Source organism: Squalius cephalus, assembly GCF_949319135.1.
Source record: "Squalius cephalus genome assembly, chromosome: 6".
NCBI lineage: Eukaryota > Metazoa > Chordata > Actinopteri > Cypriniformes > Leuciscidae > Squalius > Squalius cephalus.
This window is the reverse complement of record NC_137127.1, coordinates 15,578,344-15,866,701: the sequence shown is the minus strand read 5'-3', so window position 1 is coordinate 15,866,701 and position 288,358 is coordinate 15,578,344. Positions and strand designations below refer to the sequence as shown.

Below are 288,358 nucleotides of genomic sequence, written 5' to 3'. Positions count from 1 at the left end.
ATGCCATAAACACATGTCAGAATGAAGCATTTGCATCAAATGGCAAACACTTCTTTCATAATAATACATTGTTGGATATACCATGTAAACACTGCTGTTCTAAATCTAAAGCTCTTTGGTCTTTCATAGGCTTATATCTACATTTCAATACAATGTTCTACAGTGAAAGTAATCTGATGTAACAAGTACACTGTAAACACCAATGCAATGTAGAAACAGAAAATATTTATTAGGTCTAACATTATTGTTGTTTACAGTAGCATACAACAAAACCATAAACATATGTACTGTAAACCAAAAGTATATTCTTTAGAATACAGTAATACAGTTTTTCTCAGTCGCTTTGGTGCATTTCTCACATCACTATTTACATTTGCACAACAGTTAATGCAGTTCTCAAAACAATTAGTAAAAACTGCAAAACCTAGTTGATAACCTGCAATAGCGTGTCACTTGCTCAAAATGGATAACTCATTCCTCAAAAGCAAGTATTCATGTCAATGAAAGTGTCAGTGTCATCAAGATGAGAAAAGTCCTGACACATTGTTTATGAACAAGGTCTTCAATGGCTTTGTCATGTTTTCATTATGACAGTTTACTCTGTAAATGTTTTCCAATGCAAAAAAGTCAGATCTTGGTGACACTACCTGAAAATGCTCAAGACAGCACTATATACTATTTGCACAGCCATTTGAAAAATACAGTAAAGTTACACATTACTATATTTAGTGAGGTAACTGAGGACAAGACACTGGATATGTATGTTTCACATTTTTACTGCATATGCTCTTTGCAATTCTAATTTGTTCACAGCATTGTGCAAAAGAAAAAATACACCCTTATTTACAACAAACATAAACTCCCTTTGGGTAGAGCTGTGCACAACTGTAAACAATATTGCAGTACATATTGGAACTGAACATACAACATATTATAGTACTGTAATCATTCATGCACATCCAGACGTTCCTCATCAGTGAAAGCTGAGATTCACCTGAGAGAAATTGTTCAATTTAGGAGACATTTTCAGGAAAAAAAAAAAGATTAAAAAAAATGCGTAAAATTTGCTTGACAGATTTTGACAACTAGTTCATCATTTTTGTATGTAATGACTCAAGCAATGAAATGAGGACTATTAGTTTTATATGGAATGACTATTCAGCATTCACAAGTATCGTTAATTTTGACTGACATGACATAAGCAAATGATAATGTTATAAAACAGCAGAGAGTTGTATGAAAGCAATTGATGCATGTCCAAAAGCATTTGCAATTTGTTGGAAGGAATGAGAAACTGCTACTATGATGTGCACAAATGACTACATTTTGTGGAGGTTTGATTGGTTGGGTCCCGGGGGGTCCCAGGAATCCATTGTTCAAAACAGATCATCTGACCTTTGACCTATTTAGGCCTATACTACAGTAAAGCAGTGATTGGTTAGTGATCAGTTAAGCAATTAGTGTTTGCACATGTGAGGAGTGTGTCTGTGTGACCTGGGCTGCGTTCAGCCCCGACAAAACGTTGCACAACGTTTTTTAAACAGAAACGGTGATGCGTTGAACACACTGTTCTGATGACGCAAGAGTTGCAACTATGGCAGCTGAGAAGGCCATTCTTTGTGTTCTTTGTGAAGAATTTTAGGAGCCTGATGAAGTCGGTATAAATATGTGTTTAATACTACAAAATATGCCCGATGTTACAGTTACTGCACTTGCCGCCCAGGCCAGAACAAAAGAGAACATCCCAATCGAGTGAAGGGATTTGTGGAAACTGAAATGGAAGCAAACATCTTACCTAATTCAGACTAAAACACATCTATTTAGCCTCGCATACTGACTTTATTTGTAGTTCATATTGTTTTAATACCCTGTATTTTCTTTCTCATTTTTAGGAAAAGCACTTAATTACCATTGTTTATTTCTATACCAAATGTCATACACTTGCAATGAAGCTAAAAATATAAACAACTAAGTTACATCATTATGTTGATATCCTATATTTTTACAGTAAAACTTACGACAAACATGTCTTCTAATATCCTCAGTTGTTGCATCGAACACATTTGTAAATTACTTTCATTGAACCCATTGTGCGAGTTCACTTTAATACCTGGTGCTTTATATAAATGTTGCTGCTGATTGGACTGCAGTTCTGACACACCCACCAAACAAGAGAAAACGTATCTCAAACCCCGGTGCACACCGGTGCACGCCATTTCCAGGAAACATGACGTTCAACCCGGAAACCGTAGCAAAACGTTGCGCACCGTTTTGAACTTGAACGTGCCCCAGGTGAATAAGTGTAGCATTTTGATTGGTTGTGTTTGGAAAAGGAAAGCAAGTCACTTCCTGATAGATCTTTGTGTTTTAGGTAGAGAATTGTGTGTAGTGTTTTGCAAAAAGTGTTTTATGCAATTGAAAACTGAGTCAAAGGCTGAGAAATAGATTATGGTTTTGAAGATTTGGCATGTAGTTTTGCACTTTGAGTGAGAGGTTTCAAAAATCGTGTGAAATGTGTAAGCAGTTGGTAAAAACTGTATACATCACATGTCATCAGCATATTTCATGAGGCTATGCAGTTTTAGACAAACAGCCACCTGCAGAGCGTCACGAGAGACACCGTTAAATTACCTCATGTTTCAAAGCACATAACACTACAATTATGAACATTAACAACTTAGAGCTCTGACTTGTACCATCTGACTGCTGCAGACTCAGAATTATGCGTTTCTATGACAATACTATCAGCGCCGGCATGAGTCTGCAGCAGTCAGATGGTACAAGTCAGAGCTCTAAGTTGTTAATGTTCATAATTGTAGTGTTATGTGCTTTGAAACATGAGGTAATTTAACGGTGTCTCTCGTGACGCTCTGCAGACTCTGCTCTGGTGTGCGTGTTAATGTGTTTTGGAGGAGGCGTGGCTTTGGAGACGCTCTGAAGGGAGGGTGGGATCTAATCCTACCTTTCAGTACATGAATAATTTTTTTTGCTTTGAAATATTATATTTAAGATGCATTTTATGTAGAAAATTGTGATGAGCCCTCCCTCGCAACTTTCTCCAGTATTGACTGCTTTATTGGATTTAAATTGCAGCATCCCAGTGCTAATTTGATTAATTTGAATGGGCTGCCTTAAGTATTGTGTGTCATATACAGTAATTATATTTCCCTCAGCTTCAAATCAACTATGACAGGAATATGGGCAACCTGATTGTTCATGTGCTGCAAGCAAGAAACCTCGCTCCTAGAGAAAACAATGGATACACAGACCCTTTCGTTAAGGTCTATCTCTTGCCAGGGAGAGGGTGAGTGTCCTTTTGTACATGGCTGTGTGTGTGTGTGTGTGTGTGTGTGTGTGTGTGTGTGTGTGTGTGTGTGTGTGTGTGTGTGTGTGTGTGTGTGTGTGTGTGTGTGTGTTTGTGTGCGTGCAAGTGTTAAAGTAAAAGTAAGAGTGAAGAATGAAAGATTTATAGACTCTACAGTACCTGTATTTCTTTTATGTTTGTCTTTGTCTGCATATATAAGTGTTGTAATTTTGATTAATTTGTCTGATTTTTCTTTTTTAAGTTACTTGAATCTTTAGTCACTTAATTTGATTCAATTCCCCTTTTTTGGGGATAGCTCCTGTTGTTGTTTTTCTCCCGGTCTTTCAAAAATTCTCTTTGAAAATCACTTTGTTTTTATAGTATAATGATGTATACAAATTATTCCATAATAATTGGAATGGAACAAAAGTGTATAAAGTGTTTCATAATCAATTGAAACACTGGATGGCAGATAAAAAAGTTACCTATAATAGCTTGCATATCCAGTGGGCTAAAAGGTCCCTTTCCTGGGTAGAAGTCCTTACCTCTTTAGTACTGAAATGACTTATTGGAAGGCTAAAGTGGAAGAGATCTTCTTTGGAGAAGTCAATTTTTATTAGCTTAGCCTTCCTCTCTTAACATGCTACCTAGTAATCAGTGCTCAGTGTCTCAGACTGCGGAGACAGCACAATCGATATGGCTTCCACCAGTATGGGGTGTGTAATGCTATATCTGCCATCTCCTAATGGCCATATCTGCAGTGTTTATGAGATTAGTTCCTATTACCTGCACACATGATCCTTCTGTCTGGTGCTAAAAGCTCGGCAGCCATGACTCCACCCAAGCCACAAATTTTTTTGGAGGGGTTCTGTCTACCCTTTCCTTGGATTCTCTGACTGTTGTCTGTTTGTCTGTCTACTTTTACTTTGCATTCCATACAAATCTCCGGATTGGTTCAGACAAGTCATGGTTGTCCAGAACGCAAGGTAGCGTGGTGATTCTTTTTCTTTTCATTTTACTTTTTCATTGGTGCGTGGGTCTGTGTGTGTGTTTGGATTTCCTTTCTTTCATTATCTAGCTGTCATTCGTGTGGTGAAACCTACTGCGTCATCTGTGAAGTGTCTCAGTCAGATCTACCTCAAAGCAACCTCTACCTCTGATGTTTTTGATGTGAAGTCAATAAATTCTTGAAATGATTCCCTCAAAGACAGTAAATATTATGTACAGGTGTGCAACTCAACCATTTTTTAAATTCACATCAGCTCATTGTAAGAGTCTACCGCTACTGTATGCTTGCATAGATTGCCCATATACTCATGTTGAAGTAGACATTTTTCCACATTTTACTCTGTGATCTGATAATGTCATCATCATTACTGGTGCCATGGACCGTAAATGCATCAGTGTTGACTCTTGTGATGTCCTCTCTTGATGAAACTCAACTATCCTCAAGTGTGGCTATATAAATATACTATATATCCATTGAAATGCAGAATCTAAGTCTATTGCTCCTTGTATTTTCCCTCAACATGATGATCTCACAGTGCTGAGAACAAGAGAAGGACTAAATATATCCAGAAAACTCAGAACCCAGAGTGGAACCAGACCGTTATTTATAAAAACATCCTTCTGGAGCAGGTAAGTACGACATTCATTATTGAATATATATATTTGGAGACCATAAATATTATTTATACAGTTTTTTTCTCCAGACATATTGTTTATAAGCATTTGCCAGTGCTATCTTCTAATGAGATAATGTCAGTAAATCATTATATCTATATGAAAAATTACATTCTTTCTCACTTCTGTGTTTTTTTAAAGTCATTTTTCATACGGAATTCATCTTTCATCTCTCTTTTTGTACATCCCTCTTTCTCTAGCTCTATGTAATGTTATAGTCCAAGGAATATGCACAGAATGTATTACATGTAATTACTAGTCTAAGACACAAGGGAAGTTTGACATCACAGTCACATTTCCCATGTGTCCCATTTTTTCTATCCAAACTTGACATTCCATGCTTGAAAATACTGAAAGTTGACCCAGTTTTGCTGTCATTGCTATGCTGTTTACTGAGTCACAGATTTCCTGTTAAAATATGTTTGTGCCTTCAGAATTATGTCTTCAGCCTGCATCTGACTGAAAAATTGTGTTTGTGTGTGTGTTCGGCTTAGCTGAAGAAGAAAACTCTGGAGGTTACTGTGTGGGATTATGACAGATATTCCTCAAATGATTTCCTGGGAGAAGTGAGTGTTGCTAGATGAGTGTCATTCCATGCACCAAAAAACATTTATGGCAGCAATAAACATAATTTGCATTGCATCAATCACTTAGATGTGATTCAAAGTATGCTAGCATTTTGTCTTCTCTTCCATGGGTTATTGTTATGAAATGTGTAATTCTTAAATCATTTAGCATCTGTCAGTATCTATTTGCATTATTATCGACCAAAGAATAGTTTATAATTGACTAAAGGAAAGACATTTCTCTGAAGTCAGAAGAGTAAATATAATCTAACACATTATGAATACGCTTTTTTGTAGGTGCTCATTGATCTTTCAAACACGACTCAGCTGGATAACACGCCTCGCTGGCACCCCCTAAAGGAGCAAAGCGAGAGTATTCAACATGGAAGGACCCACCCTCCACAGGGGCCCGGCGGCTCTGGGGGACTCGGCGGTCAGGGCGGCCCTGGAGGTCAGGGAGGCCCTGGAGTGCCAGGAGGTCAAGGAGGGCAACCGGGGAACCACCAGTCCCCTAAAACCTCTGTCATCAAAAGCCGAAGTCATGGCATTTTCCCTGATCCTGCTAAAGGTATGCATACTAAACAGAAATAAACACACGGATCGCACAGATGGTGCTTCTAGTTATATAATACAGTTCAAAGTCAACAAGACTGTATTTGTTTGATCAAAATACAGTAAAAACAGTCATACAGTGAAATATTATCACAATTCAAAATAAATGTTTTCTATTTCAATAGATTTTAAAATGTAATTTATTCCTGAGACTACAAAGCTGAATTTTCTGCAGTCATTTATCCAGTCTTCAGTGTCACACGATCCTTCAGAAATCATTCTCTAATTTGCTGATTTGCTGCTCAAGAAATATATATTTTTTGCTGAATAAAATTAGCAAAAGGAAGCTGTCTGAAAGGGATGTCCAGGTACTAACCCAGATTTTATCCAAAAAATATAAAAGCACAGCTGCCCAACTCACTGCAGAATTAAATGTGCACCTCAACTCTCCTGTTTCCTTCAAAACTATAATCAATATTCATGGTCAGGATGCTATAGCCAAACCTTTGGTCACTCGTGTCTATGCCAAATGTGGGTTTCATTAGTGCCAGCAGCGCAAATCTTGGGTCAGTTATTAATTTATTTCCAAAAATAAAATAAAAATAACTAAACCTTGCTGACCCCAAACTTTTGCACGGCTGTGCATATTTAACAGGAGAAGGAAGGTTTAAGGTATATTTGGGATCTGTGCAGGATTAATCGAGGACACGTACTGTATGTTCACAGACACACAGGTCCCTACAATAGAAAAGTCTCACAGTAGTCCCGGAAGCTCCAAATCTTCCTCTGAGGGTCACTTGCGCTCACACGGCCCCTCACGCAGCCAGAGCAAAGGCAGCGTCACCCAAGCACACCTGGAAGAAGCCGGGAACGCCATCGCTGCAGCCGAGGCTGCGGTGCAACAGGCCCGACTCCAGCCAAGTAACCCTTACTACTTCACATGAGCTCACAGCCTATCCATTCTCTGTCTTTCTTTCTTCCTTCCTCTCATTCTCGCACTCTTCCGCTATTTCTTTTCCATTCCCTCTCGTCCTCACCTTTCTGACACATTTGTTTTATTTTTTGTTTAGTTTAGTTTTCATCATTTTATGTTAATAAATTAAAGCCTACACCTAAAATCACAAAATGAGAACTTATCTTAATAATTCATAAATAGACAATATCTTATTGAATAATACATTTGATTGTCCTAAAGTACTTTTTAAACCTCCCAGCATTTAAATTTAGATATTTGAGTGGCAAAACGGAAATGATCTCATCTAAAAAAATCTTGATTTTAAAGAAAAAAGACTAAAAAACATTAAATCATTTAAACAACCAATGTCTGTTAAACTCTCGTAAGTAAATCAAAAATCACAAACCACAAAATATTGCCTTTAGCTACAGTAAAACTTGGGTGAGTCAGCAATTAAAAAATGTATTCCCCATATAAAAGTAAATGTCAGACGTAATGCCAGGCTCAATCTTTCTTTGCAATTCTGTATTAGCAGAGGAGACATTTGTTGCGTTAAAAAAAGATCCCTTGAGGTACAGCACATAGGCTGATTTTCACAACTAAAGTGCTATTCTTTCCCAAATTTCCCTGCCGTCATAGAGATACTCGATGCTAAATTTGAGTGTATATTGAAGACACTTCACACTGACATCCAGAGCATGATGAACCCCTCTGTTACCTCATTTCCCCTTGCAAGTAAAATCCCAGGCCCTTACCCCAGATCAAACCCATATCTATGTCCGCATGATTGTGGTGTGTAAAAATCATGAGCTGGTTTCATGTGAGGGCGACTATGCAATCTGTGGATGAGTCCGTGTAGAGAGACAGCCCCATCTAAAGGCAGAACTGGCCCCATACTGATCATACGACATCTTCCAGCCAATGAGAGCAAAGTATCGAGTCAGATGACCATCATGGAGGGATCTCTGCTAGAGGAGGTGAGAGACACGTGACTCCTCCCTCTCTCTAAATATAAGAATAAAAATCAACACTAATCAGCACATTACACGTCCATTTTAGAAGCAAAACACAAAAATGTTTATATCTAAAGTCAAGAAAGCCATGAAATTTGCATAAATTTCTGTTCTGTGGTTAAACCGATGTTTAAGTTATTTTAAAAAGAGTGCATTACCTTTCATTTCACCGTGGTCTCTCTTTTTTTTAGTTCTTTTGTTTTTCTTTTCCGTTCATATGTGGAAAATGCATATCCATTGTTTTTGCATAAATTGTTTAAGTTAGTAATAATCCCCGTATTTATATGGCACATGTCTAATTTCAGCCTCCTCTCTCTTTTTTTTTTTTTTTTTGTGTGTGTATGTGTGTGTATGTGTATTTTTACAGATAAAACAAACCACAGAATGATTGATGGGGACGGATACACTCTGGACAGTGAAGATGGCATGGGCACTAACACTTTGGACAGCGCCATATTTCAGGTCCCTCATCTGTAAGTATGCCTATTCAATCCTGCAATTGCAATTAATCTGCATCATATGGATTTCATGTATTTATTCAGAGAAGTGATAGGCCGATGTATTGGATATTTAAGATTATCTGCATTGGCTAGTGGAACAGAAATGCTAGTGTAAATAGTGCAACTAGTGCCACTTATATATGTAATATATGTCAAATGTTTGAAGTTAATGCTATTGTTAAAGTTTAGTCTCTTATGCTCACCAAGGCTGCATTAGTTTTGTAAAAAAAAAAAAAAAATACAGTAAAAACAGTAATATTGTGAAATATTATTACAACTTAAAATTACAGTTTTCTGTTTTAATATATTTTAAAATGTAATTTATTCCTGTGATGGCAAAGCTGAACTTTCAGCATCATTACTCCAGTCTTCAGTGTCACATGTTCCTTCAGAAATCATGTGAAGAAATGGTGATTTGCTGCTCAAGAAACATTTCTTATTATTATCAATGTTTAAAACAGTTGTGCTGCTTTACATTTTTGTGAAAACTTTTTTTTCCTCAAGATTCTTTGATGAATAAAATTTGAAATGTATATTTTGGGACATTATAAATGTTTTTACTGTCAGTTTTGATCAATGTAATGTCTTTGCTATATAAATAAACGTACACATATAAATGTTATATAATAAATATATGTTATAAATATGTTATAAATATAAATATATATAAATATATATATGTTAATTTCTTATAAAAAATCTTTTAAATTTAAATGTTTAATTTACTAGTGTGTTATTAACAATTTGAGTGAACATTTTTAATGCAAAACTGAATGAATTTAATTTATTTAATTTTAATATTATTTGATTTGTTGCCAAGAACTCTGAAATCTGCAGAATATGAAATATTTCTAATTCATTTGATGTACATTTTCTTTATTTCAATATTAAACCTATTAAACATAAAACTTACAGGTTTAAATGAGATTTGAAATCTTTGTTTTTTAGACCCTAATATTTCTATACTAATATAATATATAATCTAAAAAAAGTTGCAGTACTCACACCTTCAATTTCTTTGCTCTATTATTATTCATTTCATCAGGAAAAACATTCCTAATGGGACAGATAAAAGCAGAGGAGTTGAATCTTTGAACCTGCCAGATTCGGAAGGTAACGATCTGTTTCGTCTTCCAGATTCAGTTCACACACAATCTAATTATAGTTGTTTCCATGCTCATAACAGTGAACCTTATGAGAACAAAATAAAATTGGTAAACTGTGAGTCATAATAAAGCTTTGTACTATGTTATACAGGGTAGTCAGTCAGTACAGGTCAGGTTCACCCCTGAGGTTGAATTAGCACTTGTCAGAAAGCTGTTTGGGAGACTAAGAACCTGTTAAACAGAGGAAAACAGCAGTCATCCCCTTCTGTTCTGCTCTAGACGTGCCACTGCCACACATTGCTGAATAATTCATCACAGCAGAGGGTGTGTTTTTGTTGCTGTCAAAAGAGACAGACGTCGGCACAACAAAACACGGACAAAGTGTCAAACACAAAACATTGTTTTGCATTTAGTTGCCACCAATATCTTGTTCTGATGTCTAGTATTTCATTATACTTCATGTTTTATAGTGTACATAACTATTGTTTTATCATACATACAGGATTGGACAATGAAACTGAAACACTGACCAATATAGTGTTGTTTCACGGCTATATACTGTATGTGCTGCCTGGTGGCCAATCTTACATTCCATCAGTAAGAGCAAAAGCTCAGCTGTACATAAAATATTGCAATCCACACAACGTAATGGGAGACATATCAGAGTTCAAAAGAGGACAAATTGTTGGTGTGCGTCTCGGTGGCTCATCTGTGACCAGGACAGAAAGTCTTTGTGGTGTATCGAGAGCTACGGTGTCCAGGTTAATGTCGGCATAACACCACGTAGGATGAACCACATCCAACAGGAGTAACTGTCAATGCAAGAGGAAGCTGTCTGAAAGGGATGTTCAGGTATTTAACCCGGATTGTTTCCAAAAAAACATAAAAGCACAGCTGCAGAGTTAAATGTGCACCTCAACTTTCCTGTTTCCGTCAAAACTGTTCGTCGTGAGCTCCACAGGGTCAATATTCATGGTCAATATTCAAAGCCTTTGGTCACTCATGCCAATGCCAAATGTGGGTTTCATTGGTGCCAGCAGCGTAAATCTTGGGTTTTGGATAATTAGAAAAATCTTGTCGAAATTTTTTTTTTAAATGTAGTTCTCTGATGAGTCCATCTTCCCTGTCTGTCCCCCCACATCTGTGGGAGTTATGGTGTGAAGAAGCCCAAAAGAGGTTTAAAGGTTGTATCAGCGATTTCAGGCCCAAGCATAAATGATCACATTCATCTAATCTTTCCTAACGATCCGCTAGCTGCCCGCCCCATAAGCAGGCCGTCAAAAAAACGCGTCTCTGTAGGCAGCCTAGGCTCTGAGATCTGCACACAAAAACAATTGGTTTCACCAACCACTCAAAACCAAAATAAATAGTGTTCCAACCAATCACTGACAGGGGGTGGGTGTTGTGAGGTTTTGCGTTTGTGCACAGCTGCACGCGAAGTCGGAGAAGTCTGAAATCGCTGATACAACCTTTAACACCCGGACTGTTGCTGCCCAGAGTGAGGCATGGGGTGGATCAGTGATAGTTTGGGATGCAATATCATTACCCCACTACTTGTGCTAGATGGGCAGGTCACTGTCAAGGACTGCTGAACCATTCTAGGGGACCATCAAGGCCGCATTAATGCACAGGCTTACCTGGGCTGAAGCCCAGGGGCCTCCCATGTTCAGGTTCATGATGAGCTGAAAAGGTCATATTGTTTTGTAACTTGTCAGGTTTTCTGTCAATCACTCTAATCGCACGTTACATGTCTGCTGATTGAGTGACCCACGTGGCCCCATAAGCCCCGTTCACACAGCCAGCGATTTTGTCGCTATACTGTGAAGTCGCTTGTGGGCTTTGGTAGTGCTGTCACTCTAATGTTATTGGTAGACTGCTCGTCTGGCCACATCTATACAAAACACCATCACAAGTGATACAACTATATTATTTTAATGTGACTAGGAATTAGGCTCAAAAGAAACAGTATGCTGTTGGGAGAGTGTTTTTATATTACCACACAGCAGTGTTCAGTGGATTAAATAATTTACTAGATTAACGATCGATCATTCTACAAATTGAACTCACTCATACTGTCATAAATTACTAAAACGTCATCCGAATTTGACAAATAATCAATTTTCTTGTCCCTAATAGTCAACATAATGCAGGGGAAACTGTAAAATGAACTGCAGCAGTGCTAAACTTGCATCATAAAACTACAACACTCGAACTATAAATGTATGAATTAAACTCACTGAGACTGACGACAGTTTCTTTTCCATGCATAATTTTATTATATCCATGTTTGTGGTTAGTTACAGTCAAATCATATAAAACAGTGAAATCGCCCTCGAACTCTTCTGTCTTGCCTGCACTGCACTCGAGACGGTGACGGGAGCTGAGCTCCACTGAAAGGCTTCTTTCCTATTTTGTCACTCACGAAAATCGCTACTCATTTGCATAAAGTTGAAATTTCTCAGCTGTGATATAGATTACCTAGATATTGCACTTTTTTAAAATGACACTTTATAAATCGAGGGGATGGGGGGCCTAACCTCTCAGCCCCGGGGCCTAACATTAGGTTAAGGCGGCTCTGGGGACCATGTGCACCTAATGGTTAAAACATTGTACCCTGAAGGTGGTGTTGTGTATCAGGATGGTAATGCACTAATGTGACCCTGGATCATTAAACCAGTCACAAGTAGCACAGGTACATTTGTGGCAATAGCCAACAATACATTGTATACGTCAAAATTATCGATTTTTCTTTTAAGCCAAAAATCATTAGGCTATTAAGTAAATATCATGTTCCATGAAGATATTTTGTAAATTTCCTACTGTAAATATATAAAACATTTATTTTTGTGAGTGAATGCAGCACAATCGCGAACATAAATGGACAACTTTAAAGGCAATTTTCTCATTGTTTAGATTTTTTTTTTTTTTTTGCACCCTCAGATTCCAGATTTTCAAATTGTTGCATCTCGGCCAAATATTTTCCAATCCTAACAAAGCATACATCAATTTAAAGCTTATTTATTCAGCTTTCATGTGATGTATACATCTCAATTGCATAAAATTGCTCCATGGTTTTGTGGTCCAGGGTCACAAATACACACAGCAAGACTGGTGACAGAGTGGTTTTATGAACATGGAAGTGAAGTTGAACATCTCCCATGCCCTGCACAGTCACCTGATCTGAAGATAATTAAGCTACTTTAGGGTATTTTGGAGAAGTAAGTCAGGAAACGCTTCTGGCACATATCTGTCATTCCCAAGACAAAATGATAAATTATTAGACCAATAACTTATTGTGATCTAAAACCAGGTGTTTCAGTTTCATTGTCCAACCCCTGTAGTTCATTTCTTATGAACGTTTTGACTACTTAGGTTAAAACCATTTCCTTTTTGCTTAGTGCAAAGTTTTAGTTAGGCACGTGCCCCCTAGAGGTCGCCATTGCCCACAACTTGTATTAATTTATTTAGAACAGCTGACAATATGCAGTAAGTGAAGATACACACAACAAATATATGAAATTGAAGAGGTTGTATTTTGTTATAATTTCGATGTATGTATGTATGTATGTATGTATGTCTGTATGTATGTATCTCTATCTATCTATCTATCTATCTATCTATCTATCTATCTATCTATCTATCTATCTATCTATCTATCTACGTGTCTATATGCGTACTGTATGTATCTATGTATGTACTGTATCTATCTATCTATCTATTTCTATCTATCTATCTATCTATCTATATGACTGTAGGTAAGATGATGGGTGAGATCAAGGTTGCATTGAAGAAGGAGATGAAGACTGAAGGAGAGCAGCTGGTTCTTGAGATCCTGCAGTGTAGAAACATCACCTACAAGTTCAAATCTCCAGACCACCTACCCGGTAATGAAATGTTCCTCAACAGATACTCATAAATACAATTGACATACAGTAACGTAGTCAAGATAAGTGAATTACATATTGAGAAAGATTTTGATTACTTGAACTTGAAATGCTGATGAATCTATTATATTTCAACTATCTTTGTAGACTTGTATGTAAAGCTGTATGTGGTGAATGTGGCAACTCAAAAGAAGATCATAAAGAAGAAGACCCGAGTGTGTCGCCATGACAGAGAGCCATCATTCAATGAGACATTTCGTTTTAACCTGAATCCTGTTGGCCACTCTATTCAGGTGAGAGAAATTACAAACTGAATATATATAGTCACATCCGCACTCTACCATAGCATTCAAAAGTTTGGGGTTGGTAAGATTTTTCTAATGTTTTTGAAAGTTTCTTATACTCACCAATGCTGCAAAAAAAGAAAATCTATTTATTATATTTTAAGATGTAATTTATTCCTGTGATGACAAAGCTATTTGAACAGCTGTTGAAATGTATAATATTTTATTGAACTTAACTCTTTCACTCATCCTTTGTTTACCCTTTCCCCTGTCTTGCATCCCCTTCCTCTTCACAGATGTTTCTGGTGTCAAATGGAGGGAAGTTTATGAAGAAGACCCTGATTGGTGAGGCCTACATCTGGCTGGACAAAGTGGACATGCGTAAGCGGGCGGTCAGCTGGCACAAGCTAGTGGCCACCACCAATCAAACGCAGCCATAATCAGACGCCCATCCGTCTCCCATCAGTGCCCTCCAAAAAAAAGAGAAATTAAACAGGAAACGGTGGGTTTGGGAATCTGGAATGGCTGACAGGTGATGGAAAGAGAAAATCAAGGTGAAGAAATAAACTGACTACTGTGTCGAACAGCCTGTAGGGTGAGACTGCTGGTTTTCTAACTGAAAATTGTACTCCAAATTCCCAACCATTCCCAATCAGGATATGTAAATCCATTTCCACTCCCCATGCACTGCTGTTGTCTTTTTGCAACTACAATCTACATCTAAAATATCTTAGGCATGGGCCAATTATTACTTGAGATTTTCTACATTTCAATGCCATTTTACCTGCCATCACATGTTCAAGGTCATATTTCTCGAAAAAAAAACCAACAACATTATTTACATAAATGTAGCATAATTTAAAGTTTTTGACACAATCATGTGATATATAATGACCATATCAGACTATGTTATGCACTGTATGGAGGTTATAATGTAAGGAAGAAAGACAATCGTAAATATAATGAATTTCCCTTTTTGAATGCAGCATCCAACCGCACACAATTTAAGATTCCTCTGTTTATATTGTCTTGAGTGTCGTCTTCAACGTTTAGGGAATGTTAAAACTTCAGACTGACGTCAGCAGTTGGACACGGATGGCTCATTGAAGTTGAGATGATTTCCACACAACCTTCTTGATGTTTGTTGGATGCTAAATGAGGGCGTACTTTGTTTTTTAGCATCTCAAGCCCTCAAATTAGGTTCTCTGAAGTTAAAGGGCATCTATTCTCTGTCCAGAAATATGATTGTACGTGTCCCTGATATGTGTTTGTTTTATGAAGAGCATCTTGAAGTAAATGTCATGTTAGTGGTCTGATGTTGTCATAATAGTCTCCGTTTTGTGACCAAGTTGTATGTGGAATCCAAATATGCAATGAGAAAAAAATAATAATAATGAACGTATACCTTTTTGGCATTTGCATAAGGGTTCTGGCTCAATTGGCTCGACTAAAATTCAGATGTAATGTTTGTTGTTTATTTAAATGGTGCAAGGTGTCTGTCCTACGTCACGTGTCACTGTTCCATGGTGGTGCACTTTTAAATATTGGGTTTTTTTTGCTGTAAAGTTCATCTGGTCATGTCAGTTTAGCAATGAAGGATGGTTCTTTTTCATTATGATCACTGCCTCTGCACCATATCAGTGTATAGGTACACTAGTATGTGCCATTGATGGATTAAGGCACATGTTTTTGTCTGTCTAGGTCCTGAAAACACCAGTCAGTAATTTTCTAACTTAACGGTCAGTGTTTCCATGATCAATATATCAGTGGACATGTCTCACACATGGAAACAGAGTGTTTTGTAACCTGGCTAATAAAACGTACTCCAACATTTCCATTTTATTTAATCTACATCTTGCACAGGTGGTGCACAGATGTACCTGAGTAAAAGGTTGCTGTCATAGTAAGATAAACTATCGTGTGCCAACCTGATGTTTTAACCAAACCACTGGTTCTGTTTGGGTAAATCTATGCAACATGGATTATGTTCTTTGAATGCATATACCTTAACATGCAGCATCCGGCGAGTGTCTGAATATATGTATATCTGTTAAAGAAAACAAGACATAAATTATATGAATATTGTATAGTGCTTATTTTTATTTATTTATTTTTACTTCCTCTTTAAGGCACAGTACATATTAATCGTATGCACTTTACGTTCTTGTTTTCATAGGTTTCCAAATGTCATCATAAATAATGACAAAAGAAATACGCTTACATACCAGAAAAATTGGTAAAAATAATCATAATGCATATTTTATATTGTGTATAATTATGATGGCCAATCAAGACCTGTTACAAGTCATTGTCATCAATTTTTCACCTATAGCATCACACCTTTCAAAGTTTTTTTCTTCAGTTGTTCCCTTTAAGCAAGCACATTTAATTTTCTGACTACTAAAAATGATCTTCTATTCTTATATTACCCCATTTCTTTTAAAATCATGATGCATTTGATGAATTCAGTTGCTGTAAACAGTGTGAATGTGATTTTTTTTTTTTTTTTTTTTTTTTTTGGATTTTGTAAATATATAGGATATTTTCTACGAAAAGATGTCTGAATATTTATTTGGTCTGACGTTGAGCATGTGATTGTGATCAAGGTCAAACTCTGTCTGTACATATTGTATTTGTCTAACTGTGTAAGAAAGTAATATCTGGATTGGTTTAAAATCATGTGTTCGATCAACCCATTCCAACCTGTTTGATGAAATCAACAGCGTCTCTCAGAATGAAAACGGTAAGGTTTAAAAAAAAACATAAAGAAGAAAAAAAAAAAGGAAAAAAGACAACACAAAATTTCCTGTCAAATTGAATGTTGTCAAAGAGTTTCTATGTTTTTACATAGATGTTGCATGTTTTGTTAGATGTTTGTTGATATATTTTGCCTCCAGATTCAGTTTAAAAAGAGAGAAAAAATGAACACATCACCTGAAGTTGTATGCGGACTGTAAAAATGCTTGTAAAATGAGTCTTGTTTTTCACTTCGTGTAAAAAAAAAAAGTAGAAAAAAAACTCTAATGTTATGGTTTTGTGGTTGTCCACAGGATGTCATGAAATTATGCAAATTGTGCAGTAGAGAAAAGATAATATATGAAAAATAATAAATAAATAACTTTCTCCCTGCGTCCAAATAATAAAGAATAGATTCTATTTCAAATGTGAAAATGTGTTTCGTATGTTTTGATTGTTGATGTGTTAGTATCTGGTGAAATCTTTTTTTCATTCTTATTTGATGGTAGGGCAGCAAGATTAATTGAACTTAAACCAAAATCGCAATTTGGCATAGTGCGATTATGAAATCGATTTTTAATTTATTAAGTATATGCACAACTATCAGTAGTAAATGCTGCTCCATCTCAGAAAGCACAGCAAGTTAGGTCACATAGGGTACTCATAGCCTACTCATGGGATGAATATAGTATCCAAATGATTAACACGTCCAAGCACTATAATCTATTTTTTTACAGTCTATGACTATAATCCATGAACTTGAGAATGTCATTATATAGATAATTGGCTGAAACCTGCTTACGTCACGTGCCACCGCTTACGTCACGTACCTCACGTTCTGAGAAAAGATCACTGATCTATATAGAATGACATTATATAGATCAGTGGAAAAGATGTCAGAATTGCGAGATATAAACTCGCAACAGAATTTAAGTTATTAATCCATGAAAATGTTAATCCGGTGTGGTATAGTATCTGGTCACCATGCTGGTCACTCTATAGTGATGGGTCCGGGCTGAGGACCCAAGCAATCCGATTGGTTCAAAGCACGTTTTATGGGTAATCGCTTTAGTGCCTGGTTACAAATCATACAAAATCACTTTATTATAGAAGACGTTTGTACTACGTTATAACGAGTCATTAATGTATTTAATGTATTTTAAATTATACGTTTCATATACTAGTATTTAACCGAAGCTATAGATTGTGAAATTAAACATTTCTCGTTGTTAGTGTGTTTTTTAGTTAGCTTAGATAGTAGCATAGCATACAGCTAACGTTATCCGATGATCGTGCTATGAGCTTATACTTCACTGATACTGCCTTACCGAATTCACAGCCATTCATAATGCAATACACAGGTTTCTTGTATACAAACAATACCGGATGCGTGCGCATCCAGGAGGCAGAAAACCGCTAGCTGTTATGACATCGCCGAGAAATCCATGTATTATAATTATGTCATTATTTTTTAGCGCAATATGTTACAAGTACACTTTTATTTATTAAAAGAGCCATAAAATGTTTATTTGTGTATATTAGGCTACTATTTTTCTTATTAACAGTTTAGACATTTAAATAAATTACAGAATGCTAGCTATGTTTTGTGGGTACAAATATTAATTGGTTGTCTTGACTAAAGAACACTATAATACAATTATGGAATCACAATCTTAATGTAATTAATCAAACCCCTTAATTCAAGCGCGCGCTTCTCCATTTCAAATGTAGTTTACCGACTGAAATACGGCATGTCGCAATCTGTGACGAACATAGACGAACAGGCGAGAGCCAATGAGCGTTTGATATCACTGCCGTAAAACATGTCGTAACGCTTCTTGAGGGCGCAATTTTTGAATTTGAATTCATCACGAGCGCGGGATTTGACAGTTACGGACTGCGCTTGTGCGCTGCTGTGATAGCCTGTGAAATGGAGATGAAGATCTCTCACTGGATAAAGGGCTGAATTTGGATCTCTTTCTTGCAAACGTATGGATTCTAAAGATTGGATTATATCAAGTATAATAAAATGTATGTCTTTTGTGAATTTATGTTGGGTTTTGGTGTATTATTGTTCTATTGGAGAAAACGCATTTTGTGTCTCACTGTAAATAAACTAAATATTAAAATGGTTAAATTATTAAATACGGTATTTTTAAGGTTTTAAAGTGTATTCTTGTTTAACTGCATGTAGGCTAATCCTCCGAAACGACTTTGCAGCATAAGGCACGAACAGAGCGAAATGTTATTAGTCTATTTCTTGAGTAAGTTAACGTTAGGCCTAAACTGCATAAATGCGACTGAAAACGTAATTGATAAGACATTTGAATGCAATAGAGTCAAAACATTAATGCCACGATTTTAATATGCATAAATAAGAATACTTACAAATATGTACGTCGGTAGAGTTGTTCATACGTAAATAATATACGTTTTTGTGCTGTTAATACGTAAACATTTTACGTTTTAGTGCTGTAAATACGTCAGTATTATACGTTTGTGTGTGTATAAAACGTAAGTAAATGTACGTATGGTAGAATTACACTTTACGTAAAAATACACACGTAGGCTATTCTCATGAGATCACGTTGCATATAAAGTCGCAATTGTGAGAAAAAAAGTCTTGAAGAATTCTGACTTTATAAGACGCAATTGCGACTTTATTTCACGCAATTCTGACTTTATATCTCGCAATTCTGACTTTATAACACGCAATTAGACTTTATTTCGCGCAATTCTGACTTTAGGCTATCTTGTAATTCTGACTATCTCGCAGTTCTGAGAAATGAAGTCAGAATTGCGAGATGTAAACTCGTAATTGTGAGATAAAAAATCGCAATTATCTTTTAAAATGTTTTATTCTGTGGCGGAAACAAGCTTCCATATCAAACGGAGGATGCAATCAACATTTTGTTTTCAAACAGGTTAGGTTTTTTCTAACCTCATAGTTCTAATATGAGTTATTTTACTTCATATTAGGGCTGTCAGTATCCAGATCTAAGCTTTTAAAACACTTCAGGTTACATGGACACGGACACTCATATCCATACATTTCCTTACTGCCCATGCACTTTTAAAACATGGAATGCGTTGTGGTCCCTCGAAACTTATGCAGGTTCTCCTGACAGTCCTCACGGATGACACTATTGATGCGGCCCTCTTCAGCCCTGAGAGCATCATATTTTCATGGAGGATGAAATACTTGTGAGTTGTCCCACAAATCTGGCTGACTCATTTCTCCTGCTCTTTGGGTACGTCTATATCCACTAGACCTACAGTATACCCAAAGAATCTCGAGCTTACATTCACATTTATCCAAAAAGTTGTGATGTGTCTTGAGGACAACAAACCACTGAAAGGGCGTCTACTGACGCTGAAGAATGATTTGTTCAATGAGTGAATCATTCAGAATGGATTATTTGTTGAGCTGAGTATTGAGGAAGTTTTTGTTTTTTTGTTTTTCCTCTTTACAAATGTAATCATTTGCCTCTTCTACCTCAGATTTAATACATTGATAGTTAATAGATAAATATCACAACATTGACGTATTGCCCAGCCCAAGTTTTTGTACTGAATAACTTGTGGGAAACGACTGTTCAATTCATGCACTATAATTTACATGTTTAATGTTCTGTTGCCAAATTGCCTACCTTGATGTTGCCAGTTGAAGTACGGCACAGTAGAAACCAGTACTTTATTTTAATGTTTTATTTTTAAAAAGAGAGTTGCAGCCTTTTTAACGTTTTTAAACAGTGTTATCCACATTCTAATAGTTGTCGTTGCTGTTGAGGGTGGATTATACTTAGAATCGTATTGAATTTTATTGTGAATCTTTTGTGAGTTACTGAATGATGTGAGATGGAGACCCAAAATACTGAATCTACCCTAGCAATGACCACTATCAGAATATGGAACTATTAACACTTAATAAACACATTTTGTTTTTATGGAGTCATTTCCTTTTCTTTTTGTTTTAATTTATGACAAGCACTTTGTTTTGACTGAGCTCCTTCTGATTCGTGAATAAAAAATGTTGTTAAAGCTACACTGTGTGATTTTTACCCCCATCTAGCGGTGAAATTGTATATGACTACCCAGTGAAAATTAGTTTCTGTTCCTCTCAATTCCGAGGGCGTTTTAACTCCTACGGTGGCCGTATTATTCCAAGATTAACCCTCTGATGGTCTTTATTTATGTCTACACTCTGGGTTTTGGGGTCTCTAGAGACCCCAGAAAATAACATTTAATTTTGTAACAAGATAATAGTTGTTGTTTTTTACAAATGTAATTTTATTCTGTTTGTTAATGTTTTTACTCAACATTTGTGCAGTTTTTGGAGAATTTATGATATTTTTTAAATTTCTATAAATAAATTAATAAATAAATATTTAAATAGCCTTTTTACAAAAAAACAGCATTTGATGTAAAATTCACTTTATAAAAGACCCAGATTTCTAACTTTCATTCATGGGGATAACATGGATGATTTTAAATGGTTTAATGTAACATTTTTGCCCATTTTTTGGAAAATGCAGTTTTAAAATAAAAAATAATAATTTTAACCACTAGATGGCTATAGAGCTCCAGTATATGCTATTTGCTATTAGACTACCTGAAAGATATCTTTTCACAAGTTGGATTCAGTTGGATTCATATCTAAATATTATAAAATCACAATTATAACAAAAATAAAATATTTTTGTCAAAGTTTAGCATTTTTTTGTACCAAAACCCCCCCCAGTTTTTCAATAATGTTACATTATGATTAGAATCAAACCTGAACAAAATGTTACAAAGAGAAATGTTGTACTCTTAAGATTTTATCATTTATTTCAATCATTTATTTTTAATCTAATTCTAGATTCTAGACACACACAATTGCGTGTGTGTGTGTGTGTGTGTGTGTGTGTGTGTGTGTGTGTGTGTGTGTGTGTGTCTGAGAGATAAAGAGAGAGAGAGTGTGTGAGTACACATTGTCGATGTGCCAGTGTCACCACACCACTTTATATTTGAAGTGGTTTAGCATTTTGGATGATTTTATTTGACAAATTATAGCCTTACAAATGTTCCTGTGTGTGTATGTATGTGTGTGTGTGTGTATGTGTATGTGTATGTGTATGTGTATGTGTGTGTGTGTGTGTGTGTGTGTGTGTGTGTGTGTGTGTGTGTGTGTGTGTGTGTGTGTTTACATTTTCAATGTGTCAGTGTCACCAATTTATTTTTGTGGTGGTACTGCATTTTGGATGATTTTATTTGACAAATTATAGCCTTACAAATGTTCCTGTGTGTGTGTGTGTGTGTGCGTGCGTGCGTGTGTGTGTGTGTGTGTGTGTGTGTGAGAGAGAGTGTGCGAGTACACATTGTCGGTGTCAGTGTCACCACTTTATATTTGTGTTGGTTCTGCATTTAGGATGATTTTATTTGACAAATTATAGCCTTACAAATGTGTGTGTGTGTGTGCGTGTGTGTGCATGCGTGTGTGTGTGTGTGTATGTGTGTGTGAGTACACATTGTCGGTGTCAGTGTCACCACTTTATATTTGTGTTGGTTCTGCATTTTGGATGATTTTATTTGACAAATTATAGCCTTACAAATGTGTGTGTGTGTGTGTGTGTGTGTGTGTGTGTGTGTGTGTGTGTGTGTGTGTGTGTGTGTGTGTGTGTGTGTGTGTGTGTGTGTGTGCGTGTGTACATTTTCAATGTGTCAGTGTCACCAATTTATTTTTGTGGTGGTATTGCATTTTGGATGATTTTATTTTACAAATGATAAGAGAACAGTTTTTATAGTCTCAAAAATGTATTCCTCTATGTGTGTGTGTGTGTGTGTGTATACACACGTGTTGTGAGCAATATAATTTAGCATTGTGGATGTGTTTTGCATTGGTGGAAGTGTGCCACTTTATTTGAGCCATTTCTGTCGATGTGTTCTGCGTTGTTTCTGATTTTGATGATGAATTTTGTCTATTTTGATTGTGGGGTCTCCAGAGACCCCGAAGACCACGAGTGTCACAATTTTTGTCACGCTAACATAAAAACAGATATCATTCCAATTTTTTTTTTTTTTTTTTTTGTAGATCTAGAAAGTGTTGAGAGCCGTAGAAGGTTTCATACCATTTGGACAAAGGGAACATTTTTTTTAATTTGAGCAAAAGTCATTTGGGGTCCCAAAAGACCCCATAAACCATCAGAGGGTTAACATGGCTTCCAGTTATCACTTCGTCCATGACAATAATAAACAATACGTCTAAAATGAATAAAACTACAGGACAGATGTCAGGAGGTAAACGTCACCCTTGGAATCGGCTATCCCAGCATAATCAGATTAGGCTAACGTTACAATGTGTACAAAGTAAAAGCAATTAAAAATAACAAAAATTTACAGTGTCCTTTTTTTATATAGCTTAAAAAATTGCGCCTTTAAAACTATTCATTACCTGTGATCCGTCGCAGCACAGATTTATGTTACAAGGTAACGTTAAACAATACTTTTTCCCCATTGACGCGAGGATGAAGTTATACTAGAGGTCGTTCTGGCGTTATGCACAACCATGCTATGGTTAGACAAGCAACTATAAAACTTCGAATTTACACAAATGAATTACAACAGGCTGAATTACCTGTCGAGAAGAAAGCAGGCAACCTCGGCGTCCGTTTTAAAATCTTTTCTCCTCATGAGCTCTTTCCATCTGGGAAAAGTTACTCCAATATTGACTATGGTCTTGCTGATTTGTCTGTCGCGTTGACGTTTTAAAGGGATAGTTCAGGATTTTAGACATGAATCTCTATAGCTTCCCCATAAGCAGTGTGGTGCATTGACCATGACTTACCCCCGACAGCGTCCTGTGAGCCGAGCTCCGGTCCAGTTTTGGTCAAGATGAAATTAGTCCGGCAAGTTTGCTGGGGTCACGGCAATAAAGCTTTTTTCTTCTCAAATCAATATGTGTTCAAAAGAGTGATATATTTGCAGCACAAAACCGCTGTCTATGGAGAGGTCAGACCTCGTAATGGCTTGGCACTATTTTCTTCCCCGTCATATCGCTGCGCGCTGCCGCTACCTACAGCCAGCTGGGAGCCGCGCACGTGTCACTTTGTTTACAGCTCGTAAAGAGAAAGATAACATGTCTGACTACACATGTGTGCACTGCAAACGCGAAGCTTCTTTATCTTCGCCAGTTTGGTGTTCACATTGAAGCCCAGAGCAATGAGCCAAAGTCGCCTCAGAGCAACATCTGCCACAGGAAATCTTTGAAATGTGTGAGGAGAAAGCGCCACATCTTTGTTTGTACAGTCCGGATAGTCACAAGTCCGCACCATTTTCTACAAAGCTTGTACAAACTGATCGCTCTTGGTGAGTAGCTATGTTAGCTCGTTCGTGTAGCTGTTCTGAGCACGTAAACACTGCTGTAAACACTGCCGAACAACTGAAAAAGTGGTGTGCGCCTGCGCAGCTCGCAGCTGGCTGTAGGTAGCGGCAGCGCGCAGTGATATGACAGGGGAGAAAATAGTGCCAAGCCATTACGAGGTCTGACCTCTCCATAGACAACGTTTTAGTGACGCAAATATATCACTCTTTTGAACACATATTGATTTGAGAAGAAAAAAGCTTTATTGCCGTGACCCCAGCAATCTTGCCGGACTAATTTCATCTTGACCAAAACTGGACCGGAGCTCGGCTCACAGGACGCTGTCGGGGGTAAGTCATGGTCAATGCACCACACTGCTTATGGGGAAGCTATAGAGATTCATGTCTAAAATCCTGAACTATCCCTTTAATTCTCTCTTTCAAATGTGAGTACGCACGCGCACACACACACACACGCACGCACGCGCGCGCACACACACACACACACACACGCACGCACGCACGCGCACACACACACACACACACACACACACACTATCTTTCAAATCTGCCGGCACTCGCGAGCTCGCGAGTAATCTCTATGGAACGCCGTTGGGGACAATACCTATTATATGCAACGCGTGAAATTTGGACGCATTAACACGCACAGTTTGTACGCGTCTTTTTGGTCCGTGTAAACGCGAACGTTTTGTACGTCTAAACGCGAAGTTTTTTGTCATGTTATTTAAAGACACGATCGTTTGTATCGCCTTAACGCAACATTTTTGGCCGTGTATTTTTTGTTACGTGTTTCTAGACGAACGTTTTCGTCGTGTAAACATGACGTTTTTGAACGTGTAATATTTCTGAGTCTTATTTGATGTGCGACATACAAATTTTTCTGTTTTAGTTAAACTGGTGATAATTTAGAGTCAATGATTAAATACATTCAATGACTGCATGAATTAACATTATATTCTTTTGTAACGTTAAAGGAATTTGTCCTGTAGGTAAACTGAGTGGTCTCTGTGATCCAACGACCATATTTCCCCTCTGGTTAATACATTCGAGGTGTCTAAAATAGCCTACTTGTTGGCAGAACTAATTACACTAGGCCAGTCTACCCTATATGTGAAAAAAGTCACCTCTTTAGTCAGCGGTTTCTGTGGCGTAACGTGTAAAGGGAGACCGGGGTTCTATTCCCACTGACAGCGCTTTTTTTTATAACTTTACAGTTATTAAACGCATTTGTTTTCAATAAAAATGATTTGACTTAAAATTCATTTTAATTCATAAAAGTTACATTTAGGGTAAGGTTAGGAGCTCTAGGTCTTTAATATCTCAATAAGTTGCCATGATTTTAATATTGTTTTATAAATCTAATGATCTACTGTCAGTTATATTGCAGGATGTTTAATGCACAACAATACTGATGAGCAAATAGTAACGTTATCTGTCACTATTTATAAGTAAATAGCATCTAAATGTCTACTGAATCCACAACTGTTGCTATTTACACTTGGACTTGGACTGGCTGCCCCACAGTTTACGTGGTCCGCCTGCTGTAGTGATTCTGTAATGTTTATGTGTCGTATGATGATGTCTGTGTTTAAACGTTGAATAAAGATTTGTAAATTGTCATAGGCTACTGGTGCTTTGTTTTCTGCTTTTGTATTTGCCTTATTGTTATAATATAATTGTTAAATTTGTGATTGTTACAATATATTGTTGTTATTAGATTATTTTTATCTAACATATACAGTACACATACAGTATGTGTATTAATTATTTCCAGTCAAACTGACATCCCGACTTCAAGGAGCATTCCAGAGTCTCTCATACCAGATTGATGCTGGCCCACTCGGAGATTACTCCAGTCATTTTGAAAAAAACAATAGCCACAGTATTTAGTATTTAGCCTTTGCTAACTTTATTATTCATTGTATTTATTAAAGTTGAATGATTTATGGCATTTATTGGCACTATTATGTATAATTATTGACACCCTGGCTATGGCCGTATCCAGTGTTGTATGTTGTATACATATGTTAACATATGTTATACATGTGTATATAGCCTGTTATAAGAGGATGCCAACTGAACGCAGTCTGTAAAAGTTCTTTGACAGTTTAATAAAAAATTTCTAAGAGCCATCGTAGAGAGCAATCCACTTTTCCACGTTACCGGAGACAAAAAACCTGCATGAGTACAAACGGGATGAGATGCCACAGCATGACACAGCACTGACATCACAACCAACGTATAAATGCATCATTGACTCTAAAGTTTTACGCTTGCCTATGTACATGCCAACGTAAAATTACGATCTCATTCACGAACAAATGTTACGTGTGACGTTTGCATAGGTATTTGCTTACCTAACAGCACATCATCCCTCACGGAAAGAAATGTCGTCTGATGTTTATATATGTATACAGCAACGTACCATCGCATCACAAATGCAAATGAAATCCTAAATAGAGCAACACTATTGGCTGTTGTGCGGTCTGACGCGACACCCGAACATATACTTCGTATTTACGCGTACAAACTGTGCGTGTTAATGCGTCCAAATTTCACGCGTTGCATATAATAATATTGTCCCCAACGGCGTTCCATAAATCTCCCCCTCGCATTCGTCACGGTGTCACTGAGTGAAAAACGCAAAAGGCGAAGCTTGAATTTACTGGTATGTCCCTCTTTGGCTAATGTAGTTTCAAGATGGAGGGGCAACATGGCGACCGGCATACGAACCCCTCACCCGTATGTACTTTCAATGGCAGATTATAAACTTAAGAGAATACTTTATTACTTGAAAGAAGTAAATATATATTAATGAGCACATATATTTTTGAAAGAACTAAGTGTTTTTTGCTAAGAATCAACTAAAAAAGTTACACAGTGTAGCTTTAAATTGTCACTGTGGTGTCACTTTAATGTTTTCTAGCATTATTAGCTGATTATAATTGTGTAGTTTAGAATTAATTTTGAGTGCATGTCCCACATAATGAGTTGAAAATTATTGAAAATTTTTAGTGTATTTCCCAAATTATATGAGTTGAAAAATATTGAAAATTTTGAGTGTATATTTCCCACATATGAGTTGAAAAATATTTAAAGTGATTTTGAGTGAATTACTCCCTATATTATAAGTTGAGGAATGTCAATATTTATAAGATAACACTGAGGTAATTTAAGGCAACTGTGAAAAAGAAAGAAATGCCAGAGAAATTCCATTGATTTTTTTTTTTTTTTTTTTTTTAAAGATTTAAAAAAAAAAAATTAAAACTAACATCATAAAGTATATGATCTTTATTTTTTTTTACTTTGAACAATGATGGAGCTATACTTGACCCATCTTCTGGGGTGTCTTCTTAGCAGCTTATAAAACAAAAACCGCTCCTTATATAAAACAAAAACTTTCTTGTAGAAAGCCTTTCTTTAAAGTGAATTTGGTTTTGTATAAATTGTATCTTAATTTTAATCAATGTTTCATCAACCAGTTGCCTGGATTTTAATAAATTAGAAGGCAAATATAGCAGAAAATATAATCATGGAGGCGCCGGCGCGATTGCATTGCTTGTGAACTGAAGAACTGATGTTGCGCGTGAACTGAAGCTCGCGTCGACGTGCAAGATTCTAAATATTTAAAATTATTGAATGGTTTTATTGTGTTTTAATGTTATATGAAATGTTACCAATAGTTATTTTCTAATTTTATGTCATTATCATGAAAAAAAAGAAAGAAAAAAAGAAAGAAAATGAAAGATTACAATTCAAGGCTGTTTATAGAACGTGCTCGGCCGGGCGCCTTGAGACTCCATGCGTGCTATACCAGGTGCCCGCGGGCACCCACCACGTTGGAGACCACTGGTGTTGTACAGTATAAATTTCTTGGACTATTTAAATAATTATTTATAATTAAAAAAAAAAAAAAAAAAAAAAGATCATCGAGCTGCGATGGAAGTATACCCCCCAGATCAGCCGATCCATCTAGCGATCAATGGGGATGGTTCCAGCCTGCTCGCTCTCAACGACAAATATTGAAGGCGCGCGGCGGCTATTTATATGGCAGACTCGACCTGTCTTTCTCTTCGACGGTAACTGGAAATTCAAGCTGCGATTTTTCACGTTGGATATACTCGCGCGATCAAATACAGATGTGTTAAACAGGGTAAGAACACAAATTCTACGTTTATTCGTTAAAACAGTCGGTATTTCCCACAATGCTTCTGCTTTGCAGCTGCTATTGGCGTACGTCACGATTACTAGCGCTGCTATTGGCGTAAGTAATGTTTACGTCACGATTATTAAGTATGTAAGGCGAACGGAACGGAACAGTTAAATTAACAATAAATTAACATTGTGAGTTACATTTTATAAACAATATTGTCAATATCGTTTGTTTTCCCTCTATTTTGCTGACGAGAATTTCAAAATAAAGCCATACCAGAGTCTCAATGCAACAGACAGCGATTGAACCGAACCGTGAATTTTGTGAACCGTTACATAATCCTATATAATTATAAATTCAGTTGTTATAATGTTTTACAACAGTACTGTTTGATGTTGTATCTTTCAAAACTTGAACCTTGTTGTGTGTGTCAGTTGCATTTTTAAATGTTTTTGAAATAAGCCCACCCAGCCTGCATTTATTTGATTAAAATAGCCTAGGCTATAAACAATTAACAGTATTGTGATATATTATTACAATTTTAAAGAATATTTTCTATTTGGACATATATTAAAAGTTTTTTTTTTGTTTGTTTTGTTTTGTTTCTTCCTGATTTCTAATTTTAACGATCTCATAGCTTCATTTATGCAATTGTAAATGCAGTGAAAATATATTAATGCCAGATCTGATGCCACTTCTGTCACCCATATGCACTGCAAAGATGGATTTTCTTTTAATGATTTAATTTGACTGGTAACAGTGGTATTGTGTAATTATTCTAATAGAATTTAGTCTTTTCTCTCTGTTTTGCATGCGTCATCATGATTGTTATTATTATTATTATTTATTTATTTATTTAATTTTTTGCCTCTGTCACAGTGTATTCTTAACCTGAATTAGCAGAGGTACGCCAACACCAGGTAGGCTATCATGTAACACAAAATAAACATATTTTTTCTTCATGATACAGGGCATAATCTTAGTTTCGTTTTTATTTTGTTACCATTAGATCTGCGGACATCACTGGGTTTTAATTTGAGGTATAAAAACCTGACGATACCACATATTGAAACATAAATTCATATAACATAAATTGCCTGTCATTTTCTTAATTTCTAAGTCAATAAAGTGTATGTTAAATGAATAAATAGTGTAATGAAACAAACTATACCATTCAAAAGTATGGGGTCAGTAGTTTTTCAAAACAAATGAATACTTTCATTCAACAAGAAAGCATTAAATTGATCAAAATTGACAGTAAAGACTTTAACATTGTAACAACAACAACAACAAAAATCTATTTAAAAAATCGATATGAATATGAACTTTCTGTTCAAAGAATCCTTTAAAAATTAGAGAGAAATTCCCTTGATTTTTATTGATTTTTATAGATTTTTTTAAATTAAAACTAACATTATAAAGTATATGATCTTTATTTTTTTTTACTTTGAACAATGATGGAGATAATACTTGACCCATCTTCTGGGGTGTCTTCTTAGCAGCTTATAAAACAAAAACCACTCCTTATAAAAAAAATGAAATGTAGGCTATTTGTTGTAGTAGGCTACAGCCTAGTTATAAACAAAGGTTTATTTGATTTTATTTTAGTTTTATTTTAAGTTTGCAAGACTCCAGGTTAACATTTGAGGGCAGCAATTTTATTCATGTCGAAATAATTCAAAAGCAAAACGATTAAAAAATAAATATTTGAGAGTGGAAATTAATGTCTTTTTTTATTTTTAAATAGGCCTAAGTGTCATCCCCCCTACATCTAGAAACTGTTAGTTTTATAAATGGGGGTATTATAATCTTTGAAGGATGAACAAAATAATGTTTTGGTCATCACATTAAAAATAACATTTAAATAGGCTATATGACCGTATTTGAGTTTTGAAGTGCTAGAAAATATATGTGACGTAGCCTACTTGAAAGCATTTTATTCCTGCCAAACTTCCATGGTGACAGTTAGTGTTTAGCCTACTACATTAAATCCATCGTGAATGTTTTTGATTTGTGGACGTAATCATGCAGGCACAATGTTACTCCTGGTTTCCACTGCAGCGCTGTTTGATCTTATAGAGATCTACGGGTAATAACGGAGAAATTTGAATGCTTCTCTCTAGGTCTCGCAGCGATGTTATTATTTCTGTGGCGAATTCATGCTTTCTTTAGCCTATATCTTTGTGTAGTAACAGAGTGAGTGTCGCTTGATAAAGATCGGCTCGCGCTGCACTGACATTGGTCCAAACTGATAAACTGTCAGTGAAGCAGAAGCACAAATGATTATCGCATGCATGATTGAGTTTGCCGTTTGATGTTGGGCAGCGTTGTTGTGTTCGCGCCAGCGCGGCTGCTATCTAAATTTTGGTCGGCAGGACCGAACCGAAAGCCAATAACGCGTTCAATACGAATATATAATTATACTTTATTTCTGTGATCAAAGCTGAATTTTCAGCATCATTAGCCTATTGCAGTCTTCGGTGCATGTCACACGATCCTTCAGAAATCATTCTAATATGATATATGAATATTGGTCAAAAAGCATTCATTGTTAGGCTATTATCAATGTTGAAAACAGTTATTTACATTTTTTTTAGGATTCTTTGATGAATAGAAAGATCTTTTTATTTTTTGTAGAAAGCCTTTCTTTAAAGTGAATTTGGTTTTGTATAAATTGTATCTTAATTTTAATCAATGTTTCATCAACCAGTTGCCTGGATTGGAATAAATTAGAAGGCAAATATAGCAGAAAATATAATCATGGAGGCGCCGGCGCGATTGCATTGCTTGTGAACTGAAGAACTGATGTTGCGCGTGAACTGAAGCTCGCGTTTGACGTGCAAGATTCTAAATATTTAAAATTATTGAATGGTTTTATTGTGTTTTAATGTTATATGAAATGTTACCAATAGTTATTTTCTCATTTTATGTCACTATCATGAAAAAAAAAGAAAGAAAAAAAGAAAGAAAATGAAAGATTACAATTCAAGGCTATTTATAGAACGTGCTCGGCCGGGCGACTTGATGCGGGCTATACCAGGTGCCCGCGGGCACCCACCACGTTGGAGACCACTGGTGTTGTACAGTATAAATTTCTTGGACTATTTAAATAATTATTTATAATAAAAAAAAAAAAAAAAAAAAAAAAGATCATCGAGCTGCGATGGAAGTATACCCCCCAGATCAACCGATCCATCTAGCGATCAATGGGGATGGTTCCAGCCTGCTCGCTCTCAACGACAAATATTGAAGGCGCGCGGCGGCTATTTATATGGCAGACTCGACCTGTCTTTCTCTTCGACGGTAACTGGAAATTCAAGCTGCGATTTTTCACGTTGGATATACTCGCGCGATCAAATACAGATGTGTTAAACAGGGTAAGAACACAAATTCTACGTTTATTCGTTAAAACAGTCGGTATTTCCCACAATGCTTCTGCTTTGCAGCTGCTATTGGCGTACGTCACGATTACTAGCGCTGCTATTGGCGTAAGTAATGTTTACGTCACGATTATTAAGTATGTAAGGCGAACGGAACGGAACAGTTAAATTAACAATAAATTAACATTGTGAGTTACATTTTATAAACAATATTGTCAATATCGTTTGTTTTCCCTCTATTTTGCTGACGAGAATTTCAAAATAAAGCCATACCAGAGTCTCGATGCAACAGACAGCGATTGAACCGAACCGTGAATTTTGTGAACCGTTACATAATCCTATATAATTATAAATTCAGTTGTTATAATGTTTTACAACAGTACTGTTTGATGTTGTATCTTTCAAAACTTGAACCTTGTTGTGTGTGTCAGTTGCATTTTTAAATGTTTTTGAAATAAGCCCACCCAGCCTGCATTTATTTGATTAAAATAGCCTAGGCTATAAACAATTAACAGTATTGTGATATATTATTACAATTTTAAATAATATTTTCTATTTGGACATATATTAAAAGTTTTTTTTTTTTGTTTGTTTTGTTTTTTTTCTTCCTGATTTCTAATTTTAACGATCTCATAGCTTCATTTATGCAATTGTAAATGCAGTGAAAATATATTAATGCCAGATCTGATGCCACTTCTGTCACCCATATGCACTGCAAAGATGGATTTTCTTTTAATGATTTAATTTGACTGGTAACAGTGGTATTGTGTAATTATTCTAATAGAATTTAGTCTTTTCTCTCTGTTTTGCATGCGTCATCATGATTGTTATTATTATTATTATTTATTTATTTATTTAATTTTTTGCCTCTGTCACAGTGTATTCTTAACCTGAATTAGCAGAGGTACGCCAACACCAATAGGTAGGCTATCATGTAACACAAAATAAACATATTTTTTCTTCATGATACAGGGCATAATCTTAGTTTCGTTTTTATTTTGTTACCATTAGATCTGCGGACATCACTGGGTTTTAATTTGAGGTATAAAAACCTGACGATACCACATATTGAAACATAAATTCATATAACATAAATTGCCTGTCATTTTCTTAATTTCTAAGTCAATAAAGTGTATGTTAAATGAATAAATAGTGTAATGAAACAAACTATACCATTCAAAAGTATGGGGTCAGTAGTTTTTCAAAACAAATGAATACTTTCATTCAACAAGAAAGCATTAAATTGATCAAAATTGACAGTAAAGACTTTAACATTACAGAAAAAATCTATTTAAAAAATCTGAATATGAACTTTCTGTTCAAAGAATCCTTTAAAAAATTATCACAGTTTCCCCAAAAATATTAAGCAGCACAACTGATTTCAACATTGATAATAATAATAATAATAATAATAATAATAATAATAATAATAATTGTTTCTTGAGCAGCAAGTCAGCATATCAGAATGATTTCTGAAGGATCATGTGACACTGAAGATTGGAGTAATGATGCTGAAAATGTAGCTTTGCATCACAGGGAAAAAATATATACTTTTATGTCTAAATAGAAACTGTTATTTAAAATTGTAATAATATATCACAATACTGTTGTTTATACTATATTTTAATCAAATAAATGCAGGCTGGGTGAGCATAAGAGACTTATTTCAAAAACATTTAAAAATCCAACTGACCCCAAACTTTTGAACGTTAGTGTACAGGGGTCTCCAACCTTTTTGTGAGTGAGGGCTCCCCAAGGGATAGTCTTGAGGGCTACTTGTTTGATAATGTGCATTTCAAAAAGCAACAAGCGTCAACTTGTAATGCAAAGCGTTCATAAACCAGTTGTCCAAAATACATTCAATAACATGTTTTTACTCCAAACTCACTTCATAATGTCAGTCAAGTGTTTGAAATAACTTCATTTTGAGAGCTGATGTGGTTTCTTATCATAGAATGAGGCAGACAATATATTATTTTGTAGTATTCTATACAGTGATAAAGGCTATGTCGATTAGCATTGCATTATACAGTACTTTACTTTTGAAAATACATGAGAAGGCTTGAATAACTCAAATACACCATATATATTGAGGCAGTCGTGTGTTTCTTCATGTTTAATCAGTCATAGCGTTTATATCTTATTTTTATTCAGCTACAGAGAATCAGTAATAGCTTCACATTAGGGATTTCCTGTCAAGTTATATTACTTATGTGAGGCATATTTGGAGTTTCTACGCGAGGGCGCTCTCTGGCTTCCAGTATGAATGAAACAGACATGTGTTTAGCACTCAGTAATGCTCACTGTATCCTATTTTGGGTAATAAATAGGAAAAGTAATACTTATATCTAAAGAAATGTATATGATAATCCATTTGTTTTTCTCTAGTGTAATATTTTTCCCCACAGTGGATGCATAAGAGGCTCATATTTCATACAAAAACACGATTTTGCATACCTCCTGACAAACTCGATTTTTTATTTTTATTAATGAAAATGTTGTTACAATAGTAATATTTCTTATTTTGTTTAATATTTTCATTTAGCAATAATAATAATCATACTTATTATTATTAGTCATATTAATATATAAGCACAAAATGTTGGGCCAAACTGTGCAGCCTTACAAACAAGCACAACAAATAAAAAAAATAAAAAAATATTTTAAATGCAAAGCACAATTTTAAGCAGAAAAGTCGCAATTAGATTCACAATAAATGTATATATATATTTTTTTTTTTTTTTTTTGTAATGGTCCTTTTAAAGTCTTTTCCGTTAAGCAAATATCGTTTCTTATTTATTTATTTATTTATTTATTTTTATTTGGGGTAAAATATGTGAGTGAATGGATGGACAGGTTTTGTGTGATACACGGTTTTGTATTTACAGTGTTTGGTCAGCAGAGGGAGACATCTGTCTAATAATTACATGGGAAGTAACTCAGAGCCTGGCCAGATACATGAGTATCCAAAAAGAAGTTAAATTAGCTCAGCTGTTTCAGTTTATGAAAAGAAAGCAATATCTTAATTGAGTTGACCAACTAAACGATCATTGCTTGAACTGCAACAAACATGCACATACATACTAAGAAAACAAAAGAGGAAATAAAGGAGAAAGAGGGAGTGTGACTCATTCCGGCCTCATTATCCTCTCAGCATTTTGTCAGGGCTAAATTAAAGAAAACAAGGCAGCCTTACCAGAACGATAACAAGTCCTGCCACCACACACACACACACACACACACAAAAAACTACCACTCGCCACAGTAGCCTCAGGTTTGTTTCAAAGCAAGAGTAACAACAGCCATATACTTGAAACCGACTATGAGAGGAATGTTTGTGAGCATCCATTCTCTCTCTGGGTAATGTGAGGCAGGGCATGTTGCCATGGAGACGCGGGTACAGGGGTAGGAGGGCCCAGGGGAGTGATGTAGCTTGGATAGCAGGATGAGCTAGTGAGTGTGTGATACTCATCATCCTCAGTTCAGTAGACCATGATAAATTATGGTTTCCGATGTGTCTAATCAGCCAGCATTACTCGATAATACTGTGCAAATGAGAACTGTTTCCCTGAAAATCGAGCGAAAGCCGCTCACGATTTTTAGCTCGATATCAGTCGCAGCATTGCTTTGACAAAAGTCTTCTTATATCTTAAGTTAATTAGCTTCCTCAAAACTCTCCCGAGAGACTATGGTGTGTTTGTTTCAGAATCAGGCCTAATCAACGCCGTAGCTAGAGTTACCGAAACAAACCTGTAATGCGCACTCTTAAGTTTCATAAATGTAGTCTAGACCCAGGGGCCGGGTGCATAAACTGCTAAGAATAGTCTTACAAGTCAGTCATCAATTTGTTTTTTGAACAAGACTGTTCATAACTTTTTTAAGTCAGTCACATAAAAACGTTGGCCTAATTTAACAACGAAAAGTATGACTGACTGCCTATTGACTAACTGGTAGTTATATTAAGACACTGTCTTAACATAATGGTGAGGTTTATGCAACTGGCCCCAGAGGGTTTTTACTCTTTTAGATGCCACAGACCCTCAAATATGAGCATTCACGTGCGAGGGACCCTTATCCTAAGATTTAAAGGTGCAGTAAGCAATTTCTGAGAAACACTGTTGAAAGTGAATTAGACTGAGCACCAAAACACACTTGTAGTCAATCAGCAGTTAGGGGCGTGTCCACTCATGAGGGGGGAGGCGTCTGTGCTACATAGCATGTTTGTGAATTTCGGGGTGGAGCTATTAAGATAGGGGTGTGATACTTTTAGGGGCACATTTGCTTTGGTGATTTTAAATATCAACAGCGTTTCTCAGAAATCGCTTACTGGACCTTTAAAAGGCAACCATCTACTGTTTCCATGTATAAAGACCCTTTTTGTAAAATAAAATGATGTGTAAAAAAATTATTTGTAAAATATTTAGTTTCTGTTACGTTACATCATTGCGTTTTTATTCTACTCGCTGTGGTACTGTACAGTAGATGTATTATTAATGTATTTAAATTAAGTAGTATTTATTTTCATCAGTATATTTCTTTGGTCAAATTAAGTTATTTAATTCATTTTGTTATTTGTTTTGATCAAATGTATTATATAAATCCAATTTCATTTTTAAAAACGTATTGTAATAAAATGTATTTATTAACTCAAATGTTAATATAGAGATTTTATTGAGATTGTATTTATTTATTTTAATCAATTCATTCTTTTAAATAAAATTACATTTATTTTAATTAATGTTTATTTTAATAAATATATTTAATCATTTTTTAGTAAATCTTTTAACACTGATTTTCTTATTACAAACCATTGTATATTTAAATATAGGGGAGAACGGGGAATGTTGTAACAAGGGGTCAGTTGTAGCACTGTCAGTTCTACATATATATATATATATATATATATATATATATATATATATATATATATATATATATATATATATATATATATATATATATATATATTCAATTTAATTAAATTTCAAGCAATCATTGTATTATAGAGACAATTATTTGACTTACAAAACCTAAAATAGCTGTTTCAATGCTAACTTCAATTCCACAAGTTAAAACAGTTAGCTATGCGGCTGTCTGGGGTGAGGGTAGTTGTAACAGTTCATTAAAAATGTTACAACTAACCCCTTATGACTCCATTCGTGTTTTTTGTTGCGCATCAAGGGATTTATGTGGTAAATTTGTAGTTTATGTGCTTGTCTTCTTATCAGATATGAGAATATGAATATGAGCCAGATGCTGAATGTACTGGGAAATAGGCTCTGATGATGACAGTGAGGATGGTATAAAACATCTGCTCAAACTAAACTCTTCCAAGCTCCAGAAGGTAACAAAATATGTTTTATTTTATTCTTCTGTTTTTGTTACTCTAATGTCAGGAGAGTTTTATATTATCGCGAAAGGTCCATCCATGTTAGATATAGATACGTGTCGCTAAAGACCAGAATATGTAATATGATTGGCGAAACATTCATGCAAGCTTGGAAGAGCCAGGATATTTTTAAATATATATCTGATTGTGTTCGTCTGAAAGAAGATAGTCATATACACCTATAATAGGATGGCTTGAGGGTGAGTAAGTCATTGGATAATTTTCATTTTTGGGTGAACTATCCCTTTAAGGGTTAAATTGTTCACTTTATTCAAATGTGATTATTCTTTGTTCTTCAACAAGGTTCTTACATAAATTAGATAGTGTGGATCTTATTTCAGCAAATCACCTCTCATTGTTACACTGTAAACCCGAATAAGTTGGCAAAACTCAAAATATTTAAGGCAATCAGTTACCTCAAATTTTTTAAGTTAAGAAATTCAAAGTTTAAGTAAGCAGAACTGGCAGATTTTGTACTTATATATTTTAATTGTTCTTAACTTGAAATGTTTGAGTACACTAATTCATACATTTATCTTAAAACTTTCATGTAATCTCAATGTGAACACTTTTATTATCTCAATTTAGCTAGCTTTAACAAAGCTAACATACTAACATACTATGTTTGCTAACATACTAATTTGATAACATGTTAACAATAGTATGTTATAAAGTAGCACCTGCTGTATGAGTGCAGTATATAAAGGTTTTATTTGCTCTCAAATCAAGCTGCATGCACTTCATGCACCACTTGTCTCCATGATGGTAACTATCCTAAAACCAACTTTAACAGAAATTCTTCTAAATTAGCATAACAAAACGTTAATTACTAGAATAGAATAGAATGAGGCATTTATATAGCGCTTTCATATGTACTACTGTACACCCAAAGCGCTTTACAATTGTAACCCAGGTTAAATAAAGGAGATCAAGTGTAATTTATTCACAATTTATTAACATCTAATTTCCTTAATAAAGGTTTAAAAGTGATGTGTAAAAGCGATTTAGGTAAAACTGTTGAAGTTTTAAATTATTATTAGTTGAATTGTTATTGACCAATGAGAATGCTCCGTCACCACGCGCTGTGTGTGTGTACGCGCGCGCGCCTGTGTAACGAAAAAAGAGAGAACTGAACGTAGAGGAGAGAAGACGTGAGTTGATCTCCGTGATCGAAGATAACATTATATAGTTAAGAGAAAAGTAGAAACACCCGTTAATTTGATTCATTTCATATCGTGAAGTGTATGGAGAAGCTGAGTGAATGTTATTGAGTCACATTTTACTCCGGTGAGTCAGCATAACCATATAAATGGAAAAAGTTCATGTATAAACTTAATAACACGATGAAAAAATATTAATTTGTTCGATCAAACAATGCTTAATTCCATTTTCATGTCGCATTTCAACCGTCTGTGGGTATAGTGAACCGCGTGGGTGTTCCTCGTTCACTGACGCCATTGCTGACCGTGCGTGCCTGTGAGACGCGCCTGGGTGAAAGCAAAAGACGATAAATATAGAGGTAAATGATTAATATAGGATTAAAAGTTCTTGTGGAAACAATATTGCTATGTTCTATTGTTTAATTTTACCATTTCATTCTAAATTACTATAAGTGTGGTCATAGTGAACCGCGTGGTTATTCCTCCATTTCAGTTCACCGGCGCCATTATTGGTCACATGCGCCTGCGTGCAGTGTTGCCAACTATTTTCAAAGGAAAGTAGCTAACGCCTCCCCTAAAAGTAGCTAAATGTCGCTAGATGACGTCATACGTCAATTAGCATATTCATGACGTCATCGCGGCGTACTTGCGTTCTGCCTGCCTAATGTTTTTTCTCATTAAAATCATGCCTACATACTATATTTTAATATAACTAACATAACATAATATAATATAATATAGGCTATATAGCCGAATGTCCAATAAAGCTGTTCTCATTTACTATATTTTTTTTGTCAGACGAACGAGTAGATTGAATGACTATTTTTTATATGTGTAAAATTATCTGAACTGAGAGAGTTCGGGAACTGGGTGAACTAAAGCACTGTGATAGTGAGTATTACAAGTAATAAGCACAAGAAAAGAAAGGAAAAATAAAATGCTCAAACTAAATTCTTTAAATATAAAACAAAAGATAAGTGATAAGTCCATCCGTGGAAACAACACTGCTCATTCATGTCTGTCAGCTGCCGTGCTTCTGCTCTCAGCCATTCACAGAACAGTGTAGACGCAGAGAGAGGTGTGTGACGGCAAGGAGAAAGCAAATCTCGCGCTCGCAGGACTCATGCTGGCAACATTTGGAGGTTACTGAGGTTTGTTCAAAAAGTAGCTAGATTAGTCGCTAGTCGCTTTTTTGAAAAATTGTCGCTAAAGGGGTCTGAAAAGTCGCTAAAAATAGCGACAAAGGCGCTAAGTTGGCAACACTGCCTGCGTGAGAAAGATCAAATGCGATTGTTCTAGAGGTAAATTAGTGTAATTTATCATTTCTTGAAAAAATGATATTTGTATGTTTAATTGTTTGTTTTGATTGTTTCGATCTTTGATGTGAAATTATTTCTGAAATCACTAAATGAGTGCTCTGGTCTGTGAACAGGCCAGGTTTTTCTTCTTCCCTGTATTTCTATTTTTTTCCTTGGTTCCACGGATTGTGATCTTCTGCGACATCCCTTGAAATTTCACGTTTGATGGCGAGCCACCCGAATCTGCTACAGAGAAAGGACGATTCATAAAGAAGAGGACAATATCCTTTCTTTCATTCTCCAGTCTTGCTTGTTAAGCAAGACAACTACTATTTAGAGACTATTAAGTTCCCTGTCGATTTTGACTGACAAATACAGGGACTGATAGGAAACTGATCCGTGTTTTTTTTTGAAGAGCACTGAACACTCTTTATGGTGTATGGTTACCCATAACCAAATTTGATTATTGAGATCCTTGCTTGATTAAACCATTGATAATTGTGACGTGTTGAGAAAAAACACGTTTTTAGAGAAAGAAAGAAACCACTCCATTATTTGCATTTTATTTTATTTCTTTTTGTCATTTCAATCACCTGTCTGTGTATGTTTTTGGGGTAAAAGAAGAGTGCACTCTCAAGGGGAGATTTTCATGCTTGAAATTTGTATTATTGCCTGATATTGTAATTCTGTTTATTATTTTCACTGTAAATCAAATTACATACCATTTCGTATTTAACTTGTGTTGCCTGTTGTTTCTCATCACAACCCGCTACCTCCTTTACGAATTTTAGAATCTTCTGATAAATCTATTTGCACCAACAGCAATTCATTTAATTAATTAACTGTTAAATTCTTAGACACCTGTTACATAAACTTTGGCGAGCCAGCCAGGAGGTGGCGCTGTTGCTGAGAACTAACAGCTGCACATTAAACAGGAATATTTTAGGTTCTTTTCTTTTGCTCTCAAACAAGCACCGATAATGGAGATTATTGAAGCTGAAGGGATTATTATCCCAAACGCCGTAATAGTCAGTGGTTTAACCGACACTGAGAGCGATGACGAATTGTTTGATGCTCTGAAACAACACGGGTCGTTTGCCAAAACCGTGCGGATCGACGACAAAGAATCCGAGTTCTACCAAAACGTGATTGTTGAGTACAACAGTAATCAAGCGTTGCAAACACTTGAACCAAAATTGCCGTATACTCACCAGCTGTCAAGCGAACCCGGTGTTAAGTGCCATGTGAGAGCGTTAGCCAGTGTGTTTACACAGCAACTGGGTAGTAGCATAACAAAATCCTACCTGGACAGATTAAAAGAAATAGCAGAACTGAGCGGAAACAACTTCGAGTCTATACTGAGTGAAATGCTGTCGCAAATGAGTGCTGACCTCCCACCAGAGCCTGCTGTTTCTGGTAGTACTGGTGACAATACCTGTGAGAAACCGTATTGGGCATCTCCGGATGGGAATTTCGACCCAATTCGTAATCCGCCGAGTCAGATAGATGACGTACCGTCCCAACCTACTCCTATCAATTTGATTGAGCCGACCCTTCGCACGTCGTCCAAATTTCTCAACCCGCCTGAGGTCCAAAGACTAGTAGTTGAGCATGTTGTGCGGAGCAGTGAAGTGGTTGCTCAAGGGCAGGTGCAGCCCAGGCTCAGAGTGTTTTCAGGAAAATGCCCCAGGCCTGGAAACGAGGTAGATTACGACATTTGGCGTTCTAGTGTCGAATTCATTTTGAAAGATCCCTCTTTGTCCGATTTGCATGCGTCTAGGCGAATACTAGACAGTCTTTTGCCGCCTGCGGCGGATGTTATAAAGCATCTGAATCCCGAATCTCCTCCTTCCGCTTACCTCCAGTTGTTGGACTCCGCTTTCGGGGCTGTGGAGGACGGGGACGAATTGTTAGCCAAATTCATGAACACGTTGCAGGATGCGGGTGAAAGGCCATCTACTTATCTGTACAGGTTACAATCAGCTTTAAGTGCAACTGTCAAAAGAGATGGTATTGTCCCAGCAGAGGCAGATAGGCATCTCCTAAAGCAGTTTTGCAGGGGCTGCTGGGATAATGACTTAATTGCCGAACTACGACTAGAGCAAAAGCGAAACAATCCTCCTTCCTTTGCACAGCTTCTCCTTATGCTTCGTACAGAGGAGGATAGACATACTGCGAAAGCAACTCGAATGAAGCAACACCTTGGGTCTTCTAAGCAGAGAGCGTTTATGCACTCTCAGAAAGCGTGGATTTCTGCTGAGTTAGAGCAAGATGAAGCTCCTAGAGTGAGTCCTCTTGAAACTGAAACGCGCGAGTTAAAGAAGCAGATTGTCAAGTTGCAGAGTCAGTTAGCTAATCTTGCAGTCCGACCAAAACATCCAAAGAGAACTCCGTCGCGAGAGGTAGTCAAAAGGCCTGCACCACCTGACCAAAGGAAGTCAGGGGCTGCTGCGAGTGTAGTTCCGGTCAATAAGAAGCCAACTGATAGACCTAGGCCGTGGTACTGTTTCACATGTGGTGAGGATGGCCACATTGCATCGTCCTGTAGTTCTGAGCCAAACCCCGAGCTTGTCGCTACTAAACGTAGGCTGTTAAGGGAGAAACAGTTACAGTGGGAGTCACAGAATCCCTCTACTAGCTCAGATTTAAACTAGAGGCAGTTCCTGTCGCGGGACATACAGGAACTGAGCTTAAATCGAGTGGTCCCATTGTAAATCGTGTCTTCAAGAAATGCCAAACTCCTAGAACGCGGAGCGCAAACCTACCTAAGGGCTTAGTCGGAGCTAGATGTGTCGCCGAAGTCAGCATAGCTGGTAAGAAATGTCATTGTCTACTCGACACTGGATCGCAGGTCACAACTGTGCCTAAGTCTTTTTATGAACGACACCTCTCAGAGCACCCGATTAACCCTCTTGACGATATTTTGGAAGTAGAAGGCGCCAATGGTTTTTCCGTTCCGTACGAAGGTTACGTAAAGGTAGACATCACTTTCCCTGAGGAGTTTTTGGGTGCGACTATTGAAGTGGCCACGGTAGCTTTAGTCGTTCCAGATGTAAAGTCTCACACTCAGCCTTTGATCTTAATAGGTACAAACACTCTCGACATCCTCTATGAGCAGCAGTTAGTGGCAGTATCCCCGAAGCACCAGCCATCTCTATTTGGGTATAGAGTGGTTTTGAAAACTCTTGAGACGAGGCGAAAGCAGAACACGAGTGGCGTTCTAAATCAGGTGAGATTAAGAGGCAACATACCGGAGGTCATGTCCGCTGGTCAAACTGTCGTGGTGAAAGGCTCTCTTGTGGTACCCGGTGGGATAGATAAGTGTGTAGTGGTAGAACACCCGTCTGATTCCTCCTTACCTGGTGGTGTGTTGGTGAAGCGTTGCTTACTTACTCCTTCTAGTCAGTCTGTCTGGTTACCTGTGGTACTAAAAAACGAAACCGAGCATGATATAGCCATTCCCCCAAGATGCATAATAGCAGAGCTGCATGCAGTGGAGTCCGTGCTCCCCCAGCCGAGTGTTTCGCCTATTAGTGAGCATTTACCTACTCAGGAGTCCAATTTTGCGTTAAATTTCGGTGAGTCCCCATTGCCACAAGAATGGCGGGACCGCATTTCAGCAAAACTCAAAGAAATGCCTGATGTTTTCAGCCAACACGATTTAGATTTTGGGAATACGCAAAAGGTGAAACATCGTATACATCTGCACGATGAAACTCCCTTTAAACATAGGGCCCGACCGATCCATCCGCAAGATCTGGAAGCCGTCCGCAGACATCTGCGCGATCTTCTCGCAAGCAACGTTATTCGCGAGTCTGAATCCCCTTTTTCTTCGCCTATTGTAGTGGTGCGAAAGAAAAACGGAGATGTACGGTTGTGCATAGACTACAGGAAGTTAAATCTCCAGACCGTGAAAGACGCCTATGCATTACCCAATCTCGAGGAGACGTTTTCCGCCTTAACTGGGTCAAAATGGTTTTCTGTACTCGATCTGAAATCTGGGTATTACCAGATAGAGGTGGAAGAAGTAGACAAACCTAAAACTGCCTTTGTCTGTCCCCTGGGGTTTTGGGAATTTAACCGAATGCCTCAGGGGGTCACTAACGCCCCAAGTACTTTTCAGAGATTGATGGAGAAGTGTATGGAGGATATCAATCTCAGGGAAGTACTTGTCTTCCTGGACGATCTGATCATATTTTCGGAAACGTTGGAAGAGCATGAAAGACGGCTGTTAAAAGTTCTTTCTCGGCTCAGAGAGTATGGGCTAAAACTCGCCCCTGAAAAGTGCAAGTTTTTTCAGACGTCTGTACGTTATTTAGGGCACATAGTGTCAGAGCGTGGAGTAGAGACCGATCCAGAGAAAGTACAAACCTTAAAAACCTGGCCGAGTCCCACAAATCTTAAAGAGTTAAGGTCGTTTTTGGGCTTTTCGGGGTATTACCGCCGATTTATTAAAGATTATTCTAGGGTTGTGAAACCACTCACCGACTTGACTGTAGGGTATCCGCCGACTAGGAAAAGTGGCAAACGGAGTGAGAGTAAGGGTCCATACCATAACCCTAAAGAGTCGTTCGGGAACCGTTGGACGCCGTTTTGTGAGGAAGCGTTTCGGTCTGTTATCGACAAATTAACTACTGCGCCTGTGTTGGGTTTTGCTAACCCTAAACTTACCTACTTCCTACATACAGATGCCAGCACCAAGGGTTTAGGAGCAGCCCTGTATCAGGAACAGGAAGGGAGGATGCGAGTCATTGCATATGCAAGTAGAGGGTTGTCCCGCAGTGAGTCCAATTACCCGGCGCACAAGCTTGAGTTTCTTGCCCTTAAATGGGCAGTAACTGAAAAGTTTAGAGACTATCTGTATGGTAGCCAATTCACCGTCATTACCGACAGCAACCCTCTAACTTATGTTCTAACCACGGCGAGACTAGATGCGACTAGCTACCGGTGGCTTGCTGCCCTTTCCACTTTTTCTTTTAAGTTACAGTACAGAGCAGGCAAGCTAAATGCAGATGCTGATGGTTTATCAAGGCGACCACAGGAACAGTTGCCCGAAAATCCTGTATCTCAAAAAGAGTATGAACGAATTCAACAGTTTATGCAGAATCATCTCACGGAAGCTGCAGATTCTTGTGACACCGCAAGCGACGTAGTTCAGGCTATATGTGAGAAGCATCTGGTCAGACAGCCAACGGACGTTGGGTGTGGTGCTGCGCTTGTTGAATCTCTTGCACTTTACCCTGATGCTGTACCTGTTAGTTACGAACAAGAAGGTGATTTTGAGGGGTTACCTGTTGTATCTTACCTGTCAGGGAACCTCGGTGATGAGCAAAGGGCAGATCCAGTCATTCGGGAAGTAGTATCTTGCCTAGAGTCGGGAGAAAAGCCTCCACCAACAGTCAGGAGGGAACTCCCAGATCTTCCTTTCTTTCTAAGAGAGTGGAACCGTCTTGAGTTAAAAAACGGTGTGCTTTATCGGAAACGGCAGGTAGAGGAATTAGTTACTTACCAACTCGTGTTACCTGAGAAACTGAGGCCCTCTGTATTGACCAGTTTGCATGACAGTATGGGTCATATGGGGGTGGAGAGAACTCTAGATTTGGTAAGGTCTCGGTTCTACTGGCCGAAGATGGCTGCGGAGATAGAACAAAAGATCAGGACATGCGGTCGTTGTGTGAGGAGGAAATCATTGCCTCAAAAAGCTGCACCGTTAGTTAATATCCAGGCCACAAGACCTTTAGAGTTGGTCTGTATGGATTTTCTCTCATTAGAGCCAGACAAAAGTAATACGAGAGACATCTTGGTAATCACTGACTTCTTTACCAAATATGCTGTGGCAGTCCCCACACCCAACCAAAAGGCAAGAACGGTAGCGAAATGTCTTTGGGAAAATTTTGTTGTGCACTATGGGTTCCCCGAGCGTCTTCATAGCGACCAGGGCCGAGATTTTGAATCAAGCACCATCAAAGAGCTCTGTGAAATGGCAGGGGTTAAGAAAACCCGGACAACCCCTTATCATCCCAGGGGAAATCCTGTCGAGCGTTTTAATAGGACACTGCTCAGTATGTTGGGTACCTTAGAGGAAAAAGACAAGGTTCGTTGGAGAGATTTCGTAAAACCCTTAGCTCATGCGTACAACTGCACGAAACATGAGGTCACTGGGTTCACTCCCTATGAATTGATGTTTGGACGTCAACCCAGGTTACCCGTTGACCTTGCTTTTGGGTTGCCGTATCAAGATGGTCCGTGGCAGTCTCATTCCGAGTACGTTAAGCATCTGAAATCCAATCTGAAGGAGAGTTATCTACTTGCGTCACGTGGTATGTCAAAAAGTGCAGACAGAAACAAAGCTAGGTTTGACAAATCCGTAACTCATTGCTCTTTGGAGATTGGTGACAGAGTTTTGGTGAGGAACGTTAGGTTACGCGGGAAGCACAAGTTAGCAGACAAGTGGGAGTCTGAGGTGTATGTTGTGGTGAGTCAGGCAGCTGAATTGCCAGTTTACACTGTTCGTCCAGAGAGAAAGGACGGTCCTCTGCGTACTCTTCACAGAGACCTGTTGCTCCCGTGTGGGTTTTTACCGTCTACCGAAGTTGAACCATCCACTCTAAACAAATCCATCTCAAGACCTCGAACGCGACAGAATACTAAGGTTCCGTTAACTGATGACACTTCTCTTTCTGATTCCGAAGAAGGAAATTCGTATTGCGAGTACAGTCATACTCCAAAGACAGAGACAGTACGTTTCTCTACAGTTCATGATATCGGTACGGAAGGAGAGTCATTAAATGCTGATTTTGCTGATAACTCGGCTGAACAAACTTCCCCCACCGGCATAATCCTGCAGGGCGACCAGAGTGATAATTTACTTATTGAAGCCTTACCGATCGATAAACCTGGTGAACACTTACCTCTTAATGTTCCCGATGCCCTTGAGCAAAGTAACTTACCTGATAAGGGCCAAGTTGAAGCTGTAATGGGTAATTCCGTTGATGAAGTTGAAGTAACCAGTGTTGTCGAAAGTTCAGATGTTCCTGAAAGAGCAGAACAACAGTTAGAAGAAGATATAGACACCATACCGAGGCGTTCAGTCAGACAGAGAGAGAAACCAGAGCGACTTACTTATTTTCAGCCAGGAAACCCATTAATATATGTGGTCCAATCTTTGTTCCAAGGTCTGAATTCGGCTTTTGTTAAATCTCTTGGTGGAGATGAAAATCTGAATGTCCTTCCCTTGCTGCCTAATGGTTTACATGGTGTGGTCACCAGTCAGCCGAGTAGAACATGCAAAGAGACTTGCATGAATTCAGGAGGGGAGAATGTAACCCAGGTTAAATAAAGGAGATCAAGTGTAATTTATTCACAATTTATTAACATCTAATTTCCTTAATAAAGGTTTAAAAGTGATGTGTAAAAGCGATTTAGGTAAAACTGTTGAAGTTTTAAATTATTATTAGTTGAATTGTTATTGACCAATGAGAATGCTCCGTCACCACGCGCTGTGTGTGTGTACGCGCGCGCGCCTGTGTAACGAAAAAAGAGAGAACTGAACGTAGAGGAGAGAAGACGTGAGTTGATCTCCGTGATCGAAGATAACATTATATAGTTAAGAGAAAAGTAGAAACACCCGTTAATTTGATTCATTTCATATCGTGAAGTGTATGGAGAAGCTGAGTGAATGTTATTGAGTCACATTTTACTCCGGTGAGTCAGCATAACCATATAAATGGAAAAAGTTCATGTATAAACTTAATAACACGATGAAAAAATATTAATTTGTTCGATCAAACAATGCTTAATTCCATTTTCATGTCGCATTTCAACCGTCTGTGGGTATAGTGAACCGCGTGGGTGTTCCTCGTTCACTGACGCCATTGCTGACCGTGCGTGCCTGTGAGACGCGCCTGGGTGAAAGCAAAAGACGATAAATATAGAGGTAAATGATTAATATAGGATTAAAAGTTCTTGTGGAAACAATATTGCTATGTTCTATTGTTTAATTTTACCATTTCATTCTAAATTACTATAAGTGTGGTCATAGTGAACCGCGTGGTTATTCCTCCATTTCAGTTCACCGGCGCCATTATTGGTCACATGCGCCTGCGTGAGAAAGATCAAATGCGATTGTTCTAGAGGTAAATTAGTGTAATTTATCATTTCTTGAAAAAATGATATTTGTATGTTTAATTGTTTGTTTTGATTGTTTCGATCTTTGATGTGAAATTATTTCTGAAATCACTAAATGAGTGCTCTGGTCTGTGAACAGGCCAGGTTTTTCTTCTTCCCTGTATTTCTATTTTTTTCCTTGGTTCCACGGATTGTGATCTTCTGCGACATCCCTTGAAATTTCACGTTTGATGGCGAGCCACCCGAATCTGCTACAGAGAAAGGACGATTCATAAAGAAGAGGACAATATCCTTTCTTTCATTCTCCAGTCTTGCTTGTTAAGCAAGACAACTACTATTTAGAGACTATTAAGTTCCCTGTCGATTTTGACTGACAAATACAGGGACTGATAGGAAACTGATCCGTGTTTTTTTTTGAAGAGCACTGAACACTCTTTATGGTGTATGGTTACCCATAACCAAATTTGATTATTGAGATCCTTGCTTGATTAAACCATTGATAATTGTGACGTGTTGAGAAAAAACACGTTTTTAGAGAAAGAAAGAAACCACTCCATTATTTGCATTTTATTTTATTTCTTTTTGTCATTTCAATCACCTGTCTGTGTATGTTTTTGGGGTAAAAGAAGAGTGCACTCTCAAGGGGAGATTTTCATGCTTGAAATTTGTATTATTGCCTGATATTGTAATTCTGTTTATTATTTTCACTGTAAATCAAATTACATACCATTTCGTATTTAACTTGTGTTGCCTGTTGTTTCTCATCACAACCCGCTACCTCCTTTACGAATTTTAGAATCTTCTGATAAATCTATTTGCACCAACAGCAATTCATTTAATTAATTAACTGTTAAATTCTTAGACACCTGTTACACAATCATATCAGGGGTCTCTCCTCAACCTACTACTAAATCTCCCACTTAACATTAATCTTGCACACATACACAAAACACATTATATTACACTTAATTTTAGCATTTACTCTCCCTTTCGAGTGCCATCGGCAAAGCATGCTGGGAAATAGATATTCCAGCCGTTTCAGTTAAACTTAAGTTCATCTAAATTAAAAGAAATAATTTCATAAAACTTAAAACAACGAAACAGTTCAGTTTACTTAAAATATATCAGTTCTGTGAACTTGAAAGAAAAAGAAAGTGCTAAATACTCACAAAAGTTAATTTGATAGAACTAATTAGATTAATTTAAGTTTATCCTACTCAAACCAATTAATTATTTTGGGTGTTAGGTTTTACAGTGATATATCCCCAGCCTGTGTTACAACTCTCCCCATATGGGGTATAAGTTGTAACAATGGAACTCTTTGTATTTGACATTAACTCACATAATCTGTGATTGCGTAGTACATGTCCAAGTGAGTTTTAGTTTGGGAGCTCTAGCACAAACAACCACCGAGTTAATGATGCTTAATGATATATTTCCCCATCCCCTATTTACAACTTTTCCACAGACTCACTAGCACTTCCTCGCGGCCCCCCAGTTTGAAAACCCTGGTCTAGACAAACAGATCGAGACTCTCCTGCCATCATTAAACGAGCTTGGTCATTAGCTTTCACTGAATGGCCCAGGGTCAAGCCACAGGCGTGCTCGCAGACTAACAGACTAACACTTCGCTGACACATAACGAGTTTCACCCACAAATGCACCTGGAAGGTCCTCGGAAATGCTTTTAATGCACATCGATGTCTAATACACTTCACTGACAGAGCCTCTTGTGTGCAGGCCTGACCCCATAAACACAGACCTGTATGAAAAGAGTTGGATGAACACATTAAACTGCAAGCAAAGTGCACATGCACTCCGCTTTCCAGCATCCTTTAATCATCGGCTGGGCCGTGCATGAGAGAAAAGAGGTCACAACAGCGCTGTCTATTTAAGACCTATTGGGAATTTTAATGAGAAAGTGTGTTTTTGATGATGGGACGGCATCTTTTCATTTAGCCGAGTGCTGGCCCGGGGCTTTTATCCTGGCCTGTTATAGTTAGCTACTCTCTGTACCTGGAACTAAAGGGTCACTGTATCTCTTATCCATCAGAGGGGCTGCGGTTGGTGCATCAGTACAAAAACCTCCTATAGGCCCTTTTGGATCCTCAGTTCGATGGGATGGATGGGTGCTAATGGACCTTCATGCAGACCGGGGAACAAAAGCACAAGGCCTTTCCTATTAAAGAGCTCGCGCTCTCTCTCAGTCTCGCGCCCTGTTGCACACGCCTTGCTTTGACACTCGTTGTTGCCTCGGAGAGCGCGGTTGCTAGGCAACGGTTGAAAGCCGAAATCCCTGGGTAACTCGCCGCTTACTGCCCCGACCTGCCTCCCATCCCTGCTCGCTCGCTTATTAACTTTATTGTATTGGGAAGAAAAATAAAGAGTATCTCATTTAAACGACCATAGCTATAACTCGGCTGCGATTTATAGCATTGCCTTACATTATAAAAAAAGGATGCTGTGCATGCAAAATATAGGCATGCAAGCGTTTATGAATGAGATGCATCATTTAGCGATGCCCTGAATGAATAATGAACGGATGTATTTTTTTATTTTTTTAAAACAGCAATGATACGCCTTCACTTAGCCTAGATATCCGGCTAATTCAACTATAGGCTATTGCTCAGTGTCTTTAATGTAGTTTGGTATTGCTATTTTTTGCAAGTGTTGTTTTGTTGTTTTTATAATACTACTAATAATATAATAATATATGAAATATATAATATGTGAAATGTATAGGCCTATGATTTATTTAAATATATGATATTTATAAATATAATAATTTTTAAAATTAGAATGAAAAAAAAATTGGTAAATCTAATAATAATCGAATTATCATAGTATTATTATTATTATTATTATTTGTAGTAGCGTAGACGTTATATAATTGAACAGATTTAATTTTATCAGGCTAATCAAAATGAATAATTATTATTTTTGCATGTAGATGACTTTGTTTTGTTAATGTACAATTAATATAAGTAGCTATTTAGATAGACGTTGAGTGAGTATTAGTATTATTTAAAATAACAATACAAATAAATACAACATTTTTGAACAATTATTTGTATTTCATTTCTTAATGCATGCAAACACATATCCACGTAAATTAAAATGGCAAATCCTTTGTGTTGGCTTTCAGGAGAGTATCTATGCACTTTTGTGCGCATTCTTAATTGATTTCAGAGGGGTGTTACTTAGTATGTGTTGAGGAAGCATAAGAGGGAGAGGAGGAGGAGGAGAGAGGGACTGGAGAGGGTTGCTTGAAAGATAACAGGCTATTGCAATAAGAGGGCAAGAGAGGTGGGGGCAGAATGACGTTGATTCGGGGCTATTGATCTCTCTTTCCCCTCTATATGGGGTCAGTAGTTTGATCAGAGCGCGCGCGGGATCACACAGAAGAGCCACACACGCGCTTTTGCCATGTAACACGAAACGGTGCGAGAGATATCCAACAGGACACTCATCACCAATCCGATCCCGTCTGTCTCTAAACTGATGACGGGAATTAATCAGATTATCCAGCAGGACAGGAGAGCGACACGTTATATCTCTGAAGAAAAGTAACTGGTGTGGATTGACAGATGATGGTGCGGTCAGGATCAACAGATCTGACCATGAATCCGGTCCGAATCTCCGTGATGATGATGTTCTTCTTCGCTTCTGTTCATATCTCGTGCCCATCGCAGTTCCCCAGTCCTCTCATGTAAGTACTTTGATGTTGTCTGTGTGGAAGAGCATCATGGTTTCAACTGTTGATTAAAATGCATTTTCCTTTCATTCAGATCGTGCTGGATGCACGAGGCACAAACTATGTGTTTAACGCAGTTTTAACTTGCCTTGCCTCATAATGGTCAATAACCTTCAAAGCTGAAACAATGTAAACTTATACAGAATAGGCTATACATTCTTTCGGCTATGTTAACAGGCAAAGGTTGTTAATAAAGCAGAGACATTCGCAATCAATATTATGAATTATCCTGAATGATTAGGGTGAGGGGTCAGACATATTGCAGTTTCACATTATTGATTTGTTTAATGAAAAAAGCTTTCTTTCAAGTAATAGTTCACTTGTAGATGACAATTCTGTCATCATTCACTGACCTTTGTTCTTATGGGTCAGTCTTGTTCCCATGATTTAAGATTTTCCACTATCATTCAGCTCTTGATATTTAAGTGAAAATAGGGTCATACTTTATTTGACCTTTTTATAATAATAATAATTATAATTTGTAAAGATGTCCAGGTTATGTGCCTCAATGTTACCTAAACTGAAGTTCATTGTGTCTGTTAATGTACAGTATTGTATAACAATATTCAACAGAAGTGCAATGTGACCTATATGGCAAACGATTGATTGTGTTTGTGAGAGACATAGCCTATGTGATCTGACAGATGTTTTAAAAAAAAATCGCCTTTGAGTTGGCAAGACTTTTGTTAACCTGATGATATCTAAATTAGTCTATAGCTGACAAGTTATATCTTATGAGATAAGTAACTACCGTTGTGGATAAATGATTTTGAATTTGTACAGGAAACTCATATGTGGAGAGAGATTACTGTAAGACCCCAGTACTTTTTTTGCACGTGCAGGTCTGCAGGACATATGCATCTGACACGAATCGCCCTTATTGTCAACTTCTTAAAAAGTGACCGTTTCACCAGGTGGTCGTGACAGCAGGACAAGAGAATGCATGGGGCGTTTTCTCTCATGCCACATACAGTATATATATTTTACATGCTTTTAGAAATCCATAAAATGTAATTTCTGAAAGCAATAACAGACCGAATTAGTGTATTTTTACATTGTGACCTGTCTCAATGTGACTAAGATACCAATTTACAAAGATTATGTTGGACCTTTTTATTTGACCACCTGTTTGTTCTGTTTGTCCACCGGTCTTCTCTAGTATTCAGTAGAAATTAAACCTCTTGGGTGGCCTGAACATGACGTAGATTGATACATTTAATGGCCGTAAAAAACAGGGTGCAATTGTTCCTGATAACAAGTGTTTTTCTTAAATGGGCTCTTCCACTAGATTTCTGTGAATTTACATCAATAAAGCCTTGCTTTAAAACAACGGGGGAGAAAAATACTATGCCTTTGCTATTTTCAATTACTGAAATTGTTTCCGTGAAAAGGTTACAGCAGCATAGTATAGAGTGAATTAAAAGTAAGGGGAACAATTTAAGTTGACTTAAGTTTTAACTACTTAACCATCTTCATTAGTTGTGAGAGATATTGTAAATGATTAATTCATAAACACAAAAGGAGAACATCTGTTGCATTGCAAATTTATATTTCACACAAATATATACACTGGCGGTCAAAAGTTTTTCCCCCCAACATTTATATAAGAACAGTTATTAATAATTGAGCACTAATAATAATTGATAATAACTCAGCACCAAATCAGCATATTAGAATGATTTCTGAAGGATCATGTGACACTGAAGACTGGAGTAATGATGCTGAAAATTCAGCTTTGCATCACAGGAATAAATTACATTTAAAAAAAAAGATAATTCACAAATATAGAAAACGGTTATTTTAAATTCTAATAATATTTCACAATATTAATCTTTTTACTTTTTTTCCTAATAAATTTAGCCTTGATGAGCATAAGAGACTTATTTCAAAATCATAAAAACAAAAACGTAATTATTACAAACTTTTGACCACCAGAGTATAAATCATTTTTGAATCAACTGTGCAATGCAAAAATGCATTGAGCCATAAACACTTTATTCTAGAATGTACAGCGGTTGTTGAGACCATTACTGTTGGAGAGAGAGAAAACATGCATCAAGACAAAAACATCAAAAAAATAATTAAACCCTTTTCGCTTTTCCTCCCATCTTTTGCCATCTGATACACTTATAAAGGAAGTGAGAGTACTCAATAACGAATCCACTTAAGGATTGGAGTGACATAAGCCACACTGCTCTTCTGGTTTCTTTCAGTTGGTAGTATTAGTGCAGGAAACAGGCATTTTGAGAGGGAACTGAGGGAGGATTCCCACAGAGAGATGACGCAGGTGATCACTGTGATTGTGTCCTCCTGACAGCCAGAGACACCTGTCCCCCAGTCCCACACCTGTCCCCCAGTCAAGACACAGAGACGCAACTCACCTGTGGAGGGAACAAGATATAGGTTGTGCTGTAGAAGACTGTGTTTGAGAGCACACAAATGTAGGCTATAGGTCGTAAAAAGACAAATGCCCTTTTAAAAGAATAGTTCACCCGATACTATCATTTCATTCTAGTTGTGCAATGTTTTTATCTTGAAATAATAGCATTTAAAATAGAAGCTTAGCAGACAAGCAGGCCAAATGGTTAAAATGTATTACTTAAATTCTTAATTAAAATTAGCTGTGCAGCTTGTCTAAATTTTAATTATTAATTTTAATAATACCATTCCAAAGTTTGGGGTATGATTTTTTTTTTTAAAGAAATAGGCCTACATTAATACTTTTAATTATCAAAGAGGCAAAAGTGACAAACTTTTATTTATTTTTTCTATTTCAAATAAATGCTGTTCTTTTGATCACTCTTCTTCAAAGAATCTTGGAAAAAACAACAAGTTTCCGCAAAAATATTAAGCAGCACAACTGTTTTCAACACTTTTAATAATAAAGAAATGTTTCTTCAGCTGTGACATTTTAAAATATATTAAAATAAAAAGAGGTTATTTTAAATTGTTATAATATTTCACAATATTACTGTATTTTTATATTTGGCTTGGAGAAGATTAGAGACTTCTTTACTAACATCTTACTGATCCCAAATTTAGTGTATTCTATGTGTTTTACAATGTGTTCTACAATTTGCATTGTATTTAAAGTATATATTAGTATAACTAATATATATTAGTTCACGTATTTCCTGAGAACACTGACTTTGGTGTTTTTAGTGCCATGCTCTGCAGTTTAAGCTACAGGAATGTTCATTCTTTCCTCCATTTGTATGACTAATGTAATGTATTTAAGGAAGAAATCTTCACTTTGCCACTGCAAATTTAGTGGCATTAGAGTTTTGTTTTATCTGCCCTAACTGAAACAAGTCTGACATCTACTGGTGCCCCCTTAAAAATAGGTGTTTGGTGCCCCTCCTAGAATCTTACATTGTTCCTAGGAGCAACTCTACAATGTAATGGAGCTTAGACATAAGTTCTTTTAAGAAAAAAGCTTAGAGTCACAGTTCTGTTCCCCTGTCAGATGAGCGTTAATCCTCAGCCTGTAAAGGGATTAAATAGCTTATTATAGAGGAGCGCAGGGAAATCTCTGAATGGACCTTGGAAATGGAAGTGAATGAAAGCACACATTCGCTGGAATAAACTCATTATGATCACTGACAAATTACCTTTTTAGCAGAATTTATCTAAAGAACTGTGGCCATTTCCTTTGGCTAAACATTTTATCTTAACTACTGTATTAGATTAGATCTTATAATTTAGGATAATGCTGTGTGATACATGAACAGTGCACTTTACTTGTTGCCTGTATGTATAATACATTACAAAAATATTCTTATTGCATTAATTATGCCTCATAATACAAGGAACTAAACAGGGGTGTGTTTCTCATACAACGATGCTTAACTACCATAGTACGAGGCATTGTTGAATAAATCAACTCACGACTGTTTCCCGAAACCGTAGTGTCGCAAATTGGTCGTCCAACCACATTGGTTAATGATGTCACGCAGGTGTTGGAGTATGAACTTCTTTTAATGAATCTGTTTGAGATCAAATTCATGCTAGATGTTTTGCTATAAATTATGGACATGGCATCTGAGGATTATTTCTCATTTTTCTTTATGTTATTTTGCTTTCTTTCTAGATTCAGTTATAGTCTCGTTCTTACGTACTAGAGCACATTCGCACATGCGCACTATTCAAAAACGACGCTTTAAATCTCTTGACAAACTAAAAGATGTAAATGACATTTGTATGTATTCTAAATAAAAGATATATTTTGTACTGTCACATGTCATGCAAACAAGAAACTATGCTTCTAAACACAGGTCGAGAGCTGTCGTTCCAACCACATAACTTTACGATGCTGTTTCCGATTGTTCGTTAGAACTATGGTTTCTGGAAACACCGACTCATTGAACTATCCCGATAACGACGGAACTTGCGACCATCGTTGGCTAACGATTCTTTTGGGAAACGCACCCCAGAACAGGGAGTATATACTCACAGGCTTAAACAATTAACAAGGGAACACAGGTGAACATAATCAATCAAAAGAGAAATAGAACAGGTGAGTGGATTTAGGAACTATGGAAACTAATTAACAAACAGGGAAACAAACTAGGAACTAAGGAGAACGGGAACTGAGCAAACTGAGTGAAATCAAAACTAAAACATAACATATACAGGTTACAACACCATTGTATGTTCTCATGTATATAATTGCAAAATCATGGCTATACCTTTAAAGAGTGCAATGCATTGAAACACATGATAACCAATTTTGTGCATAACAATAAGGGGCTGTTTACACAACACCGTTTTCAACTAAAAACGTAAAAAGAAATAATGCGTTTTGGCCGTTCATTTACATGACAACGGCGTTTTGGGTGGCTGAAAACGCAAACTTTTGAAAACGGGTTTCAAAGTGCAAGTTTTTGAAAATGGCATCTGTGTAAACAATAAATACGTGAATCTGTGAAGACGATGACGTCATGCACATGCGTAATACATATTCAATCTGTGTTTCATCGCCATCTAATGGCCTGGCAGCTGAATACAGGGTTTTAGACTTTTTCGCAGATTAGTGTGAAAGGGGATCGTTTTGACAATGGTGTCGCCTGTACGCGGAAAACTTAAAAGAAAAACATTTATGTTTTAAGCATATCGTTGTCGTGTAAACGTACCCTAAGTTTGCAAGTATTCTAATATAGAGATATTTGAACTGTGATTAGACCTGTCGTGATTATTGAGATTAAGGTTAATCTTTCTAATAACAATAATTTGAGATAACCACAATAACTGTGCAGTTGATGATATTGGTAAATTTAAGTGTTTAAAGAAATGCCATCCGTAGGCTGGGAGTAAAGAATAATATAAAACATTGCTACTATATATAAAGGTCAAAAAATATTATATTATATTATATTATATTATATTATATTATATTATATTATATTATATTATATTATATTATATTATATTTTATAAATTTGATAAAAATATTATTAATTTTCACTGCAATATAGTAAATCATATGGGCCTATTTATTTGTGTAATCATATTAATTAATTTTTATATTTTTATTTTTATGTTATATTCGATTACAAGTAAAAAGTAAAAAGATTACAAGTAATTATTAGGCTAACACTGTAAGTGACATGAACAAAACAGCATTATTATTAGTAGCACAATATTCATGACTGTGACAGACCTATCTGTGATAACAATTAATTATTAAAATTTCTAATGCATTACAGTATACATAATTAATATTTTTAATGCTGTACATCAGGCTTCAAGTTAAGTGTTACCAATATCTGTAGACATTTAGACTCGGGTGCATTAGTGCCTGAAAGGGTGATGAAGTTGTGAGAAAATTTGCTTTTCTTGCACCATAAAACCTGGCAACATGTGTGGTTGTAAGTTTACTAGTAAGCGAGCCAAAGCCCGTGAGGCCTTATTTACAGTGTGTTTTAAAGAGTGTGTCGGATTTTACATTGCTGGAGGCATCTACTTGCAAACAGGATATTGTGAGTTTGGAGACTTAGTGGTATAACCACATCTGTCCACCTCTGCTTGTTAGAAAGCACCTCAGCCAACAGATTGTCTCATTGCAACCTACATCTGTGCTTCTGTGTTTCCAGTCCCTGAGGAAAAAGGCTATGACAGAAGAATAGAATGAGAACTAGAGGAAAAGAATGGAGGAGCCTATATTAAATTCAGAATTGTTTGCAGCCCATATATCTTTTTCACTTTCCTTTTCAAATTCAGTTCTGACCCCAATACAGAGAGCACCGGAGGGTTCTGCTATACTAGTATTGACGGTTTGGGTTCAGGACCTAAACTTGGATGGCTGCTGTGGATATGTGTGATTTTGTTCTTCTGGGAAAGAGTAAGACCCTGTCCTCCTCTGGTACACAAAGCCAATCTGAAGGTCCTGAATGCAGCCACTGAACATTTGCTACTTAGCTTCTTTGATGTAGACGGCAGTCATTTGGTCCCTCACAAATACATCAGAGAGCAGAATGCTTTAAGGAATATTTCTGTGCAGTACGGCATATGTGAGTGAGCGACTCAGTCAATGTTGCATAATTAAAGACATTTGAATTTTTTTTATATATATATACTCTACCGTAAAAAGTTTGGGGTCAGTATGATTTTTTTTTTAAGTTTTTTGAAAAAAAGAAGAAGATTTTATTATGCTCACCATTATGTGCAACGTAAGCAATGATGTGAACGAGACGGAGGGAAGTTAGCAAGTGAAGGGCATGACAATTTTGGACTAGAACAAAGGAAAGGGAAATCTCATGAAAAACCAGAAACATGACAATGGGAAAACTTCAAAATAAAAGACATCAAAACATGGACATGAAACAAAACCAAAAACAGGCATGACAGGTCCCCCCTTCTACGGGCGGCTCCTGACTCTCTAATGGAACACCCACCCCAAAACAAAAACAACACAAAAACTCCAGGAGGGTGGAGGAGTGGAGGTAGTCAAGAGGGAGAGATGGAGCCCCAGGCCCATGAAAAGGACAAGGACCTGGATCATGGCCTTGATCGTGGAGCAGTGGTGGGCCTGGACCGTGGAGGAGTGGCTGAGGCCAAGGACTGTGGAGCATCGACCGTGGAGCAATGGTGGACCCGAATAATTGAGCATAGACGGGCCTGGACCCGTAGACCACCAAGGCAGAACAGAAGGCCACCAAGGCAGAGCTGATGATGCAATAGACCAGGGCAGAGCCGGCGGAGCTGGAGACCAGAGACTTTGTAGGCAGCGTTAGCGCACAAAGGTACCTCAGAAAACGGATTTTGGACAGACTTCTGAGGCAGCGTAATGGTTTATTGATCTACAGCAAAATAGAGCGAGCTTTTGTGATAACTAAGTCAATATTTAGTTACTGCAATAGTAATTTCTCACTAGAAATGACATCAGAAGTATAAAACGTTGGTCAAAAACGTACATTTACACACAAACTGACCACCAACCACAACGTTCAGACACCATTTTATTTTTTTAGCTCAACTGTGATGGAATGGAAAGCACAGGATTGTGGAATATCAAAGAAAGCGAAGGATACTTCTGCCTTCAAAAATCGACCAGATGACGGTATCTCAGGAGTGCATGGAATTTTAAGCTTTCGGACGCAGCCCACGATGAACACACTTTACTAACGAGATGATGAGTTGATCTGGTGTGTTTGATTAGGCAGACATCTAAACTGTGTGTTGGGAACCACTGGTCTAATTAACATTGTCAATGCATCAGAAATACACAGTTCTTCAAGAAACCTCCAGTTAACTTGACTTCACACTTCACACACACACCTCCTGAATTTCTCATCATGGTCTGGATAATTTTAGATCTGTGATCGCAGAGGCCAAGAAAAATATGTGACTTCATCTTCATGTCCATAAATTCACTCTCCTTTTCATCCTGCAGTGTATAGGGACATCAAAGATTATCATGAAGAAAGAGAGTTTCCATCAAAGTGTGGTTGTACAGTAGCATTAATTATTCATATTAATTGGATGTTATGTAACCATGGAGAGCGTTAGTGACTTCTCAGAATTTTGTCTTATTTAGAACAGATCTTCAACCATTAACAGTTTACAAGATTAACAGTTCCTTCTCACTTTCTAAATTTCTCAAAATATAAACGCTTGCAAAATATAGAAGAGTTACATTTTGAGGGATTGCAGGCTTTGTTTTACTTTGCAGGTGCCTTGCATTTTGTACACATTGTGCTTTTATTTTGAAGTCCTTGCAACATGTTCTTATTTTGTACTTGTTCACTAATTGTTTCCAGGTAAGTGCCATTAAGTCACAACTTTGTTGTGTTTGTATAACCCTCTAGTTTTTCCTGTCCTTTGTCTGCAATGTTTGGTATGTTCAAGTTTGTTGAGAAGTTTTCTGCATTGTCTTGCGTTATCGATTATCAGTGTCTTGAGCAAAGAAATGAGCAATCTTTTACTTTTAAAAAATCAGGGAGGGCCACACAAACTTCAAAATAAAAGCACAATATTTACAAAACCATATGAAAAACAGTTTTTCTCTAAAACCATATTTGAGGTAAACTATACACCTGTTTATGCCCTAAGTGTCATGTGTTTGTTCTGAAGGACAGGGTTTTTGAGCTTTCACAAGGTTATTCATCTTGAATAGCCTATACTTGCTTGCAGTGTGCTTACTGACTATTTGGTCTTTTATAACTGCACCTTGTTATGAGTTCACATTTACATTTCAATTTAATATGACTCATATGTAGCTGCCCTCGTGACTGGGATTTAGTTACTTCATAAATACTTTACCATCACATTTTCTGACCCCTCTAGGTATGTATATTGCAGTTGAAATATTTAATATGAATGTTTGTGTTTGCAGGATAAAAGAATGGGTAGATCAACTGCAGCAGGAGCTGGTTTCTCTAGCAGACACAGCCAGCGCTGGGAATGATCTAAAACAGGTTAGAGGTCCAATACACACACACACACCCTCACACCCACACCCCTGTACATATTGATGTATGTGTACTTCGATGTGTATTTACCCAAACAAATTGTGAGTGAGAGTTGAGTCTCAATAAAAGCCTGCTTAATTATCAAAACAATCATTACCGGTAAACCTTCATCTCATTACTTCGCTACGAGAGTCTCTAATGAGTGCCCTTTTCTCTCCGTTATGGCAGATCTTTATGGATAATCAGAATTTATTCACTGTGAAAACAAATAATGCAGCACAGCTTGTGGAATCAGCGGCTCGGAATATAGAAAGTTTTTTGAAGAAGCGAGCTGCAGCTCTAGAGGTAAGATAATCCTGTTTTAAAGTCAGCATGAAACGGAAATTGTGATAGTCTTTTCTTCCCTATTGTGACGTATATGGCAGTGAAATGGCTTCTCGAACAAGGAAAAAATATAGGGCGGGACTTAATGTTGTCCATTGGGAATTGATTGGATCGTTGTGGTTTGCCATTGGTGTAATCTCATATAAGTGACAGGTTGTCCAGCCAATAAACATGTCATCAGAGAAGAGAAGAGGTCGCTGCAAGAGGGAGGGGAAGTTATTTTGATTAAAGATTACGAACATTAATTAAAAGTAATAATAATGTGCATGGATAAATCATTTATAATAAATGCTTTTTTTATAAGAATTGTCAATTTAGATTTCATAGTGACTTTAGAGACGCACGCACGCACACACACACACACACACACACATTTATGTAATATAAGTATTAAATGTTTAAGTATATATATATATATATATATATATATACACACATTTTTTGTCAACAAAATTTTATGTTAGATGTGACTAATCGATTTGAAAGCTGTAATGTAAATATATATTTAAAATGTCAACGTCATTGAGAAGTTATTAGGCTCATATTACATAAGAATGTGCATGCATATATATATATATATATATATATATATATATATATATATATATATATATATATATATATATTAGAGCTTTCAAATCGATTAATCGCATCTAACAAAATGTTGTGAACATAAAAAATGTGTGTATAATATATATTATTATATACAGTACTGTGCAAAAGTTTTAGGCATGTTAATATCCACACCCCAAAAATGGTTTTAAGTCAGTTATTTATATCTTTTGCTGTAGTGTGTCAGTAGGAAATATCAGTTTACATTTCCAAACATTCTTTTTGCCATTGATTGTAATAATCCAGTGAGATTTGTGTGTGCACAAGGAGTCTGACAACAGCCGGTATGATCTGATCTCCCCATCATCGAGTCCGTCTGTGATTACATGAAGAAACAGAAGATACTGAGACAGACTAAATCCAGAAGAACTACGTTCCGTCTCCGAGACGCTTGAAGAAACCTTCCTGCAAAGCTACCTGAAAAACTATGCGCAAGTGTACCTGGACAAAAGCCGTTTTAAACGCAAATGGTCGTTACACCAAATATTGATTTGGATTTGTTAATAAGTTAAATCATAAATAAATTCAATTTATGAATTTATTTTTGAAAGCATTCTCACTTTACAGCATTTTAACACAAGTGCCAGTACTTTTCACAGCACTGTAGCTTTGCAGGAAGGTTTCTTCAAGCATCTCGGAGACGTTCCCGCAGATTTTCTGGATTTAGTCTGTGTCAGTTTTTTTCTTTTTCTTCATGTAATCACAGACGGACTCGATGATGGGGAGATCAGATCATACCGGCTGTTGTCAGACTCCTTGTGCATACACAAATCTCACTGGATTATTACAATTAATGGCAAAAAGAATGTTTGGAAATGTAAACTGATATTTCCTACTGACACACTACAGCAAAATATATAAATAACTGACTTAAAGCCATTTTTGGGGCCATTTTTGGGGTGGGGATATTAACATGCCTAAGACTTTTGCACAGTACTGTATATATTATAAGTCTGTGTGCGAATCTGTGTGTATATACTGTACTCACAAACACACACACACACACACACACACACACACACACACACACACACACACACACACATATATATATATATATATATATATATATATATATATATTCATTTAAAAAGTATAATATACTTTTATATGCAACATTACACAAATTGTGGTTGCTAGTGTAATTTTAGGAAACTCATTGAGTTGCTTATTTGGGGTTGAACATATGCCCCATAGACACCAAAATAAAATTGCATCTACCCTCTTGTGTGGTTTTACTGACCTGCATCTGATCTAAGCATCAATGAGTATGTGTGTACTTTCGCTTGAATGTGTGTGCGTGCACACGCCAGCTGGTATGGCCTTTGGACAGCGCAGCCATGGAAAGATGGATGGATGGATTGATGCCAGCGGTTTAATTGTTATCAGCCTTTGAAAGATTCTGGGTGTCTGAGCCCGCTGCAGATGTGTCAGGCTTTCCCGGTTCACTGATGCCAGTCTGCAGACCTGGAGAGATGTGTGTGGGGTTTGTCTACCCGTGGGTCCATTAGCATGCAGGGGAAGTCTCAGTAGTGGTCAAGGCTGTCAGGCAATTATTGTATTAGTTTGTGTGAATAATGTTGTTGTCTTTGCAGAGAAGCAGGAGAGGGAGAGGGATGTTTGGACTGGTCCTTCTCAGCCCATTACTCAGGTGTTCCCTTGTCTTTTAGTGACAGACAGACAGGCCTTTGGGAGTTTCTTTGCTGTTTCACTCACATCTGTCTTAATAACACACTCGTGCTCTTTTTTTATTCCCCTTCTTTCTTGGTCTCCCCAGAACACTTAACATTGGCTTAAATGTTTCACTAGAATAGATTTAATATTTTTTGCATCACAATTTGTCACACAATTGTCCTGTGTATACATACAGGAAGATTAGAGCAGGCAGATGGAGTGATTTCATTTGGTTTCAAATTGGGTTTCATTTGAGGTTTTGCAAGACCAGATATGATGCCTTTTCTTAGAAATGCCACAAGGAATCATTTACTAAGCAGTTAATGAGGAGCTGTTTTACTACTGTGCTTAAGGTGTGAGAGAAGGCTGTTTGTGTAAACGGTATTGATTGCTTTTCTTTATATTTTTCTTATTTTTTTGTGGCACAGGCTAAGTATTAAACTTTGACATGCAACTCATCCAGTGCTGTTTGTGCTACGGACATGAATGAGACCTCAAATCATACCTTTGCTGAGGAGATAATCTGGCTATCCATTAACATTCAGACTTATGGTTTTCACCATAAGTGAAATTATAGTTTATTAGAAAAAAAAAAAAGAAAAAAAAAAGAAGCAGCGAAGTGGGATCACATTATGAAATAAATGTTTGTCTCCAAAACACGTTGGCCACAATTATTGGCACCCCTGCATTTTTTTATGAGTAAAATATCTCTGAAGTATATTTACATAAATATTAACTTTTTTAAGCACACCAGGGTGACTAGGAACATATTGTCTATATGACTTCTTGTTTCACAGGAGTATAAATATGAGGAAACACAAAGGCCAAATTCCCTTAATCATCCATCACAATGAGTAAAACCAAAGAATATAGTTCTAATGTGAAGCAAAATATTGTTGAGCTTTACAAAATACAAAGTGGCTGTACGAAAATAGCTAAAGAATTTAAAATTCCCATTTCCACCATCAGGGCAATAATTAAGAAATTCCATTCAACTAAATATTTTTCAAATCTGCCAGGAAGAGGACGTGTGTCTATATTGTCTTAATGCATGGCGAGGAGGAAAGTTTGAGTGTCCAAAGACTCTCCAAGGATCACAGATGGAGAATTGCAAAAATTTGTTGAGTCTTGGGGTCAGAAAGCCTAAAAAAAAAAAAAAAACCTACATTGCCACAAGTTGTTTGAGAGGGTTTCAAGAAAAATCCTCCTCGCTCCTCCAAAAACAAACACCAGCATATCCAGTTGGGTTTGGTGCAAACAGGGTTAAAAAGTACCCCATGCCCACAGTTAAATATACTGCTGGATCTTTAATGTTGTGGGCCTATTTTTTTTTTTGCTGGAGGGACATCTTGTTCAGATACATGGTATCATGGATTCTAGCAAATACCAACAAATAAAACAGCTTCTGCTAGAAATCTTATCATGGGCCGTGGTTGGATCTTCCATCAGGACAACAATCCAAAACAAACATCAAAATCAACACAAAAATGTGTCACTGAGCACAAAATGAAACTTCTGCCATGACCGTCCCAGTCCCCTAAACTGTACATAGAAAATGAGTGGGGTGGACTGAAGAGAAGAAGCACTAACATGGAGCTGGGAATCTGAAGGATTTGGAGAGATTCTATATGAAGGAATGGTCTCTGGGGCCTCATTTATAAAACTTTGCGTATGATTTGCGTCATAAGTGGCGTACGGATGAAAGGACGTGCGTACGCACAGAAATATTCGGATTTATAAAACCGTGCGCACGCACATCCTACGCAGTTTTCCCTTAATAAATCACAATCAATTCTAAATGTAGCGCAGCTTTTGCGGCTTCATGTCACGCCCATAGTTGCCCATAAATAGTCCGTGAAACGCCCACAAGTTAATATTCATCGATTGCGAAATCATGGCAAACACAGAGGAAAACCAAGAAACGTAACTTCACTCACGTCATAACGCATTGTGATGGCATCATGGCATTTTATTACCATCCATTTGATTGCATCTGACCTACAGATGTGTTATGAGGATGAATTGCATAACATGCCAATATTATTGCAGAACATATTTCACTTTTCTTTTAGCAAATATGTGTTAATTTGCATTTCTGTTCTAATCTTCGTTTGATTTTGTTTGTTTTACACTGCAGATCGATCGGTGTTCGTGTAGGCTGTTAATTGTAAGACTTGCTTTGTGAAGTCGTGTTCACGACTTCATGTTATTTATGAGAGGCAGTATTGCCGTTTATTTTACACAACCCTCTACAGTTTCACACACTTTCACGTGTTTCTTCCAACTGCCGACGGTGTCGCCATTTCTCATTTCACCCGTTTTTGTGCGTACGCCTGGGTCAGAGTGTGCGTGAAAGACCGCACATTTTCCCGTCAATTTTGCTTTTTATAAATACCAATTATTGCGTAGAGAGCGGTGTACGCCTTCTTTTGTGCGTACGCAACGTTTATAAATGAGGCCACTGGTCTCTTGTCAGGTATAGGGCTTGGCAACCGATGTCACTGCGCTGTGCATTCTGGGACGTAATCAAGACGGCGCCACCATTTTGTGAGGCCACATCGGGCGAGACTTAAAACAACCACTTACTACACAAAAACAATGTTGAAAGTCGATTAAAAGAATGAAATGTACTATACAGAGACAAACTTCTACCTAACGCAAGAAAACGGTACATGGAAAAGATGTCATTGGTCGGAAATATGGATCCGTATGGTGCCTGCAAGAGAATATACTTGAGAAAACTCAGGGCTGTTAACTTGGCAAAAGGAGGTTGCAAAAAGTATTTAATAAAAGGGTGCCAATAATTATGGCCAACGTGTTTTGGAGGAAAACATTTATTTCATAATGTGAGTTTCTCCCCACTTCAATGAAAAGTTAGATTTATGTGATTTTTTTTTTTTTTTTTTTTTAAATGAAAGATCAAAAGGATGAACACTGCAGATTATCATATTTTTTGATCATATTTACCAGGGGAGACTGGTAAATAAACACACAACAAACATGACAGCGGTAAGAGAGAAGCAGTTAAGAAAGCATTTTTATCGTAGCAATGTGGATTTGTTTGCACAAGCGCTGCAATTCAGTGGCATCATGTCAAGAGATAAGGTAATTAAAATTACATTGTTATGATAGTTTGATTATTATAAAGTATATTTTAAGCTGTAGACTATATAACTGGCTATGTGAGATTGTAGTTTTAATTTGTCCCTTTTCTTTGCATGACACATAGACATCACAGTACAAAATGGCTCTTTCGGCATTAACCTGAACCTTCTACAAGCATTCATTTCATGTGTCTTTAAATGGAAGAGAGACTCTTGGGAGAGCGCGCAAACATCACATCCTTTTGATTTTCCAGGCAAAAACATCATTCACATAATATTCAGTCCACAGGCTAATAGACAAACTAGATCCTAGGAAGTTGGGGATCGTCTCGTTGTAAGTTTCCCTTTTTTAAGTTTCATTACAAGCTGTTTACATATTGACAATAAAAAGTAATTAACACGTGAAAAGTCATACATTTAATAATAATACAAATATTATTTATTGTTACTTAGAGTGCAATTCATTTATGAAAATCTCCCACTGACTGTAGAATGTTAACTGAAATCTAACTGACAGTGATGACTTCATTGTATTTTGCATACTGAACTGTGATTAGTCTTTTGCATTCATTTGAATACTGAATTATAATGTGGTCTTTTTTTGCATCTGTTTAACCTTCTACTCGCCTTTACTCTGCAAATATGCTGTCAGGCTGTGTTGATTCTTATGCACAGCTGACAAGATTCTGAGCTCTGATTCGGCTTTTCATTACAGAACTAAAGCTTAAAATCTAATCTTAGCTAAAACTTTAACACCATTATTTTGCTGCCTCACAGCCACTGCTACTTCTTCAAGGAAATGCAAATCTTTTTTTTTAACATTCCTTTTCCATTTGTTTCTACTGATTGATGAACATTTTAATCGTAGTCACAGCTTCCCCTTTGAGCTCCTGTCTGCTGACTAAATAAAGGACTGGTTTAGCATCAGTCTCTCTCTCTTTTTCTCCACTGCACCATTCTGAAAACACAGGCACAAACCCACAGCCTTCTCAGCTCCAACCCTCTATGATCTGCTTTGATAATGCAGATGAAACACAGCTTGGCTTGGTTTCAAGATCGGTAGTGGACGTTTACTGTATGTTTCACATATGGTCTGTCTTTTATGGCATATTTCTAATAATCACAGGTCAACAGCCACTAGAGTTAGCTGTGGAGCACGTAAATAAGCAGCAACCTCTCACATGTTTTGTGTTGTGTGTGTGTTAAATATTTGACTGTATACCAGTAGGAGTAGGGAGCTTAGACTGCATTGTCCGTGGATAGGTGGAAGTCATATCAGCTTTCATTAATATGTGTATGTATGCTGAAGGGACTTGTCATTTTGAAATGCTTTTGTGTGTGTGTGTTGATTAGAATGAGAACCTGTGGGATGTGGAGATGGCACATGCAAACACACAAGCATAATACACTCGGGTCTTTTACACGACACAGTTTTCAACTAAAATCGGAAAACTTTTTATGTGTTCTGGCCGTTCATTTACACAACTATGCCGTTTTGGCGTCTTACTAAAATGGAAAGTGCACATAATAGAAAACGATGCCGTTATCGTCTCTGTGTAAACTATACAAAAAAGCGAATTTGTGAAAACGGTGACGTCATGAACATGCGTATTACGTGTTCAGTCTATAGACGCGTAGTGTAGACATCTCCAACTACTGGCCTGGCATGCATAATACAGCGTTTTTAGTCAGTTTAGTGGATCCGTGTGAACAGGACACCGTTTTCGTCTGTATGCAAAACTTTTCAGTTTTTAGTACATCGTTGTCGTGTAAACGCACCCTTCTAGTTTCAATGTCTAATTTAAACCTGGAAATAAAGTTGTACGATTTCAAAGAATGTAAATTGAAATAATAATTTGACCTATTATTTTACTGACATTATAATTACCAATAAAATAAGATTATGGAGGAAAAAAAAATTTTTTATTCAAATTAAAAATGTATTAAAAAATAAAAAATACATTTTTGCCCCATTGTATTGCTGATAATTTCCAATATAATTATAAAATGAAAAAAACATTGTATTGTATTGAATTTAGAATTATTTAAAATGAAATGTAATAATAATAATAATAATAATAATAATTATTATTATTATTATTACATTTAATTTTAAATCATTTTAAATAATTCTGAAATAATTATAAATCGAATTGACCCATTTTATTGCTGATAACATACTGTAACTACTAATACTAATGAACTTGAAAAAAAAAACATTATATTAAATTGAATTTAGAATAATTTAAAATGAAATATTATAACAACAACAGCAATAATTGTTGTTGTTAACATTTTTAAGTATTCATTTGTGTAAAATATTTATAATAATAATTTAATTAAAAATCATAATTAAAAAAATACATGATCAGCTATTTTTTTTGACTGATTATTTTGCTCATAATATTTTTGCAAATAAAATAATACTATGAAAAAATAAACATTGTATTCAATTAGAAAATTGGAAAGTTAGGGTTAGGGTTAACATTTTCAATAGTGGTTTCAAATATTTGGAACTCGAATAAAAGGCTATTAATTTCAGCTGTGAATATTTGAATGTGTATGTTAAGTTGATCGATCCAGTGGCCTGGTTGTCTGTGACAAGTCTGGTCTCAGCCCTGCGTTTGATCCTGTCTGTTTCAACATGCATTATTAAACAGCCCTCTCCTCCCTTGATCAGCACCGTATCTGAGATAACCGGCCGCATGTTGGTGCTCAGCAGGTAACAGTCTTAAGTAGCCGTACTGACTGAGCCGCGTGGTCTGTGTCACCCGCTGGGCACAGGAAGAGTCCTCTCCACCTTCTGTAGATCCAATAAGTCAAGTCAAATTATTTCGGAAACATTGCAGAGACCAGACGTCACATCATGTTACTGTTTGACGCTTGCACCCACAGTCCAAAATTTCCCAGTTAGTGAAATGTTTACCGCCTAATTAAAAGGCATTTCTTCTATCTGTGCGATGACGTTTTGTTGTTTAATTAGCTTTTCTACACTGTGCATATTTGCATGTTCAGTCCAGCTAAGTAAATAGTGAAATGTGTACTGCCTAATTGACTTAATCTGTGGTGGGGGTGTTCAGATTTTCACAGTTCTGTCCATATTTTCCTCTTAAGGAATCACAGAGGAGACAATGTTGAATATCATACTGAGACCAAGCAGAATTACTGCGGAAATTATTGCTTCTAGGCATGGCACTCCAGTAAATATGCATTTTGTCAGACAGGGAACTTGTAATTTTTCACATAATTGTTATCTACAGAAAATCATGGTGAATAATTCACCTCCTTCATGTTCATATTAATAATAGATGCAAGGAGTTTGTTTGAGAATAGCTAGATCGTTGTTATCCCTGTGCACTAAGGTTGCTTTATGAGAGGGAGATGGATTGCTACATCAGAGAATTTCAGCTCATAAAATCTATCAGTGTTTAGCAAATTGTGATTTGAAGTTTGAATCCACTGTGTTACCAGCAAATGGGGTATTATCTCCCAGGGTGTTTTATGAGGGGCTCTGAGTTTTTATGTTGTAAGAATTAGTTTCAGGCCTGCGTATGAATCCAGGGTTTGAAATTAACACCCGCCAACCCGCCAAATCACAAAAAACTACGCAACAAATAACGGTGCGCTTGTTCATTTGCATTGAAGCTTAAAAAGCATTTGGTTAACAGAAAAGAGATGCTGTGTTCGAAATCGTCTCCTACACCCTCATTCACTATTCCTTACATTACTCCACTAATATTGTCCACTTGACGTAGTGAATGAAAACGAGTGAGTGAATTTGGACAGCCTCTTGTGCATAGTTTGTACTTGCTGTTTAATAATAATCATTTGATTATTTGAGCCTACTCACCTGTCTGGATTATCCCAGGAAGTGTGAGCTCTCCATGTGTCCACAAGCTCCACCAAGCAAGCAATTTTGAGTTTAAAAGGCATCTAATAGCCATCCAAACACAGCACTGATGTCTAGGCTAAAACCAGGGAAAATTTGGGCTGTCAGTGAAAATTTAATAGACGTCTAACCATCGCCCAAGAATAGAACAGTCATCAATTAGATAACATGTCAAAGAAATGAAACCAAACAGCTTATAAGCTGTTGACTTTGCTTACATGATGGAATATCATACATCTCGCAAGTTATTTTGGAAAAAATGACATGTAACCAAATTCAAGGTTATTTTGTCTAGAAGTGGGTTACTCATAGCCACTATTCGACTATATAGACTATTTCGGGTCTATAGTTAGCCTAGACTGTGAAATGACGGCTATTGCTTGCTGGGCACCTGCAACACAGACTTCTATTATCATCCGGTCATTCTCCCCAACGTGCTATATTCCTGTTTATTTACATGTGTGCTCATTCTAACGCTGCAATAAACCTGTATTGTCATCTCAATATATTGTTGTCTCCAAGCCTGGTATTTCTTAAAAGGAATGGTTCAGATTACTCACGGTTAGGTTTTCAGGAACAGAAATTGAATATGAAATAACATTGCAAATAATATTCACTGTATAAATTAAATACAGATTAATCATTAATAAAGTTACAAAAGCTATTCAGTCAAGAGCAGTGAGTGATTTCCTTGTCTTTTGTTGTTTGATTAACACTTAAATCAGACAGCAGGAATATTAGGCTGCTGTCACTTTAAGACAATGCATGGATCCAAAATACTGATACTGACACACATGCGTTGTCTTGACTGTTTATGTTCACTTAAAGGTGCAGTATGTAAGAATGACAACTAGTGGTTGAAATTCAAAATATCGGAGATCGTCGTTTCTCCCGCCACCTGCTCCTCAGACTAGACGACGCTCACACGGGTTGCCAGTTTGAGCACACGCAACAGGAACGAGCACAATGGACAATGACAATTGGCAACGTGCAGTATCACAGACCAAAACAATAACAAAAATTTCCAGCCTGGAAACGTACATTTCAAAGTAAAATAACTGGCTGTAGAAGTATTTTTCAGAGAAACGAGTATGTGAACTTAGCATGTTTCCTCAATATATGCGAACTGGTATTTTTATGCTTTAGTAGAGTGAAAAAGTTACATACAGCACCTTTAAGACATAACCTACTGTTTGCTTGGAGACCTTGCCAAGAAGGTTATGTTGACAATTTTGTGGTGAAAATGTAATTGTGTGGTGAAATATGACCCAGCCTATAACTTAAACTCTGTTCTTGACCCATTTAATCTTGTCAAGATTATTACAGTGCCAGCGGTGGTGTCTAAGTGATGTGGCCTTTGTCCTCCAAAGCTGTTGTGTTGGTGTTTATTAAGCCTGGCTGTGTTATTTCTGTTTGATAATGTGCGCTGGGGTGTGCATGTTCTCAAAAACTGAATTATTAATGTATTTGTGTGTGTGGCTGTTTTATAGGAGCCATGTGAAAAGTAATCAAGAGCTGAATCATTTATATTAAATTACCTTCGTGTGTGTATGTGGGAGAGAGTGGTACATGAAGGATTGAAGAGAGTAATTAGTCATTTACAGTGGGGTTGGCTTGGGGCAAAGCTGTTGTCTCTATACATTCTTTCTTTTTTTTCTTTAAGGTCTTCATTTGACACTTGAAATGATTTCTCTGTCCCGAGTGCATATATCCCAGACTGCCTGTTCCATGCTATGTCAGATCATTAAGCACAGCTAAAGTGTAGCCTAATCCGTCTGACAGCGTCTCAAATTGGGATCCTTCACCTCCAGGCGAAATATGTCCTTTTGTACAGACAAATGGCATGAAGTCCATCCCAGAGGAAACTTTTATTGCTCAAAGGTTGCTCTTTCTGTTCAGAAGACTTACAGCCAGCATGAAATCAAAATTCATGTGTTTTTTTTGTTTTGTTTTTTACTTTCTTGTTATATGTTCCTGGTCTTACTGTGCATATTTCAACAGGATGCAAAAAAAAAAGAAAAAAAAAGACATTTATCACATCCATATTTGGTTCTGCTCTGAAACAACAATGTTGTTTGACTGACATCTCCTATTGGATAATGTCAACCCATGAACCCATGAAGCTTTAGTATTGGGATACTCCCATGTCAAAAAGGATATTCAATGAAACACCAAAAGTAAGAAAGGACATGACTTGATTTTAACCTTTTGCAATTGAAACTTGAGAAGTGTCTTATATTTGCCAAGGCAGCATTTTATTGATCAAAAATGCAGTAAAATATTGTAATATTATTATTATTTTTAAATACTGTTTTCTGAAATGAATTAAAAATGTAATTTATTGCTGTGATGGCAAAGCTGAATTTTCAGCATCATTACTCCAGTCTTCAGTGTTCCATCAGAAATTATTCTAATATGCTGATTTTCTGCTCAAAAAGACTTTCATCTTATTATTAAATGGTTGTGCTGCTTACTAAAAGAGTGGAAAGTATGAAAGTCTTTTTTACAGGATTCTTTGTTGAACAAAGTTTTTAAACAAAAAATTTACTTTAAACAAATCTTGTACAAATTTTGTAAATCAAAATGGACAGAGCGACACCTTTTTTAAATGTACGTAAAATGAATGTTGGTAGCACAATTTCTGGATATATGGAGAATTTAATGAGAAAGTTCATATTGAATTATTTTTCAATATGAATTTTGATTGTAGTCATTTCTTCTAAAAACTCTAGAGATGATGATGTGATTTGATTTCCAGTTAATTTAATTGCTTTTCTAGTAGAAGATAGTAGAAGTCTTATAAGAGAGCTTAGGATGAGAAAATATCCAACAGACATGGCATATTTGTGCTCTCCAACATAAATCTGGACATTTTCACACATATCTGTCAGACTGTGATATCGTTTATGTACTGTAATCTAACGTCTATCAGCCGCCACTTATCTGGTGTGATTTGGCTCTATTTTCAGTGGTGTTATATACAGAAGTTGTATCATGCCTTGGTTTATTGGTGTTTCATCTCGTTATGTGTGTGTGTGTGTGTGAGTACGGGACATCAGCTTGCATCCACGTGTTTGTGTGCCTTGTAATGAGAGAGCTTGATTACTGAATCTGTGTGTCTGGAGCAGATGCTGCCTTTCGTCCTCTTGTGAATATCCTCACATCAAACAGTATCGGCCCAGAGGAACTTTCACTCGCATTACAAACACGTAATCAACCGTCGGAGCTGCACAACAATGCTTTTCAAATCACCGGCTGACAGATAACACAGTCTAGCACAGCACAGGGTGATATAACGTAGAATAGAGCGACATAACGTGGCACATCTCTGTGGAATGTGTCGTACAGGCAGATGGGGTTGTCTTGAAACGATCACGTTCTGGTGTCTGCACAAGAGACCAGCAGTTTCATATCAAAGCACGCTGTGTACAGAGGATTTTTAATAAGCCCAGACGGCTCAGTGACATCTGCGTTACATTCACTGGTTATTTTTCTCCGTTCTCTAATGGAGTTGTAAATTCACAGCTCAGATTCTCGTTTAATTGACAGGTTATTAGGCTTTGAATGCTTGTTTATGGTGTTTGTATAAGAAATTATGCTAATATAAAGGATTTTAAACTGCTACCCCCATGCAAATAGTGATTTAGAGATTGTGGGTCCTATTTTAACAATCTAAGCATATTGTCTAAAGCGTAGGGCGCAAGTGCACTTAGAATTTTTTTTGCTAGTTTTACAACGGGAAAAATGGCTGGCGCATGGTCTAAAAGGGTTGTCCCTATTCTCTTAATGAGTAATGGCTGTGTTTTGGGCGTAACGTACAATAAACCAATCAGAGTCTCATCTCCCATTCCCTTTAAAAGCCAGTTGTGCTCGCACCATAGAGGATTGCTATTTACATGGCAGAATTTGCAAGCAGAAAGACTGAACGCATCTCCAGAGAGGAAATGGATCAGCGCTTGAGCAGACCATCTATGGGACAAGCCGGATTCCACCATATACAAAATAATAATCTTTTACACTGTAATTCTTTTATTTGTAATATTTGGCTAGTTTGTGTGCTGCTGCGCGTCCCTGTGTGTGTAATGAGCAGACTGTATGCGCGTTGTGGACCCGCCTATAGGTACATATTCCTAATGCGCCCTTTAAATAACAAAAAAAATACTGCGCCATTGACTTTAGACCGGGTTTCAGTTGGTCAATGGCGCAGTCTATTTCAGTTGCCTCAAAATAGCAACGCGCCTACAATGCACCTGAACACCTCGTTTTCAGACCAGCACGCCCATGGGTGCACAAATGGGCGCAAATGCATTTGCTATTTAAACAATGCCGCATTGCTCCAAGTGTATGATAGGGCCCTGTGTGTGTGGTCCTGATAAACCCTACATTATGAGGACCAAATATCACTACAAAGATACAGTAATACCAGTACTTTTTGACCTTGTAGGGACAATTTTTTGGTCCCCATGAGGAAAACAGCTGGAATTGCTGGAAGTTTTCTGTGATTGGTAGGTTTAGTGGTAGATTTAGGGGTAATGGATATAATATACAGTTTGTACAGTATAAAAATCATTATGTCCATGGAATATCTTCATAAAACATGAAAACCCAACGTGTGTGTGTGTGTGTGTGTGTGTGTGTGTGCGTGCTTGCGTGTGTGTGTGTGTGTGTTCCTATCCCAACTTAAAGGGGTCCTATAATGCTTTTTCACTTTCTCAACAGTGGCTTTCAAGCTCCATAAATAGCAATAGCAAACACCTTAATGGTACCATAGTAGTCCTACAATTAATGTGTTGTATATTCCATATAATTATATGAATGAGATTTTAGAAGATTATCTCCTAAAATAGTTTGACTTATGATTATTTTTGGAGATTGACAGTTCTTGTTATCCATTAATTTCCGTTGTATTGAAGTTCTGCTTAATTTCTACATTTACATTTATTTACATTTATTCATTTAGCAAACGCTTTTATCCAAAGCGACTTACAAATGAGAACAATAGAAGCAGTTAAACTAACAGTAGGACAACAATATGCAAGTGCTATGACCCTTCTCAGTTTAATCTAATGCAGTACATGTTCATTTTTTTTTTTTAAATAATAGAATAGAATAGAAGAGAAGAGAAAGTGTTAGTATTACTGGATCAAGTGCTGTCGAAAAAGATGCGTCTTCAGCCGTTTCTTGAAAGTGGCTACGGACTCAGCAGCTCTGGTTGAGTTAGGCAGATCATTCCACCAGCAGGGAACAGTCATGGTACGCAAGGTCCGAGAAAGAGATTTTGTGCCTCTTTGAGATGGCACCACAAGAAGTCGTTCGCTTGCAGAGCGCAAGTTTCTGGATGGCACATAAATCTGATGTAATGAGTTTAAGTAAAAGGGAGCAGAGCCAGTGATTGTTCTGTAGGCAAAAGTCAGTGACTTGAATTTGATGTGAGCGGCAACTGGCAACCAGTGCAATTTTGTGAGGAGAGGAGTGACATGTGCTCTCTTCGGCTCGTTAAAGACCACTCTGGCTGCGGCATTCTGGATCAGTTTAAGAGGTTTGACAGTGCAAGCTGGAAGACCAGCCAGGAGAGCATTACAATAGTCCAGTCTGGATAGAACAAACGCTTGGACAAGGAGTTGTGTAGCATTCTCTGATAGGAAGGGCCTGATCCTCCTAATGTTGTACAAGGCAAATCTACATGACCGGGCAGTTCTAGTAATGTGGTCTGTGAAGTTCAATTGATCATCAATTACAACTCCAAGGTTCCTGGCTGACCTTGATGGAGTTATGGATGACAAGCCTAGCTGAATGGTGAAGTTGTGGTGTAGTTTTGGGTTGGCCGGGACCACAAGTAGCTCTGTCTTCGCAAGGTTTAGTTGAAGGTGGTGGTCCTTCATCCAGCCAGAAATGTCTGTCAGGCAGGCTGAGATACGATCAGCTACAGTCGGATTCTCAGACTGGAATGAGAGGTAGAGTTGTATGTCATCAGCGTAGCAGTGATAGGAAAAAACATGTTTCTGAATCACAGATCCTAGTGATGTCATGTAGATGGAGAAGAGAAGTGGTCCAAGCACTGAGCCCTGAGGCATTCCAGTAGCTAGATGTTGGGTCTTAGACACCACACCCCTCCACGACACCCTAAAGGACCTACCTGAGAGGTAAGACTTGAACCATTGGAGTGCGGTTCGAGACTCTCTGTGACTTGAACCGAGATGCCCTTCATCTTTAGGATTGACAGGAGGATCTGGTGGTTAACTGTGTCAAAGGCAGCAGACAGGATGAGACCTGAGGATTTGGAAGCTGCTCTTGCCAGTCTCAGAGCTTCAATTACTGAGAACAGGGCAGTCTCAGTTGAGTGTCCGCTTTTGAAACCAGACTGATTGTTGTCCAAGAGGTTGTTCTGTGTAAGAAAGGAAGAGATCTGGTTGAAAACAACTCATTCAAGTGTTTTCGCGACGAATGGAAGAAGAGATACCGGTCTGTAATTTTCCAGATGTGCTGGATTTAGAGTGGGTTTCTTAAGCAGTGGGGTTACCCGAGCCTGCTTAAATGCTGTAGGAGAGGTACCAGTGTGAAGAGAGGTGTTTATGATGTGCGTGAGTGTGGGTACCACTGAGAATGAAATGGCTTGAAGTAGATTAGTGGGAATAGGATCAAGCGGACAGGTGGTAGGGTGATTGGGAAGGAGGAGTTTGGAGACTTCTGCCTCTGAAAGTAGAGAGAAGGAGGGTAGAATGTGTGTGTTAGCTGGTAAAATGTGTGGGTCAGTTTGTGGATTGGTAAATTGGCCGCTGTTGGTGGTTGTTTTATATATGAAGAATGTGGCTTTGAACCCGAAATTTCTAATTTGGGGTTCAAAGAAAAACAAAAGTCATATAGGTTTGGAATGACGTGAGGCTGAGTAAATAATTCACTAAAAATGTATGAACTTAATTTGAAATGCAGATAGGCAAAATAGTCTACACTACTGTTCAAAAGTTTGGGAGTAGTAAGATTTTTTTTTTAAGTGAAATTAAAACTTTTTATTCAGCAAGGATGCATTAAATTAATCAAAAGTGGCAGTAAAGAAATTTATATTGTTAACCTTAATGGTTTTAATTGTCTGTATGACAGAATTCCTGTAAGCGTGGATTGTTAACTCTCTTCAGGGAGGTTAACTTATGGTTGATTCACAGTATAGTCATCTCTGCACATGATATTGGGATGGGAGAAAATATATTGTAATTTATTTCACTGGAAAAAACACAGACTTCACTTTTAATGCTTGGAATTCAATTATTTAAATGATCCCTCAGTAGTGATCATTAAAAGAGCTGTGTTATGCTGTATTAGGGTCACTTTGTCATGATTTGCTTCGGCTGTTATAGTGTAGTAGTGAGTGAGTGAGTGTATGTGTGTGTGGGTGGTCATGATTGTGGTGTTTTGCAATCATGAGATAAATGAATACAGACTCACGTCACAGAGTTATAACCTTCGGTGGTGGCTCATCTTTATTGTCCCCACCAGTGTGCACTGGCCTTTGTGAAAAGGCCACTGGAAAGAGAGAATCTATCCCTAGAGCTCAGTTAGGCCACAGACAGCCCCATAAATCCTCTACTCTAATACTCCCAGATTCGCCTCTATTGGCCAATGCACCAAATTGGATGCTTTGCATTCTCTGCCTGCTTCACTTGAAACACATGCTGTCTGGAGTCTGAACCACAGACACCCTTTTTGTCGTTCTTTCTGTGATTCTTATTCGTTTGACATCTCTGCTCCTTCTCTGTTCTTGTCTTGATGCATGGTTAGATGCATTCATAGATACCCAGGAGGCAATTGCCAAAAGACATCAAGAGTGTGGTTCTATAAAATGTGGCTAGCATAGCTGACATAATTTAATCTATAATGAGAATTGTTTATATTAAAATCTCTTTGTGTCTCATTGACACAAAGATAATTTTACAATGAAAATTTCATTGTAATCTAGGAGAAATATTTGAGTTAATAAAGAGATCTTTTTGCAATTTTTCTTTCTTATATTGCCTAAATACTTTTGTACAATTTATCTGCTTGGCAGATTTTTCTTAATGAGTATTTTTGTCTTGTTTTCTGGTAAAAAAAAAGTACTGAACATATTTCAAGAATGAAAATAAATAAATAAATTAATTAATAAACCAATACAGCATAAAATGTTAAGATTGGTTGTAAATTAAATTAGGTTTATGCTTTCAACAAGAAAAAAAAAAGCTATTTGCCAAAGGGGTATGATAAAATACATTTAATTCACATGCTATACAGTTTTGCTTCTCAGATAAATATACTGTAACTATTTTAAGAAATGTATTTCTTTCTTTCTTTATTGTTAATTTATTTTAGAGATTTAGGTTGTTTAGACAAAAGTATGATTAAGAACAATATTTCTCATCATGTTGTCCAACACATTAATATATTTTCCATTCCTTTCCCTAAAAAAAAGGTCTATTTTCTTCTCCTTTCAATAACAGTTGAATACTGCCAAACACTAAACCAACATCTGACAGTATTTTTTTTTTGTTTTGTGTGTGAAAGTTTTACATGGCTTAATATCTGTGCTTGTAAATTGGTGTGTGGTGTCAGAGGATGCAGGCTGTTGTAAATGGCTCATTGATTTTCAGGCGAGTTGGACTCGAGGGACGTATCTGTCTCTTTGCTCTAGCCTATCGGCTTCTTCATTAGCGAGGGGCTGTCGATAACGCCATGTGTGTGAAGGTAGCCAGAGGCCCGCTGATGAGGGCAGGGCAAGAGCGATGTATGCTCGGCACACTCTGTTTGCTACCGAGTTGCTGCTGTCTGAGCTGCTCTAAATCCATATGCATCAAACTATTTTCGCCAAATATCACAGAACAGAGATAAGATAACGTTGCATGGCATTGAGAGCGTGGGAAATGAACTGTGAACTGTACAGCTCCTGACACGCTTTTGTTAAAAAGTGTGGCTTGTGTGTCCTGAAATCAGTGTCTTTGCTAATTTTCAGTATTAACCGTGACATGCAGCCACATTAGCACTGGTATTTTTTCCTATAATGTACAATTTAACATTTAAACACATTTTTTGTTGATTGTTTGAAGTTTGTGATTGGTTGAAACCATTTGTGATTGATGTTTGTCAAAATAAAACTTTCTAATGCACATATTGTCACGGTTGGGTGAAGGAAGGCAGACGAAGAAGACAAGCAAACAGGTTGATCCACACACACACTTAACAGTGATCGGACAGAGAATGGATGTGAGGGACCAACTTATAAAGCAAACACAAATGAGGATGATTAATCAAACACAGCTGAACCAAATTAACTATTAATGATGGTGACCATGGTAACAAAGGAGTGGCGGGAAAACTGAACAAAGGAAAACATGTGACTAATGAAATTAAACTGTGACATAACGCCTCTTCGAGTAGGCGCGACCTTGCGGCGTAAGAAGAACATAAACAGATGAGGGAGGAGGTTTTGGAGGTGGGCGAGGAACTGGAGAAGGGCATGTGATGGCAGGGCGAGGATCCCCTGGCGGTGACGGTGGAGATGGTCTACAAGCACGTACCCAGAGTCGAGAGAGGGAGGAGTCCAGATAGTGACGAGGCTGACGGCAACTGGGGGATGATCGACGGAGATAGAGCCGGTAGATCCGCAGACGAGGGTTGAGGGAGCTGAGCGACATCGCTGGTGCAGGAGACCCAGGCGATGTCATGGCGACGAGCGTCATAGGTGGAGCCAGAGTACCTGAGTGCTGGGGCGGCAACGGTGTGAGCGAGGACAGAGGTGATGCCAACGGGAAGGAGGAACCTGCTGCAGCTGAAGGGGTTGAGGGACGAAGTGCAGTGGATGGCCCGAAAGTCCATGGCGGAAGTGGTGAGACGACTGACCATGGGGGAGCCGGTGGGATGAGGGAATCCGGAGGAGCCACTAGACTGAGGGTCTCTGGTGGAGCCGAAGGTGGGAGCAGCCAAGACGGAGCCGACAGGTCGACGGGCTGAGATGGAGCGAAGAGATCCGAGGCCAGAAGCGGAGCCGAAGAATCCTCCTGGGTTGCTTGATGTCAATGCAGGGACTCCCCAGAGACAGCACAGGGCTGCAGGCATCCAACAGCGATGGGACTGGAGAACTGGCTGCGCTCTGTAGTGGTGGTGATGAAACGAGGCAGTGCTCTGGATCAGGGCGCAACGCTCTCCAGACACCTCATGACAGCTTCCCTCCAACTCAGTCCGGTGGTGTCTGGAAGGTTGATGGTGTTGTGGAAGTTCGCCCCGATCCAGAACAGGTTCTTTAGAGTCTCGTCATCCAGGGAGCTGGTGACGGCCAAACAAACAAAATCTTTGAAAAAAGAAAATAAATGATGGCTCTCCTGAGCCAGGACGATAAACTTTGCCCATTCATCCATATTGGGTGGACCAATCATCTGTCACGGTGGGGTGCAGTAAGGCAGACGAAGAAGACGATCATTTCAAATACAAAGTTTTAACTACAATCTAGAAGACAAGCAAACAGGTTGACTGACACACTGACACACTCATTTTATTATGGATATATTATCAGAGACCCCAAGCTCCCAAAAAATGGGGTGAAAGATTTTTTTCCCCCAAAAAACAAAAAGTCATGCCATAGAGGGTTAAGGTAAATAATAGGTCAAATGCCCTAAATTTTACCCTAAGTTTACCCTAAATTTGCATTGTAGTATGATAGTACCTATAGCCATGCACAGAATTAACACATTTGAAGATGATAAAGGTGGTTTGGTCAAATTGCACTGAGGTTTCTGACCCAAATTGCACTTCTGCCATGTCCATGTTACCATTGGCTAAGGGGTTTTCTCCAATCAGGCGGCGCACTAAACCATCTACCTAATGTTGGCTGCCGTGTTTAATGATTATGCCCCTTAAATAATGGAACCAGATGTAATGTCTTGGAGGTAATTGGATCGTTCCTCTCACCTCCTCTGGGGGAAAAGAAAAGTAGTGTTTAGATCCAGTCATGAATGCAACATTGTTGTCAGCCTGAATATCCCTGGGGAGAATCTGTATTATTAAAGACACCTTTCTACTGACTTCCATCACCGTAATCACCCGTCGTCTCTGGATTGCCAGGTGATTTGAATATCCCATTTGCAATTTTCAAAGAATCTCTTGTTGACAATAGTGGATAATCCTATTGTAACACTTCTTCTCGTTCTGCTTTTGCCCAATTCTGTGTTAATCCGGCATGGACACAGAATCCACTCAACATGAGACTTCAAAAAGCTGTTTTATTAGATTAAAATGTCAAAATAATGTAGAAATCTATCTATCTATCTATCTATCTATCTATCTATCATAGTTCGATCTGTCGATCTATTGCTCCATTGTTCGTAGTTGTTTTTCAAACAATTACAAACAAGTAACACATTGAATTAAAGCAGTAGTTCACTTCAGAATTAAAATTTCCTGATAATTTACTCACCCCCATGTCATCCAAGATGTGTTCATGTCTTTCTTTCTTAAGTCGAAAAATAAATGAAAGGGATAGTTCACCCAAAAATGAAAATTCTGTCATTAATTACTCATCCTCATGTCATCCAAGATGTTCATGTCTTTCTTTCTTCAGTCGAAAATAAATTAAAGGGATAGTTCACCCAAAAATGAAATTTCTGTCATTAATTATTCATCCTCATGTCGTTCCAAACCCATAAGACCTTCGTTCCTCTTCGGAACACAAATTAAGATATTTTTGATGAAATCCGATGGCTCAGGGGGGGCTCCATTGACTGCTATTTAATTAACACTTTCAAGGCCCAGAAAGGTAGGAAAGACATTGTTAAAATAGTCAATGTGACTACAGTGGTTCAACCTTAATTTGAAAAAAGCTCCGTCTTACACGGAATACGGAAGAGAAGAAATTGTTGAATGAAGTCGTTATTTTGTTTTTTTGCCGCACAAAAAGTTTTCTCGTTGGACCTTTCAACGTGATTACGTAATGTGTGGTGCATCACAGCTAGTGCAAGATGAGCATTTGTGGTTAAAAAGTATATAAATGTCTATTTTTTTTTTTAGAAAATGACCGATCGTTTCGGTAGATAAGACCCTTATTCCTCGGCTGGGATTGTGTAGAGCCCTTTGAAGCTGCATTGAAACTGCAATTTGGACCTTCAACCCGTTGGTTCCTGTTGAAGTCCACTATATGGAGAAAAATCCTGGAATGTTTTCCTCAAAAACCTTAATTTCTTTTCGACTGAAGAAAGAAAGACATGAATATCTTGGATGACATGGGGGTGAGTAAATTATCAGGGTTTTTAATTCTGAAGTGAACTAATCCTTTAAGCATGAAATTTTAAATAAAATCACTGTCAATAAATCAATACTATATATATATATATATATATATATATATATATATATATATATATATATATATATATATATATATATATATATATATAATTTTTTTTAATTTTTTTATTGTTGTTTATTAGTTGTTTTTTTTTCAATTACCATACTGACTTCAGCCAAAGCTTGTTTTATTATTGCACATAATTACACTTGATTTTCATTATCTAAACATCTGGCTAGACATGGCAGCACTCCATATTAGTGTGGGGGTTTGATGCCACAGTCCATCAGCACAGGGCAGAGGACATCTTCATCTGTGAATAGACGTGCACATCAAATCTTGAATCATTTATGAAGCTCACCACTGCCCAAGAGAGCAGCACCAAACAGGATTTATGACGGACTGCCCGTAACTCAATGACGACGCTCAGCCAAAGTCTCCCATTAAAAAGCAATATACCTCCGGCCTTGCTTAGTTTATAGCCTTGTGTCACTTCGCTGCCTGTCCGGGTCTTTGTCCGCGAATAATGGACCAACTGTGCTTTAAGGTCACGAAGTGCATTCAGGTGACGGGTAGGTGAATTTTAGTTTGTTTCCTGAGCATCTTATCGGAATTAGCTAAGGATAAAACATGGTGTTTGTTGCTGATTTTTGGGATTCGTGCAGAATAAATTAGGCTGCCAGTTGCGTAGAGTGTTTGTGCAGCAGGTAGCTTTGCTTTCTGGAAGCAAATGAGAGGCTTAATGCGAATTGCAAAAAAGATGAATGCGCCCGTGTGAGCTCAGGCCTCTGAGTGTCATTTGTTCTTTTGTCACGCGTTTTCATGGCTAGAATAATTCAGGATTGATGGGCATGATATTATAGCAGCGGTGAGATCCCTCTCTCTCTCTCAGCACTCATTCAGAGATGTATTTGTTTCACCTTTATGCAATGCTGTGGTTTACAGTCCTGTCAAAATCCCTTTATTCCGAACAGACAGGACCTGAGTTAGTCGTCTCTAGTTTAGCATCGGAAAAGATCAACCTTAATCGCAAGGGGGAAGCAAGGCATTTTTGACTTGTTTATTCCCTGTTGTTTTTGTGTTTTCACAGCAACACTGTATAATACCTCATATTTATTTTTTATTCTTTTCCCACTTTAACTGTTTAACTGTCCTTTTACAAAAAAAGTTAAATTTTATGCCCTGCAAGCACTGGTGTCTTCTTCTTGAAATGCATGTCTTGTTTTCATATGTGACTTTAAATGCTGCATAAAAGACACAGGACACAAAATATCCCCAAAAAAGAGGCATTTCTAATTATTTTTTCAGAAAAAGTCTGTGAACAAAATGTGCTGCCATGCCCTGGTGTATTGAGTTGTGGTTGCTAAGGTGCTCTGAATGATTGTTAGGGTGTTGCTAGGGTGTTCAGGGTGGTTGTTAAGTGGTTACTCACTGGCTCAAGTTAAAAGAGCTTATCCTCAAGTCTTTGAAATCCCGGTCTCTGGATATGGCTCAGATCCCTCCTTCAGTGTAAGTCAGAGGGATTTTTCACCTCTTTTATCATCTTCCATTTGGAAACCATAGCCAGCCTATAATAACACATCTCTACTTAAAATATATCATTTATATCTGCAACACAAATAGTGCAGGTTTTATTCAAATCCCTAAGTGTGCACACCTTTTCCCACATAAGATTCACAGATTTTTACCCCTTTAAGACATTATATGTATGCAGTGTTTGATATGAGATCCAGGGAGGGTTTTGACACTCACTTGTCTATAATTAAATGTTTTTTTCTTTCTCTCCACTTTTCCTCTTTCTCCTTGGTCTGGTGAGATTAAAGTGGAGTAAAGGTATTGATGGACTTCCTGTGAGGTTATTGACTTACTCCACTGTGGTTACTGTAATCAGCTTGATGAATTGGAAGAGAGTGAACTAGCGGGGATGAACAAGCAAACGTGGCTGTACAAGCAAACGTGTTTATTTCTGGGGCTGTCAGTCCTAAACACACCTCAACACACAAAGGTTGGGATTTTCAACACATTAGTTCATGTAACACTTTGCCTCTGCGCCACTGGAGCTGTTGTCATGAGCAATTCAGTTCACCTGTTTAATCAAATCCGGCTATTACCCTAAAGCGATTCCATTTAGCTGAACAATTTTTTATGGGTACTCAATTCAGTGCTTGATTAGAAATCCTACAAAATTGATGGAGGTCAATGGTGTTTGTCATCTGAGTGTTTCAACCTTAAATGTCTTTAATTAAATGCTACAGCTGATAGTATATATCTATTATTTTGAGAATCAGGAGACATTTGTGAAGAAAGTTTAGGATGAGAAAAACTTTTGTTTTAAACTAAATTAATCATTTTATTCAGCAAGGACGCTTTAAATTGATCATAAGTGAGGAAAAGACATTTATAGACTTTACAATGAGGATTCATTTAATATTAGGGTCCCACTTTATATTAAGTGGCCCTAATACCTGTGAACTTACATGGTGACTACATGTGTACATATGTAACTACAGTGTAAGTACACACTGGTACATAGTATCTACAGCTGTAACATTTGTGTAACTACACATATGTAACAACCCACGGAATGGTATGTGTAAGTAACAACAATTTTTTCACTTCAGTAAGTACACATGTGTAACAGGAATTGTTACTTTTTGTAACAACAATATGTATTTACACAAGTTGTTCCACTTCCACAAGCAGTCTTAAATTCTGCAGTTACCAGTTTGAAATACACTGAAACTTTATGGAAAGCATGATGATTCCTATGTGTATACCGTGTATTTATGACTGGCAGGACTAATGTTGTTTCCAACATTAATTAACATTTTAATGTTGTTACAACTACAGTTTCCCCTTGTGATACCAGTGTACTTACATGGTAACTTCTCAGGAACTGTCCACTTAATATAAAGTGTAAAACGGTCACAACTTACTGTGTAATATGTAAAACCTAATCTGTGTAACACTATAATACATGACTCTGCAGGAACTGTCCACTTAATATTAAGTGTAATTGTTAAAGTAATTGCTGTGTACCATCAGTGTCATTACATGATAATTTCATAGCAACTTCCCACTTAAAAGTAATTTAACAATTGCATGGGTGAAATTACCAAGTATTAAACATTGATCACTTCTCAGTAAATAAAGTATAGAGGACTGCAAAAAGAGAAAAAAGCAGTAAATCTAAACAATGTTTATTGATACACATTACACTCAACAGTGTAACAGATTCTTTTGTAAAACTTTAGTGTACCTGCAGCTGGGTTAACACTACAACAGCACAAGGTCCTTTAGACTCCCTGAAAAAATAAAATAAAATAGAAAAACTCTGCCACTGTGAAACTAAATCTGCTTTTAACATACTGACATGGTTTGAAATTAAATAAATGCATATCCACACTGGTAACTGCAGTATTTAAGATTGCATGTGGAAGCAGAACAACTTGCTGTTACAAAATTGTAGTTACATAATTCCTGTTACACGTGTGTACTTACTGAAGTGAAAAAGTGTTGTTACCAATGTCCTGTTACACATTTGTACTTACACATACCATTCTGTGGGTTGTTACATATGCGTAGATACACAAATATTACAGCTGTAGATACTATGTACCAACGTGTACTTACACTGTAGTTATATACCATGTACACATGTAGTTACCATGTAAGTTCACAGGTATTAGGGCCACTTAATATAAAGGAGGACCATTGTGGTCGTGTCCTTGTTACACTGTAATTATGCAGTTAAGTATTGTGTAATAATAATTAACTATACTTACTATAAGGTTAGGAGGATTAGGATTTGGTTTAGGGTTAGTTGCATGTAATTATGCAAAATGTATAGTTATTACTAGTAACTACATGTGTAACAAGGACACTGTAAAATAAAGTTTTACCGCGTTTATTAATTTTAGTAACTGTTAATCTCAAAATTTACTACTACATCTTTAAGATCAAAAGTTGTATCTGTTAACATGAACTATGAACTAACATGAAAATTTGTATTAACTAACTGACACGCTTCAAGTCCAAATGAAGATGAAGACACATGTGACACTGAAGAATGGAATAATGGCTGCTGAGAATCACAGGAATAAATTACATTTTAAAATATATTAGAATAGAAAACATGTATCTTTAATTGTAATAATATTTCGCAGTATTATTGTTTTAACTGTTTTTTCCTCCTCCATCAAATAAAAACCAGCCTTGTTGAACCTAAGAGACTTCTTTTCTTTTCGTTTATTGATGTCAATTGTAAGCTATTTTTGTGTGTTCGCTGCTGTAATGGGTATCTCCCATCGGTTTTTTACTCATTACATTGCTAGTTGTCATCCGAGGATGATGAATTCTTGCTGTGTGGCTGCAGAAATTAGAGTTCATATCAGTTCAACTCTCAACCTTTACTATTTGCCAGGTAACATCCGAATGAATGGAACTCTCACCTTCTGTCTTTCATTATCTTTATCGTGAGTAATTGATTATTCTCTATAACGAGCAGTAGAAATGCTTAAGCCTTAGTTTCCATTATGAACCCCATGAACCTTTACTTCTTAAGGACCTCTATAATGACCACAGGCCACTAATGAGTCTCTTGCAAACGGTTGTTATGGCAGCAGCAAACCGTCGATGCCGCGTGGACATATATTGACTTGTTGCCGTGCTAATGGTGTATTATAATTGTAGTTAGTTTGTACGAGTATGAGTGACTTGCTGTTTTCCATTTCTCTGGTTTTACTGTCATCGGAGTAAGGTTAGTCTGAACTGAACGCAGTCATACATATCCTGCATAACAAGCGCTGGGCGCATGTGTAAATGTGTACGTGCCAGAGTGTGAAACAGTGTATTTTTAGTTTCTCCCAGACTGTGCAGAGGAGGTGCAGAGACTGCTGGATCTCAGCCCAGACTTCCAGCTCTAATAATGTGTGTGAGTGCCCGTCTACAGCATCCATAGTGTCTGGATAGAAAGCTTGACGTGCATTTTTTTTTTTTTTTTTCTCGAGATGGGTGGCATTGTTGTAAAAGTTTTTGACAAAACTGTGCGAGGTGTTGCAGATTGGAGTGAGTTGCATCTGTAATGCATTTGTTAGCTCCACGGCCTACCTTACAGGCCCACAATTGCCCGTCTTATACAATTACATAACTTTTTGGGGTTCAAAAGTGGGGCAATGCACAATTATACAAAGTTTAAGGGTTGGATTTCACTGCAGTAAAGGCTTTATTGAGAAAGTATCTGTTGATCGCAGGTATCTGTGTTGGTTGGCAGGTTTTGAGGTTTCGAGATCTGATAGACTGGTTTATTTAAGGCAAATGCTGTGCTGGCTAGATCACTAGATCACATTACTAAACATCAGCCTTTGCTACTCTCCAAGCCAAGAGACCTTTAAAGCGAATAAAGCTCATATAATTCCATCCTCTTGTCATATCATTTTTTTGCTCTTTTGAAATAAGAGTTTGATGTATTATGTAGTCAGGCTCTTGAAAATTTACAATCCAAGGCTTCCTACTTTGTCTAACCAGACCATTTATTGAAACTAAGTTGCAGAAACATCTGATTTATAGACTGAAATGTGTTTACATGTTGACACTTAAACAGTATTCAGAAACATAGCCTTCTCAGGGTGAGCTCATTGCCAGATGCTAACCAATAATAATGGTGCATTTACATATAGAATACAATATTTTATTTATTTATTTAATTTAATTAATTCATTAACTTATGTGTTTTGTTAGAGAGTCAATATTTGACTGGAACGTGGACAGAGCGATAAGGGTAATGGGTTCGGGACATGAACCATGAGCACAACAACCTTTTTTATGACATGAGCAATTCACATCACTCTGCAACATTGCTCTGACATGGTCTGTTTACTTCTGGGTGAAATAAGGGGTGAATATGGGCATGGGTAGTTTACGTTTTTGCTTTTAATTCACCATGAAATCAAAATGGAAAATTATTTTTTTGTGGAATATTGGAGTGGTTATTATAAATGATTTATCTGTGCACATCTTTTTTTTTTAATTCAAGTGCCCTTAATCTTTAATCAAAATACCTTTCCCTCTTTCTTGCTATGGTATTCCTTCTCTGATTACTTGTTCTCTGATGTGAGGGCGGGACAATAACCTCACTCCTCCAGCAACCTGTCAATCACATGAGATCACAGCAATAGCAAACAACAATGATCCATTGATCCGATCCATTGATCCAATCAATTTTGTCAGATGGACAAAATCAAGTCCCACCCTACATTTTTTTTTTCTCATTCAAGAAGCCATTTCACTTGAATATACATCGCAAAAGTGAAGAAAGTATGATCGCAACTTCCGTTTCATGTCGACTTTAACTCCACATCTGTGTCAAAATCTATGTTGGGAAAGCTACTTTGAAATCGTAAAAGCTGCTCGTTATTTAAAATAGCTAAAATAGGCTTACAGTAAAACTAGCTACTAAAAGTAATGAACTTGTGTATGTTTACATTAAATACAACTAATAAAGTGAGACAATGCGCTAATCTAATGAATTAAACTAACTGAATGAATAATGAATGAATCAGTGACTCGTTTTCTTTCTCTTTTTTTGGAGTGATTGATTTACATAAATTCTTTAAAAAAAAAATATATTATTCAATCTATTCAACACTACATACTATGTTCCAGGAGGGTGTTATGATTGATTATTACCATACACTTTTAAAAATTAAAAAAATGTTAAAATGGAAATGGTTTTTTAAATTATTAAAATGTTCTTCTGGGCTGCACTGTGATATTAAATTCTTGTAAACAATTTTGTCACACTATCGCAAACTGTTTTTGTTGTTACTGCCATGTTACTAAAGAATGTTGCCAAGTTAATACATTTAGTTAAATGCTGCTTAAAAAATTCAATTTATTCTGCACTGCATTGGGATGTTTTTTTCTCTTAAGTTAGGCCTACACATTGGAGATTTAGGTTAACCATGGTCGTATGTAACTGAAAGTAGTGCCAGAATTCATTCTGTCCGAGTTGAAAAATCCCAACATAGATTCTAAGTATTGTATGTGTCAAAGAGTGAGAACTCATGAATCCCTGTCTTTGTTCTCGAAATGTCATACCATGTTACAGTACCGTTTCCTTCAGGGAAGAGTCTCAGACTCTGTGTGTGCGGGGGTTGCACTGCCAAGAGCTCCGGGTGACAGAACAAAACAATTTTCTTTTTATTCTGTTCTGTTCTATTCTTTTCTGCCCTTTTCTAAAACAGAACCATCCTGTTAGACCTTTTGCCCAAATGTTTGTTTGGTGTCACCTTTTGGGCAAGAACCAAGGCTGCCAGAACAAAATTCTTTAGTTTAGAGATAATGTATTGATTGGTGGTACTGTATAATGCACCTGTTCTATAGTAGTTTCTACATTATATGACCACTAACTATCTCCATTTGCAGTATATTTGTTCAGTCTAATTGTTTTGATGATCAATGTACTGTATGTATGTGTATGACTGTTTGTGAAGTTACATATTGAGTCCTGTAGAATGTTATTCATTAAACTTTTTTTTTAAGTGTAATGAAATAAAAAATGAACTATACAGTGCATACCCAGTAAGCCAGATAATGCTGCTTTACAGTAATTAATGTTTTATGTTTAATTTACAATCTCATTATCAGAGTTGCTTTAATCATGATCACATATACTTTGATTCAGTGCTTAACTAATTCAAACTAATTTATTTTTTGTTGTTCTATTTATAGACTTTGGCAACTGCAGCAGAGAGATTCCAAATGGAGCATCAATGGAAAGATGAATTTGAAGTAAGTTCTTCTACAACACATGTGTTCTGAACACTTACAAGGTGCTACAACACATACAATTACATTCTATTTGATTTCTCCCCAGTTTCACAGATAAGGCTTAAGTCTAGTCCCAAAGTAAAATGCATGTTTGAGCTGTTTTAAGCTGTCAGTGTCATTGTTTTGCCTCAAGATGCACACCAGTATAGCTTTTTTTGAAGGCACGTTTATAACGTTCCCTACCTTTTTAGCCTTACGTTACCTCACAACCCCATCAATAAGGCTCAAGTACCCCTTCATCAACACCCAATCAAAGAATCAATGTTGTGGGTAAAAAAGACTGGACAAAATACAAGTATACTAAATTTTAATATTTTAAATCCAACATTTGATGGAAAACAAACACTATTACCAGTAGAAGGTGACAGAGGAGCACTTATTGGCTCATATTAGCCATTTCCACACCCTAATATATATATATATATATATATATATATATATATATATATATATATATATATATATATATATATATATATATATTTATTTATTTTCCACAGGTTTTGCTTTTGAATTTATATTTAGACATTATAAAACCACTATTTTTAAAAAAATAAAAATTTTGTACTAATGCATGAAGTAGGAAAAGTCACAAAGTCTCATGAAAAACAATTACTTTTCACCAAATTGTGATTGAATTACACAGAAAGCAAGCAGTCAGTCAGTTCACAGATTTTTTGTGAGCATGTAGGACTGGCACCAAAAAGAAACTCTTTTAGTGTTTTAAGGGATATTGGATGGTAACTTAAACACCTCTGATTGGCTATTACTTTCAACAGACATGCCTGTGATAGACTACAATACTCAACTCTGCAATCACATTGTAAATGGACGCATTTGCAGCTATTAATGTGCCAAGCTGGGGCGAATTTCTGGCCTACCTATTCTTCTGCCCATGTGGAAAATAAACCAAGCAAAATCTAAATCTTTTTGCGTACTCCTGAAACGTATTAGCCTGGTAATACCAGACTCTGCTACTTCGCTTTGCTTCGTAGAGAGAGTCTGGAGTTCCGTAATAGAAAAACGTTTTCTTTACCGCCTGGGGGCGCTAGTCTGAAGCTTAAAATCATTGGTTACCCGTAACCCAATCACATAACGTTTGGTTATAGTGTGTGTTATGCGCATGCTCAGCCGCATCTAACTTCCACTGTAAACACATGTATGATGCGAAAACAAAACCATCGAGCGAAATACCGGAGTGAACATGGCTGTGAACGACTTTTGCAGATTATGTGAAGTAAATCTACGCATCCACGGTACAATCAGTGTCTACGTCACGGCTCTCAGCCCGCCCTCTGTTCGTTGATTGGCCGGCTGTTTTCAGGCCGGAGGAAAACGAAAAGCTATGACGCGGTCTCAGACTGAGTACAGAAGCGAAATGAAATTGAGCGGAAGTACGAAGTCTGACGTAGTCAGGCTAGAAACGTATACCCCTGGTTGGCAATCACTGAGCTAGTGGGCTGACTGTTGTAAAGAAAAGATGTTAAAGGGATAGTCCTAAAATTACAATTCTATCATGATTTACTCGCCCTCATGTTGTTCCAAACATGTAGGGGTGAATTCAGGTTTAATGGGACATCTTTTCCTAGTCGTTTGAATGGCAAAAAGTGTCCCAATCAACCTGAATTCCCCTTATGATTTTCATCCTTCTGTGGAACACAAAATAAGATATTTTGTAGAACATTCGAACATTCAAAAAACACCCCACTGACTATCATTGTGTGGAAAAAACAGTAGGCATTTTGCTAAATATCCAATTCTGTGTTCCACAGAAGAAAGTAAGATTTGGAACAATTTGAGGGTAAGCAAATGATGATAGAATTACATTTTTTGTGTGAACTATCTCTGTAAGGTAAAGTGAGGAATCATGTGAATCTGAATCCAAATAAACTCAGGGCTGGTTATCGGAGGGTTGCTGGTTTAAGCAAAGAATAAGCCATTACCTTGAGCAACCGACTTAACCTCAGTAGTATTTGCTGTACTATGTTACTGCTACTATACAAATAAATAGAAACTGAACTGAATACATAATTGAATCTGCCATGCATCCCACATTTTTAGGGTATAGTTTGCACTTTGCATAAGACATTCTTGCAAAAAAAACAGCTAGATAAAATAGAATGCAGTGATCTCGAGACTTTTCTAGCCAACTTTTGGCTATTTTTAAATTTACATGCTCAAAAACAGTGAGAGATGCAATGCAAAAGGCCAAAGACGTCTGCCTGAATGTGTCTAGGTATAGCCTGGTGCTTTAAAGAGCCTCAATTTAAATACTTTTCTGAGAGGGTTTTACTGTAAAACAGCCAACTGTCAGCATATAAACTAGCCAGCCTACCTAATCAACTTGCTGGCTGTTGGATGACTAGTCAACCATCATGACCCATATCTACTTACAGGTGACGTGTCACTACGCAACCATAGTGGACTGAGTAACATGCATAACATCATATCCTACATGGTTCAGTCAAAAAAAAAAAAGAAAAAGAGTATCAGTTTGCATCCTGCTCATTGAAGTTTATCTTAGGCTGTGGAAGACGTCTTAGATGACTGACTTGTTCACAAGAATAAAATCTGACATGTTATGCAGATTTTTAATTAGATCATTCCAAATGAAGGCCGCCAGTAGGAGACGTTTTTGAAATTGATAATACCTCCACTCGATTTCACTGTTTAAATGCTTTGGTGTGCTAGACCTCTTCATTTAATTAAATGAAATCAAGATTCATTACATTAAATGCAAATATGTGAATAGATATATTAACAAATAAATAAATAAATAAATAAACAATCTGATTGTACAATGGCCATATTGTTTTTCCTCTGTGTGTATTTGAGTTTTTTATTTAAGTGATAGAATGTGTTGCATCTTAATGGATCTAATTTCACTACCCACACTCCGTGCAGATGTCTAAAGATTTGATTTCACTGAATACACATTTTGCATTTCTCTCGAGGATTTATTTTTACTGTAGACACACACATCCTCGCGCATACCCACCATATGCCGTGAGGGCCTTTAGCCTTAACCGCAGAGCGGTTTAACATCAGCAGGTTATCCTGACCACTTGCTGTAAAACCTGCCATGACCAAGCTTTCTTTAGCTCTCCATAATGCAGTTCACACTTGTTACGAAGCAAATGTCTGACAGTTCAGATCTGTGGAACACATGTTGAATGCATGCTTGGGTACACTGATACTGTCATTGTGATTTGCTTGATGGGTAGGTTTTTTGAGGACACTTCAGAGTAATAATGTATGGGTGTAAAGATTTAGGCTGGTATACACTCTTAAAAATAAAGGTTCTTTATTGACATCTATGGTTCCATGAAGAACCTTTAAAATATATGGAACCTTTCCACATACTTGCCAACCTTGAGACCTCAGAATTAGGGAGATATTCAAAAGGGGGAGGGGGAGGGGGGTTATTTTGTCATTTATTTTGTCAAATAAATTGAATTTATTTGACAAATTCAATTCCTTAAGGCCTCTCCTCAGGAGGTTAGACCCTAATTTGTACAATAACAACAACACTCCTCTACTAGGGGTTGCACGACTACTGATTTATGCTAGTCGATTTCTTATCAAAACAATACTCGAGTTACTCGACTACTCGTGGTTCATGCTACTGTAAATGAAAAGACATGAAAAATAGCTAGATCTTATCAATAAACATTTATTAATTCATAGCCTAATGCAACAATTACTTAAGTAAACTCTCAAAACATTATAATTATGACATTTCATTTTTAAATTTTCATGTAACAGTCTAAAGCTAAATAAATAGCTATTCTTGCCTTTCATTTCAGACGTCTGCTTCTAGGGGCCGTTCACATATCGCATCTTTTTCGCGCTCAAGGTCGTTATTTCAACCGTAGGCGCGCGGCCGCGGTGAGCACGCTCATATGGAAGCAACGTGGTGCGCTAGTTTTTCCAGGCGGGTTTTCCCTTCTCATCTCCAGAAATATATCTAGTAGTAAAGCTAATGCGAGGGCTAGAAATCAATTAATCCTTTGCTGATACTTCTTCGTCGTCATCATGGAGAGTGCAGTTTGGTTGCATAGCAAAGACAGACGCCATGGGAGCGCAAGCGTTTGGTCTGAAACGGCGCCCAGTGACGGATGGTGTAGCAATATTGTTGTCCGGGTGGAAATCGGGAGAAATTCGGGAGAAAGGTCGGTCCGGGAGATTTTCGGGAGGGGCTTTGAAATTCGGGAGTCTCCCGGAAAAATCGGGAGGGCTGGCATGTATGCCTTTCCATTGTACAAAAGGTTCTTTATAGTGGAAAAAGGTTCTTTAGATTATTAAAATGGTTCACAAAATAGTTATTCTATGGCAATGTTGCGAAAACTAGACCAAAAAATCTCAGGTTTGAACCCTATAATAGCCAAATACTGTTTATGTTTATTATCTGAACTGTTTTAAATTTTTTCTTTCTTTCAATTTTCTTATTTTTCTCTTTCTCTGCAGGATGATGATATAGTTTACTTTAATGCCAAGGATAATGTGAGTATATAATTCAACTCTTCACAGACAGACTTCAGCTCACAGACACACTCAGCGTTTTTTTCAAGCACAGATACTATATCAAACATGAATGCCGCAAGCTCTTCGGTCCAGTTATGACCATGTGTTAGTGAGCTTATGAATGAGTTATTTAAGACAGTCAAGAGATGATCAGAATGTATCTTCTCGGTTGACGCACGCTCGACTGGTGGATACACACTTTTAGTGCGACATATATCTCAGCTGCCAATTAGTGTGTGTAAAACACATGGAGGGAGCTTGTGCAATAGATTGTGTAAAAGGCGGAAAGAACAGGAAGAAGGAACATGTAGAGAAAATGAGGTTTTATTCATCAGTCTGCAAAGCACTAGTTTGGAATAGATAGAGTACCTGCCATACAAAGCGTTATAAGATGATTATATTAATAGATGAATTGGCAAGAAATTTATTTTGATATTGATATTTGATGTAAACTGTATCAAACGTTATTTATTTGTTTGAATATATTTTGTTGGGTTTTGATTAGTGACAAAGTGATCTATCAGGTATTGTTATCATTTACTCATCCACGTCGTTCAAAACCCATAGGCTACAACCTTTTCTTCTGTGGATCACAAAAGGTGACTCCAATTTGTGAATTTGCAAACATTCACTGATGGTCAAGAAGGCAACACGATGCATTAAGATCTGGGGGTGAAAACTTTTGAACAGGATGATGATGTGCAAGGTCTTATTTTGGTAAAAGATTATATTTATTCATTTAGTACTGCCCTCCAGGAGCTACATACTTACATGTTTCACAGAAGACAAAAAGAGTACAATTTACCCTAATCATCCAATAAAAAACACAATTACACCCCCTGTTGCCTTCTTGTGCATCACTGAATGTTTTCACCTTTTGGAATAGTTGTGTATGACTGAGTCCCTCAATTGTCCTCAGTGTGAAAATATGGATCTCAAAGTCATACAGTAACAGCTGGAAAGGGTTCAAATATGCAGAAGATACTGGAAAACTAAAGAATGTGCAGGACCTGGAGGATATTTCTAAAGAAGAGTGGGCAGTTTAACTGCTCATGACAAACAAGGGACTTATTCAATAAAAATAGCATGCGCTTTTTAAGATCCGTTCTTATTTTGTTCAAATTATTAACATTGTCACAGATTCTGCAAGCAGTTTGTAAACTTTTGAGGACAACTGTGTGTGTGTGTGTGTGTGTGTGTGTGTGTGTGTGTGTGTGTGTGTGTGTGTGTGTGTGTGTGTGTGTATATAGGTTCTTTTATAGGTATACAATTCTTATATATATATATATATATATATATATATATATATATATATATATATATATATAAGAATTGTAAAAAAAACTTATATAGGGCTATTGCATTAAAAATAATATCAATCTGCTGTACCTATTGTACCTGCTGTACCTATTGTTTCTGTTGTTGTTTTTTCTCTCAGCTTGATGCCAATGAAACAGAAGGAAGGAAAAACCGGATCAGACCTGAATTTAAAGAAGACCCGTCATTCAAAAATCGCTTCACCTCCTACAACCATACGGGTGTGCATATCCCTACGGACATATATGACGGCTGTAAGTAACTCCCCCACCCCCCACAGACGCTTCCATAGCGCTCTGCCGGCTCCGCCGTAACATATTATCTACTGCTGGGAATCTGATGAGATGCTTTGCTGCAGATTGCTTTGGATGTCAGAAAACCAAGTATAAGTGTGTCTTTGTGAGAGCTTTTTGAGGAGAATTATATAATCTATTTGACAGCAGCAAAGACTCTCAGGGGAAACTTTTGTCAGAATAAGTGCAGGTGCGCTTGTTTGGATAAACCCACGGTATGCGTGCGCATCTATTTAAACTCTATATGTGCTTTCTCAATGGTTTTTAAGCAGGGATAGAAGGCTGGCCAAGCCATAGTGTCTCAGTTGGCCTGCTGGGATAGCGTCTGGCTCTTTGGTGTTAGACGGCCCTTCCCTATTGACCTTGTCATACACACACCCATGCACACAAATGGAAGACAAATAAATTCTGGTAATTACTTTGGCCATTGTGCCCTTTGGTAAACAGAGTAGCAGGCTTTTTGAAATTACATCAGGTCGGACAGTTGTGCTGTGCTGAGAATAATGTTATATGGGGGATGCATTTGCTTGCTTTATAAATAAAGAATACCAAATCAGACCAAGTGATGCTTCAGTCTCTAAGCAGTGAGTTAAAGTCTTTCCAACACACACTGGCAGAGGTGGCTGCCCCTGTAATTTAAGAGGGAAGTTTCCTTGTCACTTGTCTTGTAATTGTATACCATTTTATGCAATTATCTGTGAGTCATTTCCTAATCCTATATTGCTATTTCTAATTTTATGTGCGAGTCATTTACAAAGGCTTTTTGGTAGGGTTGTTTCATCTGGTTATCTGTAGTTTTGAGCTTGTTGGTTATTAATTATATGTTAATTGTGTGATTGAAGCACGTGTTTTGGGCCTTTAAAGACTTGGGGATCCCCCAGACTCAGTTACTAATATTATTATATTCAGGAATGTGATTCTTCTGTTTATAATTGATTTCCACATTTTCCGACCTGAGAAGTATGACCCACGTAAAATTTCTTTGCCATTCATGTTAATTGTATGGATAAGATGAGCAGGAAAATCTGCAAAATAACTTCTAATAAATAGGTTGAGTAAATGATGGCAGAATTCTCATTTTTGGGTGAACTTTAAACTTTTATATTTAATAGTGGGAGAGATGGAAAATAACCAAGTGACAGAAACTGACATAGATGGGAGGCAAAAAGGGTAGAGCTGTAATTTTTGTGGTCTTGGGTCTGACCTGACCTTGTGCCAGAAGGAAACATGATACGTGTGTAGAATCGAGCTTGTGGCCAGACTCATACTCTGTGCTGAAACACAGTTGTGTGTGAGTAATGCCCAATATTACTGGAGTGTCTATATGTCCATTTAATTCCAAAGGTTGTTCACTCTATGTAAGGCAGTGAGAACCTAGTGGCTTTTCTACAGCGACCCTAAAAGCAAAGTTTGCACGCATCAACCTCTATCAAACACTCAAAGACCACAAATAGCCTGGAACCACCGGCACACGCACACACATACAGAAATAACACGGATCTGCCACTCCCGCCGGGGAGAAAATTGGATTTTCGTGGATAAAGTAGTACATCGTTTAGGGGTTGCTAGGGGAGGGTGGGAGACCCCCCTCTGCCAGAGTCAGCCAACACCAAGAAAAACTTATCAATGATTAAGAGAGACAATTCACAGTGGGTGCCGGCAAATTTCCTCTCCTTCACATCCAAAAGGATGGATGTAATAAGTGGAGGTTGAGGAAATAATCAATACTTCAAATTATATTACTTCAGAGATATTTTATTTCACAATATTTATTTAAAAACCAAAATGGTTAGATTAAATGTTTCACTTTAGAATTTTTTTTTTTTTTTTTTTTTTTTTGTAGGAAATGTAAGATTGACCTCTATATATAGCTAATCTGTAAAATGGCAAAATGTACTGTAATGTATTGCAAATGTCCTGTAATGTTCTATTCGGATTCAACTGAAGCAAGTTTTTACTTATTTTCATGAAAAAACATTGTACAGATGTACAATGTAGATAGATAGATAGATAGATAGATAGATAGATAGATAGATAGATAGATAGATTTCTCTCTAGTCATTGATCAGGATTTTGTCTTTTTTTGGAGAAAAAGCTCAAGAAAATGTGCCTCTCATGCTTCATTTCCTCATTTCCTTCCTCTCTTTTCTTTTCTCAGCCCTGCCCTCTCGCCTCTGTTGCATGCCAGCCAATAAAACTAGTTATGGTTGTTATAACACAGAATTTTTCATGCTTCATTACAATAACTGTTGACACACAGGCTGTCTTCTCACCTGATTAGCATATCTCCACTAGCACTTCTGACTGCCTATCAGCACGCAGCCTTTTCAGAAGCAAAATGTTTGATAGGATGATTATAGGTTTCCATGGTTCCCACAGTCATGATGTAATAAAGTCAATATGCTTGTTTGCGGCTGAAGAGATGAAGAGCCCTCAGTGTACAGCGCAGAATCATTCTGTTAACAGCGGTTGAGGTGAGAGTAAATTACACCTCTCTCTGTGTCTCTCCTCCTCCTCTCTCTGGACTCTATAAGTCACTGTAAGCACCATGACCTCTGTAAATAGATTAAAGTATTCAAAGTTTGACCGTGAATCATGTGTTGTGATAATATTTGTTAGTTAAAGGTAATGTAATTATTTAACTGACTCAATACAATATTAATCAATACATTGTGTGTTATTGCCTGTGTATTCCAGCCACCATTGTGTTGAATGAGCTGAACTGGACTGAAGCGTTGGAAGATGTCTTTAAGAAAAACCGAGAAGAGGATCCAACGCTACTATGGCAAGTGTTTGGCAGTGCTACTGGATTAGCTCGCTTCTACCCAGGTAAGTGCTTGTGTCGGTTTAATTCAGAACTATTCACACATGCACATTACAATCAGAACTCACACACACACACGCACAGCCTCCTCCCTCCCTTTGCAAGACTCTGCTGTCTCTAATTTGTAAACATAGCATGTAGTCCCGGCTCAAATTACACCAAATTTTCATAACAAATTATAACATCAAATATCTCAGCAGAGGGCTCATTGTATTCTTCTGGAATTTAATGATGACAGAGGAGAAAAGTAATGAGGTGCTCAATTCATTTTCATTACTTTCAGAAAAAAAAAACCTGGTACATATAAACGTGCATTAGCCACTGTTGAACCTCTATCCCTTAATGGCTTTATAAGAGTTTGTTGTGTGTAGAGGAATAATTCAACCAAAATTCTGTCACTCTCATGTTTTACCAAATCTGTGTGACTTTTTTTCTTTTTCTTTTGTATAACACTAAATATGAATTTTGGAAGAATTTTCTCACTATTCTTTTTTTAATATAATAAAAGTGAGTGGGGCCTAGGGCTGTCAATCTTCAAAAAAGGACGCAAAAAAGCATAAAAGAGGTCCGTATGACTTCTGAAGCCATTCAAACTCCTTTGTGAGAGGAACAGATCAAAATGATTCACTGGCAATCTTCCACTCCACTGGGCTGTTAACAGTTGCAGTTCATTGAATTGCTGAACTGGAGAAAACCAGATCATTGAATGAATCAGTCAGACTGGGTTTGTGAACCAGATTCATTGACTCAGAAGAATGATTCACAAATAGGGCATCGCTACTTCTCGCATGAACTCTTATGAATGCGAAATGAAGAGCAAATATCAGTATTTTCTGTTAAAAACATAGGCTACATTTTAGTGTGTTCTTCTATTCCAGACTTGGGATATAGTGCAAAAGTTGTTTTATTTTATTATGATTTTTTTTTTCTTTTCATTTTGGGGCTTAACAGTCTTAAGCCGGGCTTCACACTGTACAATTTTGGCCACGATTTGGCCGTCTGAGACAAATTTAGCAAGTCCTAAACGATTCATCTGATCCTAGGCTAAAATCTTACGTTTTTGACCGTTAGTTTGACATGTTCACCGACAACCGATTAATAACCAACGAAATTCTGGTAGTGTCAGAAGATTTGACTCTCAGTCCTGCAGTGTGACTTCTCCTACGACGACCGTTAAATTTTCGTTTTTCAAGACAAGACTTCGTTTTTTTTTTCCATTTCAATCCCGCGTGTTTTCTTGTGTGGTTCCGTTAATCCATTAATGACAACTGAGATCTTACAGTGTGACATGGCTTACAGCAAGGATCCTGTTCGTACAGGCTGACAAGCAGAAATGACTAATGACTATTATAAATCGTACAGTGTTGCACCCGACTTTAGTCCTCATTCAGTTTTATTATATTGAGCGGAGAGGCTGGGATAGTCTTCAGAAATTCAACTTTAGTATTCCTCTGAAGAAAAAAGTAATACAGGATTTTGAACATGAGTGAGTTCTCATTTTTTGGGTGAACTATTCCTTTAAGACTGTAATTGAACAAAATGTGGGCCCCAAACCATTGATTGTCTCCTTATAGATACATGCACGCCTATAAAATATTGATGTTCTTGTAAACCTCAATTCATTATAGCTGGCAGAACACTGGTCGATTACTTTGTTACGGCCAAATCACAGTGTCTCAGACTATCTGCTGGCACTTACAGCTGTGATCCACTCACTAAATGTCAAAACGTGGGATGCCATTTATGAAGAAACATGTCTTGTTAGATGTTCAGCTGTGATTGTCACAGATGAGCACCCTCTTTTGCACCAGGTTATTTTCTCAGTTAAAGAGAAAAATCGAAGCTGAAATTCTACTGGGGCAACCAAGGCCCTTTTTTCCACACATCGGCTTACTGCAGTCAATATAAACCACAAACCACCCCCCACCGGATACAGAAACAGGTTTCTAGTGAGGCTCGCTGATGTGATCACGACATAGATGTGACAAATCAAATGGAGTTTGAGATCAGGGGTCATTCATATTTCCATATCCTGTCTCTGTCCATTCAGCTTCCCCTTGGATGGATGCCAGGAAAACACCCAGTAAAATCGACCTGTACGATGTGCGCCGGCGACCTTGGTACTAATATGCGCTTCTGTGTGTGTGCTCTGAATTCTTTTTCATTTATTCCCCTTTTTTATTGAACCTTCTAGTCTTTGTTCTCTCAGTTTAAAATTATCCTTGAAAGAGATCCAGAATATTTCTTTCTTTGTATCCAGGTATGTTCAAGGTGCGGCCTCGCCCAAGGACATGCTGATTCTTGTTGATGCGTGAGTATTATGTGCTTTTTAAATTATGAATTGAATTGAATATGAATTATTGTTCTATCCTTCCCTCGCATACCTGTAACAAATCCTTCCCTTGCGCGTGAAAATGACCGGAAGCCCTAAAATAATAGACCGAAACTCTTTTTTTTTTGGTCCAGAAAGCATATATCATTTAATTTTTATAATATTTTTTTAATGCAATTTTTTGGAGAATTTTTATTATTTTTTTATTTCATGTACCTTTAAATTTCTAGATTTTATCAATAAATAATATAATTCAAGCACATTGTTCACATTCTTTCAACTTAAATTCAAAATGACCCCAGTACATGCAGTAATCAGCTAAAACTATCTCACATTGGGTCTGTTTGGGTGTCTCTGTTGACCTCTTGTGGGAAAAAAAAAATATATAACATGATATTTCATGACTCTTGCCACTAAATGGCCTTGTAGCTCTATATGGAGCAAATGAGCTGTTCCGTTGGGTCCTAAAGTCAGTTCCTGAGTTTATCTCTTCAATATGCATTCAGATACACATGTAGACACTATAAAATAATTTTTGGTAAAGTTTTAGCATTTTTATTTTTAATTTTGAGAAGTTTTTAAGTTGTCCACTGAAGCATTCCTTGCATTCCATTCATTCCTAAGGGGGTCAAATTGGTTTCGGGTCAAAATGACCCGAGGAGAGGATGTAGGTTAAATGTCTTTAGTCTTACATGCTGTGGCATAGATGTAAAGATGCCATGATATGTGTTGTGAGATAACAGTTGAGTTGTGTTAGTAGTGAGTTGAAACTCACAATTATGTTAAGGGATGTGACAATTCTGAAACACGCTCAGTGATTGACCAATCACAACACGCAGGTCCAGCTGACCAATCAGAGCACATTGCGCATTTTGGAAGGAGGGGCTTCATAGAGGCAGGAACTAAACAACAAACTATTTGCGCAACAAGCCAGTGTGTTTATGATTACAAAAATAAATTAAAATAATACGATAACATATCAAATTGCAAAATAATATGATTTCTCATGACACCGTATCTTCAGGAAATCAAACCTATATGAATGGCTTGCTTATGGTTGTCTCAGCATATTAAAATCACAGCATTTTTTTTACCCAAAAATTCTGTCGTCATTTACTTGCTGTAATATTGTTAAATGATAAGAGTTTACATTTTTGGATGAACTATCTCTTTAACTGGCATTAACTGGTATTTGTATTGGTGTGTTGCAGGAGTGGAAGTGTGTCTGGACTGACCCTTAAACTGATCCGAACTTCTGTCAGTGAAATGCTGGAGACACTTTCCGATGATGATTATGTCAATGTTGTCCATGTAAGTATGATCATATGCTATGTGGGCACACTGTGAAGTTTTGGCTGTGACAACCGTAGGACTCACTCATACCATGTACTTGCAATAGTTTATATACATACATAGTAACATTGCACTTTCTCATTCTGCTTTTCACAGTCCCTCGCTTACATTTCCATACTTTTCAGAGCTATTCTGGAACTTTGTGTTTCAGCTGTACTATTTTTAGGATGTCACTTTTGCTGTAATATCCCTAATTTGCAAGATAGCTTGTTAGCAAATTTGTAAGCTTGGATAGCGACAATTTAACATCTGTTAAAGGGGTGGTATAATGCCCTTTTCATAAGATGTAAAATAAGTCTTTGAGTGTGTATGTGGAGTTTTAGCTCAAAATACCCCAGAGATATTTTTATATAGCATGTTAAAGTTGTCACTTTTTGAGGGTGAGCAAAAACGCACCGTTTTTGTGTCTGTTCCTTTAAATGCAAATGTGCTGCTGCTCCCGGCACAGGGGGCGGAGCTTCAAGAGCTTGTGTCCTTTTACCTCACACAGACATGAACTGGAAATTTCAAAAACTTTTAGCCTTTTACGTTCAAACTGTCAGAAAGTCAGAAAGATGAAGAGACTCAGGAAGAAGTGACAGGAGCAACAGGACATTTCTGAATGGTTAGTTGGTGAATTTATGTAGCTTATGTGTAGTTATCTTCTAGTCCTTAATTAGCATATTCTGTCTTGATGATCTATAAATCGTGTTCCTGAGGGCGGGTTTATGTCAATTTTAGGGTTTGTGATGTCACTAACCCGGGAGGAATGTCGTGTAGTTCCTTACCAGCCGTTTGTTGTAGTCCTTAAAAAGCAATTTCTTTAAAAGAAAATATCTCTCTTTGCTTTGAACTTTGAGCGTTGTAACTTTGCAGATGTTGTTTATGCTCAAACAGCAACATTACACACTAACTAAAGTTAGAAAAGTGAAATCATATTCAACCACCCCTTTAAATGAGTAGCCTATACATGAATAGCAATATTTGTAGCAACATTTTGGCGTCTCATCACTTTAAACAAGCAAAATTCTATTGACAAAGAAGCTATCTTTTTTTCTTTACGGTTGTTAAAGTAGTTCACTCAGAAATGAACAATTTGTTTTAATCGACGTCCCTCATGTCGTTAAAAACCCACGTAAATACCTTTCTTCCAAGAAAGATGCAGTATAGCTGAGATGTCAGATTCTAAAAAATTGTAAGCAACTAGCAATTAGCAACTAAATGTTCAATTTGGTTCTGCACAAACTGTGGCTTTTTCACTGTTTGAAGTTTTCATGACTAATAATGGTTGCAGAAAGCGCTTGTTACTAAAAGAAAAATGTTTATAAATGACAAACTGTCTACAGAATGGAATTGAAATCTCAGAAAAGTGTGACAACCGTATTTAGCTGCAGCTGTACAGTAAAAATGGAACAAGACTCATTCAAGACTGGATTCAATTTAAAGTGAGGAGTTTCTATAGTTTGTGGGTTGAAGGTTGCTGTGTGGTGTACAATAACAACATCAAGTGTGTGTGTGTGTATAAGAGAGAGAGTGAGACAGGAGTTGTAATGAAATATGGATCTGGCTGCAGCTTGCCACTTGAAAACAGGCGCTTAATGAAAAGGCTGCTTCTGGGCTCTGTGTGCCGAATTGAAAATGGCTGGACAAAGTGAGGGAAAGAGATCAGGCTGAGTGAGAAAGAGAAGGCCAGAGAAAAAAGGGAGGAAATTGCCATATATCATTCCTCTCGGAAGGAGCCTCCAATCCATCTTGGCTAGCTGATCTTTTACTCTGTACTTATTTTTCCTCTGACCAAAGGAGCTCACAGGATGCTCATGTCCAAACCTGCATGCTTGTTGTGGAGGTTGTTATTTCTTAAAGGGATAGTTCACCAAAAAATTTAGATTTTGTCATTATTTACTTACTCTCGCGTTATGTTTCAAACTTGAATAGCTTTTTTTCCCCCATGCTCTTTTTCTTTCAATTACAATAAACAAGGACGTACACTTTCAAGCTTGAAAGATTATGCCAAACCACCATAAACTGATATAAAAGTGGTACATATTTTGTGTGAGAAACTCTCTGAAAAATTCACTGAAAATCTTGACATCAGCTCTAGCTTTCCTTGAAGTCTTCACTAGAGAAATGGTGATGTCTCTGATTCATGACTGAATGATTATTTTGAGTCAAATAATTTAATGATCGATTTACAAATCACAGTGACCTGATTCTCGAGTTCATCTCATTGACTTAGCAGTTAACAGCTCACTTGAGGAGAAAATCGTGAATAATGACTTCTGCTCACACAAACTTGTTGTATGAATTCATTAGACTTGGAATAAAGTTCACAAGTTGAATGGACCACTTTTACGATGCGTTTATGGTGCTTTTGTTAAAGAAATGGTTCACTTTAAAATGAACATTCTGGAATAATTTACTCACCCTCAAGTTGTTTCAAACCTGTATGAATTTCTTTTTTCTGCTGAACACAAAGAAAGATATTTTGAAGAATGTCGGTAACCAAACAGTTGATGTACCCCATTGACTTCCATTGTAGGAAAAAATATACTATGGAAGTCAATGGGGTACATCAACTGTTTGGAGATAATTTTCATTTTGAAGTTAACTTTTCCTTTAAGCTTGAAAGCTTCAGTCTCCATTCATTGTAATCGCATGGAAAAGAGTTGCAAAAAGAAATCCATGCAGGTTTGAAATTATAAATCACATTCAGTTTTTGCACTCAGGGTGATATTGCCCCAAAAAATCATGCTTGGTATCATACATTTTTTATTCTTCAGTAAATAAAGTTTGATTAATTTATTGTTTTCACTTCTCAGAGGATTTTGAGGTTTTCTTGCATTGGGGGAATCACTGTTCCGATAAAGGATTAGCTCTGAGAGATCTGTCAACAGGATTCGCTTCAGGGAACGTATGCCAATGAGAGTGTAGTGTTGAGTTATGCGTACTGTATGTGTGTGAGTGTGCTTGTGTGTATTTGAGCGAGAACAGAAAGAGGCTGTGCCCACAGTCACATAAATGCATTAGTTTGATACCCAAAGATCAAATTTGGTATGTGTTTTTTGTACAGATCAGTAGTTTGAGAGCATCTGTAGTTTTAAATAAAAGGCCTATGTGTGCATTATGGGTAGTCATTGTGTTGGCTGAATCTATAAATCTATAATATGGTGGTAGTGATTTGTTTTTAGACTGTTTATCACCAGTGTACACAATATGTGCCATATGGTAGCTGTTACATTTGTGAATAGGAAAAGTGAGGAGGATTATGATCGGTATATACAGCTGTAATGATTTTAGCCTTGACAAATACAATATTTGATCATTTCAGTTGTAAATACAATTTAGACTTCCTTCATGCACATTTTTATACATTTTGCTTGATAAACAACTTCTTTCACAAGAGATGTTATACATTCCTGCCAAGTCAGGAAGAACAACAAGACTTGGAAGGAAAATATATTGTAATGCAGGCTGTGTTTGGAATTTAATACTGGTGTGCTGCTTATTGCATACAGCACAGTACATATGTATACGCAATATGCTGTTACACAATAATCTGTTATTCATATATTGTACTGGATGTGTGTATGTATGCAGCAAGGGGGCTCTCGACTGTCTCTTACAAACAAATGTTGCTCATTTTAACAAGACTTTGTAATATGATGCCACATATACAGCCAGCAACCCAAGGATTTCATAAATCTTCATAAATTTTTGAAAAGCCAACTGAAATTGAGATTTGGTCATTTAAAGATACAGTGTGGGCCAATGATGCAGGCGGTTACACATAAGATCATTAAAATTGCTTGAAACGTGTAAAATGGAGTAAAATGCATTAATGCATGGCTGCGTATACATGATATACATTAAAATTCAGTATACCAATCAGGCAAAGTCAGAAATGCAATTAAATTGATTCAAATGATGCATTGCACAGTTAAACAAATAATCAGAATTTATTTAAATTATTATCAAAGCACATATTTTCACCATAAATTATGCTGCATAATTGCAAGTTTATATTTATATTAAAATATTCAAGGCTAAATGAAGACAAGTGATGCAAATTGTTATTTTTTTATTTATTTTTTCATAAATTGCATAGCCAAATTCAGCCTTTTGTCTTAACACAGGAGCTATAATTATTATAGATGGTGCATATCCATGCAAATGTGACATTTATAGTGAAGGCAAGGCAAAGTAAATATGACATATTATGATAAAACAATCTTCCTCTTTACTGGTCAGCTGAAGTGTCTCTAATTTCAGTCATTAATAACCAAGTTGGATCAAGATTATTGATGCTCATTAGGGCAGTGCTGTGGCAACCGCCATTGAATTGTTCAAGGATATTACCAGATTCATCATTTCGATTGACTTATCTGTGGGGCGGATTTTCATAGGAAATGATTGACTAGTGTAATTGACTTGCAGCATGACATATTTGAATGGTGAACGTAAGGTTAAGGCTTTAAATTGGTCCCTTGAGGTTACTCTGGTTTTAAGAGGTGGGTGTCATGCAGGAAACTGTTTCCAACCTTCGTGTGGTTTGAGATGAACAATGGAATAAGAGTCTCAGTTTATGAATTAGGTTCTTTTTTCCTCTCTGATAAATGTTTACGAGCTCTTCACAATGAGAATGATCTGGAGGCTTCCTAAAGCTCAGTGATTGTACAATAGCCTCCGGAGCTGAAGTTGAGTTATGGTAGTGGGCGTTTCGTTTCCGACATGCGCTGTTAGCGGTAGACCAATCACAACATACTGGGCCATCTGGCCAATCAGAGCAGAGTAGGCTCACAGAAAGGAGGGGTTTAGAGAGACTGAATCTTCAGATGAGTCGTTTGAGAATCATTGAAAAATGTGGTGATGTGCAATGTATATTTAAATGAACTAGGCTATTGGTTTTATAACCATTTCATAAGTATAATAAACTGACTAAATTTCACATTTCATGATGCACTGTATTATTATTCAAATAATTAGAATTTAATCAAGTTGTTATCAGAGCAATTATGCTGCATAATCTTTATATATATATACATATATATATATATATATATATATATATATATAGCACTATACCTATATATGTTATATAACATAACATATATATGTTCTGTCTGAATTCTTTTTAATTAATGATTTTTCGTGACAGTTCGTCATTCTTGCTAAATAGACTATTTTTGGATGATATACAACCCCTCTGCTTCACATTTGGGTTCTGATTATTATTGTATAGAAGCTGTTGTCTTTTTTTGTTTTTCTATTCTTATTTCTCAATAGGAATTTTAGAAGAAGCACCTGAGGGAATTTTAATGCTTATCTTAAACATAACTGAAAACTTCTTAAAGTCCCCTGAGCTATGAACGAGCAGAAATAAAAGCTTCTTCTGGGAAGCGGCATGACACGACAGAACTAGAACACTCACGTTATAATCATCGAAGCCATCTACGCTGTGAGTGTGCGCCGTCTGGTGTGTGTAGGGGTCTGTGTATCATCAGTTTGTCCTATTCCTCTATTTATAACCCGGCGTATGCTGAGAGCAGTGAGTCACGGGGGCCTCCGTGGAGATAATTTCAAGCGTTAATTAAATATTCAGTCAATGCTGGAACAACTAATCGAACCGTGACTCATCGGTTCATTCAACAGACACTGTGACATCCAGCTCATTCAACAGAGCACAGACACCTGATCCCACAATTACATCAATGACTGGCGCATGTCTCCTAATGACACCTCTCTTTGTCCGGCGAGAAATTCAGAGTGGGAAAGCCTTTCAGGTTGACATGAGTGAAAAACTAAGAACTGGATCATTAAAAATAGAAGAAAAACATGCAGCACAACAATAAGCACGGGAGCTTTGAAGGTGTGTTCTGCTTGCATATGCCACAGGAAGTGCACCATGTGCTTTTTCATGTCCTCAGGGAGAGCTGGAGTTATACAGTAGTAATCATTTTAATTTTTGCGTGAGCTTGCACACATCTCCTCATTAGCTGTAATGACTCACACCTGTTAATCATTCTGACTTTTCCTATTGTTAAGGTTAGAGGCGCTGGGTCTGGAAAAGGTAGACATTGGTGTCCAATTAAATCCAATTAAACATCAGAGAACTTTACATTTGTTGTGAATTGATATGTTATATAAACCGTGTTTAAAATGAGCTACTTTTCATGCTCAGTTCATTTTAATATAAATAACAATGTCTGCTTTCCTGATATTCTATTCAATTGTAGTAAAAAACTACATTTAAACAAATATTTAAAAACTAAAAGTTATAATTGGCAAATTATTATTTTTTTAAATTATTATTATATTGTTTTTATTATTTCGCTCTCACCAACATGTTTGTGCATATATACTGTATATCATTGCAAGCCTGTTACCCATTTTGGCTATTTTATTTAATTTTATTATTTTATTATATATATATATATATATATATATATATATATATATATATATATATATATATATATATATATATATATATATATATATATATATATATATATATATATATATATATATATATATATATATATATATATATATATATATATATATATATATATATATATATATATATATATATATATATATATATATATATATATATATATATATATATATATATATATATATATATATATATATTTTTTTTTTTTTTTTTTTTTTTTTTTTTTTTTTTTTTTTTTTTTTATTTTTTTTTGTATTTTGCATTTTCATGCCCCACGTTTTTTTTACATGGATTGCAAACCTCATGTGAAGTGAATAAAAAGTACAACTGCTCATATAATATTTAGTTTAACACCCTGAGGTTGAAACCATAAAAAGTGACTTTTTAAAAAAAAAGATTTTGTACTCTATTTGTGGATAATTAGAGTCTGCAGTATTCCATATACTGTTTATCCTTCTTTTTCCCCTGTGTTCGTTCTCCTCCTTTTCCCCTCTTTCCTTCCTCTACCCAAGTCTCTTTTCTTGTTCACAATCTCTCCTCACACACGCTCCAGCTTTGAAGTAACAGGTTCACAGAGGTCAGTCGCAATAAGTGACAGAACACAGAGAGCCCTACCTAAAAAGAAAATTAGAAACTTGTAAGGGTATCCAGCTTGTCAGCTCAAATTATTTTCAGCACTGACTGTACCAAACACATGCGCATACTCGCAAACACCTGCAATTACTGGCCTCAGTATATAGATCTCTTAAGTCACACAAACTTTTTTTGTGATTCTGAAAAGTCTTGCTGTGAATTAACAATGATTTTTCACTTACTGTATGCCTCCCTATCTCTCACAATCTCTCTCTCTTCTTTTTCAGTTTAACACAAAAGTGAATAACACAGCATGTTTCGACCACCTGGTTCAAGCTAATGTTCGCAATAAGAAGATCTTGAAAGATGCAGTACAGAACATTACAGCCAAAGGCATTACCAACTATACCAAAGGCTTTGAATTTGCCTTCAATCAGCTCTCAAATGTGAGTTTATTTTTACATTTAAGAAAGCTATCTATGAATTGAAAAAAACAGTCAGTGGTCAGCAGGCTTAAAATCTGCACTTTGTGTGATCTCTCTTCACATCGGCTGAAAAGAGTGTCTATGATAAGATATCACTCTGCACCCTTCCTTTACGGTGTTCAGATAATATACAGTTTGATACATTACATATTATCCTTCCCTCCAGTCAGTGGTGGATTTGGTCATAAACGGACTTAAGGCAAGAAACATTCTACTATGCCACAAGTAGGGGGTTGATCTCACCCCTAGAATCACCTCTGTGTAGTAATATTTGTTTGTAAGAGGGTGCTGATGCTGAGTAAACCTTATGTTAAGTTTTAGTATAGTATTGTTGTGTTCTGCCGACCTCTGCTGTTTATTCTATGTAACTGCATATGATTGTGCTCATTTCAGCCAAACATCAGCAGAGCAAACTGCAACAAGATTATAATGCTGTTTACTGATGGAGGTGAGGAGAGAGCAGAGGACGTCTTCAGCAGATACAATATTGACAAAAAGGTGTGTGTGAATGTCACCATCACCATCATCAATCTATCTTTGGGGTGACATTTTTATTTTAGGAAAATTAAGAACGCATAAATGGAGGATCAAACCATAGGGATCAAACCTGCAAAATAAATAAATAAATGCATTCTCTTCAACTCTTTCCCCGGATTTCCGTGTTTTCGCTGTTATATTGGTAGGGGGCGCTATCACGCTTCTGAAAGAGTACAGAATCTCCGGATCAAAACACAGGCGAAGAAGAAACAGAAACAAGCGATAGCAGAGCCCGTGGCGATAGCATGTTAGCAGATGTATGTGTAAAATAACGTAATGATCAACATTATACGGCATATAAATCAAAACTGCAGAATGTTACCAAATGAAATGTCGACCCAGGACGAGGTATAGGACTGTGCAACCTTAGGGGATGGAATCGATATTCATATAACAAAATATTCTGGTGGCCATGAAACTTCTGAATTTTTTTTTTTTTATAAATGCTGGCGCTGGCTGGCGACTTTTTCAAAAAACGCCGTCGGGGAAAGAGTTGATTACCTTTTCCTCATTTTTCTTATTTTTTTCCTGTTTTCTGTTTTATTTTTACATTTTTTTGTATTTTTTTTTTACTTTTGTTTATTTATTCTTTCATGTAATTATATTTTAATATTTATTTGTAACTTATTTTTATATTTATTTATGCATTCATATATATATATATATATATATATATATATATATATATATATATATATATATATATATATATATATATATATATATAATTTTTTATTTATTTTTTTCAGATTTATTTATTTATGCATTTTTTTTTTTACTTTTCCATGTGTAACATGTAAATGAGGAAGGCAGTCCTTGGTTGAGCACAAAAAACCCCCATTAAATTAAATACAGAAAGCAATAAATGAAGAAAGAAAAGTAATACAAAAATAAAGTCAGGATTAAAACATTTAGTTATTTGTTTTTATCAAGTCATTTATTCCTTTATTTATTTTCCTATTATTACATTGATTCATTGATTGATTGATTGATTGATTTTTAACTTTTGCAGGTTTGGTTCTCATTACACATTCCCCTCATAATGTCTATACATCTTTCCAAGTGTATAATTAGCTCTAATGCACTGATTTGATTGAAATCATAAGCAGTACAACAAAAACTGCTATGGTGTGCAAATTATTTTTACATTTAAATGTTATAATTCTAAAACATATATTTAATAAACTTATTATATATGGATTCATTAAATGTCCTTAAACAGGCCTCATCTATCTATTATTTATTTATTTAAATAAGACCCATACATGATCTTTTTGGCATGATACAGTTACAGTAAATTTGTATACTATGCTGTTTGATTGCAGGTGCGAGTGTTCACGTTCTCCGTTGGTCAACACAACTATGACACGGGGCCAATAAAGTGGATGGCCTGTGCTAACAAAGGTAAGTGTTGCTTTGCTCAGTCTGTGTTTGCCCCCTAGTGGCTGAAGTACAAATATAATTCTCACATCTCAAACAGCCTCTTTAGCAGGCTCAGCATTGGATTGAAAAATAAAAAACAATACATGACACCCCGACGCTATGTTTTCTAGGATATTTCTATGAAATCCCTTCCATTGGAGCCATCCGCATAAACACACAGGTCTGTATGACGCCAAAGCGTTTCTAATGTGATTTGTTTATTTTGATAGTTGCTCTTGTTTAGGAGTATGTGAAGGTCCAAGGATGACCTACATTTTGCTTTGTGTTGTTTACTGTTGCTTAGGAATATCTAGATGTTTTGAGTAGGCCGATGGTCCTTGCAGATGCTAAACAAGTGCAGTGGACCAATGTTTACCTGGACGCTCTGGTACAACCTTATTCAAAAAACTTCATAGAAACCATTTAAAAAGTGTTATATGCTTCATTGTTTTCTGTGTTCTCTTCATGACCTCAGGAGTTGGGCTTAGTCATCACAGGCACACTACCTGTGTTCAACAAGACCAAATCCAGGGTGGGAGAATCTCAGAACCAGGTCAGTCTATCGTTTATCTGGATTTTCCAGCTGGTTTTCCTTGTAAAATAGTTTGGAAACACTCACATATTCTTTATTATTACTGCCTTTTATAATTAAGGGTAACCAAACAGGATATAACTGTATAGAATCTGGAATACATCAGTTTGATATATAAATTATAGATAGGCCTATGTATACAGTACACTACATTCTTTCCAAGACTAAATTTATTTGATAAAAATACAGTAAAACAGTAATAATGTGAAATATTATTACAATTTAAAATAATGGGTTTCTATTTTAACATATTTTAAAATTCATCATTAATCCAGTCTTCTGTCACATTATCTTTCAGAAACCATTCATATATGCTAATTTGGGAACATTTCTGAGTATTACCAATGCAGAAAATGGTCCTGCCGCTTTTTTCTGAATAAGTGTTATTTTAGTATTAATTTAAAAAAAAAAAAAAAAAACATTCCTACTGAACCTAAACTTGAATGGTATTGTATATTGTGCTTGGTCAGTTTGCATATATCAGCAGTATTCAAATGGTTCCTTCTGGGCCACGGGACATAATTGCGCCATTTTACCGTTTTTACAGATTAAAGAGAGCAGTGCGTCAAAACAATGGTGCTGTACACAGCACAAGTGCTCAGGGACGTTTACAGTAATAATCTTATTGCGCTATATCCTCGAATATTTTTATCCAGTGCCAAACGTGCTTCATTCAAGAGATGGCAAGGGAAGACAAAAAACTAAAAAATTTTTTTAAAATGACTTGTTAACTTTGTTCTGTGATCATGATGAGTGTTTTGATTATTAGATTATTTACGGTTTTTGTTTTTAGTAGTTTATTACTTATTACTTACTTAGTAGTTTATAAAAATGGTCCATACTTTTCTTAAGAGGTAAAACCTGCAATCCCATGTTTTCTCAGTCCCAAGGCCTACTATGTTTCATACACGTAGGATATATATATATATATATAGCCTAGGTATGATTAAAAAAAAAAATATATATATATATACACTACATTAGCTCTTGGGACCCAGTATTCTCATATTTGATGACTATTTTGAGTGTTTAGGATATTTTTTTCTTTTTTTTTCAAAGTACTACGGTTGCCTCGATGGAAATTAATAAATGTTCCAAAAAAGTATTGTCAAGACCTCTGGGGAGGAAATATAGAAACAGATCCCCTGGTGCACATGAATGTACCTCAAAATGTATTTTTAAAAGTAATTCTATATATGTAAAAGGTTTGCATATCGTCTTACACTAACAGTGGCCCATATATAAAATTAAAAGATTATTTTTAATATGTTGTATTTTGATATTGTTATATAAAAAAAAAGTACAACATTTCAAATTGTGCCCTACAAGTCAGAAGCGGGAATATAGCATTCGAATGAACACAGAACAGAACACCAGATGTGTCATTAACAAACCCAATTCTCTATTAATAGCTCGATGCTTGGAACAAACTTCTATTTTTGTCACGTTTAATGGGGATAAAGCTACTACTGACGCAAACGTGTAAACTTCATTATCTCTTGAATGTATTAACCATGCGGACAGTGACCTTCTTAGGAACACTACGATAGTAAGAGATATGGAAAATAAATATCATAGAGTATCTTATCCTACACTTTCCCAGTTGGAGGTCAAAGGATCAGTACGTTGTCTACTAAACCGATTGACCCTCTGAAAGTTGCTATTACTTTCCACTCGCTGACTGCGTCACTGGGTTCTTTGATAAGTTTAATGTCAGTTTCCAGTATGGATGACGAGAAGCCATTTAGACGTGACACTTTGTAACTTTGCAATGTTTCATAGTGGTTATTTTTGCCAAGTTGAAAAGGTTTGCATGTTGTTGTTGTTGTTCTACTAACTCTAATAAGAGTTAGTTGACATGTAGTTGCAAATTAAGAAGAGTATTAGTAGACTGTAGGTTAGGGTTAGTAAAATAACTTACTTATAGTCAGTAGAATGTCTGTTGGAGGACCAACAAAATAAAGTGTTGGCAGATATTAAGCAGACAGTCTACTAATACTCTGAGGAGAGTTAGTTGACATGTAGTTGCAAAGTTACTTATAATTAGTTGAATGTCTAAAGAGGACTATCGAAATAAAGTGTTACCCATATTTGTTTGTAAATGTCTCTACATTGTATGTCAGAGTGGAAACTTAGTGTTTTTGATTTCTCTTTTAGCATCAGAACCAGTTGATTTTAGGAGTGATGGGGGTGGATGTGTCTCTCGATGATATCAAAAGATTGACGCCCCGCTTCACAGTGAGTACCCGAAACACAAACAATTTCAACTCAAATACTGTCAGCATTTCATCTGTTTGTTGTTCCAGTCTCATAAAAAGACTAAAAAGGGACCTATTTAAGGGATTCACTCTTTTGACCTAAAGCTGAAAATTCTGTGATTATTTACTCTAGGACTGTGCCGACAGAAGAATTTTCTAGTCGTCTAGTAGTCGTTCATTTAAGCCATTAGTAGACAAATAGTACGTTTATATTAATTTACTTAAATATACTGAATACTAAACCATAATGAGTGTTTAATATATAGGCGTAATATAGCCTATTCTGCGCTCAAGCACACGCATAAAGCTTGCTGCAAAGTGCCAGCAAAAAAAATAGCAAGGAGACATTTAAGTTATTTATTAGTAAACTAGTATTTTATGAGTCGGTATCGGCTGCAAAAATGAAGATGATGCGATCCCGGCTGTATAGTGGACACGCCTATAGAGAGAAATCAACTATCATACGGATTACATAAGCAGAGAGTGTTTAAAAGTAGACATTTCAAGCTTTCTATAGATGTATTTCTCATGCATGGTTGGCAAGATGCCTATACGCGGAATTTCAGCTCATTTTTGTGACGCGCTCCACCGAGACGGCAGAAAGCAAAGCGCATCCTGTTTGTTTTCTTTATTTTACAAAAGCACAATTTGATGTTAATGTGAACCCAAATAAAAGTACAGTTTCGAATGATGTATTACTCTTATCTGTATGACCAAAAATGACTGGGTATTTTAAGTTGTTTCCGCTGTTGTCAGGAAAAAAATGCAAGTGATCGCGCCGGCGCCTCCATGCCATGAAGCGTGCTAATACTTTAGCTTCCACACTAAATATGCGCCTAATAAGTCTGCCGTGCAAAGGGAAAAGACCGTAACCTCGTTTTTGGTCAAAAATTAGTTATTTATATTTTTGGCACATTCAACATTCAACAGTTAGCGCTCTTTGGCTTTGTTTTGGAACGCTCGAAATTGAGTTACGGTACTCTGCCTTTGTTTAGCCGCGCGTCAATATGAAGTTACTGTGCCGGTGTTCTATCAAATAATGCTACCTACCAGATTGTACGGTTATCTGCCTTTGTTTTAATGTTAAAATAACGGTGTAGCCTGTGTACTTTGTACAGCTGCCATCAGTCCCTCTAACTTCTGATGTCCTCAGAGCTTTGTCCTGCACAATTGCGGTCAGAACATTTGTATGGTCTGAACCCGCCGTCGGCAAACGTGTGATATCGATCGCGAAGGATTATGCAGAGTTGACAGAAAAAACGTTACACATTGCCGTATCAGATGAATACAACCAAGAAATAAAGCCCCGCCTCACTCAGTTCGGGTACTGGACCTGGTTGAAACACTCATGCATCTAGCTGGCAGAGTGCCAAAACTTCGCCGGTGCCTTCAGCCCCGCCCTAAACACGGTCGAGCCAATGCTGGACTAATATATCTATGGAGGTATTTTGTCATGTCAAATGTATTAATAATGCCATCAGAATGCAACCAAAGCCCAGGATAGCAATAAGTAGATGGCTATAAATAATTGGAAATCATACAAAATAAATGCCATGATCACTAGATTTTATACAGGTGTTACTATAATGATTTTGTTAATGGTGATCAGCAACTAAATACTGATAATGTGGAAGTTACTGCCTTTTGCCTTGGCATGACTCCTCACTTTTTGCTGACAAGGCAGAGTACAGTAACTTTAAAATAGTGGTCAAAAGTCAAGTTTGAGCTCAAGATTTTTTTATGTATATAATTTCCATTACTAAAACATCTATTTGCCAGATTTCCTGTGTCCTACCTATAATTAATTTGACGGGACAACTAAAAATCTTTAAAGTCATTTTTCTCAGTTCCACACTCTAGCGACTTAAGGTCTTTTGCCTTTGTAGGGCAGATGTGTGCATATTTATCTTGGTTAACGTAAAAGTGAGTGGCCAAGTAAAGGTTTGAAGTCGATGGATGATTATGCGAACGTTTGGATTTCCTGTCCAACACACTGTAATTGCCACAAGAACCCGCCATTAACAACCTGTCCCTCACGGATTGTGTGAATTTGCCATAAGGTTTTTTGTTTTTGTTTTTGTTTTTTGCAACTACACGACTAATACAATTTTGGTCGGCTAAGCCTCTTCTAGTCGACTAACGTTTAGTCTACTATTAGGGGCAGCCCTGATTTACTCACCCTCTAGTCATTCCAAACCCAAATCCGCCTTTTTACTGTGGAACACAGAATAAGATGTTTCAATGAATGTTCACACTGTTCTTTTTACATAAAACAAATGCAAATGAGGATTTGGCTGATGACAAGCTCCTAAAAAGCTAAATGACTAAAAAGCACCACAAAAGTATCAAAAAAGTGATACATTTTGATACTTTCTTTATTTGTTTATGTCCCCAAAGAGCAATTGTTTTTTTTAGCAAGACCAGCATACAAAAAAAGACCATTTACAATACATAAAAATAAATAATTAAATTAAATTAAATTAAATTAAAATATAATAAAATAATACACAAGACAACAACAGGACCAAACAACTACCTACTTTCATGTCCACTACTGTTCAAAAGTTTATAGTATTTTTTTTTTCAGGAAGGACACATTAAATTGGTCAAAGGTGTGTAACTGTTTCCAATATTGTTAATAACAAGAAATGTTACTTCAGCAGCACATCAGCATATTAAAATTATTTCTGTAGGATTATGTGACACCGAAGACTGGAGTACTAATGCTGAAATTTCAGCTTTGCCATCACAGGAATAAATTACATTTTAAAATATATTCAAATAAAAAAAAAAAAGGCTCATTTTAAACTGTAATAATTTTTGCAATATTACGGTTTTTACTGTATTTTTAATCAAATATGCATGATAGTCTTCTAAGCATTTAATAATCTTACCAACTGCAACATTTTTAACAGTAGGCTAGTGTAGAATAAAATATGTAGTGTCAGATGTGTCGCACCAGTTTGACGTCAAAGACGAGATGTGAGAATTGTATGGCTTCAAAAGACTTGGAATATAGTGCATAAATCACACACACTAATTTTATGGGGCTTTTATGATACTTTCTTCTCAGATTTGGTGCTTGACAGCCCTTTTCACTTTCATTGCATGAGCAAAAAAACTTTAGAAAAAAGAAACTGGTTTTGGGACGGCATGAGGGCAGCGAACGGCGACAAGTTTTAATTTAGGGTGAACTGTTCCTTGAACGCTAAATAATTCGATTTATAAGGGAACAAAGTGAAACTCATGTGTTAGATGTTTTCTTTGCAGACTCTTTGAGTCGCTGTAATAAGAATAACACACATGCATACGATATATGCGCTATTGTTCTGCGGTCTGCCATCTTGCGGTTTCGCCTTCTTACAGTAAGATCGCTCTTAAGAGGACTTAAGCCCTTGTACATCTGTTTGTACTTTACATTTGATTTGTAAATGGTTGTGATTTTCTGTTAAGCTCAGAGGAATGTTTCCAGATGAACCGACACATTTGATTAACGCTAAGTGCTCAGGGGTGATTGACAGCTCGGGTCGGCGTTCTCAGGGGATATTAGACAGTACCCCGCTAGTGAGGGATTAACCACCGCATCTCTGAGGAACCAGGTCCATTTGGTCTAAGCAGGGATTTGGGTTTGATGGTGGTCTTCTTATTCGATGTGTCCTCACTATTCTCCTTTTTCCGTTTTGTTTATTTCAGATTGGTCCTAATGGATATTATTTCGCAATTGACCCTAACGGTTACGTGCTGCTCCATCCAAACCTGCAACCAAAGGTACTGAAGCATTTTCTCCTCCCAAATACCTCAAATATGACATCAAATCACATTTAAGACAGAGGAAGAGGTTTTAAGGCTGCTTGTGGTGGAGAACCATGACATGCTTGTCTCATGTTAAAACGTTTCTTGCTTGTTTGACATCTATTTGACAACGTCTGTAGTTCTTGTATCTCTCTCTCTCTCTCTCTCTCTCTCTCTCTCTCTCTCTCTCTCTCTCTCTCTCTCTCTCTCTCTCTATATATATCTTTATCTCTATCTCCCCTTCCTTGTTTGTGTATATGTGCTGCATATTTATGTTCATTCTCACCTCTTAAACCATGTGTTCATGTGCACATTTATATCTTGAATGCAACCAAATTTTGATGATACTGTAACGCCAAATTGAAATCCCAAACTGAGTATTACTATTCTGAATATTCTCCTTCCCAATATAGATGCTATATTAGATATGACATGGATGTTAAATTAAATATAGTGTCTACTGGCGACCTAAAGTCTATTTTTAAAGTCTACCTTTCAAAGGTTTGGGGTCAGTGAGGTTTTTTTTTTATTATTTTTTTATTAAAGAAATGAATACTTTTATTCAGCAACAATGAATTAAATTGATAGAGTAACCATATACTTTTACTTTGTTACAAAAAAATTCTTCAAATAAATGCTGTTTCTTTGAACTTTCTATTTCTCAAAGATTCCTGGAAAGAAAGAAAAAAATCACTGTTTCCACAAAAGTAATGAGCAGCACAAATGTTTTCAATGTTTTCATTGAGTAATGATGCTGAAAATTCAGCTTTGCCGTTACAGGAATAAAATACATTTTAAAACAGTTATTGTAAATTGTAATGATTTCACTAAATAATAAATTAAAAGTTCTGTCAAAAAACTCTAAATGGTTTGGCGCAGGCTGATAGGTCCTTAACTCAATCTGCTTGCAATCACATCTTTCTGTATAGGGCACAGCTGATTGGATCCTGCTGTATCAGCAGCCAATGAGCTTGCTGCCCAACTTTCAAATACTTGGTCAGCGTCTGCGTAGCAGTTTGCAGTGCGCGTTCAGAAACCCTCCACCTTCCCCAGCTCCACCTGTATAGATCTGCTACAGGTAATTCATGTACGCTATATTGTACAGCAGCAGCATGTCTTACTTGCTCACAGCAGCATGTCCTGTACTTGCTCTGCAGCAGCAGCAATAACAGCAGCACCAGTGTAGTATAGCAGATCTATTTCTCCAAGACTAAACATTAACATACCATGCCAAATCCTTCGAGAGTTATCATGACAGAACTGTTTTACTGCATTTTTGAATGCAGCCTTGATGAGTATAAGAGACTTAAATGTCTTACCGACTCCAAACCTTTGAACTATAGTGTAATCTAGAGCTATGCAAATCTTATCATATATTAATATAAAGCATTTTTTTTCTCAATATTGTATTGATGCTTGAAGTCATTGTATCAGTATTTTTATATTATTTATCTCCCACAGTTCCACCACATAAGAAAAAAATAATTTGGTAAATCAGAAATATTAAGGTAATAATTATGTCATACAAAACCATATTATTAGATAAAATGTCTTAATTATAATATTAAAAATAATAATTATGACAAAAAGTTGTGATCAAATTTGACACTTGCCAATTTTACCGATATGTTGCAATATTTGTCATATTTATTTGTGTTATTTGACAGATATACAGTTGGTTTCCATATAGGTGATGCATCGTGATTATCCTGATGCATGCATTAAATTATGCGTTGCACATTGCAATACCCAGCCCTAATAATATCCCTTCTGTTTTTCTTCCATTCATACGTTTTTATAGTTAAAACCATATTACATTTGTCTATCTTATGAAACAAACAGGAAGATTAAGCAGCTGCGAGTGATTCAGCTTATATCATTATTGACAAGTGTGTATGACCTCATATGTAAAGCTGTAGATTTAGAATGTATGAACATGCATTTGCGGTGTGTAAACAGGCGCTCATATAGCTTTTCCTTTGGATCGGAGCATGCAGCCCCTCTTCTGGGTGAGCTTTGCACATAACCTTTGCAAATCGCCCAAAGTAATGCACGTGCTTCTGGCAGCGAACCTGCATATATGTTTCTCAATGCAACTCGACTACAATTTTTACATATCAGTCTATTTGCAGGTCCCTTTGATTCTGGTATCCCACCACACACATGGGCCGGTCTGCATTTCATCTTTTAAATAAAGAATGTGAAGGAGAAAAGAGATCATGTGTGTGCGTTCAGGGTCATAGTTTATCCTCAGTCTGGATGGTAAAAGCACCGTCCATCACCTAGTCTTAGACAACCCCAGCCCACCATGACACCCTCGCAAGTTAAGGAGGAAAATGCATTAAATATATTACGTCTGGTCGGACATAGATTGCAAATCGTTTAGACATTTTCTGATTTAAGCTCAATATGCAATCGCAAAGAGTTATACATGTGCAGAGCTCAACAATAAGGATGACTCGGGGGCCAGTGTAAGATCTTACGTTCATCGTAAACATTTGGTTTAGTTTGATGTATTTATGTTATATAATTATGCTAATTGAAGGATGTATCCAAGGTAACGTTATCTAGCCTACTAATGTAGTACTTTGTTGGAATTTGTTGCGAATTTGACTGTGATAGTAATGGAAGTGTCAAACAAATCAGTAATGTTTTGCACCGTACTGTATACCATTCCTTTCTAAAACAAAAGTGTTTGAATTCATAGTTATATGGAGTTACATGTATTTTTATGTATATGTGCATTTTCTGTTTTTATTATTATTGTTAATCAAAAACCTTTTGAATTAGCTCTATTATTTGATCAATTTTATTAAGTACATAACAATATTTGTCTCTTTTTAAGAAGATTAAATCAACTCAAATTGTATACACTAACATTCAAAAGTTTGGGCTCAGTTCAATTTATTTATTTATTATTTTAAAGACAGTAATACTTTTTTTTAGCAGTGATGCATTGAATTGATCAAAAGTGGCATTGTTACAAAAATGTCTAATCTATTTTACTCTATTTCAAATAAATTCTCTTTATTTGAACTTTCTATTCAGTAAATCCACCACAGTTTCCAAAACAATATTAAGCAAGACAACTGTTTTTAACATTGATAATAAGAAATGTTATTTGAGCACCAAATCAGCATATTAGAAGGATTTCTGAAGGATCATGTGACACTGAAGACTGCAGTAATAAGTTTTATTTATACATACAAATAATACGTTTTATTTATAAAGCGTGGGCTGACAGAGCGAGCTGATATGTTGATTTGCAAGTCATCGGCATAACAGTTGATAGTTTAGACCATAACTACGGATAATGTGACCAAGAGGTAACAAATAAATATTGAACAGAAGTGGTCCAAGAACAGAGCCTTGAAGGACACCTTGAGAGAGAGAGAGAACACATGAGAAGATTTGAAGTTTTGGACAGTAATAAAATATTGTCTATCAGTGATATTTGATATAAACCAAGATAAAGCACTACCCTTGATACCGATAGCTGATAGCCGAGAGGTAAGTGATGAGGTACAGTGTCAAAGGCTGCTGTTAAGTTAAGCATGATGAGAACAATAAGACAACCAAAATCAGCAGATATTATGAGGTCATTAGTAATTTTTACCAATGCTGTTTCAGTGCTGTGGCCTGACCGAAAGCCAGATTGATAGGGATCAAGAAGAATGTTAGCAGAGAGATGAGCTTGTAGCTGCGAGGCAACTACTTTTTCAAGCAGCTTAGAAACAAAAGGAAGATTAGAGATAGGTCTGAAATTTTTCATAACAGAAGAATCTAGCCCTGGTTTCTTTAAAATAGGAGTGACCACAGCCATTTTTAATGATAGCGGGACAGACCCAGAAGAAATGGAACAGTTGATCAAATGAGCAATAGGAGATGAGATTTCAGATAGGCAGCTTTTAAGAAGTTAGGTGATGGATCTAACTGACAAGTAGATAAGCTAGTTTGGACAATTAGGTCACTAACAGAAGATGGGCTGGTAATTCAATTCAATTCAATTCAATTCAAATTTAACTAGCGTCCCGAGGTAACAACAGAAAAGCAGATGGGAAATAATTAGCATAGCTGCTGTTCATAATATTAATGCATTTGATCTGATTTAACTGTAGTATAAAAGGTAATCATTATGTGAATGCTTGGCTAAAGAGATGCGTCTTTAAACTAGTTTTAAACTGGGACAGCGAGTCTGAGCCTCGAACAATATCAGGAAGGCCATTCCAGAGTTTAGGAGCTAAATGTGAAAACGCCCTCCCTCCTTTAGTGGACTTAGATATCCTAGGAATGACCAGAAGCCTCGAATTTAGTGATCTTAAAGAGCGCGATGGATTGTAGGGCGATAGAAGATCCGTTAAATACACTGGAGCTAAACCATTTAGGGCTTTATAGGTCAGTAGTAATACTTTGTAATTGATACGGAACTTAATAGGTAACCAATGTAGAGATGATAGAATTGGTGTTATATGATCATATTTTCTTGACCTAGTAAGAACTCTAGCAGCTGCATTTTGGACTAACTGTAGCTTGTTTATTGAGGATGCAGGACAACCAGCTAATAAAGCACTACAGTAATCTAGTCTCGAGGTCATGAATGCATGAACTAACTTTTCTGCATCAGAAACAGATAGCATGTTACGTAGCTTAGCAATGTTTCTAAGGTGGAAAAAGGCTGTTCTTGTAACATATGAAATATGATTTTTGAAAGACAAGTTGCGGTCTAGTATAACACCCAGGTCTTTTACTGTAGTGGATAAAGTAACAGGACATCCTTCTAAATCAGGGGTCGGCAATAGGCGGCCCGCCAGCAATATTTTCTGGCCCGCCGGATTATTTTGGAAGTCCGTTTTTTTTTTTATTTTTATCAGCCTATATTTATTTTACAATAACGGTTTACAAATAGGCCCCGTGTATCATTCGTTACTTATTTTTTATTCGGTTATAACACACTGATAAATAATATTTATTACCTGATAAAAAATATTTGCACTAAATGCTGCACAAAACTCTTCCACTACTTGAGAAAAGCCGTAGCCGCGCGGCGATTTCACCTCCGCATACTGTGTGAAACGCAAGGAATCATGCGGCGCGGGATTAAATTTTAAAGTTTAAAAACGGTAGCGGTCGGAACTCTGGTGTATTTTGGACGGAGCGGGCGGTCTGACTGACAACAGCCCACTCCCGACATCTTTTGACAGCGTATCCGCACTTCATTCTGACCACCTGTACACCTAGCTCTGAGGAGCTGTTTGGTACTGAACCCATTGTCAGTCAACAACATTATTTTTTTGCAAGGATGTTTGAAATAGTTTGGCAGAAAATAGCCTACTTCATTTGTCAGTAGTAGGGCAATATGGTTTTCGTTTATTAGAAATTTGAGTGATAGGCTTTGTCCTATTTAATTTGTTATTTTTATTTCATAAATTTTTTCTGTGACATTTTTTTCTCTGCTGACAGTACAATGTTAAAATAATATTTTATATTGACACGAACACAATTTTTGTATAGCATTTATAATTGTTATAGGCTACTTAATCTCTCTCTTTCCGTTAGAGACATTTGAATGTGAGATTCTGGAAACGAGATCTAAATTTTGCGGACCGTCAGTTCGGGAAATAAAGCGGGTGAACACAGAGTGTATTTTAAGCAGTTGCTGAATAGAACCTTGTGGGAGCGGGACGAAAAAAAACCCAGTCCCGCGCAGACCTCCTTAAACCTTAGTGTATGTGTGTGTCCCGAATAAATAATAATAAAAAAAAGGAATAAAGTTTAAAAGTCGGACTGTAAGCGAATGAAGCATGATTGCTATTCACACCTTTATTAAAATGGCTGTAATGTTACCACAATAGTAGCCTACTTGATCTGTTTAAAATGATTTCATTGATATATGCAATGTAGACGTTAAGAGTATTCATTAAGAGTATTTAATTTGTATCCATAGGCTTACTCAGTGTAGCTGGCCCGCCATCTACTGGCTAAAAAAATATTGTCCCGCGGCCAAAGTTACTTGCCGACCCCTGTTCTAAATTAAAGTTGTATTGTAAGAGGTTTTGTGGGCAGTTTTTTGAACCAATAAGTAATACCTCCGTTTTATCTGAATTTAATAGCAGAAAATTACACGTCATCCAGTATTTTATATCTTTAACACACTCTGTCAATTTAGATAATTTAGCGTTTTCATCTGGTCGTGATGAAATATATAATTGAGTGTCATCAGCATAACAGTAGAAACTAATTCCATGTTTTCTTATAATATTACCAAGTGGCAGCATATATATTGAGAATAGCAGAGGGCCTAACACAGATCCTTGCGGCACTCCATAGTTTACTGACGTTATCTTCGATTTTTCCCCATTTAAACAGACAAAATGGTAACGGTCTGATAAGTACGATCTAAACCAGTTTAATGCCTGTCCATGAATACCAGTGTAGTTTTGTAGTCGATCTAGGAATATTTTATGATCTATAGCAGGGGTACCCAACCCTGCTCCTGCCGATCGACTGTCCTGCACAGTTCATCTCCAACCCTAATCAAACACACCTGTCTTTAATTTTCAAGCGATCCTGAAGACGTTAATTGGTTGCTTCAGGTGTGTTTGATTAGGGTTGGAGATAAACTGTGCAGGACAGTCGATCAGCAGGAGCAGGGTTGGGCACCCCTGATCTATAGTGTCGAATGCAGCGCTAAGATCGAGTAAAACTAGTATTGAGATACAGCCTTGGTCAGAAGCTAGAAGTAAATCATTTGTAATTTTAACGAGCGCAGTTTCTGTGCTTTGATGTGGCCTGAATCCTGACTGAAATTTTTCATAGATATCATTTTTTTGCAAGAAAGAGCACAATTGAGCGGACACAACTTTTTCTAGTATTTTAGACATAAATGGAAGATTTGAAATCGGTCTGTAATTTGCTAGGTTATTATGATCTAATTGTGGTTTCTTAAAGGACAATTCCGGTATTTAACACTTTGAGTCTATTTTGTAGTTTGTTTTGGATGAACAAGAGTGGTGGACAAAGAAATTTTGTCAATGGTTCCTGTCGCGACTTTTTGACTATTTTAGAATTGCCCATGACCGCATTTGAATGGGAGTCAATGGCCATGCACAAACATGTCCTTAAAACAACCCTTAACGTTCGTTTTCAAAACTGTGCTACTCACCGAGTGGTTAGTGGTGTTCGTTGATGATTAAAAACAAATATATCGGCGCAATGTATGATTTCAATCCGTTTATTTTTCTATAGTGGAACTATTTTTTCAGATACCTCACAACCGCGTATAAACTTCCGCAACGTCCGTTGCTCTGCTCACGCTAGCCTTCTGAGGCGAGCATAGCTTTTTTTTTTTTTTTTTTTCAAGAATTATTATAGTTTTTACTAGTTTAATTCTTATCAGGAATTCGTAGGATTTCAGCGTTGAGGCGAGCATAGCTTCTGAGAGACAGGAAACCGAGCGAAAAGACCTAAAAGACTACAATCAAATGTAAACAGCATCCTTTCCGTTTCCATTAGCGCAGTAATATCAACGAGCAATTAGTCCTCCAATGGAAATCAATGGATTTTACAAAATGCCAAATAAAACACGACAGAAACTGTATTTCGCTACGCTACTTGTTTTGGAACGCGACAGGAACCATTGACAAAATTTCTTTGTCCACCACTCTTGTTCATCCAAAACAAACTATAAAATAGACTCAAAGTGTTAAATACCGGAATTGTCCTTTAATGAGAGGTTTTATAACTGCCAACTTGAATATTCTTGGAACATGACCTAAAGATAAAGATATTTTGCTCAGGTGATGTCTGTTTATTTGTTAGTCTAGCCACAGTGTTAAATAAAAACCTTGGATTATTTTGGTTATTTTCTATTAGTTTGCGGAGGTGCTCAGCCCTGGCTGCTTTTAGGGCCTTTTTATAACGTGACATACTGTCTTTCCACTCGAGTCTAAAGACCTCTAAATTAGTTTGTTTCCATTTATGCTCTAAATCACGAGTTTCTCTCTTGATAACATGCGTAGCACTGTTGTACCATGGTGCTTTAGTTTTCTCTCTAACCTTTTTTAATCTAATTGGTGCCACAATTTCTAATGTACTAGAGAAAATGGTGCTCATAGTGCTAGTCATTTCCTCTAGTTCATCTGTTTGTTTGGGTTCACTGAGCAGCTGAGATAGATCAGGTAAGCTATTTTAGAATCTATCTATAGTGGTTGGAAGGATTGTTCTGCCTGGTCGATAACGTGGTGCAACATGACAAATTTCAGCAGTACGTAGTATGCAAGTTACCATGTAATGGTCAGTGACATCATCACTTTGTGGTATAATATCTATATCGGTTGGATTGGTTCCATGTGATATAATTAAATCTAGTGTATGATTAAGACGATGAGTGGGACCAGTGACGTTTTGCTTGACCCCAAAGGAGTTTAATAAATCTGTAAACGCAGCCCCTAACGCATCATTTGTGTTATCTACGTGTATGTTAAAATCTCCAACAATTAATGTTTTATCGACATTGACCAATAGATTTGAGAGAAAGTCTACAAACTCTTTTAGGAAATCAGCATAGGGCCCTGGAGGTCTATATACAGTAGCCAAGGCTAGAGATAATAGGGATTTCTTTCTTACATCTAAGAGCATTATATTTAGCACAAGTACTTCAAACGAATTAAACTTGTCACCTGTTTTCTGAGTTTCCGAAATAATCATTTGGTTTAAGCCAGGTTTCAGTAAGGCAAAGTACATCGAAACTATTATCTGTGACCATTTCATTTACAATAACCGCCTTAGGTGTGAGTAATCTAATGTTTAGAAGACCTAGTTTTAGAAATTGTTTTTGTTCACTAATATTGAGATTTTCTGGTTTAATCACAATTAGATTTTTCCTAGATCCTACAGTAGATTTAATGTTTGACCTCACTAAACGAGGAATAGACACAGTTTCTATATAATGTTCTACATTGGTACTTATATCAATTAAGTTGGGACAGCAAAGACTGTGATTTGGACTTTGATTTACTAGTCATATGGTGTGTAACACCTTGGAGATGTTGTCCGACAGAAGAGCCGCTCCGATTCTGCTGGGGTGAAGGCCATCAGCACAGAAGAGCCTAGGTCGCTCCCAGAACAGATTCCAATTATTTACAAAGAGCAGCTTCTGTTCATTACACCATGACATTAACCATTCATTTAGAGCAAATAATCTACTGAACCTTTCATGTCCTAGTTGGTACGTGGGAAGCGGTCCAGACATGATGATCGTTGTTTCAGGCGATGTGCGGCGTACCGTCTCAATCAGGCTCCTGTAGTCCTTCTTCAGAACCTCCGTCTGCCGCAGCCTGATGTCGTTCGTTCCCGTGTGCAGCACGACAGCTCCGACGCGCTCGTCACCGTTCAGGATCTCAGGGACCTGCGCAGCGACATCGAGAACACGAGCACCAGGAAAGCAGTGAGTGCGCACCTTACCTTTACCTATGGTAGCGTGGACATGCCGGACGATGGAACTGCCGATGATCACAGCGTCGCGTTCTGTCTCACGTAGAGGGGAGAAGCGGTTCCGGGTGGAGATCTCGAAGGCCGGGAGGGGCGGAGAGGTCCTTGCTCTGGTCCTGGCTCGCGTCTTCCGCTGTGGAAACACCCAGGGTCCATGGTTTTGTGTCGGTGCCGGAGTGAATGAAATCAGGGATGATCGCGTCCTGGGCAGAGAAACACACGGAGTAGACGAGGTCAGAGTCAAAAGGTTACTAACCACTGACTTGTGAGCTTCGGTGCGTGATGTTTCAAGCGCTGATCGCCGATCTCGCAGCACGGCTTGCCTCTCTTGTAGGTCGCGGATCTGCTTTTCCACCGATTCTAACTCTATCTGCACAGAATGCAGCTCGAACATATCCTCACCTGCACTCAAAGGTAACGTTAGACACACATCCGATATATTCGCCATTATAGCAGATGTGCTATAATGGCGAATTATAGCTTTCAGTGATACGGGTGTAAATAAAGGCCCTTGCACACTGAGTGCGAAATTCGCGTCCGAAATTTTCGCACGTTAAAAAATAAATACAACCTCACGTTATGTCAATCACACTTGCACACTGCCTCCGAAACTTTCGTCCGTCAAAAAAAAATCTGATCGGGTTCGATTTTCTGCGTTTTTCGCATCCATAACAAGCATTTGAATGGTGTTTTGACAGTTTAGAGCCACAGAATGACGAATATGAAAAAACGCATGCGAAAATTTCGGATTCAGTGTGCAAGGACCTTTAGACGATCGATAGGTGAGACCACGCGTGCAATGCTAGCGGGCTAAGGCTAGTAGCAGAAGTTCGGAAAGTTGGATATAAGTAGCGATATCAAAGCAATCCGATTGTTTTTTATAGAGAATAGTATCGGAGATATTTTCACACGCTGTAAAAATAGAAAATGTTCGTTTGTAAATGAGTGTAAAGAAGAAAATCAAGGATTATGAATCAATTCGACGGAGCTCCAAATACAAACAACACGCTCAGTCGCGACGCATGCGCAGGATATGCGCTAGTTGCTAGTTGGTAAGAGTAAAGCTAAAGGGGATGTGCTTTATGGGCTGAGGTGAGGATCAGTTAGAGGAAACTTCTGAGTTTGATGAAAATGTTTCATAAAAAGTGGAGGAAGGAGTTGCAGAGGTCAGTTTAGCCGATAATAAGGTGCGTTACAGGGTTAACAAGTTTGTTAACAGTTAAAAAAATGTCTTAGGTCTACTTTTAGCAGTGGTAATTATGGAGGAGTAGTATGCTGTGCATGTGACATTAAGAGCAGACTTGTATTTTAGCTGGTGAGATTTAACATTGTGATAATTAATAGTAGTTTTGTGAAGAGGTTCAGGAAGAGGGAAATCAAATCTAACTGTTATCAGCTTATTATCAGAAATACCAGTTTGTGAGCCAGATACAAAGACATTATTAATTCCTAAGGTGCAAACAAGATCAAGTGTGTGACCACGGCAGTGAGTAGGAAATTCGGCATGTTGTACAAGACTAAAATTATCCATTACAAGTTAATGTAAGGTCATTGGCATTAGAACAGACAGAGTCAAAAGGGATATTGAAATCACCAAGCAGGATGACATAAGAGGATGCAGCATAGGCCAGAGTAAGTAGTTCATTGAGTTCAGAGACAAAAATCTAACAGAGACTTAGGAGGACGATATATTAATATGATCCATCGCTCTACCAGGCGATGCAGTAATGATGCTGAAAATTCAGGTTTGCCATCACAGGAATAAATTAGATTTTATAAATATGATTAGAATTTAAAATAATTATAATTGTAACATTATAATAATATTTCCAAATATTATACATAAAAATTAAACAATCTTTAAACCCCAAACTTTAAAACAGTAGTGTATTTTCTGATGCATATAAAATATTCAATAGTACAAAATTATATAATATTTTTGAGAAATTTTATTTGAGAGATTTCTTCGCTCTTTCAGCTGTATATGCTTGAGAACGCCTGTTTTGTGAATCAGGGCAAGTGCTGAAACATGTCAGTGTTATTGCTGAAATTTTAGGTCAGAGAGATACAATGTTTGCTGTTAAATATACACAAAAATAACAAAGCTCCAGGTCTTATATATGGAGAGTATTAACTTCAGTCCACAAGCCTGTCAAATCAAACATACAGAACACATTTCCATCCTTGGCGTCAGTAAGAACGAGTGTTATGACATATTTCCATCTTGCCTCAAAGATCCGTCCTCCAGCTTTTGGTTTAAAAGAAACAACATAGACTCTGAGGTTCCTTCCCCTCTCTGTCGCTTCGTATGGGAAAAGCCTTTGAAAACCCTTTACCGAAACAAACTCGTAACATACTTTGCAAACAATGCTCTTTTTAATGAGCTCATCTATATTGGTAATGGCAATAAAAAATGCAAGTGCCATTACAAACATAAATGGCAGTGTTATTGCTCCCAGCGGACTCCATGTGCGGAACGGTTGGTTTTACTTTAGTTTGGCGAGCCGACTCTGATCACATCTGAAGGCTTGATCTCTCAAGGACAGATGTTGAGATGCTATCAGGTACGGCCACAGATCAAGCAGGCTGATTGAGAGAGACACATAGGCATGGATTGAATCTCTGAACCGTGGATGCCGTACTTAACCCTGAGCAGCGCTGATATGCAAACACAAGCCCCTAAACCATGGGGTGCCAGATCTACTGGAAACAGTTCAAAGTGCTCCACCAGTATCCAACGGTGCAAAACACATGACTGAATTTGTCGGCTAAAGTTAAGAGAAAGCGACCACTTCGAACGAACTTTGGAGAGTCTTTCAGGGAGACTTTGAACACTGCAGGAAGAGCTAATTTGATTTTGACAGAGTAGAAATTGAACAAACCCTCATAGTATGTCAGCCATATGTTGTCTGCTCACCAGAGAGCCAAATAATTGTGTTCAAACAGTAGGAAGGCCTACACGATGGGAATCGATTTATATTCGATTATAATGGTTTTATAATGTGCACTTTTATTTCTTTCAAACCTTCTCATCTATGATGGATTGTCGTGTTTTACAATAACAGCATTGTTAACAAGTGTGGTCTCTTTCAATGCTTCTCTTTCAAAGTTAGTTTTTGGCACATATAAATAACTCTCTTTCTGTTTCCATGCACTGAAATCCTCTCCATATATCTCACTAGAAGAGGATTCAGAGCCGTCACCGCAGGCTAAGTAAAAAGCTGGCTCTTACGTTCCCTGAGGTGAGACCATGCAAACTGTGGTAGATCCAGTTAGTCTTGTCATAGAAATAGAGAGAAATAGTGCTAAATAGCTTGTTTAACTCTTTATATCTGTAGTATGATATCTAGTATGCCTACCTAACCATAATCTTAGAGGTCTTGTAGTGTATGTATTACTCAAAATCATTGCTGAGCTCATTTGTAGTTCCAGAACCCAAAATCTCTGTGATAGTTACGTAACGCTACATATAGCTACACTGTTCACGACACATATGATTAAATGGAATCATTTTTTATAATGATTGCATAAATATAATTTGATCAGTTGAAAAGTTTGGGGTACGATTTTTCATGTTTCTGTGCTAAGGCTGCATTATTTGATCAATTAAGTAAAACATTTTGTGAAATATTATTACAATATTAAAATAATATATTTATATATTTTTATATTTCTATTTTAGATTTTCAACAGCAATAACTCCAGTCGTCAGTGACACATAATTCTTCAGAACTCATTTTAAAATGCTGATTTGATGCTCATTTAGTATTATTTTCAGTTGAAAATAGCTGTGCTGCGTAATATTTTTTATAGGAACTGTGATGCATTTTCCCAAAAAATTATGTAATTTATTTGAAATGCAATTTTTATAGCAATTTAAATGTCTGTACTGTCCTTTTTGATGATTAAATGCATCCTTTCTGAATTAAAGTATTAATAATAAAAAAAATACTGAACCCAAACTTTTTTACTGTAGTTGCATAATACTATATATATATTAATATATATATTTGTACATATTTATTTATTTATACACACACAAACACACACACACACACACACACATAGTGGGAACCAGCATTCAAAACACAGCATATGCTTATGATCAGTCATGCTGGTGTATTGAGCAGGGATATGACTTCAGTAAGTGTGTGTAATGGTTATCAGGAGTGCTAGCATGCCATCTGATGTTTGTTTGTGTCTACAGAGTGAGAGTTCACTGAGATATTTCCTTTCTGGCAGATCAGAAAGATAATGGTTTTTATTTGTTCCAACCGTTACCAGATATACTGGAGAGTTCAGCCTAATGTAGCACGTTCAGCACTTGCATCTCAAGCAGTTGGTATTCATGTCATGTGCTTGTAATCTTAAAGGATTCAGTAATGATTTCTTCATATGGCAGGCCTGTGTTCTCACTTGACCTCCATTTGTAATGCGAACAACAAAAAGATGATTTACTGTCCAAGTGAAAGCACACGAGTGAAAAATGAGAAGGAGAAAAGGGAAAGGAAAACATTTGCTGAAACGGTAACATTGCCTGTCCCACAGTGGCGTTATGGGGAAATGGACATGCCTGACATGTTTCGTCAAATTCTGCTGCTTTTTTGGCTTCTAATTGGCCAAAAGTTGCCTTTTTCTTCTTTCAAATTTTCCTTTCCAATATAATTTTTTTTATTTCACATTTTTTGTATCACATAGATTTATTTAAATGATCATTTGTTAGGATCTCTGATTTTTAAAAAAAATCTATCATACATCTGTTTTGTGTCATATGTTTTGTAAAACGTCTTGGTTACGTATGTAACCCTCGTTCACTGAAGGAGGGAATGGAGACGTAGTCGACGTGTCGACTGATTGGGATCACGCTTAGGGAGCCTGTCATCTTCGAGTATTGTTAAAACGAGCCAATACACACATCGGCGTGCAAGCTTTGCATCCACGCTCCGCCCCACAGCGCGGGTACAAATATGGAAGTGGATGCACGCACCACTTGTTTTTCGCTGAGGAGCCGAGCGGAGCCCGGAGTCAGCGGTGGTCCAGCAATAGTGGCGACGGGACTACGGCTCCGTTCCCTCCTTCAGGGAGGGACATAGCCGAAGTGTCAACTGATTAGGATCCCTATTAAAACGCCACTGGTGCTGCCACCTTCCAGTGCCTAGACAAAAGCCTCCTGACCTCCCGCATTATTGAGGCGGAGATAGGACAGGGCTTAGGCCAGGAAAGTTACTGCTGTTCCGCAAGACCCACTCAGACTTGGATAACAAGCGTGCCCTTTCGATGGAAGGAGGGACGCTACGAAAGCCACATCCAGCCTGCAGGGAGGTAACATGTGGAGGATACACATATGGACTGGGCGAATTATCGGGCAGTACAACATATGGAATGTCACTGAGGTGGCTCCAGCCTATAACGGGGAGACTCAACCATCAGCGACGGCAGAGGAAACTCTGCCAAGGGAAAGACACAGGCTCACCTCAGGGAGCCGTACAGTGGAGAATACACATATGGGATCGCCATAGGGATCACAACATATGGACCCAGCCTAGCACAAGTTCCACCAGTGCATACAAGTGGTAGGCCTAGCATCGGACGCTCCGCCACGTCCAATGCCGAAGGGTGTGGAGGAGCTCAACAGGGTTCGACTAAAGGGGAACTCAACTGGAGCAAGAATGGCGTATCCAGTCCATAGGAGGGGAATGGCGCAGCCAGCCGACACATCGAAGCGGGGCTTACGGTGTTAACTGGCTTCCATGCGAAGATGGCACACGGGATGCAACCGACTCGACACGTAGGCTATAGAAACTAGCAAAAGTGTTAGGTGTCGCCCACTATCCAGTGTGCCAACCTCTGCTTGGAGACAGCCTTTCCCTTCTGCTGGCCTCCGTAACAGATGCAGAGCTGTAGAATCTAGTTAGGTGTTGCCCAGCCCGCAGCTCTACAAACATCTGTTAGCGAGGCACCCTGCGTCAACGCCCAGGAAGCGAGTAAAGTGAGCTCGCAATCCCGGGGGACAAGGTGCATCTTGGGACTCATATGCCAAGATGATGGCATCCACTATCCAGTGGGCCAACCTCTGCTTGGAGACAGCCTTTCCCTTCTGCTGGCCTCTGTAACAGATGAGGTCCTGAGGCTTTGCGTTCTTTCCACATATATCCACAAGGAGCGGACGGGACAGAGAAAAGCCAGGGCTGGGTCTGCCTCCTCCGGGGGCAGCGCTTGCAGGTTGACCACCTGGTCCCGAAAGGGAGTGGTAGGAATCTTGGGCACATATCCAGGCTGGGGTCTCAGAATTAACGTTAGCCAGCCCGAATTCCAGGCACTATTTGTCGACCGAAAATGCGTGCAGGTTCCCTACCCTCTTGATGGAGGCCAAAGCAGGAGAACTGTTTTTAAAGACAGGACTTTTAACTCAGCTGCCTGCAGTGGCTCAAAGGGAGGTCTTTGCAGTGCAGTCAACACCAGAGACAAGTCCCAAGAGGGTATAGAGGGGGCGCGAGGCGGATTCAGTCTCCTCGCTCCCCTCAGGAACCTGACGATCAGGTCGTGCTTTCCCATGGATCTCTCATCCACTGCATCATGATGTGTGGCAATAGAGGCAACATACACTTTGAGGGTGGAGGGAGACAGCCCTCGCTCCAACCCATCTTGCAGGAAAGAAAGCATGGCGCCGATCAAACACCTTTGGGGGTCTTCTCAGTGAGAAGAACACCACTCAAAGAACAGGTTCCACTTCAGAGCGTAAGCATGCCTCGTAGCCGAGTCTGATGGTATGGAGGAGCCAGCTGGACCGGTTGGGAAGCACTCTCCAGGCTTCCACAAACCGAGTCAGGGGGACCAAAGGCACCACAGACGTACCCGGGGTGGGGCAGCGAGGTGGAGAACAGGGACCTGGCTCGGAAGGCCTGGGGGCGAGGTTTGAGTGTGCGATGCAACACTTACCTGTCTCCATGGGTCGGCAGGGGGTATGGGAGAAGGCATAGTCGGGTTCTCGAACCGCACCTGGCTGCCGGCTGGCGACACAAGAGGGGACTGAGGGGAGCAAGGCTTTACAGGGTCGCACACCGCCAGTCTGACCCTCTTGGAACCCAGGAACGGATGAATTTCCGGAGCGGAAGCGGCGGCGGAACTGGCACCGGCGGCGGGGTGATGGCAGTAGTGGGCTGCCGGGGCAGGATGTGCCGGAAGGCCTCCATCTGCGCTTGGGCGGCAGAGAACTGTTGGGCGCAGCCACCATATCAACCAGGCTGAGCCAACAATGGTGCTCCTGGACCACCAGGGTGGACATAGCTAGACCGATCGCACAGGCCGCAACGCTCGTGCTCCGGAGAGCCATCACTCATGAGCGCATAGTCTAGGCTTTGGCCTGATAGACCTGGAGCAACGCCAAGGCATGCAAAGAGGCTGCAATCGTCATCCTGTCCTCTGGAGAGACCCCGAATGAAACGTCTGGTCGGTCCATTACATAGGGACCAGCGCGCTCAACGGGGAACTCCACCGGCTGCGGTGTGATGGAGGAGTGTGGAGCCCACAAGGAATGGTTACTGGGCGGGAATTCCATCACTATCCTCTGATCACCCATCCCACACGGCACCCTAGGGTGGGGCGTGGTAATGGGGACTCCACCTTCGCAGACGAAGGCGAGTCTTGACCTCAACACCAAGACAGTCATATTCCCGCAATGGGAACATGAACCATCCACAAAAGCTGCTTCAGCGTGCTGTAAACCCAAACACATGATGCAACAATTGTGACCGTGAGAGGGGGACAGGGAACGACCGCATCCAGAAAACTCCACAGGTGGAATGACATCTTGAAAAAGACATCAAACGCACCCGTGTTGCTCTTTCAGGAAATGAAAAAAAAAAACTCTCAACAGTGCCAGAGCACACAGGTGAATGATCGTGGCAACACTGACAGGGATGGTGCAACCTGTACCAGTGAAGCACTCACTCTCTTCGCCCTCAACCGGCCGTCAGACAAACAAACACAAATGTGATGCTGTTAAAACAGCAGTTGAGAGCTCAGAAAGCTCGCGACCAGCGCTGCACTCGCGCTGTAGAACCACCTGCACTGGGATAGACTTCCTGAAGAAGCACCGACACACTCACTCGTTGTAATAAAACAACACTCTTCAGAGACATCGACATGAAGACTGATCGGCTCCGAAGCGAAAGACAAGTGGTGTGTGCATCCACTTCCGTATTTATACCCGTGCTGCGGGGCAGAGCGTGGATGCAAAGCTCGCACGCCAATGTGTGCATTGGCTCGTTTTAACAATTGTTACGAGCCCATCAAATGAATTAAAAATGGAACATCATAACATATAAAGACCACAGAGATTCAGTGACGGTGCAAAAATGATTTATTTATAAATGATTTAAATGATGAATAATTTGTCATAAGCAGAGCATGGTGGTAAACGAAAGTAACAAAACAAACAGAAAGAAAACCCTGTGCACACATATCTACCGGAGAAATAACACTTGCCTACCTCCCGTTCGAAAACAAAAGACAATGTTCTCCGTGAGTCTTCCGGGTCCTCTGACTGCTGCCCTAACTAATCCTAAACTAAATAACATGTGAAAACCCATCACCAATTACCACCAGCTCTAAATCAAGTGTTAAACTAAATCTAACAGAACGTGCATTCCCCTCCGGGAACGTGCTTATGAAAACACGATCATGAAGTCGACACGAGAAACTCCATAAAGAGGCATAACGGGCCGAGCACACGAGACACCTCGGAGCACGCTCCGTCTGCCACCTGAAGCGGATCGGAAGTGAGAGTGAGAGAGAGAGCGGATGTCAAAGAAGGCGTCCTTAAAACAGGTGCCCCCACCCATAATCAGCAATCGGCGGGACGTCACGTGACCTATAGAGGAAACAGAAACACAACCGCACAAAGCAGCACAAATACTGTTCCCAATTGGCTTGACAACGTAACAACAATACTCGAAGATAACAGGTTCCCTAAGCGTGATCCCAATCAGTCGACACGTTGACTACGTCGAACGTGAGCGACTGAAAGGGAACTGGCATTGCCTGTGTATTTCTGGATAAGGGGGGATTTGGGTGGGACACACTGGAACTTGTATAAATCTTTCTTTCCTGTTTATAAAAATACTGCTGCCTGGTCAACATATTCGGCATTAAAGATGTTTGGACTAGCTAAATATGGTAACTCATAAGATTCTTTGACAGCTTTTTAAAATCATATTCTATGCATTAGATTATAGTAGTATATTAAACCAAGTGTCATTTATTTTATGCAAAAATACACAAACAAAACATTTCGGATGTTTTTTTTAGGTTTAATGTAATAATACAGTTTTTTTAGTAAGGCATAAATAGCCAGATAGTTTCAGGGGACATTATTTAAGCATTTCAATTTTAAGTTATCTCAACAAGAAAAGTGCACGATTAAGAGAATGGATGCTTTTTTAATTGGTGCCACTTATATGCTCAGTGCATCAGATCAATAGTTATGTGCATGAGGCCTTTTTCTGCCATGAGTTCTGTATCTATCTCTTAAACACTGTAATTAGTGTGATAATAGGGTTAGTCACGTGACTCTCAGTGGTGTGCTATTATCATCACGTTCAACATAAACAGAAACACCCACATCAGTAGTGACATGACATATTTATGGCTGACGTTGGTGCAATTCAAGCGCAGGATATCTTAGCACATGGTAGAAAAATTGTTTACATTTTTTCACAGTCTACATAAGAAGTGCCAGACATCATATGTTTTCATATGTCTCTCTCACGCTCTACTAGATTGAGGCATGATGCCGACACATGTCAGTCATATCTGGACGATATGTGAGTTCCCCCGGGGGGCGGTAGTGGAGCAGAGGGCGACCCCGACACTTTGAAATCATTCCTCAGATTTGTCTGTCTCTCATTATGCTCCTGCTTTCATATTCAGTCCTTTTCCTTTGATTTCCTTTTCATTTATTTCTCTTTTATACTGTATCTTTCTTTCTTTCTTTCTTTCTTTCTTTCTTTCTTTCTTTCTTTCTTTCTTTCTTTCTTTCTTTCTTTCTTTCTTTCTTTCTTTCTTTCTTTCTTTCTTTCTTTCTTTCTTTCTTTCTTTCTTTCTTTCTTTCTCTGATTGTTTTGTCTTGTCTCTGTTTTTGATTCTCACATATTTGTTCTTCTCATCCTCATCTCTGTTTGTGTTCATGCTTGCTCTGCTCTCTGCATTTTACATGTAAGATTCTGACTGCCTCATTTCACGTTATAATGCTTCTTACATCATAGATTTGATGCATGTGCCAGTGTTGTTAATGTGTGCAAGATCAATGTGACGAGCAATACAGATGAATTAAATCATTTGTTTCCAAGAGCAAACATTGTTTCTTGGACTTTACAGAAACAGAATATATTACCTCGTAAACTGGAACAAGCCTCAGTTTTGTTAAGCAACCCATATTTTAATATCTACATGGTTCTTGCTCAAAAACATGAATCATAATTTAACAACCACAATGTAATGAAATAGGTATTCATGAGAACAAACATGTTTACAAATTGTCAGCACTTTTTATATTTTATAATATAATACATGTAGATGTAATCTGGTTAAGTCTGAAAAAAGAGAGAAAAAGATTTTCTGTTATTTCATGTTTACATGCAAGTCATTTTTTTTAGAGGTAAAGAAATATTCACTTGTTAGTGTGCAGAAACAATCTTCTACTCACATTCTCTACATTTCTATATCGTTCAAAAATGTGAATGTTTATGAAAGGGGGACACAAAGGAGATTAAATGTAAATAAAATACAGATTTGTCTTTCCCATGAAAGTATTGAGTTTAATTAATTTTCTTCCTTCTCTGTGTAGAATAACACATTAATCAGATTTATGCCTCCGTAAATGAACTTTTTAAACACTGTATATTTCTATAGCTCAACAGAAACTTTCACTGTGATGTATTGTAGACCTGGAATACATTAACACTCAATCCAAAGCTGAAAGTAAACTACAGAGAGAGAGAGAGAGAAATGTTAACAGCATTCGGTTCTCCTCTTTAGAACCCCAAATTCCAGGAACCTGTTACACTGGATTTTCTGGATGCGGAGCTGGAAAATGACATTAAAGTCCAGGTATGGCACAACACACACATACAAACACACAATAGCATGATCTCAACATTATTATTTTATTGCTATATTGATGAAACACCTGAGAGGTTTTGATTCAATGTACAAACGCTTGCATTATAGTGTTTCAGTTTTATAAATGTGCTGATTTGTAAGTTGTGATTTGATAGAATAGAATAGAATAGAATAGAATAGAATAGAATAGAATAGAATAGAATAGAATGTCTGAGTTTCTTGAAGAACTGCTTAAACCATTTCAGTTACAAAACATGTGCTGAAAAACCCCTTTTGCTCATGGGATGCATATTTAGCATAGATAGTAGGGATTTATGTGAGTAGTTGACATTAAGTCTGACCACACAAGTCAAGGAACATTTTTTTTTAATGTTCTTGTCTGCATACAAATGAAATGTAATTGCAGATGAAAATGCACATTAGTATTCAATGAGCTCAAGGAAATATGTTACTGTAATTTCTTTACTAAAACGCTCCCACATTTTTGATGTTATCATAGTTTTTGGATACTATTATGGTAGTAAATTGGCAATGGTAGACACCTCTGTGATTCATATACCATGGTATTTTCAACGTATCTTTAAATTTACCATGTAAATCCCGGAGTATATGAATATTGTGTTGACATATTAACACTGATCTTCTGATCTCTCTCAGATACGGACTTTGATGATTGACAGAGACCCTGGGGAGAAAACGATCGAAACGCTTGTGAAATCTCAAGATGAGGTGTGTAGATCTTCTATAATTATTCTTCTGTACCATATTTTGTCCATATCTGGTTCAGTTATACCTTTCATTCCAATAACAGAGATACATTGATCGAGGAATCAGGACATACACCTGGGCACCAGTTAACGGGACAGACTACAGGTTTGAAGTCTGAGTTATGGCATTACCTATGCAAAGTGTTTCATAACTCCCATAAGTATTTGTATGTATAAAACACGTTGTCTTTTTCTTCTCTGTGTGGGTGTTCTGCAGCCTGGCCTTGGTCTTGCCTGAATACAGTCTGCATTACATCGAGGCAAACCTGGGGAACACTATAAAACAAGCCATGTGTGAGTACCGCCTGTTCGCCCAGAACATACAAACCTGCTCCCCACGTTGAGCAAACACACTATCATTTACTAAAAAGATCAGATAGAGCTTCGGTATGCAAAGCTATTGTTTTATGAAATAGCTGAGACTGCTTGCAAATATTTTTCATCGGCTCGCAAGAGAGGTCTGCCTGTTTGTGTGTGTGTGTGTGTGTGTGTGTGTGAGTGTGACCTCGATTGTCAGGGCTGCTCTCTGTATTAAACTGAGGTCCAGCTGGTCTCCACCCATCCTGAGCAGTGTAGCCAGGCGTTTGATCTGACTCTCCCCAGAACACAGGGGCCCCGGCTGGGAAGAGAGACTGCTAACGCTCCCTCCCCTCTGGACATGTGCTGTTGAGGTCCAGATCTGCACACATACACAGACGCTCAGCTCATTTAGAGGAATATTCCAGGTTGAGCTCTATTGATAGCATGTGGCTTGCTGTCAATTTCGCAGAGAAAATTACTTCAGCTTGTACCTCGTTGCCCCATAGACTTTTATTTCTGTATAGTTCTTTTGTTTGCTTTTATAAACCCAGGTACACGTCAAACTTATTTTCAGTGGTAATTGACAGATGCTGTCGATAAAGCTTAACTTGTACTTAAGCCAGAACATATCCTTATAGGAATAGTTCTCCCAGAAATGAAAATTGCCATTATTTACTGACTCCTGTGTGGTTCCAAACCTGTATACTGTCATTTTTCTGGAAAACATAAAAGAAGAAGATTTATGTTGCTTCTTTTTATATAACAAAAGTTCATAGTTTAAAAAGAAAAAATAATTATACTAATATATGCAGTCTATATGGTTCCTGCCTGTCTTTTGAAGCCTTATGAACAGACCAGAGTCATTATAGTCATGCTAATCAGTGATGTGAATTCGAGAACCAGGTCAGTCTGATTCTTAAACTAGTTCATGAAAAAAAACGGATCAAAAGAAAGATTTGTTTCCGATTCAGATGAAAAATGTCAGAATGTTGAGTAAATAATGACCTTTTTTTGCCCCATCTTTTTGTGAACTATTTATTCAAAACAATGAAGATAAACAATCCTGCACACGCACATTTATTCATCGTAAATGGACATGTGTAAAACTAAGTTTTTCTGTGATCTCTCCTTTCTGTCTTTCAATCTTTAAATGACAGCACATTGGGGCAAGTACTATCTGTCTGTCTGTCTTTTAAAGTTCTTTCACTGTATGTTCTCCAGATTTTACCTGGTGTTATTGAAATTATTTACATTTGTTTATGCATGATTTTAAGTTTGAGTTCTATGTTTAACTCATTTTTTTTGAGTAGCCTAATTTTGTATGCATGGTCTGTGCAAAATCAGTCGATTAATTGCTGACAGTGTTTGGTGCTTGTCTAAACATGCATGCACAGTTAGATATGTTAAAAAAAGTAAAAAAAATTTTTTTTTTATTATCCATGCAAATATAAACCAATACATATTTTCACTTTTATATGGTAGGGTGCGCTATTATGCATCATCTGAAAGAGTACAGAATATCCGGATCAAAACACAGGCGAAGAAGAAGCAGAAACATGCAATAGAATGTAAAATAATGTATTCATCAAACATTAAACAGCATATAAATCAAAACTGCTTAATGTTACCGAATTAAATGTCGACACAGGAAGAGATATAGGACTGTTCAAGCTTTGGGGGTGTTGATGGACTCGATCTACTCCATCTATGTTTTGATCATTTTTTTCTTAATAAAGTAGAGGCTCTGTTCTTTCTTTTGATATATTGTATGTTCATACAACAAAATATTCTGGGAGCCATGACATTTTTGTGCAATTTCACACTGTCAGTTTTTGGGATTGACAACCGCATTTACTTACAGGTATGAGTCCTGAAATGTCCCGTTCACACAGCAACTTGCAGTAGCGTCTTGAATACTGTCAAGCCTGTATTCTCTAACCAAAGCGACAGTGACCAAATTAATATCAACGATTGTGACGTCCATAAGTCTTATCACTTTTAACACGACAAGAGTCCAAGCCTTTCATCCCGCAATACACAGTAGACATGCGTTTGTGCATCGGTTGTCACTCCTGTGAATAACCAAACTGTGTGTCAACTTAATCATATTAAGGACTAAACTACAGGACTGACAACCGTATTCTGGTGTCTGTATTCTGTACTTGTGAATGTGGCCAATAACAACACTAGTTCTGAGTGGTTCTTAGCTTGTTGATATGCGGTTGCTGGGTGGTTTCCAGGATATTTATATACGTTACAAGGGTGTGCAGAGTAGTTACTAGGTCATGGCTAAATTGTTGCTAAGGTGAACTTGGGTGGTTACTGACCCAAGTAAAAAGACCCCACCAGTACGTCTCTATGATATTCTGGTCCCTGGATATGGTCCAGGTCCCTCCTTTAATTTATATCTATGAGATAATCACAAGCCCTATTTCTTTGAAAAGTAATAGCACACCTTTCCTCAACAAGCCGTAAGATTTGATGTATAATTCCGGTCTATGGTGCGAAGGATTGCGAGATGAATTATGAGTTTTATTCTTGCAACACTGCACAGGGGCCGTGTAGAAGGATCATACTAGAATGCAGAGCTCTGAGCCAGAAGCATTTTTCTCCTTCTCACTGTTCATCAGCGTCATTGTTTTAGCATAACGGTGCTTTGTAAGATCACATAGCTTTAACTTTAGTCATTACAAGTAAGAAAGCCAGCAAAGGAAATGTAAGCTTGTGAAACAATGAGTAAAGCAGGTTTGGAGGACTGGAAGGGGCCACAGAAGGTCATATTGTGGCTTGTAAGCAGTAGCGTTCAGCTACTTGAGGCACCAGCGGTCACAGGAATTTTATGTTTTGTTCGCAAGATATAATTGTTCATCTAATTTATTATGTGCAAGCGTGTTTGGGTGTGTGTTAATGTGCTAAAACTGATATTTCTGTATTCTGGAGTGTGCTACCGCAGATATGGGTATCTCTTTCTCTCTCTTCTTCCACATATTCCCTTTCTCTCTATTTCTTGTTGTAAAGGATCCTGGCACAGGTTTATAGGCTCGTAAAGAGCCAGGTCCATATGGTTATTGAGAAAGGGGAAAGAGGCAGCGGTGCAGAGGTTAGGTCTTTGCGGTGGTCTTCAGAGTGCTCCTGGATACCTTAGAAGCCCAATTCCACGCTTTGGGAGCTCCACGGGGCTTGTTTGACCAAAGCCGAAAGCCGAATGTAAACTTCAGACAGGCAGAACGAGAGAAGTGTGGCTTTTGGGAGCCGTGTAGAGCAAATAATGAGAAGAACAGGTGAACACGGAGTTCTCTCGAGGGATGTGTCCTTACGGCTGGTTGTAACCAAAAACTGTGATGATGCACTTGGCTGCTTGGACCGCAGACCCTGGACTAGACTGGATCTTACAAGTTCTGGTTGTTTAGGCTTGATTAGCCTCATATGTGTTTGTCACCAAGTACCCAGAAAGTGTTTGTTGGAGATCAGAGATGCGTTAGTTTGAGAAGAGAAGAATCTGAAATGGTGCGAATTATATTGACGGCAAATTCAGTGCAGATGTGAAGTCTTTAACTTATTGACACATTGACAGAAGCTTCAAACACCCATTGGAACACAAACAAGGGTCTAACACCACCCTGTTTTGACACAGACACACAGACCGTATTATGTGGGCCTTACTGTCATCAGCAGATGAAACCTGTCATTGTTTTTTTATGATCAAAAGCTTTTTAAAATAGGTTTTTGCATTTTTTGAAGGACCCCTCAGAAGGTGGTTGCCAGGGCATTACTAAGTTCTTAGTGGTTTTAAAAGTGTATCTATGCAGTTGCAAGGGTGTTCTAGGTGATTGTTAGGGCATTAATGGGTGGTTTCTAGAGTCCAGGTGGTTGCTTAAGGCTGGCCCAACTAAAAGATTTTTTAAATCTTACCTGATTATCAAAATGTGAGAGACCACAAACATGACAATAAAAAAAACACATATATTTAACAGTTTAATTTTGTTCCTATAGTGTGTGGAGTGCGACCAAGACAGCACACCGCCCACTAACAAATTACATTCACAAACAACCAGAGTCCTGACTGTGAACACAGGAAATCTTGCAAAAACACCCCCTGGCCAAACGCATCTTTAGAGTAAACAAACATGGCAGACGATGAGCAAGAAGAAATGGTGATAATAGTGTTTGGACTGCTTTTCACAGAACATTCACAGGAAAAAAAGAAAAAGGTTTGGATGAACTTGTGTTGTGCTTCCGTCTTCCTTTAGCTCGCTTTCTGATTTTCTTTCGTTCCACATGACAATATACAGTGTGTGTGCGTTTGTGTGTGCAACATGTTGGATATTTACGATCTGAGGTCAGTGCTGCCCCGATGTTCTTCAGAGCAGATTCAATCACACTTAACACAGGAAAATCTGATAAGATAATCTGTAGAGCCATCAAAATAGTCGGACATTAGGATTGTTGGAAGAGGAGAATTGGGTCCAAAATTAGCCTGGTTATCTTGTAGTGTGTGGGTGCCTTTTTTATCAGTCAAAAGAGCCTACCGTCAAGGGTCTGTGATATTCTGGTATCTAGGAAAATAAAATAAAACAAAACAAGGTTCTTCAAATCTGGCCCTGGAGGTACACTGTCCCACAGAGTTTAGCTACAACCCAAATCAAACTCACCTGCCTATGATCACTTTCTAACTATCCTGAAGACCTTGATTTGCTTGTTTGGGTGTTTTTAATTTGGGTTGGATTTAAACTGTAGGATGGTGGACCTCCAGGGCCAGATTTGATGAACCCTGAAAAAAAGAAAAGAAAATAGTCCTGGCTTTAAAATCCTATTCAATGAGCCATATTTGAAGCTGTTTTAAATTAGCCAGAAAATATGTAGTAAATTCAGTAATGCATGGCATCTCATTGCTTTAGTGAAAGTATGTAAATTGGAACTAGCACTACTGTAAATTATACTTGTTCTTTTGGCTCTAGTGATTCATAATCATATTCGATTTTACAACTTTCTGAAGTAATTGCCTCAAACATTAGCCAAGAACACAATGTTGTGTACACCCAAAAGGCCATCAATTCTCAATAATATATTAAGACATAATTAGATGCATCTGAATATTTTGAGCTACTGTCTTGAGTTGTTTTGCCTAGCTTTTTTTGTTTATAGGATTTCATTACATGCACAGTCAATTTGACTTGTTCTAACAAAAATAATGGTTAATCCTTTGTTTGGCTTGGTAAATGTGCAGTCCGGAAGTTTCTAGACACCATCCAGATGGTCTGGTTCTGTTTTGGTTTGTGAGATGATCTACTGGCTCACATCAATGACTGATTGCTTGTGCACCTTTGATGAACAAAGAGAGTTTGATGTGACTTCACCAAACACTGGCTGACCTTTTTTTCTGATCGTGAATACTGCATGCCAATTTGTTCAACCATCATGTCATTTGATGTTTTCATCAAGCGTCAGAATTATTTTACCATGCCTGCCAAATTTCCGCTCACTCCTCTCGTAACTCTCTGTGTTGAATGGAAAGGATTGTCTGCATCCATTTCTTCACGCCTATAATCTCAAACTCGCGTCTTTGTTGTGTGTCCAGGCTTTGGCTTAATCTGAAACCGCCATCGTCTCCAAGTGCATGTTTTATATGAAATGCTGTTTTCAGAGTATCCGGTTTACAATGTTGGACATCTTTTGGGACTATGATGGACTGTGGTAACTTTGTCTTTCTCTTTGTCTTCTGATTGGTTGGATTTTCACCACAGGGAACAAGGGCAAGTACTGCACCCTCCTCTTCTAAGATCTTCACGTTTTATTACATTCGTCAGTTATTGTACCATTTTATTTTCAATGTCATTTGCATGCATCTTTTCCTGCTTTTTTCCAGAGCAGTCATGTCACATCTGTATGCGTGCAATTAAAATATGTTACTCCTCATGAGTGCATTTCAAATCCGTTTTTTTTTTCTTTAATCTATAAACATTACATTGATTTTGCATGTTGTTAATTGTTTATAATTCTTTCCCAGTTTCTCCTTTAAAATTTGTTCTGTCCAATCAACCGATTTGGGTTTTTGCAATGGCCAGTGCTAATACAGATAACTAGAGATTGGCATGGTGGATATAATTCTGAAATATATATTTGATTTCCCTCCAAAAAATATTAAACCAGCCTAAAAATGTTTTGATGGTCTTTGGTGGTCTCTCAGGCTGGTCTGTTGGCTGTTTTTTTGTTCTTTTTTCAGCTGTGGATGCCAGCTGCAGACCAGCTTGCCCATGTTGCAAGACCATCTAAACCAGTTAAGGCTGGTTGTATGCGTGTATTACAATGAAATTAACATTTTGTTATGCCATATTAACTTGAATTTCACTTTTCTAGTCCATGCCAGTCTAATCTCAGAATGGCCACATATTGGCTGATATATTGGTCTATCACTACTGTCATTTTATAGTTTTGAATATTTTGAATATGATCTATCTAAACATGTCTTTCTCTGTTTCTCTGTGTAGTCTCTGAGACCATGCAGCAGGAGAAATTTGAGGAATATGGGTACACCTTTATTGCACCCAGGTAACACACACATATATATACACACACCAAGCAAAAACAGCAAACCTCCCACAGGGTTTAGTTGTGACAGGTTTATAAGGGCTGTATCTAGACTCCATTGGTCTTTGAAGGCCTGTAAATTCACACCTTCAGACCCACACATTACTCCCCTTAACAATGGATCCCACAGACACGGCGGCAGCAAAAATGTTTGTTCTCAACTTCACACTACTTAAATGCACAGGCCTCATTGTGGTCATCAAACTTGTGTTTTTTCTGTGAATAATTATTAAACTTTTTTTCAGGGAATACTGCAAGGACCTCAAAGTCACATCCAACAACACCCAGTTCCTGATGGACTTCAATGAGTACATTGACAGAAAAACACCAAATGATCCTATGTGTGAGTCTATCTATCTACCTACCTACCCCACCTATCTATCTATCTATCTATCTATCTATCTATCTATCTATCTATCTATCTGTCTGTCTGTCTGTCTGTCTGTCTGTCTGTCTGTCTGTCTGTCTGTCTGTCTGTCTGTCTGTCTGTCTGTCTGTCTGTCTGTCTGTCTGTCTGTCTGTCTGTCTGTCTATCTATCTATCTATCTATCTATCTATCTATCTATCTATCTATCTATCTATCTATCTATCTATCTATCTATCTATCTATCTATCTATCTATCTATCTATCTATCTATCTATCTATCTATCTATCTATCTATCTATCTATCTATCTATCTATCTATCTATCTATCTCAGTGAACTCTCATTGGTTCAAAGTTAAGTGTATAAGTGTTTTCGGAGTCATGTTTGCAGTGACTTTAAACCAACTGTAATCGAACCAACTGGATATGTTATCTAATGCAAAGACATCTAAGTTTCAAATACTTTTTGGGACCGCTGTATCACACTACCTTTTGCATGTATAAACCACTGCTGTCATTATTAATGTAATGATATCAGAGCTGAGAGGACTCAGATTACTCTCTTGTAGGCGCTGAGTCAGGTTGATTCCCGCTCAAGTGATGTCAGCGTGTGTGGCGGGCGGTCCCGCTGTCTGTGAAGGTGACCCCTGTCAGCACTTTGTTTAATCAGCCAGTAATTGATTAGTCTGCTCGGTAATGACTCCACCGCTGTCATCCTAATGTTCATACTCGTGATGACTCACTGTGTTTTCTGTAAAGAGATGCTATCGCTGCAGCGCTCACACGCAAACGCACCCAAAGATGTTTGCTAGCTTTTTGATTCCTCAGATAGGCATTACTTTTGTCCTGAAAAGTATTCAGCAATGTTCATGTCACCAAACTGTTGCTTTTACATTTAAAAGTCCATATCATATAATTTTTTTTTATATAAAAGTCCACGTAATGCTTTTTTCCCTCATAAAAGTGGAAATGTAGCTTTACATGACTATTTCCATCTTTTCCTTCTCTCTCATTTGTAAATATAGGTGTGATAAATACAATATATTTTTACTGCTGTTTAATTTTACATACCACTGTTTCCACCCTCCCTCTAAGGTTTTTTTTTTTTTTTTTTAAGAAAAATAAATAGGTAGCTATATATTAATGTTCATGGTTGTGATATAGACCGATATTGTCACGGACTGCTCAGACACAGTTGTGGATCCAAATGCTGCTTTATTAGGGCAATCCAGAATCATAATCCATAAAACAAGCTATAGGTCAAAACACGGGACAGATAATCCAAAAAGAAAACAGGGCAGAAAAACACAGGCAAAAAAGTCAAAACCAAAACGTGGGTAGCCAGAGGGAGAGCGCTCAGAAATGTGACACTTACAGTACAAGACTTTGCAAAGAATGAGTGAAGACACAGGACTTAAAAGGTAACTCTCGCCAAAATGCAACCTAGGGTCTTTTTGTTAATCTACCCATGGCAAACTTTCATTTAAAAGCATAATTAGAATGGAAACGCCACTTTTAAGTTTGACCGTATTTTCATTTTCGGTCAAATTGCCTTTTGAATGGGAGTGCTTGGGGCACTTCTATGATTGCATCAAAAATCGCTATTTTTAAAACACTAAGAAGGCTCGACACAACATGAAACTTTGCTCGAAGTATCACCAGGGGCTCTACACATGAACTCGAGCATTGAGAACATTGTTTGTGTACACAGAGTTTACTAAAAAGAAAGAATTTGAACAACTCACTGTTGCTGTGTCCGTCGGCATTTTGACAGTCAAAAATAGTCGATCTCCGAATGCAACGTAACAGGGAGGAGAGTTAAGATGGAAAGCTCCTAAAGCTTAGTTCCATATAAATTCACAGATAATTTGTTGTTTTGTCCTTAGTGAAAATCAATATTGACCTTGCATTTGAAAAAGGATGCTCATATAAGAAGCAATACTAAAATTCAGAGTCAGTTCATTCACATTCGGAGATCGACTATTTTTGACTGTCAAAATGCCGGCGGACACAGCTACAGTGAGTTGTTCAAAATCTTTCTTTTTAGTAAACTCTGTGTACACAAACAATGTTCTCAATGCTCGAGTTCATGTGTAGAGCCCCTGGTGATACTTCGAGCAAAGTTTCATGTTGTGTCGAGCCTTCTTAGTCTTTTAAGAATAGCGATTTTTGATGCTATCATAGAAGTGCCTCAAGCACTCCCATTCAAAAGGCAATTTGACCGAAAACGAAAATACGGTCAAATTTAAAAGTTGCGTTTCCATTCTAATTATGCTTTTAAAGGAAAGTTCGCCTCGGGTAGATTAACAAAAAGACCCTAGGTTGCATTTTGGCAAGAGTTACCCTTTAAATAGGCAGGCATTAACAAGATAATGAGACACGGGTGGGTGGAAGCAATCAAACATAATAAGTCCAGGCAATGGTTTATGGGAAATGCAGCTAATTATGGTAAAGCAAATGAGACGGGAGGGGTGCCCTCTGGTGGAGATCATGGGCACTCCAGCTGGCAGATGTAACAGATATATATCCACTAGACTGACAAACAATTTCTGTTTTCAGTTTTCTAGTGAATTTTGAATAAATATTGGGTAGAGTATAATTTCATTTCAACAATTTGTTTAAATCTGTACCAGCCACTGACAAGCTCAAACCAGTCAACTAGTAGACCATATTCTGGGACAATGAAGTTTTAACAAGGAGAATCCTGTTTTCCATGACATAATCCAAAATGATATCAACTATAAAGACTTTCCTTTCTCTCTGTCTGTATTTGTCAGGTAATGTCAGTCTTGTAAACCGATTGCTGCTGGATGCCGGTCTCACGGCGGACCTCGTCAAAGTCTGGAAGGAGCAGAGTGTGTAAGTTTAGGACAAAACACACACATGGAACAACATAAAACACTCATCCATGTCTGTGTGAAATGTCTCGAGGTTTCAAGTACAAAGATCTCCAGAGAAGACAGAGAGACGCCTTCATATAACTGCTGAGCACAAAGCTCTATTTAAAGTCCTGTCATGAATAAGAATGCTGTCTTAATGTCAAAAGCAAACTCGAGAGTCTAGCAATTATAACCAGGATTAAAGAACCCGACCATCTGGGAGTCCAAAAACACAATAGACATTGCTTATGTCAAAATAGTGTTTTCAATTAAACAAATGGTGTTTCAATTAATTTTTTTACACTAAAGAATGACCTAAATATAACATTGTTTTCTTATTGTTCGAATAGGAGGCTGAATATGTTGTTTGATTGGAATGTCCTTGAAGTAATTGAATTTAACGCAATGAATACCTGAATAAAACACTCACAGGTGTAAAACTAGTCTGTTTGTGGTCTTTCAGAAAATTCTAAACTAAAACAAAGCTGATGTCTTTTTTTTTTTTTCCTATTAGAGATGGAGTTTTGGCCCGGTTTGTGACTACAGATGGAGGCATTACACGTGTGTATCCTAAAAGGTATTCCATTCACCGTTGTGTGAAATATGTGCATCTCTCCATCCCCATGTGTGCATGTGTGTGTGAGAGATGCTAAATTCTTTACGATCTTTCCTCTGTCGGCAATCCCCGCAGGGGTTCTGCGGTTGAGACCGAAAGAAAAAGTGAAAAGGCATGTTTCAGAGGATGTTTCTGGTACAGAGGGACTCTTTTGAGATTTCTTATGGGAGCCATGTGCAGCTGCCACTCTCTCTCCTGTCTTTATTAGCTTAAATCTATAACATTGAGTGCTTGAGTTCATAAACTTAGTCTGGAGGTGTAAAACAGCAGGGCAGTGTTAAAGAAGCTACAGCAGTGCACTTATTCACAGTTCATATTTACTCAACTTAAAGCACAAAAGACAAAAGTCTTTTTTTTTTGAGCTTCACAGCACCAATTACTGTCCACTTGTGTTTTATGGCAAATAGCGGCATGTACATACTGCTAATCATATTATTTTGTGTTTCATGGGGGAAAAATAAATAATGTTTTGACTGACATGCCTGAGATTTTTCAGGTTTCAATTAACTGTCGCCTTATTTTATTTTATATAAAAAAAGTAATTGCGTAATTCCTTGATATGCTGTATTTAATACTTATAGTAGAGATTAATGTCCACACATTGCTTCCTTTATTGCTTTACCCTAGAATCCATAGTTTCATTGACTTGATATTATTTATTCTATTTATAATTGACCTATTATTTTTTATAAAATAAATGTTTAATTGTTTAGTTAAAAAAAAATGAATTCCTTGATATTCCATGAGTTCCTCATATAGATCTTGTATGTGAGCCTCAGCAATGTAATTTGCATGTTAGTTACAGTTATAATTAGTTATATTGAATTTATTCATGGGAATTGAAACAAACAAATTCAAGTCAACTTTTTAAAATATTTTTTATCTTTTATTTTTTATGATTTTATTACACCGACTATAAGGATTATAACAGAATGCCTTTTAATAAAAACCATTGAGTCATTCGCTTTTTGCATTCATGTAGGATTTTTGGGTTATGCATTCTTGAGTTCAATCATTACATATTGCTATTGTTCATTATTGAAATGATTGATTCTGCGTTTTGTTTGAAATGCTTCTTAAGTTGGGTCTTCCTCTTGCCTTTGTCTCTTTCTCAGTGCTGGGGAAGAATGGGGTGAAAACTCTGAGACCTATGACTCAAGTTTTTACAAAAGGAATCTGGACAATGACATATACATCTTCACTGCCCCATACATCAACAGTAAGAAACACGCACACTTACAGTACATGTCCACTCTATAACTTTTGGATAGATGCATGCTCTCTTTGGCACTCTGCTTTACTAAGACAGCTGTTGATCTAATCGAAATGCGCACCTACAGATCTCTTGCCAAGGTCGAGTAAGTCTATATTACTTGGGGATTACCATTCAATGAGACTACCTCACATTCACGCACGTGTGGTCTGCAGGACTAATACACACACGGTCGAGAAGCACCCATGCGCCAAGACACAACCCCAGGGGAACGCCTGGTCCTTGTGTTTATGGGAGGTTTTACCATTTAAGCTAATGGTGAAAGCAGACTGAAACCCTTACAGATCTCTCTCAAACATTTGGGTATCAGATGTAGCATGTCTACCTTGGCAGGTGTTACCAGATGAATTGCATCAACAGCATTTAGATACTAAAACCATGCTTGTTCGGATTAGTTAAATGAAGCAGAGAGTCAATCCAACCTTTTTGGTAAATGCAATTTATTGTTCTGCATTTGTGTCATCTTTTCCCTTGAAACAGAGAGCAGAGAGTCTGGTTATGAGTCCGGTATCCTTGTCAGTAAAGCAGTGGACTTGGACATTAATGGAACAAAACTCAAACCTGCTGGTGAACTCTTAAAATTCAATTACGCTACCGTTCAGAAGTTTGCAGTCAGTATGATTGATTGATGAAGGAATGAATGAATGAATGAATGAATGAATGAATGAATGAATGAATGAATGAATACTTTTATTCAACAAGGATGTGTTAAAATGGTCAAACGTGACAGTGTAACAAATTATTTCTTTTTTTTTTTCGGTTTTCATCAAAATATTAAGCAGCATAACAGTTTTCATCACTGTTTTTACTGTATTTTTGACCAAATAAATGCAGCCTTGGTAAGCATAAAGCACTTAAAAAAAAAAAATCTTTCAGGCCCTAAACCTTTGAACGCTAGTGTGATTGTTTTCTTTTAAATAAAAAGTAAGTGTAAAATAAAAAGTTAAATAAATAAAAAGTAAGTGTAAAATCTTACAACATTTTGTTTTAATAGATCTGTTTATACTGAATTATCAAGGATTTCCACTGATAGTAAAAAGGTTTGTCATAAAAACAGTAAAGTCACCAGTATGTGGTTTTTAACAAAATTTGGTAGTTCTTGCAAAAATAATTTTGTTTGTGTTTTTATGATTTGTCACTGATGACTAGCAAATGTTGTGACTAATTAATTCATTTCAGAGCTTTGTGCTCATCAAGGTCTGACCCTGACATAGCTCCTTCTCATCATCTACATTTTATCTTCTTTTTTCGTCCTGACATGAATAAGATTTCATCACAGATGTGTTTTATGTTATCATACAGTGGTGGGAGTCAAACTCAACGTGTCGGCCTGGATGAACAGCTTCATAAACGCTACCACCAAGAAAAATGTAAGCAGAAATGACCCCTTTTCTTTATCGGCACATGTGGAAGCTGTTTAGTCACAAACGCAGCCTCTCTAGATGGGCTGATATTGCCGCCTGAGAGCGGAGATGAATTGACTCGCTCCAATAGTCGTTGTTAAAGGCTTGTTTCATGAATTCTCAGTTCTCTCCTCACATAATTTCCTCTCCGCAGTGCAAGGATGAGATCTGCGGGTGCCTCAGGAATGATAAGGTAGGGTGCTGACTGCTTCATGCTGCTCTGACCTCTGTAGTCACTTATCTAAAGCTGCTTTCACTCTCGCTTTCTGATGAATGGCTGTTTTTACTCCTCAGCAAGTGGACTGTGTGATTCTGGATGATGGCGGCTTTCTGCTCATGTCCAATCAGGATGATTATATCACGCAGGTAGAATATATTTACAAGGCTAATTGAGTCTTTTTGCTATTTTAATGCCAGCTCCAGCAATACTATATGTTAACAGTCACCTAAAGGAGTCTTTTTCGTATGTTCACTCTGATTTACAGATTGGTCAGTTCTTTGGTGAAGTGGACCCGGTTTTGATGATCACTCTAGTCAACTCTTCGCTGTTCTCCTTTAATAAAACCTACGACTACCAGTCCGTCTGTGACCCAGAGAGAGAAACTAAAGCTGCTGCAGGACCCCGTTCTATATACGTGGTAAAGAACTTTATATTGTCAATTTCTTTCAAAAACCATCATGTACTGTAGGGACTTACTGAAAGTCAAATTTTTTGATTGTGTCTGTATTAACTGCCGCATCTATATTTGTGTGTTTGTTTTTGGCAGCCAACGATAGCAGATATGCTAACTGTAGGCTGGTGGGCCTCCACTGCGGTCTGGTAAGAAGAAATAGACACTGCATGCTGAAAAATAGACAGATGAAGGATAGAAGTGAGAGGTGGATATTCACATTTGTTTGTCACTGTCTCCCTCTTAGGTCAATTTTGCAGCAGCTTCTCCTCAGTCTGACTCTCCCAAATGTCATGGGCACAGGTATGTTAAGTGTTTAAGTGATGGAATTCTGGCTCATCTTTCTGCATTCGAGGAACTTTTGATATTGTAAGAGAAATCTTTAAATTATTCTAGTCTTGTTTTACAAACTTACATTTATTTAGTTTTGTCTAGTAGAATGCATTGAAAAAGTAACTGTGGTTCAGCAGAATATAACACTACTCAATGTTTAAAAAAATGACAATATACAGTATATACACACAAATCATCCATCAATGTAGTGTTTTTATACATATACACTCACCTAAAGGATTATTAGGAACACCATACTAATACTGTGTTTGACCCCCTTTCGCCTTCAGAACTGCCTTAATTCTACGTGGCATTGATTCAACAAGGTGCTGAAAGCATTCTTTAGAAATGTTGGCCCATATTGATAGGATAGCATCTTGCAGTTGATGGAGATTTGTGGGATGCACATCCAGGGCACCAGTTCCACCACATCCCAAAGATGCTCTATTGGGTTGAGATCTGGTGACTGTGGGGGCCATTTTAGTACAGTGAACTCATTGTCATGTTCAAGAAACCAATTTGAAATGATTCGAGCTTTGTGACATGGTGCATTATCCTGCTGGAAGTAGCCATCAGAGGATGGGTACATGGTGGTCATAAAGAGATGGACATGGTCAGAAACAATGCTCAGGTAGGCCGTGGCATTTAAACGATGCCCAATTGGCACTAAGGGGCCTAAAGTGTGCCAAGAAAACATCCCCCACACCATTACACCACCACCACCAGCCTGCACAGTGGTAACAAGGCATGATGGATCCATGTTCTCATTCTGTTTACGCCAAATTCTGACTCTACCATCTGAATGTCTCAACAGAAATCGAGACTCATCAGACCAGGCAATATTTTTCCAGTCTTCAACTGTCCAATTTTGGTGAGCTCGTGCAAATTGTAGCCTCTTTTTCCTATTTGTAGTGGAGATGAGTGGTACCCGGTGGGGTCTTCTGCTGTTGTAGCCCATCCGCCTCAAGGTTGTGCGTGTTGTGGCTTCACAAATGCTTTGCTGCATACCTTGGTTGTAACGAGTGGTTATTTCAGTCAAAGTTGCTCTTCTATCAGCTTGAATCAGTCGGCCCATTCTCCTCTGACCTCTAGCATCAACAAGGCATTTTCGCCCACAGGACTGCCGCATACTGGATGTTTTTCCCTTTTCACACCATTCTTTGTAAACCCTAGAAATGGTTGTGCGTGAAAATCCCAGTAACTGAGCAGATTGTGAAATACTCAGACCGGCCCGTCTGGCACCAACAACCATGCCACGCTCAAAATTGCTTAAATCACCTTTCTTTCCCATTCTGACATTCAGTTTGGAGTTCAGGAGATTGTCTTGACCAGGACCACACCCCTAAATGCATTGAAGCAACTGCCATGTGATTGGTTGATTAGATAATTGCATTAATGAGAAATTGAACAGGTGTTCCTAATAATCCTTTAGGTGAGTGTATATATATATATCATGTAACTTAAAAAGTCACATTTTAAGTAACAATTATTTTGTTCCCTCAAATTGTGCAGCCTTACATTATATTATTATAAGCAATTCAATACTAATGAAATCATAATCATATGATAATAATAATTTGGTCTTTTTCTAAAAACTATCTCTTCCTGATGATGTAATTTAGGCTGATTTTTTAAACTTTTTTAACTGATTAATTTTAACTGATTTTAACTTGAGCACCGCATTTTTCACGTCTAGCGTGTTTACATAGAAAAACAACGGAAAAATAGCGCTTTGGGATGGAAAAACGCTTTCTGTCTGAATGGCCCCTTGGTCTGCACTTTTCTTAACATTCCATGTTGAAATACCCTTTTGACCCCTTCTAAAGCCATTACATAAAACTTTTCCATCACAAGTTAAAACGCATGGATTAAGTGAACTTCGATTGTACAAATGTAAATTGATTACATGCAATTCAATTGAGTCAAAATGAATTGATGCAATTAAATCGAACAAGCATCCAAAATTGACTTTATGAGTGTTCTTGATAAGTAGGCTGTTGATCCTCATGCGTTTTGATATTTACAGTATGCGGATGGTGCGTTTGTGTGTTTTCAGCATACTCGGAGGATGACCTCGCGGATGCGTTCTCCAAAGAGAGCTGTATCACCGAACAGACTCAGTATTTCTTTGAGAACGAGAACAAATCTTTCTCTGGAGCTATGGACTGTGGAAACTGCTCCAGGTGAGGACTGTTTTTATTTTTGTACGTGCATAAATCCATCCGCATTCCCTCCATCCGTGTGCGTGTGGGAGTGCGTGTGAGCATGTGCAGATGATGTCAGCGCTATCTTCCTGTCTCTTCCTGGATAATTGCTCATCCCGGTAAGTCATCCCTCCAAGGATCGAGCAGCTCAGCTTTCCTTCTCTTTTCCTCTCCGTCCCCTCGTTCTCCAGATCCATCCGACGTACAGCCGGCTGTAAATCCCGCCGGCCGTGCTGTTTAATGTAACACCGCTAAAGCAGAACGTGTTGGGGTGGGTGGGGGCGCTCGGCCTGACAGAAACTCTACGCCTTTTTTACGAGCCCCACGTGTGACTCTGCGTACGATAGTTTTTCTTCCATGTTAACTACTTTAGACATGTAAAGTTTAACAAGAGCCATAAAGAGAAATCCATTTGTGAGAGCTCAGGAGCTCAAGACCTGAGCTTCGGCATATGTAATTCAATCTCGCTCAGAGAGACATCAACACCAGATCAGTCTAAAGGAACGCATGTACTGATGAGAGAATTGCTGGAATTGCCAGCATAAGGATGGCTTAAACAGAACATCAAGGAGACTACAGCAAATTATACTTTTTTCCATTATTAAAGTCATATTTCTTCAGATTTTTGCATTAGTTATCTGAGGTCTGCTTGTCCTCTCTCAGCCCTACAGATCTTTTTGGACAACAAACTCTCCTCAGAGGTTATATAATGCCTCTGTTTTGAAACCTAGTGTGCTGCCGTACTGTCTACTGCCTACATAGACTCTAGGGTTGGATCAATATTGAAATTTTGGCTTTCAGTACAGTACCATTTTCTGGTCCTGTTTTATCGATCCTGAATTAACACCTTAGGCAACAAATACAGCTTCAACCGACTGGCGAACTGCAAGAAGTTCAGTAGATCTGATCATTTAATGTCAATAATGAATGATTCCCTTTTAAATAAAATAAGTGTTGGGTTCATTAATTCACAAAAATGACAATTAGATTTAGAATAATACTGTATGTGTATTTCAGTTTTTCCTACAGAATACTGTTTTTACATCAAAACCCAAAATTCAAACACTGAAATTGTAAACTGAAAATATATCCATATAATGTTTTCAGTGTTATTTGCCTGGTGCACAATAATGTTTGTACTAAAATACAATATTTTATTTGTTGCGCTTCGATGATAATTATATTCCACCAAATAAAGACTGCAATAAATGCTACTTTTGTGAAACTACCATTCAAAAGTGGGATCAGTACAATTTAAAAATGTTTTAAAGTCTGACCAAAAATACAGTAAAATAGTAATACTGTGAAAATATTATTACTATTATTATAAAAATATTATAATTATTTAAAATAACTGCTTAAAATATTTTACTATATTTTAAAATGTAATTTATCCCTATGATTGCAAAGCTGAATTTTCAGCATCATTACTCCAGTCTTCAGTGTCACATGATCCTTCAGAAATCATTCTAATATGCTGATTTGCTGCTCAGGAAATATGTCTTATTATTATCAGTGTTGAAAACAGTTGTGCTGCTTAATACTTTTTAAATCTTGTTACAATTTTCAGCATTCTTTCATGGATAGAAAATTCAAAAGAACTGTATTTATTTCTAATAGAAATCTTTTCTAATATATTTTTAATGCATCAAAGAAAAAAAATTTTTTTTTTTGAATGGTAGTGTATATTCTGGATTTGGTTATAGATAAATTACAGAATCAAGCAATTTTGTCAAATCCAGTGTGTGTGTGTGTGTGTGTGTGTGACTTTCTTTGATGCACAAAAAACTATATATCAAGAATATATACTTCAACTCTTTTTGTCCATATAATGAAAGTCAATGTGACTTTCATTATGTGGACAAAAACAGTTAAAAAAACAATTCTTCAAAATGTCTTATTTTGTGTCTTGCCAGAAGAAAGTCATACGCATTTGATGCAACCTGAAAGTGAGAAGATTATGACAGAATGTTCATTTTTGGGTGAACTATGCCTTTAAAATGCTGTCCAGGTATGCAGCTCACTAGGTTTTGAAACACCGCTACAGTTTCTCACAGGATGTTTTTCATGGAGACCACATAAACCCACCTGAAACACTCCTCTGTGCTCTTATAACCTCTCATGCTCTCATGAATAAAGCATTCCTCAGAGGGCAGACAGATGTGAGCCACTGAACTTTAGGACTCCGTGCTTCTCTGTGATCATCAAGCTCTCCGTGTGTGTGTGTTGGCATGTGTGTTTGTGTGAGTGTGACCACGATGGGCGCTATGATCTGAGGCTCGTTATGCACCGCTGAGCATGCTGGGTAGCAGTAAACAGCCTGTGATTACTGAGAGAGCAGGTGATGTGTAACACAGAGCTTTAACGCACACATCCCTATATATACGTTTACATGTGCACAGGCCGGTGCAAAAACCTGTGTCACTCTGTTTTAAGGGGAGGGGGGGAGCCGTAAAAGAGAACAAGAGAATGCTATAAAGAAAAGTCATGGCTGAAACTCGTTCGGTGATGACAGTACGTAACAAGCTGCCAACCGACGCAGATTTCCAATATAATACACTCATCTCCTGTTACACTCACTAAAGACTTCCACACATGTGGGGACGGTTTTGGATATGTAAGACGTGTATAATTGATTCCTGACAAAGAGCTTATGCTGACTTGTGCGTAATGTTTTGAGTGCGCGTACCGCCTTTTATACCTGCTTGTTTATGTTTACTGTTCCTTCCGTTAAATGTCATACATGGGTGGTCTCGCTTAGGCAAATGTCTTCTTAGTTTAAAGATGTATAAACCATGATACCCGTCTTACAATATAAGCTGTTCCTGTGGGAACTGTGTTTGTGTCTTAATCACTTTTCTGTTATCTATTTTTTTTTTAAGAATGTACCGGGCGGAGAAGCTCCCTAACACAAATTTGGTGTTTTTAATCTCTGATGCAAAGAGTTCATGTCTCTCCTGCGATCCCAAACCACTGAGACAAGCCGAACAGCCCTGTATCCTTACATTTATGCATTGTTTCCCAACGTCTTCGTTCATAGTATACCGCTGCTCATTTATTTCGAACTTCTATTTATCTCTAAGTGAAGACTGAAAAAGAACTTTGCCGTGAGTATATCGGAGCCTTAAGATTGAGATAATTACATTTGTTTTGAAGTTCCAGCTATTGTCCTTATAGATTTGTTTCAGCTACTGGTCCTGACCCATGTGTGCTGGCCCAGAACCCTCGGTACAGGAAAGGACCGGACGTCTGCTTCGACAACAACGTAGACGTATGTTTAAACCAAAAATTCATCTTCATCATTTACTACTTGTTTTTTGTTTCTCTCCTTTTTTTAAGCTAACGTTAATTTCCTTTTTGTTTGCACGTTGAATGCTCATTGGCTGCTCATCATGCCTGTCACTGCTAGGAGGAGCCTTTTTGTCCAATCAGTGGCTCCTCTTCTTTGACCTATTACCCATCCATCATTTTGCTGCTGCTTCTGCTTTGTGTTTGATGGTCAGTTTCATCTCGGTTTGCTGTTTCCTCATTAAAACAGTGTGGCAAAAATGTCTTTATGTTCTCCACCCCAATTTAATTGTAGCATTGCTAGACTTTCGCTAATATCTGCTTATCACAGGGTTTCTCAACCTCGGTCCTGGAGGGCCACTGTCCTGCACAGTTTTAGCTCCAACCCTGATCAAACACACCTAGCTGTGAGTTTCTAGTGATCCTGAAGACATTGATTAGCTTGCTCAGGTGTGTTTGATCAGGGTTGGAGCTAAACTGTGCAGGACAGTGGCCCTCCAGGACTGAGTTTGAGAAACCCTGGCTTATCATATACGGGTTAAAATGCCCTATATTGTTTACTCAGTGCCTCAATATGGACTTTTAGGCAGGATACCACTGCTTTCCTCCTGCTGTGAAAGTAGGAAGTGCATTTTCAGCTAGTTCCCTGAGAGATTTTCTGTGGAATAAACATAGGAAGCTCCAGATGTGTTTCCGTCCTTTTGACAGTAGCATTGATAATACGCCCCTATGTCTCTCAAACCTGGGGTATCCCAGGACTTTCATTGGCACGCCCTCCGTGCACAGTATAGCATGCAAGCCTTGTTTCAGAAGAACATCAGTCAGAGTTGTTCATTATTTCTACAGCAGGACTTTTTGCATGCGTGCCATTGATTTGATTCATTCCTTCCTCAGTTCTCAAAACATGTTTTGATATTCACTTTTCATTACACATACAGTAGACTGTGTGTTTTGATTGAGTTGAATGCTTTACGGTTCTAGGATTTACTTGGTTTCGAGCTCTTCCAAACTAGGGTTATTATAGTCAACTAAAACCATAAAATAATTGTTACTTGAAATAAAACAAATGGTAACTGAAATTAATTAAAGTATTAAAATGTAAACTTATTTTATTTCAGAAAGTTGTTAAAGCAACATTTCTCATTTTTAACTTGATGTACTAAAATAACTAAAACTGAACTACAAATGAATAATAACTATATATATATATTAAAAACAATAATGGTTACACTTTTTATAAGGTGTCTGTGTTACAGTGTAATTATACATTTAAGTACTGAGCAATAATAATTAACTGCATGAACTTTATATAGGGTTAGGTTTGGCTTTGGATTGATTTAGGGTTAGTTGCATGTCATTATGCACAAGTTATACTTATTACTGCAGTAACTGCATGTAACGTGTAACAAGGACACTTTAAAATAAAGTGTTACCACAATAAGAAAATAATAATAATTCAACATGTAATATATATATATATATATATATATTATATAACTATAAAAGTATCTCAATGGCTATGTTTCCATCCAAAGTTGCACATTTAACTAATACGTAAAATTGGAATATTGCATAAAACATCCATCCCATGTGTTCTAGATAACAAAATTGTCACTTCCTGGGAAATTGGAGCAAAATATCTGTAATAAAAATGAAAGTTGCTGCAATCTGGGAAGCTGTGGATCTTTTTATCATAAATGACTTGCGTTCAGATGCCTTGTGTTTGGGAAAGCAATCATGTGAGACACCTCTGGGAGGTCATTATACCAAATCATTTTGATGACAGACTTTTGCTCAGGCATCTCAGATTGATTAAACCAACATTTGAGATACTGTGCAATTAAATTGGTCAGCTAGTCTGTCCAGTTATCCAATCACATCCACTGTTGAGGCAAGTTTTTTGTTTGCGCATCAAGGGCATTCAGTAAACATGTTTCCATCATAATTTATGTGCATGCCACCTTATCAGATAAAGCTTTTTATGCATATTTTTAGAATTTACACGCATATTGTCTTTTCCATCCAGCGTCTTTGTTTTTTTTTATATCCCAATATCCCAAACTGCGCATAAAATAGGTGGATGGAAACATAACTTATGATACTCAAATAACACTGGACCAAGCTGGTCATTTTTGGTTATTAACTGGTTAAAAATGTTCTTAGTGGTTGATTACCTGGGCTCTCAACTAATGATATTCTTGTAAAAGATAGTGTTGTTTTAATATTATTTATATACTGTTACCGTATTTATCATTATTTTTATTCAGCTTTTAGTTTCATATTTTCACTTTACTATGGGTTTTGTTAACATTTTTTTATTTTTTATTTTTTATTATTAGTATTATTTTTATTATTAATAGTATTTCTATTTAGCTTTCCTTTATTTTTATTTCAGTTTTAGTTGTAGTAATTTTAGTACTTTAACATAAGCTTAACATATTTCAGTTGGGTGCCAAGGCAACATCTCTAACATTTCTAATAAAAATTATGTATATATATATGCATATATAAGTTTTTCATGTAGTATTCATATAAAATTTTATTTCAGTGTTATTTCAATGAACTAAAATAGTTTTTAATCATTTTAGTTTTAGTTACCAATAACAACACTGGTTAAAGTTGTTAGACCACCTTGAACCAGCAACAAACCAGATGCCATGTTTCAAGACTCAGTTAGAAACCCTTAACCATCTGAACTGAAATTACCCGACTATAGTGTGTTCTTATGTTTGTGTGAGGTAGAAGTCCCTAACATCTCTGTATTGACCGCAGGAGGACGCGACTGACTGTGGTGGAGGCTGCAGTTTGAGTCCGTCTCTCTGGATGATGTTGACTCTTCAGCTCCTTCTACTCTGGCTGCTTACTGGAACCAGAACATATTCGTCCTGACCAGAGCAAAACTACAGACTAGAAAGAAAAAAAAAAACTGACTGAACTGCTTACTATACAGACCACATGACCACAAAATAACCACACATTTCGACTGTACAATCTTAGATTGTCCGTTAGTCAACGCAAAACAATTTGACTAACGCAGATACAGAACTCTACTGTTAAACTGACACGGCTCATCAACTCACTGCCAAATTCTGTCCTTTCTCAGACCAACCAGAAACGACAACACAGTCAAACACAAGAGACAGTTATATGCTCTTATTTTTATTTTTATTTTTTATTTTTTACCTCGCAACAGAGCCACATTATGATCACAAAAATGATTCATGCAAAAATGTTTAGTGCCACAAACAGGCTTAAATAATGTGTAAACAATGTGCTCAGAGACGGCTCCCGGCACCAGCCTGGATCTGAAGCAGGGTTTAACGGTACAGGAAAGACTGTTCAGCTCTGGAGCTCATTATGAATTCAGCTCGAAGTGAGCTTTGCACCAGTAGTAGGTCAGTGATGTCACACTCAAGCCCTTTAGGCCCATAGAGGGCTGTTTTTCTTGTTTTATGTTCTTTGATTTCTTTGCTATGTGCAGTAGGGGAAATCTCTTGAAGAAATTTTTAGGTCACATTTCACCCCCCTCCCTCCCCCCCAAAAATAAATAAGTATATACATAGAGTGTGTGTATATATACACACACATTTTAATTTAATATATAATTTTAATATTATTTATAAATATTATGGTGTTTTGTATTTTGCATTATTAATGAGAATAAGTAGCGAGAATTTAGTATGAAATCGAGAATCTATTTATGATAGTCACAAAAAAAATCTTACGTTAAATTTATACAGAAAATATTTTATTTTTTTATTATTAGTATGGGATGGTATATGACCTGGAAATTTCTTTGCCGTTTTTGTGAGATTAACCCAGTGTGATTTTTTTTTTTTATTTGTGCAAATTTTATTGTTCTTTTTGCTAGGTCTTTTGGCTTATAGTTATTCTGTTGCTAATTTTAAACTTCTCTGAGATCACCAGATAATTTTATCTTTAAAGATTGACAAAACTGTAAGCATCTGATATAATCATTGGAGAAAAAGTGCCATGTTGAATGTCATGATTCGCTACGGAAAGATTCAAGATTTGCGCGATCAAACCACACTTGAGCAGTGCATCATCTGATGCGAAATGCAGACTGCTCTAAAAGACTGAACAGTGTACCGAATCCTTTTTTTGTTGTGTCAGAAGTCACACGCTCGCGTCCAAGGGTCCAGAGCATGTTAAATGTGCTTTGTTACCCTCCCCATCCTGTCTTCTGGGCCCCTGCTATCAAACGATTGCGTGTTTTACTGTATGTCATCCAGATACTTCATCTGTCAGATTTTGTTCCAGCATGACAGACATGATATCACAAGCGTGTCAGATATTACATCCACATGTTGAACCACTATGCGAAAACACAGCACATGACAGGTTATAAAAATGTTAAACCCTAGAGAAATGTGCGTTTAAGATGGTTGAATGTATGTTTATTTTATTTATTTATTTAGCTTTATGATAGAAAGTCCATGTATGAGATTAGGTGATATCAATCAAAACTATTGCCAATGGGGAACATTTCCATGTGTTCCTTTTGAATGTTCTGGAAGAAGACGACACATCAACGGCAATGCCTAAAGCTATGAAAAATGAAATACGTATCCATCCTAATCCAAAGGCCAAGTATCCAGGAATAAAATAACACGCTTCTCTCTTCGTTTCAGAGGTGTTCTAACATTTGACGTCTATTTTAAAATATAAACATACAATCAGTGTTTGCATGAGTTGTTTGGCTTTTTATTTATGCAAAAAAATAAATTATGATGGCTTTATTAGACTATGGAGCTTAAATGGATTTTTTTATTTCTTTGTTGTAGCCTTTATGATGAGGAGGCTGTTAAAGTGACGTAATTCTACAGTGATAATATTAAGTGCAACTGAATTTAAAGGCGGAAGATTTAATGTTGTGGTGACTGCCAAATGAGAATGAAATATTATAAAACGCACGAGATAGATCTGAAATAAAGTGTGTGTTTAGTTTACTGGATGACCACGAAATATCGCTCGCACCTGAGTCCACGTCAGACTTTTTCCTTCGGAATGAGATTAATTTTTCTTTCTGTCTTCACTGATGTAGCATTGAGTTACAGACCTAAATATGCAGTGCATTTATGAATCATTACAGACGTTTTGGACCCCTCGGAGGCTTTTCGGGGTCTGGATTTCTCATCTCAGGCCTGAGGTGGAGGCCATAGTACATTTAAATACCTCACCAAACGACGTTGCGAGATGTGATTTGATCCAAGAGAGCTAAACTAACTCCCCTCTTTACAAACTACACCGTGTTTAAAACGCCAGTGAAATATACACAAACCCTGCATCGGCCGTTTGAACGCAAATTGATCCCATGCCTTGTCCGATGAAGAACGTCCGCAAAACATGAAACAGGTTAATGACATGATTATGTTAAAACTAAAAACTCAAAATCTGGCAGTGCCTACATGGTTAGTCAAGAAGAGCGAATTACTTAAAAGTAGCATTCATATGGGAATTTTATTGGCTTGCTGCAAAAAAAAGTGTTTTCATATGTTCTCCATCATGGTAGAGTTCAAGAAGCTGAATTTTTTAACTTTTAATATTACAAAAGGAAGATTTGGTTCACTCTTAAAAATAAAGGTTCCAAAATGTAGAAGAACCATTTTTGGTTCCCCAAAGAACCTTTCAGTGAACAGTTCTTTTTTTTTTTCTTAGTGTTTAAGAACATTTAAAAAATCTAAAGAAACTTTTTCCACTAAAAAGAAGCTTAAATGAAATGGAAAAGGTTCCATGAAGGGAACCATTGATGCCAATAACCTTTATTTTTAAGTCTGTATTGTGGATCCATTAAAAAACCAGACACTCCAAAGTCCAAATCATGAATCCAAAAATTTTTGAAAATCTTTTTTAATAAAAAAAACATTCCACTTTACATAAGAGGGGATAGACAATTGAAGTGTGTTCAGGTTTGCACGGTGCTCCCGCAATGCTCTTTGACATTTCGACCCTCGCATGAAATGTTAGACGTGTATAGACATGCCCCCCTCATGTAAAGAGGAATCGGTTGTGTGTACCTATTATAATGTTTTCTGAATGCTGCTCTCAGCTGCTCTGCTGTCACATAGGGCTACCTTGTGTCTGTGCTACTGAACGTATTTACTGGTGTTGGTGCTCAGTGTGCCGGAAAGTTTTCTCTGAGGTTGTGCTTCTTTTCCTGAGTGTGTATCAAAGTCACTCTTTGATTTGTGTGTTCAATGGTGGGGAAGGGCGTGGTATGTGCCTCCAAAGCCCCGCCCACCTCACTTGGTTGTGCTTACAACTATATATATATATATATTCTTTTGTGGAAACTGACACGCCTGAAACAATTTTGTATACATTTGTACAATAATGTTGTTCAACAAAATAAAACAAAAATGTTTGTAAAGTTAACAAATGTGTAATTCTTGTGCAAATACAATATATTCACAATAAAAGTTTATCATTACTACCTCTGGGTTTAGTATTGTTTTTTTTGGTTTTTTTTTTACTGTTTTTTTATTAAACAAATGGTTTGCATTTCACAGAGATGCATGAAGATAATCAAGGTAAATGGCTAGAAATGCATACATATTTGTTGTTCAATATCTGTACAATATTTTTTAAGAAATTAACATTCTAGGATGCATTAAATTGATCAAAATTGACAGTAATACTCGCATTGTTACAAAAAATATTTAAAATGTTCTTTTGAAGTTTCTATTTATCAAACAATCCTTAAAAAAATCTCAGGTTACGATGTTGTAACCTTGGTTCTCTGAGAAGGGGAACTCTATGCGTTCATGCTATGGGAACGCCTCCAGCTTGAGCTGGTGTCTGAAGCATGTGTGCTACATGGCAAACCCGATTGGCAACTACAAGAGATGACGTCACAGGCGCATCGGAAGACTATAAAAGGGCGCCCAAGGAACACGTCATCAACACGCAGTGTCTTGTTCCCCTTCTCAGGGAAACAAAGTTACATTTGTAACCTGATACATTCCCTTTCAAAGTGAAAGTCTACACTGCATCATGCGTTGACGCTATGGGAAAGAAATACACACTGCGCCATTCTGAACCAATGCCTGCCCAAATGAGCTGTGTAAGTACAACCATTAAGCCAGGCTGCACCATCAATCTCATGACTGGGAGCTTAGCATCGTAACCCCTCCCAAAATTAGAACCACCTAAGTGGACCGTATTTGTTGTATTCGACAGGGGGGAGGTCAACCCATTACTGTGGTCCCACCACTTGACGTCTCGCACCTGCTCTGAGGGGTAAACTAACCAAAAAAGGGTGCTAGCCGATACTCTGCCCTCAGTGGTCAGGATAGGCTTTATTAGAATCCGTGTGTTTCCAATGCTTCACTGTAAAACTTTTCACTGTAAATTTACAGTAAAATACTGGCAGCTGGGTTGCCAGCCACATACTGTATTTTTACAGAACTAGTACTGTAAACAGCATTTACAGTATTGTACTGTAAAACGTTGTACTGTAAATTTACAGTAAAATACTGGCAGCTAGGTTTCCAGCCACATACTGTATTTTTACAGAACTAGTACTGTAGACAGCATTTACAGTATTGTACTGTAAAACATTGTACTGTAAATTTACAGTAAAATACTGGCAGCTGGGTTGCCAGCCACATACTGTATTTTTACAGCACTAGTACAGTAAAAAGCATTTACAGTACTCCACTGTAATTACCAAATACAGTATATACCACATACTTTTACAATATTAAACTTGTCTACAGCAATAAATTGTATAGTAGTCACACTAGGAAAAAGAAAACAACATTTTCTGGGTTTTAAAACATTTATTTTGGTTAAAAGCAAAGATCAGAAAATTGCCTTCTGTGAACATGTTGGCTGAATTTTTTAAACATAAAATGCAATTTTAACACTTAACAACAAACAGGTAACACTTAGCACTTAATTAAAGGGATAGTTCACCCAAAAAATTAAATTAGCTCAAATTTACTCACCCTCAAGTCATCCTAGGTCTATATGACATTCTTCTTTCAGACGAATACAATCGGAGATATATTAAAAAATGTCCTGGCTCTTCCAAGCTTTATAATGGCAGTGAATTGCTGTTTCTGTTTTGAAGTCCATACAAGTGCAAACGAAATCCCATTCAAAGTCTTCAAGTTTTCGCAGAAGTGAGGACACCTGTAGGCTTACAGTGTTCTTTTTTTGCACAACTTGGCCAGTTTTGTTTGAAGTTACTTGTCCTTTCTTTGTTTTTGATCCACGTTCAGGATTGATGTCAGGAAATCGTCTAAAAGGCAGAAAAGAAAGGAAAAAAAACAATGAAATATTATGGACTGAGTTTATATATTTTGACAGAGAGAGACAGCACAAAAGATGTGTAAATAAAAAACAGATATCGGTTTTAACGACTAATCTGTTTGGATAAAACTGAACAACATAAAAAAAAATGCAATGTTGGATGTTGTGATCAATAACTGATATTTTTTCTGCCCTGGTTAAAATACATCAACTCAATGTGTCTGTTTACATGCGCACTGTCAACTAACTAAACTTTTGGAAGTGGGGTTGCCAGATTTAAAGTTTTATTCTACAACTTTTAATATCATCCCCTCATCAGGTCCCATCAGAGTATCAGTGGAAAGGCAGCCATAGACTCTGTTTATATAGAGCACACATTGCCAGAATCCAGCCCAAACCTTTGTGACAGAAATAATTTAACTTTAATTGCAAGCCTTGCAATGTTTATTGCATACATGACTACATGATAATGTTAAACATGACATTTACCAGACTAAAATGCATGTTTGCACCCAAAAATGAAAATTCTGTCATTATTGCTCACCCTTAAGACTTTCGTTCGTCTTCGGAACACAAATTAAGATATTTTTGATGAAATCTGGGAGGTTTCTGTCCCTCCATTGACATCAATGTCATTGCAACTCTCAAAGCCCAGAAAGGTGGTAAAAACATTGGTAAATAGAACATATAACTACAGTGGTTCAACCTTAATATTATGAAGTGACGAGAATACTTTTTGTGCGCAAAATAACCCCAAAATAACCTCTTCTCTTACATGTCATTCTCCTACACTGTTTTGTGAGGATGAGTAGGCCGGAGTGTATTAAAGGGTAACTCTCGCCAAAATGCAACCTAGGGTCTTTTTGTTAATCTACCAGAGGCAAACTTTCATTTAAAAGCATAATTAGGATGGAAACGCCACTTAAGTTTGACCGTGTTTTCGTTTTCGGTCTAATTGCCTTTTGAATGGGAGTGCTTGGACTATGATAGCATTAAAAATCGCTATTTTTTAAAACACTAAGGAGGCTCGACACAACATGAAACTGTGCTCGAAGTATCACCAGGGGCTCTACACATGAACTCCAGCATTGAGAACATTGTTTGTGTACACAGAGTTTACCAAAAATAAAGATTTTGAACAACTCACGGAAGCTGTGTCCGCCTGCATTTTGACAGTCAAAAATAGTCGATCTAATAACTTTATTCTAGAGCTGCTGTAAAGCCAAAACAATCTATGTTACTGTAATTTCCTATTATCACTGTAAAGCTGCTTTGAAACAATCTATATTGTTAAAAGCGCTATATAAATGAAGGTGACTTGACACTGTTTACACTACGTCAACAGCGTAGGAGAATGACGTGAAAGAGTAGAGATTGTTGAATAATGTCGTTATTTTTTTTCTTTTTTTTGTGCACAAAACAGGTTGCACCACTGTAGTTGCATGGATTATTTAAACAATGTTTTTACTACCTTTCTGGGCCTTGAAAATTGCAAAGACATTTCTGTCTATGGCTGGTTCAGAAACCTCTCAGATTTCATCAAAAATATCTTCATTTGTGTTCTGAAGATTAACAAAGGTCTTACAGGTTTGGAACAACATGAGGGTGAGTAATTAATGATAGAATTTTCACTAATCCTTCAACTGAAAACAACTTGCACTGACATATCTTAAATATGTGACTGCCACTGTTTTGTCTCAAGATGCACACCAGTAATGTTTTTTTTTTATTAGACATTTTTATAAAAGCTGCTTAAATACCCTAATTTTATTAAGGCCTAGACCTGTCTTAAAGGGTTAGTTCACCCAAAAATGAAAATGATGTCATTAATGACTCACCCTCATGTCACTCCAAACCCGTAAGACCTCTGAACTCTTCTGAAGACATCTTAAGATATTTTAGATTTATTCCGAGAGCTTTCTGTCCCTCCATTGTAAGTCAATGGACGTGTCACTGTTCACGTCCATAAAGGTAATAAAGACATCATCAAAGTAGTCCATGTGACATCAGTGGGTTATTTAGAATGTTTTGAAGCATCGAATATACATTTTGGTCCAAAATGAACAAAAACTACGACTTTATTCAACATTGTATTCTCTTCCGGTCTGTTTTCCATCCGCATTCACGAGTCCATATTGACGCACCAGATAACACGTCGGCAGCGTAAATGTGGACTCGTGAACGCGGATGAAAAACAGACCGGAAGAGAATACAATGTTGAATAAAGTCGTAGTTTTTGTTCATTTTGGACCAAAATGTATATATTCACTTACAATGGAGGGACAGAAATCCTCTCGGAATAAATTTAAAATATCTTATGATGTCTTCAGAAGAGAAACGGAGGTCTTACGGGTTTGGAGTGACATGAGGGTGAGTCATTAATGACATAATTTTCATTTTTGGGTGAACTAACCCTTTAAGCTAAGCCCAGTATGGAAACCAGGGCCATATTGTTCATACCAGTAGTCAGTCAGCTTAATAAATACTGTCAAGACAAGTCACAATTCAGTCTAATATTTATATGAATGGCAAATATGCTAATGACTAACCTCTGAACAAACTCAAGGTGCTGCCTCTTCCTGTACTGCAAGCTGAAGTTATAGGAGGAGGCAAACAGCGCTGCCAGGCCAGCGATGAAGTTAGGCTGTGATCCTTTCCACACACACCTTGACCTTCCAAACGTAATGTCCAGCACTGGTTGCTTAGAGATTGACCTGTAATTGAAAAAAATACAAAATAAAATGAATTAATAAATAATATTAATAATTAAAATAACTATTGTGGGTTCCACTGTGGTTCGATGTAGTTGTCTATCTATTCATTGTTCTATAAATTAAAATTTTCACCTAAAAATTAAAATTGATTAGGGTTAGAAGAACACTAAAACGCACTGCCATATTATTTTGCTTGTTTTAAGCATAAACTCACTAAATTTTTACTTATTCTTTCAGAAAACAAGACACTTTTTACTTGTCAATTAAATGCTTCTTCATGTAAGAATTTTAGATATCTGGACTGGAAACAAGAAAAAAACACTAATTAAGAAAAACATATTTTGCAGTGGAGTGAGTAAATGATGGCTTTTCATTTTAGGTTTAAACTTAAACCTTTAATGTTTACATACCAGGAAATAAGGCATGGACTCTCTGGCAAATGTAGATTGCTGGACATCAGCGTTGCAAATTCCTGAAACAATTTTTAAAAAGGACAGCACAACCATGATCAACAGAACCAAAACATAAAACATATATTACAGATTAATGAGATTTGCTGAATATCATCTACTTATCTGCTTGAAGGATAACACCGTCTAACTTCTCTTTGAATTGTTAGGCAATTTGTAGGAACATATGGCATGGCAATCAGGAATACTACATTTGAAAACAGCATTAACATGGATTTTTTTATGCTAGCAAAATTGAAAATTCTGACAACGATTCAAAAGCACGATCACAGAACTGACAGCATTTGATAGCATTTTTTATTTTATTTTACCACATAGACTATAACTGTAACACTACTTAAAAGCACTTACATTAGCACTGGACCGTCATCAGATTACAAAGCCTGAAACGAAAAATATATATCAAAAGCAGGTCATGCAAATAACATGGTATATGTTGCCTATTATGTGAAATATCGAAGTTAACGTTAACTTACTTGGTAAACAGGTGGAACAGAGTGAATTGTTTGCGCGGCCGCGGTAGAAAACCGCGATCGCAAAATCAAACCAAATAAGCATTTGTGAAAACAATGTAGAAATGCGAACGCAAAAAAAAACAAAATATATTGGCTTACCGTATCACTCAGTTGAACAATTTTCCATCTTCTCAAACTCTAAATCCCACTAATCGTCACAGGCGCAGGTTATTCAGATGACAAATTCTTCCATCCGTCTTCATGTAACATTAATGTCGCCCATTTTCTGCTGCGTCACAGACAACTAATGTTTCAAACACGAACCGAAGCTCACAAAAGCTTAAAAATTGCTCACAGATTCGCAGACACTGTTTATCTTGTTAACAGGAATGATTATTCTGTTCAGTTGAATCCCGCTGACAAATCAAGTTTGCCTGTAGTAGCTACTGTCGGCTCGCGTCACATTTGAACTGAATTGAGCGCGAAAGAAATCAATCCCACAATGCAGTGCTTTTACAGTATGATACTGTATTACGAATTTATCGGGTTGAAAACAGAAATGTGCTGTATATTTACAGCTGTTCTGTAAAATATACAGCCTAATACTGTATTATGGAAATACAGTACAATTCTGTAGGAAATTCGCTGTAAATTTACAGTAAAGTTTTACAGTGTTGCCCCACCTGAGGATGACCATCACTGCTCCCATTTAACCCAGCGAGACAGTACTAAAAACAAAGTGCATATATCTCAAGTGGCCCTTAATAATCCAAGTTTATCCCTCACTACGGACATCCCCTGGGGGTTACCCAACACAGTACACCACCTCCAATCATGCTGGAGGGGCGACAGAAGAGGAATAGGCCACAGGAACAGGGAATAGTTTAAACACATGGGGAAGATATTCTTCTGCTAGATGGAGCCACAGAAAGAATGTGAGGCACAAATTTCCCTTCTTAAACTGCATCTTCACATCACATGCGGTTGCAGGAAGAGAGCCTAAATACTACCCCCACTCTCTCCAACAAAGACACAGCCCGACCAGGGCAGTGGGACGCAACAGATAAAGAATTGAAAAATCTAGTTGCCGCTCTTTCTGAACCCATACATAAGAATTCTCGAACATTATATCCCTGATATTTCTCCTCGGCTTTTGCAAAGATCGCATCGCGAGCAGCCACACTCTCTTTCTGACTCTGCCTCCAGCTTGGACCAGCCACGGAGTCAAAGGGGGGATTTGGAGGAACACGACTTCGGCACGACCTCAAACACCACTGTCTGAACTTTCGCCTCTCTGAACTTTCGAACCACTGACTTGAGAGCGGTCCCGAAAAGCCCAGAAGGATAAACCAGGGCATTAAGATTTTCCCCTGCTCCTTGATAGCAAAAAAGTTCAGCCACAGGGCACTCCATAGCCACTAAAGCTTTAAGAGAGCGGGCAATGGAATGAGCTGCCTGCTTGGTGGCACAGAGGGTGAGATCTGTGCTGCGGCGGAGCTATCGCAGAGGTTCCAGTGGCATCCCCACACCTTGATCAAGGAAGCCCTTCTTAAGCTACTCAGCCAATGCCATCTGCGATCCCCAGATGCCTGGCTTTCATCCCCCTAAAGAGAGCCAGGCGGGAGCGGAGCTTCTTCATTGTGAACTTATCCTACTAATATAATGTATTTAATATGATTTATTATATTATCATTTATTATGATTTATTACCTTTTTTAACCTTCCATACTTTTAAACAGACAGAAAACTGGTTGGAGACGCTACACGCACACAAACAAACAATTTTCTTTAGGAAAAAAGGAAGTTGACGACGTGTTCCTTCGGCGCTCCTTTATAGTCTGCCTGTGTCGTCATCTCTTAGTGGCCAATCGGGATTAGCATGTAGCACACATACTTAAGACACCGGCTCATACTGGAGGCATTCCCATAGCATCAACGCATGACGCAGTGTAGAGTTCTATACATAGAAAAAGTAATCACTGTTTACGCCTCATAATAATAATACAAAATGTTTCTTGAGCACCAAATCAGCATATCACATTGATTTCTGACACTAGATTTCATGTGACACTGGAGTAATCGCTGCTGAAAATTCAGCTTTGCTTTCACATGAATAAATTACATTTTAAAATCTATGAAAAAAATAAAAAAAGTTAATTTTAAATTGTAAAAATGTTTCACAATACTGTTCTTACAGTATTTTTGATCAAATAAATGCAGAGACATCTTTCAAATACATCAAAATAAAAGTTTCTGATCCCAAACATTTGAATATGTGTGTGCCCCCACAAAATGCCCCCATAAATCAGACTAAGTGATGTTTTTTTGAAACTGTGTGAACAGTGCTGGTAGTAACAGTTTATATGTGTATATCTGGATTACATAATCAGATTCCTAAAACGAAATGCTTGTAATGAATTATATTACATTTTAAAATACTCATAATCAGACTAGTTACTTTGTTATTGATTACATTACTTAATTTTCACAAAATGGTTATTATTCATTATTCACTGATTCTCCAGAATTCTTCTAATTTAAAAAATTCTTCCTAATTTTATATTTAAAAGTTTCCTTTCTAAAAAAAAAAAAAAAAGCATATTGCTTGTAATATTCAGCCACTAGTTAGGCGCTTAAGTGTTTTATTTTTAAATATTTTCTTTTAATGTAACATTTTTAAGATGTAATTAATTATTAGCTTTTCATCCATTTCTGAACCCTCTGCAGTTCCTACACAAACCCCAGTTTGAGAAAGCCTGACATATGTTTAATGCACTTCATGTTGCTGATAACAAAGAGTGGATTACATTTTCTTTCTCTTTGCATTTGCATTTGCATCAATATGCTACAAGATTATTCTATTCAAATCAATGGTATGATAAATGAGTTCAAAAGTAATAAAAACGTATTTATATTATATTACCTAAAATTTGTTGCATAATAGATCACTACAAGTTTCATCATGTAATTTATATTCAGTAATAGATTACTATTTATTTATTCTATTTTTGTGTCAATCACTTAAGGAATGCCCACCCACCCAGGAATGTGACCTCTTAAGAGTTAGCACAAGCATGAAACAGCCATTTCCTGTTGACTCTGCCCATCTTATGAACAGACAGAGCCAGAAAATGCACCTCACCCGGCCACTAAGAGGACATCCCGGCTGGCAGATGAAACAATGTTTAATTGAGGGTGACGGAGCGTGGACCTTAGTCCAGATTTTGGGAGAGCAAATCTTCTGGAGCTCTTTGCTGTCTTCTTGATGGCTTTTAACAGGCTATCTATGACGACAGGCCTGCACTGTTATTTCCAATCCATTGAGCAGAGGAGGTCCAGATGCATGTGCGTCTGTGTGTGTGCGCCACGCTCCAGCTTTTAAGAGAGGTATCGTTTAATTTCTTCACTGGTGTTTGGAGAGCGGTTTACTGTGTCTGGATGTGCAGGATGCTTTTAGGGCCCGGCGGATGGGTTTTAGATGGTTATCTGGGGTGTGGGGTCACGGTAATCAGATATCACTTGTCGTCGACCCGAGGCGGAGTTACCATCTCAAAACAAGCAAGTCATGGACCAATAACAAACACAGTGTGATACGAGAGACACTTCATCGCTTTGCTCCCTGGTAGAAATGACCTCACGACTCTAGCCTCTGCAAAACCTGAGCAGAGATAATCAAAGTCTAAATAATAATAGTATTCATTACACTTCAAGCATACTGGAAAGGTTGTAAAAACTGAGGGGTGAACACAGATCTATGCAATGTTTGGGTTATCTGTTGGGATATATAAAACTTACATATATATTTATATTGAAGAAAAAAAAAACAGTGTTTCAGTCATTACGCAATGGCAGGACGGGCGTGATTTGTTTGTAATAGAATCATCACTCGCGTGGTGGTTTCGAGTAGACGTGTGCCTTTACTTTTCTAAGCATTCGAACTTGGCCTGGCTGACAAATAATCCCTTACATTTAGATTGCCAAGGCATCAGAGGGATCAGATTAACATTGGATCCTTTAATGTGAGCCAGTGTACTGAGGTCTTATGTGGGGCCACAGAGGCCTCTGGGGTTCCCAACTATAGTCTCAGCACCCAATTATAGGGCTTGTGGCCTACTCGTGTACAGAGACCATCCTGGTGGTAGGTTTTCCAACATATTTTTAAAAGAATTTTACCTAACTATTCTTTTATACCTAACTATTATTTGTTGAAAACATGATGCAAATTGAGGGTAAAATTTCAGAAATAGTGGGGGGAAAAAATACATTTTCTAAAAATCAATATTTGGTGTGACCATCCTTTGCTTTTAAAACAGCTTTTGCAGATACAGTTTTTTCCTATCTTTCCAATCATCAAATAATCCTGACCAAAAAAACAAAAAAAATCAGATTTTTCACAAAAATGATATTGATAAGATCAGCATATTAGAAGGATTTCTGAAGGATCATGTGACACTGAAGACTGCAGTAATGACGCTGAAAACAGTTATTTTGCAATATTACACTTAGTAGTGTATACACTTGTTCACAGTTTAGTTTGCAAGTAAATTATCTTTGTTATTTTAATTTAATCTCAGTGCAGCTAAAGCGCCCAGATTTCTTTCTGCATTTAACATGCTGTCCTATTATTTTAATAATGATTATTATTAATGTTTGATGTACTGTAGGAGATCTAGCTGCTACCACTACCACTTATACAACTAAAGTGCACACAGTTTCAGACTTACTCTCTGAATGCACCCTGACCTCTGTGCACTGAAACATAATTGGTCAGTGCTGGTTTGAGATTTGTAAGGGTGCTGTTTGTTTCTTTAAGGAGTGTGAGGGTCACGGATTAGTTCCTGTCCCTTAATAGAGCACAGATTGCGCTTAGGAGAGAGTAACAAGTTCGACCAAGGACATGAGGAATTGTCTGTTCACCTCTAGGTAGGCAATTCAACACAATTATATATATAAAAAAATGCATGCATTATTAATGCATTCCCATGTTAAACCTGCATGAAATAATTTTTGTTGGTGTTAACAGAGCAATAGCTGAAACCGAACAAAGGATTTCCAGTTCCCAGAATGCTTTGCATGGGACTGGATGAATGAAGTGAATGTTAAAATTAAGTGGGGAAATATTACTATTATTATTATTAATTCACTCTAATGGTGAAACACTTTAAGACATTTGCTATATAAATTAACTAAATGTAAATAATCGTTCAGAAAACTCATATCTCCAGATTTCGTCTCCCCCCCCCCCCCCCCATTTTTATTTTTATTTTTATTTTTATTTACGTCTGTCTGTGGGTTTTAGAAATATTTAATCAATGAAACATATTAAAAAGAGCTTGTGACTATACCTCCTAATTATATTGGACTGTCGGTCAACCTCATTACTCCAACTCCACCCCGCATATCGTGAAAGAAAGCACGCAGTTTGGCCCATCTCTGCTTGTTTGCAATTTATGCAAGGGTAAATAAAGAACTGTTTATTTGAATAAGTATGATGTTTACTCAAGAAACACTATATAAAGGCTAATGTTTTATGTATTTGAGGAGCGGAGAAGATTGTCTTAAGGCCTGTTCACACCAAGGACGATAACTATAAAGATAACGATAAAGATTTAGCCTAGTTCTAAAAATCGTTCTCAATATTAAAGAATAGCAGAGTTCACTCCACATATAATCGATTGGTTGGAATCACTTTCAGAACAATTTTATCCAGCTGATGAACAATAAAAACATTGACAGCCATTCAGAATCCATCCTGGTTTAACCAGCTCGAGCATTTAAAGCGGCAGAAAAGCATGCGCTTAAAATAAACAGATGGTGTGGACACTAATATAGTTATCCTTATATTTATCTTTATAGTTATCGTTCTTGGTGTGTACAGGCCTTTAGTCTAGCATTTGTCGTCAAGTCACAGCTAATACTGTCTTCAATAGCCTGTGCGTAGCACAGAAGAAAAAAAAACCTGAGCGCCCTAAAGGTTATAACCTGAAATTTGCTGAAAGCGAAACGATGCAGTCGTAATGATGGGCAAAACACGCATCTACGTCCGACATTCACTGGTCTAAAACTTCTTAACTCAATTTGAGCTTGATTTTGGTAGAATGTTAATAATATAATGGCTCATGCAAATGTCTGACCATAAATCCATAATATCAACCCAACCTTGACAGCAGTAAAATGCGTGACCACTGCCAGACTCACCTGCAAGCAATAAGCGAAAGAGTGCATGAAACTAGCTGAAAGTCTTCAGTATCTTAATAGTGCAGCTTTAACTCTGGAAAATATTGATGTGGTGCTTTATTAAAGAATACAACAGGGCCCATTCTTTGTCCTTTCCATGGTAATTTCCATGCCTCAGTGGCTAATTGTAAAGATCTGTTAAACCACTCAAATTGAACAGCCCTCTTGCACAGAGAGAAGAGAATTAGTTTTAATTTAGGTGTAATGAAATATTGATGAGTATATATTGTGTTCTATGTGCTGTGTTAAAGTGAGAGCCAGTGTTCATGACTGCCAGACCTTTCAGATCATTAGGAGCAACATGCTATTCTCATTACTGAGCTGTATGGTAATTAGTCATTAATATGTAAAGGGCCTGTAACAATCCTCTGGAGCTTTTATAATGGTAGAATGAGTAAGACAGCAAACAGAACCGGTCAAATAAACATGCACATTTGAAGTACCAGCAGCCCCTCTTTCAGACCTGTAGATGTGCAATAAGCATAACTTCAATTGGCATTCGTGCAAGGCATGCGCCCATGTGTAAAATCGATCAGATAACAGAGGCTGCGAAACCTGTAACATGATCGTCTAATCATACTTTTACCTCACTGACTGTTTCGGGTTTTTTTTCTCTTTGACTCATTAAATTGCCAAGCCCCATATAAGCCATAGGATGGATTTGTAGCCATTACATCTACATTACAAATCCCAAAGTTCTCCTTTATTAGTCTTCTTGTTGCTGTCAAGAGTAATGACATTCCACCTTGGGAATTTCTGGCAATCAGGAAAGGGAAACTCCATGCCAACCTGGGGAATAATTGACAGAATGATGTAAAAAAAAAAGATGGCAATTTGCTTTGAAATGATAAAGTTTAGAGAGCATAAAAGGGGAAAAAAACCCACTAAGATTCTAGCATGTTTTTGGTCGTTGCCAGGGTGTTGCTAAGGTGTTCAGAGCATTGAGCATTTAAGAGCATTGTGTGTATGTGGCTGCAAATATGCTTTGTGTAGTTGTCTTATACTACTGTTCAAAAGCATAACAGTAATATTTTGAAATATTATTGCGATTTAAAGGTCCCATGAAAAAGAATACAACAGTATTCATGAAAATTTCACTTTATGAGGTTTTTTAACAATAATATGAGTCCCCCTAACCTGCCTATGGTCCCCCAGTGGCTAAAAATGGCGATAAGTGTACGCCTTTGAGAAAATGAAAGCTCAGATGGGCCAATCTGGAATCTCCCCTATATCGTTAGCCTCATAGCATAATTGCCTAAGTCCTATTTTAAAAAATGCAATTATGCTATGAGGCTAACGATATGTCAGAGAGAGGGTTACCACCCCTTTCTCTGCTTTGCCTGCCCAGGGAATTTGGCCCGCCCATGAGAAAATGAGCTACGACCGTGCGAGCGCGATATTGTTTTTTCCTCGAGAGACATCATGGCTTGCAAACGAGCGAAGCATAGCAGTTGCTCAGTGTTTGGATGTACAAATGAACACAAAAGTATTTTTTTAGTTCCTTCATCCGAGCCTCTGAAGAACCAGTGGGTTAATTTTTATTTTCTCTGGAAATGGGCCGACACAACCTCCCAACTTCTAATACAGCTTTAGAATGACAGTACATCAGAGCAACATGAAAAGCCAACAATGTAGGCTAGCGTTAGCTAATGTTACATGATAATAACTGTAACAGCATACATAAACAAACCAAATAAAGTACCGTATCCAGACACAATATTTTAAACTAACCATTCGGAGACGTCCTGCTGTAGCCGCTGAGTTACAACTTCTTCAGGTGCTTCTTCATCCTGATCGGATTCTGGGTCAAACTGGAAAGCTTGAACGACTGCGTGTCTACGAGCCATTGCAATAGAGCTGGTAAGTCCCGCCCATCTGTAAAACCCCAAGTGGACCTCTAGGTTGAAAAATCGTCAATGCAAGTGAATGGGAGAAAATAATTATTTTCTGATCCCGTTTGAATTGTGCCATGAATGTGAACATATGTTGTCTGTGAATTTTTTATATAATTTTTCATGTTACGAGTTTGACAGTATATTGTATGATTCTTTGGCTAGCAGTTGTGGAAAAGACATAACGAGAAAGACTACATGTCGCCTATGTGACGTCACCCCATAACACATTTTGTCCTCCACTTGTCAAATCACGGTGCTAATGCTGCGATAATCTATGGAGACAGATCGAGATGCCTGTGTGTTTTGTACCCAAATGTCACCATTCAAACCAAATGGGCTGTTCTTTCTTCAGATTCGCGTCGAAAGCAGCGAAGAGTTGTAGTCCACAAAGTGCTTTCACACAAAGTCTAACCGTATACCAGCTAAATTGTAGCATTCTTTACACAAAAAATTATATAAAAATTTCACAGACAACATATGTTCACATTCATGGCAAAATTCAAACGGGACCAGAAAATAATTATTTTCTCCCATTCACTTGCATTGACGATTTTTCAACCTAGAGGTCCAGTGGGGTTAGCGGAAGGGGCGGGACTTACCAGCTCTATACATCCACTGTAAACATTAGCGCATGGTACCGTGGCAGCAAGCTGGTCAAGGCCACACCCCCACGCTCCACCTTGCCCCGCCTCTCTCCTCCTCATTAGCATTTAAAGCTACAGACACAGAAATGGTACGTCTTAAGGAAAGCTCATTGTGGGACTGGCTCGTAGTGGCTGTAATTCTGCACCAAGGCTGAATTTCGGGAAAGAGACTTCAGATACAGTATCAAGGGACCACTAAGGCCTCTATAAAAGCAGCATGTCATAGGACCTTTATAATAACTTTTCTATTTTAATATATTTGGCAAAGCTGAATTTTCAGCATCATTACTCCAGTCATAATATGCTGATTTGGTGTTCACGACTTGAAGGTAAGTAAATAAATAATAAAGGAACTTTAATTTTCTTATCAGCTATTACAGTCCAAAACTACCTGAATTCTGGTCTGACAGTTGATCGGACAAAAATTGAGACAGGATTTTTTTTTTTTTTTATAATTGGTATCAGTTAGATATGCCTAAAAATGACTTGTGGGATGTCAATGTAAACAAAGCCTTATTCAATTCTGTCAATGTTAAAACAGCCTTAACCACAAAGAGCAAAACAATACAGCTTGCTAATTTATTATGGCCTTCATAAACACTACCAGACCTCCAGCACTGCCTTCAACATGACTACTTGATAGATGATGTTCTGTCAGCAACTACTAGTTCCACTGGTTTCCTGGTACCAGGACCATGACTATATGACAGAACATTAACTGAAATCTCCCACCCAGATACACACACAAATTCAAAGTCATACACATAAGAAAACATGTAAGACAGAATAACACACATATGTGCTAATGGCTCATCTGTTGGTCATTTAGCATCAACGGTAATTATTATAGCAGGCTAGCAGGACCATAAGCGCACAACCCACCCTGACGTTTGTTTTAAGTGCCTCTATCGTGCTTATTTCAGACCAAATCGGGCTGAAAGGAGGGTGTGTGTGTGTGTGGACGCTAAAACATTTACAGATGGCGTTAGTACTGCCTCATCAAGAGCTAATCACGCAAACATGGGGCCACAGTAGATACACTTCCCAAAAGCCCAAGAGTGGCGTGTGTATTTATGCCCACAGATTTGTGACTGTACACTGCATGTGCCTCACTGTGTGTGTGACTGTGTGTGTGTGGGTGTCAAAGGCTAAACCACATGGAATGGAGAAGCCAGGAGAACTCCACAAAACCCTATGCAGATTTGGAATGCCAGACATTGACAATCAAGTTCTCAGCATCTCCATTTCCTTTTTTTATTTATTTTTTATTAAAAGATAAACTTAAGAGTTCTGGGCTCTCTATCGAGATGTGAGTGTTTTTGTTATCTATTTATCTATCATATTTATCTATCACATACAGTTGTAAATTTATTTATTCATGTTTGGTTACACTTTATTTTAAGGTGTCCTTGTTACAGTGTATATTATATATTAAGTACAAAGTAATATTTTTTAACTTCATGTACTTAGGGTGATTAGGATTAGGGTTTGCTTTAGGGTTAGCTGCATGTAATTATACATAGTTTATAGTTATTATAGTAACTACATGTAATATTTGTAATGACACTGTAAAATAAAGTGTTACCTTATTTTTTTACTATTTGTTTGTTTGTTGATTTATTTATTGATTTATTTTTTTTTTTTAATAAATTGCTTATCCACTTCGCCACAGTAGCTGGATCTTCTTTCTTTATGAACGAGATTAGAAAAAAAAAAAAGCGTTACATTTATATAACACTTTTCTAGGTACTCAAAGTGCTTTTACAAATGGAAGGGGGAATCTCCTCAACCACCACCAATGTGCTGCAGATGCGACGGCAGCCATATTGCGCCAGAAAGCCCACCACATACCAGCTTATTGGTGGAGAGGAGACAGAGTGATAGAGCCAATCAGTATATAGGGATGATTAGGAGGCCATGATGGACAGAGGCCAATGGGCAAATTTGGCCAGGATGCCGGGGTTAAACCCCTACACTTTTTCCAAAGGACATCCTGGGATTTTTAATGACCACAGAGAGTCAGGACCTTGGTTTAACGTCTCATCTGAAGGACGGAAGGGTGCATAATGGAAGCCTGAAGTTTTACTGTCAAATCGTACATGCCAGTTTTGAATAGAACTCCTTATTAAAAAATTGCTACAAAGTGACATACTTACATAAAATAAAATAAAAAATACTGAGAAAAGTATTTAAAAAAATCTTAATCTTATTTTGAATGTACTGGTATTTTAATTAATTATAATAAAAGGAAACAAAAAGATCTTGTAATGGTAATTGTTTCATTCATCTGATTGCCTTCACCTATTAATACAAATATAGTGCTCACGGTGGTTCAGGTTAATACATTTGATTATTTTTAAATCTATTCCACAGATAGGTGCAGTAATTTTTTTTTTTAAATCTGCACATTCTGTTTGCCCTTCTGCAAAATCCAAAATAAACCATCATGAATTCCATGTTGGTCCAGGCTGGTTTATGCTGGTTAGAGCTGTTATAGTTCAGGTCTAGTTGGTGGACCAGCATAGTCATGCTGTTGCAACACGTTCTCACACCCAACTCTCTACCATATTGACGCTTGGTCAGGACACCTCGGTGCTAGGTCAGGACCCCCCTTTTAATGCACAGGGTACACCTTTAGCATATATTTTTTGAGGTAACGCCAAAGGTCATATTCTCATTCTCATTGAAAGTAATAGTGTACACTGCACTTCCCATGCTGGGGACCGGCAAACCAACAACCAGCATCCCATGCTGGTTCCAGCATGCAAAAAGTACCTTAAGCTGGTTACCAGCAATGCTGGACTTTTAAGCATGGATGATCAGATTTTAGCATGAATGGTGTGAGATGGCATTCTCCATTTCTTTGGCCTGTCTGAGCCCAGCTGTGAGCTCAGGTCCCTGTGCAGAAGTTCACCGGTGTTTCCCTCAGGCTGGCTCCTTTATTGAGTCAACCAGGACCTTCTGACTTCTGCGCAGCTGCCTGTAAAGGACCCTCCAAATCTGGCTACTATCAAAGGACTAATTAAGGGGATGCATATTGACAGGTGCTTAGGATGTAGAAAGAGACTGGTGTGTGTTTATTGTGTGTTCGGGTGCAAGTTGAGGTGGTCTGCGTTTTGTTTCTTTGAAGATAAAAAAAAAAGTAGCATTTTTTTGTCATTTGAAATGTACCCCAGACTATCCCCAAATGGGATGCATTCAAACATTTACAGTCGCCATGTGAAAGATAGAAGCTTTACGACCTCCTTATTAGTGTTTTACATTTACCCAGGCTCCTCTGGATCGCCTTAGGTGATTGAAACACTTTACTCTAATAGGTCTATTATAGACACAGTAAAGAAAGAACAACATGTTTGTATACTGTGCATACATGAACAAGCTCACTTTGTCCCTCTCATACAGTTTCTCATTCTAAGCCAATGTCAATATTATTTTGTACATTCACAAGTACGTTATTCAGTGCGGCTGTCCAATAAATCATTCATACTAAAATGTTTAAGTGTTTTTTTGATCTGAGAAACAAATAACCTTAGTCCCTTGTTCTCACACTTTTCTCTTTCAAACAGTTGTTCTGTTCTGTTTTAGATCAAGTCAGCAGAATCCTTACACCCGAGAACAGGTTCTTCCCGAATAAAAAAATGTACCGTAGTAACCACAAAAGTTACTTTTTTATTAATTTATTTTGTAAAAATGTAAATCTAGGGGATTTGTTTTCCTAATTTTTACTGATTTTAACTACTTAAATCTACTTTTTTTGTTTTTAATCTACTATTTTAAAAAATACATTAATTGGAATAATTGTGATATTTATGGTTAGACATTTTTGTGTGAAAAGATATTCCCCCTTTTGTGTTTAATGAAGCTTTCTACTTATTCAAGAAAAACTAAATAAATTGTAATGCTTCTTTGATACCTTTTGATCTTTTGTGTTTATATTGTGTTGAGTTGTGTATTCACCAATATAAGACGTGAAAGGTCTATGCAAGGATGTCAAATCCAAACAGTACTTGACACAAACACAATAGCTTTGTCATGAGTCTGCAATGTCGACTCTACTGTACATACAATATATTTATGTCTACACCCATAAATATTTGACATGACGTTCACATTTTTGCCATGTGAAGTAAATGTACGTGACTTTGAGAAAGTTCTGGAGCCTTCTTGTCCAAAGGAAAGCACAATACTGTTTAGAGAGAGAGAATGAGAGAGAGAAAACATCCTATAAACTTTGGTTTGGTGAAACTATTTCAAAATGACCAAATTCATAGATGAAACAAACTCATTGTTCAGAATGTTTATAAATGTTGATTTTTGATTAAATTTCCTCTTCTAGACTGATTCCTAGATCCATTTTAAAAATATTCTGGATGTTTTTGGGTGACTTACTGGGCAACATGTGATTTTAATGTGAAATAAACACATTTTTTAAAAGAGCTGTATGCTTAAATATGGTTTCATTTTATTTAGAAGATCATGAAACACCAGTTTACAGATTTTTACTAATTTATTGACTTTCGATTTATGTCTTTTTTCACAGGGAAGAGCATCACAAGGAAAGAGTGTCAACTCTGGGTTATCTCTAATCCAGAGTGAGATTCACACACAGGAAGTGTGTGTTTATTTGGAATGGACTTCTCTGTTTACTGTGCCTGGAAGCTTCACCGCAGGATGCTCAAATGCAACTGTATGCTTTTGTTTGTAAGTGGCTACGTATTATTGTATAATCTTTATGTTCCACATACCTGTTCAAGCTCTAAGTATGTGGGGGGAGGCGAAACTTAAGTGTGCCTGTATGGTCAGGATATTGTGTGTTATTGGGGGTCAGGAACGGGTTCAGGTAATTTGCTGCAGCTGAAGTTAAAACCAGCACCAGATCTGAATGACAAATCTCTACAAAGCTGCAGGAAATCTATTAGCACCCTCAGGAACTAACCTAAAATTGCTCTATGTCTCTCTCCATGAGCCATAATTTCCATATACCTGTTCCAAACGTTTATCAAATTCCCTATTTTTTTTTTACATGTGTCATTTTCCTCTTAATACCATCATCATTCTGTCTGCAAAGACTGCCTTGTTTTCCACTTGTAGTAGCATTGTGTGTGTGTGTGTGTGTGTGTGTGTGTGTGTGTGTGTGTGTGTGTGTGTGTGTATGTGTGTGTGTGTGTCTGTCTGTGTCTGTGTGTCTGTCTGTGTCTGTGTGTGAGTGTGTGTGTGTGTGCGTTTGTGTGTGTGTGTGTGTGTGTGTATGTGTGTGTGTGTGTGTCTGTCTGTGTCTGTGTGTCTGTCTGTGTCTGTGTGTGAGTGTGTGTGTGTGTGCGTTTGTGTGTGTGTGTGTGTGTCTGTGTGTGAGTGTGTGTGTGTGAGTGTGTAGCACTCACTTCCAGTGGCACTCTTAGTCAAGTCCAAGTCACCTTAATTTATATAGCGCTTTTAACAATATAGATTGTTTCAAAGCAGCTTTGCAGTGATAATAGGAAATTAAAGTAACAGAGATTGTTTTGGCTTTACAGCAGATCTAGAATAGAGTTATTGTCCAGCTAAAGTGATTGATTCACTTCCGTTGCAAAGATCATTAGTTAACTTAGGGGCCGCTTACACGACACCATTCTAACAGAAAGCCCTTAAGTTCTCTCTGCGCAAACTTTAAAAATGCGAACCTGTGAGAATGCTGATGTCGTGCACATGCGTATTACGTTTAGTCTATAGGTATGTGCGTTTAAATATATATGTGCGCAGGCGTGTAGTCATTCTTTACAAACCAACCCTCAACAAACTACTTGTCTGGTCTTAAAATTTATAATACAGAATTTTTATCGCTTCCGCGTAGCCAAGTGAACCGGAATTATCCCGACAACGTTTTATTTGTACAGAGGAAAAGGAAACGGAGGGAGGCCTTCACAGGGGAGAGGCTAGTTGACACTTCAGGACTGCGTTGTCGTCGTGTCCAGGCGCAGGTCCTTCATCAGATCTGGATACGGCCTGGATCCGGCGGACTGCGGTAAACCTCGGGATAAACAGAGAGACGAATATTAGCATAGACGTCATTCTTCTTATGATGTAACAAGTAGGCTACATCAGTATTTATAGGAAGTGTTCCCGGTTCTGGCTGACCTAATCTATGCAGCCTAACATTGAATTATAGAAGTCTATAATGTGTTACGTGTATGCTAGGTCAAAGCTGACAGAGTGTGTCTGATTCCCGGACAATGTTAGGAAGACTGTTCCAAAGTTTTAGTGCTAAATAGGAAAAGGATCTACCACCAGCAGTCGATTTTGATATTAGGTATTATCAACTGGCCAGAATTTTGAGATCGCAATAGACGTGAAGGACTATAATGCGTTAAGAGCTCGCTCAAGTACTGCGGAGCTAAACCATTTAGTGCTTTGTAAGTAATCAGCAATATTTTAAAATGTATACAATGTTTAATAGGGAGCCAATGCAGTGTTGACAGAATGGGGCTAATATGATTGTCATACTTCCTGGTTCTGGTAAGAACTCTAGCTGCTGCGTTTTGGACCAGCTGTAGTTTGTTTATTAAGCGTGCAGGGCAACCACCCATAATAGCATTACAATAATCTAGCCTTGATGTCATGAACTCATTAACTAATTGTTCTGGATTTGTCAATGAGAGGATATGACCTAATTTAGATATATTTTTAAGATGGAAAAATGCGGTTTTATAGATACTAGACACGTGACTTTCAAATTAAAGATTGGTATCAAAGAGCACACCCAGTTTCACCCAAGACTTGACAGAGCAGCCATCAAGTGTTAGACATTATTCTAGGTTATTACATGAGAACGTTTTTTGTCCAATAAATAGAATATCTGTTTTTTCAGAATTAAGTAGTAGGAAATTACTAGTCATCCAGTTTTTTATATCAGCAATGCATTCTGTTAATTTTGTGAATTTGTAAGTTTGGTCAGGGCGTGAAGAAATATAGAGCTGAGTATCATCAGCATAACAGTGAAAACTAATTCCATGCTTCCTAATGATATCTCCTAAACGTAACATCTACAGAGTGAACAGCAACGGTCCTAGTACTGAGCCTTGTGGTACTCCATACTGAACTTTTGATCGATAAGACATCTCTTAATTTACTGCCACAAATTGATAACGGTCAGATAAGTATGATTTAAGCTAATGCAATTCCACTAATGCCAACATAATTTTCGAGTCTATTTAAAAGAATGTTGTGGTCAATAGTATCAAATGCAGCACTAAGATCGAGAAACACTAATAGCGAGATACAACCACGATCAGATGATAAGAGCAAATCATTTGTGACTCTAATGAGAGCTGTCTCAGTACTATGGTCCAGTCTAAATCCTGAATGAAAATCCTCGCAGATACCATTTCTTTCTAAAAGGGAACATAGTTATGAGGATAATGCCTTTTCTAGTATCTTTGACAGAAAATGTAGATTTGAGATCGGCCTGTAATTGGCTCATTCTGTGGGATCAAGTTGCAGTTTTTTAACAAGCGGTTTAATCATAGCCAGCTTAAAAGTTTTTGGTACGAACCCAAATGACAAAGATGAATTAATGATATTAAGAAGAGGATCTATGACCTCTGGAAGCATCTATTTCAATAGCTTAGTCGGTATAGGGTCTAACATACATGTTGTCGATTTAGATGATTTAACGAGTTTAGAAAATTCTTCCTCTCCTATAGCAATGAATGAATCAAATTTTTCCTCAAGGAGACTACAATACACTGCCTGATGCGATACTGTAGTAGACTGCTCTCTTAAGGGCCCGTGTGTGCTCGTTGTACCACGACGTTGGACTATTTTCTTTAATCTTCTTTTAGCGCAAAGGATGGTCTTACTGACCATTCATTCACAGACCATCTGCTAAATGCATTCTCAAAATGTCAAAACTTCAGTTTGATTGGCCAACATTATCCAATTTCTAGGAGTTAGAGTGCAGGTTTTAATCAGTCTGCCATATTTCAAGATATTAAACTGCTATACTAAATTTGCCAAAGTTTGTAAGGTTCATGTTATCCAATCTTTAAAATTTCAACTACTCGGTGTGCCATCCATACTTGAATTGTGAATACTTTATATGTTCTAATTAAATTCAATTTAGCAAACCAGATGTAGAATAGCAGAATTTGAATTTGAATCTAAGGAAAATAAAAGTTGAATTGGAATGCAAAGAAATAACTGTCATTTAAAAATAATGACCAAAAAATTTGAAACCTTGTTCAAAAGTTTAAAAGCCTTGAAGTTTGAAAGGATAGATACAGTAGACAGACAGACAGACAGACAGACAGATAGACAGACAGATAGATAGATTAGATAGATAGATGTACTTGTAAGTATTAGGTGTATGTTTATCTGTTTGTGTGCACAGCAGCAATAACACATCCCTGTGTTGACTGAAAGGTAAATTAGACTGTTGTCTGTAGCTGCTTACATCTTTACCACATCAGCACCACAGTGAATGACTCATTATATGTTTGTGTTCACTGCACATGGTCTTCGTTAGACACCAGACACACACCAGAGCGAATTAGTCTGTTGTTTTGTTTATTTGTGGGAACAAGGGCTAAACACATAGATAAAACCACATGTGATGACATTGATGTTTGTGTTCTGATCCAGATATCAAGACTGTTGAAAGTTCAACAGATTATGAATATGATTCACACAATTCACTTTTACAAAGTACCATGTAATGTGGGAATCACAGCTGTACCTTTGTGCTGTCACGCTGGAGTAACAGATACCACATGGACAATTTATGAAGGTTCCCTGTAATTAAGGAACGTTTTCAAAACTTCTTCCTTGAAGAATGAAAGTGACCTTTAGATGTGCGGTTCTCACCCTGAATTAATCATGGAATTTGCTGCACTTATTGACTGATGTGGCTGTGAATCAAATTCCATGTTAAATTCCCAATATGATCAATGTCTTTGCTCCCTATTAATGTCTACTTATGCATGGTTCTTAATTTATCGCCACACATGTGTTGGGTGCAATTTTTGCAAACTTAAATGAAATAAGCAGCCTGGTTGACCACAGATCACGTAATTATGACTTCAACGGTGGGATTCTTTAGATGTCAGCTTTTGCAATCTGCATGCATCTGCTCTTAGTTATGGTGATTTGAAACCTCTTTACACAGACCATAGGGCTCCTAACATTTTGATCCATGTTGTTGCATTGTTTTTGTGTTGTAGAGAGTCACTCAGATGTTGTCAGAGAAGGAGATAGACAGCACTTCAGGAAGAGTAGAGGAGTGAAAGAGCATTCACACTGAAAGGGATTTGCTGCCATAAAGCAACCAGAAGTCATTCGTTTGGACATGATGTGACAGCTGAGGAAGAATCTAATGTTAAAAATGTAGAATAAAATTTAGAATAAATGTCTTCATTGTGTCTTTTGATCAATTCTTTGCAACCTTGCCGAATAAAAGTATTAATTTTCTTAAAAAAAAAAAAAAAATCATTAAACTCAAACTTTTGAATTGAAGTGTATATAATTGTATTGCAATATTTTAAATCACAGTAAGTAATAAGAATCACATTTAGGAATAATGGGTGAAAATATCACATTCAGTTAATGAGAATTTTGGGATAATATGTGCTTACTTGTCGTGAAAATATTGTCAGAAATCTTAATACCCTGAAATAGGCCTCATTGTCATTATACAAAATATAATGTTGTATGTATATCTTTTAATGTTAGGGGTGAAATGTGATCTGGACATGTTGTGAGATTCACCCAGAGGTGTCGAGAGATGAGAGGACAGGATGTGGAATGACAATGCTGGAAACAGTAGATACACGCACACAGTGACTGATTACTCCCATGGGGCCGTCAGGCATGTCAGTTGGCATTTGTAGTTTGTACCTCCATCATCAGAGGAAGGAGAAGCAAATATGATCACAGAGTCATGGAGGACACTCACATAAACACTATGCTAACTAAACTAATACAAACACGGATAAACAACAAGCCATACAAAAGCATGCCAGACTGAGTGAATTATTAATATTTGAACAAAAAAGCTCCAGTGCATCCAAAAGCAAAACAGCCTGGAATACCTGTTTGAGTATGAGCACATCACAAATAAACAGATGGAGTGTATTGCCATCACGGAGCACAATAGAAGAGCTCTTTCTGTTCCAAGAGAAGAGAAGAGCATCTTGAGTGTAGCACTGTTTAATAAACAACTTGTGCTCCCAACCTGCTCTTATCCCTCTCTCTCCCCCTCTCTTCGATCTGAAATTCGTGACACAGGAAGATGAGTTATGTTCATTATGTGACATCAATATCGTAAACTTCCGATTACAAAAAGGCTTAATATGTTGTGTCGTTGTTCTTTGAATATTCACAGATCTAAAACTTTAATGTGTTGCCTGTAGGTATGAATCCATAAATTACAGGAACAACAGCTGCATGTTTGTGAATGATAAAGTGAAAAGATAATATCAAAATAAAAAGATTTTACCATGATAACCAGTTTCTGCTGCAGTACCATTGCAGTAGGCTATCTGTCATTTCATTCCGAAGCAGATCTAGGCAGGTGGTGCTGGGGAGGTGGAGGGCTAGAAAGAGAACCGCGCAGCAATAGTGTAGGCTATCCGTTTAATGTGTCGAGGTTATATGTTTGATTACGTCAGTTTCATGGCTTAACTATTCATATATATATATATATATCATTGCTCAATTTTTTAAGCAGACCACAACTATCTATCTATGTGACTGAAACTATGGTTGTCACTGTAAATTTTTGTAAGGCAGTGAAATGATAGCATAATTGTGAATGATAAAGTGAACAACATGATTAATAATTTCTTTCTATCATGACTAAGAGAGTTGCCGTCCGATAACGAAATATAAAATAAGCTATCACATCTCGCAAACTAAAACAACGTGAGTGGCCCAGAGTTTATCAATTCACAACTTTACTCCCAAACACCCTCAAGGAGTGCAGTACACAGCTGTGTTGACATCTCCTTAACACTTTCCATCCGCTCCAATAAATTAGAGCGGAAACAAATATAAACAATTTGCATTTATTTTACTTCCCGGATTGGTTCAACAACCTCGGTGTCTATCAGGAAATGCGATAATATGTGATAATATTATGTGGAGGAGTGGACAGTCGGGGCGACTTTAAATGGGCTGAGGGAAAGGGGAGGGAGCGCGTGAGGTAGACTCTCTCAGCTCGCGCTCATCTTCAGTCAGTCCATCGCGCGCTTGTTCACTGTCCACAAGAGCACAGCAACAGCAACTGCTGGTAGACTAGAATCTTACTAATAGTCGTATTAAAAGGAGGAAAACGCCGAGACTTCTGACATCTCTTTTGTATTTTTGGAGTCGCTTAAAACTATTTAAAGCAACATGTGGATTTACAAAATTTTGCTATGTGTGGCTGTTTTGGTTTACTCAGGTAAGTTTTTTTTTCAGTCAGAGAAGCTTCTTTATAGGTATCATGTATCATGTTTTGCGGTAATTCCTGCATCATGTTTAACAGTAATATCAGCAACTGTATTAAAAGGTTTCAGGGCTGAATATGGCATGGTTATTTTTTGTACCAGCGTTTTGGAGAAGCCCACTATCTTCGCGAGCTTACAGGATGCTATTTAAGGGTCATTCCTAATTGGTGCCTTTTGGGCTTCGCCAAATTAACGTATAGCCTAAGTATCTTTGTTTCATGAAAGGTACATATTGAATTTTTTGAAAGTCGTCATAGATTAAGCTCGCTGATTTATTGTTACATTTGCATAGAGAAACCTTTTAAACAAATCAGGTGTCTGACACAAAACCCTGTTATTTTCAAATCAACAACTGCCCAATAGACTCATAAACCTTGTGTACAATTTTGGGATGAATCTAGAGGTTTGTCACACAATTTTTTATTTTATAAAACATATTATATATAATATATTATTAAATAATAATAATAAGAATGATAAAAATAATGAAACGTGTTATTTCACATGTTTATATTGTATTGTTACAACATGTAGGCTATACTATATACTTCATAATTGTTGATAATATTACTTTGAGAATGTAAAGCAAGCATGTTAATTTCTACTGCATTGGCAAGATATTGAAAGTCTGAATGAAATCTAAATTTACTCTATTTACTTTGGTTGCGCACATCACTAGATTTGTGGTGAACAATAGCCCATGCAAGTTAATTTACAGAAGAAAAAAAAAGACACAATTGTATAATTTTCTTCAACTCCTCTGTTGATGTCAGTTTGGCGTCTTGGGCAGAACATTATTAAAGGGTTAGTTCACCCAAAAATGAAAATTCTGTCAGTAATTACTCACCCTCATGTTGTTCCAACCCCGTAAGACTTTCGTTCATTCTTCGGAACACAAATTAAGATATTTTTAATGAAATCTGAGAGCTGGCTCACTCTGGGTTGTGCGCAGCACTTTTGGGTTGTACGTCAGAACGTAGGCTCACTATTGGCCAGCATCACACGCATCACACACATGACCAGTGTCACATGATAGTGAGCCTACGTTCTGACGTACAACCCAGAAGCGCTGCACTGTTACACTACGTGAACTCACTCAGAAGCCCACACAGAAGAAAATTAATAGTTGAATAAAGTCGTTTGCGCACAAAAAGTATTCTCTTCATAAACTTAAGGTTGAGCCACTGTAGTCACTTGGACTATTTTAACAATGTCTTTACTAACCTTTCTGGGATGGCAGATATCGATTACCTAGCAGCCTATGAAGGAGTGATCCAGCTCTCAGATTTCATCAAAAATATCTTAATTTGTGTTCCGAAGATGAACAAAAGTCTTACGGGATTGGAACAACATGAGGGTGAGTAATTACTGACATAATTTTAATTTTTGGGTAAATTAAACACTCCCCTTCAAGCCAAGGAGAAGGTTCACTAAAATCAAGCCCCTCCCTTTATTTTATTTTCTGACTCAATATTACTTTTCCCTCGGAAATATGCCTCAATATTAAAGTAAAGTTGGTCACAACTTCTGTTTCACATGGTCTTTAAACAATATGAAACAAAGTGTTCTTTTACTGAATATTAACATGGCTGTGATTTGGCCATGCTAATAGTATGCAGACCAGGACATGGTTGTGAATGTGATGTTGCAACAGCTCTTTATGTTTCAGATAAAAATGGCTTGTTATTTTGTATATTTTTCTCTGACAAAGAAAGTTGTTCCAAAAGAAGCCAAATCACGAACTCTGATTTGAAACCCCACAAAAACAGACAAGCAGAGATGATGCAAACAGGAAAACATTCCATTGCTGTTGAACTGTATATCAGCCCTATTGGAACACTGCTCAGCCAATCAAATTTGATGACCAATGCTAAATATACTGTAAAGGAGTGTGCTACATACAATTGTATCCTCAGATTAAAAGTCATTCATTTTTCATCTTAACTAATCTCTTAAATTTCAATTTTTTATCTATTTTAAAAGCATCTAAATGCATTGAGTTCATGACTCAAATTACACATGTATCAAAATCGTCACAGTTCCCAAACATTGCATTAAGTTTCACTACGGAAAACTTCACAGATGTTGACATTCATGGTGAGTGGGCTGTTTCTTCCCAAAACATCTGGATAAATGAGTCACCGACAGTGTGCGTCGAGCCGAAGTGAGAGATTAAGTGTTAGAGTGTGGCACTATGAAACTCTTCTTCTGAAATCAAAACCGCTTTATTGCGCAAAGCATATTAATTATTCTGAGGTTTAGTCATTTTGTTTCTAATCTGCAATACGATCTGTGACATTGAAGAATCAATGTGGCCTGTTAGTTGTTTTGAGTTTTGATCATAGAGTTTATTGATTTTATAGCAATACATTCTGTGTAATGGGGAATAAAACCTTTGTTTAGATGTACTGAGTCATTCAGTTATCCTGTTGTTTTGCAAGCATTAGAATACATAGGCCTACATTATGCATTTGTAATGCTTTACTTCCATCAAACTACTATGGCTTCTTTGATATTGTATAAACATAGTCATGTTACTGTCTATAATATTATGAGATGACCCTGAGTGTTGTGCACTGAGAAACTGGCAATCTTGTTGCTTGTTGTTCCATACAGACTCATTTTCTTTTGATATTCAGAGCTAGTCAAGAGCTGGAGTCTTTTCTAAGAGCATGGCTGTTGGCTTTGGGTCATTTTTAGAGCTTAGATGAAGAGTAATGTTCCTTGGTTGGTCTACTATCTGTATTAAGGGCTTGTTTCACATCCAAAAACATGTCTGATCTTACACTGTGGTTTGTGGCTGTGAAATTGGTGCTTTCTAACCATGTGCTTGACAGATAACTCACTTCTTATGACTGCAGCTGGCATGTATGGGCTCTTGTAGTGGTTTTAGAAGGTTTGGTGCTGCACACTTGGATCAGAGCCAGTTTCATTTGGCCTTCACAAACCTCTCTGCTACTTCACCAAAGCAGACTGGGATTGATGCCTTTGCATCTTGTTATACACTCAGAAATAATCTTGAAATAAAATGAAAGCCCTATCAAAAAGCTAATTTATTGCTTCACTGCCACTGCAAATGATCCAGGATGCCCATGGAGGATCATAACTGCCCCACAATTGAGTAGTCGATTAGTAACCTCACTAGTAGGTTGTTGCAGTTCTCAAATAATTGAGATGCAACTTCTCAGAGAGCTTTAGCATGCTAACAGTCACACTGGTAAAGCTGACTTAGTTTAGTCTGATCAGGGTCGTGTGGACGTGAGACCATATAAATTACAGAAGGTTTCCTTAAAAGGAAAGTTCACCAAAAAGTGAAAAATGTGTCATCATTTACTCACCCTCATGTATTTCTAAATATCTGAAATTTTTGTTCTGTGGAACACAAAAGGGATTTTTGGAAAACTGTGTTTGTTTGTTTGTTTGTTTGTTTTGTCCATGCAATGAAAGTCGTTCGTCAGAATGTCTTCTATGTTCTGCATGAAGAAAGAAATGCATTCAGGTTTGTGAGTATAAATTATGGTAAAATGTTCATTTTCTGGTGAATTATTCCTTTAACGCTGACTATTCAGACATCCAACTGTCTAGTCGATTATGAAAACGTTTAGATCTTCCCATTCTTCCTGTGATCTAAGCAGGTTGTTGAAATACAATTTCGTCATCTTAGTTCCTTTTTTTCTCCATATTTCAAATTCTATTTTATGGCCACTTTGCTCTCTCCTATGAGGCTTATGATCAGCCTTAACTGATAAAGAGGAAGAAAATAATGTACCATCTGTCATGAAATTCATGTTAGGATTCGACTACTGCTTCTCCCATCCTAACATGTATGTTCTGTGTGGCAGAAACTAAGAGGCATGCCCTGCAAGACTACCAGAAGACTGATGCTGTGCGCTTGGCCACGCCACATGATGTGTCCTACATGTCCAAAGGCCGCAAGATGAGTGTGGGAAAGTGTGCACGCCGCTGTAGCCGCAACAGGAAGCTTCAGTTCACCTGCAGGTACAGAGGTCTATAAAGGTTAAAGCACAGAGACACCCCACCTTACACGTAATCATAAACAGCCAAAGCCGGAGTGTCTAAATAAAAGAAGCACACTCCCAAGTTGTTGTTTCCAAACACGCTGATTTAAAATAGCATTGGATTGGCTAATTGTGTACAACACAGTTTGAGAGGAAGCAGCTGGAATCTGTTTCATCAGTGGAAATCGAACATCAGCAGTCCCAGTATTTCCTATTTTGATGTTTCAGGTCGATGACCTCTGGTTACTTCTGCATAGAAAGAAAATGCAGCTCTTAGTAGATAGAAATTGCAAGAAGTTGCATGACTTTTGATCTTTAGCTCTTGCAATGCTTTAATTTTTTTTTTTTTGGGAGGCATCACCTGACAAAATACAACAATTGTACAACAGTAGCTATTTTATGCATTGCTTTACATGATAATAATATCTACTGATGACATTACGTGTCCCAATTCAAGGTTCACAATCATCATTCTTGTCTTATCATATGCTTAACATAATGTAATATGATTAACATCTGCCATGTCTCGTTGCAGAGCATTCAGCTTTGATCAGAAAAGTGCAAAGTGTCGTTTACTGTCATACGACAGCCTCACCATTGGTGTCCGCATGGAGAATGACTTCAACTTCGACCTATATGAAAAGAAAGGTAAAGTGCTTTATTGCCACTAGGTTTGAGTAGATCCAGAGAGTAGTTCTAATAGGAATGCACAATATATCAACTATATGCAACTACTACATGTCAACTAACTCTCATTAGAGTATTAGTATACTGTTGTAAACTGTTAGTAGAGTGTTAAGTTAGGATTAGGTGTTAAGGTTAGTAGAATAAGTTGACATGTACTGCATAGTTACTTATAGTCAGTAAAATGTCTGTTGCAGGACCATTAAAATAAAGTGTTTGCAGATATTAAGCAGACAGTCTACTAATACTCTGATGAGAGTTAGTTGGCATGTAGTTGCAAAGTTACTTATAGCACAATGTCTAAAGTGGACCATCAAAATAAAGTATTACTGAGCAATGTAATTTCAGTTTTTGTTCCCCAATTTCAAAAATATATTATTTTTCTATACCAGGTTTCAAAAGTACTGAACTATTTTTCAATCATATTCACTGTTTATTTTTATTTTTTAAATGTCTGATGTCACGCATAATGTAACATTTTAGATTGGGGCTTTAATTTAAATGCTTTTCAAACTAAGCCAAAACAGTCAAGCATAAAATATCAACTCCATGATCTCACCAAAATGTAAACCCTTTTAAATCTCAATACCAAGACATCTAGAGTTAAAGCTTATGCTGGCATGATCTGCCACTGAGGGGTTTCATAATATGACGAGCTGTTCTTAAACCTTAGCCAAGTATTGGACTCTTAAGGATTAATTAAGTTTCAGTGTGAATAAATGTGAGATCAGTGTCCATGTGATGATGACACACTCATGCAAACACACACATATTCTATCTGTCCACCATCATGATGAGGATGACACAGCAAAATAAATCTCACTCTATGTCCCTGGAAATAAATACCCCTCTGTTCACTTCTTCTTCTTATAATACTGCAGATTATCTCAAGTATAAAACACTTGCCTTTAAGACTTGACATTTATCAAATCAACTCGTGTTTAAGTAGCACTTTCCCCCAAAACACAAAGATCAGGCTGGGATTTCTGTTGACTTTGCGTGTCTATATGTATTACTGCTGACAATACAGTGCAGAAGTGACATTTAGAGACTTTTAGCAACCTTGGTTCAAAACTTTCTTTTACTCCTTTTTTTGAAAGAAATTAATACTTTTATTCAGCAAGTACATTAAATTGATAAAAAGTAACAGTAAAGACATTACAAAATATTTTTATTTCAAATAACTTTATATAACTTTCTATTCATCAAAGAATCCTGAAAAAACAATTATTCAACAAAACTATTAAGTATATTAAGTAACTATTTAGCCCATTCCTATGGAAGCCCATTCCCGCCACATAAGAAAACAAATTAGCATAAAAAGTCACAATTATGACTAACTAAATCAAAATTCTGACTTTAAAAGTCATAGTGAAGTTGTTCAATGAAAGCTGGCACCTCATGCAGCCATATCCGTTTTGTTCTTCCTGCGCCACAGCTTGTTCTTGCTTAAAATCCTTCCAAGAGTGCGTTTGCTCAAAGCTATTCCATGCCGTTCCGCTTATCAGGGAAGAATTTCATTATTTAAATTCATTTAAATTCCACGTTTAAAATATCACTTTGGTGAAAACGAATGAGATATTTGCTTCCAGAACCCGAGTGTCACACATAAAGATTGTTGCATAACCTCAGGTGTGTCTGTATGCCCGGTGTCTTATAGACTTCATGAGAGAATGCATCATCGGCAATGGACTCAACTACAAAGGAAAGAGATCAGTGACCAGGAGTGGAGTCCAGTGCCAACTCTGGAATTCCAAAACACCACATGAACACAAGTAAGTGCTTACTCACTCTCTTTACTTCCCATTCTTGGTCCAGTCTCTCTCCACAGGCGGTTAAACTCAATTACCCACTATGTGCATTTCTGTGGCTATCCAAAGTCTTGTGGAGAGCAGATAGCGGTTAACATCTCCTATATGTTTCAGTTTACTTATTTATGCACATATTACACTACTAGATAGCTAATGGGAAAACAGACTCGATGGGTTATAAAAATCCCCATTAGCCTCTAATGATGATGAATGTGCAAGATTATGTGTGCTGTCTTACTGGCTTTGATTCGCGAGAGGGTTCTCGCTGAGTCTAAGTGTGACAGTAAGCGCAACTCGATGATTCTCAGAAGTGGAGTGCCGATAGAGACAATTAGGTCAATGGCAGGAATGCCAACAAACAAGCCAGTAGGTTCAAACAATTGCTTCCGTTCTTGCATGACCAAAAATAGACGTTTGTGTACAGTTATTCCTATGTGTAAATATTCAATGCAAGTTTACCCAAAATATACATTTTTGTATACATTAACATCTAAAAATAAACATTAACAAGCCATAGGCAGCCTGGACCTGATGTCATGTTTAGAGGATTTGAGGGTTTGTGCATAAGTAGGAGTTTGACAGAAAGCAGCACAAGGCTAAGATAAGATACCTAATGCAGAACACGTCTTTGATACAAGTTCATTACTGCTGCAGGAATTCATTAGGGACACCACATGGTGCTTTCGGTTTACTCCCTGTACAGCAAGTCGATACGATAGATCTGTCCTATTTTTGGTAGTAGGCCTGTCTAAAAGTTTCATGCACATTCTTTTTTTTTTTATCCTGAAAATGTGATTACCTTTCAGAGACCTTGACCCCACCACCAACTTCCCAACACTGGATATCTCCCTCTCTCTCCTCTTTTTCCTTCAGCTTTTTTTATCTCTCTAATGGACATCAGCTCAGTTTTAAAGCCAGCTTTTGATATGCTTGCCTCTGAAACATCACAGGCATGTTTTATCGGCTCAAGAAGCCAATGGACCTGAACGTTTTGAAATACCGAACAGACCCGTAGGTCAGCTAATTTGTCACAGATTGCATTTTTATCTGTATTCATCAATCATTTTGAACATGGCTAATTTGTGTTGCCAATTACACAAAAGATAATTACTGTTTGGCTTAAGGCTTTGATTTATTAATGGTTTACAAATATTTTAATGGCAAGGGTAAAATACTTTTTGCAACTATTTGCATATAGCAGCATCTCAGATTTTTTGCTGTATATAAAGTTGTACCCATAAATAAATAAATAGTAACTTTGAGAAATAGGTTTAAAATGATGAGCACTTACAGTAGATGAAGATTATTTTCATATTGGTGGCCCAACAAAAGCTGTTCTAAATGGGGTGTCACCACATAATGGTGGTCACCATGTCACATGACTAGCCATATACTTACTAATCCATTGGATTTAGATACTTTTGGTTTTAGAATAAATGGATTATTAGATGACAAAAAAGTCTGTAAATGTAGTGTGTAGTTGCTTTGTAGTGATGATGGAGCTTTCAGAGCTTTCAAATAACCAAGAATAAACCCTCTTAAAACAACAACGTCATAATACGAGTAGCCTGTGTAGTTTTTGACCTTCTCTGCCCAAAAGCTTTATACTACCCCATTTTCTTGCCAAAATCATTATTTGTCTACATGCATTTGTTGTTTTAAGGTCAAACCTCTGTACTTTTTCCATATGTGAAAAAAATGAAGAGGTAACAATTTCCCCTGGGCCAAATATAAGTTATTGCATCACAATGAAATGTAGAATAGCAGCTGCATTCTGATGTTAAAGCTACCGATAGTCGTGCCATTTTAAGTAATGTAAATAAATATTATTGTGATATTCTGTTGTATTTGGCTGGAAGTCAAAAATGTGTCATGTGACACCCAATAAAATTCTTAGCTCACTTGTAGTGATGTTTCTTTATTCAGTAAGACAAAGCAGATGCAAAGGATTGTTAACGTCACTATATGACTGGTTTAATACGATCATCAATCTTCACTCTATGCAGCTAAAAATGTCAAGTCATGTGTCAAAGAGTAACTGTAATTGTTTAAAGAATTTGGAACAATTTTGCTTGTGTGTATGATTTCATAAACATCACCTCTGTTTCTGTCCTCACTCCATCAGTTTCTTACCCCAGAGGCATAAGCACCGAGATCTACGGGATAATTTATGTCGTAACCCAGACAACACCACAACAGGTCCTTGGTGCTTTACCACGGACCCCAGAATACGCCACCAGGACTGCAGTATCCCACAATGCTCGGAGGGTGAGTTCAAGACCAGCATTTTTTACCATGTTGTTAAGATCTAGACATGTGCAATTACTGAAGTATTGTTTTCATGATAAAAGTCTGTGAATCAGGAGACTTCAAAAGTCTCCATTCACTCTCAGTTTACTGTCTTATAGAGACACAGTTGAGATGTTAAAACGATCTCTCCTCTTGGTTTGCAGTTTAAACTGAGGGATGTTTAATTGATTTCCAGCCTTTTAAAAACACCTTTTTCACGTGAATTGCTAATTTATTGGATTTAAAGCTTGATCAATTGTAGAAGAATGAAAGCGCTCGATTGTTAGAGTGACTGGGGATTTTCGTTAGGAGAACACATCAAGTTGCATGCATAAAGAGGGGTTTTCTGCAGAGATAGTGACCAGGCTAACAAAGAGAGCCTCTTGTCTATTCTAATAGTTGCATGGTGAAATATGTCCGGGAGGGTTTGTTAATAAATTAGTTTCCCGTAATCAAAAACACACAGACACACGCAAAGAAGGAAAATCATGCTTTCATGAGAGTGGCTGACATTTACATCTGTTTCTACTACAGCAATCTGCTCCTTATACTGTGTGTACTGTACAACTAATAACAGGACTTAGAGAGATGACTCTAGCTGAGGTGACCTACATCTGCTGTGATATTTGGTTTTGGTCCTACAGTGACTAAGCTTTTTACTAAGTACTGTAATAATTACATGTTGCTTTAACCTTTGATCGTATGAAATCTGTTAGAAGCTGCAACGTACCCCTGGGGATAAATGCAAGGCCTAATGGGTGGTATGTCTGCCTAGTAAATTGAAGCATCAGATGATTTATTTTTTAGACATTCTAAGGGTCACATGTGGCTCCGTAATTGCTTGTCTTCTTGATAAATATAAGAATCCATACCGTCATTAATTGTTAGTGATTAGCCTATGCATAGTTAACGTGCACAAATTTACTACCATAGATCTGCCACGGTTCTTCGTTCTTCTTACCGTTCAACATGACAACAAGGGTTGAACCCTGTTCAGTTATCCTCTACAAGCATGCTAATGTCGCTCAGCTGGGGTCTTTTGGGCCTCGTCTTGGTTAACATTCTTATGAGGAATGCTCCTTATCCATAGTGGAATGCATGACGTGTAATGGAGAAATTTACCGTGGACCCATGGACCACACGGAGAGCGGCCGGGAGTGCCAGCGCTGGGACCTTGAGGAACCACATAAACACCTTTTCCACCCTAAAAGGTATGAGACCCACTAGAAAGTGCAAACGGTAAGGGACGACATCCATCAGACTGTCTTCAGGTCATGATTTTCAGTCAATATGAGAAGCTTTGCCAATTTGGCAAAAATCCCTTTTGTTCCCTTTGTGTATTATGGTGATACCTCAAATCATGCAGTTTGTTGCAAAAACTCAAAAAAAAATTATGATTTTTCACTAAAAGGTGAAAAAAAATCCATAGACTAACATTGAAGGAGGGACAAGAGGATTGTAGAATATAATGAAGACTTGGGGGTGGTTTGTTTTGAGTTAAGACATAGAAACCTTCTAGAACGCCCTAGCAACACACTAACAACCACACAGAACACATTAGCAAGCCCATAGCAACACCCTCGAAACCACTCAGAACACTTTAGCATTGTGGTGGTGAGTTTTTCAGGATTTTGTAAAACTTTAGTTGATGATCAGATCATTTTTCAGATCATTTTTCAAAGGAATCAGATATCAATTGATAATGTTATGCTAAAGAAGTGTCATAAGTGGATCATTTGCCTCATGCTATTGAAAGGTACTGTGGAAAACAACTCAGCTATGCTTTAATCTGTCTGAAATCACAATGTGAGCAGGCATATTAAAGTGATGGCTAACAGCAGTCATGAAAAATTACACTTTGTTTTGGAAAACATTATTCTTTATGGTTTCATAATTTCTTTGGACCATGCTCATGTTGGACAAAAATAAGTTCCCTGCACATCTTTTCTCAATTACACATCTATTTTGTTTAGCATAGGAACTAACAGGGAACAGTTGACCACATTGCTACCTGATGTATAGTACATGTATGCACTTTTCAGCCAATAAATGGCATTTTTGTTTTGTATGACCTTCCCAGTGCCCTAGTTACATCTTTACTAGTTCTGGGAAACGACAATATTAATCTTGAAATAAATGTCCATTTGGTTTGTTTGAATACCCTCCCTTCAGAGTCTCTAAACACACAAAGTTTTTTTTTTTTTTTTTTATATCTTAGATTGCATGCATGGAAAATGCTCTTGACGTTATCCTAATCCGGAATGGCATTTGTGAGGAACTTTTAAAAATATTTGATAAATCAATAAATTGTTTTCCCACTTGACCTCATGGGAACTGGGCCATGCCCCCGTTTGATATAAATCACTACATCAAATGACTGCTTTGTGTGAACCTACCAAAGAGGCAAATTTTCTATGATGTCTTGAGCCTTTTTTGTTTGTTTTAGAAGTACAAGCAGTTATAAAAACCCATTGAACACCACAAGGCAGACTGCATGACCAGTCTGCAACATAAAGTTTCACATTATAGCCAACTTTAGTGTAAATATAACACTGTAAATCAGTCATATATTCACTTATTGACTAAGTTATTAAAAAAAAAAATTATTAGAAAAAAATATTGGAAATGGCATGCACTTATCTCACTTATCTCACAAGACGAGACGAGACACGAGATTGTGTTCACGAGAACAAGATGAGGAGATTTTTGCACAATATTTTACAGAAATCCTCAATGACAAAATTCATGACTGGAAAAATAGTCTGCAGGTGCATTTTCAAGTGTTTTAACTAATAATCTTGTAATGAATGTAATTTCAGTTCTACTTTATGAGTTTGAATTATCAAATGCATTGAAAGACTACAATATACAAGCACTGTAAAAGGTTTTGCCACAAACTCAAATTATTTGATTTTCTCCTGTATGATTTCACATGAGTCTCTTCAGAACTTTACATTAATTATGAGCTCCCAGAACTGAGGCTGTGTGTGACCTCCTAATTGAACTCCTTTTCACAAATTGAACATAGAAATAAAAACAGTATAAATAACAAAAATAAATAACAGTTTTTTCTTAGTCTTTTTTAAGTGCAAACAATAATTGCAAGTGCAACCATAATCAAAGGACTCTCTCAGTATTCAAGAGCAAACAGAGATCAAAACAGAAACCAGAGCCACAACTACACAGTCCAGAGATAAGTTTGATATTGGGAGACGGGCTATTGTATGCAACCTAATTTGCATGCATCAGGGAGCTCGTGTTTTACTTTCACTTTCAAATTCGCGATCGCACTTACTCTGTGAATGGGGAGCGGCAGTGCAGAGCGCGCAATCTATAACAATTACATTTTGGGTGTCGGACGATTTACACTACCATTTAAAAGTTTGTGGTCAGTAAGATTTTTTTACGTTTTTTGAAAGTCTCTTATACTCACCAAGGCATTTTTCTATTTAATATACACTCACCTAAAGGATTATTAGGAACACCATACTAATACTGTGTTTGACCCCCTTTCGCCTTAAGAACTGCCTTAATTCTACGTGGCATTGATTCAACAAGGTGCTGAAAGCATTCTTTAGAAATGTTGGCCCATATTGATAGGATAGCATCTTGCAGTTGATGGAGATTTGTGGGATGCACATCCAGGGCACCAGTTCCACCACATCCCAAAGATGCTCTATTGGGTTGAGATCTGGTGACTGTGGGGGCCATTTTAGTACAGTGAACTCATTGTCATGTTCAAGAAACCAATTTGAAATGATTCGAGCTTTGTGACATGGTGCATTATCCTGCTGGAAGTAGCCATCAGAGGATGGGTACATGGTGGTCATAAAGGGATGGACATGGTCAGAAACAATGCTCAGGTAGGCCGTGGCATCTAAACGATGCCCAATTGGCACTAAGGGGCCTAAAGTGTGCCAAGAAAACATCCCCCACACCATTACACCACCACCACCAGCCTGCACAGTGGGAACAAGGCATGATGGATCCATGTTCTCATTCTGTTTACGCCAAATTCTGACTCTACCATCTGAATGTCTCAACAGAAATCGAGACTCATCAGACCAGGCAACATTTTTCCAGTCTTCAACTGTCCAATTTTGGTGAGCTTGTGCAAATTGTAGCCTCTTTTTCCTAGTTGTAGTGGAGATGAGTGGTACCCGGTGGGGTCTTCTGCTGTTGTAGCCCATCTGCCTCAAGGTTGTGCGTGTTGTGGCTTCACAAATGCTTTGCTGCATACCTCGGTTGTAACGAGTGGTTATTTCAGTCAAAGTTGCTCTTCTATCAGCTTGAATCAGTCGGCCCATTCTCCTCTGACCTCTAGCATCAACAAGGCATTTTCGCCCACAGGACTGCCGCATACTGGATGTTTTTCCCTTTTCACACCATTCTTTGTAAACCCTAGAAATGGTTGTGTGTGAAAATCCCAGTAACTGAGCAGATTGTGAAATACTCAGACCGGCCCGTCTGGCACCAACAACCATGCCACGCTCAAAATTGCTTAAATCACCTTTCTTTCCCATTCTGACATTCAGTTTGGAGTTCAGGAGATTGTCTTGACCAGAAATATAAATCTTCTGTATCATTATAAATTCCTTTACTGTCACTTTTTTTTTTTTTTTTACAGTTCAGTGTGTCTTTGCTGAATAAAAATATTAATTTATCTTTATTAAAAAATATCGTCCGACACTGGAAAAAATTCAATTGTGACTTCTGCGTCTTTAAGTGTGTGCAGGGCAACAGGCTTCTGTCTTGTGTGCTTGGCTTAAGAACTGCTGTACCAGAAGCAAAGAGCATGTTATGTATTTTCTGGAGGTTATTAGAATTTTATCCTGGCTGTAAATCAAAGTTGCTGTAGAACTGGGATGGTTGATATGTGGCGTGTTAAGTGTGCTCATTTTGCCCTTCTTATGACAGGTACCCCGATAAAGGTCTAAAGGACAACTACTGCAGGAACCCAGACGGGCGCCAGAGGCCCTGGTGTTTCACCACCGATCCGAGCACTCCATGGGAGTACTGTAACATCAAACAGTGCGGTGAGTCCTATGTATAAGATGAAGAGACAGAGGAGAACAAAAAAGAAGCCAGAGACAAAAAAAAAGAATGAAAAGAGGCAGAGTTTGCCAAATTTACAACTTCCTCTTCCTGTAGCCCAGGCTCCCCTCTCGTTTGGGACCTTCACAGGAATGTTGTTTGTAACCGGGAGAAGAGAGAGAGGAGGGTCCACCAATAAAACTCTCTTCTCTCTTTCTCTTACCTCAGCTCTTGCCCTGTCTTTTCAGGACCGTGCCTCCGTGTTTATTTTTCCTCATCAGCGCAGTAGAGTGTTCCCTTATCTGCATGAGAGTAATGTGCTTGAGTTTCAAGTGCTATGTAAACCTTCCATGCTAAAGACAAAACACGCGTGTGGGTTTCAAACCCCCAGCGCGCTCAAACACACAAGCTCATAAGCGTCCAAAAACCTATTATTATAATGACACCCCCCCTCCTCCTCATCGCTGTGCCTCCGTTTATTTTCATTAGCAATGCAACGGCATGTTGGTTCAAGTGGGAAGCGAGACAAAAACTCAGGCGTCCGACGCTCAGGCATTTTACCCTTATAGACCGAACCACGGGGGTCGCTTTTGTTTTTCAGAGCAGTTTGGCTACCCCTCCATCATAACCTTGAGCAAAATCCTGTGACAGATTCTCAAAGATCATCATCCTGGGAGACACTTTTCAGCATGCTTTTTTCTATTTGGCAGAACACAGCTTCTTTTCAAACACCTCAGCATCTCAATAAGCAACTAAACAGAGTTAAACCATGTATCTCACTTCCCACCTCTGGAAATCATGATAGACACATCTGCTTTTACAAGAAGTGGATTTCATCCTCTTGCAGAAAGAGCGTCACTGTTAACAAGACTATTTGATCCTCTATAAAGCTAAACATGCTTTTAAAAATACCATGCTCCTTTGCAGTAAACACAGCAAGACTTTAAGGTACAGAGCACCTCATTGTTTCCAATTGCTTGACCTTTGCATTTGTCTTCATGACATTACACACCACTGCCTGAGTTAGCATTCTTTAGCGCAATAAAAAATGCTAACCTATCATTGAATGAATAGATTAACATTACATACGCTGGGATCCACTGTATAACTCTTCAAACTCTGACAGTGTATTGAACGCATTTGAGAGTTTGACTTTTTATTAGCAGGACGGGGCCCATTTCCCCTTACTGCTATAGCCTCATTAGCAGACTGAAGCACTATCAGGTTATTGGAGGTAAACATAATAACTCTGTCTCTAATGAGTGTAATATATTGCAATGAGATGCATGGACAAAAACAATATATCATTCATGAAACGCTTACATTTTACCCTAAAAAAAGCTCTGTTGGCTACTGTTTTAGCATTCGTCACAGACTTAGTGACTGCTTTGACTCATTCAGGAAGCATCTCTCTCCATTAAGCTGGACAAAGCTGTTGTTATTCCTCCCTGAAGTAGCGCTGTCTTAACAGTTAATGGTGAATCAATGATTCAGTGTTCATCATGCCTAAGGAGTGATATTATGCCTCATTCTCTCACTTCCTTTGTCTTTCTGTTTATGTTTTTCACCGTTTACTCAGATTCAGACAACGGCGGTGACGTTGACAACACAACAAGTTGTTTTCGTGGACGCGGAGAGGGTTATCGTGGAACGGTTGGCATCACCCCCGAGGGATTGACCTGTCAGAGATGGGACGCCCAGTTTCCCCATCGACACTTTTATACTCCACAGAATTATCGTTGCAAGTAAGAAAATGCTCCTAAAACTTTATTCATTTTGTATTTATATATTGTTCAGATATGTGTTGGCTGGACTTCCATGCTGGTTTATATTCATGCATTGATGGCCTTTTTTTATAAGGTGGTAGGCTGAAGTCTTGCTGGAAAATCTACTTTAGTATACAAGAATCCCTTTCTGGGCAAGGCATCCAAGAAACATAGGGATGCAACGATATTGGACCTCTGCTTGATACCAAAAAAGACGATATATACTATATAATTTTTTATTACTGACTGAATACAAATAAAAGCTCTAAACAAAATATATACTATATATGCCATTTTGTCAAAATAAATAATAATAATAATAATAATACAATAAAATCAATAGTTTTAAATTTCTACAAGTACATTTGGGCATCACAACATTGCAATGTATATTATGAAAAAATATGTATATAATTTATTTTATTTTTATATTCACTTTATATATTTTTGTATTCATTTTAAGATGCAAAGTTAATGCAATGCAAAGTTAAATAGCCAATATCAACTAATGAATATCTATTATCAACCTGAATTATATGTATATGCACTGTATGTAACCAGTTCTGATGTATTGTACATCCCCCCAAAATAAATATTTTCACCAGGTATGCTGGTTTTTATCAGCAGGGCTTTCTGCCAGGTTCTGTCATCACTAGGGAAAACCTGAATGTTTCCTCTACCAGATTCTTATCTGTCATCATACTGGTTTATATTTTGAAGAAATGCAGATAATTCTTCAAAATCTGTAGTTTTTAAGCTCAATCGCAGTCTGTTCAACATATGCTCTGTAACAGTAACATGTGTGATATGTGTGTATACGTGTATGATTAAAAGTACTTGTCGACACGGCAGGGATCTCCGGGAGAACTACTGTAGGAATCCTGACGGCCGTCATCTCCCATGGTGCTTCACGACTGACCCCAGTGTACCTGTGGCATTCTGCACAAACATTCCTCGCTGTGGAGTTCCAACCTCTGAACCTGAAGGTAAGAGTCATTCACTATACAGTATATTTGTCTGATATTTATTAGAAAGTTTGACGTTCCTGTTGAATGGTAGAATCATTGCAATGTTTTTCGGTTCTCATGCATTGCATACTGATAAAGTGTGTGCTTTGAGATGTGCCAAATGTCTAAACCGTTTCACCTCCCTTGATTTATTAACGTCATATCCACTCAAATACGTTACAGTGTATGTTCTTAAAGAACAGTAAAATTATATATACTTTTGAAAAAGTAACATGTAATGTTACCCAGTCTGTACTGGGTAACACATAGTACAAAACAAAGATGTACTGTATAAACTCTTACAGAAATGTCATTAGTGTCTGCTTGACACACACAATCGGGTTTATGGCATTGGAAATACACTGTCTGTAAAAAAACACAGGGCTACTGTTTTTCTTCAGTGAAGCTACCATGGAAGGGCATTACCTTATTGGGTAGCTAATGTTCAAGAGAGTAACATGTTCTTTTTAACCATATTTGTCATGCAGTGGATCATATTATTGTACATAAATTCTTACAGACTAATCTGAGCTCAGACAGGGGCATTGATATACATATAATTCTATGTAAAATATCAGCATAAATCCATTATTATCAGAAAATCCATGGGGAAATTTACCTTTTTATTGAAATTTAAGGCATATTGATACTTCTAAATGCATTTGAACGTCTAGTGGATTCAGTGAAAATGTAAATCATCTTGTAAAAGCACTGTGTCAGTTGTAGCTTATTGGTAGAGAGTATCTCAAGTCGGTCACTGTCACCATGTCCTTGACCAGAGACATTTAACCCTTGAATTGCTTCTGAAGTACCGTGACATGTCTGACCCTGGTTTTGCCACCTTTGTTGATGTGTATTTCTGTACTGGTGACTGTGAGTTATGCAAGAGCGAAAATTCCAGTACGCCTGGCGAGATTACAGACAGTGACCATAAAACCTATTACACTTATTTGCTTTTTTAAGAAACATGTTTATAATCTAGCGGCTTGATCTTGTTTTCCATGATGTTATGGCTGGCATACTTCCAACTTTGTTTCGCTGGCTGGGTAAAAAAAAAGAGAAGGCAATAACTTTTGAAGTCATGCCTTCTTTGCATATCAAAACGACCCTCAAAAAACGTCCTTGCCTTTGTTCTTATTAATCCTCCCCAGCAAGACATAATATCTATATAATTTCGTTTCATGATGCTCAAGAATGCCGTAGATCTTTCTCCCTCCCCTTCTTTCTCTTTCATTTGCTCTTTCTTGGCTGTCTCGGCATCGGTACACAGTGGTCCCTGTAGCCCGATCTCCACAGCCACTAATGGGGGTTGTCTGAAACATGTGCAAGGAGCAGGAGCTGCAGTGTGGGAATGAGACAGCATGAGTCAAGCATTAATCACTGCTGACAGCTTCGTGTGACTGGCAGGGCCCAGGAGATGCTTCATAGAAGGACTCGCACAAGCGCTGATGTTAAGATCGATTTAGCTGCCGTTCCAGTCGAGGCCGTTGGGATGAGCTCGACTTTTGTGGTGCGCTGGGAGCCCTGCTATGTTTCCATAAGCAATGTGTTTCCACAAACCTGCTGTGTTTCTTTAAGCACTTTGGCTTGCAGTGTTTGTTCATAATTTTAGGTTAACAGTGTTTGATTAAAGGCAGAACTCTCATTGGGATAATTACAACATCTATATTTGATCATGCTGCATTGCATTTATCTTTCACTTTTTGCATATTGTGCATATATCTAGAGGTACTTTTCTCTGTGTAAATTGTTTATACTGTTTGTCTATCCTTTATATCTTTCTAAATATGTTTATTAATTGGTTTATCTATTTTTTAACTGATTTCTCAATGTTCCTGCCATGAAAATAGCCTTAGCTGCTGCCGTGGCATAAAACAAACAAATGAATAAATTCTACCTTGTTACTCATCCCACAATGTTTATGCTACGGACATGAACCATTCTTCAAAACTGTGCGGCTGGCAGTGTTGTAATTGTTAACTAGAAATATATTTGTTTAAACGTTTTCTGTAATTTAAGTTTTATACTAAGAACTTAAACTTGAAAACCCTTTTAAACGAAAAGTAGAAATGTTTCCATGCCAATTAGGTTGATGTACTAAAATTAGCCTACTTAAACTAAAACTGAAGTAAAAATGTATTTAAGCTAAATAGAAACAAAATAAAAAATTAAAACAAAATCACAGAAGATACAGTGCTATGCATAAGTTTAGACACCCATGCTAAAGTTGACTAAAAAGAGGAATAAAAAATCATCTTTTGGAAATTGAACTTAATGCCTTAATTAAAAAAATTAGGAAAAATTCAACCTTTAAGGACACCAATTTTCTTTGTGAATGAATAATGTATCGTAAATAAATAAATGTTCTTCCTTAAAATACAGGGTACATAAGTTTGGACACCCCTATGTTAAATTCCCATAGAGGCAGGCAGATTTTTATTTTTAAAGGCCAGTTACTTCATGGATTCAGGATACTATGCATCCTGATAAAGTTCCCTTGGCCTTTGGAATTAAAATAGCCCCACATCATCACATAGCCTTCACCATACCTAGAGATTGGCATGGAGTACTTTCCATAAGATCATCTCTCAATGCAAATCAAACCAGCTATTAGGCTAACTGAAATAAAACCATGCCAATCTCTATGTATGGTGAAGGCAATGTGATGATGTGGGGCTATTTTACTTCCAAAGGCCAAGGGAACTTTATCAGGATGCATAGTATCCTGAATCCATGAAGTAACTGGCCTTTAAAAATAAAAATCTGCCTGCCTCTATGGGAATTTAACATAGGGGTGTCCAAACTTATGCACCCTGTATTTTAAGGAAGAACATTTATTTATTTACGATACATTATTCATTCACAAAGAAAATTGGTGTCCTTAAAGGTTGGATTTTTCCTAATTTTTTTAATTAAGGCATTAAGTTCAATTTCCAAAAGATGATTTTTTATTCCTCTTTTTAGTCAACTTTAGCATGGGTGTCTAAACTTATGCATACTGTAGCACTGTATAGCAATAAAAGCTAGTTTCATTTTTTTATAAATATTATAAGTATATAAATAATAGTAAACACTTGTGGCCGGTTGAGGAAAAATGGGCTATTACTTTTCTGAGTAGAAGTAGTATTTCCATATCAGCATCGCCTGCTTTTAACAACATAAATATTACTTTTCTGAGCAATTTGATGTATAGTTTTTTGCTTGAAAATGATCACATTTTCTTTAGAAAATTTAAAAGATCTTGTTGCCTACAATAACTGCACTCTCCATTTTTTAATCTCTGCATCGCTTGATTGTTCTTATTTTTTGTTATTTCAGAGTGTTATACGGGCATTGGTGACACGTACAATGGCAAACGGGCAAAAACTCGTTCAGGCATCCCCTGCGCTCCATGGAAAGACCACAGTGAAAGGTAAAAGCTGGCCATACATGTCTAGACTGCAAAATAAACTTAAAGCTGAAATGTATATTTAAAGTTGTCTCTGCATATTAATCTGTGAGAAAGTATTTGAATTTCTTTGGTTAAAAAATAATCCCTTCAGCTTTAAACTGAATAAATAACAGACTCAGATTTAGACAGAAGACATTGATTGTTAATAGTCTTTTGATATGAGCACACACAATTTTTTCTATGAATTTTATATAGTCTAGTATTAAGCAGAACCATAATTTAAAGTGGTACAGCGCATAGTTTCAGTCATGGACATTCACTCAGTTTCCATGGAAACCAAACTAGATCCACAACTTGCGATGCAGGATCTCAAGGACAATCCCATGATGCCTTTGTGCTGCTTTGCAAGGTCAACTCCATTTTGTCATTAGGTTCAAGGGTCAGCCGCAGCAAGTTGTCGTTAAATTGGTGAGAGTGAATAAACGAGACCGATGTTATGTGAAATATCTCATGTTTTTTATTTTATTTAAACAGACAAGCATATGGAGCTATCAAATATGCATGCACAGTTTTAGTTACAGCCATACTGGAGTGTTAAATAGCTATGGTTTATGTTCCTGCCAGGTGTGGTCTGTTTCCTCTAATGCAGTTATGGTTTTGCCTGTGCTTAATGTGAATTGGCACAGTTTTCAGTGAGTGTGTGTGTGTGTAAGTCTCAGAGGAGTTGAACAATCGCTTCCACAACAGGCCTGTGTTGTTTCTGCCATCCACACTCACCCTGAGATGTGTGGCGTTAAATAACTTCCCTGTTTTATGAACAAGTTCCAGGTCAAAGGTCGGCCTTTCCAGAACCCCCACCAGCTCATTGATGCAAAGCGCAGGGATTGTCAGGTTTTGTTTGTCTTCGTTGAAAAAATAAGACCCTCACAGTTTTCAGAGGAAGAAAAACACGTTTTAGTGGAGGACCCCCATTCTGAAGATCTCTAATTGATAGTAAACGTGGACCAGTTGGGGTGACTCAATTCCCAGAAAATTACAGTCAGGCCAACCCAGCTGGAACGAGATTCTTTAGAGCCACCTTCTGACCCCTTTCCTCACCTTAACCCCTCACCATGAACACATCAAAGCCAATCGACTCCTTTATTTAGCCCGCAGCCTGTGAGCCGCCACGGCCCGGTTGCAAAGGTCACTGCCGGGCAGGCATTAGGCATAGATTGTTTACATTGTATGAACCCTAGAGTAACACAGCAAGAAGATCATTGGTGTTATGCATATTTGTGCTCTTCATTGTAGCACCTTTGGACTCTGATGAACTTTTGGAGAATCGTAGCATCTTTACATCTGTGAAACCTCCTGAATCTGACTGATAATGTGGAAAAGCTTAGGGAAACATGTCATGAGTAATGCACAAGCTAAATAATTCACCTTGCCTCCTGAGAGGAGCTCTACACAGCTGGGGCTTAAGATGAACTTAAGAGGAAGACGTTTCTTTGGACTATTTTCTTAAGTGGTTTTAGATGTATTGTCTTGTTACAAACACCGGATAGACGGTTTGATTAGTGTTAAATGACTTTGTATGTGCCTGAATGATGCACCTGTTTTGGATGTTTATATGTAGACTTTTCTTTTAAACCTGCACATGTTCTGAAAAGTTGTAATGATGAGGTTTGTTTTCATTCTCAGTAACGAAAGAGAAGTGGACTTGCTGACGGCTGAACAGGCGGGGAACTTCTGCAGGAACCCGGACAAAGACAAACACGGCCCGTGGTGTTATACCAACAGCTCATCTATCCCGTGGGACTACTGCTCTCTCAAACCCTGTGAGTGAGCAACACACGTCTGTGCTGACATTACCAACTGATTGAGACCTTTGGGTTCACTAAAAGTGCTACTTGAAACATGAAGAGATGAACACAGGCTGAGGAATATGGGGCTAATGTAAACCACTGACCTCAAAAAGCGAAATGCTACAAAAGCTATAGTATTTTGTGATGCTGCATTAGGCTTTCTTTATTTTATTCATTTTGAACAGTCTACCTCGTCATACAATAACCGGAGGTAGGAGCAGAACTTAAAAATGTACAAAAGTAACAATACAAAATGTAAATGATTACCTTTACTTCACAAAATTTTGAAAAGCAATATATTTTTTAATCAGACACACTCCCAATACCATTTTTATTTATGACTGCAAACCAATGCAAAGTTGCAAATAAGTGGCTTGATTATAATAATGTACAGGTAAGCCATTTGTTTGAATCGGTTCCTTTTAATGAACTAGTTTGTGTCCAAAATGGGTCTGAACAATTAGTTGAGACCCATTGCAAATCAAAAATCACAAATATTTCAGTCAGTCACACAACTTTAACTCACTCACTGATTTGATTGTAGTTGTTATCTACGGTTTAACAGATGTTCTTATGATCTTTGAAAAAACCTTTATTCCCACCAAGGCTCCATTTATACTGTCTTCCAATTTACTATATTTTAACATGTAATTTAATTCCAGTGATGGCAAAGCTGAATTTTCAGCATCATTACTCCAGTCTTCCGTGACACATGATCCTTCAGAAATCATTCTAATATGCTGCGCTCAAATAACTTTTCTTATTATTATCAATGTTTCAAACAGTTGTGTTGCTTAAAGGGATGGTTCAAACTAATTTCAACCTAGGGTCCTTTGCACCATGACCTCGAGCCAAACACCCCCCCAGAAGCTTTTTTTCCCTTGGTCGAACATTATTAAAGTTAGAGCTTATTTAGAGATATCAGCCAAATGGCTTAGTGCAGGCGCTAATGTATCCAAGTTTGTATCTCGTAAATTACCCCACTAATAATGCCCGGAATGGCACCAAACTTCTACAGTAGTACAAATAGGTTCTGTACTCATAAAACAAGGCATTGGAAAGTTTGTAAGTACATCAGGAGTTTATTTAAATAACACTTGCCTGGTGGCTTATGCTAACGCTAACCCGAACGTTGAGGTCACTTCCGTGATTTGGGAAAAGCCTGTAAAAGTCCTTTGCAAAACTCACAAGTGTAAGGGAAATGCAGTGAATTTAACACTCCATAGAAATGTATCCAATTTGTATTGACAACTTAGTGTTAACTAATAATTGTTGCAAACTGGTACTACCAACAAAATATTGGTGCATTCCTGGAACTGGGCGTCGTTACACTATGCATCGCTTTCTGCCAGGACTTTTACGGGCTTTTCCCAAATCACTGAAGTGACCTCGACGTCCGGGTTACCAGTAGCATGAGCCGTCAGGCAAGTGTTATTTAAATAAACTCCTGATGTACTTACAAACTTTCCAATGCCTAATTTTATGAGTTCAAAGTTCAAAAGAACAGCATTTATTTGAAATGGAAATCTTTTGTAGCATTATAAATGTCTTTACTGCCACTTTTGATCAATTTAATGCATCCTTGCTGAATAAAAGAAAAAATATTATTGAACTTGAACTTACTGCCCCCAAACTTCTACAGTAGTGTAATTCATTCACTGAATCAGTTGGAGTAATTATGGAGTTAAGAACTCGTTCATAGCATTTAACAGCTCTCACACATTTTGATGTTTTATACTTAAGTTTAATTAACGTTGCTAACTTTCTCTTGAGTTTTTCACTCTTAATAAAGTATGACTATTGAGTTATTTATACAATACAGACAAAAACCATATTTTTGACCATTATGTACCCACATTGCTGTATCGTATGTGCCTTCCTGTTGACTTGCACTCTCATCACTGACACCGCAGACTTGTGTTGAGCGTGTAGGCCATGTGTTATGAATCTACATGCGGCAAATCAATCACTCACCCACACATGCGCACACACTTTCCACAGAGGCTTCAGTTTAATTAAAGAGTGTAAAGTCCAGGTGGCTCGGACTGTCAGCACTCCCTCTGTCTCTGTCACACTCACACTCACATGTATAAGTTAAGTTTCAGTGCTGTGCAGGTCTAACTGGTCCCACATGCTGGACCAAGACTAGCCCTGTGCTAAAGACCTCACACACACTTTCACTCAAATTATACTCTAAACAGCCATCACACTGGTGACCACTTCTTCTTTTCATTTCTCATGCCTATTCATTGCTTAGAACAAAAATAAGCTTCCTGTTCCTTTTCCTTCCTTTTTAGGTGAGCCCTCACATAACAATCTGCCACAAAAAGGTAATCACATCCTTCAAATGTTGTTTGGCTATGCAATTTTCCAGCTGATATTCTTTCGTTTCAGATGACATTCGAAAGATTATTTCATAAACACATTTATGCATTTGTATGTTTTTCTGTATTCTGACAAACTCATGTGCCCCCCCCCCCCTCATTTTGTCTTTTCATTCCTCTTCACAGATGAGGTTACAAAGACATCATGCTTTGTTCACAAGCAGGTGAGAATTGTCGGTGGCGGGCCTGTCCCAATTAAAGAAGGCAGTTGGATGGTCAGCATACAGAGAGGGTAAGCAATTTGCAAAACATGTAGGTAATTTGAAATAATATAATTTACAAACACGGTGGTGTTCTAAGAATTGATAACTCAAGACTAACCCATATGTATTTACTGAAGGGTAAAGAATAAGCATGTGATTTTGTAAACTTAAAAAAAAAAAAAAAATTGTTTTGATTGTCCTGCTTAAAATTATATAATGTAACAACAACAACAAGACATTTTCATAAAGAAATTAGAAAAGAAAAGAAATTCTCATAAACAGACTTTTATTATTTTAAATATATTAAAGTTTTGTTGTTATGATTATTTTCATGTCTACTACTCTGAGTTGAGTCATGACAATGCCATTTGCTGTTGATATGGCATCAAAGAAAGAAAGAAAGAAAGAAAGAAAGAAAGAAAGAAAGAAAGAAACAACTAAAAATAGCAGTGCACTATTAAGCATCACTATTAACATTACTATTAATGTTACTGTTGTAACAAACTCCTAAATTTAAGTATTAAACGTGAGCACAGAATTAGCATTATATGTTTACTGATTTATTAATGTGTGATACTTTTAAGTTTTTCTAATATATTTAGAGTAAGTTACAGGAAAATTACAACGAAAGTGAACAGTATTCACTTTCTTTATATCATACAATAAATATACTACATTGCAGGCAGATACAATTCCCTCCAAATAAAGTGCAGTTGTCTCTGAAGTCAGTGTTCGCACAGCTTCTCAGAAGTAAAGCCCTACGCTGTCATGTTTTATAATGTGAGAGGCACATATTGGAGATGCGTCACTGTCTTGTGTCTCTCGGTCTCTTCAGGAGCACTCACTGGTGCGGAGGTTCTCTGGTCAGGGAGGAGTGGGTGCTGACAGACAGACAGTGCTTCTCGTCATGGTAATTATCTCCAGCCTTGCTGCACAGTCACCATCATGCCCTGCCCGTGACCTCTGGATTCTCAGGGTCACAAGGTCAATGATCAGCGGGCTTCCAGGATTTGTCTTGTGCATGTAACTCAACAAATCAAAGCTGCGGATGTTTTTAGAACATGCATCTCTTGGCATGAGACATCCATTTATCTACATATCCACAAAAGAATTTTCATTATAAAGGTTATTTAATGGAGAATCAAGCTTAGCTTGATCTTTTTGAGATAAAAACTGTTCATTTTACTATGAAAACGTACTGTAACATCCTGCCAAGTACAAAAAAAAATATTTATGCTGGCTTATTCTGAACTTTTTAATTAAAGAAAGAGGTTGTTGGTGCAATTAAACCTATATTGGACTTTCAAACATGCAGTTTGCTAGTAAAGTTGATGCAAAGTGCCATAACTCATTGCACATTTAAAGAGTATGGAAGCCAATTCCCGGCACATAAAAATATTATAATAATTGAGCATTAAAAATGTCAAAATTATGATTTACTAAATCGAAATTATGACTTTAAAAGTCATAGTGAAGTTGTTCAATGAAAGCTGCCACCTCATAGCCACCTCATGCAGCCACATCCATTTTGTTCTTCCTACACCAAAGCTTGTTCTTGCTTAAAATCCTTTAAAGAGTGTGTTTGCTCTCAGCTATTCCATGCCATTCCGCTTATGGGAATTTCAAGAATTTCAAGAATAAGAATTTCATCATTACTAGCTAAAACCACGTTTAAAATACTCCTAATGTGTTCACAATGCATCCTGTGTCAGGATGCGTCAGATCAATGAGCAGCAAGTCATAATTTTGACTTTTTAATCTCATTATCATGACTTTTAAAGTGACATTTCGTGACATTATGGCATTTCGATTTACTAAGTCTTAATTTCAACTTTTGATTCTAAAAATGTTTTTTCTTATGTGGCGGGAATGGGCTTCCATGCAAGGTGTACCATACAAAAACACAGAAGAAAGAGCAGAAAATTTGCATAAAAATGTTTAACTAAACAATTGTCTCAAAAAAAATTATGATATGACCTTAAAGAGAAAATAACTGAATTCAAATATTTTTGCCCGAAACTTGAAACCCTAATTTGATCATATGCTTTTTCCCTCAGCGTGCCTGACCTATCAGAGTACAGAGTTTGGCTTGGTATATCCCATTTGAACGAATCGGGTGAGAATGACTTTCACAGACAGGAGAGGAGAATCTCGCACGTCATCTGTGGCCCTGAAGGCTCTAGTCTCGCCCTTCTCCGACTGACTCGGTAAGACCTGTCGATTAATCAATATGTGTAACATTAATGTATTCCACGTCTGATCTTATTCCTTTGTTGTTGATGAAATGACCTCTCTGTTCCTCTTTCACACAGACCTGCGCTTATAAGAGAGCGTGTCAGAATTATTCAGCTGCCCGTGGCTGACTGCAGCATTCAGGAGGACACCATATGCTCTGTGCACGGCTGGGGTGAGACCAAAGGTAGGTTCAACTTAAAAGCTAGTCTTCAGAGACTCCCCACCACCTGACAACTTTGCAGGCACACAACATTGCTGTCATGCTCCGACCTAACAACGTCTGAGGCCCTGTCCCAAATGGCACACTTCATATGCACTTTCGGTCTCGTGGACTTACAATGGCTGCCGCGTTCGCATGTCCGTTAAGTCCATGAGACCGTAGGGCGTCCCATTTAGTTATTTTAGGTTTCAGAAGGGTGTTTGTGAGCGCCCCCTTTGCGATTGATATGCGCCCTCGATGCACACTTTTGCCGAGTCTGCACTGATGCGAGCTCTGCAGCAGACTTCTTCCCGACAGTCAAAATGGCGTTACATCATGAAAGTGCAGACTCGTAGGAAGACCGCGAGTGCTTAGGGTGCCATTTGGGACAGGGTCTCAGTGCCCATCTCATAGACAGACACTTGGGTACAGAGCATCAGCCTCAGTAAATGTTGCTGCTCACAATTCAACGCCATTCTCGTCTCTGATGTTGTTTTCACATTTGAGGTTTTGTTGCAGACACAGCTTCAGTTGACCATAAAGTTTGGTTCAAAGTTTGGTTGTGAATCTATTACCCAAACTTGGGTGCGCACTAAGTAACGACACTTGAATTAATTTAAAAAATGGGGACTGAGTTGGTAATAAACCTGGGCTCATGGCAAAAAAAAAAAAAAAAAATCCAATAAAAAGTGCCAAAAATGCTCCAAATATTTAAAATGAGAGCAAAAAAACCCCCATCCTCTTCAGAGTTCTAGTTTTGTTGCCAAGTAACAATAATAAACAGCTTCCAATAGTATTCACGTTGATGATGAAAGCATTTTGGAAGCGATTTGCAGTTTGGAACTACATGTACAGTAACAGTATGAAAGCAGGACGATTGAAGGCACATATTCATATTCAAGCAAACATGCCAAATGTGAAAACTTGCATACTGTAGCTTATCTAATAGATGCTTTTCTGGCTTTTTTAGGCACTGGACATGAGGGGAAATTGAAAAGGGTTAATCTGCCTGTAGTGAGCAACGAACAATGCCAGCAGCTTCACAAAGGGACTCTTCCGATAACTAGTTCTAAACTGTGTGCTGGTGGCAGAAGGGATGAAGGAGTGTGTGAGGTGAGTTTATTCATCACATTTACTCTGCTGGATAGACTGCTCAAAAGTTTGGGGTCTGTAAGTTTTTTTTCTTTAAATAAAGTATTGCCAAGTTTTAGCAAGGATGCATTAAACAGATCAAAAGTGACGGTACTTCTACATTGTTACAAAAGAAATCTGTTTCAAATACATGTTCTTTTGAACTTTCTATTCCTCAAAGAATCCTGAAAGTCTCATGGTTTCCACAAAAATAGTATACAGTACAACTGTTTTGTACAGTACAACATTGATGATATTAATACATGTTTCACCAAATCAGCATATTAAAATTTCTGAAGGAAAAAGATTCATGTGCCCTGAAGAAACTCAGCTTTGAATAAATTTGCCTACATTTTAAAATATATTCAAATAGAAACAGTTCTTTTAAATTGTAATAATATTTCACAATATTACTATTGTACTGTATTTTTAATTAAATAAATGCAGCCTTGATGAGCATAAGAGACTTCTTTTGGAAACATTTAAAAATCTTACCGACCCCAAATTTTTGACCGGTAGAGTTTGTCTTAGACAGTTTATCTTAATCGCTTCCACCTTCTAACTTTGTTACACTTTGGATGTATTTCTAAATATTTATTTTTGTCCTATTGCTTTTTTTTCATGCTCACAGAAAGACTATGGCGGCCCTCTAGTATGCCAAGAGAGTAACAGTAAAGTCATTGTTGGCGTGAGCATAAACGGCAGAGGATGTGCCCGACACAACCGACCGGCCATTTTCGTGAATGTGGCCTTCTATACTGGATGGATTCATAAAGTGTTCAAAAATTATCCAAACTCAGAACTAAACAACTGATGAAGAACATTTTAAGATCACACGAGCAGGATCGGACATACGATCTGATATATAAGAACACAAATACAGAATTTCCATAAATCCGACAGTTTATTTCTTGATTTAAGGATCATCTGAACAGCTCTTGTTGAAAAAGTTCTTGAGAACTTTCCCAGCTTGGCCATGAAACATATATTCAGAAACTACTCAAAGAGCTAAAACTGAGGCTGAAACTGTTGCTCTGAATTCAAGCAATTTGTACACCTAATAATGCCAGAACCGCAGAGCAAGGCGCTGGAAGACAGTCTCTAAAGGCTAAATTCGCAACTAGCCATACGGAAAGATAAAGACTACTGGACCAAAGTGCGGACGAGTAGCCAGAATCTGTTTCAAGAATCAAACTCAATTCCTGGCAGGCAACCAAAAACCTCAAGTCCTCGAAGAGAAATCTTGCTACAGTGTGCTACAAAGCATTCATATGTATGTTCAACCCACACATTACCCATCAAACTAACAATCTGGACTTCAGTTGGGATATTGGATTCAGAGACCTAACCCAAGTTTGAGTCTGGAATCAGACCAGGACTTGAAATACGGATACAAACTTTTGAGGTCCCAACAGGAATCTGCCGTTCCCTCATTTAAAATTGCTCAAAGCTGACCGACGTACCCGCTACATATTTCGGGCCGCTCCTCATCGAGAAAGAGGGCTGTTATGATTATAAGTACTTGTTGATATAAAACCCTCATTAACGGTGTCATTCAAAAAGCCCCTCGATAAAGTATTAGCTGTTAGCTGTTAGCATAGCGTGTGCAGACTTAATGTAGAATATCTTATGGGTAAAAGTATACACAGAAGGCTTTTTTTGCGTTTATGCTCCTGATAATACTTGAAAACACACATGAGAAGAGGTCACTGTGTCCTTCAATAACACCTCCTCATGTCGCCGTTACAGATCATCGTTTCTTCAACGTTGGTGTTTATATAGTCAAAGGTGTTCCATCCATTTCCACTGTTGATATTTTGTCCACAAGCCTGAATGGAGATGACATGACCTGCTTGTAATGACATGCAGCAAAAAAAAAAAAAAAAAAAAAAAAAAAATCGCACTTGTCATAACATATCAGCATCTGAGTTTCCCATACACTATGTTTGGTTTAGAGCGGAATTCAGAGGAGGATTTGGAAATGTGTGTTGTAAATACTGTGGTCATGGGAGTGGGGTAATCACTCCCAGTTCTTTTTGTAGGTCTCATAGACCTTTATAAGATGTTAGGGGACGGTGGCCTCCTCCATCCCAGTGTCGTAATGTGTGCTCATTGGGTGGTTTTATATATTTGTAAATATATCAGTATTAACTCCAAATGCACATTGTGTCAGTGTACGCTAAGTGTTGTTTAATACAATAATGAGTGGGATATTATTTACGTTCATTGAATGGAGCGTGTGTATGTGATTGCGTGCAATGCTGCAAAGATGCATTGAAGCCGAAACGTGCACCTCTGCAGGACAGAGAGCAAAGCGAGCCACATCGGGAATAAAGGGCAGTTAAGGAAATTTACAGATTAACTTAGCTGTTATTCAGATCAGAGCCGTTTGTAAGATAAATCCGAGTGATTTTCTTTCTTGTGTGGTCTTGGATCGCTCATTCCGCGAGCGCCTCGTTCTCTCACGCTGGCCTGCCTCCAAAAACAATCAACTTGGGAAATTACCTCCAAAAATCATGTCGGCTTAAACAAATAGCTCTCTGAGTGATGGCTCGTAAGTGTTTGTATTCCAACCACTCCCGATGCTAATTATGTTGGTTAAAATGAAGGATGAGTTTAATTTGTAAGAGTCCTGAGGCACAAGTCCTTATGTAAGGACGTTGTTGAACACATTGAGATTAGTGTTACTAAAGCACAAGACAAGGCAAAAGAGTCCTTTAGTGTTACCTCATTTGGCTTTAACGTTTATCAGAACAAATGTTTTCTTTTTTTGGTTTTGTGTAGTTGTGTTGGAACAATACGAAACCTGTGTTTAAAGAAACCTTGAAGCTGCTGGAAGATGAAGCGGCTTGGTCTGAACAATTTAAGGAATGGGGGCAAATTAAATTGTAGTGTTTTGGTGCGAAACCTGTGTCGCATTCCCTTACCAGGTGATTGCCATTATTTTCAGTGCAAACATTCTCCTTTTACATATATGCAAATTAGGCTCATTTTGCAGTGTGCATCATTCACGAATCCCACCAATATTTGCCTATCGCAATTAACCTCCCGGTAGACAGCAAACTCAATTTAATTTTCATTTCAAGAGATGTTTGTGTACATTCTCTATTGAGCATGGCAGTACAGTTTTTTTTTTTTTTTTTACACTGTTACTTCATTTACATAATTCCTTGAGTGAATCGGAAGCTAAAACATATGGAAATCTACCAGATAAATAAATCATGCTTTTGGTAAAAAGAAATTATATTGAGATCACAAGTCATGAAATAGGTGACAAAATTATGACATAGAAAATAATCAAAATTGAGATCAAATCTAAATTATGAGATAAACAGTCAGTTATGACAAAAATGTTTAATTACGAGTTACATTTGAGATGAAGTCGAAACTGAAATAAAAAAAACGTAATTATGACTTTAAATTATGGCAAACTATCGCAGTCAAAATTATCTCAAGAAATCATTTGTCTTAATTGGTCATAATTACTGTATGACTTGTGTCCATTTAGATTTTTGGTCAATTTTGTCACCTATTATTTCATAATATTGACTTTTTATATCATAATTGTGACTTTTTATCACATACACTTTTTAAAGTCACAAATATGACATATGTGACCCTGGATCACAAAACCAGTCACAAGTCGCACGGGTATATTTGTGGCAATAGCCAACAATACATTGTATGGGTCAAAATTATCGATTTTTCTTTTATGCCAAAAATCATTTGGATAGTAAGTAAAGATCATGTTCCATGAAGATATTTTGTAAATTGCCTACCGTAAATATATAAAACATTTATTTTTGTGAGTGAATGCATCAAATTTGTGAACATAAATGGAGAACTTTAAAGGAGATTTTCTCAATGTTTCGATTTTTTTGCACCCTCAGATTCCAGATTTTCAAATTGTTGTATCTCGGCCAAATATTGTACTATCCTAACAAACCATACATCAATGGAAAGCTTATTTATTCAGCTTTCAGATGATGTATAAACCTCAATTTCGAAAAATGTACCCATGTGACTGGTTTTGTGGTCCACAAAATTATTATCTTATCATTTTGGTTACACTTTATTTTGATGGTCACTTTAACACATTCTGTTGACTATAAGTAATGTTGCACCTACATGTCTACTAACTCTCATTAGAGTGTAGAGTATTAGTAGACTGGTAGGGTTAGAGTTAGAATAATTTGACATGTACACTGTACTTGCAAAGTTACTTATAGTCAGAATGTCTGTTGGAGGACCATCACAATAAAGAGTTAGCAGATATTAAGCAGACAGTCTACTAATACTCTGATGAGAGTTAGTTGACATGGTTAGTTGACATGTAGTTGCAAAGTTACTTATAGCTGTCAACAGAATGTTCAAAAGGGACCATCAAAATAAAGTGTTGCCATAATTATGATTTACCAAAGCATAATATTTTTCCCCTTGTGTCAAAAATGGGCTTCCAAAAATGCAACCAAAACAAAACAAAAAAGACAGGCAGTGTGTGCAAAAGAAGCTGCTATCAGCAGGTGTGCTTCAACTCTGAATTCCTCCCTGTGTGTCTGAAAAGGCCTGTGGTCCATCAGAGTTCATGTGTATTCGATCGGTTTCTCCTCTCTCTGATGTTTGTATGTGAGAAAGACGGCAGGTGTCCATTTTTGAATGTATATTAAGCTGCTAAGGACAATGTAAAGTTGTAAAATGTTGTCTTTGTACAGTGTGTTTAATGTCTCACATATTCATGTACAGTAATATTCATACTCAATGTATTATTCACCTCTTACTCCTACAACAGTATTTATCATCTTTTCCTGTTTGTGTTTATTAAAATATATGATGTGCCTTTACTTCTGCATATCTGGCAAGTATCTCTCGAATAGCAATAATAAAGATGAAGAGAATAATAATAATTCAAAAAAAAAAAAAAAAAACTTTCCCCACACATCACTGAAACTGGAAAGTTTTTGCTCATTTGATAGGTGGAAATGTTTGTGTATGTCTCCCAAGTGCTTTAGATATGAGATTTTCCTCATCATTTAGCAGATGCCCTGTCATCTAAACCATTTCACAGCATACTGAATCCACAGATGGTCTAGAACAGCCTGGGGTGAAGTACACCGAATTAAAATTTGTTTTACCCTTGAGCTTTTGAATACCCTTTTATTGAGACAAAATTCCTATTGCTTGGTGTGAGCGGTCTTAAATTTAAATAGTATTGGAGCAAAATGGTGTATGTAGAGGAAGGGGGCGTTATAGCACTCAAATGCAAAAGTTCAAACTCTTTTTGTCCGTTCACTATCACTTCAACATGAAATTCTCTGCTGCCCTCTTTTGGTGGGTTATCTTCAACAGGACTCTGTGGTTTAATTTTTTAACACAGCATTATAATAAATGATTTACAAACAGCTGGTTGCATTTTCTGCAGTGCCTGATAATGAATAATTCACCCTGCATCATACAACAAGAACTATACCTCATTATGTGGCTTGTTGATTAACTAAATGATAGACTTATATTGATGTGATCCAAGTCATAAGGACCACAATATCGCAGACTAACTTTTGCCTTGGACAAGTAGACAACCACCTTAGCAACTACCTAGCAATGCCCCAGTATGGGGTGCCAGTATGCCAACAGTAAGCTATAGCAATGGCAGCCATATTTGGAATGTTCACTTTAAGAAAATGTAAAAATCCAGTTTAAGTTAGACCTTTAAGGTCTCAGTGTTGTTGAAATAGACACCCACACAAAAATGTACTTTGTAAAATAAAAAAATAAAAAAATGCTGCTCAGTAATTGCCTAACCAGCAGAGAGCAGTGTTGTTTTACAGGTTCTGCCTTATGGGAAAACGTTATGGTTTGGAATTGAAAATTCTTATTTTTTATGGAATATTGCAGGATTGATTATAAATTATTTATTCATGCACATCATTATTTATTTATTTATTTAATTAGCTACTGTTATTTCATCTTCTGGTGACGTTTACTGGCGCGAGTGCGGAAAACCTGTCACACTGCAGAGCTGCCAAGACCTTATTTACAGCAGCGCCATCTTTGATTTTTAATGGGAATGAAAGCGAGGCTGTGAGGGACAGACATGCTTCTCTTCAATGGGCTGTACTGTTATTTAATGTGTTTTTGCATTGTTCTGCTCATGAAACACTGGAAAAATATCTTTCCCAAGAAATTTCAGTTGACAAAAAACTCTCGACAATATAAGCTGTGGAAAATTGTAAGTAATCTAGGAGCTTTATACAGTGGATGGCATTGGAAACAAGGCAAAACTATCCCTCACAACCTCACTTTCATACCTGTCATGGCGCTGCTCTGAATAAGGTCTATTGACACTTTTTACACGCTCTTACGTCACATATCCATTTTCTCACGGAGAGAAAAATCGTGAAGAAAAGGACACTGACACACAGAGCAGGTTACTTTTCATATGAAACAAATATGAACCTCTCAAATTCTGTCAATTTTATTACAAAATTCAAACAATTAATTCCGTTTTGGCGCTTGTAAATGTGACGTGACAGATCGCTGGCGCCTCAGTTAGAGCGGCACGTGAACCGATCATCTCTTACTCTTAGGCTAGCCTACTACTACAAGTTAATAGTAAATAAACACGAATGAACAATACCTATGTTGAAAGATACAGTAGCCTACAACTTACCGAAATGTATGCCTCATACATAATATCGATCAATCAGTGGCATGCCGAAGCCATTAGGTTAAATTTTGATAAATCCTGCTTCCTTTACGACTTAGTCGAGAAAATCCTAAAAATGTTTGTTGCAAAATGGACCCATGGAAATGGTCAATAAAACAGCTGGAGAACATATGTCACATAACGTTGCATTTACCTCAGGAAAGTTAGCTAGAAAAAAATTGCTATAGAGAGGAGTGTTTTTCTAAATTTTGCACCAATGCTATATTTTCTAAATGTCATAATCATTTGTTAACAAACAAGTATTCATTACTTCAATGAGCTCATTGTTTCTGCATTATATTATTACATTGTTTAAATGAATACATTTTTAGCTAACTGTGACTTATATGTACATTTCTGAAATACTTAACTTAGACAGTTACCTCTGATAACAGATCACTCTAAATTGTAATATGGACTCATGCACTTTCTGAAAAACTGCTTTAAAATGATGTGTATTGTGAAAATGTGTAAATTGAACATGAATTGAATTAACTATCATGTGCACTATATTAACATATTATATTTTTACTTATATCATTAAAATATTATTACGTTGTTATTATAATAAAAAACGCATTATATTTATATTTGAGTTGTTATTTTTAACCTTTATCTATTAACATGTATCTACTGTACCTAATATTTATCTAAATGAATCGATATTGAATCAAGATCGGAATCAAATCACAAGAATTGAATTGAATTGAAATCATGAAATTTGTCAATTTGAAATCAAGCAATAATAAAAACAGTGGCCTTACCAGTCATTGTACCATGTTGAAACATGTTGTCACTAAAATGGCAATCACAATACAATACACACAATACACAAATATATATATATTTTTTTACATCCCTTTCCACGGCTTATATTGTCGGGAGTTTTTGTCAACTGAAATTTCTTGGAAAGATATTTTTCCAGTGTTTCTGCATGAGCAGAACAATCCAAAAACACATTAAATAACAGTACAGCCCATTGAAGAGATGTATGTCTGTCCCTCACAGCCTCGCTTTCATTCCCTTTCATTCATTGATTAATTCATTGAATTCATTCTGTGAATAAGGTCTATGGCTCTCAATTAGAGCGCGCTGCAGTTCCATTTTTCACCACAGATTTACATTGGAAAACTGTAGGGCGCTGTAGAGCTGGGCAGGGCTCAGGCACCCGCTTAGCTATTATTATACATGCCTGCCGAAGCCATACGTTAAAGGGTTAGTTCACCCAAAAATGAAAATTCTGTCAGTAATTACTCACCCTCATGTTGTTCCAACCCCGTAAGACCTTCGTTCATCTTCGGAACACAAATTAAGATATTTTTGATTAAATCTGAGAGTTGTCTAACTCCTCCATAGGCTTCTAAGGGACCGAAACTTGCTGGCCCAGAAAATGTATTAAAGGTGAACTAAGTAACTTTTTTACCTTAACTGAACAGCTCCGGAGTCATTGGAGTGGTTATATTACTTATTTCGGGTTAAATGGTGGTCGTTTCGCACTCCCCTGGTGCCCGTGAGCGGAAAATACGCACTTGCAACTTTGAGCCGGCGGGCCGCCGGCCGCCGCGTCAGGAAGTATCGCGTGATATCAGGTCTCGCGATGTAAACAATTGCTTTACGGCCAAAAGAAATCTGCTAAAATGCTGTCATTATTGCGCTCCCTCACGCTGTTCGAACCCGAATGAAGAAGACGTTTTAAAGAATGTCCCATCTGCTTTGATGTCGTTGATCTACTAGCCATGGTGTCTGAGAATCGCCAACAAGTTTTTACAACAGTGTTGTCAAATATCTATTCCGAAGCTGTGGGGGGAGCTCTAGAGAGAAACCTGCGAGCAAAAAGCGTGAATACAGCGAAGAAATCCCGAAACTACTGAGCCCTGCTTTAAAGACATCGTTAATATAGTCCAAGTGACTCCAGTGGCTCAATCTTAAGTTTATAAAGCGACGAGAATACTTTTTGTGCGCAAAAACAAACAAAAATAATGACTTTATTCCACTTTTCATTTCCTTCTCTCTGGGCCTCGGGTCTTTGCACGTAGTGTTTAAGCGTAGCGCGTCTGTGTTGCACGTCACCACGTAGGCTCACTATTGGCCGACGCTGGTCATGTGTGATACGTGGTGACGTGCAACACAGACGCGCTACGCTTAAACACTACGTGCAAAGACCCGAGGCCCAGAGAGAAGGAAATGAAAAGTGGAATAAAGTCGTTATTTTTGTTTGTTTTTGCGCACAAAAAGTATTCTCGTCGCTTTATAAACTTAAGATTGAGCCACTGGAGTCACTTGGACTATATTAACGATGTCTTTAATACATTTTCTGGGCCAGCAAGTTTCGGTCCCTTAGAAGCCTATGGAGGAGTTAGACAACTCTCAGATTTAATCAAAAATATCTTAATTTGTGTTCCGAAGATGAACGAAGGTCTTACGGGGTTGGAACAACATGAGGGTGAGTAATTACTGACAGAATTTTCATTTTTGGGTGAACTAACCCTTTAAATGTTAATACTGTATACCGGTATCCTACTTCCTTTACGACTTAAAATAGTCTAGAAAATCCTAAAAATGTTTGTTGCAAAATGCTGATCACATTTACAATTTATAATTGATTCATTTATAGAGGTCTATGTTTTGGATTAATATTTTGGTGGGGCAGATACAACCATACAACCTAATGAGGAGCTTGGTTTTTGCATGTATCGTGATCTTAGTTAAACTCTGGATTCTATGCAAGAACTATGTTGACTTTTCAGGACAACATTTTTCTTTTTTTTTTCTTTTGTGTTGATGTTCTTTTAAACTTTAACTACAATATGTTTCAATAATTAAGAGCATTATATTGCATGCTATATTGCAATATAATGCTATACTAATATTGTTAAACACATTTGCAGTATATTCAAAAATATAAATTATTATGTGTTTCTTTCCTTCATTTATTCATTAATTCATTTATTTATTCCAATCAGCAAAAAATTAATGGGGACACGTGTGGGCCAGGTGGGCTGAATTTTAGCCCCAGTCCAGCCCTGATGATTCCCCTCTTCTAGGACAGAATGAAGAATTCACAGAATGGTGAATCTTTGACTTACCATCTGGTAATGCAATCATGCTTTTAATGTGCTGTAGCCTGGAATATTTTTTATATTTTATATAGAAATACAAAACATTGTATCTCAGTGTGTTAAAGATATGATTTAAAATATATATATATATATACTAATTATTCCTGCATTAGAAAATGTTGTGGCACCAAGATTGGCTAAAAGGGGGCCCTTGGGTTTGCTATAGCCCCAGGGCCCTATGTGTTCTAAATGTGGGCCTGGTGCTGAATGTACCTTTTCCTAAGAGTTACACCAACAACACTCGGGGGTCGAATAAAAACACTTTTAAAAGCGCTGACCTGTTTCCTCAGCCTGTTTGCTCATAAAGCGAAGGTGTTAAGCACTGTTTTTATGGAAAGAGACGCGCCTGTTTAGCTGGAAAGTGGCTTTCGGGAAGACACTCTCCACAGGGAAGCGACAATAGATTTGATTGGTATGCTGTCACCTTTTGTTCAGCACCTACAGCCCGTTTTCCTGAGTTAACCTGGGGTTTTATAGGACTTCGGGCCCGGACACTACAGGGAAAGTGGCAAAGCTAATTAGCAGAACAGTGGCATGGCTGGACAAACCAGTGCCGTTTCTGTGAAAGGGTGTAGTGCCAGTCTGCGACCACTGGGTGGCGTTGGTGCTACATCAATGAGACCGTTCTAACCGATCCGCTGATGTTATAAAAGTAGCTATCTGAATGATTCGTTTTGAACAGCTTGGTTCCTCTCTTTCTTTGTTAAACCCATGCAATTTATGTATCAGCCAGCAATGGAAAGGAGTAATGTACTTTGATCTCTCTCTTCTCCGTTCAGTGTGAAGGTTGACGCTGTGTTTATTATGCTGAATCTCTGTTGTGTGTGTCGTGTCGGCCTTGGCTGGGTTTTAATCAGCGATCTGAGCTCAGGGTCAGCAGCCAGTACCCTGCAGGGGTGGCATTGCTAAAATTGAAGGTGGACAGATGAGTTAAATACAAGCTACACAAGCTCAGCTGGATCACATACGATAAGAGCTCAGCTCTTCACACAAGGACGAAGAGCTCAGGTAATAGCAGATCCATGTATACTTGGCATCTGGCACCAGTGCTTTTTGCTCTCAGTATATACCATTCAAAAGTCGCCTTATATGCTCATTGCTCTCTAAGGTTGGATTTGTTTGATCACAAATACAATATAAAAGTAATATTGTGAAATATAATACTAATTAAAATAGATGTTTTCTATATGTTACAATGTAAATTATCCCTGTGATGGTAAAACTGCATTTTCAGCATCAGTACTCCAGTCTTCAGTGTCACATGATGCTTCAGAAATCATTCTTATATACTGATTTGGTGCTCAGTTATTAATAATCAATGTTGAAAAGAGTTTTGGCTGCTTAATACTTGTGGGGAAACTGTGCTACTGTTTTTTTTTTTTTTTTTTTTTGTAACATTATAATTGTTAATGTATACATTACGTTATTACTGTCACTCCAGATCAATTTAAAACTGTCACAAACTGCTCTGAAACAGAGGGGTTGGATATCTAAATGCAGCTTAAGAAAAGAGCTAAAGACCACCACAGCAGAGTAGATGGGACTGAAGATCCCCACGGCAGAGCTGAAGACCACCACAGCAGAGCAGACGGGAATGAAGATCCCCATGGCGGAGAAGAAGACCACCACAGTAGGGCAAATGGGGCTGGTGACCACCAAGGTGAAGAAGAACACCACGGTGGAGCTGGTGGGTCTGAATACCACCAAGACATAGCCGAGGACCACCACAGTGTAGCAGGCGGGACTGGTGACCACCACGGCGGAGCTGAAGATCACCAGGGCAGATCAGGCGGAACTGAGACAAAGAGCACAGAGAGGTTAGGGTTGGCCTATAGGGCCGTGTCAAAACAGGCAGGGTGTTCAATATTGGCCTCTGTGGCCAGGAAGTTCATGGATGAACTCCGTGGTCGTGTTAAGGCAAACAGGAAATTCGGAGATGACCTCTGTGGTCGTATAGTGGCAGAGAGAGAGAGAGCTTGGGGACAACCTCCATTGTCGTATCTAAGCAGACAGAGATCATGAGCAGACACATAGAATGGCCATTTCCGTGACTGAGAGTGCAATCAACAATGGGAGAACCTCTGAGACCTCCAGACTCGGATGCACTGGACGATGTTAGGACCACTGAGATGCCAGCCACTCGCACCAACATCAGCGGTGGGTCCGCCAAACTCTAAGCCAGTCTCAAACTCCTATGGGACCACCTTAGTAGCTTCAGGAGCAGCGTCCATGACGGCTGAAGACTCTGGAGTGGCGTCCACAACGGCTGAAGGTTCTGGTGTGGCAGCCATGCCATGAATAGGCTCTGGACTTGGGACCACTGGACTTGGAAGCGCTGTGATCTGTTGTGGGCCAAGTCATACAGTTATGGATTGACATGAGGGTAAGTAAATTGTTTTACTTTATTAATGTATTACTTCATTCATTGTTTATTATTTATTCATTATTCATCCATTATTGTATTAATTTTTGGGGTGAACTATTCTTTAATAAAGTAACTATGGTCAATTTAGATTTTACGTTGACTTTAAATGCGAAATGCTAATTTTAGGCAAATCCAATCATTTTGTCTTCTTTTTTGTCATCATCATGGCCATCAGCATTGTTCTCATAATGCAATTATCTACCATAATTGACTGTCATTGTAATTAAAGTTATCATCATAACCATTGTCACTGACACACTATTCTTCTGCGATATAATGTTCTTGCAGTTCTAATTGAAAGGGTAGGACAGCGATTCTTGTTCTTGATTGGCTGACAATGAGATGCAGTTCAGATAATGAATCAATCTTGTTGTCCATATTTTCTTTTGTACTTTAATAATCTCCTGACACTTGCTGTAGAGAGTTTTATATATTAGCTGATTAGTCCAAGACAATGTGTCATTGCTGCCTCAAGAAGATCGTAAATTGCGGCCCACTGCATGTGTCGCATCGTGTGGCCCATGGTATGGCAAATCAAAAAAAGTCTTCAGTCCAGCATGGAATACTCCAGCGGCCGGTTGCATAAACATAGCCATAATGTTCTATTATGTTCTATCATAAAGTTCTAGTATGACCTACTAGCAGTTAGTCAGGGGCAGTCAGTCTTAGTTTTCGGTATCAAAGTAGGCTTATCTACGTTTTTATGTAACTGATTTAAAAAAGCTATGAACCGTCTTAAAGAAAATAAATTGATGTCTAACTTGTAAGACTAGTCTTAGAGGTTTATGCAACCGGCCCCAGATATAAGAAAAGTTAATGTTCTTTTCTTCCTTGTTTGTACAAAGGAAATCTCTTTAGGAAATAACAAATTGATGTGTTGAAGTGTATGCCAGCATAGTTGCAGGTGGTAGGGGAGGGGCTTTCTTAGTCTAGAGAGCATTTGATTGGACAAACTTCTGTGCAGTGCACAATGAGTCACCAATATTTGACTGTAGACTGTAAATTGTACATCTGAATTTTGTCAACATTTAGGAGCACACTACACCCTCAGAAAGAAAAAAAGTCACAAAAGCTGTCACTGGGATGGTACCCTTTCAAGAGGTACACATCTGTACCCAAAGAGTGGATATTAGTACTTCAATGGTTTCTTGGTCTTCTCCTGGACTGAAGCACTATGGAGTTACCTGTCTTTTTTATGCAATCAAACATACTGTGTTTGTTTGCATACAGAGTAATATCAAATACATTGTAATTAAAAAACAAAAGATTGTAAATAAAATGCCAGATGGCTGCCATAATCCCGATCTCAGGCCCTGTTTACACCTGGTATTAAGATTTGTTTTGGTTGATTGGATCACAAGTAGACAAGGGAGACACATACCTGTTTACACCTGGTGTTTTAATCCGTCTTTTTGTCCACTTTCAACCACTTCTGTCCTGATTTCTTTGAGGGGAGTGTCTATTGGCAGGTAAATGTATGTGGGTTTTTTTTTCAGATCTTTCCATCTAATGGAAAAAATAAGCTTGTGTAATTTATAAATGAACGCACCCATAGACAATGGAAAAACATACGGAGAACAGCAGATTTTGTTTCTGCTCCGACAGCTGCAAAACAACGCTGTGAGTGCATATTAGAAATCAGGAATGGTGAGAGGACATTGTGCTTGGTACATATTTCGTCTTTAAACCAAACTCTCCAGCCAATAAAGTTTAAGTCTGGCTATCTCGCTTCCCATAATGTTTACACATTAGGTCAGTAGGCGGAGAGTAGGCGGTCTGTTGCATCTGTTCGAACACATTCGACCACATGACTGTCTACACTACGAAAACAATTCGGTCAAATGCGTTTTGGACTACCTCTGGAAGTGGTTGAAAGTGGACAAACTCATAACGTTTTAGACCCCATTTACACCTGTATTTAGCGTGTCCACTTGTGATCCGATCGACCAAAACGCATCTTATTACCAGGTGTACACAGGGCCTCAGAGTCATACTCGCGGGACAGGGTAGTAGGTGTGGCTGAATTATTGCACCAAGTGAGAGTGACAAATAGAAAAAAGGTCTTTCGTTCTGGTGCTTAGATACCACCCCCTAGAATTCAAATCTTTTCAACACGCAAGCAAAACTTTTAGACTCACAAACAATGACAGCCGTACAGAGGGCAAATCTGTGCATGTGTGATGAAAACTGCACAAAGGAAAACAAATATTTACTAGCACTGCAAAGAGTTTTATTAACAATTGCTTCATTTTTGTAATTAAAACAGTCTTAAGAAGCCTTTTTGCTCTCACAACCATTTTGTTTGATTGCATAAAAAAGACACAAAGGTAATTCCATAAAACACAGGCTGTACTTTTCAGCACAATGTTAACCTCACAAAACTTCAAATCCCAACAGAACATTCAACAGTAACCAATCTCTCAAGATCTCAGCAGAGGATAATTAAACGATCTAAAAAAAAAAGATTTCCAGCTTCACTTATTACAAACCAGATTTACTTTATTTTCATATACGCAAAAAAAGTTCTAATTGAGAATTAACATGTTTATCTGTTGATGATTTATTAAAAATAATAAAGTTTGTAGTCGCCATTATGGTGATCGATGTTGTTATATTATGGCTCTTGACCAATTCGTTTTTCTCTGGCTGCTGTGCAAAAATTTGAATGTGTGATGATATATCATATTACAGATGACATGTTCCAAAATTAAATAATTGGCTTTTATATTGTAATTCTACTAAATCTAAATTAAATCATTAATAAATCATGTTTGTTTTATTTTATTCTGCAGCTCCCCTTGTGTCCACTTTGCAGCCCCAAGTTTGAAGTGGTAATCCTACTCTGGCTAGAACCCACCTACCTGCCTTTTATTTACTTGGCGAACATTATGAAATATCTAATGAAATACTCATAAGCCAAGCTGATAGTAGGCCTAATTTGCCTCTTAACTCACAAGAATGTCTAACAATCTTACAGCATAATGAACGGATTGGACTTTCATCCTTCACAGTTCCCAATGACGGTAGCAGTCAGTAAGTATGGTGTATTTTGGATGGGAGCGGGCGGTCTGACAATAGCCTGGCTACTCCCGACATCCTTTGACAACAGCGTATCTGTGCTTGAACTGGGAAGTGAACAAAACTTGTGGTGGTGTTCACACAGTTCCCAGTTCCCTGCCCTGATCAACCAGGTTGATGTTCTTTGCATCCCAGCCACGAGTGCATGAGAAAACATTCCACCTTTGAGGTAAGATTTTTGAGGAGAGGTGCAGGCTACTGAAGCCGTCATCTGTCAGCAACATTCTGTTCTTGCATGGATGTTTTAAAAAAATCCAACAGTTTTCATTTATTTGTATTTGTGGCTTATAATTTTGAGTGACAGATGTCGTATTTAATTTAGCCTATTTTTCTCTGTAACTTTTTTACTGTGTTGACAGTATCATGATAAGACAAAAATAACAATTAAAATTCTTGTATAGCCAACATTTTATATTTGTTATTCCCAATTACTCTCTCTTTCTTTGGGGAAAATGTAAATGTGGGATCGGTTGGGTCTAAGCATTCATTCTAAGTAGATAGTGGGTAAACACACAGTGAATTTTAAGTGGGAGCGGGAAGGTGCGGAATAGAACCTAGTGGGAGCGGGACAAAACAAATAGTCCCGCGCAGACCTCTACTTCACAGTCTCACGTCCGTTCACATCAAATTTGTTCACAAAATGTTGTCTGCTCTGTCTAAAGTCTATGCTGTGCTTGACATACATATAACATAGTGTGCTGCTTGGTTCATCATGTGATGTTTTCCAATGACCTCTTTTAAGACATCAGTGCCCTTCCAATTTCCCATCATCCCGCTTTGGGAGTCGACATGTAGTCTCTGCCTTCCAACTGAATTCGGTGAGCATTCGCTCCTCCGTCTCTGTTTGTTTCCACCTGTCCGATGCTCTGAGGTGTAAAATAATATCAGATATGTGCCGCCTAAGGTTGAAAACATCCACGTTGATATTGAACGGAGTAAAATCAATATGTGTCGAGCACGAGTATCTCAACCCAAGACCCCAGGCATGCTTTTGAATGTGATGTGGGCGCCAGGCGGAGGATGAATGTCAGTCAGCAATCGGTCGTCATGGAGACTCAAAGGCCAGGTGGCAGGTCATCACGCAGCCAATCAGGACTTAATGATGTGTGAATGAGACTGACCGAGTCATCACTCTATTAGCAAAGAGAAAGGTCTGGATCCGCTGCATCAACATGGAAAGTAGCAGTGAACTATAGAAATTAATGTTTCAACCAAATGTAGACATCTGTAGTCCGGTTTTATGAATACTCCATGGCACCAATATAGCAGGGAATTCATCTGTCAGACATGTTGAAATGCCAGCTGTTATGAATGTCCTGTGGCCTGAATCATAATTTATGACCTGCCAGTCTGTGCAGTTGAGTAGAATCTATTGCCACAAAGACATACAAATGGACTCAAAATAAGTGCAAGATTACATGAATGAACATTTATATTTTATATTTATCACAATTGCTTATTATTATGTCATATTAATACAACCTTCAATTTATTACACTGGTTTACAGCCAAAATGCTTCTGAAAAATAAATGTAGTCAAACTTTACTAATTCTCTGTCACTGTGAATGAAAATTACACTTAAAATTGTTGATTGGCAGTAGTTTTCAAGATTGGGTCCATATCCGACCCTTGACTTGGGAACGGCGGAGGATAAGTGAGTAATAAAGGGAAAGGATCTCAATTTAAACTAGAAATGACTAAAATACATATTTGACTGGATCTATAAATACATCTATGACTGGGTTTGTACAGTACTTGATTTTTAGGCAAAACAACTGAAGCTGGTATTGTGTCATACATGATATGAATTGTATCATGTTCTTCCTTGAAATCATGGATTGCAATCATAATGAAGCTTACATTACTTTGCTGAACAATACTTTGCCCTATATTAGCTTTAGAAATCATACAGCAGGGCTGCAAAACTCAATTCCTGGAGGGCCACAGCCCTGCAGAGTTTTGATCCAACCCTGCTCCACACAAAGTATGTTCTATATAGTATGAATGTGTGTAATATGAATGTAATCCGGAAGTACTACATCTGCCATGTTGTCATTATCATGTGACCTACCAGCGCCAATTATGTCGCTTCGCTATCATTCATAAATCATCTCCCGTGGCCCCATGGGATAGTAAAATGTCCATCATATACACACTTTAGAATCTTGCTGGAAGTAATAGGTCATCCAGGCCCTTGTGCCTACTCTTTTATGAGTACTGTGCATTCAGACATACCTCTTTTGTCACATACTGTTTTTCACCTGCTATATAGGAAAGTATGTAATTTCAGATGCAGCCATACCTGTAGTTTTCTAAAAAAAAAAAAAGCCTGAAGGACTTGAGTTTAGGGTTGAAGCTAAACTCTGCAGGGTTGTAGACCTCCGGGAACTGAATTTTGCACCCCTGCTGTATATGATTTCAAAAGCTGATATAGGCCAAATTGTTTAGCAAAGTGATATAAGCTTAATTAGGACCCGAGCACTGATGGTGTGAGGACCCTATTGGAATTGCTCCATTTATTATGATTGCAATCCATGATTTCTAGGAATAATGTGATGCACATGCTCTCTTATTTGTCAGTGTTTGATTTTGCAAAGGGACATATTTCTGTTCAGCCAAAGTGAGCAGAGATGCCTTGTACTTGTGTGAAAAGTGCAGATAACATCAAATGGAGCTAATTGAACCCATTAATGCTTGTAGACTATTGTTGAACAATGGCAAGAGATGCTCCATTTAATGAATACAAGAGATGAGCCAAGAAGCGCCAAGTAGACATTGAATAGGACTAAACTATAAAATTTGTTTGCCTTTTGTTTGATAATAAATTTGATTTATATAACCCTTTTGCTGATTTTTAAAGTGTTACATAAACAATAAAAGGTGACATACTATCTACATAACACAGACATAAAATAAAAATAAAAACTTAAATATCTTGGAAACCGTAGCCAATTAGTTGTTTTAATTGTAATATTTGAATTCAGCATATACACATTATTAAATAGCATATTTTATCTCTCAAGAAGGCGACTTCTAAAAAAATTATGATAACATTTTGCCACAACAATGCCACAACAATCCAACAACACAACAAAAATACACTCCATGACAAGAAGAACAGGAGTAGGATGAAGAAAAAAAAAATCTTATAAACTCCTACCCCATTCTTATATTAAGAAAGTTACAAATTAGATGGCCTCACCGACATGAAAAATAATTAAGTTAAGTTCATACTTTCAACCACTTTTAATGCAGTATCAGTCTTGAATTTGTTAGCATTTTTTTCGGACATATTTTACATATGCACTAATCCTAAACTGGCATATAGCTCATATGGAATAGCCTAAACGAGATGCAAAATAATTTTCCTTGATCATTCTGTTAAAATTGTTGAGAAGCATCATTGTGTCTAAAAACAACAACAACAAAAATGCTATAAATATACATATACAGTATAAATAAACATTATGCATAAAATGCTCCATGCAAAAACTTGAAATATTCTCTTTAAATTGTCTCTTTTACCTTCACTTGATGCCAAGGTAAGTCAATGTAATATTATCATTCTATTGAATGATAATTATGTTAATTCTAAGAACAGCTGATTTATGATTTATCCGTTTTGTAGAAGAAGAGATGAAGAACAAAGAAAGTCAAATATCTCCCATTATTATTCTAGTTCGTCATGTGACCTAAACACCCCCAAGGGTCAGACCACTAAATATTCATATGTAACTTAAATAAAATAACTTTTTTATTATTATTTATTTAAGGTTTGCAAATGTATTTGACTCTAAATCTTTTTGTTGTTGTTGTTTTGTTTTTTTGGCACTGTGTTCTTTGAAACTTTCTTATTCACTGTAAACATCAATGCAGTCTAACTTTAGACGAAAACCCAATAGTCCCAAATTATGTAACATTTTTCCAGTGTTCTGAAGGGGAGCATGAAATATAATAATTCCTTATTGTGCTCTTATTTATACACTCTTAAATGAGATTTGGAATGAGGAGGACAATAATGATGTTAACAGCAAGGACAGGTAGGACAGGTAAATTAATATAATGTTAAACGTGTAGGACAATGGCCGACAGCTTGAGATCTAATCTTTTTATGTTGTCTTTAAACACCTGTACGGCTATCAGACGGACACAAATGAAGGTCCTCTTGACAAGAAACAGTAAATGACACTATAAATAAAAATTAAGTGTTCTTGTGCTTCAGTTGTCAGCAATGGAAAGTAGTTTCTGACAGAAGGTGTTATGTGAGAAATAAGCAATTCAAAACAGACTACATTACATAACGCTCTTAATAACGTCCAGTCCTTGTCAGTGTTCATCAGAAATGTCAACACGATCTCATGAAAATGCGTATCTATAGCACAAATTGTATTTATCAATTTATAATTGCAATTTACACGCACAAAAGAGTTTTTACGTGCATATGATACCACTGTAAACCCCTTGGGGAGGATTAGTGGTGTGGAGTACATGCGTAAAAATATGCACGTAAAAACTATTTTTTTGCGTATAAATTGCACGATAAATACAATTTGTGCTATAGATTCGCACTTTCATGAGATCGGGCTGGAAATGTACCACATTGTATATGCATGTATGTACAGTATGTATGTGTGTATGTATGTAGTAAGAGTTTTTTATGTGAAGTAGAGAAAAAAACACTTCCATTCAAACATCACTGCCCTTTGACCTCTAATCTCTAAGACCAGTGGCTCTTTCAGAGTTGTACTGTATGACGAGCTAAACTTTTTTAGTTAATTAGCCATTGAATATGGTTTACATATACTTCATCAGATGCATTAAGAGACAGGTATGATAGTAAAACACAAAACATCTGACTAATTTTGTTTTTAAAGTTATCATGATCTTTTTGTGAACAAAATATCTGTGCATGTTTAATTTTTCTTTAAATGTTTTGACCTTGTAATGTTTAATCAAAATGTCACACAAAATCATAACAAAATCATAAGTCATAAAAAAATCACCGGCCTACATATTTTTTCTCTTTTGATATTCTGTTACACTTGGATGTACATCAAAAAAAAGTGCAGGTTGTGTTTTTAAAATAGAATACGTTTTTCAGAAAGCTGCTTTTTACACTGTTTTGCATTGATTCAACAATTCTTAATTCTAATGAATTGGTTCTTCTTAAATGGTCCTCTCTCTCCTATTATGTAGCGCTGGATAGTTCAAATCATTATAGTGGATCGGTTTGTTTTAAATGGTCCTCCCTCTCATATTCGCATACTCTCATCAGAGAGTCCAATTTAATTCTAGTGAACCAGTTTGTTTGAATGGTTCATGTAAATGAACAGATTTACAACAACAGCACTCTGATCTGAGTTCCTTTTAATGGCATTTTCGGCTCGGAATATTTAGCCTAGTTAAATGCAGCTGTTCATAAACATAAGTTTTAGACTTGCCGTGTATTACAGTTTTCCCTGTTCAAGTTCACTTTATTGTCATTCAACCCTGGGGGAGTAAAATTGTGTTTGCATGTCTTGGCAAAAATAATATTGTATAAATTATATCTAAATTATGTATTGGCCTCTTAAGATGCTTCAAAATATTTAAGTTTGAAACTTGTAGTATAGCCAACAAATTTTTCATATTTCTCAGACTTAGAAATAGCTTTGCAATCTACAGTATCAAACTTCCCCAATGCTGGTATGCTGTTACAAAACAAAACCTTTTTTTTTTTTTTTTTTTTTTTTTGTCAGTTGGAATTGTTGGCTAATTGTGATGAGCAGACAGAAAAAAATATGTCTTGGCTCATTAGATTCTAAGCTCAAAGAGAATATTTTGGTGTTATGGAAAGGGCCCCGTCTCATTAAGCATTTTTATGTGACATTATTAGCCCGCACCAATTCTCTCTGCACTGATTTGTCCCCTTTCTGCCCCACTGTGAGCTCTAATCACCCAGTCTCTAAACCCAAAGCACTAACATCCAAACGCCAGATCTGAAGGAAGCACTTACTCAGCTATAATTATGGTAAGAGTCCTACAGCATTGCTCTCTTCCATGCTCTTCCTCTCCAGCAGGGGCCTCAGGGCACAGCGAAGTCAGATTGTTCGGAAACAGCGAGGAGTTGCAGAATTCCCGCCTGGATCGCCTGCAAGAGGCTAACTAGCTCTGACAGTGGTGGGGTCATCTCTGAGGTCTGGCCATCAGCTGGTGCCACACCTAATGCAACCTGAACACTTTGGGAACGGGAGTCGACTGCAGAAATTCTCTTCCTGTGATACTCTCACTGTCTTCAACATGCATAGTGGGAGAGTTTATGCGTAAACATGGGATCGGTAACTGTAGAACAAGTGTGTATATGTGTGCGAATGTGGCCATCTTCTATAAGCAGACTGCAACCAATTCATCAGACAAGGAGTTAATGCAGTATGGATGGCCCGTGGCTTTGAGATCATTAAGGACATGTTGTTAGGAAAGATATTGGCTCTGTCTTCACAACTAGATATTGAGGTTAAATTCACCCTTTGTTCGTGTCAGGTGTCTGAGAGCCATTTACATGAATATTGATGTAAACTATCTCTAACCCCAGGAAACTGACCTAGAAACTTCTTAGGAAGTTTGTTTTAAGCCTGCAACACATGCTCACAAATAGCATTATGAATGTTAAGCACATAATATTCACTTTTTTGTGCATCATGTTAAGTAGTTTTGTGCATAATCATACGAAGGTAATGATGACATGCAGAAATTAGGTGCATATACAGGAGGGGCATACTAAGGTTTTCTTTCAGTGTTCTGTTCGAAAATGTACCCTTGGCAATGACACGTGAAATTACAACAAAAAATATAACACTTTCATATTCTATAAATGGATGTAGGCTGAGGCTGTTTAATCAAATTAATCATGATTGGTGTTTTTTTTCGCAGTTAACATGATTAATCTAACATGATGACATTTCATGTTCTATTGATGCTGAAGACAAATTCCAGAGCTTAAAATAAGCTACTCCATGGATGTAATTATGTAGATTTGAATTTAGGGCAAATTTACTTTGAACTACATTTTTACATTTGAAAGGTGATCCTTGCAAACACAATATGATGGTAGGGTTTTTTGGTGATTGTTAGGGTGATGCTAAGGCCCAATCCCAATTCTATTTTATACCCCTTCGCCTACCCCTTACCCTTGCCCCTTGAAACAGAGTGGCAAGGCGTAGGGGTGAAAATATTCCCCTAAGAAATGGGACACCACTACTACACCGTTACACGTCATTATACGTCGTTGCTAGCGCCTACATCACAGGAGATGCGCCAATGTTTATCACAAACTTCCAAGATGCCGTCGTCAGCTGTAGTCTTGCGTGAGTTACAGCTATTTTTTTTGCATTTTTCTTCTGAAGTTCGCAGAAAACAACGGAGATGACGATATCTTCCACGCCTAAAGCTGCGTTTACACCAAATGCGAATAGAGCGTCTGGCGTGAGTGATTTCAATGTTAAGACGCGTTTACGCGCGTCTGGAGGTCTTGCGGCGAGAATGAGGCGAATTCGCGCGTCCACTTCGCTTCAAACTTTTGCTTTTTACACGCGTCATACTGTTAACGAACTTAAGCGATTTTTTTGCAACCGTTTCTTTAAAGAACATGACCGTAAATATGTACACAAGATTGAATGTGACATAAAGAAAATGATTATTGGCAGTCATGTTGCCTCTGTAGCCAGTGTATGCAGGTACATTTCTCATACCCCTTCGTTTGAAGTGTGGTCCCGAAAAATCTTCGTTTCAAGGGCTATCTGGCCCTTCCCCTTACCCCTACCCCTCCAACCAAAAGAGAATCGAGACAACCCTACCCCTTCACGGGAACGCACAAAACAGAGGGGTAGGGCCAAGGGCTAGGGGCAAGGGGTGATTTGGGATTGAGCCTTAGTGTTAAGTGCCAAAGCTCAAAAAGAAGAATCCGGAGATTGAAAATACAAAAGTATTTTTTTAAATAAAACCCGCAGAAGATCGCAAGAATAAATAAAAGGAACTTAGGAGATTGCATACCACACATGAACAAACGAGAACTGAAAAGGAGTAACTGAAACACAGGGCTTTAAATACACAGGACAAACAAAGAAAACTAGACAAGACACAGGTGAAACTAAAAGGTGGTGATGATTCTAGGAGGATTCTTATGATTTCAACAGAATGACACAATATATTTTTTCATACATGATATATAGAACTTTACTATGCACTACTGTACACCCAAAGTGCACCCTTCAACCACCAGTGTGCAGGATCCCCTTTGATGATGCAACGGCAGCCACAGAACAATGGCGCCAATGCGCTCACCACAGACCAACTATAGGTGGAGAGAAGAGAGAGAGAGAGTCATTGAGCCAATTCTAAGGATGGGGATTATTAGGAGGACATGACTGAAAATCGCCAATGGAGAGAATTTGGCCAAAACACTGCGGTTACGCCCCTACTTTTTACGAGAAGTGCCATGGGATATTTAACGATCACAGAGAGTCAGGGTGCCCAAAGCAACAACCTGCACTTGGGCCCCGAATAACCCAGCTGTCAGTGACTCTATACACAGGTTACATTGTTACACCCGTAAGTCATTTTAATCATTCATTCAACCGATTCATTCAAAAATTATGATTCATTTAGGAGTGAAACAAGCGACTGAATTTAGTCATTAGAACTGTAGTGAGCTTAATGAACGCTAACAAATGCTCAAGTGTATTACTGCAGTAAAACAATTACAATAAGATTTTTCTAGGCTGGGTTCCATAAAAACAGCACAGTGTTAACCCTTTATAGGGCACTCATTGAAATACTTGGAAATTCTAAATTTCAACCATAGAGTGTTATTGGAGGATATTATAAGACTTCTAAACATTTGTGAGTTTTTAAAAAAATATATTTTTTTAGGTTGGAAATCAAGGGCAATGAAGTTACCATATTTGGTTCCTCGCCAGTCTAGGGTAATGTTTTTCCCTTAAAAAGTGTATATATAAAAATATAATAAAAACACATAAACTTGTTACAAACATAAAAATATTTATTTAGTAACATTTTAAATTATTATTAGGAACATTTTAAATTAAATTATTATTAGGAACATTCATTAAATTAATGAATAGGGTATTCATTTATGGTTTGTGCTCCTAAGAACATCTAATATGATTCATATTTTATAAATGCACATTTGTGCATTTATAAATGTTATAAATAAATGTATACATTTATAAAAGATCTGTACTACTGATCTTTGGTATGGTCAAGTACTGGTGGTACCACTTATTTTAGCAGTAATAAGTCTCACAGTAAAAAAAAAAAACCAATACATGGCATTTAACTATGATAAAAACTGTTTCAAGGGCATAAAACTTACACATAAAGGGTAAATATATAATAAGAAGTGCAAAATATCATTATGAGTATTAAAAACTGTTATAAAGGTCATAAAACTGACCAAAACCACACATATTTCAATATCTATGGCAATATAAAATGTCTATAAATGTGTTACGTTTCCCACTGGATCACTTTATAATGTTATTCAAACCTGTGATAACATCCAATGCACTAGTAAATACTATTGTCCTACGTTATAATCATAGACTGTGGTTATAATGCATTATTTGTAGAAAAAATACCCTAGTACGGCTTTTCTATACGCATAGGGCGTATGTCTAAATATGGACATTCTCTAATCTTACCTGAACAGGGCGTATGATCAAATATGGTCTCACCATTTTTCATGCCACAAATGTCAATACTTTCAAGAAATCTATGCAAACAACACCTATCTCAACATGTTGCACAACTATTCAACCATAGAATGTGTGAGTTTCATCAACTCACAATTTTTTGTTTTGAAGTTATTAGCGCTGATGTGGGAGTAGGTAGTAGCGCATAACCTCACTTTCCAATATCCGGAACGACACAGAAGTTTGAAATGCTCCGCGCAACTTCTGATTGGTCAGATGCCATCATGTGACTATCAGTGACGTAGCCTGATCTTCGCTGATTGGCTAGGAGAAATCTATGCGCTCATATGACAACACAAACAGGCAGGGGAGACTCAGTTTGAATGCGCGATTAAGTTACCAAATATGGTTCCTCGCCCGATAAAGGGTTAATAGAAAATGGACTGAGACCTCATCACAGGTAAACAGTACCACTTTTAGGGCAAGGGATAGTCCAACTGGTTCACTTTTTTTCCTCTCAAAAGTGTCTTGAGTTTAAAAGAATCATAAAATAAACTCAAAAGTGAACCGAAGTGAAAATAACTCAGTTTTCTTTGCATTCACAAAGTACTTTTCACTCTTTGCTTTTGTGATATTGCTAAATTACTCTAAATTGCTAATGACAAACATTTTTCTAAAATGTGAAAAATAACCAAAATATCAGTAGGTGTTGCTAGTCTATATGTCAAAATTCTTTCAAACCATTTTTAGACCACTGAAACTAGCCAAGATCAATCTCAATTGTAATGTCTTTGTCCACAAGGGTTTGCTGTCAAGAACCGACTTCGAAAAATCTGCTTTTCAACAAGCTTCGAGTCTCTTTAATTGAGCCCAGGAACTGAAGGGCTACAATTCCTTTCAAGGATGGATGTATTGGGTTAGTTTTGACATAATCACACAGCATTTCATAACCTTAAGGTGAACTGTGCAAAGAAATGTTTTGTACCCAGATGCACTGAGCGTCCCATTCAAGAAAAGTCATTACGTTGAAGAGCACTTTATGTAATATCATCTCATTACAACCACTCTTGTTGAAGCAGATTATTTTTTCCAAACAAGGTTTACAAACATGCATTTAACGTTTTCAGATGAAGAGCTGAGTCATGAGCCATACCACTGACCCATTGTGACTATCTCTCTCACAACCCATTTCCTCTGAAATGAATAACAGTTGCATCACCCAGCATACATCTGCTGTATAGCTGTACCACTGCTGGAGCTGACATCAGCAGTGCCTGTAATCACTGGACGAGGCGTTCGCTTTCTTGATGAAGTTGGCACAGAGATGCATAATGCGCTTATAGGAAGGGAAGGCAAGATTAGCCCACCTCTTACACAACATCTTTGATTTCAGCATGCCAGCATGCGTGATGGTGTGCTCAACATGTATAATCACATGTCTAAACTGAAATTGTGTGCATGTGGATGCTTTTTATGAGGTGAAATGCAGTTTAAAGCGGCAGTTGTTGCATTATGTATTAGCAAGTAATTTCAGGGCACAACAATACTTCACAGATGTAAATATGGCACTGATTCTCAAGGTATTCAAGAGAAGAAATGATTATTGGAATTCAATTTGGGGCTAGATTTTTACATTTACATTTTTACATGAAATACTAGAATATTACATTTTCAGAAAACGTAAGTGCTGCTTGCAAATGCAGAAGTTGCCAAAACAGTCTGATGTTTTTTTAATGGTTTATAGCTGATTGCAAAGGTGTTGTGTGTGATGACTGGCCTATGCATTCCCCTATGAAAATAAAATATATTTTTCCATATATGAATGATCAATATATGGCAATATAAATGGTTTAACAGTATATTTGAAAATATACAGAATAATGTATTGTGTTCATATATTACAATGTATTGAATAATAAATAAGGAATTGCCGCTTTTCATGTATTGAAAAATATGTGACAATATATTTACTAATATTTCATAATGTATGTAATTTTATATTCAGTAATACACTTCATACTATATGGATGTATATGTGATCAGATATGGTACTGCATGTGTAATATATTGCAGATATATTTACTCATGCAACAAACACATATATAGAGACATATATAATGTAGTATTTTTATAATATATATATATATATTATATATATATATATATATATATATATATATATATTTTTTTTTTTTTTTTTTTTTTTTTTTTTTGCATTATAAATGTTTCATATTTTCAAGCTAGATAACAAAAGCACAAGCATATCTGCATGTACTATTTAGCCAAGAGACTATCACTGTGTTGAGGAGTGAACAGCCATTACTTTTAAATGTAGTAATTACTGTCTTAATTATATTCTGCCAATTGTCAACCGAACCACAGGCTCTACTCGTCAGCACAATGGTAACCCTAAAAATTTTGACATACCAGAAAACCCTTTAAATTCCAAAATAATAGAACATTAAACACTAACAGATCTCAAATGGAAGGCTGCATCCTATGAGGCCGTGTCCTTCCTAGTCCAGTCCTTCAGAGGCTTGTAGACTAGAGTCCTCCTCAGAATGAGACGTCTATACTGTAAGTGCGCATAGCTATGACACAAATGTTTCCACCCTCAACATCACGACGCGAAAATATACTATTAAAATTCAAATTTGGCAAATACTTTATAATAAAAACCTTTAACACATTTTCTAATAATACAGAACAATTAATGACATCCATCTGTAATCTCCAGTGGTTTACATTACACACAGTTTAGCATTATGTGATTAATATACAACAAAATAAAAGAAAACAAAATACCTTTATCTCCAAAAATCTATTTTTTTTTTTTTTCTTGCATTACGTAGTGAAATCGGACAAGCTCAGTGCCAAATCATTTTCTGCTAATTCTTTTTTTGTGTTTTGGAATGTGTGCAAAGGATTGTGGGTGATTGGTGGACGCGAAATATAAACCTGATGCATCCTTCAGAACAGGCTGGATGAAGGACACGAAACGAAGCCTGCCTTCAAAGGATCCTTTCAATTGAGACGTCCTTTGATGGAACTTGATGACGTGGCAGCCGAGATATGCAGCATTACTAGGACTCAGCCTTTCGATTGAGAAGCACCCAATGCTACATTATAGGCGACGACAAGTGACTGTGTTAATGAGTCAGTTGATTGGTTCATTTAACCAATTAGTGCAAAAAATGCTTATTTATTCAGGAACAAAGTGTTATAAGGCATGAACCAAGCTACCAGCTATGAGGCGAATCACAATAACATTAAAAAAATGTATTTGAAGCAATACAAGTATTCCGAATCGGACAAAAAGACAATGTTCAAGACCGTGTACTTAATGAAGAAATATAAATCATATATATACTTTCAAAAAGTTTGGTGGTTTCCTGTACCTTAGAGCTGGTTTAACTGCCAGGAATGAGAGTTTTATGAAGTCTCCATAGAGTTCCCGGAAAAAGAGAAGCCAACACACCTAAATTACTCCTTTGTTAATTGCTCTACCCGTCTGTCATACACCCCAAAGGGATTTGAGAAACAATGGCTCCAAAGCAACCGGAGCCATTTCCAATCCTGTGTCAGGTTTCAAACACACCTGCAGCAACTTATAATATTGCGTTTCACACTAATCACATTTGTCATATATTCCCAAGTACTTCGTTCTGTGACTAAGCCACCATAGCTTCGCTCAGCACCGGATGTGTACATCCGTGTGTGTGAGAGAAATTGCAGCTAGTTTTGACTTTTGTGGTGATCTTTACTTCTGTGAGTTACTTCAGAAGGTATTGAGTAAGTCTAATGGGTGCTCAAGTGTATTACTGCGGTAAAACTATACACCTCTGCTTCTTGGAAATGCTCTTAAAGATATCTGAGTGACTGATAAAGTGCTTTTAACAGAGCAGAATCGCGGTAAGTATGGACTGAAATCATATTATAAGGCATCAGAGTTCTTAATCTTGATTGCTTTTTCTGATGTTCATTTCTTCTGCTCACTATACTTTATGAGGACATGCACAAAAACTGATCTTTATGGGAAGACTGTATATATAATGCATTATAAAGTTATGCATAATCCGTGTTGGGACGTTACTTACTCAAAGACTGCTAACTTAAAATAATAGTTCACCTTAAAATTAAACATCTGCAGTAATGGAAAACATACTCATTCATATATATCATATATTAATAATATAATGGGAACTGAAAACCAGTTCCTTTAGAAAAAAGTAGTTAGACAGTAGTTAGTGGTTGTTTATGAGACAATGTGTATTGTAACTGCTTTTAAATTTGTTCTGGAAGATATCAAAATGGAATCCTAAACAATGTTTGTAATGCCTTATAATACACATTGCAATTCATATCTTCTCATAAATAATTAATGTTGATGGAAATGTGATGTAAATAAAAATGTTGTTTGGATTTTGTTGCTAATAATTTAATTTAAATTTTAATAGAGGAAATGGAAGTCAGTTGAAATGAATGACGTTTATGTTCCAGTCTCTTTGATTGACAGAAGAATGTTTACATGAGGCATTTTTCTTTTATCTTGTGCCTCTTAAAGATGTTTTCCGTTCCTCCGCTCAGCGAAGCGTGAGCAACACATTTTCAGCCAATGAATGCAAAGCGTGTATGTGTGTAATCAAGTCTGTCAAGTATCTCAGCATCCTTCTCGGCTTGAATCACACGAAAACAACATCACTAAAATCAGACACTAATCAAGGCCTCAAAAACCAGATGAGTTAATCCTCCAGTGAGTGGCTGTTTTGAATCACCCTTTTCAGAATATCAAAGCATCAAAATGAGCGGTTTTATGCCATTATTATACTGTAGTATGCAATCATTGGACCTTATCTGTTTCACTGTTGTATTGCAGCATTTCTTTACTGTCTGCTTAAGTTGTAGCATTCCTCGTTTGTTAATAAAAAAAGAAAAGAAAAAAAGTACAGTTCCTTTAATCACATAATCCTAAAGAAATGTCAGTTTATCCATAAGGATTTTATTTGATTCTTAGAATTATATTGGATTATATTGGATATTGTATTCTTTGACAAAACACTTGAACTGGAATATCCTTCTGGAGTTATAGGAAACCCTAGGGGAGTATTAAATATATAAAACTAAAATATATATATTTTAATTCCATACAATGTTTTAAAGGGGCACTTTTTCATACTGGGAATCATTGTAATTCCCTTTCGAAGTGGAACTTAACACTGCTTCTGGATCGATAGATCATTTTTAATTGGATCCACCTTATTTTTTTTAAATGTAATTGAATGTGTCTAGCTTTCTATTATTAATATTATTATTATTATTGGTAATTACATTCATCTCTTGAAATTCTCATAACAACAACTGGACATTGTACTTTTTGAGTTTAATTCTTAAGAGTGATTCTCATTGAAAATGTAAATGCTTCATTTCTTAAAGCAATATATAATTGTATTTATTTATTTAAATTTTGAGGTGAAATATTGTCCATGGTTTTGTTTATTCTATTATGAAAAGCTCCACGAGAGACTTTTCAAATTTATGATACATATTACGATTGGAATCCTAAATTTCTTTTTGGGGATTATTGGGATTTTTGGCTATAGGGCTGATAGGAAATAAATGGAAATTCATCATCAGACAGCTGAGGTAGACAAGGAAAATAAGTGTAGATGATCTTCCCTTGCCTATGACCTTTGCCAAGCTCTCAAATGCACTCGGTAATGCACCAATACCTTGTCAACCCTACAAACCATCACTCTTTCAATCACATCTCTTTCTCAAATCACATTCCCTCACCCAAAAACACACAGCGAGGACAAACGCACCAGCTCCTGCACTCGGCGGTGTGCCCAGACTTTAGATGCCTCTCCAGATTACCAGAGCCGCAGATCTTCCCGAGTCTGGGGAGCTGATGCCTGACGATGCGACCTGTCACGGTACTTCTTTTTTCATCGCGTCCCTCCAGGCTCCAGATCGATGGCTGCACTAAGTCACTGTGGCGATTGCCGGGTGGATATTGATCATTTATTATTTAATCTAAGCCCCATGCAGAGGATAGACGGGGAGAGTGTGTGGGATGAGACACCGCGGAGGGTCTGATATCTTATCCAGTTATACAATAAACACATGGCTAATGGATTTTAGCACCATTAATAGTGCTCAGACTAGGCATGAGTAATAATGACTGTATCCTCAGTGTTAATCATCGATAGGGAACAGTTATTCTGTTTAATGGTTGTGCACCCACATCCGATGCGAAACCTACAGGGTTGCTCAACAGATGCACATGAAATATTGATTTGAGTTTAAATAATAAATATATATTTTTAGCTTAACTGTGTATGGTTTCCTCTAAGAAAATAGGATAATAATGTATAGTTTTGTAACCTGCATACACTGTAAGAAAAAAAAAAACACCTTTTAGCGTAAGTGGCCATCACTGGGGTGGTACTCTGAAGGATACCTTTTTGTACCTTTAATGAGAGGTTTGTACCATTTAAGGGGCAATTTTGTACCCCAAGGTACAATTGCATTAATGTTTATTGTTTATGTGCATTGGTACATAGCACATTTTAGAGTGGCCTTTTATTGTGGCAAGCCTAAGGCACACCTGTGCAATAACCATGCTGTCTAATCAACATCTTGATATGCCACACCTGTGAGGTGGATGGATTATCTCAGCAAAGGAGAAGTGCTCACTAACACAGATTTATACAGATTTGTGAACAATATTTAAGAGAAATAGGCATTTTGTGTGGACACAGAAAAAGTCTTAGATCTTTGAGTTCAGCTCATGAAAAATGAGGGCAAAAACAAAAGTGTTGCATTTATAATTTTGTTCAGTGTATATCACTTCTAAATGATTGATTAATATAATTAATGGTTATTAAGATTGTTAGAATTGGTAAAAATGGGCTTGGAAAAAAATTATCAGAATATCAACTTGCATAATTTTGCACACTATATATAGCCTACACACACACACACACAATACATATACATTCTCACATTAAAATCACTGTAGACAAAACTGCTGACTTCTTAAACTTTCATTTTCTTCTGTCAGAAGAGCAATCTCCTTCTGTGCTGCATTCAGCTGCTCTTCCATGGTAGGAGACGTTTCCAGGTAATCATGGTCTTGTAGTGCCCCAAAATCATTGTTAGATCTGTGTATTAAGAAAAAGAGAAAATTACATGAACAAAAATAAGAATCAAGGAGGTCATTAGATATGGGTCAGGGAGCATGCAGGCAGAAGAAGACGACGAGGAAGGCAGAAGGTTCCAATACAAAAGCGTTTACTTACAAATATAACTATAGTGATACATACAGGCAGGATACGCACACAAATTACAACGTTACATAGACGAGAACGGACCAAGACTGACTGAACAGAGGGAACTAAATACAGACACTGATGAACATAAACCAGTTGACACAGATGAAGGTGACTGAGAAGACACAGGTGATGATGATGAACTAATAATGGTAGACATGGCAACGGATAAGTGGCGGGAAAACAAGACATGTGACTAATAAGACTAAACAGGAACACAACGGTTACAATATGTTTACATTCTCTAATTTTCATCAATGAATCCAATCTGATTTCAAGTTCATAAAGTTCAGTTTATATGAACCCTATAAACTGCAATCTGATTCTCAGAGATTTTACTGTAAAATGGCTCTGGTATGCATCAAGACTGATGAAGTCTGGTTCAAGAGTTTACATGCTTATTTTTTTCTTATTGATCAGATTCTTTCAGGTCTACAGCACCCCTTTCAATCCGATGATTTAATTCAGATCAAGCTTAATCAGTTCGATTGAGGAGTTGAAGGCTTTTCAGTTGGATTGAACCATTGACGGATTTAACCGACATTGGCTGACCATCGGCTTGGTGTGTCCCTGCCCATAGGTCTGAGATAGATGACTCACTGTTCTCTTGTGTTCTGATAAGGAAACAAATGGTCCTCCTCTTCTTCCTCAAGTGTTTCAATATCACAGACACTGGAAATTAACAATCATGATTTCAGTCTTGGCAGTTCATATAGGCTAGTACTGATATGTACAGTCGTCACATTATAGACATTACAAAAACTGAGCCTGAAACAACCTGTAATATCTATTAAATATATATAGCAGCCAATAAGATAAATACACTGTAATTTATCCAAGATTTGTGCAACTGTAAGAAATGACAGCAATCAGCACATACATACATAAAATGTCAGTTTGGTTAGGTACTTGTAATATGATAAAACATTACAGTAGCCTATTATCACATTCAGAGAGGTTTAAATGACTCAATGAAAAGACAACAGTATTTTGGTTATTAAAACAAATGTTCTCATAACATAACATCCTAATCTTTTTAAGATTATTCAGATTATGTCATCAAACAAGTTAACACACCCTTGATTTCTCTGAAGTGTCCTCCTGGGCTTGAGTTCACAGCATCATGTAATCAAAGTCGGCACGCTTCCCCGTTTCAGTCTATGTAAACCCGTGAGCGAAAGAACAATGCAGTCCTGAGTAAGCATACTTAAAGTTGGAGCATACTATCGTATTATCTGTAATCTTATGAGATAATCAGTTAATTAGTGCGATAACTGCCATCCAAAACGTGTATAACTTGGAAAGATAGCGTTAACTAACTTAAGTTAACTCGCTTACCTGAAAATGAGGTCCAAAATCCCTTCTTATTTTCACAATCCACTCACGACAGGCTTTTGGGTCACTCAGAAAGCGATGAAAGGATATATTTTTATCACTCTCTTTCCGTTGATAGGATTGTACAGCCTGGTACACAACAAAACGCTATCGCATTCGCAACTCTCCTGTGATTCAAGGCGATACTTCCGGGTTTCTTCCCACCAGTGCCTCGCTTTCGATTTCAAAATGGCGGCTGCGTGAAATCAGCATATGTACTGCACATTGAGGTTTACAGCAAAGGGCAGTTGTTCTTCAGCAATACCTTGTGAAAATAAAAAAAAATTCATCGACATTGTAGGCATCTTTAACACAATATTTGACATCATTAATCTCTACTTATTACTCGCTGAAGCTGTTTGTCTTAAACATTGACATGGCTGACATGGCTCTATGCAGTAGAGCCGAAGTTAAAGTTATTGAAAAATTTGCCTCATGCATGAATGAGACCAATATATGCTGGATTTCTTTGACAATTGTGAATGTTCTCTGAGAGCATTTAGGACAACAGAACAGGCAATGGATTTGTAGGATTTGGAAGAGGCTTGTCACCATCCACAGAAAGTTTCAAAACATACCGCTGAAGAAACATCGGGTGTCAAATTAAAGACGAAATAGGCACAAAATGCAGAAAGAGCCCCTTCATCCACACAGCTAGCCCAGCAGATCTCTCTCCCATGTACTCTTGATGACTACAGTGACTTTTCGTGTAAGTATATTTTTCCAGTCAGTGGCTTCCTGTACTTGAACAGTTGGATATGATGAAGATGGTTTACTGTAAAAGACAAAAGCACAAAACAGATTTTATCTTAATCAAATTTTATGATCATTCAAGTTAACTGATGTAGAGAAATAATCTACATGCATAAGAAGTAAGATGATTATGATTCACCCCTTTTGTATGTGGGCAGTAAATATATTTCAAGAATTATAAATATTATTATCATTATATAAATGCATTTATGTTAGAACAGAACACCACAATCGCATAGACGCCATTCTGCTCATAGACAGTGCTCCAGTGAGCGTATCAACAATGACGCGCGGACTATGATGACAGACAGCTCGCTCACGAGCGAGGGCGGGTCTATGTTGAAACGCTGCTGTCAATCAACAATCGTGGGAGGGGCGGCCGACCGTGTGACGTCACTAGGTCGAACGGCTTGATTTGAGACAGGGGAAAACATATAAGGAGATAAAAAAAAAAAAACATTGGATAGATTTTTAACATTTTATGATGGTTGTGTACAGGTACTGCCAACACACATTTCAGTACAATCAACTTGTAAAAGTGCATGTACCATTATATGACCCCTTTAAAATTGGGTACCTCAGAGTCAGGGCCTCAGCAACTTAAATGTACTCTTTATAAGACGAATACCTGCAAAAATATTTTTATTAAACTGTAACCCATTAATACTTTGGCACAGTTAATGAGGAATACATACTGTACTGAGCCATACTTTCATACAATGTTCTTATTATTTTGATCCTATCTGATGCTGAAAGTTTCCTTTTTATTTGGTCCATCAAAAAGAAACTTAGGAACTTAAGAGAAAAAGAGAAAGTAATAATTAGGATACATAAAGTACAACTAATACTGTAAAGTACAATTTATTACTGAAAAGACAAATCAATGAATTAATTTACTAGGGCCGCCTCGTTTGATGGCCGTTGCGTTTCGTGCGGCCTAAAAAAAAAAATCTCGCTATCCAAACTGCAGGATATTTTAGTCTCAAAATGTAAAAACTGAGAGAATCAATGGCTAGCCCTTCAAATATATAGTGTTAGCCACCATTTTAGAAATACGGTATGAGAGGCTAAGTTATGAAAGTTTAGTCATGGACAAGGGCGTTGTCACACCGAGAATCATCCTCTAGAAACCTCGATTTTCTTCAAACAACATACAATTTTCTTGTAATATCATCCATTTCAGCACATAAACAAAACAAAAAATGCTGGTTAATCATTTAACACAGTCGAAGCACACTGGTGTCGCATGCTACGTATGTACATCATAACACATCTGAATCTGTATGAAAGTCATTGCTTGTCCTGCAGAAGTCATGAATTGTGATATTTGTCTCTCTTATTTTTTTTAATATTATTAACATGATTAAATGTTATTGAGACAAACAGACAGACATACTAGACGGACAGACAGATTGATCAAGACCGCTGATGCATTTACAAGTTAAAACTGAAATCATTTTATGCATTTTTGTCATTCATGACAACTTCGTTTTGGAGGACTGAAAACGCAAGTTTTTGAAAACGATACAGCTATCATCTCCATGTAAACAACAAAAACACGAATTTGTGAAAATGGCGATGTCATGCGCATGCATATAATGTGTTCAGTCTATAGGCATCTAGTGTTTTGTTAAAAAGTAACATCGCCAACGACTGACCTGTTTTGACAACGTTGTCATCTGTACATGAAAAACACAAAGTTACCTAAACATTTTCCATTTTTAGTACAACATTAGCATACCCTTATCATACAAGACCTGCAACAGAAATCTTGGTCCTGAGGACCCACCGCTCTGTACATTTTGTATGACTCCCTTAATTACCACACCTGATTCAGATCATCAGCTCATTAGATGAGAGCTCTATGAACTGTATCAAGACTGTCAGATAACAGAGACATACAAAAAGTGCAGAGGGGCGTGTCCCTAGGACCAGGATTGAAAACTACTTCCCTAGAACATGTTCTCAAAGCATGGCGTGTTCTTAGTAAAACAAAGCAATGATTCATTAACTACTGGGAAATGTATTAAACCATCTCTCTAAGGTACAACATGTTAAGAACACGCTGTGCTTTCTTTCAATCTTCATTGGCAATATAAGCATTAGAGCCCCCTGTCTTTTATCTACATCCTTCTAAAATCTGCAATTAGTTTGTCAGACCTAAATTCTGTGCTTATGTGATCTATCTGGACGTTTGCTGAAAACAGCGGACGCAGTCAGCAGAGGTACTTGGGTGCCTTTTTTTTTTCATTCCTGCACTGCTTTCCCATTGTTTTTATAAAACGGATGGGTCCTTGATTCTGATTGGTTGAGCCACGTTCTAAGCTGTTGTAAATTGTTCAAGTCGTATTCATAGACTGTAAAAAAAGATGGACGAAAGATTCACTCTCTTCCATTGGTGAAAACTGAAGCCACCAAAGTCCTAATATGGCACTGACATCTTGCACAGATTTGGGACCTGCTTCTGCGCAGTAGTGAGCAGGAAGTAAAGCCACGATATCAAGGTCCCGCCATCACTCTCGCAGAAACCTTTACTACAGTTTACTGCAGAACAACTCATTATGTCAGTGTGAAATAAACAGTTATGGACACGTAGAAATTAAAGCTGAAGCTCCAATCTCCTCCTGAAAATCCCCCAAAATGTCTGTTGGTGCCTAAGTGACTACTAATTTTTTTAGAGAAGATGTCAATCACAGCTGTCAATCATGACGTCACATTCCCGTTTTTATAGCATCAAATAACTAAATAAAGATCAAACTTATTTTAAAAAACGAACACTTAATTTACATTAACGTGAAAAAAAAAAACCTACCTATAAAATGACAGAAAATATCTTTAGAAAAAAATCATTTGAAGTGTAATTTGATTGTTTAATTTCGCGGTCATTAGACTTCACGGGGAGGCGGGCTTTATGACCTATACTGGGACCAGCCACCGGGGGGCGATCGAGACACTTTGGCTTCACTTTTCAGGACTTGTGCAGCACGGTTGGTTGTAATAGGCTTGGAGAAGACAACACGTGACATTCTATTCGGAACTGTTCACGGGATTGGGAATTATGCATTTCTATGGCAACATTGTCAAAGCCTAAATTAATCTGTAGTGGTCAGGTGGTACAGTACACGTAGGAGCCTATGAAGGAGTGATCCAGCTCTCAGATTTCATCAAAAATATCTTAATTTGTGTTCTGAAGATGACGAAAGTCTTATGGGGTTGGAACAACATGAGGGTGAGTAATTACTGAGAGAATTTTCATTTTTGTGTGAACTAACCCTTTAAGTTGTTTTAAAGGTTAAAAATCTATTTTGTAGGAAATGAAACCTGTTAATTTATTAAATTAATTATTGTTTAATAATTGTTAATGTTGTTGTAATGTAAGCCTAGTTGTTGTTTTTTTATCAAATTAATAAACTTTTGAATTAATCAGCATCAAAAACAGAGATTACTGGACCAACTATTCATTTAAAGTCATCTCACACACACACACACATACACACACACACACACACACACACTCGTTCGAGAGTAAATCCTGAAGTCGCTGTTCACCTGTTTGTGTTCAAAAACAGAGGGATTTGCTGAATTAAATTTGGAATACAGACAATGATGAATGGCAACAATTAATTATATTCAAGTAATTTTTCAAAACAACTGTCATGCTGTAGTTCTCAAAAAGCAGGATGGAGGCAATGGATACAAAAAATAACAAGATGATTTATTCTAAACAACGATTAGTTAACACAAACAATAACCAACCATGAACTGAAAACAAGCAGGAACTAAATACACAGAAGATAACGAGACAACAGCTGAAGACAATGATGATGACAATGATGACTGGCAGGTGCGGGTAATGGTAGAGGAGGTGCAGGTGTGGGCCAAAGAGGATGCTGGGAACTGTAGTGCAGACAATGACAAAGACAGTGACGATGACAGTGACAGTGATGATTACAATGACAGTGACGATGATCGTGATGGTGACAACAACGTTACGGTTGTTGTTGTCGCTTTAAAGGGGGGGTGAAATGCTCATTTTCACTCAATCTCCTGTTAATCTTGAGTACCTATAGAGTAGTATTGCATCCTTCATATCTCCAAAACGTCTTTAGTTTTATTATATTTATAAGTTAAAGATTGGCTGTACCGAGTCTTTCCGGAAAAAACCGAGCGGCTGGGGGCGGGCCGTGTGGGCGGTGTGCTATAGCTGTGCTAACTGATCTAACAACAACACAGAGAGACATTTGAAGTAGTTTACTCACCGTGACTGCTCGATCCTTAAGCATTAGACGATCTGCAAATAAGTCGATCTGGGCTTTGTTTATAAAACAATCATCGTCGAAATGCAGGGAACAAAGAGTCGTGCACAACCTCCGTTGATGCTTCGAAAAAACAAACTCCATCCACTATTCCCTTAACGCTGGGTTCTTTGGGAATCTGTGCAGGGTTGTCTTGCCCTGCCAACCAAAAACCCACTTCTTTGGTGACATTGACTTCCCTAAAGCCGAGCAGAGCGCTTTGAGGTAACGTACTGCTTTCGCTCTCTTCTCTCTCAGGTCTGCGAGTGCGCGCGCGGCCGCGGAGAAGTGCCCTTAGGACCCATATAAGGAAATTCCGCTCTATCTTACGTAAGACAGAGCCATACTCGAAAAAAACTTTCCGAAACTTGTGACAAACCGGAAGGAGTATTTTTGGAACAAAAATACTCCTTCAAACGTACAACTTAACTTTTGAAACTTTGTCCATGTTTAGCATGGGAATCCAACTCTTTAACAGTGTAAAAAACTCAGTATGCATGAAACAGCAATTCACCCCCCCTTTAAGAAAATTTCCCGTTTGGCTTGAGTCATTCGGTTCTTCTGAGACCAGTGTGTGAATATGCGGTCTTGTTCTGACAGAACTTCTCACGATTTCCAGCGTCGAGCATTTTTTGGAGGACACATTCTTTCAGGTAAATGCGGGATAATGTTAGAATATATTCTTATTTTTTCACGTATGATGGCATGTTCTGTTGATTTTGTCTAATTTGATGTTCCTTTGCTTTAAGCCCGCGAAAAGTACTTGAGTCAGACTGCCTCTGGCTGGTTTACGTTATTTTTTCTACGGGAAAATGTCTACCGTTCAATTAATAAAGGAGCTAATGCAGTTTGGTATCGAACTCACTGAAGAGGAGAGGGGGAAAAAATAGGTTGAGAATGTATCGCATGTATAAACAAAGTATGTTCTTGTTGAGACAGAGAGAGAATTCATTCAACTGTAGGGGGCTTCATTAAACCATCTCTGTAGACTTTAATCTTTTGTGAAATACAGCACATTGATTTGTGCGCAAGGTCTTTTAAGGAAGAACTGATGAGCCAAGACTAATGATCTTACATGATCATTGACTTCATCACTGTAACTTCTAAATGCGTTCATCTTGTCCCATTTCCTGCCGTTTCACTGCGTGTGACTGGTTGTTCGAGTGGCTGTCAGGCTCGTGTTGTTGATCAGATTCCAGTGCTCCTGTAGGGACGTGCGTGTTCAGTACGTCACCTTGTCTCCTGACTCCCCGAGGGCCCAGAGAGATGGCACATATGGCCGTCCTGCTCTCCCCGCTGTCAGACTGGAGCACCGCTCCCTCTGTCATCACCTCGCCCGTCTTCTTTACTCTCTAATCCCCTGTCAAAACTCACCGTCCCATTTCTGCTCTGATGCCTCAGACCATCAAACATTCATACTGTACTTTGAGAAGCAATCTACTGACCTTTTCAAACTTAATGATCTTGCAAAACAACAGGAAAGTCATATATCCAAATATGTTGTTGATTTCATTACACTTTTGGTCTTTTTGCCTTTATAAGACAGGACAGTATGAAGTAAAGTTGCAAGGGGTATATAACTATATATATATCAGTTTCTGAAGGGAGGGCATCATGTTCTGCTTCAGAATGTCACAGTACATGTTGGAATCCATGTTTCCCTCAGTGAAGCTCAGCTCCTCAGTACCAGCAGCACTCATGCAGCCCCAGACCATGATGCTACCACCACCATGCTTGACTGTAGGCAAGACACAATTTTCTTGGTACTACTCACCAGGGCGTCGCCACACATGCTGGACACCATCTGAGCCAAACAAGTTTATCTTAGTCTCATCAGACCACAGGACATGGTTCCAGTAATTCATGTTCTTGGATAGGTTGCTTTCAGTAAACTTTTTGCGGGCTTTCTTGTGAGCCAGCTGCAGAAGAGGCTTCCTTCTGGGACGACGGCCATGCAAACCGACTTGTTGCAGTGTGCAGCGTATGGTCTTAGTACTGACAAGCTGATCTTCCGCTTCTGCAACCTCTAAAGCAATGCTGGCAGCACTGGCAGCACTTATCATCATCATTAAACTTCGTATTGGAACTTTATTCTTCATCTTCGTCTGCCTTCCTGCAACCACCGTGACAATATTAATGCATAACAATGCATTTAAAAGTTTATGACCAAACCGATCTTTATAAAAGGTCACATTGTTGTTGCAGATGATATAACACAGATAACATCACATAAATATATTTGCATCAGATTAAATGTTGATTATTAGTAACTCGAACCCCTTTATCTACCTCTCTATTTAACCGTCGGACACGTGTTTGTAGTTCTGAACTAAATCCTCCTCCAAAGCGCAATGGGTTGTGGGCAATATTAGCCATTATAGTGTGCACAGATCCACACTTCGAAAATCTACCGGAAATAGTAGACTACCCGGGGACTTCTGGCATACTCTTTTCAACATACTATGCTACTTGTACTCGCACATACTACTTGCATAGTTTGCAACATACTATGACACACTTATTTTAATCTCACATATTATTTAGGATGGATAGTATGGACATTGGGACGCAGGGTAACTGAACATAATTGTGACATATATAAGGTGTGTCTCATTTCGAAGGCCGCGTCCTCCAGAGGTCGCATTTGTCGGCCAGATGCATCATAAAAGATGTCTTATCTCAGAACAGTAACCATTATAAAAGTGACCGTTATTCCTAGTGAAGCATAAATTGTTGTAATTTCTTAATGGCTTTGGAATAGTGGTCAGTTGACTGAAATGAAGCAGCCTCAATGATGTACAGTATGCAGCCGACAAATGCGATCTCCGGAGGACACGGCCTTCACGGCCTTCTGTGCACGACAACGGGTATATATTAACCACTTATTTATTATTACTTACAATAATTCAACATTTTATTTATTATAATATTTTAATTATTAGTATTATATTTATTTTTTGATACCACCGAATTATTAGAATTCATTGTATGATTTTTTTTGATTTATGATTATCATAATTATTATGGGCTTTTTTTTTATTTTATAGAAAGTATAGTGGAGGGGATATCAGATAGAATAGAAGGCAGGCAGGAATTCTAATGAAATACTTTTGCTTTACTTATTCATGACTCCTGTTGGAAATTTGGAGGAACTGCAAAGCATAAAACAGTTGCTTACACACACCTTTGCAACACACCAAGCCGTCTGGCAGTTTTTGTGCGTCGGCCGACTAAGTTTTTGCAGTGTGTTCCACACCGTCGCCTGAAATTGGTCCTTGTCGGGTTTTTTTCAGCCAATTCGACATGTTGACATGGCCGAGGTGACAACACAGTCGGCTTTCATCAGCACTAGTTCTTTGGTGTCGGTTTGGTGTGTCCCTTCTGCACTGATAATATCTTTAAAATACAAGAGTTTAATTCCAAGCATCCCGACCCCTGCAAAATAATGTAATGTTTTTTCTTCACCTATCTCTCTCTCTCTCTCTTTCTCTCTCTCTCTCTCCTTTCATGACTTGGGGGGTTGTCTCTTACTGTGTAAATATTTATCTATGGGATCTGGAGCTTTTGGTGTCCCTCCCTCCCTTTTCTCCCTCCTGCAGTGGAGCCCCCGTGTCTGAAGCTGTGCATATGAATTCTGCCTCCTCCGGCACTGCTGTATCTGTCTCCATCTTATGTGCACCACTCAGAGGGATGTACCCACCCCATTATTTCCTCTTCCTCTTCCTTTTTTCTCCCTTTCCCTACAGAGAATGGGCAAACTCCAGGCCCTGTTGAATTCCAAGTACATCAGTGGGACCTTTGGGATGTCGGGCCAACCTCCAATACCTTCCTACCTCCATATTTTCATCTGGAAGTGTCCCAGCGGTACTGTACTATTCTTGGAAAAAACGCACAAACTGCAAGGACTTGTCATTTGCTGTAGGGGTCCATGTGTCGTGGGGTGTGTATAGTCGGTTTGGTAGTGCTGTACGCATCCTCTTTGTGGCCCTTCCCATGTTGTTTGGTAGGAATGCAGCTGCTATTTCTGGTGGGGGTGTCTGTTGGGGCTGGCAAGAGTTGTTGATTGACTATAGTGCGGTAATTTGAGGAGTATTTGTAGGGAAGGAGAGTTGCTCCTTTTTTTCTAGAGAGAGAAAGAGAGAGAGAACGAGAGGAAACAGGAGAGAGGAAACAGGAAAGAGTACACAAGCATGGCAGAGAGAAAGAGCAATGAAGAATGAGAAACGGCATGACATGAAATGTGTGAATTTGTTACATTCTTCCTTTTTCGCAGATGCACAGATCTTAGTTGACAGTAAATGGGTCAATGCAATAGATTTTAAAATACGCACTGTTTTGACAATGTAAGGCCCCGTAACTTTCACATGGTATGAGGAGGGATACAAGAAAAAGACTTTTAACACAGAGAAAAATCCGAATTACGACGGCAATGAATAATTAATCCATATAGTACATTTATTTTAATGTTTATTGTTAAATGAATAACAATGGATTATTAGTATTAGTATTAATAATAATAATAATAAATATTATTAATTGGTGATTGATAAATAATTTAAGAATGTTAATAATATTTTTTTTATTTAAAAAAATAAGGTTTCTATTGCTAATCATTCAGTATTGTAAAGATAAATGGTTTCCATTAAGCAGAGAGAGAGATTGCACCATTAGTTCATTCATACCTCTGTGAAATACATTTTAGGTAGACCAAATGCAAGTTGCTATTTACAGGTGCGTTCTTTGTCTGAACAAGGTTAAAGGGGTGGTTACACTAGATTTTGTGTTCCGCTCGCCTTTATTCACATGCATGTGCAAGCAGGAGACTGGTAATGCAAACATATGCGTCACAGATGAAAACTGCGTCATATTTAACCATATAAAGCCTACTGCATCAGATTTGACGCACATTTTTTTTTGAAAGCTTCTACATTTTCAACACAATTGAAAACTTTGCAGAAAAAACTGTTAAATCTTCTATGCCTTATGTAATATATCTTATTGATACTAAAATATATTATGGGGAGATATAGAGTGACACCTGTTGAGATATACTGTTATAATCTCATTGATTTACATTACAAGCCATTATCAAAAAAAAAAAAAAAAAAAAAAAATATATATATATATATATATATATTTTAGCCATATAAATATCAGCAGCCAGCTGAAACAAATTGCAGTGTTTTTTTCCTCCTCAAGAGTGAGCTCCATTTTCTTCTATATCATACAATATGACCCATAAAGCCTGCACAATGTATCAAATTTGTTACTCAACAAAAACACACAAACACACACACACACACACACACACACACACACACACACACACACACACACACACATACAGTGCCCTCCACAATTATTGAACCCCCTGGTAAATATGATCAAAATTGGCTGTAAAAAATAAATCTGCATCGATTATCCTTGTGATCTTTCATTCAAAAAATGTGCAAAATTCTAACCTTTCATTGAAGTAAAAGAATTGAAAGTGGGGGGAAAATCACATTATGAAATAAATGTTTTTCTCCAAAACACGTTGGCCACAATTATTGAAACCCTTTCATTAAATACTTTTTGCAATCTCCTTTTGCCAAGATAACAGCTCTGAGTCTTCTCCTATAATGCCTGATGAGTTTGGAGAATAACTGACAAGAGATCAGAGACCATTCCTCCACACAGAATCTCTCCAGATCCTTCAGATTCCCAGATCCATGTTGGTGCTTCTCCTCTTCAGTTCAGCCCACTCATCAGGTCAGGGGACTGAGACGGTCATGGCAGAAGCTTCATTTTGTGCTCCACAACAAATTTTTGTTTTGATTTTGATGTTTGTTTTGGATCGTTGTCCTGATGGAAGATCCAACCACGGCCCATTATAAGATTTCTAGCAGAAGGCGTCAGGTTTTGATTTTTTATCTGTTGATATTTGATAGAATCCACAATGCCATGTATCTGAACAAGAAGTCCAGGACCTCCAGCAGAAAAATATGCCCACAACATTAAAGATCCAATGGTATATTAAATTGTACACATGGGGTACTTTTTATCCTTGTGTTCACCAAACCCATCTAGTGTGTTTGCTGCCAAAAAGCTCTGTTTTAGTCTCATCTGACCACAGAACCCTGTGTTGTTTGAAGATCCAGTCGTGTCTGACAATTAAATTTGCTGGAATTTGTTTTTGGATGAGCGAGGAGTTTTTTTTTTAAACCCTCCCAAACAACATGTGGGGATGTAGGGGTTGTTTGATAATTTTTTTTTTAGGCTTTCTGACCCTAAGACTCAACTAATCTCTGCAATTCTCCATCTGTGATCCTTGGAGAGTCTTTGGCCACTCAAACTTTCATACTCGCCGTGCATTAAGACAATATAGACACACGTCCTTTTCCTGGCAGATTCATAACATCTTTAGTTGGTTATAACTTCTTAATTATTGCCCTGATGGTCAAAATGGGGATTTTCAATTCTTTAGCTATTGTCTTACAGCCACTTTCTAGTTTGTGATGCTCAACAATCTTTTGCTACGCATCAGAACTGTATTCTGTGGTTTTACTCATTGTGATGGATGATTAAGGGGATTTGGCCTTTGTGTTTCCTCATATTTAAACTCCTGTGAAACACGAAGTCATAGCTGGACAATTTCATGTTCCTAGTCACCCTGGTGTACTAAAAAAGGTAAATATTAATGGGAATATACTTCAGAGATATTTTACTCGTAAAAAATTCTAGGGGTTTCAATAATTGTGGCCAACATGTTTTGGAGAAAAACATTTATTTCATAATGTGATTTCCCCCCACTTTCAATTCTTTTACTTCAATGAAAGGTTAGAATTTTGCACATTTTTTGAATGAAAGATCACAAGGATAATCGATGCAAATTTATTTTTTACAGCCAATTTTGATCATATTTACCAGGGGGTTCAATAATTGTGGAGGGCACTGTATATATATATATATATATATATATATATATATATATATATATATATATATATATATATATATATATATATAGTCTAAAGATTGAATAAACTGTTTAAACTGTTTCGTATGTCAGGCTTAACAGGGTTAAAATTCCATATAAATTGGATTTAACAGGAGTAAATATTATTTATCTAAATTCTGGTTCTATGAAACTGAAAAAAGTGCATGCCTTGACATTACTAAAGAACTTATACTTGATCTGAATCAATACATTTATTTTTGTCTTGTCATTGGTCTGATGTCATTTAGTTTAGTCGACTGGAAGTAAAATTAAGTTGTGTAATTTAAACTGTTTGCCTTAAACCAAATGACAATTTTGCATTCCGTGCAAGCCACTTGACCACTGACGTCATCAAGGTTTGGTTTGAGAATTTTCTGATTGGCGGCCATGACAAATCCATAAAACCGGTGAGTATTTCTACAAATAGTTTTTGATTACCACAGATGATACATACGATATTAAAGTCAGCGTCAATGGATTAATTCATGTGTTTTGTTGAATATTTGTTTTATTTATCAGTAAATGATGGATATTGTCATTAATGGGTGCCTTATCTTTTTAATATATAGGTTATTAACAATATAAAATGTCAATCAATATAAATTTTGTTGTATCGTTTATATTGCACCATGTAAATATGTTTTTAGTGGGTGAATTGTGACACATTAGAGTGATAAAGAAGCATGGATGAATGAAAAAATAAGGAACGGACAGTGCTTGATACTTTAAAAGTGCATTAAGACATGAAAGCGAACTCATGTCGGTACTCGCACAACGGCTTGCACAACAGCTTGTCAGCAGGCAAGTAATATGTTCCGGTTCGTCGCATTTGAATGGTCAAATACACAAAATTAAGTAACAAAAAATTATAAAAATAAAATAAACATGAAAAATTATGCAGAGAATTCATAAAGACAGTCGTTTATGTCTAACCTGAATGTAAACAGTTAAGAAAAATATCTGATGCGTATCAGTATATTAGATTTGTGGATTCAGTCTTAAAGTGACAGCAGTCTAATAAACCTGCTGTCGTCTGTCATTTATGTTAATTAAACAACAGAGAAAATCTCACTGCTCTAATTGAATAATTTTGTAGTTTTAAAAAGAGTCAGTGTATGTTTAATTCATAAAGTAAAGACATTTATTTTTGCATTTGTTGCATTTTACTAACTGTTTACTTGTTTATGCTTTTATTTCCTTTAATCCAATAGGTAATGGCTATCATTGTCTTTTTTTTAGGAAAGAGATTTTTGAGATGTTGTTATCAAGTCACATGAAAATGGTAAGTGTATATGATCTTGCATTAAGATATATTGTATGTCAAGTTAGATTGCAGTACTTAATCAATTTATGAATTAAGTCTGATTTGTTTTTATAATGCTATTTATTATAATTTAAAGTAATGATAGACCTGTAAGTAACCACTGAGCATGCAACCACTCACGACACCCTTTAATCCAAACAGCAATGCACTAACAACCGTTCAGAACACCTTAGCAACCACATAGCAACGAAAATATGAACGTTCAGAAAATGTAAAAATCCACTTATAATTAATCATATCATGTTGCCAGATGTAGTGTAACATGTAGTGTGACCACCCCTAAAGTTTTAATTCCCAATGAATCAGTCCTCGAGACCCAATATCTATTTTCTCTCTCTCATTCTCTCGCTTTCCCTTCCACCTCCTCTCTTTCCTATCTCTCTCTGTTCTCCTATGGGCCTCTGCAAACACAGGCACAGGATGCTGTATGCTAATTTCAGATTTAATGATTAATTAGTTGCTGGCCTGCTTTTCTGCAAGGACGGCCACAGATAAAAACCCTTACTTTGTTTTTGGAGTGCGAATGGTGTTTGCATGAAATAATACATGCAAAATGAGCTTTCTCTCACACACAGAAAACGAGAGGAATGCTGAAATTTGGATGTCCCATGAGCATACACAAAACTCAGATGGAGGCGAGTGTGACTGTGTGTGTGCTGCAGTTATTATGTAAGCAGCTCAAATGGCCCTGGCATCTCTAAGAGAAGGAGTGTGAAGTGGAGTTGTCCTCTTAAAGCCTGTGACATAGTCAAGCACTCTTCTGAGAGTGTTTGGAGTATATACTACAGCCCGCCTCCCTTCCTCTCACATCTTCTCTGCTAACTAGCGGACATCAAAACAGAAAACCCAGTCATCCACAGTGAAGCCTGCTACCAGAATGTTCCAGGTGATGACATTTGACAAGGATAAGGGTTAAACTGGTCAGTGGGCTAGTGGAACATTTTCCTTTTTAAAAGTTTTGTTTTGGGGTCTAGTATGTTTCATGCTTGAATGTTCAAATCCCACATTATTTTTCACATATTTTACATTATCCCACATGGAAATAACCTATATAAACATATATGTTTTAATATAGGTTTTTAATATATGTGACATATAAAATTGGCCGTTTTCCTATATTATATGTACATATATGCATATATGTTCACCTATATATGCACCTATATGTTCGCCTATATGCACCTACATGTTTACCTATATATGCACCTATATGTTCACCTATATGTGCACCTATATGTTCACCTATATATGCACCTATATGTTTTTACCTATATGTTCACCTATATGTGCACCTATATGTTTACCTATATATTAGTAAAATTATTAAAATCCATAGCTACTAGGCCTACACTGTAAAAAAAAAAAAAAAAAAATCCCGTATACAAACGGTAAATCTCTGGCAGCAAAGTTTCCAGACGGATTCCGTTAAATCAAAGCAAATAACCATTTCACAAAATTACAGGCAAAAACCGTGAAAATACAGAATTGACTTTACAGTCAAAATTAATTAAATTACAGTACATTACTGTTGATAATGGCTTATTAAACCATGGAAAAACTGATAAATGATGTCAAATTACATAAAAAAAACATTTAACTTTCAAGTTAAACTGTAAATTTAGGGTTTTATAAAGTTATTTTATAATAATGCTGTCTATCTACAGTAATTGTCTTTCTGTGTATAATAACTATTAAGTTATGTATAAAAATGCATTAAGTAGCCTACATAAATTCAAATACAAAGTTTGTATATTTACAGTTTTAATTTTTGCATTTCCAATTTCACAACTTTGACCAATCTCTAATTAAGTACTTAATAATAGCAAATGTACAGTCAATTTCTGTTAAATTAATTAAACGTATAAGTACAGAATACCTGCACATTTACAGTATTACTCATTAAACAAACACTAAACATCAAGATATGTGAATGATAGGAAACACAATCTTAGTATATAATTTAGAACATGTAAAAATATCCACATTAAAAGGCAATTGCTGTATGCCTTTATACTCTAATATAACTTATTTTACACATTTACAATTACATTTGATCCAAAGTGACTTAAAAATTAAGAGAACAATAGAAGCAACAAGTGCAGTGACAAGTCCCAGTTAGCGTAGCACAGTACACAAGTTTATTTATTTATTATAAAAACAAAGATTTAGAATTATTGGGTCAAGTGTTTATGAAAAGATGGATCTTTAAGCAGTTTCTTGAAAATGTGTTGAGTTGGGCAGGTCATCCCACCAGCAGGGAACAGTCCAGGAAAAGGTCAGTGAAAGTGATTTTGTGTCTCTTTGGGATGATGGCACCACAAGGCGCCGTTCACTTGCAGAACACAAGCTTCTGGAGACACATAGATCTGAAGCAGTGAGTTTAGGTCTTGCTGCAGCATCTGGATCAGTTGCAGAGGTTTGACTGATGCTGGAAGAGCTGCCAGGAGAGCATTACAAAAGTCCAGTCTGGATAGAACAAGAGCTTAGACAAGGAGTTGTGTGGCTCCGACAGGAAGGGCCTGATCTTTCTGATGTTGTATAAGGCAAATCAGCAGGATCGCATGGTTTGGCTGAAAGTGAAACCATAAGCAGTTCTGTCTTGGCAAGGTTGAATTGAAGATTAAGGTCATTCATCCAGCAAGAATTTTCTATCAGGTAGGCTGAGATGCGAGCAGCAACCGTCAGATCCTCTGGCTGGAATGAAAGGTAGAGATATATGTCATTAAGTGGTAGGAAAACCCATGTTTCTAAATGACAGAGCCTAGTTACACTACAAAATGGGTGGAATCTAACGCAATCGTGGTCTTACTGTAGCAAAACCAAACCTTGTGCAGCTACAGTGGCCTCACAAGGATCAAATGAATATTCACATGGGAAAATATAGTATAAAACAAATTAAATTTTCTGCCACTTTTAGTGCAATCATATGGAATCAGAAGACTCTGCCATTACAATATTTTAAATTACTTTTCCCATACCTTGTTTGCCATGATCATTCTGCTTTCCACTTGACCTGAAATCACAAAAAAATATATATATATTTTTTTACAACTCAGTATTACATTTACACATGTCAGAATATGTTCCACTGGGACAATGCAAAACCTCAACTGACTTTATAAGCCTAATATATGCACATATATGCATTCTGATTCTATAGCTACGTGTTGGCAAGCAGATGCAGCCAGAATATGCTATTTATCATGTGGTGTTCATATTCTAGTCTAGTGCTTTCCTGTATCATCAACGAGTACTAGGGATGGCCCGATACCATTTTTTTTCAAACCGATACGAGTACGAGTATTTACATTTGTGTACTTGCCGATACAGAGTACCGATACCAATATTTCTACCGCAAAAGTAACTACAGGCTCCCAGAAATGAAGACAGAAGACTATTTTAGAACACAGGTTAGAAGACTGTTTTTATTTTCTCTGCTTGTTTTAACAAGTCTAAAATAAATAATGAGTAAAATAATAAATGTAGGCAATTTCAAATAAAAAATAAAATTATATATATTTCTGTGTAAACAAAAAGCCTCAATACTGGCACTGTCTTCACAACTGACAAAATATAAATAAAACGTATTGTACAGTCAACACCGTCAACTCAACAATATATCAATGAAATATTTGACACCGCCTCCAGCTTTCAATTGAACTAAATTTCAATGTAACTGTTGTGTACTTAATTAAACATTTACATATTTAAATTAAACAAAACATCAATGTAACTATTGCATAGTCTCAATTAAACATTTACATATTTAAATTAAACAAAACATCAATATAACTATTGCAAGTCTCAATTAAACTACTGCATATTTCAATTAAATGATGTTTTATAAACAAAGTTCGGGAAGAGCACGTTCAAATAATCAATCCAATCTACTCGTCATCAAACAATTATGTCTACCCTAAATCAGCATGACAAGAAGTATATCCACTCTGTCAACTCACCTAATATTCCTTGGCAGTTTTCCAGCATCCCTCCACCACCCCGACTCCTCACTCTTGGCTCAATCTTTTACAGCCAGGAATACGGGGGGAGTACTCTGGGTTCGGGCCGAATACCGAGCCCGGAGCCCCCCCTGGACAGCACGCCAAATACGCATTTATTCTATCTGACTTATTTGTAAGTGTGAACTAGTGAAACAACAATTAAACTATGTGGCACAGTGACAGTTCCCATGTTTCAATTAAACAAACATTTCAGTCAGCAATGTGATCTGAACTAGCTTAGGTACTTTTTGGGAGAATGAGAGGCAGGTTCTTTTTGATGAACAAAATCATCTCTGCATGATCAGCTGTGATTCTGTTTCTGTCGCCATTCACAATATGTGACACTGAGCTGAACAGCCTTTCACTGTCAACACTACTGCATGGTGCTGAGAGGTATCTGGATGCCATTTTGGCCAGAATAGGGAACCGCACTTTGTTAACTGCCCAGTATTGTAGTGGTTTGTCTTCTCGAGAAATTGTGGTCTCCCCTAGGTATGTCTCTAATTGTGCAGTAGAACCTACTTGAGCTCTGTTTAGAGAGACTGGTGCTTGCTCATCTGCTATTTCATCAAATATACTGTCCAGGCTGCTGCTTGCCTGGTCCCTGCGTGGTTTTCTGGCAGGAGGTTCGTGCAGGTCATGATTCTCCTCTTCTCCAGACGACCTCAACAGCTCACGCATCAGCATCTCCTTGGCATTTGCAGCAGTGTTGGTGTTAGAGAAAAAAAGATTTTTATACCTGTAACAGAGGGAGAAAAAAATGAGGCTATCTGACAATAGGTATTTATTAATATAACATAGCCTAATTTATTAAATGAAAATGAAATACTAAAATGTACTTTTCAGCAAGACATAGGCAACTTTTAACTTGCTATCTAGCACACACACACGCACACAGACACACACACACACACACACACACACACACACACACACACACACACACACACACGCACACAGACACACACACACACACACACACACACACACACACACACACAGACACACACGCACACAGACACACACACACACACAGACACAGATACAGATACAGATACAAACACGCACACACACACACGCACACAGACAGACAGACACACACACACCTACCTGGGATCGAGTAGAGTAGCGATGCTGTAGAGGGGTTGTTCTTCCACATCAGAAAATCGCCTCCTGACAGCTGCAGCTAAAGTCCCTTTCATAGTTTTGATGCCATGGTCATCGTCGGTCTCTCTAGACAGAAATCGCTGCAGTACAGTGACAGCAGGAATCACATCTGCTGCCATAGCTTCAGAAGAGCTAACTTTTCGTGTTAACTCCTCAAACGGACCCAGAACAGTTACAACCTTCTCCAGCAGTGCCCACTGGTGAGCCGTGAGATTATCAGGGAGTTCATGTTCGGACACAAAAACTCCTAGAGCCCATTTCTGCTCAATCAGGGACTGGATCATGTAAAATGTACTGTTCCAGCGGGTCTGTACGTCCTGCTGTTGTCGTTTTGCAGGCTGACCGATCTCTAACTGAATGTCTTCGAGGCAGGAGTAGGCTAGAGGAGAATGTTTAAAATCCAGGCCGTATCCAGATCTGATGAAGGACCTGCGCCTGGACCCGATGACAACGCAGTGCTGAAGTGCCAACTAGTCTCTCCCTATAGAGGATCCCTTTACCACTCAACAGATAAAGCGTCGTCGGGAAACTTAATTCGCGTATCTACCCCGAATTGATAAAATAAAATACAACCCCAAATCAGAAAAAGTTGGGACACTGTACAAATTGTGAATAAAAACAGAATGCAATGATGTGGAAGTTTCAAATTTCAATATTTTATTCAAAATACAACATAGATGACATATCAAATGTTTAAACTGAGAAAATGTATCATTTTAAGGGAAAAATAAGTTGATTTTAAATTTCATGGCATCAACACATCTCAAAAAAGTTGGGACAAGGCCATGTTTACCACTGTGTGGCATCCCCTCTTCTTTTTATAACAGTCTGCAAACGTCTGGGGACTGAGGAGACAAGTTGCTCAAGTTTAGGAATAGGAATGTTGTCCCATTCTTGTCTAATACAGGCCTCTAGTTGCTCAACTGTCTTAAGTCTTCTTTGTTGCATCTTCCTCTTTATGATGCACCAAATTTTTTCTATGGGTGAAAGATCTAGACTGCAGGCTGGCCATTTCACCCGGATCCTTCTACGCAGCCATGATATTGTAATTGATGCAGTATATGGTCTGGCATTGTCATGTTGGAAAATGCAAGGTCTTCCCTGAAAGAGACGACGTCTGGATGGGAGCATATGTTGTTCTAGAACTTGGATATACCTTTCAGCATTGATGGTGCCTTTCCAGATGTGTAAGCTGCCCATGCCACACACACTCATGCAACCCCATACCATCAGAGATGCAGGCTTCTGAACTGAGCGCTGATAACAACTTGGGTTGTCCTTGTCCTCTTTAGTCTGGATGACATGGCGTCCCAGTTTTCCAAAAAGATCTTCAAATTTTGATTCGTCTGACCACAGAACAGTTTTCCACTTTGCCACAGTCCATTTTTAATGAGCCATGGACCAGAGAAAACGCCTGCGCTTCTAGATCCTGTTTAGATATGGCTTCTTTTTTGACCTATAGAGTTTTAGCTGGCAACAGCGAATGGCACGGTGGATTGTGTTCACCGACAATGTTTTCTGGAAGTATTCCTGAGCCCATGTTGTGATCCATTACAGTAGCATTCCTGTATGTGATGCAGTGCCATCTAAGGGCCCGAAGATCACGGGCATCCAGTATGGTTTTCCGGCCTTGACCCTTACGCACAGAGATTGTTCCAGATTCTCTGAATCTTTGGATGATATTATGCACTGTAGATGATGATAACTTCAAACTCTTTGCAATTTTTCTCTGAGAAACTCCTTTCTGATATTGCTCCACTATTTTTCGCCGCAGCATTGGGGGAATTGGTGATCGTCTGCCCATCTTGACTTCTGAGAGACACTGCCACTCTGAGAGGCTCTTTTTATACCCAATCATGTTGCCAATTGACCTAATAAGTTGCAAATTGGTCCTCCAGCTGTTCCTTATATGTACATTTAACTTTTCCGGCCTCTTATTGCTACCTGTCCCAACTTTTTTGGAATGTGTAGCTCTCATGAAATCCAAAATGAGCCAATATTTGGCATGACATTTCAAAATGTCTCACTTTCAACATTTGATATGTTATCTATATTCTACTGTGAATAAAATATAAGTTTATGAGATTTGTAAATGATTCCATTCCTTTTTTACTCACAATTTGTACAGTGTCCCAACTTTTTCTGATTTGGGGTTGTAAAATTCTGTATCAAAAATTATAAGGAAACACCAGTACTTTGTTTAGGCTTGGTTTGTAGGGAATTCCAAACCTGCGCACATTCAAACGCACTTAACTATAGAACCAATTCTTAATGCGCATGTGAACACCATCAGCGTTTCTCACAGGTTCGCGTTTAAAGTCTGTGTCTGAGAATGGTGTCATCTTAGCGGCCCCTAATTTAAAGGGATAGTTCACTTTGAAATTAAATTTTGGTATGTTTTAGCTTACCTGAAGGGCATCCAAGATGTAGGTGTCTTTTTTTCCGCAGTAGTTTCAATTTTGATATTTTTAGGTCAAACCGTTCTTGTCTGTTAGTCATTTCATGCAGGTATATGGATACTGACTCAAAGAGCTTGCACAAAGTCCAAAATAAAACAGTTCCCCATCGTCCAAATTAAACAATTCCCCATCGTAAGTACACATTGATGGCCTAAGACACGAAACGAGCGGTTTGTGTGAGAAAACGAACAGTATTTATATAGTTTTTAGCTCTTATAACACAGCCGCGTCCAAATGATCTGAGGGCTCGGCGGGTATAGATATATACACTAGATGTCGCCTTGGCTACGGTTCCGTTCCAATGAACTGCAGTAGCGAAGGCGACATCTAGTGTATATATCTATACCTGCCCAAGGGGCGGGTATAGATATATACACTAGATGTCGCTTGGCTACGGTTTCGTTCCAATGAACTGCAGTAACCAAGGCGACATCTAGTGTATATATCTATACCCGCCGAGCCCTCAGATCATTTGGACGCGGCTGTGTTATAAGAGCTAAAAACTATATAAATACTGTTCGTTTTCTCACACAAACCGCTCGTTTCGTGTCTTAGGCCATCAATGTGTACTTACGATGGGGAATTGTTTAATTTGGACGATGGGGAACTGTTTTATTTTGGACTTTGTGCAAGCTCTTTGAGTCAGTATCCATAGACCTGCATGAAATGACTAACAGACAAGAACGGTTTGACCTAAAAATATCAAAATTGAAACTACTGCGGAAAAAAAGACACCTACATCTTGGATGCCCTTCAGGTAAGCTAAAACATACCAAAATTTAATTTCAAAGTGAACCATCCCTTTAATAACAAATGATCGTTGTGACGGAAGCGAATCAATCCAAACTAACTTTAGCTGGAAAATAACTTTATTAAAGAACCGCTATAAAGCCAAAACAATCTCTGTTACCTTAAATTATACGTTTATCTCTGTAAAGCTGCTTTGAAACAATCTACATTGTTAAAAGCGCTATATAAATGAAGATGACTTGACTTGACTTAAAATGGCCAACGATTTTGCGTCCGATAGCCAGTGCATCAGCAACACTTCTCTGTGACAAAAGTCCTTCGTGGACCACCAGCTGGAGAGTTTGAGCGGCACAAGGTAAGCTGGGGAGTCCAGCATCATTCATGCCCTTAATCATATGTTTAGCGTTGTCTCGTAGCACAACGTGGACAGAGGTTTTCGGAATGCACCAGGTCTGAAGCATCCCATCGAACGCACCTGCTATGGCTTTGCTGGTGTGCGAGCCCTGGAACGGCTTTGCTTGCAAGGTGGCTTGGCGAAGAGTAAAGTTGTCATCAATCCACTGTACAGTTAAACTGAGCAGAGACATTGGGCAGACACTGCTTGACCAAATATCTGTTGTAAAACTGACGGTCGAAACGTCACGCAACAGGCCACTGACGTGCTTTTTCACGTCATGAAATGTAATGGCGACTCGGAATTTCGTATCACGGCTCCAGTATGCCAAGAAGATGTCGAAATCCTATATTTTCAACAGCCGACAATGGCTGGTCATCAAGTGCAATAAAGTATGCAATTCCCTCTGTTATTTTTAGTGCCCGTGGATTATCTCTGGACATCTTCTCGCGCTTCTGTAAAACCTGTGTTAATGTTGGTTGCTGAGTTGCTTGTTTAGCTTGACTAAACTGTGTGTATTCAGCACTATGATGCGTATTCAGATGTTTAATTAGATTGCTGGTGTTAAACGATGTACTTTCTTTTCCTCCTCTCGACACCTTAGCTGAACATAACTTACAGTCTGCCTTGCTGCTGTCATCATCCCTTATCTTGAAATGAGCCCAAACCGCCGACATTTTACGTTCCTATGCCAGTTCACCTACAAAGCGGCGGCTCGCGGCAGCCAGTTTCGTTGCACAAAATGTACGTGGTATCGGTGCGTGGTATCGGCTAATTTTTATGAGTACGAGTACGAGTATATGAGGACAGTATCGACCCGATACCCGATGCCAGTATCGGTATCGGGCCATCCCTAACGAGTACAGTATTTACTGAATTCGTTTTCTTAAAAGTCTTGATAGCCACGTTAACCCTTATGAAAATTAACTATGGTTTAACCAAAAAAAAAAAAAAAAACCTTGGTAACGTTAGGCCTATTTGTAGTATAACTGTGGTTATTAAAAATGGTAATAAAAATCCGCCAAAAACGTGGTTACTATTTTTTTAAGAGAAGAGTTTTCAGCTTCCAGACAGTGTTTCAAAATGTCCCGCCATTTAACAGATTGATTTACTGACAGATAGCCTACTATCGCATATTAACAAAGATTTTATACACAATTAAACGGACTTTATGTATAACAAGTCTACGAAAGCTTGTTTTAGGTCTTTTGAGGTGGGATATCTTTCTTAAAAACAGATGGAAAATGTAAAGATGCATGCTACATTTTCAGTGTTTTGCCTCCAGCTCTCGCCAGTTAACTGAACATCATTTAAAATGCTAACGTTAACTTGAAAACTGTAATGTAAACTTAACACAAATGTAATATAAAATATCGTTAACATGTAGACTCTTACCTCAGCCGGTGATCGGTTGGCATGATGTCCACTGTGACGAACCAGGCTCACTGAAAAGGGCGTTATTTCCGAAGAATCCAAACCAATGACATAATATAGATCAGTGATCCAAACGGACTGACAACAGGGCTCCTGCTCACGGCTGCTCTCGACGAATACGATTGCTTTGAACCCCTGTTAATCTCACAATCCACTTCAAGAGAGTAGACTGAATTCAAATCTCCCGCTTGCCCTTGATACAGATCCAAAGTCGACTGATCAGCTAACCGTTGTGGGCGGGACTAAACAGCGGAAACGTAATGGCGGCGAATTTGAATCTGCGTCATCGCGCGCGCACGCACACACACACACACACACACACACACAAAGCCCTGCACGTGCAGCAACGGAGATTTGGAATAATATTAATAAAATATACATGAAATTATGGGAGAATAAGACAATGAAATAATGATCAAAATGAGCATCTATTTGCAAGACAAGATTAAAAGACTATAGTCTATGCAATAAAAAATAATTCAATACAGGTCTAGGCCTACTGTAGCCTATGTAGGGTAGGCTACTGTACAAATACTATTATTTAACCTTAAAAAAAACGCACTTTAACCCCCACATGCTTAATAATCTGTAAGGACAACATATTGAATAGATGCAGATTTCTGCAGTTATAGCCTACCTTCTTTTCTTTGTTTTCTAATTTCACAGAAAAAATCTGTAAAATATTTCTTTGTAAAAATACAGACAAGTTCCTTTTAAAAAACGTAAAATTGATGTAAAACCAAAATACAAGCAATTACCTGTAAATTTAATAGTGGACCTTTAAATTACAGCAAATATCTGCATTCACTGTATAATGACAAAACGGTAAAATTCTGTAAAAAAATACAGACCATTTTTTTTTACAGTGTAGGAAACATAAATAAAACCCAAAAATGTTGAAATTTACATTATTTATTTACTTAAGAACAATCAAATAGTACAAGAACAAAAATAAGACAAAAAAATGAACAGAAAAAAAAACAATTTATCTTTTTGATCTTCTCAGCTCCGTGAGCTTCGAATTGATAGATGTGCCTATCTGAGCTAGGCATCATGTATGACAGTTGCCAAAGTGAGATATGAGCTACAAAATGACCATCCTGCCATGAGCTATATAGGAGACATATCTTGTATGTACATATAGGGCTTATATGTGGATATAAAGAAGCAATACAGGAGACCTATATGGCCTGTATATGCACATATATGCAGCTCAATTTTGCCTATATGTGGCATATATACGCATATATGCAGCATATATATTATCATATATATATGCTGTATATATGCAGCATACATATCATATTATAGGTTCTTTCCATGTGGGATTGCAGCACCTCTCTTCCCAGTCTGTCAGTAACACTATGTTGAGTTCCTGTCTGAAGCCCCTCCTGAAAGCAAAATGTGCTCCGATTGGTTAGCTGGACCAGTGTGTTGTGATTGGTCAACTCTGTTTTTGTATTTGTCTTAGGCAGGAATTATTTAAATAAGGGATTTTTTTTGTGTGTGACCTGTACCTTCTCAAAGAACTCAAGACTACAATCGAGGCATTTCAGGAAGTTCAGAAACAGTACTTGCAAGTGATGGAGTATTAGAGTCCTGGACTCGGACTCGAATCTGACTCAAGTCCCTATTCTCTGGACTTGAGTCCGACTGGAGACTCTATTCTCTGGACGTGTGACTTGACTTGGACTCGCGGACTGATGACTCGTACTTGGACTCGAGGATATATAAAATAGGACTTGAGCATTCATCAAATGAGTGACGTTGAATGAAGTTTCTGATTAAATAGGTTATAAAAGTTTGATATAAGATGTTACACTTTTCCTGTTTCAGGCTCCAAGATTGGCCAACCAACAGTTTTCTGTGTTGACACAAATCTTGTGCGATGTCCTAAACTGCAGAGATAATCCCACAACGAGGCTACACGTCCATTAATGACACATCCGATTCGCGAACTAATGACTCCTTTGAACCGATTCACTTTAATGAATAGTTAAAACAACTGATCTGTCCAACACCTAACTCTTGAGATGTCTGAATCGGTGTATAACAACACTTGGACTCGAACACTGGGGGCTCGAGACTCGACTCGGACTCGAACTCAGGTAATGGTGACTCGACTCAGACTCGACTCTGACTCTGCTTTGGTGACCCGGACTTGGACTCGACAGTTGGTGACTCGACTACAACACTGCTACTTGCACTGTAAAAAATTATATATAGTCAATAAGTTACGACAACATATGGTTTTACATTGCTTTAACTCATCAAAATAAGTTAAGCAACTTTTTTTATAAGTTGTACAAGATTCAACTCATTTTAAGTCGGTTTAATGTAATTTAAGTTGAAATAACTTAAACATCCAAGTTGATTGTACTTACAAATGTAAGGCACCAGCCTTTTTTTATAGTGCTGATATAGAGAATAACTTCATTTGGAGTGTGCTTTGCAACTTTGCATACCTTTTTCATGCTCAAACAGCAACATTACACATTAAAGAAAGTTGAAAATGTAAAAAAATCATAATACCCCTTACCAGGAACCACATAGCCCTCAAATCCAATTCATGCTTCAGTGCAATAAAAAAAATGATGGAGAAATAATTGTGTTAGATATGGGTGTGCTATATGATAATATACATTTCAATATGTTTTTGCTGTAAATTCAACCCTACAACATTTGATATATTATGCTGTCTTTTCAATTATCTAATTACTTAAATATTTGAAAATAAAACTTATTGTTTGGAAACCAAAAGGTCTGATTATTTGATGAGATGATGAATTCTGGCGTCAGTGCATGAACAGCTGCTTCACATTATATAACACTTGGGTTAAAAACAACTCAAAATATTAATGGATTATAAATATGATGGGATGAGCCACATTTGAGGCCACTGTAATCTAGCAAATGAGACAAGTGAGTGTTATGGCTTGAAAGAGCCATATGGGTTTGGAACAACATAAGGGTGAATAAATGAAAACTGAATTATATATATTTTTTGTCAAACTATTCCTTTAAAAGTGTTTGTTGTTTACTGATTGTTCATACCAAAATGATTGTCACATACAGTGTTATTAATGAAGCAGGTATTATTTTTTGCAGAGTTTGATTATGTGGTGATGGTGGTGTTATAAAGGGTTAAATAAACTGTGATTATAATCAATTATTCTACTGATTCCAAAGGCAACGACTACACCACCCGGGATTAACTACCCGGGAAAGACCCAATTGCCCACAGATATGATTTCTCACAAGATGACCCAGAGACGTGGATACTTTGTATCAAAGTTGTAAATAAAAAAAAAAAAAAAAAAAGGATCAGTCACAACAAGCAACTAACACTGTGAAATAAATGTATCAAACACAAAAAGGAAAAGACAAACAAACAAAGAGCTGGGGCTTACCAATAGGGAGGTAGGCTGTTGCCGGGCTTCAATAATGCCTGTAATAATAGCTACCCACACGTGCACCAAACCACACTTACACACTCTAAAGAAATTCACTGCAAATCCACACCACTTTGGTGAGAAGAGAGTTTTTTTGCCACTCAGTAACAGCTAGCCTGCCAGAAAAAGCAAGATTAAGGAAATACATCATTCAAGTCAAGTCACATTTATTTATGTAGTGCTATTTACAATACAGATTGTTTCAAAGCAGTATTACAGAGATAACAGGAAAATAATGCAAAAAAGTTTATTTCCAGAAGAAAATAGCGTCACAATCCAGCTTAAGTAAGTTCAGTGATGTTTCAATTTTTTTAAAAAAAAAAAGTTATTAATTTAATTATTTTATATATATATATATATATATATATATATATATACCGGAGTAAACCGTGATGCCATCGTCCAGCTCAGTTCAGTTCTTGTATAGTGTCTGTCAATCTATTAAACCTCCATCCAGGTCCTCCATCTGGTCTGGATACGGCCCGACAGAGTGTGTTAAACTGACAGTGTGTGTCTGCTCCCCGGACAATGTTATGAAGACTGTTCCAGAGTTTAGGTGCTAAATAGGAAAAGGATCTACCACCAGCAGTCGATTTTGATATTCTAGGTACAGTATTATCAACTGGCCAGAGTTTTGAGATCGCAGTAGACGTGGGACTATAATGAGTTAAGAGCTCGCTCAAGTACTGGGGAGCTAAAGCATTTAGTACTTTGTAAGTAATCAGCAATATTTAAAAATGCATACAATGTGTAAAAGGGAGCCAATGCAGTGTTGACAGAATGGGGCTAATATGGTCATACTTCCTGGTTCTAGTAAGAACTCGAGCTGCTGCGTTTTGGACAGCTGGAGTTTGTTTATTAAGTATGCAGGGCAACCACCCAGTAGAGTAGCATTACAATAATCTAGCCTTGAGGTCATGAACGCATGAACTAACTGTTCCGCATTTTTAATTGAAAGCATATGTCATAATTTAGATATATTTTTAAGATGGAAAAATGCGGTTTTACAGATGCTAGAAACGTGGCTTTCAAATGAAAGATTGGTATCAAAGAGCACCCCCAGTTTCCTAACCGACGACGAAGACTTGACAGAGCAGCCATTAATTGTTAGACAGTACTCTAGGTTAGTACGTGCAGAGGTTTTTGGTCCAATCATTAGAAACGATACTTGGTTACTCACGTAACCTCGGTTCTCTCTAGAGAGGGAACGAGTATTGCGTAAGGAACTTACGCTACGGGAAAAGTCATCTTTTCTCGAGATACTGAAGCCAAAAAATTATCCTTAATTTTTCATAATTTGTCAACGCAGTGCAGCAGGCGGCACAGCAGAGCTAGAGCGGGCAATACTGCGTGCTCATTGGCTGCCGCGCGGCAACTGCTTAAGCCTACCAGTGAGCCCCGCGTGACGTCACGCCCAATCAGGGCGTGCGCGCCCTCGCGCGTCACAGCCCGCCAGAAGGGGCGGCGTCAGAGCGTATAAAAACAGGGCTCGGAGGCTTAATTCTCTGGTTTCTGTCGAATGAAGCGACATGAGCTCGAGGCGCAAGCACGGCAGGGAACGCAATACTCGTTCCCTCTCTAGAGAGAACCGAGGTTACGTGAGTAACCAAGTATCGTTCTCTTACGAGAGGTTCTCTCGTATTGCGTAAGGAACTTACGCTACGGGAACCCTTTGTCAACGCCGTGCGCGCCATGCATCCACAAACAACTCCAGGGGGAGGGGGCCCGGGGAGTGAAGAGTGGGGAGAGAGGTGGCCAGCAATGCGGGCCAACACATGTACATAAGCACCCATAGGGAGAAACAGAGCGGCGCAGCCGGTCTGTATATAAGAGCTTTCCCTGAAAGTGCGGCTCGACCAGAAGAGTCAAATCTAATATCCAGCCTGCGAAGAGCAGGGCAGGAACATGATTTTAGACTGCAAGAAGTTTAGCCTGCAGGGCGGGAACTTCCAGGTTATAAAACCTAACAAATGTAGACGGGGAGGCCCAGCCTGCTGCCGTACAAATGTCATAAATGGAAATCCCACTGGACCATGCCCACGATGAGGCAACGCCTCTGGTGGAATGAGCCCGTATGCCCAGAGGGCACTGCAGGTCTTTGGACGCGTATGCTGTCGCGATAGCATCCACTATCCATCTGGATAACATCTGTTTCGAGGCGGCGAGACCCTTGGTGCGCCCACCAAATGAAACAAAGAGCTGCTCTGAGAGCCTGAAGGCTGCAGAGCGCGTAATATAAAGCCTTAACGCCCTGACAGGGCAAAGGAGGCTATTATCGACCTCGCTGGCTGCCGGCGGCAGGGCTGAGAGGGAGATAACCTGTGCTCTGAAAGGAGTACCCAACACTTTAGGGACATAGCCATGTCTGGGTTTGAGAATGACTAACGAGTCGTTAGGTCCAAACTCGAGACACGACGCATTAACTGATAGCGCATGTAAGTCACCCACGCGTTTTACTGAGGCGAGGGCCAGCAGAAAAACGGTTTTGAAAGTGAGGTATTTGAGACCCACAGAGTCTAGCGGCTCGAAGGGAAAAGCTTTAAGGGCCTCCAGGACCAAAGACAGATCCCATATTGGAACCGAAGGTGGCCGCGGAGGGTTTAGCCTCCTGGCGCCTCGCAGGAAACGGGTAACGAGTTCGTTTCTTCCAAGTGCGCGGCCGCGCGCCGAGTCGGCGAACGCAGCATTCGCCGCAACATATACCTTGAGCGTGGAGGTGTGAGATGGCTCCCATTGTCACTCCCTGACGGTACCATTCGGGCGCTAGCCAGGGCTGCAGGGCTGAGACACAGACCTGAGTCACGCTGACTCGAGCGCTGCCCGAAACCCACGCTCCGCGGGGTACTTTCGATTTCAGCCAGCATTGTAGCGGGCGCATACGAAGTAAACCCAGCCGTAGGACCGCTGCGGCTGATGCCATATGGCCTAACAGCCTTTGGAAACGTTTCAGAGGGAGGTATCTGCCCTTTTGGACGGATGCGGCGAGGTGTCGAACACAGCGCGCGCGCTGATCTGACAGCCTGGCAGTCATCGCCACCGAGTCCAGTTCTATTCCTAGGAAGGAAATAGACTGACTGGGGATAAGTGAGCTTTTGTCCCAGTTCACCGAAAGACCCAGGCTTTCCAGATGACTGAGAAGCGCTATCTTGTGAGAGATGAGTTCCTCTTTTGACTGCGCTAGAATGAGCCAATCGTCCAGATAGTTCAGGATTCGCATGCCCTGTTTTCTCAGGGGAGCGAGAGCTGAATCCATGCACTTCGTAAATGTGCGAGGTGCTAGGGACAGGCCGAACGGCAGGACGGTATATTGATACACCTGGCCGTCGAAGGCGAATCTCAAGAATGGCCTGTGACGGGGTATAATCTGGATTTGAAAATACGCGTCTTTCAGATCGAGAGATATAAACCAGTCCCTCGGGCGAATTAGCGCGAGGATCTGCCTGGTCGTAAGCATTTTGAACGGCCGTCTCATGAGGGCTCTGTTCAAATGTCTCAGATCTAATATGGGTCTGAGCCCGCCGTCCTTCTTGGGCACGAGGAAATAACGGCTGTAAAAGCCCGCCTCGGTCAGAGAAGGAGGAACTCTCTCTATCGCCTTTTTTCGCAGCAGCTTCGCTATCTCTGCATGCAGCAGATGGGCTGCTTCTGCGTTCACTTTCGTTTCGGTCCGGGCTAGAAAGCGCGGAGGCCGATGACTGAACTGTAGCGAATAGCCCTGTATTACCGTGTCCAGCACCCATGTCGACACACCCGGAATAGCCTTCCATGCATTCGCACTCATAGCTAGGGGTCGAATGGCCTCTGAGTCCCGTCCGTCGCATAGCGCGGGACGAGGAATCTGCAGTGGCGGGCGCGCGCTGCGCGCTGAGACAGTGCTGCGAGACGGGGACTCGCTGATAGCAGTGACCGGCCGAATTGCGCTGGGAGAGCGCGCGTGAGTGTTTACAGCAGAGTGTGAACGCGGGGGAGCGGGCACAGGACTCTTTATTAAAACACGGCCGGTGGCGGTGGCGATATCTGAACCCTGAATGTGTGAGACAGAGCGAGCAGTGTGTGGTTGTGAGCACTCGTGAGCGGGCACATTTCCTACACTTATCGCTCGAGCGGCAAGAGCGCGCTTAATGCGAGTGTGCTCTGTAGGGTACACAGGGGGATTTGTGCTTGTGTGTAGAAATGAACACTGGGTTGTGGGCATATTTACTACACTCATAACACTGTCGGCATGAGCCGAATGGCCAGATATTATGCTCATATTGTGATTTATCTGGGTCGCCGTAAAAACGGCGTTTGAGTGCAGGCGAGTGAGTCGACAGACTGGCTCGTTGGCTGCTGAAAACACTACTGCAGTAGCCTTTTTTTAAGGGGACTGGCAGAGGAAGACAGATGAATTTTGACGGCGGTCCGGCCGCAGCGGGACCCGGCCGTCTTTTCCTCCCGACGAGTGCTAGGAGGACTTCGCAGGCTCGGACTTCAGCGAGACTCGAGGCCGAGGCCCTCGCTGGCGCTGCTGTGTGGTCGGAGGGCGGGAAGAGCGCTGGGCAGAGCTGCGTGCAGGAGGCTCTGTGCTAGAGCGGCCTGCAGCGGAGCTCGAGCGGCGAGGCAGGAAGAGGCTCATAGCCTGTGATGCCTTCTGCACCTCCGTAAACCGGTCCACAAGGCCACTCACTGCTGGTCCGAAGAGGCCGGTGGGGGAGAGCGGGGCGTTAAGGAAGACGGACCGCTCTGATTCTCCCATATCGGCTAGCGTCAGCCACAGGTGGCGCTCTGTGACGGTGAGCGAGGCCATTGAGCGACCGATAGCTTGTGCAGCTACCTTGGTAGCGCGGAGAGAGAGATCTGTCGCGCTGCGCAGGTCGGTCAAGGTGGTCTGGTCGGGGCCCTTCTCGTCCAGCTGGCGGAGGAGGTCGGCCTGAAGGACCTGAAGGACCGCCATCGTGTGCAGGGCTGAAGCGGCCTGTCCGTTAGCCGAGAAGGCGCGGTGGACGAACGCCGAAGTAGTCCTGCAGGCCTTGGACGGGAGGGCAGACTTTGAGCGCCATCTCGCGGATGGGGGGCAAAGGTGCGCTGCGACCGCCTGTTCGACCGGAGGGATGTTGTTGTATCCCTTCTCCGCGGCTCTGTCCACTCGGGAGAGAGTAGCTGAAGCTGAAGAGCGGAGCCTGGCCGAAACCGGAGCGTTCCACGCTTTGGAGAGTTCCTCGTGGAGCTCGGGCAGAAAAGGCGCTGGTCTGGACGCTGTAGACTGGCGGCGGTTGGGCAGGAAGCATCCATCGAGCCTGTTCGGTGGAGGCACCGCAGGCGGGGACCACTCAAGGCCTAAGCGCTCGACTGCCGTTGTGAGGAGGCGGAGAAGCTCGGCGTCCACACCGGTATGGGTCCTGCCAGACTCTCTTGAAGACGAGGCGGAGCGGAGTGAACTGGACCACTCTTCGCTGTCTGACGCCAGAAGAGAGCAGCTGTCCAGAAGCGCGTCCACTTCCGCTTCATCCTGAGAGGCGACGGCATCGCGGGCCGTAGCCGGCGGCTGCGCGTCGGGAAGTGGGGGAGGCGAGGGAGAGAGCGAGGCTCGCGGGAGGTGCTCTGGCGAGGGCCTGGCTCGAATCTCCGGCTCCGGTCGTCTCTGCGAGCGGCGTTTCTTCTTACGCGGCCCGGAGACAGTTGGAGCGGGTTCTGCATTGAACAAGTGAACAAGAGCCCGCAGGGTCGACATCGGCAGTTCCTCGCAGAGTTCGCAGCCGCCCGAAGACAAGGCAACGGCTGCATGGTCACGTCCCAGGCAGAGAGCGCAGACCACGTGGCGGTCTCTGTCGCTGAGCGGAGAGCGGCATGAACCGCATGAAACTCGAGGCATTTTGAAACAAACGCCTTTGCTCTTTTAGTGAGTGCTGCAAGAAAAACACACACAAAGCAAGCGAGAAAGGATATATCGCCGGATAGCTGAGCTGGCACGGCAGGCTGAAGGCGGCGAAGATTCGACCGGCTTCCTCAGGCTGTCCTAGGCTGGCTCGTTGCTGGTTTCGACGGCGACGGCTTCTCTCAGAGTGCAGCGATGCGAAGAGCTTCGCTGAAGAGACAGAAATCAGAGAATTAAGCCTCCGAGCCCTGTTTTTATACGCTCTGACGCCGCCCCTTCTGGCGGGCTGTGACGCGCGAGGGCGCGCGCGCCCTGATTGGGCGTGACGTCACGCGGGGCTCACTGGTAGGCTTAAGCAGTTGCCGCGCGGCAGCCAATGAGCACACAGTATTGCCCGCTCTAGCTCTGCTGTGCCACCTGCTGCACTGCGTTGACAAATTATGAAAAATTAAGGATAATTTTTTGGCTTCAGTATCTCGAGAAAAGATGACTTTTCCTGTAGCGTAAGTTCCTTACGCAATACGAGAGAACCTCTCGTAAGAGAACTCTGTTTTTTCAGAATTAAGTAATAGGAAATTACTAGTTATCCAAATTTTTATATCAGCTATGCATTCCGTTAAAGGGTTAGTTCACCCAAAAATGAAAATTCTGTCAGTAATTACTCACTCTCATGTTGTTCCAACCCCGTAAGACTTTCGTTCATCTTCGGAACACAAATTAAGATATTTTTGATGAAATCTGAGAGCTGGATCACTTCTCCATAGGCTTCTAAGGGATTGAAACTTGCCGGTCCAGAAAAGTTAGTAAAGACATTGTTAAAATAGTCCAAGTGACTACAATGGCTCAACCACAAGTTTATTAAGCGACGAGAATACTTTTTGTGTGCAAAAAACAACAAAAAAACTTTTATTCAACTATTCATTTTCGTCTGTGTGGGCCTGAATGAATTCACGCAGTGAGTCTACGTGGTTAACACATTATATTTCAAAAATGGCGGTGCCCGCTCTGTGTGAAAAATAAGGTGGATATATGCTCCCCTGACTAGAACTCCATAACAAATGGTTACCTAGGGGGTGTGGTCAGAAAGACAGCCTTGAACCCAAAGCAATACCTGCATTTCACCACAATTATAAACCTAAAAATAAAATTATTACAAGGTCATGTAATGCACATGGCATATCAGAGATATATACGTTAACACTATACCGTTCAAAAGTTTGGAGTCGGTATGATTTGAAAAACAAATGTTTTTGAAAAAAGTCACTTATGCTCATAATGCCGTAAAAATAGGAATATTGTAAAATTGTATTACAATTCAAAATAACTGTTTACTATTTGAACATTTTAAGTAATTTATTCCTGTGATTCATTGTCACATGATCCTTATTATTATCAATGCTAAAAACGAATTGTGCTGCTTAATATTTTTGTGGAAACCTTTATGCTCTTTTTTTTTTCTCAGGATTTTTTGATGAATAAAGAACAGCATTTATTTGAGATAGAAATCTTTTGTAAAATTATAAATGTGTTTATTGTAATTTTTGGTCAATTTAATGTGTCTTTGCTGAATAAAAGTATTAATTACAAAGAAATCTTACTGACTCCAAACTTTTGAACAGTGGTGTATGTATATCATTTGTGATCAAATGCCATAATTTTCTTTTGGGAGAAAGTTAATGTG

At 37.8% G+C, this 288,358-nt stretch overlaps 3 protein-coding genes and 1 long non-coding RNA gene across 14 annotated transcripts in view; 3 read left to right on the top strand and 1 right to left on the bottom strand.

Moving 5' to 3' along the window:
- The window catches only part of pclob (piccolo presynaptic cytomatrix protein b), a 103,826-nt gene extending 86,812 nt beyond the window's left edge, over positions 1-17,014 (top strand). For 4 of the 9 annotated variants that reach the window (XM_079873784.1, XM_079873782.1, XM_079873780.1 and 1 more), the window contains 11 exons: positions 3,174-3,304; positions 4,264-4,290; positions 4,849-4,942; positions 5,482-5,553; positions 5,851-6,121; positions 6,832-7,026; positions 8,441-8,546; positions 9,619-9,686; positions 13,435-13,563; positions 13,711-13,856; positions 14,144-17,014. In XM_079873784.1, the coding sequence (XP_079729910.1) occupies positions 3,174-3,304; positions 4,264-4,290; positions 4,849-4,942; positions 5,482-5,553; positions 5,851-6,121; positions 6,832-7,026; positions 8,441-8,546; positions 9,619-9,686; positions 13,435-13,563; positions 13,711-13,856; positions 14,144-14,287 (1,383 nt within the window). In that variant the 3' untranslated portion in view covers positions 14,288-17,014. Of the gene's footprint in view, positions 1-3,173; positions 3,305-4,263; positions 4,291-4,848; positions 4,943-5,481; positions 5,554-5,850; positions 6,122-6,831; positions 8,038-8,440; positions 8,547-9,618; positions 9,687-13,434; positions 13,564-13,710; positions 13,857-14,143 lie in introns of all 9 variants that reach the window. The other 5 variants (XR_013821475.1, XR_013821476.1, XR_013821478.1 and 2 more) reach the window with 3 other exon arrangements.
- Positions 17,015-50,819: 33,805 nt separating this feature from the next.
- LOC307160298 (voltage-dependent calcium channel subunit alpha-2/delta-1) lies at positions 50,820-162,907 on the top strand. Of its 3 annotated transcripts, XM_079874271.1 has the most exons (40): positions 50,964-51,161; positions 60,040-60,121; positions 60,344-60,460; positions 89,811-89,870; positions 94,377-94,412; positions 95,872-96,004; positions 98,741-98,872; positions 100,918-100,987; positions 101,128-101,178; positions 102,411-102,510; positions 109,849-110,007; positions 110,440-110,544; positions 111,909-111,987; positions 112,137-112,186; positions 112,310-112,393; positions 112,481-112,558; positions 114,755-114,835; positions 118,549-118,623; positions 131,319-131,378; positions 139,189-139,245; positions 139,915-139,986; positions 140,069-140,130; positions 140,242-140,318; positions 146,813-146,873; positions 147,158-147,255; positions 150,055-150,136; positions 150,671-150,733; positions 151,888-151,991; positions 152,526-152,612; positions 153,348-153,415; positions 153,603-153,641; positions 153,743-153,814; positions 153,934-154,086; positions 154,216-154,268; positions 154,367-154,422; positions 156,509-156,635; positions 159,539-159,651; positions 159,845-159,927; positions 160,066-160,154; positions 162,717-162,855. In XM_079874271.1, exons 1-39 carry the CDS (start codon positions 51,040-51,042, stop codon positions 160,150-160,152), a joined length of 3,288 nt encoding a protein of 1,095 aa, XP_079730397.1. In that variant the 5' UTR covers positions 50,964-51,039; the 3' UTR covers positions 160,153-160,154; positions 162,717-162,855. The 3 variants fall into 3 exon arrangements, with proteins under 3 accessions (XP_079730398.1, XP_079730397.1, XP_079730396.1); XM_079874270.1 differs by lacking the exon at positions 160,066-160,154 and having other exon boundaries at positions 162,717-162,907; XM_079874272.1 differs by lacking the exons at positions 131,319-131,378; positions 160,066-160,154 and having other exon boundaries at positions 50,820-51,161; positions 139,174-139,245; positions 162,717-162,907.
- Positions 162,908-171,510: 8,603 nt separating this feature from the next.
- On the bottom strand, positions 171,511-172,477 carry LOC307160474. The gene is made up of 3 exons (XR_013821551.1): positions 172,020-172,477; positions 171,757-171,788; positions 171,511-171,592 (listed from the first exon to the last, which is right to left on the bottom strand). It is a non-coding gene; the product is annotated as an uncharacterized lncRNA (long non-coding RNA).
- A 19,323-nt stretch (positions 172,478-191,800) lies between these two features.
- On the top strand, positions 191,801-221,965 carry hgfb (hepatocyte growth factor b). Its single transcript, XM_079874309.1, has 18 exons — positions 191,801-192,049; positions 195,938-196,094; positions 196,650-196,762; positions 198,459-198,573; positions 200,735-200,877; positions 201,989-202,109; positions 205,816-205,934; positions 207,512-207,677; positions 208,551-208,684; positions 212,024-212,117; positions 213,780-213,916; positions 216,241-216,273; positions 216,454-216,559; positions 217,366-217,440; positions 218,588-218,737; positions 218,843-218,949; positions 219,935-220,077; positions 220,727-221,965. The coding sequence occupies exons 1-18, from the start codon at positions 192,001-192,003 to the stop codon at positions 220,907-220,909; spliced, it is 2,145 nt and encodes a 714-aa protein (XP_079730435.1). The 5' UTR covers positions 191,801-192,000; the 3' UTR covers positions 220,910-221,965.
- The last annotated feature ends 66,393 nt before the right edge of the window (positions 221,966-288,358 follow it).

Bases quoted from the DNA above. Each gene is read 5' to 3' on its own strand.
- LOC307160298 (XM_079874270.1), top strand. From the start codon at position 51,040: ATGATGGTGCGGTCAGGATCAACAGATCTGACCATGAATCCGGTCCGA. The intron at 101,179-102,410 runs GTGAGTATTATG...GGTGTGTTGCAG, and splicing joins ATGCTGATTCTTGTTGATGC to GAGTGGAAGTGTGTCTGGAC. The intron at 131,379-139,188 runs GTGAGACCATGC...CCCAAATTCCAG, and splicing joins TGGCTCTTACGTTCCCTGAG to GAACCTGTTACACTGGATTT.
- hgfb (XM_079874309.1), top strand. From the start codon at position 192,001: ATGTGGATTTACAAAATTTTGCTATGTGTGGCTGTTTTGGTTTACTCA. The intron at 205,935-207,511 runs GTGAGTCCTATG...CCGTTTACTCAG, and splicing joins CTGTAACATCAAACAGTGCG to ATTCAGACAACGGCGGTGAC. The intron at 208,685-212,023 runs GTAAGAGTCATT...TTGTTATTTCAG, and splicing joins TCCAACCTCTGAACCTGAAG to AGTGTTATACGGGCATTGGT.